This window comes from Cydia pomonella, chromosome 15 (assembly GCF_033807575.1).
Source record: "Cydia pomonella isolate Wapato2018A chromosome 15, ilCydPomo1, whole genome shotgun sequence".
In the NCBI taxonomy this organism is placed as follows: Eukaryota; Metazoa; Arthropoda; class Insecta; order Lepidoptera; family Tortricidae; genus Cydia; species Cydia pomonella.
In genome coordinates, this window is record NC_084717.1 from 19,288,946 (window position 1) to 19,577,303 (window position 288,358).

Here is a 288,358-nt window from a genome sequence, read left to right on the forward strand (position 1 = left end):
GTCAAATAGTAAAAAAAAAATTAAGTAAACATTTGCAAAACACGCCATTAAAATAATTGAAATTCAAGAGATTTAATCGAAATTGCGTAGGAAGTGAGTCAATTAATGATAATGTAACAATTTAAAATAATAGACTAATCAAAGACCGATTGAAATTTAGTTTAGTTTTTTGAATAAAACAGTAATTATGTTGGTTACTTAAACTATTAAATAACAAATAAGGATCGGCTGTAACAAAATTCTCCTTATTCAGAAGCATACATATATATTTCTTTGGGAGACTTTTTATGCCACCTTTTCACTATTTCATAGTTTTATGCAGGTATATTGTGTATTTGCTAAATGCCAGACATTAATCGACACGTTTTTAATATTGTTGATTTTATTAATGTTGTTAATTTCCTTTAAATAAAGATTTTTATGTCAGATTTCATAAGTTTGTTTCATTACAATCCAGTGAAAAAATTACCGTCCGATGCCAATTTCATTCCTTTCCTTTATCATTCATTACCATCTCAGGCCATTTCATTACCAGCGCGTAGTTCATTACCAATAGCCCTATTAAATGAAAAGTAATAAGGTTACGAAGGTGCCTTTAGCATAAAAGTGTTAATAAACGAATCCACACATTGACGAAATCCAAAGGTTTACCATTTAAAAGAAAAATTACAAATCGAGAGAATATCACCGATTTGCACGAAATGAGAGAATGACCCAACAATATTTATAAATACAACAGCCAATACCTGGGTAAACATTACATTATAATAATCTTAAAATAAATAATTACTACAATACAATAGAGATGAATAGTCTCTATGGTTAAAAATACATTAAATCTGGAGATGTAAAAGGTCCCCAATGTCAGAGTACTAATACTGATAAGGTTTGGAGGTGTAAAGTCTCTCCAAGTGTCATCATAAAATTTATACTAAATAAATAAACCGCGTCTGGATTGTTAAACTAGTAGTCTACAAATGTCTACAAACATCTTACGTGTCAGTTACTCCATATAAAAATAACCGGCCAAGAGCATGTCGGGCCACGCTCAGTGTAGGGTTCCGTAGTTACTCTTCCGTCACAATAAGCTAAACTGGAGCTTAAAGTATAGTAAATTGTTAACCAAGGGATGAAACGGTACCTTTCACGCGAGTTAAACAAATAGGCAAATTTGCATAATCAGTACCTAATTAAAATAAGTCTTTTTACTATGAAGGGAAAACTTTTTGCGATAACTCAAAAACAGCTAAACTGATCATGTCCGCTATAGTTTTCATTTAATGTCTTTCTTAAGCTCTACTTCCACGATTTTTTTCATATTTTTTGGACCTATGGTTCAAAAGTTAGAGGGGGGGGACACATTTTTTTTTTCTTTCGGAGCGATTATCTCCGAATATATTCACTTTATCAAAAAATGTTTTTTGAAAACCCCTATTAGTTTTGAAAGACCTTTCCAACGATACCCCACACTCTAGGGTTGAAGCGAAAAAAAAAATTCACCCCCACTTTACGTGTAGGGGAGGTACCTTAAAAAAAATTAAATTTTTCGATTTTATTGTACGACTTTGTCGGCTTTATTGATTTATATATCCATGCCAAATTTCAGCTTTCTAGCACTAACGACCACGGAGCAAAGCCTCGGACAGACAGACAGACAGACAGACAGACAGACAGACAGACAGACAGACGGACATGGCAAAACTATAAGGGTTCCGTTTTATGCCACTTGGCTACGGAACCCTAATGAGTTGTTATAGTGACCATTCGTCGCGAGAAATACAAGTGCGCATGTCAAGTCGCCCTCAGGTCAGGCTGCGTCGGCGCCGCGTATCTAGGTGAGGGTTAGGACATTTTTCTCACACTACACGCGCCGGGCGGCGCCCGCGGGGCTCCTCGCTAAGGCTGTGCGCAATGCGGCGATAATAATGGCAGATTATATGAAACGTATGTTAGTGTCAGCCGAAATCACCAAATACATATACATATATCGATTTCTATGGTAACAAAGGTGTTCTACACCACATATGAAAGACCACATTCAAAGTCCATCTGCTGTAGTGTACCAGCTGATCTGTAGAGGGGTATTACATTTTAAAGGACCCACTGATTACCAGTTCGCCGGACGATATCGGCCTGTCAGAGGGCTGATTTAGACGGCATACGAACTCGCATGTGTTTTTAGTTACATTGCGGACTATTGAGGTTACAACCAATTCGGCCGACCGATCAAATACCGCAATATAATGAAACTCTCAATATAATGATAATCGCGAATAACTGACAGGTCGATATCGGCCCCTTTACAGGTCTCAGGAATTGTGACATCTTTTTCATCGACTTGTACTAAGTTTTAATATAAGCACATTTCAAGATGTGGTTGATCCTGTCGGTGACTCCTCCGACAATAGGCAGAAAGATGTTTCTTTTTCCAAGTTAATTGCCAATATTTTCCAACCTGATTTATTGTTAGCTACTGTCCTAATAATTAGTGACGTCACAAATTTTGTGACTCCCCCCTCCCCCGTGTCACAACATGTCACTGTCACGTTTGCTTGACCCCCTCCCCCCTAAACGTGTGATGTAATTAATGGATGATCTCTAGCGAACGAAACACAACTATCTCTGTCGCACTAATATGGAATATTGATAAAGAGGTACAAAGCGTTTCGTTATCGTGTTGTCACCTTGGCTAGGCAGTAAGCACCCAGTACAATTGAGTCGCTCACGGTACATTGTACCGTTGTAACAATGGTTGTACTTCGTTATTTAATTCATATTATAAGTTATTGACCTCATTGACGACCTTTAACATATGTGGATATTATATATGTACAAGTGTCTAAAGGACGACGTGGTTTTCTTAGTTCACCATCACACCATTCCCCTGTGTGCATCCCGAAACCGGGCTCTGCGTAACAAAATTACCCCACGGGACAATTCCCGTCGTCAATGCGCTCAATAACTTATAATATTAATTAAATAAATCTAATAGGGTGTACAACGAACGAACGGTCTGTGATATCGAAGAGAGACAGAGACAAGCAACAAGTTGCCGGAATCAAAAATGAAAGTAAAGATGCCCATGTATGAGCGTGTCACAACAAAGGTGTCCCATCGACTTTCCAACAAAATTTAAGAGTCGTTCTAGTTAGTTGAAGTAAACATGCCCTTACAAATGTAGACTTGGTGCCGGCATTTCATAAGTGCAAGCATCAAACATTATCGGCTACGGATCGCCGCGGGATTCCGGCGAGCAAAAACTTGTACGAACCGTATCGACACCATTATGAATACTTTGTAAATACTATTTATTAATTAGTCAGCTGAAGTAGCTGGACGGGCGAGTTGTTCAAAATTATCTGAACACAACAACAATAAAAATCTAGACTTTCCGTATTTTTTGGTTTTAATTTTATTAGTTAAAATTTTAGGTTACATTTTGTTATTAATTAAGTACCTACCTATGTTTTCAGTTTTAAGAAAAGTTTAGCAGTCGGATAAGAATACTCGGTGACTCTGTTGCATTTAAATAAAATATGAGTAATTCCTGCGTTCCGTGATTCATTAGGCATATTTATATTTTCTTAGGACACCTAATTTATTTAGGTATCTAAAATGACTACTTGCTCGTAGCTTATAAAGTGCATTCAAAATTAAATCTTATACCCATATCTTCTCTGTCGTTTCGCTCTTGGCAGAGCTATATCGTGGCCATGTAGTTATATTACAAGTTAAATCCCTAAGTTCGTAAACTCAAATAATAGTCTTTTTACCTCAGCAGCTCGAACAAGCCTACTTTCGTCACTCCGGAGAGTGAGACAAGCTTTCGTCATAATGATGATGCCTTTCATTCATGAATCATCACGTAGTAAATGAATGGTGTAAGGCACACGTTACACTCGGCCACACTCGGCTGTGTTAAAATTCGTCATAGCATAATGCATTTTTAAGTTACAAATAAATCCTATTTTAAGGTCTCAGGGTGGATTTTAGAACAAAAACGGCAGAATAAACAAATCACAATTATTTTATTCGAAGTTCTAATAAATATCACAAAATTAAAGGAACAAATCGCACATTTTATATTACATAACGAAATATAAAATAACAGCATGGAACGATATCAAAGTAGCTCACGCGATCACGACGGCAGCCGAAGGCAAAATGTCCCGAGCAACGGTTTGCACCGGTTTTTATAGCCTATGCCTGGTAGGGTAGACTTTATGTTGCCAACACGGCTTCTCCTGACTAGAGGTCGTCCACGACCTCTTGAGTAACATCCACGGAGCCTGTGGTGCCAGCAGTGGATGGCTGAAGGACGGGCACTCGTCACGCGCCGGGTTCTGATAGGCTGGTGGCGCCGTCCGACGCGTTCATCGTCAAAGGTTGAGGGGCCGGTTCCAAGCAGCTCGTAAGGGCTCCAGGCGCGAGGTCCGTCAGAGCTTCACCTGGACAGTCATCAGTGTCATCAGCTGGAATTGGAGAGAGCAATTATAATACACGCTTACATTTTATTTTCACCACATCTACCATGTACGTTATTTCAATGTTTTGTCAATACATCTTTTGCTATTTAACATGTTTTTTTTTCTTTTTTCAAAACAAGAACATAAATATCGAAAGAAACCTATCGGAGTGCAGATAACGTGGCTTGCTTACGCCTATAAGATTAAAATAAAAAAAAGAATACTGCCCTGTAACTGTTTCCCTTTCATTCCAAGCCAACTTCAGTAAGGTAGCGCCAGTAGACTCGTTCAGAGCAGCATCCGCCGGGTATGGAGCTCGGAGCGCCGGCTCTATGACGTAATGCATGGGGTAACCGACGAATGGTTAAACTCGAGCCACGAGTTTGACAGTGATTAACACATAACTACGACCGTAGGTAGGTATACGATCATCAGGTGACGAACACCTACACAGGGCCTTTAGGCAAGACGATGACGAACATCAAGTCTGTGCCCACCTGTGGCATCCTCGAATGCAGTAACAAAGTATGCTTGTTCGAGTACTCCGACGAACGGATAGGCTCGACGTACGAGCTAGACCAGCGACGAACGCATGATCAACAGGCGACGAACGCCATGTCAGTAGGCGACGAACGCCATGTCAGTAGGCGACGAACGCCATGTCAGTAGGCGACGAACGCCATGTCAGTAGGCGACGAACGCCATGTCAGTAGGCGACGAACGCCATGTCAGTAGGCGACGGACGCCATGTCAGTAGGCGACGAACGCCACGTCAGTAGGCGACGAACGCCATGTCAGTAGGTGACGAACGCCACTAAAAAGGGCAGCTCATGTCTCGGGGCACCACGCGCCACTCCAAGGCACCATACACTGTGATGCCGCTTGAGTCTCTTTCCCGCAGCTGCCGCCGAGTAGACTCAGGCCGTAGCGTCCACTCATCAAGAGATAAGTTTTCCTGTAGACTAAAAATGTTTTATTACAAAAACAAGATCGTCAAATTGGAACTCTCGTGATCCTTGCCACGGATTTAACGAGGGCATCTAATTTACAAGGCTCGACCTTACCTGACCTTGACTTACTAACCTATCTAGGTATTCGACCTCAGTGACCAAGAAAGTGCATTTCCGACGATTAATGGAAAAACCCGCCTGAGTAAGAGTCTTTAAGACGTTTCCTAGGGTCAGTATTTATGTGATCTCGCAGGTTGAGCAAATTTAATCGCTTCTAGCAAGCATGTGAAATTTGAGACGCGCCGTGCACTACCACACTCGAAACTTGTGTAGTATCGCGATCCGCACTAATACTAGGTCTACGTACGTACGATCGACCTGTATGAATGAAACGCGTTCCCAATAACGCCGCTGAGGTGATTTGTTTACGGATGGTTTGCACCTACGTGAACGAGAACTACTGTTAGCACCAGAACTACGACGTGAACATCTTAGAGGTTTATTATGATCATCTGCAGACCTTCTACGCGAATACCCATAAGACCGTGGAGTCATACTACGATGCGCACTCCGAGACTGGTAACGCGATCGAACACGCGAGTAATCACGACGGAGACGCGATCTAGAACGCCTATTAGTACGCAATAGTTTCATTCCTGCGAGTCAGATTGCAATCGGTACCGAGAACTAACGCGTGAGCCATTTTGGGAACTACTACACATACAAACACGCGATTTACTTCGCGACGTCCAGTAACTTCCTCAATGTCGCTGGATCACTTGATATGTTAAACCACAAAAAAATACCAGTCGGTCCAATACGTCTAAACAAGAATCAATTTTCATTAACACACTTTTGGTAACCGCACATTTACAACATCAAAGTCTAAGAACGACAAAACTACGATTGATAATGATTTGCCGAAATAAAACACTAACTTACTACAATAAGCAACACGGTAACGCAAAATAGAACACTAAAAGCAATGCAACAGAATGCTTTTAAAGATTACCCACATGTAAACGGAATTTCATCGTAAACAACGCATAAAAAAGACGCGATAATAGTAGGTAGTCACCATAAAAGTAGTCAAATGTAAAATTTGTTCCTTTTTAATGTGGGCTGCTACGTTCTTTATCCCACTTCTGATTTAAGGTCTCAGGGTGGATTTTAGAACAAAAACGGCAGAATAAACAAATCACAATTATTTTATTCGAAGTTCTAATAAATATCACAAAATTAAAGGAACAAATCGCACATTTTATATTACATAACGAAATATAAAATAACAGCATGGAACGATATCAAAGTAGCTCACGCGATCACGACGGCAGCCGAAGGCAAAATGTCCCGAGCAACGGTTTGCACCGGTTTTTATAGCCTATGCCTGGTAGGGTAGACTTTATGTTGCCTATTTACTTAGGTCATAAGTTCTGTCAAAAAGGCTTTAACTGATAAAACACCTATAGGTACAAATCCCTTATTATTTATATGTATAGGTTGAAAGCTTATTTAATGCTGAATTACGTACCTACAATATAATTTAACGTAATTTGCTGTCTCAGTTTTGCATAATTGTATGTAATATTCGGAAAAATGTTATAGAAAAACATGCAATAAATACGCGACCTGGTTGAGGTGATTTTGATCCCTAATTATTTATTTTAAGTTTTTACATTGTTAAATCTTTCATCTTTCTTAAAATATATAATTTATGTTTATTGGATTGCCCTAATTGCCACTGCACGTGTTTTATCAAACCTATTCGTTGGATGGCAGTCAAAAATCAGCGTGTCACTGAAAAGTACCCTAAGTTTGGAGGGTAATAGCTGAAGTTCAGACTTCTCAGAGAACTAAATGCTGGTGATAAAATAACGTTCTAATAAAGTAGGTTCATACAAATAAGCAATTGTACCTATGTTATTAATATGACACTGATTTTACTCCCTTTTGTAAAGTATAATTTTTCACAATCCAGCCGCGTATTCGCGTCTAACGAAAATCCTAATGTAAACAAGTAGTAAATAAAGACGGGATCTAAATTTTAAACGAATTATATAACGTTTTGATCAGTATATAACAAGCTTTCAAATCATGGCAAACTTTTTTAATTAAAAGCTTTTTATTACATTTTATCAGTCAAAACCTTTGTGACAGAACTTATGACCTAACTAAATAACAATGTAATTGTGGAAATAAATACCAACGTAAAATCTCAACATGCCACAAATTTTAGCATGATAAACTAAATACGTAGAAAATATAGTTTGCCATTTTCACTACTACCTAAAAGTCGAAGATGGTCGCGCTATTATCGTGATTGTGGTCGTCACTTTCCAACAAGTATTTAAGTGCAAGAGAGACACAAGACGCGATAGACGACAAAAGTGCAGCTATCATATGCTTGCTGGCAAAATAATTTATCCTACCCACAACGACACACGATGGCCTGTCGCTGTCCATGCGATGGTGGTGGCACCTCTACACGATGACCCAGCGTTGGACCAGCGAGATGCCATGCTCTGCTTGAGAGCACGCACTATAGAATGGGATGGGCCACGTGTAGATGCGTTGCGTACCGTTAATGCCGGATTTAGAGGTCGGGAGGCCTCGGGCAGTAAAGGAGTGGAGGCCCCCTGGCCTCAAAATTTTTCCAAATAAAATGGTAAATTTTCCGAATTTTCTATTGTGGGGGTCCCTCTTTTGTGGAGGCTCCGGGGCAGTGGCCCCCGTTGCCCTCCCCTAAATCCGGCCCTGCGTACCGTACACACTATCGCTGGCCCACTACCTTTGATGTGCAGACGAAAAACCGACACCACTACCCTCTCTACATGCTGGCCCATGTAGGCCAGTATATGATGGCCCATCGTATAGATGAGCCATAATACTACTGTTCAGTAATTATTAAAGTCATATACATAATAGGACACATTTTTAACCAAAACGGCTTTTGAACGCGCCCATACTGTTTAATTCTATCTTGAGGCATTTTTCGTCATGTGGGAGTCTTTCCAAAAATTGCGATATGCAAGGCTGTGTGACGTCACGTTTGTTAAAAATAATAAGGGCGTAAGTGCGTGTTAAACCTATACGTGACTGAGCGATGACCACTTTTATACGTAGGACGACCTTTATGCCAGAACCTGAGGCGGTTTGGGTTCCGTAAGAGAATATGATGTATTAAGAGGAATTCCTAGTTGCGATTTTTCCATACAAACGCTCTCGACTGATTCCTCCCTGGATTTTTAACCTAGAGCAGTGATTTTTTCAAATAAGATCAATATCATCAATATCTGTGCCGCTATGTTTTGCTTTTTTGGATTATTTTATTTTGAAGAAAGATACAGCGCCTTGAAAATCGCAAAAACGGCTCAATTGAATTGGCTGTAAAAAAAGGCTCAGTATACAAATATGACAAAAAATATCCAAAAAATCAAAACATAGCGGCATAGATTATTTCTTCCTCTTGCAGTTTCCAAAATTTCATAAAGATTAATTGCGTTTTGGAGGAGGAAACAGTCGAGAGCGAAACCTCGATTTTTGAGTTTTTTGCGTGTGAATTTCAGTCCGAGCTGCAGTTGTCCTTATCGCACGAATTGGAGGCGGAGACAGTTTCTAAATATACGTACACAGAAGGAATAGTGATTGGCATAACATGTTAATGGTTAAAATGAGAAAAAATACACCAACAACCAACAGTCGATCGCCGTAATATAACCAAAATACCACGTAGTTCTAAGAAAAGGGTGCCATGTGTTTTCACACTTTTTAATGTAACAACTATTATGTACCATGGTTTCGCAATAAAGATTTATATTCTATTCTATTCTAAAATGTACCCGTAATGGCCTGTCACTTCAAACCGTTTTTTTGTATTTTTTTACATTGCTGGTTATGTAGTGCTTATGTTTAGTAATGTTTACTATTAAAGGCCTGTAAATAAAGCTAAGTAGGATAATAGGTACAACCTGCTTATTTTGATTAAAACATCATAAATACCCATTAACAATTTTATTGTCTTGCATTGCTCATACTTGTGCGTCACGAGTAAACCACTAGATAGCAAATTTACATTACGGCTAGCATAAGGGCCATTTTGAAATGCGGCGGTTCAACGATTACGGTATGTTGGGATAATACCGGATGTGGGTGAAGAACGTAGCAAATTCATTTCTCCCTAATTTGGCTTTATTTTTTAATGTTGGCAACATTGTGTAAGGCGCCATTTCATTACCTCGACTGCCAGTGTCCCCGCGCCGCTCAGGGATGTCGGGCTTGTGCTATGCGCAATCACATAGAGCAAGGTAAATTTCGTGTATCCGATCTTCGCCCTGTAATTTATTTTGTGTATTGTGATGAAAATGTGTTTGTTTTTGTAATTGTGTTAATTTATAATTGCGTTTTAGATGTTTATTTATAAAACAATCCAATCAAAAACAGACCTAGGATTGCTGTAGACCGATATTTGATTTTGACCCTTCCAGGTAAAGATCGGAAAGAAACAATACGATCTTTACCCATTTAAAAAACAGCAGTGATTGTCAAACTTTCAATTTTATGTTTCATGTTTCTGTTTTCTTTGTATTGTTTTCTTTCATTGAGGTGTGTAATAAAGAGTATTTGTATTGTATAGGGATGATTATACATGTTGAATTTTATAACAAAATCTAGTAAAATAGATAGCAGATAAGCAATTTTTCGCAATAAAATGAATATTTAAATACTATATGGAAATGATTAAAAATACAGGACCTAAAAGTTTCAATAGTTTAAATTTTTTTTCAACGTTCAAAAAGGAATTAAGTGATAGTTACATACGAAGAGGGGGGGCGACACTTAGAAATGTAGTTAACATTAGTAAAGATGGCGGTGACTTCTATTAATGGGATCCGATAGCATACTTTTGCGTAAAGCTGACTTCCGATTATGCAAACTACATCACCAGATATCACTATAAGATTGATAAAATTTAAAGGCATGAATACAACATTAAGAAGGTTACATATACCTCGTATGTCAAGAGCAAGACTTATCTTTAATTCATAATGTTGTTACCTAGCAACTGTTGTTTACTGTCAAAAAAATTAAACAGATATGATTGAAATTAACTTATTATTCCTCTATTAATTTTAAAGTGCAGAGCATAGTAAAGTCGGAGCAAGCATTAAACACGAGTCATATTGAAATAGAGAAATTATAAACCCAATAGTTCCAACGTTACAAAACCTGGAGGTTTGAAAATTTTACAGTGTCCAAGACAATGCAGAGAGGTTTAGATATTTTCGAAGATAAGAAGAAAATACCATCATCATTATCAGATAAAAACAAGCGGTGATTATTTTAATTTTGTTTACGACAAACATGTCCGATGAAACTCTGATAGGTTTGTGCAATCTGATTCTCGAAGTAAGACGAGATAGAGTGCATCTATGGAAGTACGTGTGTAGACAAGACATACACCCTATGCCTGAAATTCATTAGTACAAGAAGAAACCGAATAACGACATCATTACTCGTGTGTTTATTTATTTTAAAGAATATCTGGAGCAAATTGTTTACGGAGCTAGAGAGCGAGACGAAATTACCAGGAATTATCCTAACATACACTATACCTGTCCTTACTTTACCTCCGGAATATCTTAAATTCACGTCCAGTTGGATATTAAAGTCAAAGAAGAAACGCTCAGTTGAGAACTAGGCAAGTCAGTTATGAGCACATGAAAGAGTTCTAGGTCAGACTGAGACACAAGTCACAGAAGACGAAGCTAATGCAGCTTTGTACATAAAGATGAACATAGGTAAAAAAAAGATCAATTCCAAACAATATCAGAAGCTGAAGTACTTACAACACCTAGTCTATTACTATCTTGTATACAAAATTGAAAGCAATAAACATATTCTTGCATTACTATAAAGTATGTTTTTTTTTATTCCATTCTTTTTAAAACTTTTCTACATAATATTAGATCTACTTGAGCGGCTTACAAGTTAGTATTTTGTTTAATATCTTGTAAACAGAAAAACTATGAAAGTTACAAGAAATCAAACAAAAAATAACATGTACACCGCCGAAGTAGACCTAATATTATGTAGTACGAAAGTACCTACACATACGGATGCATATGTAGATGTGAACGCACGCATATAGTTCGTTTCGGATACAAAATAGAGATAGCACTTCGAAATTATTTTCCTTAAAATGCTTCAAGAGGGCTCTCTTTTCCTATATATTGACTTTACTTTTTGCATATGATCCTTACATTTTATCCAAAAAAAGATTGTATATCAACTATGAATATAATTGCCATATTTTACCGTCAAAATCGCAATTGTTAGCACATTGTTTACTTATCAAATTGACTTATGACAAATGTATCAAAGTTTGAGAGCCCCAATTTTACCAAATGTTTGTATCAGGGTTAAGATCGGATACAAAAAAAAACGAAAAATAGAACATTCGATGACAACTTTTAAGTTTATATTGTTGGCTGCAATTAATATAAGTAGGAGAAGGCTAAACACCGGACCTATTTCTTTGTGATACTTTATCCTCTTTCCATTAAAAGCAACTTTTATTCACCATCCGATGTTACCCCTTGATGGCAAAACACTCGTTACCCTAAAAAAAGTATGTCTCATCTTTACACATGTACAAAACTAACACCTTTATATATTGAAGATTACCAGAATTCGAATCTACGGTTATTATTTAACGATTTGCTCCGTACTTCAAGAATCTGACACGATCTAGAAAATAAAATTAGCGAGTTCTCTTTTGGTCCCAAAATTGTCCGGCATTAACCCGACATACCTTACCCAGATTGTCATTGCGATACGTTCTTCAATAAGACGGCACAAGTTTAGCTCGATCGTACTACTACTACTATTTAGATTGTAGGTTAACCATACCTACTTACAAAATTTCACAACAAACCATGATCACACCCAACTTATTGTCACGGATAGGTACAACGACCGAAGCAAGGACATTATTCTTTTTTGCAGTCTTTATCTAAATAGTAATTAATAGATACAGTATAATATAATAATTAAAAACAATATTATGTGCTAACATCAAAAACAACTTGCATCGGGCAGCGCAGGATGAATTCCGGCCGGCTAGCCGGCAATGTCAACGGAACGGCGCGCAATGAGTGAGCGCTCACGTCTCGCATCTGTTTGCGCGCACTCACACTTAGATAGCTCCCGTTCCCGCCCACCGCAGCGCGACAGAAACATAGCTTCAAAAATTCGAGATTTGAAAAGTTGCTCAGCTAGGAATTGCTCTTAACCGTGGAGACTATACGTCTCTGTCATATTGTATAATATACTTGACTTGGTACATACTAGTTATGTACAGAATGTAGCATTAGTTTATGAGACTGCTAGTTTAACAGTCCAGACGCGGTTTATTTATTTAGTATAAATTTTATTTTGACACTTGGAGAGACTTTACACCTCCAAATTTTATTAGTATTAGTACTCTGACATTGGGGACCTTTTACATCTCCAGATTTAATGTGTTTTTAACCATAGAGACTATACATCTCTATTGTATTGTATTAATTATTTATTTTAAGATTATTATAATGTAATGCTTACCCAGGTATTGGCTGTTGTATTTATAAATGTTGTTATGTATTTTTCATGTCACTATATGATGTTACTATAAATGTTGTATTGACTTGTAAAAGAGCCCTTGAGGCCTACTTGCAGAATAAATTTATGAATTTTGAATTTGAATTTAGAATTTTGAATGTACTTACAGTACTTAGGAACTGTTTTATTAGCTCGATAGCAAGGGAGGGATTCAATAAATATTAGACTAGTGGGTATGGGAGCTGTAAACCTCACGAGTTCAAATTTACCATTTCAATACTTTTTTCAAAATATGAATCGTCAAAAAACACATTCAGTACCCCTAGTGTAAATAAATTCGATGTCGAAACGTGACGTACGCGTTTGCGTTTAGTCTCATTTTGTATTGGATTTAGAAAGAGCGCGCCAAGCGGGACGTTTTGGAAACTCAAAATCCTATACAAAATGAGACTTAACGCAAACGCGTTCGTCACGTTATGATGTCGATCCAATTTACACTAGGGTTACTGTTTACAAAATTTAACGAGAATCGGTTGAGTTGAGACACTTGAGACGTGACACGACATACGGAAAAGTTTTGCTCCAAAGTTTTCAAGCAGAAAACGAGACACTTCGCTTCGGTAGATCGATTTACACGTACCTAGAGGTAGGTATAGGTAAGTAAAATTTAATCATACTTATTTAAAAAAGCGGCCAAGTGCGAGTCGGACTCGCCCATGAAGGGTTCCGTACCATTTATGACGTATTAAAAAAACTACTTACTAGATCTGGTTCAAACCAATTCTCGGTGGAAGTTTGCATGGTAATGTATATCATATATTTTTTTTAGATTTTTCATTCTGTTATTTTAGAAGTTACAGGGGGGGGGGGGACACACTTTTTTCACTTTGGAAGTGTCTCTCGCGCAAATTATTCAGTTTAGAAAAAAATGATATTAGAAACCTCAATATCATTTTTAAAGACCTATCCATAGATACCCCACACGTATGGGTTTGATGAAAAAAGATTTTTTGAGTTTCAGTTCTAAGTATGGGGAACCCCCAAAATTTATTGTTTTTTTTTTTTCTATTTTTGTGTAAACATCTTAATGCGGTTCATAGAATACATCTACTTACCAAGTTTGAACAGTATAGCTCTTATAGTTTCGGAAAAAAGTGGCTGTGACATAATCGGACAGACAGACGGACATGACGAATCTATAAGGGTTCCGTTTGTTGCCATTTGGCTACGGAACCCTAAAAAGAAAAATATAGAATAAAAAAATACGTACCTTCAGATCCACAGCGCAGGCTTTGTCATCTTACAGAAAGCTCATCAACATTAGGTTTCGTCAAAATAAAACGTGCACATATTTGGTCACATATGTCAACACGCATCGTCAAAATTTAAAGCAAATAAGTAATCACAAAAAACAATAAGGAATAAAACCATATTAACAAAATGTTACGTAAATGCTTACAAAAATATTAATGCAGGACGTTTAATTAAACAACAACCGCTAATAAATGATGTCTGTGAAGTTGGCATATCAAAGTCTAGCAGATAACGTTTTTATTGGAGTTCTATTAGCATGCACCATAGTTCTAGAGTTCCTGATACTTTATATCAATAGTTCTGGCGTTTTTATCATAAAAACCAATACTATGGATTTTTAACAAATGATATGCTAACTTCACACACTAGCATATCATTTAGTTACAAATGGAATGAAAAAAATTGTATTGCCTTGTCACGTGATAACAAAGAGTTCCTGACACAAAAAAGACATCTCAGAGACCATTCATTACAATTATTAATTATTTTTAAATTCAATGATATGCTAACTTCACACGTGTTATGCTGATGTAAATGGGTTTAGGGGTTTAAGCATGAAGAGATAACACACAGAGTTACTTTCTCATTTATAAAAATATAGTCTGTCAAGCCATTTCCTTCAGTAGAAAAAAGCCGCAAATTTAAAAAATGTAGGCGCGAACGGTTTGTTGATTATTGTCCCATTAGATAATTTGAATGTCAAGCTTTTTTCTACTGACAAATTAGATTGACCGGCTACAGTTTGACTAATAACAAAGAGAATTTGAAATAGAGGTGTATTGTCAAAGAAAACGTAAATTTACTGCCGTCTTTCGACACATGATTAAAATTTTAGAACGCCATTTAACTTTGATCCTTATTCCTTCACTGATATCTGTTAAATAAAGTTAAATATCAAAAAGTCACGCCATGTTACCGGGCACAACCTAAAGGTTATGGCGCCGTATAGCTCGAAACGATCGATGCTGCCATACCTTTGGCCTTTGATCTATTAGATGGCGCTCTAAAAGTTTTAATAATGTGTCGAAAAATGGCAGTAAATTTACTGTGGCTATAGGTAAAAAACTTAAGTAAGTCACCTGTTGTATGTAGTTGTGACGTGTTTGAATGGACAATACATGTTTAAAAGACACACACAAACAAAACAAATGTCTATTCGATTCGAACACGTCACAACTACATACAACAGGTGACTTAAGTTTTTTACCTATACAATGTTTTCTTTGACAATACACCTCTATTTCAAATTGTCTTTGCTAATACTCAGCTAGCTTTGAAATTACAGGAAAGCTGAACTAAAGAACCCTTCACACTGCCCGACTCTCACTTGGCCGGTTGGTCGTACATCCCACACAAAGTGATTTTGGGACATCATAAATTGCCGGACAGCGCAAATGTCGTGGGTGCAACGTGCAACGTTGCGTGCAGTCCGAATTTTAGGTAGCCCGATCAATGAAGTATATAGTAGTAGTACAGAATTATTATTATTATTTTATATTATACTACGTCGGTGGCAAACAAGCATACGGCCCGCCTGATGGTAAGCAGTCTCCGTAGCCGATGGACGCCTGCAACTCCAGAAGAGTTACATGCGCGTTGCCGAACCTAACAACCTCCCTTCCTTCGTTGAGCCCTGGCAACCTTACTCACCGGCAGGAACACAACACTATGAGTAGGGTCTAGTGTTATTTGGCTGCGGTTTTCTGTAAGGTGGAGGTACTTCCCCAGTTGGGCTCCGCTCTAGATCTGGAATGACATCCGCTGTGCTGTGCCCTACCACACTAAGCTAGACGACATTCACAATGCCCATACCTCTCTTAAATCTGTATTGTATCTGTAATTAGTGGTAGTACCTCTGATGTATGGAAGCTAACTCTGAGATTAGAACGATTTGGTCTAAGATACGTTATAAGGAATATCTACCCTCATCTGTTATTTATTTGTGATAAGAAATAAATGATAGATAATATTCACATAGACACATTGCAAATGGTTGCCAGGTAAAATTGCGTACGGATACATATTTTTTACTTTTATTTATTTTATCGTATGTTATATCAAATAAAAGCTTATTTTATATATAATCTAACTGTAATAGGTTGCCGGTCCGGGTCCGGTCCGGGGCTTCGACACTTCGTTATCTATGACTAATGATCGGTGATAACGGTGATGACGTGAATCATCTGCTAGAATTGTTAATGTTTTCTGGCTGTTTTATTCTTAACAATACACTTTAAATTATGATTTTGAATTATAAACATTTAATATCAATATCATGGAGTAATGAAGTAATAATAAGTAATATACCCCATCGCCCGCTGGTTTTACCAGTGCAATCAGTCAACGCAGGGCAGCTTGTGGCGAGCTGTTGGGAGCGACCTCACGTACCCGAGTGCTCCTGGGGAGTTCTGTTAGCCGCAAGGAGGGTGGGAGGTACAGGATTCTCTGCCTCTGGCTTGGCTTAGCCGGCCGGCCAGAGTGGTGTCGTTAGAGCTATAAGCTCCAGGGGTGGAAGTGAAAAATTGCATAAGACGCGAGTTGGCACAGTGGCTGCTCGCAGCCACTGGGTAGAAAGCGGCGTACACCTCTCGACACCTCTAGACTTAAGTAACACACATTTTTTGTAACTTTGGCTATCCTAACCTAACCTTCGTACGAAGAACTGAACTGAATTTCATCGTAGTACGTTGCATTTTAGCCGCATATCTACCCCATTTTTTACGATAATTATAATTATTTATTCGAAAATTCTATTAGCAATCTTTGTGATGAGTCCAGGATCACTCGTTCCTAGAGATCTGCCGCTTCAAGGACTCTGGAGACAACATACTAAATTAGCTATTTATTATGAAATGCACGAAACTTCGAGGTAATTTTAAGTGTTTCGAAATCAGGCATGTAGGATGTTGCAAATTTTCTTGCTATTTGGACAAGACCAATTTCCTCTTTACCGTTGTAAATTCGGTCAGCGTAAAACCAGAAATATTTATATTGCAATAGGTAATATAACAATAAGACTTTTTATCGCAGTAAAAAAAGCTGTAGTCATCTTGCTTAGAAATAGGGTTGCCATCTCTAAAATTTGGAAACCAGGACAAGACGCATGAAAACCCTGGATTTTAGAGTCCAGAACCCGGACATGTCAACGGGTTTTTTTAAACAGGTTGTGCGTGTGTCGCGGGCGGCCTAAGGCTTTAAATTTTTAAACCCGGACTACAAATGAAGTCCTCCCCGGACGCCCTCTAAATTAGGACAAATCCAGGGAAACGGATGGATGGCAACCCTACTTAGAAACAAAATTACAGCGTCTTGAAACCTACAGTTCTTTTTCGGTACAGCAGGCCTTCCTTGCATTTTTTGCTGCAGAGCTCAACGAGGGTGCTTAGTGTTAAAGTCGGCAACATGCATGTAACTCCTCTAGAGTTGCAGGCGTACATAGGCTATGGAGACTGCTTACCACCAGGCGGGCTGTGCTTGTGTGCCACCCACGTGGGATATAAAAAAATAGCATTAATATGTGAAATTGAATGATCTGCTTTGAGACGATATCTCAATGACCTCATTCTTCATTGACTTATTTTTCTCAGAAATGCATTAAATGTCTGTGTCTTGCTCAAATTAGTTATTATGTTTTATTTTCCTCATTGACCATCCATCAGAAATACTGCGTCATCACTCTCTTCCATTAAAGCTCTCCGGGGTAAATTGCCGAATCCGATACAACACCCTGGGTGCGTAGACAAGATGTCAATCGTGCACGCTCCGTAGCGTAGCGTAGTTATCTCTCTCTATCACTCTTCCTTATTAGTGCAACAGAGATAGTTGCGTTTCCGATTGGCATCTTGTCTTGTCTACGCACCCAGAGTATTCAACGGAGTCACTCCGTATTGTCGGCAAATACTTACTACTTATTAGGTAAGTATTAAGTACATTTATATTACACCTACTTATATAATTAAATACTGTCTGACCGAAAACGAAGGTTCGGTTTTCCCTAGTTTCGGTCGATACCGTGAGATGGGGTGAGTAGGGTCAAAACTGACATTCAAACCTCGATAACATTTTATTTGTACACATGCAAACTGACTGGAGTATATAATAAGTGTTCCGGACGTTTGTATTTTAGTTTTTATTTTATTTTGGGCAGTTCCATTTTATAACATTGACGATAAACAGGAAAACCCACCTCACCCCGTACCTGTAGTCCCTCGCAATTGGGGTGACATGTGTTTACTTACTTACTTACATAGGATTTCATACAAATGTGATTTTGGAAGATTGTTGGATCGATTTTTTTTTATTATGAGTATTACTATAGCTCCATTTTAAATTGGAATACATTATTTTTGTAGCGGTAGCCTTAAAATCCCTTCCCAATTCCCTTTCATCCCTTCTCTCCCCACTCATAACCCAGCTCTTCCCGCGAAACCTACTCACCCCATTTTACCGGTACATGTTTTTTTGAAGTGTAAACTACTTTAGCGGCGCTGTGCTTTTTCTTGATGGGGAATAAATGTTAAACTCGCGACAGGTAACGTGACCGACGGATTCGTCAGTATAAAAATTCGTAAGACGGACACGTGACCTGTACCCCTAGTGTAAATTTAATCGACATCATAACGTGACGAACGCGTTTGCGTTAAGTCTCATTTTGTATAGGATTTTGAGTTTCCATAATGTCCCGCTTGGCGCGCTGTTCAAAAACCCATACAAAATGAGACTTAACGCAAACGCGTACGTCACGATTCGCTATCGACTAAATTTACACTAGGGGTACTGATCTAAAAACTACATGATGGTTCTAGTAATGATGATGGTGTAAGAGTCGTTGAAATTCTGGATGGAAGCTGATATTTTTGAGAGATAAACTTTTTAATGTTAAATAATTGTAATTAGTAATAGTTCTGAAGTGTTAAATGTTTTTTAATGTAAGTAATATAAATTGTCATGTTTGTGTACGATAGCGCAATAAATGTATATTGTATTTTACCACATAAATGATACTACTTTTATACTGATAATTAAAGCAATTCGTGCAGAATTATTGCCTAACCATTCCAAAATATCAAAAATGCACAACGTTAATATTCAAGTTTTCACTTCCGCCGGCACTCCCGGAGTGCAACCCGTTGCTTTTTTTTGTCGAAACTGAAACTTCGGGTACCAATTAGTACCTAAAGTCTTTTTTTCCGAGTACGACTTATAAAGAAGTGAGTAGAGATAGAGATATAATAAACGAGAGAGCTAACTACGCTAAGTTATCAATAATAGAGTCATAATTTCTTAACCTGCCCACGCGCAGACACGGCCTTAAGTGAATCAACAAATAAATGACGAATCTGAGTCATTTGATGACTTATTGTTTCATTTAATAGATATGTTTTAAGAACCTTTAATAGGCTTGGAATATTGGTGAAGAGCTCCAAGTTAAACACTGGTGGTACGTTTACTACAATTCAGATCAATAAAAATGGGTCTATTTGTACAAAGTGACCTATTTCTTGGGGTTCCGTAGCCAACATTGCAAAAATGGAACCCTTATAGTTTCGTCATGTCTGTCTGTCCGTCCGTCTGTATGTATGTCGCAGCCATTTTTTTTAATCGAAAACTATAAGATACATTTTAATGAATATTAAAACACAAGGTGTATTTTGCGAGCCACTTCTTAATTTAAAAGTTCAATTTAAAAATATTCTTAGGAGGGCTACTCCGTACAATGTACCAAGTAAAATTTAATAAAAAGTAGGTAAATTTAGCGTGTGGCACACCATACGATAGGTCTTCAAAAATAACACAATTCGAAGAATGAGATACGGTAACGATAAGTTCTGCAGTGGCAGCATGGTTCCATTTTTATCATCTGTCACTATTCCCGTTACTTTCGCGCTTATATACTTGTTAGAACGTGACAGGCATGGTGACAAATGATAAAGAGCCGACCATCTTAGCCCTACTGGTTTAGATAAGTTCTCATTTAGATATCGTTTGTATGTCGTATAACTGACAGAAGCAGCTCGATTCGGGCACATATTGGTTGCCCGAATCGAGCTGCTTCTGTCACTTTGACGTTAGAAATATCGTAGATAGATATTATTGGGATCACAGCGGAATCGAAATAAACGTAAATTCTGACATGTCGTTTAATTACTTTCGGGTTTCGTTCTCGATATTAGCATATATTACACATGTAGTTTCACAATAGACTCGCCATTTCGCACTATATTTTGGAGAAATAAAACAATTATTAAAAAAAAATAGGGTAGAAGAATTTATCGTCTCGATATCCAACCCTCACCAACCAGGCGCCATCATTCACGATTTAGTGCTTCGCTGTTTCGCACGTTGCTTTTAGCATTAAAATTAAATTAGCGTTTCTTTTGCGTGTTAAAAGTATATCATCGGTTTTAAACCATGCCGAAACGAAAAAGTGATGAAGATGATTACGATTATCTTGAAAAACAGTTACGAAAATTAAAACGTAGAATTAAAAGTAGGCGTAACCGCCGTCGTGATAGTTCTTTGTCTTCGTGTAGTGATGGTGTTTCGCTTCATGACCCGCGGGGTGAGTAGTTATATATAGTGATTTACTTTTGTATGTAGTTTACGAAAATCGTTTTTGACGTTATGAATGTTTCAAATTTGATACAAATATCGTAATGAATGGCATAATTAGTTACAAAAGTGTAATGTCATTGATTAAAAGGCTGGATATTCGGACTGTCCACATGGGGCTTTCCAAATCCATGTAATTTATGTGTGTTTCCTGTTTTTTTGTACATTATTTATTGCAAGTAACGATTAATATACCTAATCAAGGAGTGTACCAACATTATTAAACCACTGGATAATCGGACTGTCCACATGGGGCTTTCCAAATCCATGTAATATATTCGTTTTTTAACTTTATTCATTACAAGTAACGATTAATATAATCAAGGAGTATACTGAAATTATTTAACCACTGGATAATCGGACTGTCCACATGGGGCTTTCCAAATCCATGTAATATATTCGTTTTTTAACTTTATTCATTACAAGTAACGATTAATATAATCAAAGAGTATACTGAAATTATTTAACCACTGGATAATCGGACTGTCCACATGGGGCTTTCCAAATCCAAATTGTAAATATGTACACAATCGGGTTCTCCTTCCTAGGGTGTTCCCACCGTGTCATACATGTAAAAAACCAGCTAGTTAAGTGGCTTTGCGTGTTTCTCATATTAAAGGAGTCTCACTAGCCCTTAAAAATATACTCTTTTATATTTCTATATAGAATGCGAATCAATCGCCAACGTTGACAATGACGTCATCGAACCCGAACCGGGGTGTTCCTATTGGAACGATTACTGGCCGGTACCGGACCCAAGCGACGGCGTCGATGATTTCGAATACCCCGCGCCTGCCGCGGCCAACCCGCCGCCTCCCGTTGCCGCCGCCACCGCTGCCGCTGCCGCCGCCACCGCCGCCGCCGCCGTACCTGTACTTACTACCACCGCCGCAATCTTGCCGTCCGCTGTCGTAGTTACCGGGCAGTCGCCTGCCCCTGCTTCAGTGCCGGCGCTCACCGCTGGCGCTATACCTCCACTTGTTGATGCTGCCGCGCTTTTAGAGGCACAGCAGCTGGCACAAGCAGCAGTTGAAACACCAAATGCGACTATTGACCGAGATTTGTTAGCAATACTAGGCGAAGACCCAACTGTCATAAAAGAATACGGTGACGATATACAGAGTGACCTGGCAATCAGATTAAATCATTTGGCCACTTCAGGTCTTACTAAAGAGAGCCGCGCAGAGATTAAAGATAAATATCTGATCCCCGGAAATTGTAAAATGATTAAGGCTCCAACTCTTAATCCAGAGATACGAGCATCCTTGATTGAAAGCCAGGCCAAACGTGACAAAGGTATAGAAAATAAGCAGGTTTTAAACTCCTGCGCTTTGTCGTCTCTCAGTAAAGCTATCACACTTCTTATTACATCTGACAGCAAAAACCAGGAAGTCCTTAGATTATTAATGGATACAGCGCAAATCTTAAGTGACATACAACATAGTAATTCAATGTTACGCAGATTTTTTATTCTGTCAACGGTGAAAAAAGAGCTGAAAGATCAACTAGAGAAGACGAAAATTGAAGATTTACTTTTCGGCAGCAATTTGGTGGAAACCTTGAAGTCAGCAAAAACTATTAGTAAAACCGGGGCAGATATGAGGTCCTCTGGACCTACAAATACTAAGGATGCGGAGCCTAAACAAACAAAAATGATAAACAAGGCTTTAAACGGACGAGGCCCCCCTGCAAATCGCAGACCGCATGCATCGGGGGGGACTCGGAACTGGCGGTCGGCGAATCCAGCTGCGACTTCGAGGCAAACGACGCCGAGGCACCGCAGCCACTCGAGGACATCGCCACGTCATCAATATACACGTCACAGACGTTAGTCCTGGTAATGCACGGTAAGCCTGCTAGGCGATTTTCTCATTTTCACCACGAGTGGACTACTATCACTAACAACCCAGTCATACTTGCTTTGATAAAGGGTTCTGAAAAATCTTTCACATAACCAGTTATTCAAACTGTCATCCCCAAAGAATCAACATAGGTATTCGCAATCTGAATATAAATCATTTGAAGATTCTCATTGCGAATGTTATGTCTTCCTTGCTGCTGTGCTGTGTCATTATGTGTTTATTGTATCGAAAAATACATTTCAAGTATTTTTCCTTATACCTAAACCTAAGCATTTAATTTAATACTAAATTTAAAACACAGCATTTAAAAATTAGAAAGGCAATAAACAGTTATGTAAGCAAAATAGTAGCGATGATAAAATAATAGCGATGATAAATTGTGGAGATGATACAGCTAGTGATCTATGGGATAAACATGAAAGCTCCTTATAATATAGATTACCTCGAGATTCTGGCAGCCTTCATAGGGCTTAAAGTTTTTTTTTTCAAATATTTCTGCGCATAGAATATGTTCCCTCTCTTCAAGAGACTGTTTATTTCGAAAGCCTTTGATTTCCCGACCTTACGATGAATTAATTATTTTTCATTGTAGCGATCGTGCAATTCATCGCTGGATTACGCTGGTTGTCGGGAAGCTATTCGGACGTCGCTACTTCTTAGGGGAGTCCCAGAACCATCTATTCCCATAATTATAGCGTCTCTTTCAGACAACACACTCAAACAGTACGATACTTGTTTTAAAAAATGGTTCTCATACTGCAAAGATAAGGGCATTAATGTTTATAAGGCATCAGAACTTGAAGTTTTAAGTTTTCTAACGTATGTCTATGAAAGAGGCGCTAGGTATGGTACCATCAATAGCTGCAGATCAGCATTGTCCTTGTTATTTAATGAAGATGTAACTAACAATGTTTTAATCAAGCGATTCCTTAAAGGTGTATTTCGTTCACGACCGGCGTTACCCAAATATAATTTGACTTGGGACGTTGACAAAGTGTTAAATAATTTAGCTGATTGGTATCCAAATAAAAATCTTAATCTTGAAAACCTGACCAAAAAATTAATAACATTATTAGCCTTAGTTACTGCTCACCGGGTCCAAACCTTATCTTCTATAAACATTAAAAATATAAAAATCTTAGATTCCGATATTATAATTCAAATTCCTGATTTAATCAAAACATCACGGCTTGGATCACATCAACCCGTGCTTTCATTACCATTTTTCTTGCAAAGGCCTGAGATTTGTCCCGCTGGTACCCTACGATCATATTTGGACAAAACTAATAATATTCGAAATGATATTGATTCATTATTTATTTCATTCAGGAAACCTCATCATAAGGTTACATCCCAAACTTTAAGTAGGTGGATTAGGAGCACATTATCAAGTAGCGGTATTGACACTACTTTGTTTACTGCGCACAGCACTAGACATGCGTCTACTTCCAAGGCCTTTAAATTAGGGGTTAGTTTAGACGTCATTCGGAAAACTGCTGGTTGGAGTGCAAAATCGTCAGTTTTTGCCAAATATTATAATAAAATAATATCTGAGCACACTGGTAACATTGATTTCGCTAGAAATATATTAAATACCTCATGATTCATATTATCTACGTATTAATAAACAATTAAGATTGTAATGAACATAAGTAGGTATTAAAGCGAACATATACCTATGTATCGTAATACTTATAGTTGTAATCCAATAAATTGTACCGGAGAGGATATACAAAGTTGCAATTAATATTATTAATTTGATTGTGTGTAAGAAATATACACTATATAATTCATTACATTCAGAGTTTAATTTAGAGTTTTAAAATATTTCACGACCTACACTTGCTCTAAACATCTACATGTGTAATATATGCTAATATCGAGAACGAAACCCGAAAGTAATTAATGATTAAACGAACTTACCTGTACGTGAAGTTCAATCATAATTACTCGAAGGGTTTCGTTCGAAGATATTAGCAACCCTCCCTGCCCTAGGACTAGCCTGACCCCAGGTCGTGAAATAATGTAGGAAACAGCTCAGCACCTCTCTAAACAGAATGATGGCGCCTGGTTGGTGAGGGTTGGATATCGAGACGATAAATTCTTCTACCCTATTTTTTTTTAATAATTGTTTTATTTCTCCAAAATATAGTGCGAAATGGCGAGTCTATTGTGAAACTACATGTGTAATATATGCTAATATCTTCGAACGAAACCCTTCGAGTAATTATGATTGAACTTCACGTACAGGTAAGTTCGTTTAATCATTAATTATCGATATTTTAAAGATCTTTCCAAGAACGTGTCTTAATCATTCTTCGAATCGGGCCGTAAGAGCGTTTCTGTTTTGAACAGAGCGTGCATACAATTTGAAAACAGCGCCGAAAAAATTCTAATTCGAAAATAAAGCTTTATAAATTATAAACACATTTCACAAAAAATATGTTGTTTTTTTTTTTCAAAGACTTGTCTTCTTAGAAAACGACGTAAGTGCCGCGAAGATACGCCCTTTTGCTTGTAGGGCTTTTTGTATTGTATATAAATAAATAAATATTATAGGGACATTCTTGCACAAATTGACTAAGTCCCACGGTAAGCTCAAGAAGGCTTGTGTTGTGGGTACTCAAACAACGATATATATAATATACAAATACTTATATACATAGAAAACATCCATGACTCAGGAACTATCTGTGCTCACCACACAAATAAATGCCATGACCATCGGCTTCATAGGTAAGGAACGGCTGGTTTTTTATTGGACCGAAATGAGGTGACAAACTATATTTCTCTTCCTAATCGACACTACCAAACAATATGAATGTCTTTGTGGCTATAATTATCCTCGTAAGCTATCCCCCCCAAGGCTAAAGCTCTTAATAGCTTTGCCTCTTGCGTTTGACAAAATTAACCCTTAGAAAACAAGATAAAAATACATCAGTTCACGAGTTCAACAAACTTCCTTGTTTTGCGTGAAACGTCAAAACTTTTTGACCGACTTCAGAAAGAAGGATTCCGCATTCGTCGGGATTTTAGTTTTATTTTGTTTGTTTCTCCATTTTTCGAGGACGGCTGGACCGATTACCCAACCCAACTGGGGATGTACCTCCACCTTACAGAAAACCGCAGTCAAATAACACTAGACCCTAACTCATAGTGTTGTGCTCCTGCCGGTGAGTAAGGTTGCCAGAGCTCAACGATGGTGCGGAGTTTTAGGGTCGGCAACGCGCATGTGACACCTCTGGAGTTGCAGGCGTCCATAGGCTACGGAGACTGCTTACCATCAGGCGGGCCGTATGCTTGTTTGCCACCGACGTAGCATAAAAAAAAGATAAGGGTGTTTTTTATTTATTTAAATAATAAATAAATAAATATTATAGGACATTATTACACAAATTGACTAAGTCCCACAGTAAGCTCAATAAGGCTTGTGTTGAGGGTACGTAGACAACGATATATATACTTAATATATAAATATGTATAAATACTTAAATACATAGAAAACACCCATGACTCAGGAACAAATATCCATGCTCATCACACGACTAAATGCCCTTACCAGGATTTGAACCCGGGACCATCAGCTTCGTAGGCAGGGTCACTACCCACTAGGCCAAACCGGTCGTCATAATTACATTAATTACCCTATTTAGGACCTTACCCTAATTATCATCAGTTCTGGGTGCTTAGCCAACGATGTGCCAATCGTTAACGCTCCGTAGCGTAGCGTAGTCATTCTCTCTATCACTCTTTCATATAAGTGCGACAGTGACAGTTGTATTTTGTTCGCTATGCATGCAACATAAACGATTCGCACGTTGGCTACGCACCCAGGATTCAGAATCAGATGATGGTGACATGTAATATTCTGTTTTACTCATTTCCTCAAAGGTTAACTGGTTGAGATCCCATACAGGGATAAGTTCGCCTTTGTTGTATTTAATTTACTCTGTAACTGTGTTTTTCGTGTTTTTATTTCTATGTACAATAAAGTATATACATACATACATACATAATATGATCTGTTTGGAGCCAGATTACAAATCATATAGGAGGTGCATTTTGAATGATTTTACTTTTACATCGACAGATATACAAAAAAAAATACGTTAATGCTTTAAACAGTTCCATACGAGCCTATCGAACAAAACAGTAAATTTTACTGTTCCGAAAAAACAGTAAATTTTACTGTTTTGAGTAACTGTTCATTTATTTTTATTGATACTTAAAAATGTTCAATCAGTTAACGCTACTGTTTTGTATTTTACTGTATTTCAAAAATTTATTGATATAGTATAAAACAGTTAATCTTAATGAAAATCACTTTACGTGCTCGATAGTTTTTTTTTTGTGTATTTTCTCTACCCGTAACTTTAGGATAGGTATTGGAGCTTTTTAGCTGTACCTTACAACGCCCAAAACCGGTACTCACGTAGTTTTCATGGGTATCAAAATTATGGTAAAGCCTGACCAGTAATATATGATCACGCGCCATATTACGGAATTTCATTGGAACTAAATTTTTCATACTAAATTGAACTGTCACCCTATACATGAGAATAACAGCGCCCTCTTGACAATGATCATATATTTCTGATGCCTCTCTGTCGCACTTGTAAATTCATACGTAAGCGTGACATGCAACACGTCGAACGTGGTTCGCGGTAGGCCCACTGGTCAGGCTTTCATATGTAGGTATTATTGTGTATTGCCTTTAACTTTCGATAACATTTCGACTTTGTGACCTTGAGAATTAAGACAATGAAGAACACTAATTCTAATTATGACCCAAGGCATATGTGTGCTTATTTTAAGTACGTACATCCAAGTTGTCAAGCTCCTCTACCCGCAATCAACTGTTTCAACACACTGTCCTTTTTTGGCACACAATCGCTCTCGATTTGGCGACGTCTATAGCATAATCAAAGCTCTGCCTGACGGACGGCATTATGCATAAGCATAACTGTCAACGTCAGCAAAATCAAAATAAAATGAGCAAGTTTCGCGGCCGTTTTAGTAATGTGTCATGTCATTTAATCACATAATTCAGAGAACTGTCATGGATGCCGTATTTGGCGGGAAAGCAATGCGCTTAAGCCAAAATGGACATGGGCCGGGATACCACTCGTTGGTTCTTTATTGCATGATACCGCGTTGCATAAGTTTTGCATTTTTATCCTAATGTATAAATGTATTTTTGCTTACGTCATACGTATGAGCCGCTGTGTGTTATTCCTGTTTTTAAAAGGGAGCGGCAATGTAAGAAGAATGTGAATTTTATCCTTGTTTTATCAAACATATTTGTTATTTTGTGTAGTTATTTTCCTTATACCACAGAATAAGTCCACAGAAATAGTCCACATTCCAGATTTATAGACATTTTCAATAAAATCCCGGAACGAATTAAATCCGAGCTAAATCCCACCGCCTTTAAAAACAATCTTAAGAAACTGCTCATTGAAAAATGCTACTATACTGTTAATGAATTCCTAAACGACACCAATGTATGATTTCTATATAGAATGTATTGTACTCTATATTACATGATTTTGGATGCATAGCTGAATGTGCAAGTCGCAAAATGTGCAGGTTAGGTAAAATGAGCAAATCGCAAAATGTGCAGATCCCACAATGAGCAAACAGCAAAATGTGCAGATCTCATAATGGGCAAATCGCAAAATGTGCAGATCTCATAATGGGCAGATCGCAAAATGTGCAGTTCTCATAATGGGCAGATCGCAAAATGTGCAGATCTCATAATGGGCAGATCGCAAAATGTGCAAGCAGATAATAATATAACTAACTATTAACTAACAACTGTCCCTTCCTATCGTATTGCTATGGCTACCGTGTTGGTTACAAATTAACGTTGATTAAATATTCAGATGTCCTTGTTTATTCTATTATTTTCTTCGCGTATTTTATATAATATATTCACCTATCATAGATTATTCTTTTTAACCAATGACTACTTTTAGAAAAGGACAGTGGTCTCTTTTGCTCTCTTTTTCGGCACGTTTTCCTCCTTCAACCCTGTCAAATGAAAATGGACCTTAGTGTGTTTTAATAGAGTGCTCTTATTAACATTTTTGACAGTTAATCTTCCTCTGTATGGAAAAACTTCTTATTTTAAAGTCGTACTAACAACTACACGGGCCCGCCAAGAATCGTTTCCTCTAGGACAAGGTTAAGGTCCAGGTTAAGTTCACGCCCGGATCTGCGGTATCAGCTCTACTCGGGTATTGAACACCCGTGACCCGCCCGGATGAAGAGAATTCAAGAAGACTTCTCATTCTCATCTACGAGTACAGTGTGATCTGCACATATTGCGACCTGCACATTTTACGAATTGCACATTTTGCGACCTGCACATTTTACGATTTGCACATTTTGCGACGTGCACATTTTACGATTTGTACATTTTGCGACCTACTCGTTTTACGATTTGCACATTTTGCGACCTGCTCTTTTTACGATCTACACCTTCTGCGATTTGCATTAGTGCACATTTTGCGACTTGCACATTCAGCTATGCATCCATGATTTTGACACAAATATTGACAAGCACGATTAAACTAGGTAAAAGTAGTGACATTGCAAATTTAAACTATTTTTATGTTACTGCATGCAAGAACTGTAATTTTAATAATGTATTATGATTTGATTATTTTTATTGTTAATTACGTGTTAGATATAAGTAGCAAATTGCTTTGCCCTATCCGGGTCCATGTACCATAGTAATAACTAGGACTTATTATATATAACCTAATGCATTGTACAAGACTGCAATAAACAAATAAACAAAATAAGTAATAGTACTACTGTACTGAAAAGAAATTTCCTACAAAACCGAAGTTTGACAGCGATTCAGGGACGAATGCTGTCCCTTTCTAATGTATGGCACTATCTCTTTCGGCTATTTAGGGATGTCAAAATTCAAGTCATTATCTTATCTGCGGTTGTGCATGCAAAGGGACGTCAAGTTGTGCCAACCCTAATAAGTAATTGCTCCTAGCAATGCTGAGCAGAACGGTTCCGAGAATGCCCGAAAGGATCAGTTTCTCCCCCTGCTTAAACAAGGTCGATCGATGGCCTACAGGCTACAATAGGGTCGTTTCCATCTACAAATCTTAGGGCAGAATTGTATCCCAATAAATTCTTTTGGATTATAAGAACATGTTAAACTACTTTTAGGGGACCTGTAATGACCATATTTTTATAAATATTGAATTTAAAATATCTTTTAGCACACGTCACGTGACCAAACTCGAAACGAACGTCTTTGAAGATTCTGATGACGTCACAACTCTCGGATTGACACTGTTGACAGGCGATAAACAACAAATGACAAATGTCAGTTGACAGTTCGTATGTTCTACGTGTGTATGTAGTTATGTGTCAATTTGTCAAACCGTAAACTGTGACGTCACACAATTTTCAAAGAGCGTTTCGGGCGCGAAAGCATCTGTCAAACTATATTTTGTTAATTTAACATATTTAAAGCCGTTTTTAGTATAAAAGTTGAATTTTAGGGCAGCTTTTAGTTAATATAGAACGTAATACGAGCATTTCAAAAAATTGGAAACAACCTTATTGACGTTCAACTGCACAACTGGTTAAAAAGCGGCACAGGCGAATGCCACATACGCTCCTTGTTACCTGTGCAGTTGTCAAAACTGCGCAGGCAAGCCCTAGTGTGTATGGCCTGCTTAAAGCTTAAGCACTTTAATACGTCATCTACACGGTCACCGGTCACTTTTTGTAGAAAAGCCGGTCAGCCTCCTCCAGATGTAATAAGCACTGAAGGCGTGCCTAGCGGTTATCTTAGCCTATGGATGCCTCCTATACTAGTCACATGCGCGTAGCCGATCCTTTAGAAACCTATATTCCGTGCTTTTTTTTGAGGAGCCCCGTACTGTAATTATAGTCTCTCGAATGAAGCTCGGGAGGAAATACTTCCTAAACCTCACAGTGCATATTAGGTTCTAGGGGGATGGATTTCTTTTAGTGATAATAAAGAACCTGGACGGTTCTATTTTACCAAAGACCACAGATAAGTAGTACAAATTAATAAAGAGGTCTTCTATTCTTCCATATATTGGCTAGATCCCCCTGTTCTATTTAGGGTAAGGATTAACTCGCTGCCGACGGCGAGACAAGCAAAATTAATTAGCTGTTATCGAAACTACGGTCGGACACTAATTAATTTACCGAACTACTGACAATACCTAAAGCTATTATAAAATAAATTCTGTGCCTAGAAACTACCAGTTGATTGTTTTGAGGGAAATACATTGTATAATATTTTTCAAGCAGGAACTAATAATGTAAAGTGAGGATTACTCACAAATACTCATTATTAAATATAAAGTAAATTTCGTCGTTAATTACATTCTTTGATCGAATGCTAATAAGCGATCGTTTTGGCACTTTACGAAGTCGAGTCGTCTCCTTTTTAGTACGAACGGCCAAAAATGTATGGTCATTAAACTTACTAACGTGTCGCGGTAAGTAACGAAGTCAATTAAGTATACAAAAACAAGTTTATTGCGTTATTACTTGGTGTATGCACGAATAAAATACTATTTGTACTTAACTGATTACTTGAAACTGTATTCACACTTTGTATCTAGTTCTGCTACGTGAAAATGGTCTCAGGAATAATAATTTGTACTTGAATAATAAAATAATAAAGAAATAAATATTTGGGGACACAGATCGACCTAGCCGCTAACTAGCAAAGCTTGTACTATAGGTACTAGGCGACGATATACACATACGTATATAGATAAATACATACTTATATACATATAAAACAACCATGACTCAGGAACAATATCTGTGTTCATCACACAAATAAATGCACTTATCGGGATTCAAACCCAGGGACGGCCAGACCGGTCTGTCGCGCCAAGCGCGATGTAAGTTGGTAAGTGGTATCAACTAGGTTACTACTTTGTCATGTGGCAACACTGACTGCTCGGATGACAGTTCCGATGGCGGAAAAAGCACGATGGCGCCATTGGGAAGAACAAAATGAAGGTACGTGCATGAGGTGTGGAATGGCGCTGGGTGTGCTGAGAAATTAAGTACTCGGTGTGCCTCCACGCGGTAACGGGAGCCTGCCCTGGTGAGTGTTTATACACATATTTACGCTTATATAATCGACATCCTAGCTGCATGGGAGTGGAACAAGGGGGTTGACCAACGGTCCTTGGTTAACGTAGTTTCACTAAGGTGTAGTCCAATCTTGAGGTGTATGTACCTAGACAACAAGGACATTGGACAGGGAAGCCCGTAGCTTCATGGAGTGTGTACCGGAAGCACACAGGCAAAGCATGTAGTACGGTCGGTTATGAGTTGGAGTACAAGGGCCGGGTCTAGGGGGCAGGCTTATGGAGGACCCCGTGGGGGCATCGCCCCCACGTCCAGGTGGTGTGTAGGACACCAGGGTACTAGTCGGTAGTACCTAGTCTGGAGGCGAACCGATCATACGGATGAGTCACTCTGGATAGGCCAGTAGACTAGACTCTCATATTGATGCGTGCGATGCCAACTCTGAAGTATATGTACTGTACATGTAACAGTGTGGTCGAAGGTGACCCCCTTCTCCTACTCTCATGTGGCATGGTATTATATGTATTGATGATGTGATATATATTTTGTTGCCCAAGCGAATTTATACCCGTTTGGATTCAGGCACTTGTGTTACACAAGGTGGGTATAGAAGGCGCGACACGGTCCTCGTATTTAAATTAATACTAAGGTAATGAATACTTAGGTAGGTACATTCTTTGCCGAATTTCACTTTGCCAACCAACTTTTCGCCGAAATTTCATTTGGGCGAATTTCATTTCCCAACTTTACATAATCCAACCTAACCTAACCCAACCTAGTATGCAATTTTCATTTCCCAACTATGGGGTTGGGAAATGAAATGGTTGCGAAATAATTATTTGGTAAAAGTTAGTATGCCAACTAAAACGTCTGCGAAAAATTTGGTTGGCAAGTAAAATTCGGCATTACAATTTTCGGCGAAACGGCAGGATAGGGGAAGATTGGCACCATTCATACACGGGGAAGCTTCATACAGTCAATACAACCGCCTGTTAGAACGACGTATTTATTACGGCTTTGCGTGTGTGAGTAGGCTCGGGTGGCCGTCAGTTGTCAACGAAGTTAGCCGCCAGAGCGGCCATTGCGAGCAATGCGAGAGGACGTAATGTGTTTTTGCACGCTCAGAGTAAATATTTTGTTGATGTTTCCGGGTGTTTCGTGCTTATGTGAAGTGACAAATTATATTGGATTATTGCTAATTGGTAAGTAACTACGATCAAGATAATGATAATGTATCTTTTTTGTGGGTTTTTATACATGATTTGTGTGTGGATAAAAATCTTTCATTTTTGACCTTCGGGGCAGATTCGTACGCCTACTGATGGGCACATTCGTACGAATAACTAGCAAGCAACGTAAGCGTACGAATGTGCCCCGTAACTGTACGAATATACCCACACGTACATGTATTAACAGGGTTTTTTTTTATTTCAGAAAATACGCAAAAATGGTGCGTTGTTACAAGAAAAAAAAGACTAGGTCTACATTAATAAATGAAGAAAATATGTCCTCGGCAATAAAAGATGTTTTGGAAGAGAAAATGTCTTACAGAAAAGCAGCGGATAAATATAACATTAAGGCCTCAACTTTGGAGAGTCGGGTAAAAAATAAATAAAATATAAACATGATGATGCTGGCACGAGCGCACATATCAGTCAAAATTCACCAGTTATCAAGTATTTTCTCAAAAACAAGAGTCCCAATTAAACGAATATATAGCAAAAAGCTCAAAAATGCATTACGAGCTCACAATATTACAAGTCAGAAAGCTGGCATATGATTATGCTAAAGTTCTGAAATGTATCTATCCGCCAAAATGGGATGAAACTGGACTCTAATTATGTCTGATACAGGAAATAACTAGAATATTGATCTCTTATTGACTGATTTGGTTTAAAAAATAGTATAGTCTACACCATGTTGTGTATTTTCTACTTATTGATTTATTTTTCTAAGAAATGAATATGTTTTGCTGATAAAAAGTTTTGTCATTTAGTTTATTACATCGTTACTATTTATAATGCCAATTAATACGAGTTTTGATAATGACTTTGCTTTTTTATTCTACCTGTACCTACCTACCAACCTACCGTCCGAATGTTCCCCTATCTATGTACGAATGCACCTCTATAGTGGGGTAGTTTCGGACATTTGACAGCTTTTACTAAAATGCATTTCATTCATTTATTTTAAGAAATAATGACTCCATACATTTTTATTAGGAAGCTGAATATATGTATTTTGTTATAATAACCGATTAAGCAATTTATCTTTGATATTAGAATTTTTAAAAATCAAAATGAAAAAAGTGTACGAATGGTGCCAATCTTCTCCTACCACATTTTTTTGTATTGCCTAGATGGCAATTCTGTCCGGTCTGGATTCCTACGACACTGCGCAAATTTTTGGCAAATAAATAAATTTAGATTTTTGATTATTTGTGTATTTTTCTGGATGGCGGTTTAGGAGGAAAATAACGGTTTGTGGTGAATGTTTTTTTAAATGGGTATACTTAAATAGATATAAGCCGGTACATATTTACTTTCAAATCGACGCCTGTTGGGAGACTAAAGCCATAAAAGCAAATGAAAATCGGTCAATAACTTTTTAGGGATGCATAGCTGAATGTGCAAGTCGCAAAATGTGCAGGTTAGGTAAAATGAGCAAATCGCAAAATGTGCAGATCCCACAATGAGCAAACAGCAAAATGTGCAGATCTCATAATGGGCAAATCGCAAAATGTGCAGATCTCATAATGGGCAGATCGCAAAATGTGCAGTTCTCATAATGGGCAGATCGCAAAATGTGCAGATCTCATAATGGGCAGATCGCAAAATGTGCAAGCAGATAATAATATAACTAACTATTAACTAACAACTGTCCCTTCCTATCGTATTGCTATGGCTACCGTGTTGGTTACAAATTAACGTTGATTAAATATTCAGATGTCCTTGTTTATTCTATTATTTTCTTCGCGTATTTTATATAATATATTCACCTATCATAGATTATTCTTTTTAACCAATGACTACTTTTAGAAAAGGACAGTGGTCTCTTTTGCTCTCTTTTTCGGCACGTTTTCCTCCTTCAACCCTGTCAAATGAAAATGGACCTTAGTGTGTTTTAATAGAGTGCTCTTATTAACATTTTTGACAGTTAATCTTCCTCTGTATGGAAAAACTTCTTATTTTAAAGTCGTACTAACAACTACACGGGCCCGCCAAGAATCGTTTCCTCTAGGACAAGGTTAAGGTCCAGGTTAAGTTCACGCCCGGATCTGCGGTATCAGCTCTACTCGGGTATTGAACACCCGTGACCCGCCCGGATGAAGAGAATTCAAGAAGACTTCTCATTCTCATCTACGAGTACAGTGTGATCTGCACATATTGCGACCTGCACATTTTACGAATTGCACATTTTGCGACCTGCACATTTTACGATTTGCACATTTTGCGACGTGCACATTTTACGATTTGTACATTTTGCGACCTACTCGTTTTACGATTTGCACATTTTGCGACCTGCTCTTTTTACGATCTACACCTTCTGCGATTTGCATTAGTGCACATTTTGCGACTTGCACATTCAGCTATGCATCCCTTTTTAGTACCTATGAGTTAGCAACTTTAGCGTATTTTCTGTGAATATCATACAATATTTAATTAGACTTGAAAGCCTAATTTTCCTGCTGGACACTTTAATAAACTCATTTTTTTTTTGTACAAAATCTACCGCGGAATGGAGTATTGAGGCAAACTTTAAATCTACCGCGGAATGGAGTATTGAGGCAAACTTTACTGGTTTAACGATACTTTTGTAATTAAGTTAATATACTGTGTTGTAATTACCTGAATAAAGAAAATAAATTAATAATGTAGCCCACAGAAAAAACGCCCGTTTTACGAAACTTGACTCAACGAGAAAGGTTCACTCCACCTCACTGCGTTTTCTATATTTAAGTAAGTATTTTTATTTTTGTATAGTGTTGTATCCAAGACGTTTATTCCTGTCTAGGTTTTGAACTAGGTAAACTGTTTTTTGCAGTCATGTGGATAGCTGTTGCATAAGATTCTCGCGTTTTTAGGGTTCCGTAGTCAACTATGAACCCTTAAAGTTTCGCCATGTCCGTCTGTCTGTCTGTCTGTCCGAGGCTTTGCTCCGTGGTCGTTAGTGCTAGAAAGCTGAAATTTGGCATATAAATAAATAATAAATAAATAAATATTATAAGACATTATTACACAAATTGACTAAGTCCCACAGTAAGCTCAATAAGGCTTGTTTTGAGGGTACTTAGACAACGATATATATAATATATATAAATATTGATAAATACTTAAATACATAGAAAACACCCATGACTCAGGAACAAATATCCATGCTCATCACACGAATAAATGTCCTTACCAGGATTTGAACCCGGGACCATCGGCTTCATAGGCAGGGTCACTACCCACTAGGCCAGACCGGTCGTCACAACAAGAATAAAGTCTAACATTTTTTTTAGGGTACTTACCTCTCCTACACGTAGAGTGGGGGTGATTTTTTTTGCTTCAACCCTACAGTGTGGGATATCGTTGGAAAGGTCTTTTAAAACTAATAGGGGTCTTCAACAAATTCTTGATAAAGTGAATATTCGGAGTTAATCGCTCCGAAATAAAAAGTGTCCCCCCTCTAACTTTTGAACCAAAAGGTCAAAAAAATACGAAAAAATTGTGGAAGTAGAGCTTAAGAAAGACATTAAATGAAAACTATAGCGGACATGATCAGTTTAGCTGTTTTTGAGTTGTCGCAAAAAGTTTCCCCTTCATAGTAAAAAGACGTACTATCCACAGTTCATCCCTTGGTTAATAATCTACTATACTTTAAGCTCCAGTTTAGCTTATTGTGACGGAAGAGTAACTCTGAGCATGGCCCGATATGCTCTTGGCCGATTTATTTTATTTGTATTAGTATTAGTTTTTAACCCTTTACCGCATATGCAACCATCTATGACAGTTATAATATTGAACTCTACTGACATCTATTAAAGTTCAAATTTAAACAATAGTACATTTCGATGCTAGTGCGGAATTAATGTATGTCATTACTTCACGAGTACCGAGATAGCCGAGAGGTGCCGAGAGTGAAGAATGACATATCTGCACGTGTATCGAACGACGTTTTTTAATACAGTTGCGAAAAAATAAGAAACAACAAGTTTTTTTTATGCATGTTCTGTAAGACAGAAATAATTGTAAATATTTTACAGTACATATGGTGCTACTTTTCCGCACTAGTGAGCGAACAGGACCTAAGGCAAGTTTTTTATTATGTTTTGTGTACTAGTAAGTATTTAATTGAACATATAAATAAAAAATGTGTCGCAAAGCGAACAAAGTGTCGAAAAACAACATTTTCAGATAGTTAGTTATAGGTAGGTATAGTGGTATAGTTAGACTAATAATCGGTTAATTGATACGTAATCCTCGTCGATAGTGTGAATTTTATTTGATTTGATATTAGGCTATTAGCCTGAGACCTAGCCGTTAAGGATCTCTTGAGTACTTGAAAGAAGAACTAAAACTTTTTATTTCAGATGCGAAGAACTGCATAAATGATAATTAATTGGACATCATTCAAGTAATTAAAAGACAAAAAATTACAGATCATCGACTAACAAGCAAAATTAATCATCCGTAACATTACATTCATCTTCGTATCCATTTCCAATTGCCAAGGAACAATGAGAGAGATCAGCGCGTGGGCAAATGGGCGTGTGGAACCGTCTTTACTGTTATAAGGTTTTAAGTTACTGAAGGTCCCTTTTGGTTGCGACTTTGTGCGATCCGGCCTACGCTTCCGGAGTTTTACATAATCTTCGATCTTTACGCTTCACTGGAGATTCGCTTATACGGAACGAAATTTGTCTATGGATTGTTAACTTTTTTGGGTTAAGATAAAGATAAAGGTATCTAGAACAGATAAATACAAGGCTATTCTACCATGAGATAAATCGTATGAGAAAACGTAATTTACTTTATTTATAACTTTTCAATAAGTTTGTGTTGATAAGAGTTCAGTTATAATTTTGGTCTGGGCATTAAAAGTAATGTGTACCCGAATTTGGTCAATTAATGTGTCGTTAAATTTTATTTTCCTTTAAGTGCAAATGATTGGACATGCCTTACTATGCTTGGAAGCCGTTTACGATTTGTTTAACGCTTTAATTGATTTCAATGTTTTTAATTACTTGCATTTTATTACAGCACTTTACTTAAGTGATTGCATAGGGAATAAAGTAAATAAATGGATCCCAAAATATGTAAAATAGTCAACAATAGTGTGCAAAATAAAACTGAAAACATAACGATAACAATTAAATTTTATTACAATTAGAAAATAAATAAATCTCAAAAGAAGAATCTCGTATAAAAATATATTAATTAATATGGCAATAAAACTTATACCTAATCAGAAAGCAGTCCATCACAAAACACTTCACGTCACGCGAACGTTCTCTCCATGTACGTATCATAGTCAAACTCCGCAAGAAACGACTCGAAGGGAGATAGAGAATCTTCCGCGCACTCCGACCGGCTTTCCATCTCTGTTGAAAACTCCGATAAATCTGAGCAAAGCGGGGAAGCCCAAGGGTCCGGAGGAGGCGGCTCTTCACTGGAATCCCTAAGCGCGGCTGAGAGAGCTGTTATATACTTCATAGCCAGTCGCAAAGTTGTGATCTTGGTTAACTTCTCGCATGGTACTGGTGTTCCGGTGATGGCCGCAGCAGGGACGGCTTGTCTTAAGGTCTCGAAGGCTCGGTTGATCTCCCGCATGCGACTCCTCTCCCTCGCGTTGGCGGTTTTTCTCCTGTATTTGCTGAGGGGTTGCGGCGCCCGGCGCGCGCGCGGCTCGCGGGAACGCGCGGCGCGCGGCCGCAACTGGTACTTGTCGTGGTCGGGCATGGAGTGCGACTGCCGCCTGCGACTGGAGCCGCAAGCGCCGCCCGCGCCCGAATTCCGCTCGAAAAATACGCTCACTCCGCCTACTCGCCCCGCTTCGTTCAAGTACAATCGCTCGGATAATTGCTTAAACGCTGAATGGGCTCGATTTATCACTATCTTCTAGAATCTCGTCTTGCATTGTGCAATTCATATCCTTGATGAAATTACACTGTTAACGTTTGATAAAGGACTACACTTTAAGATTATTTCAACACATTACGAGTACCTACCTACGTGCATGTTTCCGGGTCAATATTACAAACAGAATACATTTAGACATTTAACTACGTAGTTAGTCATAACATTCGTAAAATCGTGATGAATATGCTATGCGTCATCTTATCACTTCGTCATTCATCGATTTAGCGTCACTGAAATTTAAGGCGCTTTAGCACCCGAGCGTACTTAGTTACAATGAATGAACGACCACAAGCAAGCATTAAGTAAGGCAAATATTGCTGATCAGATTAGCATATTGATCCAGCATTTCCGTTCCTCAGCCTCCGCTGATTGTGTGTCGACCTTGCAACTTCTGTTTCGTGTGGGCTAGTAAATGTAAGCGTAGGCTTTTAGTGCTATGATTATGTAATGGACACTTTTAGAAAACAACCTCATGAGTTGTCTAATTGATAAGTCTTGGATAGATAAATTTGTTTTAAACTTATTTTCAAATGCCTTCTTACACCATAATTAATTAAACTTAAAAAAAATACTGAGTTAAAAAATTGGTAGGTTAACCTATTATAGACCACAAAACATAAGTTTTTATTTATTGGCAGAATACAAGGAAGCTAAAACCAAGGAAATGGATAAAAAACAAAAAAAAGTTACTTAAAATTAAAAACGTTACGAAATTAATTAATTGATCGAATATTAATAAAATAATTTCTTGTTACACGAAAATTATAGCAATGGAAGCAAGTTGTCAACTGTTGCTATATTTAGACAAAAGGCGTTTATTGCCATATATGAAAGAAGCGTGTGAAAACTTTTTGCAAAAGTTGAATAACAAGTCTGCCCGTTTCCCGCCATTTCGGTACCTGCTTGAGATCGACGTTATGGATGTTATTGATTTAGTTCCTGATATCGGAAATCTTCTTTTGGAAGAACCATTGAAATTGCAGCACAAATTCAATGAAATTCTATTTGCTTGTCTGCAAAACGTCAATCATTACACTCACGGTATAGAATTTCCTCAAGTTGCGGTTACTTTGAGGTTGAAAAGTGTACCTACTGTTTTATTGCGCACTAACCCACGTAATCTCTCAGGGTTAGTGCATTTCCGAGGGCTTCTTCTAGCTATTTCGAAACCTGCAAGCTATGCCTACCATACAGTTTGGTCATGCCCCGAAGAGTGTGAAGGAAGCGAGGTAATTTTACAATACATACCGAAAGAACCGCCAAAATGCCACGTCTGCAAAAGTGTTCTCTTCGAAAACAGCGGTTTGAAGCGTTGCGGCGAAAAACTGACTGCTACATTTCTGTTAAAAGGACAAATGCTTCCAAAAAAGTTTATGATCGTAGACGATTTGATCTCTAAACTGAAACTAGGATCGTTTTACGATATATATGGAGTAATACTGAGAAAGATTACATCAATCTGGTCAATAGAGGAAGTTCTGCCTTTGGCAGCTCCGGTGACTAGTCCTATCCCTCCAGACATCGCGAAATGGTACAGGGCTTGTAATGGAATACCGTGGTCTTTCATATACTGCCTCGCCTCAAGTTTAGGACTGAATGTCTGTCCTTTGAACACATTCATGGAACTGAAGATCAGCCTTGTATTAAGTCTGGCCAGTGTGAAAGCGAACGCGTTGAGCTCTTCTAAGATTATTCACGTTCTCGTCGCTAACTTCGACACGAGATACGTTGGAGAAATCATGACGCAGGCTGCAAAACTTGCTGATCGTTCAGTCTTCTTAGGAACATCTAACACAACTGTCTCAACTGCTCTGATAGCAAGCTCTGGAGGAGTCTGTGTAATGCCTTTACCACTACACTCGTACAATCAAAAGCAGACTTCTGCCATTTTAACTACAATAGAGAGCGCAGAGATTTCAACTGAAACCTGCAAAACAGACTTACGAAGCGCAATATGGGCGCAGGGAATGGATTTCAAGAAGATAATACTCTTCAATGTAGCGAACGTCTTCGGGACGGTTTGCCGAGGCGATTTAGGTCAATATACTGATGAAGTTTCAGATATGATGCTGCAAAGGGCTGTAGAGCCGGAAGAAATTAGCGAGGAGGAAATCAAAGCTCATAAAGACTTAGCGTCCTATTTGGATATGGTAGCTGGTGTGAAAGTGACTCTGGATGACCACACTGAGAGGCTTTTAAGGAACTATATGCTAGCTGCTCGTAGAGAGATGCCTAAAGGGGCTTCCGTTGGGAATATGGGGGCTTTAGTTCTGACATGTCTGACATCGGCCCGGTTATGTGGAAGAGCTGTAGCCAATATTAATGATGCAGTGTTTGCTATCTGGCTTCATATCAATGGCAGCCCCGAGCCAAGGATCGCACCAGAGGAATATTTACGACCTCCTTCGGATGTAAAGCGACTGACGAAAACATTAGACGGCTTTAAGAATTGGTTGGAACAGTTTACATATATAGCATGATGGAGATTTAGTTACGTTTTCCTTGTCTGTCAAGGCTGTATAATTTAATTGTTTTTAGTCTAGATCAGGGGTTCCCAATCTTTTTCAACATGTGGCGCAGTTACAAGTTTAGTATTTCGCAACGGCGCCCTTGTAAATTTAAAATCACGGTCGATTAAGAGTGACACGACGCTATATTATTTACCGATGCGACCGCTCAAATAGGTACCCGCGAATATTTGTGGTTTCGGATAATGATAGAAATCACGGCGCCCCTCTTTACTTTCTACGACGCACCAGGGCGCCGCGGCGCACACTTTGGGAACCCCTGGTCTAGATTATTACTCTAAGCATGCATACGAATATATCTTTTGTTTCCTGTTAGCAGTTATATACATTATTATAGTTGAAATAAAATACATATTTAAGTAATAAATTGTTGTATATTAAGTTCTAACAGCAGCACCCATCAAAGTTTAACATTAATAAAATACAAATAAGTTCAAAATACAACAGCAATTAGTTGGCACCCTTAGAGTAATATTTGTCGGTGAACACAATCAGCATGAAAAATATCTAAACGTACCTACTGTCCATGTATGTTGTGGAAACGAATAAAGTTTTTATCTATCTATCTATCAGCAGTAAAAGTTGCTAGACAAGTGAAGTGTTAAAAATGATCTTCACTCACTATATTTTTAACGCTATGACAATAGTCTGTTATAGATATTTTATTTGATTAGGAAAATATACCAACAACTAGGGTAAATCATTTATTACTGGCCACCTCATACTAAAATAAGAATTATATTGATTTATTCTCACAATTCAAGTAAACCAAATACATAACTCACATTTGCCCTGAGAATTTACTTGGGTTTAGTATAAGGCATCCAGTCATTGGAAGGTGGCCAGTAATTGATGATTTAAGTAAGACACTTTTTCATTAACTTAGAGCACCTGATAACCAGTAGTTTTTAAATAAATTTTAATCCTAATCAACCATAACAGAATAACTAATAAAAAAAATAATAGTTATCTACAATTAACAGACATTGCACAAAAATACAACAATATATATATATACTAATATAAAACAATATATAATATATTCTTTACAAAGTAGAAAAGAACTGTTTAAAGATTCAGATTTATATTTTTCTTCCTCGGTCCTCTACTAAATCTACCTTTTTATTCTGCTAAGAAACTGTAATCAAAGCTGGACTTTTTCATCAATTCTTTATGCATGTTTAACTGCTCAGTTAAATATGAATGATTTTTCCTCAACTTCAGACTTTCTTCAATTAGTGATTTGAGTTTTTCATCATCTTGAATATTTGGTACTTGGATACAGTGATTTGATACCGGCTCGCCAATTTTGAAGTCTCTTTTCTGGAATGATACCACACTATACGGCAAGTTTGCTATGTCATCCGCATCACTGCTTAAGAGACTTATTGTGTTCCACATGCAATCGGTTAACTCATCTATTGCTGTTGTCAAGTCTAGATTTAACTTGTCTGTGGTATCAGCAGCATTTGAAATAATATCTGCAATCTTTGCTAGCTCTGTGTTGAGATCTACAAGCTTTAACACAAATGGTTGATGACGCATCTCATGTAAGATTTTACACCTAAGTTTCAAGCATTCATAGGAAAGCTTTATGATGTCAGTGCATTGCTTCTCTTTACATCTTTGGTCGGTGAAGAATTCACTCTTTCTGAAGTGAAGATATGATTTCAAAGTGTCCATGAGTATTGTTTGAAAGTTGTTTTTGGAAACAAAGTTGTTTATGTCTGTGGTTAGGACTTCGTTGCTGCGTCTTGTTGCAGATTGTAGTCTTACGGAGAGCTGGTTCCAAGCTAGCTGCAATTTGGTTATTTTCTCAGTCCGGTCATCAACATCTCTAAATATCTTGTCAAAGCCACCCAGGTAATTGATACCGGTACCGGTGTCCCTGAGCCTCTCAATATGCTTTTTACCCGTCTCTGTCATTTTTGTAACAACTTCCAACTTGTCTGCTAACTTTCCTATACATTTGTCAACCTTATTATGGTTCAATAACAACAGTTTGCTTCCATGTTTAAAGGATTCTGCCCGTACAAATAGTCCGTTTATTAAAGATTCATACATTTCTACTTGAGACATTACAAAATACACACTATTTCTGTACAGATTCTGACTGTTTTTGAAATTGTACATTGCCTTTTGATTTTCTTTAAGAGACCTTTGTACAGTTTTAGGCACAACTGGCTCGATGACATCCTGTATCGTGATAGTTTTATCATACAGATAAAGCATGTTATTACAAGAGTCATTCCAATAATTAACAACTACTTCATCATCTCCAAGGTCAAGAAAACTTTTAGGTGAGATCAAAATTTGGTTTTCTTTAGAAACTTTAGTATCATCTTCTAGGTATTTTTTTAATGTTGATATGTTGGTTTTGTCATCAATTTCATAGGCATGTTGGGAGAGTGTAGAGACTGAAAATACCTTTACTATCTTTCTAGATAGAATTTCTTGTAACAGATCAAATATCACAATTTTACTAGCTGCCGTTGCTTGTTCAGCAGGGATGTTAAATGTTACTTTTGATGGAGAATCTCTTCCTCTCAACCTTGGCTCCCATTCTAAAGCAACCCTCAACCACTTTTCTAGCAGCACTTTAAGGGGTTTTGATATAAAATTTTCAGGAAATAATTCATTTGAGTACTCAATGTCTCCATGGTATGTTTCAAACACACTTATGTTGTCATGTACCTTCTTTTTGACATGTGGTATCCATTGTACAGGTGCCAAGTATGGTAGAAAAGGTCTGATACCACTTATCACTTCAAATGCAATTAAACCCATGGACCAGAAATCTACAGAGTTGCTGTAAGTTTTGCTGGAGAATAATTCCGGAGCTAGGTACTGTAAAGTGCCTACAAAACTAGCACACACAGAGTTTGAGTCTATTTCTTTAGCATATCCAAGATCAATAAGTTTGTAGACTACTTTCTTTTGCGATTGTGGGCCTATGTTTTGCTTCCCTGGACTGTCAATGATTTGCATAACAATGTTTTCAGGTTTCAAGTCTCGATGCGTAATTTTGTTGCCGTGAAGAAACTGCATAGCATTTCTAATGTCGCTGAGTATTTGCCTCACTTGCACCTCCTTCAGGCCAGAACAGAACTCCGCTTTATTGAGCAGCTGGCGCAGGTCACCGCCACTGCAATACTCCATACACAGGACGGGCAGTCGCGAAGGATTCATTCGTTCCAAGCCGTTGACAAATTCTGGCGGTAATTCTTTCGTACTCACAATATTCGCGTTGTCAGATTTCTGCAACATTTCCACCTCCTTGGTCCATCGCTCCCTGTGTTTCTCGGTAAGTTCGTCGCTCCATTTACAAGTTTTTATAGCCAGCTTTTCGTCAGTTCGGTTGTGCCTCCAAAGGACAACGACACCAAAACTTCCGGATCCTAAAACCCGGTCCTTTGTCCAATCACCAATAAAAACTAGGTCGTTCATTTTCACTTAGACAAGATATAGGTACTCGTAAACTAGAACGCAAGTAGCATGCCGTTTCCTATAAAAATAGGTCTTCACCGCTTTTACAGTGCAAAAATAACTCTGGTATCATCAAAAACTGATAAACTTTACGAATACGACTTAGGAGAGATACTTTATAGGAGACTAACAAAGCTCAGTGTATATTCAAATTATCTAGGCTACAATGCAAAAATAATCAACTACTTATTTTAACAAAGTTTCCAAGCTCCGACAAAATAGTAATGGATGAGGCATAGTGCATAGTAAATTACACTAATAAACAAAAGAATAAAAATTCCTATGACTAACTTTGCGCAACTGCAAATCTTGCTCTATAAAACACCTTAATGACATTGATGTCACAAAAATAAACTTCCCAAACAAATTTATTTTTTCACTTGTGTCAAATGTCAGCCAGCTGATGCTCACTCTTGGGAGGTAATTCAGGCAAATTTAGACCTTATTGTAATCAATTCTCACCAAATTCTCAGAAAGCGACTGTTTTCTAACCGCATACTTTATTTTGCTTAAATTGTGCGTTTCTGTTCACGCAGTTTCTTTTGTCGTCTACATAAAAATGAGTTTATTTTTATTTATATAAAAAGAATTTAGTATTTGGTATAAACTCTACAATTTATTTTGCATAATGTTTAAAATCCTGGTAATTTTGGGGCTATGTCATCAAATGTACAATTGAAAACAAAATAGTTTAGGTTTGCTATTCGGAATCGGAATATCATAATACCAAAAAAGAAAATTTTCTCTCTAACCAACATTCATTTCATTGTTTGATAACGAGAAAACTGAGAAAACATTTGATGTTTTCATTTTGCTTTGCTTCTTTAGAAGGCTAATTTAATTAAAATGTAAATGAATTCTGTACGTTGCATTTCGATGTGATATTTTGAGTGAGTAGTATTACTCGTATTTAACTAAAAAATGCTCAACGTAGAGAAGACTTGTCGGACGTGCATGAAAAGCTGTGAAATATTAATAGATCTCTATGAGCCTTTGAAATCGGAAAATGAGAAATGTCCTACTCTGTCCGAGATTTTGGAAGTCTGTACGGCTATGCAGGTAATTTTAGCTACGTCAGCAATATCTAACAATCAAATTATTGATCATTATGTAAGATACTAATGAAAAATTGATAATGATTTCAGGTATCGAAAGAGGATGGGTTTCCTCAAAAATTATGCGAGGAATGTGTCAAAGCTCTGCAGTTTGCCTACGCCTTCCGAATGCAAGTGCTTAATTCCTATGAAGAGTTCAGGAAAATAATTGAAGCTCAAGCAAATGTAAAAAATGAAGAAATTGATGTAGAACTTAAGACCGAGAATCAATTCGATTACGATTTCTGCTATGACGATTTCCTACTCGATGACTTTACCAAACATGAGACTGAAGACAAAACTTATGAGTGTAGCACATGCAACAAGCAGTATACTAATGAAAAAAGGTTTATTAACCACTTAAAAACACATGGAGAACCCAATTTGCCTTGTCCTGTTTGTACTAAAACTTTTCATAAGCAATCTACCCTGAACCGCCATTTAGTGAAACACTACAAGTGTAATATATGCCTTAATTACTTTGAAACAGAAAAGTTACTATTAGAACATATGACCGAGCATGTAGATGTTGAGATTAAGACTGAACAAGAAGATCTTTATAAATGTTCTGAATGTGATGTAGCGTATACTAAGCAGAGGTCTTTAGCTATGCATATGAAAAAGCATAAAGGCAAGGGGAAAAAGGAGAAAAGTTTCTTTTGTGATGTTTGCGGAAAGGAGTTTGGCTTGAAGACATTGCTTCGGAGACATATGAAGCTGCATAGTGAAGAGAGACCATATCAATGCCTGAAGTGTAACAAAAGTTACTCAAGGCATGACCAGTATACTGAGCATATGAATAGACATAATGGAATCAAACCTAATGTGTGTCCACATTGTAGTAAAGGTAATTTTTTTTTTACTTGTCCTCATTTTTTGAATACTACGTCGGTGGCAAACAAGCATACGGCCCGCCTGATGGTAAGCAGTCTCTGTAGCCTATGTGTACGCCTGCAATTCCAGAGGAGTTACATGCGTGTTGCCGACCCCAACAACCCTCTCCCCTCGTTGAGCTCTGGTAACCTTGTACGATTTCAACTGTTGTTACTCTGAGAGTATGTATGAATGTCCATCAAGTTAGACCAGTTTGACAGCACTGGCTTCCCTCGAATGCGGCTGACCCTACTCTGGCAACCTTTCTCACTGTTAGGAACACAACACTATGAGTAGGGTCTAGTGTTATTTGGCTGCGGTTTTCTGTAAGGTGGATGTACGTACCCAGTTGGGCTCTGCTCTAGATCTGGAATGATACCTGCTGTGCTGTGCCCTACCACACAAAGCGAGATGACATTCACAATGCCAATACCTCTTGTGGATGTAGTTTAAGGACGTACCCGGGTTCAGCATGTTTCTGATTGCGCCGTATAGGATCCCGAGGTTACTTTTTGGCAAACATAGCACAATTGCAAGAAACTAGACCTTGTTGAAATTAATCCCATATCATCATAATGCTATATTAAGTGAGTGAGTGAGTCTCGACAAGCATCCCCAATCGCAAGCATGTGAATGGAGATGTTTTGCTTGGCTTGCGTGAGCTTGTCTCTAATTCGGGCCAGTGGTCGATTTTCAAACACATCAAAGGAATGCAATACGACCCATCTACAATAAAACAATGCACTGTGTAAATAGCACTTGCCAAGTCTCCGCAGGATGTAAATGTGGCATGTTTTTCTTCACCACATTCACAAAATATCAAATGATATAAAGTACATAAGTTCTAGGAAAGTCAATGGTATTAGCTTTTTTTTATAAATTATATTATAGGACATTCTTACACAAGTTGACTAAGTCCCAGAGTTTATAAATACTTAAAAAATATCCATGACTCAAGAACAAATATCTATGTTCATCCATCACACAAAATATTTCAATTTCAAAGCCTTTTATTATCGAACATACAGTTAATAATATTTAATACAATACTTATTTATTTTTTTGTGTTCGCAACAACAGCCGGTTTGACGTGTCCTTTTGACACAAATGCCTTCCATGCCTCTCTGTCTCTGGCTAGTCGTGTCCATAGTGGACCAGCAGTTTTCTTTAAGTCATCTGACCATCTTTTGTATTGTCTGCCTCTTTTTCTTTTTGTGTTTTAGCGTGGGGTCCACTCAGTCAGTATGTTTGACCACTTCTGCTTTTCCCTGAGCATGTGGCCCACCCACTTCCATTTTAGAGTTTTTGATTTTAGAGTAACATCTTCTAATTAAAAGATCGCCGAGAGCGCGGAGACCTGATTGAAACGTTTAAGATTGTGACGGGACACTACGATATAGACCAGTTTCAAGACCTGTACAAGCGCAATAGTAACACCCGTCTGCGAGGCCACCAATATAAGTTAATATCTGAACTGTCTAAAAACAACCCCCGCAAACATTTTGTCAGCAACAGAGTGGTCAAAGCGTGGAACAAACTACCAGAAGATGTGGTCTCAGCACTAAATGTCAGTCAGTTTAAGAACAGACTAGACTAGACAAATACTTAACCAGCGCAAAGAATATATATTAAGTGAAGATCACTCAGATACAGGCAACTATCAGTTGTTTCAATAATTTTGTGACCTCTCTTATTTCCGTCGCCCGTTTTCTGTCTCTTTTTGTGTACCCTAAAATGCTTCTCTCCATTCCCAAAATTATTGCTGGGTCTTAAACTCCGCATAATATGAATAATTCTGAAAACCAATATCTTTTAGCATTCAGCCAGCTCTGCAGCCTTAAAGACCACATTCGCACACACACCGGCGAAACTCCTTACCTCTGCTCCGAGTGTGGCAAGGGCTTCAACAACAGCTCTAACTTGCGGCAGCACATGATGAGGCACACCGGGCTCAAGCCCTTCGCGTGTAACTTGTGCCCTAAGAGGTTTTCTACTAAAGGTGAGTTGCTTCCAATTAAATTTGTACCATTTTGTAATTCTATAGGGCTAAGATGGTCGGCTCTTTATCATTTGTCACCATGCCGGGCGTAAAGTGACGGGCATAGTGACAAGTGATAAAAAAAGAACCATGCTGCCACTGCAGTTCTGCGAATGTGGTTGTGTAAATGGGTGGACCTTCAATCAGGGCTTGCAGTCCTTTTTCTTCTTCCTCGCGCTGTCCCGGTATTTTGCCACGGCTCATGCCTGGGGTCCGCTTGACAACTAATCCCCGAATTGGCGTAAGCACTAGTTTTACGAAAGCGACTGCCATCTGACCTGTGATCTGTTCGGTTTCCTCACGAAGTTTTCCATCACCGAAAAGCTAGTGGTCAATATCAAATGATATTTCGTACATAAGTTCCGAAAAACTCATTGGTACGAGCCGGGGTTTGAACCCGCGACCTCGTACCGCGAGGCCACCAGCGCGCGCAACAATACAAAATACTCGTATAGTATGAATTTTCTCAAATGATTTTTACGCCTAAGACCCTAATTTGTTAAACATAAGTCATTGTTTCTTTTGTGCGAAGGTGGGCTCCCATTTTGGTCGCGTGCCAAAGCAACAATGTCGGTTTAAAAAGCGGCTGTATCGTGGTGGTTTAAGGTTCACATCTATGTAATAATATGAGCGCTCGCCTACATTGAGATGGTCGATCGCCCTACATTACCAAAACGTACATAGAGTCTTAGGCGTAAAAATAATTTGAGAAAATTCATGCTTTAGGGAAGTTGGACGCTTGTCAGTGACGCCGTACACTAACCGACCACGAAACGTCCGTCCTCAGGGAAAGGTTTTGTACTAAGTCTAAAGGTTGTGACATGTCGTCTTCTATGAAAATGTGGCCTGATTACAAGTAGCACATGATGAATCCTTTCGCCTGTGCCCTAAATGTACTGTACTAAAGTCTAGTTAGGCTTTGTAGACTAAGTTAAAAGTGAAAAGTAGAGTTCTATTTCTTTTTTACTTAAATCTGTGAGGGTAAATGGGCACGACAGCCAACATGCTTTACCGTAGGGGCAGATCCACAGAGACTGCCTTTTGCTGGAGTTGGTCGACAGACTGGAAAGGACTTTGGAAGACAAGGAAATAGCCCTGTCGGCCTTCCTCGATATTGAGAGCAGGGATCGGAACCGGTTTTTTGCAAAAACATCATAATAACCATATATTTCGGTTTATTTTATACTCTAAATGTAGGACTCAGTTGTGTTTTCAGATAACGACTTCGTATTATTAGATTGCCTAATTAGAAATGAAGTAATTAACAAAGAACGAAAAAATACCGTTTTCGTTCCCATACAAAAAATACCGGTTTCCGATCCCTGATTGAGAGCGCTTTCGATAATACACCCATTCGGACACTTGTGGAAGGGCTCAGAGCCAAAGAGGTGGACTCCACAACTATCCACTGGGTTCAAAGCATGCTCTCAAGCAGAGTGGTCAGGCTAGATTTGCTCAACAGCACACTCGAGGTGACTACTGTGAGAAGCTGCCCGCAGGGGGGTGTCCTATCTCCCTTGCTCTGGACTTGCGGTGAATGGACTTTTGTGCAAGATGGCGGAGCTCCGAATCGACACTCAGGGGTACGCAGATGTACTTGTTGTGACAGTGAGAGGCAACTGCCAAAGTACTTTATCAGACCTTATGCAAAAGGCTCTCAACACCATAAATACATGGTGTGGAGAGAATAAATTGTCTATCAATGCAGATAAGACAACTATAGTTCCATTCACGAACAAGCGGAAACTAGATGAACTTAAACCGCTCGTCATGAATGGTAAAAGTATTCCGTTCTCAACAGAGGTCAAATATCTGGGGATAATACTGGCCCAGAAAATTACCTGGAATAATCACGTGGACGGAACCATACAAAAGGCTAGATCAGCCTTGGCAATATGCTGTCTAAAACCCAAAATTGCCCTATAGCTGTACACATCTATAGTGAGGCCGATAGTGTCTTACACTTCTGTAGCATGGTACAGGAAAACGACGCAAAAGGTAACGGTGGCGAAGCTTGGCAGCCTGCAAAGAACTGCCTGTGTTATCGTCACCGGAGCCATGTCATCCTCCCCAACGGCAGCCCTAGAAACCATACTACTACCGAGATCTAGTATGCTTAGAATAGCGGCTGCAAGGAGAGGTAATTGGTTATCGCAAACTCTGAGACTGTTAAAGGAATCAGCGCACAATATACCTACATGTTCTTGGGATGCCATCCGACGCTATGGCACCAAAATTTTGTTCACTCAAACTCTTCTCAGTGGAATTCGCCAAAAGGGAGGACTGGTCAAACAGTCAAATTAAGTGGAAACGTAGGACGATACTGCTCCATATTCCAGGCAGAAGTACAGAAGGGAAAATGTGACATGGGGTGGTGCAGACTCTGTATGGAGCCAGAGGAGACGCCTTTGCACATTCTCGCAGAGTGCCCTTGTCTAATGCGCACTCGTGACTCAAACCTGGGCAGACGCATATTACGCCCGGAGGAGTTAAGGTCTCTCGAGATCAAAAAGATCCTGCAGCTGTTTGAAGTTGCAGGCTTGGATCGAGAGTTGTAGTAGGGTAGGTGGCGATCACAATAGATCAGAGATGGTCGCAGTGATACATAGGCATAGAAGAAGAGGGTAAACGGGGTTGGAACTGGCAAAGGTTTTTAAAGATGGCGCCAGCTGTTTCTAGTTTATCTATGGGATTTGGCTTAAGCTTTAACGGGCTCGAGAAGGACCATGATGATATGAAATGAATTATATATATATAATTATTATTTAGATTGAGAAGAAAAACTGTGTATTGTCATTTGTCTCGTCGGGCACAGATGGTTATATAGTTATTCAGAGTTCATAAAATGACACAGGCTCATTTACTTATATGTCCCAACAGAAAGGAGTCCCCTCCTAGTTTATTTTTTTAATTGTAACATACAAATTTCATAAAACTTAAACCTAAACACTATTTTGCTACAGAACAGCATGGTTCCGTTTAAACAAGTTTAACGTGTGTATTTGTGTGTTTCTCTATGACATTGTAGCTTCCCAACGGATCAATCGTTTGAGTCCGGCCTTTTTAAATCTATTTTTTTTTCGTAAGTAAATTTAAAATTTCTACAAGATTTTTTATATTTTTAATTCTACTTGTACGTTTCCAGGCCAAATGACGTGTCACATCGGTACGCACACTGGAGTACATCCGTACAAATGCGACGAGTGTGGCGCCACCTTTACCAAACCAAATTCGCTGAAGAAACACAAGCTGATACATCTGGGCATCAAACCCTTCGCCTGCGATACCTGCAGCATGCGGTACATTTAGATCAGTGTTTTTTCACCCTTCGCCATGACGCGGCACCAGCATGAACGTGAAGCTTTCCATGAAAATATGACGTTTACAGTAATGTGCTAAATAACTTCATTTTAAATTTACTTTGGACAGATTCTAGCAACTACCTCTTTGACTAAACTTAATAAAAAAATGTTTTTCAGATTTTCGTGCAAAGACCACCTCAAGCGCCATTACCGCATCCACACCGGCGAGAAGCCTTACAAGTGCAAGTACTGCGACCGAGCTTTCACGCAGAGCAACGATTTGGCCAAACACACGCGCATGCACGTCGGACAAAACATTTACCAGTAAGTAACAATGTTGGACTTGGAACACTGCCTTGAGGTATTCCGTAATAAAACCTGGCTTTACTCCCTACAAGTGCAAGTTTTGCTACCGAGCATTCACACAGGGCAACGACTTGGCCAAACACACGTCGGACAGGACATTTACTTAGAGGACTTAGAAGACTGCCTTGAGGTACTCCGTAGTAAGTAGAAACAATATCGGATAAAGAAGGCTGGCTTGAGGTACTCCATATCAATTCTATCTTTAGACCTTACAAGTGCAAGTATTGCGACCGAGCCTTGCGCAGAGCAACGACTTGGCTAAACACACACGCAGTAAGTAGAAACAATATCGGACTAAGAGCACTGCCTTGAGTACTTCATAGTAAGTAGAAACAATATCCGACCAAGAACATTGCCTTGAGGTGTTCCATAGTAAGTAGAAACAATATCGGGCCAAGAACACTGCCTTGAGATACTCCGTAATAACTCTCGCTTTACACTTGCACTTGCAACTCTTGCAAATACTGCGACCGATATCAACGACTTGGCCAAATACATACGCATGCACGTCGGACGGAAGTGACGGAACATTTACTAATAAGTAACAATGTTGGACTTAGTAGACTACCTTTAGGTACTCCATATCAAACCTTAACCTGGCGTTTAGGAGGTTATAAGTCGTATATACACTAATATTATTGTGCGTTATGTCCCTCTCTGTATAGATTTTAGGTAACATCTAAAAAGAAATAGAGGTACATCTGTGCGATTTCTGTATTAACAAGGTTTGGACTATAGACAATGTCAAATGCCTTTTTGAAGTCCAAAATTACTACGACACTTTTCGCCTTTTATGTAATTAAGGATTTAAATATATTATACATTGCAAGTACATATAGCTTCAAATACGAGCATACAAATCAATCTAAAGCGGGCCCGGGTCGCTTTAGGCTGGAACCGGGAAAATATTAAGATAAAGATAACAATAAACTAAACATCTTTTTATCCCACAGATGCACACAATGCGACATGCGCTTCCGTCTCCTCAGCGAGCTGAAACAGCACTACCCCTCTCATTACATCCCCCGCGGGGAGCCCCTGCCCCTGCCCCTGCCCAAGGAGGCCTCCCTGGACGTGCTCAAGCCGTGCGAGGAAAACAAGGAAGGCACTATTACTATCAGGTTCAGCAGCAATGGGATGGACAAGGATGGGTTGCATGGGAATATTACTATCGATATTACACCATAAAATTGAAAAAATAGAACATCCCTATCCTTACCCAATCGGATGTGCTTAAAATTGTGTGAAGAAAAAGAAGGAGCTATTACTATAGCAGCGGGATGGACAAAGATGGGTTACGTGGGAACAGGTACTATTGATATTATACCACAAAAGGAGAGTATGTATACATTTCTTAGGAGACAAATTTCGGAAACATACATTTAAAAACATTTTTCCTACAAAACAGCGTTTGTTGATGTTTGTTGTAATCGCTTACCATCAGGTGATCCGTCTGCTTGTTTGCCTCGTCTATCATAAAAAAAATGATATGGTTTACTTGTCCTTGGTGGAAAAGGAAAGAATAATACATTCCTACCATTTCCATATCCCTAGCCTCGTCCTGCCCATTGTGATTCCTAATGGACATATTCCATTTTTAGCAAGTTATGACTGGATAGGTTGGGGTAGTGTTGGTTACGACTCGAATCCTTTGAGTCCTCTGTTTTAAGACTCGATTCAGTTTTTCAGACTCTTATAATTAAGACGAAACTCGAGTTCTTTTCAACATATTAGAGACTAGAGTATTTTGTAGAGACTCGAGTCCTTTTCGGAGAAATAGTAATTTTATTACAAATAACTTCGAAATGCGTTGTCTTTATGTAAAATTCATGGATGTACATAACATAAATCATATAATAACGCCTATTTCCTTTACTGTTGTTTAGGTAAAACCTATAAAATTGTTGACTGAGTCTTTATTCAGAGACTCGAGTTCTTTTGAGTTGCGCTTAAAAAAGACTCAATAAAGGACTCGACTCGGGACTTAAAAGACTCAGAAGTTTTTAAAGCTCTCGTGAAAACAAGTCGAGTTCTTCAATTTAGACTCAAAATACTTGAGTTCCTACCAACACTAGGTTGAGGTTACACAGAAACTTATTTTTTGTAACTAAAAACGTAAAATACAGGAAAATGATCTCTATTTTCCAAATAATTTGGTTTAAATTTCAATGGCTTAAATAGAGAGTGGTGGGCAGGACGAGGCTAGACCCATATCATAATAAATAAAATACTAATAATATGCAGTGGTATTCAGATAAATGGTCACGAATTCTGTACGTATGAAGATTTGAATATAAGCATTGTTAGTTTGCGATTATTTGAAAATAATTTGTACTGTTTAGAGAAAACTATATTAATGTCAGCACCCTTTAATAATTGCCCCTCTTAACCGTATTTTAAGGTAGTCTTTAGGTTTTCTCCTTTTTTTTTATTTGCCTCATAAAAGCAATTCCTACCTGAGGAACTTTTCAAATCTCGAATTTTTGAAGCTTTGTTTCTGTCGCGCTGCGGTGGACGGGAGTACGTGCGTGCGACAAGGACGACCGCAGCTCGGACTAAAATTCCCACGCAAAAAACTCAAAAATCGAGGTTTCGCTCTCGACTGTTTCCTCCTCCAAAATGCAACCAATCATTATGAAATTTTGGAAACTGCAGAGGAAGAAATAATCTATGCCGCTATGTTTTGATTTTTTGTACATTAGTTGTCTTATTTGTATACTGCGCCTTTTTTTGCAGCCAATTCAATTGAGACGTTTTTGCGATTTTCCAGGCGCTGTAAGTTTCTTCAAAATAAAATAATTCAAACAAAGCAAAACATAGCGGCACAGATATTGATGACATTGATCTTATTTGAAAAAATCATTGCTCTAGGTTAAAAATCCAGGGAGGAAACAGTCGAGAGCGTTTGTATGGAAAAATCGCAACTAGGAATTCCTCTTAACTTCCTCAAAGTCAGTAACGTGTCATATGAAGAATTGTTTTCAACTGCCCACGATGGAACTGCTGGGCGGGAGCCAAATCACACAAACAATGCTCTGTAATCCGGCGTTTGGGTGTGTTACAGCCGGATTAGAGAGCGGGTCATCTAAAACAAAAACTGCCGGATTGGCGAGCGCCGGAATACCGAGCGCCTACTGTAATTGAGGCTTGTAAAGTTTTATGAATAAGTAGGTAAAACTTTTTTGTACAAATATATGTCGGCGGCCGATCGTAAGATCAGGCAGATCGTGAAATTCCTAGGCATATCCTGAAACGTGAAAATCTTTGTCTCTTCCCGTGACGACTCAGCAGGGCTCCTATTTCTGAACAGTTTGCGGCCATCTGAAGCAACCCGTTTAACCTATCCTATCTATCTATTGGATTAATGTGACTACCGTCAAATATTACACGGGAACATTACGATCTGCCTGATTTTACGATCGGCACAGATATATACAGGGTGTTTATTTAGTCACCTGAAATAATTTACGGGGTCAATATTTAGGTCATAGGGACCAACCCGAAATCGCGAAAAAAAAATTTACTCTACCATATAAAATGTATGAAACAGACATTTTTTTTTCGCGATTTCGGGTTGGTCTTATAGTAAAAGTTGCTCAGTATGACCTATATATTCACCCCGTAAATTATTGCAGGTGGCTAAATAAACATCCTGTATAACCGTATGTTACATTAAATGTTGCCTATATACAGGGCAGTGATGTTGCCTTATTAAAAATCTCATTAGACTAAGATATTGGCTTTACTTAGTTAAGTCAGTTTTAAACGATTTTTAAATGTTTTAACAGTACAAAAGTGTTTTATAAATTTATCGACACGATTTGGTGTTTTCAAATATATTAATGTTTAAGATTAGTCCAGCCGTCCTAAGTATGTGACATTTTTCGTTTGTCCAAGTTAAAGAAATTGTATATTTTATATTAATGTGGATATCTTGTCAAAATTTGCATGTAAATATGTATATTTTTACAGTACATATGGTGCTACTTTACCGCACTAGTGCGAAAATTAGCATATTACGTTACTGTGTCGAACATTTAAAGGGCCATATGTACTGTAAAACGTTGTACGATACATGTGCGAATAGGTAATTCGCAACTCGTGCCGATTAAAAACACTCCCTTCGGGCGTGTTTTAGTTTATCGCCACTCGTTTCGAATTTCCTATTTTTCGCACTTGTATCGTAATGTAGTATTACATTACATCTGGTGCTACTTTTCCGCACTAGTACGATAATTACATAAATTACTATTTAGAAAATTTTACGAAAATTTAAAGGGCTATATGTACTGTAAAACGTTGCACGATACATGTGAGAATAGGTAATTCGCAACTCGTGTCATTTTATCATAACTCGTTGCGAATTTCCTACTTTCCGCACTTGTATCGTAAATAACTATCACAGTACATATTATGGCGCTACTTTACTGCACTAGTGCGGTAATTAGCACTTTACTGCCCCGAATTAGCTATGAATCGTTTGTCTTTATCTGTCATTTTGACTTCTGTATTTGTCAGAAAGGGACAAAACATAATTTAACTAAATCAGGCCCGTAAAGTTTTATGAATAAGTGGGTATGAAGATATCATACCTACTAGTGCTTGTCTTGCCCCGGTGATATTCTTACTAGACTGGGAGCCAGGAACAGATTTCCATGGCCAATCGCCTCCCGGGCGAAAACTCGTATAGTGGTTAACGGCTATGTATGATGAACCCTCGCGGACGTCAGCTGCCGCTCCGTTGGTGGGTTGAGGAATGGCAGCCACCGAAACACGTAAAAAAAGTCGTCATCGCCTCCCGTTTGATTATTGTTAATTTTAAAAATCGTCAGCCGGTTATATCACGGTCGTGAGAACGTCAGCTGGTCGCATGAACATGTAAACAATAAGCGCTTTACCATTTATGATAGCAATAACAAATCATGAAACTTTGCATCTAGCATTTCATCAGGTAAAACGCCTGAAACGCCATAAACGGGTGAGAGTCAGAATGGCGGGTGTACCTAAATAAATTTAAATGAAAACCATACCATATTTTTGTACCTAAATTGTACTATTTAGTGCCTCCTTTAAAAAAAATTGTACCTCGCGGTACTTAAAGTTATCACCAAAAAACAGTACACCCGCCATCCTGACAGAATGGCGGGTGTGCTTTATTACGCTATGTTCCCGTGGTTATTGATAAATTCTATAAAAGCCGAATTTTTGTACCTTTTTTGTACCTTCATATTCAATTATAATAAGAGTCATTTTATTTGCGATTTCCGAGTTTTACTCATTTTATATTTTGATTGCTATTACAATTTTGCAGGCGTTATAATTTTTCAAGTTATCGATTTCATTTTTAAGTACTTTCACATAAACGGATAACGCAATTTACACATTACGCATACTTTGCGGACATAAACTGGTAAGGCGCGTATTTTTTACATGTCCATATTACAGCTGACGGTCTTTCCGCCGCGATACAACCGGCTGACAGTTTTTTTTTACTATCATCTGACAACGTATCAGCCGGAGGTTATGACTGACGAAATATGCTCCTGGCCCGCGCTCTATACCCCACCTTACCTTATTATTTGGCTCTATGACTAGCATAAAAAAGCCTTAATTTTGGAAAATTGCTCATATTAAGTATAATATATGTTGCATTAAAACGCTGTGAGCGGCATTTTGTTATAAATATTAGTTTATTGCTTCTATATTTAATGCTTAGAAATGATATGTAGATAGTGTACATCTGTTTTAAATAAGTTATATATGATTAAGAAATACGTATACAAAGACTTAGGTTAGTGTAAAATGTTACAGCTGCTAATTTGACAGCTAGAGTAGATAGCGCTGTCCGTTTTATGATAGTTTGTTGAGCGTTAGTGCTTCAAAACCACTAGTTATCGCATAGTATACCACGTACAGTCAAATCTGAAAACATACACTATCGAAGTGCCAAACATATGTATACACGACTTTATGGCCCATATAAATTAATAATAAATAAATAAATATTATAGGACATTATTACACAAATTGACTAAGTCCCACAGTAAGCTCAATAAGGCTTGTGTTGAGGGTATTTAGACAACGATATATATAATATATAAATATTTATAAATACTTAAATACATAGAAAACACCCATGACTCCGGAACAAATATCCATGCTCATCACACGAAAAATGCCCTTTGGAAATACCAGGATTTGAACCCGGGACCATCAGCTTCGTAGGCAGGGTCACTACCCACTAGGCCAAACCGGTCGTCAGTATATTACGGTAGTGTATACATATTTTTGCCACTTCGTCCGTATCAATATTTTCAGACGTGACCATACAAAAAGAGAAAATGTTTTTCCACTTTTAAATATTTTCCATTCTCTATGATTTTTAGTATGTTTTTGACACAATGAAAAACTAGGTTTATAGGTTGTCTTTTTTTTTTAAATTGTAATAGGTACAATTTTTTTAAATTGAAACCTATATATAAACCTAGAATATGTTATGATGAAGCGATCGACATTAAAATCAAAGTGATTTGTCAAACGTGGAAAACGTCGCGGGTTCAAACCCCGGCTCGTACCAATGACTTTTTAGAAACTAATGTACGAAATAACATTCGATATTTACCAGTCGCTTTTCGGTGAAGGAAAACATCGTGAGGAAACCGGACTAATCCCAATAAGGCTAGTTTACCCTCTGGGTTGGAAGGTCAGATGGCAGTCGCTTTCATAAAAACTACGCCAATTCTGGGGATTAGTTGTCAAGCGGACCCAGGCTCCCATGAGCCATGGCAACTATACTGGTACGAAACAGTACCTTATAATTTATTGAAATTAATGCGTTGGGTTGATTCTGCTCACGTCTCCTGAATCATAAACCTGTATATAATCAATATATTTTTTTTCAATTTTTATTGTCGACTTAAGTATTTGAAAAACGTGGCGCTATTATTTTATAAGTTTAGAGGTAGGTGTTTTAATTTAGATATTTACCTTTATGAGGCTTTCCATGTCATTATGTTAGTTTTCATAATTTTAGAATAGTTTGGGTACAAATATTTATTTAGTTCCAATGCATTTAGTTCATGTACAAAGTATTATCATATACACTATTTTGTTCCAGTACATACTTGTGTTTTATTATAAACAAAACCCCTTTAGAAACATAGTTCTTGACTGTAGTTTTTTTTTCATTTACGTTTTCCTAATCAGAACTGTAAAACCACCCAACTATAGTCCAAAGCTCCCAACTATGGTCCACAAATAAACTAAATTTTTCTCGTTCAGGTGTGTATTTTACTATATTTTTGTAGTTCTAAGGCAAACTATGTTTATAAATGGAAGGTAAAACTAGGAGTAATCCACAAGGAACATTGGTAATAGATACTTAATTTCCTTTTGAACTTGTGAACCATAGTTGCAGTATTGGACTATAGTTGGGTGGTTTTACTAACACGATATTGAATAATGCCCTGAAAGAGATCCTATTTTTGTTTCAACTTTTACGTCTATTATCTGAGGCTTTTTTAGGGTTCCGTAGTGAACTAGGAACCCTTATTAGTTTGGCCATGTCTGTCTCTTTGTCCATCGGAGGCTTTGCTCCGTGATCGTTAGTGCTAGAAAATTGCAATTTTGCATTAAAATATAAATCAATCCGACAATTAGTGGTAAAATAAAATCTAAGATTTTTGAAGTGAAAACTTCTTTAGCGGCGCTGTGCACTTGTTGTGATGGGGAAAAATGTTAAATTCGCGACAGGTCACGTGACCGACAGATTCGTCAGATTGAAAATTCGTAAGACGGACCCGTGACCTGAAAAAAATTCCCACTAGTTGCCACCAACTCGATTTGGTGGTAACTACTGGGATTTTTTTTTCCCAGTAGTTACCACCACCAAAATTTGGTTAGCGTTCAATACTAATAAAAACAGTCTAAATATAGAGTGCTTTAATCAATAATTAATTAAGTCGAATTAATTAGTTATTAGTTGAATTATAACTCGATTACTGATTCAGTAAAGTGCTTTAAAAATGATAAAAAATAGTCGATCTTTGACTGATTTGTTTGTTCGTTCGTATAATTGTGACTTTATTTATTGAAACGGACCTTAATGTCGATGGCGCTTACGCCATTATCAGCGATGCTCCTATATAAATACAAAGCTGCGCTACGCAGTGCGGCGTAACCGCCCTCGACAAAAGATTCAGGTTTCATAGATAAAGATAACGTCACAATTAATTAAATTTACAAGTAATAAGATAAATTTCAACCAAACGTTAATTTCTCTTTAACTTTTAATTTTATGCAATGCACCGGTTTTAACATTTTTGATAACTTTTAAAATAGTTAACTGAAACACTAATCGACTATTAACTATTTATTAAAGCACTCTTTATTTATACTTTACTATTTCTACTGTTTTTATTAGTATTGAACTCTAACAAAATTTTGGTGGTAACTACTGGGATTTTTTCCCAGTAGTTACCAGTGGTAAAAAAATCCCAGTAGTTACCACTGGTAACAACTTGGTGGTAACTAGTGGGATTAACCCTCTTGAAACGATAGTGGAGGACCCGCCGCGCGCGAAATTAAATCGCCTTTTCATACAAACGTAGTCCTCATTTTTCTCTCTGGATATTAACATTATTGAAAATATTTTGAAACAATTTTGTAGTATATCAACCACACCTATACCCCTACGATTGTTTTTTTGAATTTTTAACTAATAAAAGAGTTAGGGGCATTTTAAAATTTGTATGAAATCTGTTTTTCGCTCATCTTCTTCCTAGCGTTTGTTCCGGCTTATTGCCACGGCTCAAGGGAGCCTGGCGTCCGCTTGGCAACGAATCCTGAGAATTGGCGTATTAGGCACTAGTTTTTTCGAAATCGACTGCCATCTGACCTTCCAACCCAGAGGGTAAACTAGGCCTTATTGGGATTAGTCCGGTTTCCTCACGATGTTTTCCTTCACTAAAAAGCGACTGGTAAATATCAAATGATAAAAGAATGAGGAAAGAAAACGTCTTATTAAATAATATTAGCACAATAGTGCCTGCTTACTGTTGCAAGAACTATCTAGATATTTCTACGAAATCGGTTGCGAAAAATGCAGTCGCACTCGACTTAACAGGAAAATAGTTGAATTTAAGAAGATTTTGGTTCGTTGGATTAAATCAAAATACAACTAAACTTGCATCATACCTATTTTTCAAGACACCAGTTTTATCTTTTGCTTTTTGGTCGCTAACATGCATACCATAACGACTTAACCTCCACCGATCACACAAAATTATCACGAGATCGTCCATACCAAAAAAGAAAACGTTTATCCACTTCTAAATATTTTCCATTATCCGTGATTTTTTAGTATGTTATTGGCAACGAAAAACTAGGTTGAGACGTTTTCTTTTTTTTTCACAATTTGCAACACAAATTTTATTTTTTATTTTTTTTTATTAAAAAAAAAGCGAAACCTATAAACCTAGAATATATTATGCTGAATATCAAAATCAAAGTGATTTGTTAACATTTAGTTAGTGGAAACCGTTTTCTCCCGAAATGGAATTTCATAGAAAAATGACCGTTATTTCGTTAGATTCGAAAAGCTATTCTTCCCTCTAAAACCCCGTTATCAAAGTTGGAATTCATTTGTAAATTAGGGTTGACAAAACTATCTTAATCTAGTATGTACTGTAGGAATCTCTATCTTCGCCCAAGTAAAATATTATAACCACAATTTTACCGATGAATATCTACCCATAAAGTTAATAATAAATAGAACTGTGTACAACGTATTTTAACGTAATCAACCCAAATTACCTAAAATTGCCTAACTTCGCCACCGGTCTCCAACTTCGCCTAATCATTTTTTTCGTCAGAGTACTGATTATAATTTAAGATTATACATTTTCGATAAAGCCATCCTGTGTGATTTACCTAATATTCGATCTTGTTACATTTTGCTCAAAAATACTCTGTTTAACTTTTACATGTAAAATAAATTATGTTTGAGATGGTTTTGAGCATAACTTCCCGGCATTCCCAATGTATGTACAGTCGCCATCAGTTATATCGGAGCGGCCAAGGTGCTCACAAATATCTTAACATCCCTCTATTGTCTATACGTTAGGTGCGTGTTCAGATATTTTTGACCCCCTCGGCCGCTCCGATATATCTGATGGCAACTGTACTCGAACGACTCAAACTTAAGAATACTGCTTATGTGGTGGTTTTTCAACTACCTCTTAGGGGTTGATTTTTAAACACTCCCTTGCAAATTCCCTATCGTATGGAATCTATGTTCGAAATTCCAGTTTCTTAACCAGCAGCTTCTGTGTGTCGTCATACAATGAAATAAAATATCATACAGTGTTGACTACGCAACGGAACCTAGTCAAATATTTCGCACCTAACACACGATCACGTACCACCAAGTCAAGAATCCATTGAAGTAAGCGTAGTGGTAGGCAAGTGGTAGGGCTATTGTGGTGTCGCGCCGCGCGGGAAACGCGCGCGAGTTAACGTTCGATTCTGAATTCAAAATTGGAACTTGGAATTCGTAAGGTGAGTGTTTGTTTTTCATTTTTGTTTGTTTATAATGCTATGGTGTTTTTTAATGTGGCCAGTGTTAAATTTAAAGTTTTGTGGAAATTGTGGAAATTCGTAAAAAAAGTTTTATATGGGGCGTTTAAAACTTATAATGGTTAAACTAAAAGTTGACTAAGAGTTCGGATACAACTAAATTAGGTAATAAATGATCTAGTTAGTTGTAGATTGGAAATAAACCTAGACTTAAGTGAGCGGCATTTTTTACCGGACATTTCATTTAGGTTTTGCAAAACCTGCAGATCTAGAAATCAGTTACGCAAATAATTGCTCACTTAAATAGTGAAATATCTGCTAATATAATTGCATCGTTTTATACGGTTAATTATAGGTTACTAGGTATATAATTTTACAAAACTTCCGATTGCGAAATTAATCTAAGTAAATAATGTTTGTAAATTATAAGGGTTTGCTTAGAGTCCGCCTTCACAAATATATATAGGTAGTCTAATTTACGATTTATTTTTTTAGTTTCATTTGCCCTTCACTAAATAGTGTTAAAATTCAATATAAAAAGTACCATTTTGCGCTAGCCCCCTCTTAAAATTGTAATATGACTTGAAAAAAAAAAAAAACCTTGAAGAATACAATAGTAAAACTGTATCTTTAAACGAGCAATTCGATGTATGTTGTATGTTTCGAGGATGTCGTACGATTTCGATGAAATTTGCTATATGCAGTTTTCGGGGGCGAAAAATCGATCTAGTTAGGTCTTATCACTGGGAAAACGCGCATTTTTGAGTTTTTATATGTTTTTCGAGCAAAGCTCGGTCTCCCAAATATTTATGTTTTAAATTTAGTCTTCTAATTTGTGCGTTTTCTGTCAGTTTCTTAGTAACTGCGGTATACACCGTGTTTTTATTGAATTTCGTTAACTTCGGGGTATCGGTAAGTACGTTTACAGAAACTAAATGGCATAGTTAATTTTCAAAAAAAAAAAAAATTTTTTGTTTTTTTTTTATTATTTTTATAAAAAGTAACTAAATGTTGCATATAGCGTTGTTGTAACACGGGCATTACATTTAACTCAACCAAACAATTGAAACCTGTGACATATCAATGTCATTTCGAACGTCGATCGTCCGAGATAGTATTTACGTTTAGTAGCAAATGTATGAACTCGCACTAAACACTAATCAATAAGTAAACAGGCCCTAAGGCAAGTGTACACGCTCGTAAGGGCCTTATAAGATAAAAATTAATGATTGATTATCTCCGAAATGGATTTAATTACAATATCGGTGTCTTTGAGAAAGTTGCTTAATTTAAGCTCAGGAATGCACCCTCGAAATTAACGCAAATAAAAAAAAAACACGGTGTATATTCCGTTGTGTAAGGTGTATTCGGGTTATTTTGGAAATGTATGTAGGTATGAAAAGAATATTTGTAATGACATTGTGCAAGGGCGAACTTTATCGCTATAAATTGAGTAATCCCGAAAATCATTTAAAAATAATTCGTAGTCCGTTGAAATAAGAGTTCCTTTTCGGAATTATCTACCATTTTTTTTGCGTTTTTTTCCTTACACGATTACATACCTTTTCGCCTTGTTATTCGGAAACGAGTAAAAATTTAAAATTTATTGACTGAATGGAGCGCGTAAAACATTACAGATAGTTTATTATTGTTCGGAATGTTTGCTATAAATTCTAACAGGCCAATTCGAACGTATACTGACATCAGATTGATATCTAAATTACAGATGTACTGAAAAGTCCTATATCATCATCTTTTCTCGCAAACATTCGTACTTGTCATGCTATTTCAGTCAACCTCAGTACTTTTTGTACTGAGACTGACTGAAATAGCATATCACGTTCGCGCGTTTCTGTGAAAATACGATGATAAAGGATTATTCACCTCAAATGTATGTCATTTAGTTATCGTGCATTTCGGTCGTACATGGCCGTGCATGTATTGGTGAAAGTGAGACGCACGATATCGATATCTATATGACATCATTCATCGATAACTAAATGGAACCTTTAGTTTGTAGATTATCAATTCATGTTTTTTTATGTAAATAAATGTTTAATAATTTAATTGTTGTTCTATATGTTGCATGATGTAAATTTTAATTGAATGTGTATAATTAGTATAATAATTATTGTTTGCATGCCAGTATTTTAGGCGAGATATGAGCGCAGCCTAATTGTAAATTATTTAACATCTGTAATAAATAAAATCATTCATTCTTTCCGATATCATTATGATATCAGTGCACGTTCGAATTGGCCTGTAAGTTAATGATGAATAATTAGTTTCATTACTTGGGTTTATATTGAAAGGAAACTTGCACGTTAATTTACGTTTCCTTGTTTTAGTGAATCTACCTATTTTAAAAATAAGTTGTTACTTGTAGAGTTAAAAATACAACCAACTTTTTTTTTGTATTCTATTCCCTACAGTTCATGCATTTCTAAAGGAGGTCGAATTCTACACCATGACTGTATTGATACTGTATCGTGACTGTAGCGTGCTGTATCGCGACTGTAGCGATGATGTATCGCGACTGTAGCGATGATGTACCGTGACTGTAGCGATGCTGTATCGCGACTGTTGCGATGCTGTATCGCGACTGTAGCAATGATGTATTGCGACTGTAACGATGCTGTATCGCGACTGTAACGATGCTGTATTGCGACTGTAGCGATTCTGTATAGCGACTGTTGCGATGCTGTATCGCGACTGTAGAGATGCTGTATCGCGACTGTAGCGATGCTGTATCGCGACTGTAGCGATGATGTATCGCGACTGTAGAGATGCTGTATCGCGACTGTAGCGATGAAGTGTTAGTAGCGACTAGCGATACAGAATCGTCTTTACGTGTGCGAAAAAATTACCAACGTGCGGTTTTACTAACAACAGACAAAGAGTTAGCCCTAATGGTCAGCTTGAAAAGGAACGACATTACATTTAAACTAAAATAAAATAAATTACATCAATAACCAATTCATTTTCAATAATTATTAGAGCCCAAGCATTGTTGTCTTTAATTTGTTAAAAATAAGGCAGTCAAATTTACGTACAGGTCATCACCTTTAGCATGCTGCTATTTTTTTCTGTACTGGGGAAAAAAAAGATACAGGCCAATAACATTTACAGGCATGATTACAAAATGGTACATATAGTCTACATCCTAAGAATTTCCACTAGGAGGTCTGACAGTAGTTTTATTGTCATCGGAACTAAATAAACAGACTTATACTATACTTACACTGATGCTTAATATTAACTACATTTATCGCTTTCAAAGTATATGAACACAATGCATATGTTTGTCTTAAATATAAATTATAGCTGGTAGACACCATACTCATACTCATTTATTTATAATATTTTTACATATACATCACAATTTGATTAACATAAGATATGCAATAATATACAGTTATTATTACAGTTTATAGTTACAGATTAGATGACTTTATTATTACAGTTTCGGGTAGTAGGTATCAATAGTTGTATTATGTCAATAAATTTTTCAATAGTGAGCATTATATAATATAAATTAAATTTGATACATTAAATAATTTCAATTAAATCATAATAATATATTGTAGAATTAATTCAGGCTATAAAAGGCGTTGGAGAGGAGCCATTTTTTTAATTCCCGCGTAAATGACTTGGACGATTCTATCGTGGTAATATATTTGGGCAATTTGTTAAAAACTTTGGGGCCCAGTACCTGCATGGTCTTGGAGGTCTTAGTCAGTCGATAACTGGTGGGGAGTAGGCGTTCTTTGCTTCCTAAACGTGTACAAAAGAAACGAAGCTACACCATACCCTTATAAAAGCTTAAAATTAAAAGTACAGCATAGAGTTGACTTTGCGCTTAAATTTAACTCTGGTAAAGGCACACGACTCACGTCACCTGGAGACGGTGGAGGAGGAGTGCTGTGAGAAGAGCGTATATGTGGCACCCGTGTGGAAAACGTCCGTCTGGGCGTCCCAGATACCGCTGGAGTGACGAAGCTCTAAAAGACCTGCCCGCCCTCGGAATAGACAACTGGCGTGAAGTGGCGCAGGATAGGGCAGAGTGGCTCTTCTGTTAGAGGCCAAGATCCTGTTTGGGTCACTGAGCCAGTGGAGTAAGTAAGTATTATTGAATATGTCAACTAAGACTACTCGTTTGTTGTAGTTATTACTTATCCTACGCAGCGGGGCTTGCAGCTGCTACGGGCGCGATATAGCAAGGAGGCAACGTTTTTACGCTTGATAGATTTGTAACTGTTTTTTTTCGGTCGCTACATGGTTCTATTTTTATAGCTTGTCACTTTCGCACTTACATACTTGTTAGAACGTGACAGGCAATAAAAATGTGACAATGCTACCCGGTCAGCGGTTATAGTACGGTCGCATTTGGGAAGGAAGAAGGGAAGGAAGTGATAAGCATAGTGACAAGCGATAATTGCTACAGCCGCAGGTTTTAGACTATAAGGGCTCCATTCTGCTAAATTCCAATACTCAGTATACAGTACGGAACCATCTTACAGGAAACAAAACTGGCTTTGCGGTCTCTTACGTGACTACAAACTTGCCAATGGCGCTGGTAAAACATTGCCCCGAACAAATTTAACTAGTACCAGCACATTGTAACAGAAAACATAAGTTTGTTAGCTGCAGCCTATTCACCTATATTAACCAGTTAAACGTCTTTCGCTATGATGTAAGGTTATGTATAGTCGACGTCAAATATACAGAAGTGAGAAATATAATAGCAGTTTATTTATACTAAAGTTACTATAGCTCGTTTTTAGGGTTCCGTAGTCAACTAGGAACCCTTATAGTTTCGCCATGTCTGTCTGTCTGTCCGACGCTTTGCTCCGTGGTCGTTAGTGCTAGAAAGCTGAAATTTGGCATGGATATATAAATCAATAAAGCCGACAAAGTCGTAGAATAAAATCTAAAAAAATTTTTTAGTGTACAGTCAACGTCAAATATTTTGTAGCAGTCAAAGTGGCCAAATAGTTCGGTACACCATACTAAATATATGGTGTACCGAACTATTTGGCTACTTTGGTTGCTACAAAGTATTTGACGCTGACTGTACCTCCCCTACACATAAAGTGGGGGTGTTTTTTTTTTTGCTCTAACCCTACAGTGTAGGATATCGTTTGAAAGGTCTTTCAAAACTAATAAGGGTATTTTACAAACATTTTTTGATGAAGTGGATATATTCGAAGATAATCGCTACGAAAGAAAAAAAAATGTGTCCCCCCCCCCCTCTAACTTTTGAACCGGTCAAAAAATATGAAAAAAATCTTGGAAGTAGAGCTTAAGAAAGATATTAAATCAGTTCAGTTTAGCTGTTTTTGAGTTATCGCAAAAAGTTTCCCCTTTATAGTAAAAAGACGTACTACCCACAGTTCATCCCTTCCTTGGTTAATAATAGCTCCAGTTTAGCTTATTGTGACGGAAGAGTAACTACGGAACCCTACTCTGAGCATGGCCCGACATGCTCTTGGCCGGTTTATTAGTATTAGAAATAAAATAATACTTGACATGTCTATTAATTGAAAAACGCTTTTTAAAAATCGGTAACTATTATGAAAGCAAAATAATATAAATGATTGTACAGCCCGACCAGAAATATATGATCATTGTCAAGAGGGCGCTGTTATTCTCATGTATAAGGTGACAGTTCAGTACCCCTAGTGTAACTTTGATCGACATCATAACGTGACGAACGCGTTTGCGTTAAGTCTCATTTTGTATTGGATTTCGAAAGAGCGCGCCAAGCGGGACGTTTTGGAAACTCAAAATCCTATACAAAATGAGACTTAACGCAAACGCGTTCGTCACGTTATGATGTCGATCAAAGTTACACTAGGGGTACTGATTAGTATTACTATTAGTAGTTCAGACTTTGCCAGATCTTGCAATCAAAGAAATATCTTTCTTGAAAATAATATACGAGTACCACATTACGTGCTCAGTAGGTACGATTGCGTTGAATTTTTTACTATGTAGATGTGCGACCGCAGTGAAAGGGTAAATGTCTTGGTCATACATATTATATGGGCCACCAAAGAAACTTTTGAATTCAGAGCAGGATTATTTTTGGTAAAAATGTCATCTTGGGCCTTGAGGAAAATAAGAAAGGTATCGGTATGACAGATGGATATATAAAGAGGTATTACTATTAATAGCTAGCTTAAATCTAAAATATGTCCTTGAGGCATTGTACAAAGGATGCTGGCGGCATCGCTTTTTGGAAGCCGTCGGGTCACATTCGCTCTCTATAAGTTTCGCACCAAAAGCTGCCTATTTGCTGGCTTTCGTTAGTTATCTCGGTAAATCGGAGTAATAGTGCTTAAAATTGTTGAAAATTAAGTTTGTGCCTTGAGATCGGACGGAGGGACGCTGGAGTTGCGGTATATTTAGGCGTGCAGGTAACCTTAGAGGTCTGGTGAGTGCACGAGCTGGTCTCCGGGGCCCTCGCCGCCTGAAAGAGGAGCTGACGACCCCTCTAAACCCAGGTTAGTGCGTAAAATCTGAATTTCAAGGCAATTAAAGCATTATTTTGTATAATTGCATTCTTGTAATATTTAATTTCGATTGAATCCCCCCAAAATTTACAGTCCACTGTTTCGAAATCGCACATTTATTATTTGGAGATGCTGGCGGCATTTCCTCTTTGTATCGCAATGCTGATCTTTTTCGAACTTCTGATAATTCATATTATTTTTCTTTAATATGTTAAAATTGCAAATTAAAAGTAAATAATAGCCCTGATGGCCTTGCGCTAAGAGCGTACGCCTTGCAATCCGGAGTTCGCAGGTTCAAACCCCGGCTCGTACCAATGAGTTTTTCGGAACTTATGTACGAAATATCATTTAGTTGTCAAGCGGACCCCAGGCTCCCATGAGCCGTGGCAATATGCCAGGACAGCGCGAGGAAGAAAGAAAAGATCATTTAATATTCATCAGTCGCTTTTCGGTGAAGGAAAACATCGTGAGGACACCGGACTAATCCCAACAAAGTCTAGTTTACCCTCTGGGTTGGAAGGTGAGATGGCAGTTGCTTTTATAAAAACTAATGCCTACGCCAAATCTTGGGACTAAGTAGTTGTCAAGCGGACCCCAGGCTCCCATGAGACGTGGCAAAATGCCGGGACAACGCGAGGAAAAAGAAGAGATGAAGTTATCATTACATATCATGCTCTCAATTCCTGTCGTTCTATTTATCGTTCTAAACTCACAAATTGAGTAGGTAGTTATGAAAATTGTCGTAGGCACGAAATTACCGCGAAAAGCGAAAGTCGAAACTTTTTTATTTATTCTATTTTTTATCTGAAATAGAATGTAGTACACGTGTCACAAGGTTACTTGTAAGGGTTTTTGACACTAACCAATCTGTTTTGTAATAGGAGAAGCGAAATATCACAAAGTTGTGTAAATTAGCGACTTGTCGGATTCGTGTGAATAATGCCACGGCTTTATAATGAGCGTTTTCCAAATGCGCCTGATCAAAGTATTTTACATACACCATACAGCATACAGGTAAAATCACGGAATTTGAAGATTTGTCACTGTTGAAACTTGAAGTCATTACGTTTTATTACCCTTTAGATACTAGTGATTTTCAAAATTATCCCACTTTAGTAGGTAGTTAGTAGTTACCCCAAAGCACCTTTCGGGTTTTTGAATACAAATTAGTAGGAAAACTAAACGGAAATAATAAAATTTAGCAAACAAAATGCAGTCCACGTGTATGAAAATGGAAATGGTCGGGTCATCCCTCTTTGTCAAGCATATCAGTTGCGCAAGTAAATGAAACAAAATTTAACACTAAAATCGTTTAGCAAAAACGCTATAAAGTTACACAAACCTTTGTAACATAGAAACAGACCCGCTAAAATACTCGTTATCGCTTACTATGACATAATATATACATCACGGAGTTAACTTCTTAAAAGCAAAACGTAAATAAAACGCCCGACATACACTTATTCTCAGGGCTGGAACAAATTCACAAAACATTTCGTCTTGACTGTAACCTAGTCCATTTCTATTTCATCGTAATAACGTTGTGTATAGGTATAGGTAGGGACAGGAAACTTGTGGTGGAATTACACAGATCATATTATATGGGCCACCACAGTACTAGTCGCTTACGTAAAAGTTTACAATGGTATAGCGCAATACATTGAAGTAACTTTTTTGGTTAATCTTGTAGTTAGCTGTTCATCTTGCTATCGGTATTATATATATCTTGCTATTAAAATTATAAAATTAGCGATGTCATAGTTATACCTACATAGCACTTTATTCTACTCGGAATCTCGAGCCCTTTCGATATTGGTTTTGTATGACAGTAACGTAATGGAAGAAAAAAAAAATATGACAATATTGGGACACTTTTCCTCCTATTAAAATAAAAAAAAACTCATGATTCTAAGTGAAATATTATAAAATTTAAAAAGTGGTGTTTAATTTGAAAAAAATATGGTCCATCGCGTAACGCTTCAACCATTGGAGAGCTTGGTCACTTTTTATTTGCTATATGACATCTATGTCATTTATTTAACATCATTAACTGGTCTAACGCGATTAAATCTCATTATTTACCTATATAATTTTTAATATGTGTACAAATAATATGGTCCACATTTAGCTTGTATTAAATTCTGATGCCTACAATTATATGGTGGCTGTCGCTTATACTGGTACATTCAGGAAGCGCGTGGTTGACCTGTAGACATGTGTGGCCAAATGTGGATTTTTAGGTGGCCGCGACTACGTAATCGAAAGCGTTAGGTATGTTGTGAGGTGAGAAGAGTTAAGGCTACGTCTTATTATGCGATGAACGGGAAGGTGAACGGCCTTATAACAAATGCTAATATTATAAACGTGAAAGTTTGTAAGTTCGGATTTGCGACAATATAAGCGCTCAGTACATTTTTGACTTCTAAAAATGGGCCATATGATTGATACTTATTTGACATAAATATCTATCACTGAAATTTTTGAATGGTTTGCATATTTGCACAATTTCCCTCTATTGTTGTTTCCTCTATGGTTAATAAAAGTTTGGACACATTCCCAACGCCAAAATAAATACGCCAATAAATATAACGAACGACCATCAAAAGTACAAGTACAAGTTCTTATTTTGGAGCAATATAGTACAGTCATGTGCAAAAATATGTATCGAAAGAATCGTCTCATAAATATGGTACTAAGTAGGTATGCTCTTATTACACTGGAATAAGATACTATGGGACATATTTTTGAGTAAAATGTGTACACCCGTATTTTTACACTGACTGTACCAGTTTATGTAGTTTTCTTAGTAGCTATGCCCCGAAGTTTTCTACATAAAAGTAACAAGTACACCTACTTACCAGCTATTTATAAGTACAAGAAGAAGATATGCTTAAGAACTTTATCATAAAATCTGTCTGAGATTTACTGCTTTTCTGCGAGTTTAAACTTTATATGCTTAATTTGCATACTTACGCAATATTTAGCAGGCAATATTTCGGTCACAAGTCTCATTAAATTACTATAAAATCTCGATCAAGATCGCTCGGTGACCGATTTCTCACAAAGATTTCTCGAAACGCACAGATGTACCGATTTTTATATTATTGCCGATTTTTTGTTATGTTTGGATAAAATTTGGCTAGTTTAAATCCTCATTCCGGGGAGAAAATACGAAATCATAGCATGTCCCAAAAAAAATCTATGTAATATTTCGCAGAGTTACGAATATATACTGTTTCGTAAATCAGGAGAAGATTGTTTAGGACATACGATGAAATTATTCCTACTTATAGTGTACAAACGACCTCTATCTATTCACCAAATTTGATCGAAATCTGACGATAAAAAATTCGACGAAAAAACAAAAGTCGGCCAAGATATAAAACATCTTGGTTTATTTTCGGCACAAATACTTTCCAGATTACGCAATTTGAGATAGTTGTCTTTGTTGGAAATAAAGACGGAGTTTTTGCAAAGATGTATAAAATCGCGACTTAGTTATATTAAGTCTGCCATGTTTCTGAAGATCATGTCTTTCCTAACACGGAACTATAGTGTTCCGGAACTTCGGGAGGCGTGCGCGGAGCCGAAGCCAACACGTAGAGGCCCTAATGTAAAATACCCTGAGCGGATGCTGCCCTTGCCCGTGTCATGGGACGCACGCAGAGTCGGCACCAGCCAGGGTGTAAGGACTATTTGAGAGTTGATGGAATCTTAAATGAACTGCGCTATTGGGTGAAAGCGATAGACTAAATGCTGAGCTATGGGATAAAAAACCGGACGCCTGCCTAATAAAACGGTATCCAATTTTATTTTCGGCAGACGTTGACTGCCCCATAATATGGGCCCCCACCTGAAGCGACATTGAAGATCATTATTGTTATGATTTGAGGTTATGATAACTTTTAATTTTAGGTTTATCGCGACCACAAAATGTATGACCAAAGTACCAAATTAACCTAGCTAATAAAATAAATAAATAAATAAAATAAAAAATACCTATGTAAAAAATATTAAATACTTAATTTAGTCATTATTACAGCAAAGTAGGTGCTTATTTTACGAAATTGAAATATAGTACGACATACTTTTACACATAGGACATAGGTATACAATTGTACTTATACACAGGTACCTTCTATAGGTAAAATTGTACAAAGATACTCGTAACGTCTGTCATATGACTCATAACCAGCAAGCTATGAAGAAAATATAATAGAGTACCATAACTTAGTGTTGAGTAATCTAAAGAGCTATTTCAGAATACTCCATACACTGAATGCAGCTAGAATTGTTGAGGTCTCGTTGTGAAGTGTGATTTATGTTCAAGCATTATCTGACGCTCATAATTGCGTAGTACAGTCACGTCTGAAAACATCGACACGATTAAAGTGCCAAAATATGTATACACGACTTTATGGCCCATATATTAGGGTAGTGTATACATATTTTGGCACTTTGTCCGTATCGATATTTTCAGACGTGACCGTACCTGTCGCGTCGAACGATGGTCCATATAGTTATTTTGTCTCTTTTGGTTGGGACTAATTTAAAAAAATCGGCCAAGAGCATGTCGGGCTCAGTGTAGGGTTTCGTAGTTACCATTCAGTCAAAATAGGCCAAACGGGGGCTATTAGTAAGTATCATGTACATTACAAGCATAAGAGAGTACCTTTGTAGCACTTTGTACTTCTTTTTACTAAAAAGAGAAGATTTTATGAAATAAATTAAAAAAAAAGACTGATTCGATCATTCTCGCCACCTATATAGTTTTCAATGAAAGTATTTATTATGCGTTTGTTTCAAAAAAAATTTCCAATGAGGGGGGAGGGACTCATATACTCATATATTCTTTCGGAGCGATTATTTCCGAAAATATTAACTTTATCAAAAAATGGTATTCGTTTGGAAAGAACTATCCAACGATACCACACACTATTGGGTCAAATTAAAAAAAAAACCAGATTGTACGGGAGGTATGCTAAAAAAGTTTTATTTTAAGATAAGATAAGATGTTTATTTGTAAAGTCATGTACATAAGATGTTGTTAAAGTTATACAGTAATCTTCCATGACACCCTGTCAGGGCACACAAATTGTCTTATATCTAGCTATTATTATTTTACCGTTCTGTCGCAATGTATGATTTATGTATCCATGCCAAATTGCAGCGTTCTAGCACTAACGATCACGGAGCAAAGCCGCGGACGGACGGACAGACGGACATAGCGAAACTATAAGGGTTTCTAGATGATTACGAAACTATAAAACCGTAAATTTATAACTTAAATGTATCAGTTTATTTAGAAATAATAATAGATAATTTATTTAAATTATTGCTCTGAACTTCCAAAAAATGCATACAAAACATTTTCTGTGACAACTACTCCATAAAAAACGATACTCCGGCACAGCAATTTTGTCAGTAGAAAAAGGTGGCAATTTTTAAAAATGCAGGCGCGAAGGTGAATCTATGAAAATGAGTGATACCTTAAAAATAAATCAAAAATCTCATTTCCTCAAAGGTTAACTGGAAGAGATCCCATACAAGGATAAGTTCGCCTTTGTTGTATTTAATTTACTCTGTAACTGTGTTTTTCGTGTTTTTATTTCTATGTACAATAAAGTATATACATACATACATAAATCCATGTTTAGAGGATGATTTTATTCTATGCCACTCGAAATGCGCATTGCGGTCTTACTAAAATTCATAGTCTTAAAATATTTCTGCTTTTTCCGCTTTAGAAACAAAGCCCTCCTTTTGCTGGCATGCCATAATAAATTCAGTTTTCTAGTTGAGATTTCAAATCTGAATATGAGTGGAAAAATATTTTAGAATGAAATGTGCAGCAAAGTTTCTATTATCTCAAACTCACTTGCGAAATTATTACTTACAAAATTGAATCTGAATACTATATGAGATTACACTATTGCCCGAGTTTTGTATATCTTTCTAATAATTTATCAGTCATTCAAAGTTTGTAATGCGAGAAGTTTTTGAAGATGCACATGATTAATTCTACAGACTTGACTCAAAACTTAATTCCTAATTGAATCATTCATTTAGCCAAAAGTTAGAAAGATAAAGTGAAAACCTCTCAAAACTTTCTGATTCAAAAATTTGCATTAGCTATATAACTTATTTTTATTTCAGTTAACATAATTTATAATTTATGAACCTCCAGGTCTTTTTGTTGTAGTACAGTAAGCATCAAAAGTAGCGGATGAAACAACGCGCCAAAAGTATCTGATATTCCGGATAACTTTTACAAATATAGATAAATTTCTAAAATTCGCGCTCAAAAGTATATCTATTACAGTCTTAGTTATTCTATATTAAAGACATCACTTTTAGTTAAGCTGTTACAGAATGGTAGATACTTATGAACCGTTATTTGATCCGCTACTTTTGATGCTGACTGTACATCATTTGTATTGCATTATTGATATGTTTATACGACTGTTAGGTTTCTAAATAAATAAATAAAACTTCTTTTACATAGATTATTAATTAATTCAGATTTGTAGGCTTAACAATATTATTAACGCACGTCAGAAAGTGACATATGGTGACATACCAGTCATGTGCGCGAGATCTGTTGGCTGTATGGCCGTATGATACATACCATACAGCCATACGGCTACTTTATGCACATTGGGCGTTACGAGGATACCCTCGTAACGCCCAATGTGCATTATAATGTACAATTCCGTTTCATATACCAAATAAAATAGCATTTCTTTTGTCTTATTGCATTCTCAAACAAAACAATGTCATGCCAATTCACTATAGGTACAACAAGGTACAAATTAAAAGAAAAGAAAAATGTGGTATGGTTATACGAGATGTTTTTTGTTGGACCTTATGCGATTAAAAAAAAAACGTTCTTGAGATACCTACCCGACTAATAGCCACATTAAAAAAACACATTGAACTTAAAGAATGTGACCACAAATCTTTCATTATCCTTGTCCTTTTTGCATAATATTGGACACATTTAAATAATACTTATTCGGAGTTGATTTTATTACCGTATTTAATTACTGTGATGAAATCATTTGGTAATGTTTTTGCCAAACAAGTATGTGCTAAGCGTAATACAGATTGGTATGACATTGGTCTCGTTTATTTTCAAAAACGTATTTTTAACTGTGCCATGTTCGTAAAAAAGACTAGACACCGCTATAGTGCCTGGCTTATCTTGTCTGTAGTCAATCGTTTTTCAACATTCTGAGGTTGTAATCGTCATATTTTGCCGCCTGATGCAATTTTTTTGTTAAATAGATACGTCTGCGATCGGTACTAGAAATTTTGGTATTAAGGGGCTCCCCGCTGTTTTCATCGATTTTTGACACGTTTTGAGTTTACTCCTACATTTGCACTACAGATAGAATCATAAGACAAGCGGTTATCGGGTCTTTAATCTTTTATCTCCATTCTGGTCTGCCGGATTTTGAAAGAAATGAATACTTATTTTTTTAAACATTGTCTTAAATAACTTTTTTCGTTACTCGATTCCTATTAAGGATCTTGCATATTTGAAATCTAGATTTTTGGTTTCGTGTTAAAAACTGGTCAAAGATTTTAATTTTAAACTAATTAGCACAAAAGTTATGTCCAGAAAATCAGTTTTCATTGTTCAAATTTGATGCCAAATATCCCGAAGACAGTAAGCGACCAGACCGATGTTCCGAAAGGTCACAAGTTAGTCTTGCCGGAAGCGTTTAATTTTCTTTTCCTTTAATTTATAAATTTGTGATGAAAATTGACAAACGAATTATTTAAGTTTCATAGCTTTTCTCCTATTTTAAAACCAAGCGTGCCTTAAGTAAACGTAGAGATAATTACTTACTGTGTTTACCAACTGAGAATGAGCAGGTTTGGTAATATTTATCTACAGGTTAACGACATAATGGGTATTAGGAAGTAAATATTTAACAGCTTTCAACATTTACATATATTTTCATCTTAAGTTTTCTTTTTTTTTTTTTTGAATAGATATATAATTTTAAAGGTATTAACTATACATTGAACAAGGAATATAATTAGTAATTCTTAGTTATAATTTAGTTACCGTAAACCTACACAACTATAGTCCAATACTGCAACTATGGTCTACAAGTTCGAAAGGAAATTAAGTATCTATACCAATGTTCCTTTTAGCTTACTCCTAGTTTTACCTTCCATTTATAAACATCCTTGCCTTAGAACTACAAAAATATAGTAGAATACACACCTGAACGAGAAAAATTTAGTTTATTTGTGGACCATAGTTGGGAGCTTTGGACTATAGTTGGGTGGTTTTACGGTACTAGTAAATTGAGTTTTATTTTATAATGATGTAATCTTCAACCCAATAAACACGAGAAATATGAGCATTGAAAATATTTATCAGATAATTTTCGCCGGGGAGTGTAATTCCGCTATATTTCCGAAAGTCATAAAGATAGACGAAAGGCAGCGGGGTCAAAATGCAAGAGTTTGCGGAGCATCGTGTGGTACCAAATTTTTGAAAATCCACCCGCAACTTTTTATGGAAAATCAAAAATGGTCGACATCAAAAAGTTGAGTTGAGTCTAGAGTCTAGACTCTAAAATGGAACTCTCTGATTTCTGTCGACGAGCGGAGGGCTGAACTAGATACTATTAATAAACGAGATACTTTTTATTTTTGAAGTTCATTTTCAATGTCTTCCGATAGTTGAGAGAAGTTCGCAATCTGTAAGTAATTTGTTTCTGGCTGTTCGAGTTTTGTGACGTTAAGTGGGAGAATCAACTTTTTAGCGTCACTCGTTGCCATGGTTACGATTAGTTATCCAGGGGACAAAAGTTCATTGAAATACTGATTTTATGGTACTTAAATGTATTAAACTTTCGTTTTTGTGGTTGTTATAACCAATGTCCATAATGGGCCCCATACTAAGCATGTTAATAGAACGGCATACAACGTCTCTTCAAACAAACTGTGCCACTGTTGTCCCTTGGACAACGGGACAGGATAACAAAACAAAAAAAGTTGATTCACCCAAGTACTTGCCTACATATTTTGGAAAAGTAGTAATTATCCTGGCAGTGTATTTTCAGTTGTAATATTTACGACGTAATTTTTTTAAAATTTATAATCGATAAACAGGGTGGAAAAAGTGATGGGCCCTGTAGGGAAAGTCCCTTAAATCCTTAAGTTAGGTGATTTTTCTTAAAGGAAACATTCTTTAATTTTGAGAAAGTACAAAATTTTCGTTTGTATTGATATTTTGTACAACAGACGAGTGTAAGACCAAATGTTTCTTGGACACATTTTATCACTAACATTAACTGTATCGACTAGTGGAATAAAATAGCGAGTGTTCATTTTTTGGAAGTTTTAGTCGGTTCGATTCCCAGGCGAGACAAGCGAATTAAAAATAATCTTTGAATGCAGTTTTTTTTTAATAAAATAAAATAATGTTTCCTGTAAGTAAAATGAGCTAATTTAAGAGTATTTAAATAATAACAAACTTAGAATAAAATGTAACCTAAACGGGATACCTATCTTAACCTATGGGGCCTAAGTTATATGTACAAATATCTTAAGAATTAAGGTTTTAAGGTACTTTCCCTCCAGGGCCCATAAATTTTTTCCACACTGTATAATTTTCTGAGAACTTTTCACACAGAAATTCGGCAACTTCCGGAACTTCTGTTTGGTACGATACTAATGCTGACTGTTAATTTATAGTAGATTACTATAGAGGCCGGGAAACTAAGGGTTGCAGGCCAAGTAGATACGGACGGATTTGTATAGTGCTTTTCTCAAACTTGCAATGAAATAAACAATGTAGTCAATTGAGTATTTGACACATGTTGAATATTATAACAAAATTTAGTTAAATGGATAGAAAATAAGCCATCCATTATAAAAAAAAGTGGAATTTAAGAAATTATATTACGATTATAACAAAAATACAGGGCTCTGAAGCCTCAAAAAAATTTTTTTTTGTCTTTAACAAATAGAAAAAAATGGTACCATTCGATTCCTTACATTTTATTGAAAAATAAATTGTATGACAACTATACACATAAACGCAATATTTCAGGGTCAAAATGGAAATTTCCTTGATCTTCCATACATTTAGGACAGGCTTATATGATGTGACGACACATCACCTTATCATTTTGTTAGAGGCGTTTCAATCGTCGAGTGCGAGCGTCAGACTTTAACTCTCATTTCTGACCTTTGTGTTGCTTAAATGCCAAGAGTCCCATATAGACATTTGATCCTCAGGAAAATCAAGATCGTTTGACATTATTTACAAAAAACAGTCAAGTAGCCAATTTGTTTTATTGGTAAGTCTACACAGCTAAAAACAAATCACGAGTCTTCTACTATTTGATGGTTGAATGCAAAGATTTTGTGTCACAATTTGACGTTTAAAAACAAAAGTAGGTTGCTTCACAGGCTTAGGTGTATAAAGCTGTATGAAATTCCTTTACTCATCGCACCGGATACGTAGTATCTGTGGACCTAATTTGAAGTAAGTCATATCAAGATTTCATTGCAAAATTGAGAACTATGGAATGTGGAATTAAGAGGAGTCAATTTCTTACGGTAGAACTGTTGCAAAGCTATAAATCATAGTTCCAAATCTCCCCAGAGTAGCGCTAGAGTAGCTAAGAACCTAGGCGTTATTGACGGAGTGAAGAGCGCTGTCTATTTTTTTTTTTCAAGAATTCTATGTATTGTAGCGCCACCTATTTAAGGTTTTTCGATGACACTTTGGAACATGGAGATTCTTCTTCTTCTTTTAAATGGCTCTTATGGCTTCCATCAAATCTATGATGATTTTGCCAATGTCAAGTTATGTTGTAAGTTTTAAGTGTGCTCGTAGAGCATGACGTTGTTCGGTAGTTGCTTTTAGTAAAGAGATAGCTGGACTTTACTAAAAGCCACGATGGATTGCCGGGTGTTGATTAAAATATGGTTAAACGCGTTTCAAGATTAGTTTTTCATTAGCTGCACACTTCTACGATAGTTCACTGCATAATAAGCTATCAATGTTACACTTTAAACTACATGAATGAGCAAAACACAAAAAAATATTCTAAAGACGTGTTCGCCATCTTGAATCTCAACGACAACCCCTCAACATGGAGATTCCATTCCTTACCTCCACCTTTCAAATGGAGAACAACACAACAACTATGGAGTGTGGAATTAAGAGGAGTGGCAGCTATAAATAGTAGTTTCAAATCTCTCCAGAGTAGCGCTAGAGTAGCTAAGAACCTAGGCGTTATTGACGGAGTGAATTGCACTGTCTATGATTTGATTTTTTTGTTCAAGTACTCTAGGTATTGTAGCACCACCTATTTAAAGTTTTTTGATGACACTTTTTGGTACATGGAGATTTCGTTCCTTATCTCCACTTTCCGTAACAACAACACATGACACTTTTTGACATGAAACTTAAGACAGTCTCACACTGGAAGATTTACAATCGATAATCAACAACCTTTATTACTTGTCAGACTCGATTTGGCAACCCCAATTGCCAATGAAGACCTGCGTCAGAATTGCGCGTTAAATTTATAACGCAGTCGTTCCTTGACCGTGTTTCATATTGGCACGGTTTCGACATGTAAGGAAAAATCCTGGGATTTAAAGTTTAATTAAGAAGACACATGCGCACACTTGACTGCTTTTAACGATCTCATAAAAGTTGAATTAATCAAATGTTTACGATTTATCGTCACAGATACGATCAACGCAATGTTAAAAAAGTGTTCTGAAGGGTCGGCCACGTTTAAGTGGTTCCTGTGATGTCGCTTATGTCCATGGGCGACGATGACCGCTTCCCATCAGGCGGCTCGTCTAGGATGGATCATGTTTACCTAAAGATGTCTATTCACTCTTGATTTAAAAAGATCCAAGTTATAGTAGACTGGGAATAGATTTGCAGGAAGTGAATTTAACTTTTAATGTTTATTAATTAGATGAAATCTTAAAAGCCATATTTAAAACCCCAGTCGAAGTCGAAAGGATAATGCTAAATTATGGAGCTATAAAAATTCAGTACCTAATAAAATAACTAAAATTCTTTCAGATTCGTTTATTGTAGAAAATGTGTGTTTAATATTTTTCATTTCTTGTAACCGTCAAAGAGAATTTAAAATCACAGCGGTTCTACGGTGATGAATTTTTTTTTAATAAGCCAAATAGAAGAAGGAATAAAAGGATTTGTTAAATAGTTTATAAATTTAAATGAAAAAATATTTAAAATTACAAACGGTGGACTAAATGCTAGAATTCTTGACCAGCATTCATTGAAAGCAAAGTTTCTCAATTTAAAAAGATAGGAACTCACATTCTTACAGAAGATTTCTGCTGAAACGGATACCTTCAATCCTAATCTTCCTTAAACGGATAGGAAAATCTCGAGAAAATACGTTTTCATTGGAAAGGTTTCCCGTTGAATGTGGTCGTTCAGAAAAATATCTTATTTAAGAGGAAAAAGAACTGTTTTAAAATTATAAAATAGGCATATATTTTACGGTAAATGTTGATATTTCACTAATGTGGTTTCGACGTAATCGAGTGAAAAGATTTTTAAAGTTCTTATATATCTTGTTGTTCACTGTATCTGTTGAAGGAGACAACAGGTGGCCATAGGAACTCTGTGATAAAACAAAGCTACCAAATTGTGTTTGGGGACTTTGGGGTTTTTAGAATTGTCTCGTCTCGATGAGTATTAGTTGCCTTTAGTAAGAAAAGTAGATACAGTTAGCGATAAGAGCTTGTACCGAAAATGAATTTTTTGTCAAGAACTTATTATCTAAACGTTTTACAGAATATATCCAGGCAGTTGCTCATTGTCTTCATGAATGCTTAGCTTTGAAATTTCAGTGCTTATTTCAATAAATTACGTGCATAAATAAGCCGTAATAGTATGAATATTAATTGTTTTCCGCTGTACTGTATATGATTATTTTATGCAATTATGCAAGCCATAGACTTAAGAAAGGCAACAATTTGAGCCAACGTAAGATCCAGCCGACGCATAAACACTATATTTATGATACTACTTTAAAATAGAAATCGTTACGTATATATTTATGTTTGCACAAACATTAACTTGCGCAACTTCACATTTTTCAACTGGCCATATTAGAAAAAAAAGTAATTAGTCATAAACAATACAAAAGTATTTTTAAACATGCAACGGACCAAGGAAATTAAGTGTCGTTTCGCGCCAAAATGGGGAAGGTGAAAGCTAATTATAGATGGCGGTCTTCTATGTATCAAATAAGATTATATTAAGATGCTTCTTAACGAAAACATTAGCCTTATATTTAATACGTACACGTACTTTTTAGGGTTTCGTAGTCACCAAGAAACCCTTATAGTTTCGCCATGTCTGTCTGTCCGTCCATCCGCGATCGTGATCGTTAGTGATAGAAGGCTGCAATTTGGCAGGGATGCATCAATCAGGCGACAGAACGGTTAAATAAAAAGTAGATTTTTTTAAAGTTTATTTTAAACAAAAAAATCGCTTAAACCCAAAGGTGTGGGGTATTGTTGGAAAGGTCTTTAAAAACAAATAAAGCTCTCTAAAAACCATTTTTTTATAAAGTTAATATTTTCGGAAATAATCGCTCCTAAAGAAAAAAACAATGTGTCCCCCACCCTCTAACTTTTGAACCATGGGTCCAAAAATTATGAAAAAAATCGTAAAACAAATGCTTAGTAAATACTTTCAATGAAAACTATAGCGAACATGATCAGTCCAGTCGTTTTTGAGTTATTGCAAAAAATCTTCTCTTCTTAGTAAAAAGACGTACAAAGCGCTGCGAAGGCACTGCCTTAGTCCCTTATCTTTGTAACGCATAATACTTAATAATAGCCCCCGTTTTACCTGTTCTGTTCTGTGTTCTGACAGAATGGTAACAACGAAACCCTACAGTAAGCACGAACGGACTTGCTATTGGTCGATTCATTTTATTTTTATTTAACTGGTTGGTTGCAATTCTGGAAAAAACACTTCACTTTTTACGAAATAAATTACAAAAATTAAGCTCGTTTTATAACAGTTTGTTGGGATATAATTTTGACAGTAGGCTTCCCCATTGCAACGGACTACGATCCGACACCTAACAACCATTCACTTTCACTAAATCGCTATTATTTTTTCCAGATCAAGAAGCAAGAAGCTGTGGAAGTGGAAGTGTTCATTCGATTCGTAGACAGTGTTGTGAAAATATCGATTGTGGTTTGTGAAGTGTTGTGCGTGGATTCTAGGTTTTCTGCCAGGCCGAAAAATACAAAATGGTATGTTTATTATTTTATATTCTATAGTCTGGCACAGCGACCTTGTCAGTAGGAAAAGAGGGAAAAGTTGACTTCCGAAATTTTTTATTTTGCGGCTTTTCTACTGACTAGATGTGTTTTAATATGATTATATATTCTTCTTGCCATTTGTTTGTAATTTTAATATGTAAAATGCCTTGAACAAAATTTTATTAGCCCAGTGTAGGACATACATGTGTATTCTCATGATTCATTATTAAAATTCCTTACTTTGATAAATTAAATTAAAAAAGAAACAAGACAACGATTTACGTTTTCATATTTTTCATTGTAGGGTTTTCCTTGTTTCTGACGTTTAAATAACAATGTCTAATTGTTTGGGAATCATATAGTCAATGGAATACGGGATGATTTCGATAGTAAGTGGGTCAAATTTAGCTTCCAAGATACCCACACTAAATAAGTAACACACATACACACTAAAAGGGAAAGTTAAATTAAAGCTTGTAATAAAAACTTATCGGGATGAGGATGCGAACGAAAATCCACGTGAACGTTTTCTGAGAACATTTACATTGTGTCATACAAACTTCACTCGGCTAGGCCACCTTGTCTATAGTTCTGTCTTTTATTGAAAATTATTGCAAAACGGTTTTTAAAAATGAAATTATATTACTTATGAAAGCAATATAATGTAAATAATCGTATATGATTTATAATTATTATATATTTGCCGTGACTTATTTTTCTAAAGCGTTTTTTAATAAAAAAGACACATCAAGATCGCTTACTTTCTTTCAATGTTAAAAAACAAACTAGGTTTTAAAGCCCCTCATTTCATTTAGCGGCTTATTTAATACTTACGCAGTATATTTTTATGGTTACAGTAATTGTTGTCCCAATGGCAAGGCTGCCATTATCCTCTAAAGGAGGCAGACCACTTGAATTAATGCAGTGCTAACGAACCTTCGCGTTTGAAAATATACTCAGACACACCCGCTCTCGGTAGAAAAAGGCGCGAAATTCAAATTTTCTATGGAAAGTCAACTCTTCGCGCATTTTTTTTTATTTTGCCGCCTTTTCTACTGATAAAGTGGATGTGTCTGAGTATAGTTGCTCTGATATTCAGAGAGTTTATCGCGAATATTAAATCAAAAGTTCTTCTGCCTTAAAGACAATGATGTCGAATAACGCAAGCAGATGACTTAATAGCACCAGTTTTATTGACGGACTGACAATGATGTGTTTATAAATAAATATACTTCGAATATTTTAAAACTGGGATAGAAATAAAAACTTCAACTAGCCTGGACAAAAAACTGGACAAGTGCGAGTTGGACTGGCCCACCGAGGGTTCCGTACTTCTTAGTATTTGTTGTTATATTTAGTGGCAATAAAAATAAATCATCTGTGAAAATTTCAACTGTGATAGACGAACAGACAGACGAACGGACAGCGGAGTCTTAGTAATAGGGTCCCGTTTTACCCTTTGGATACGGAACCCTAAAAAAGAGGTGAGGTGAGGTTTGAGGTCTTGGAGATGGCAGGGCATTGGGCTAGTGAATCCAGACGAAACCGTGAGGCCAATTAAGTTTTCGTTTTGATATCAAAATAATGTACCTAATTTTATTATCATTCGCCCATGCGTCTTGGCAGCCGAATGGTACGTACGTTTTGATATCAAAATGATGTCTAATTTCGATGTCAAAATTAAAGTTCGAATTGGCTTCTTGCTTTCGCCAACACAAGTACGAGCGAATTGCACACGCGTATGATATAATAACAAAATTATATCAATGGCTATGATAATTTCCTGCATTAGCAATTTAGTGCATCAAATTTCTATAAGAAAGTACCTGCTGTATGTTATTTTATATTTTTATTTTAAATTCCATATGACTTTAAATTGTGTTTTTTTAATTTTATGCATGTTAGTCGCCGAGTTTCTTGCCGGTCCCATATTGGGTTACCCTCCTACAATTTAGGAGGGATTTAAATCTTCTCGGGTCAGAGGCGTAGGGTTAGAGCCGGTGTACGTTTGTTTGACGTTCATATGAGTATTGTAATAGAATCAGATCAATATATGTTGGCAGCCATTTTGACAGCCCAGAGAGTGCATGTGTTATTTTAAACGTCAAACTTCTACGGAATTATGACGTTTACTTAACACTTGCACAGGCCGGCCTATCAAAATCGTTGCCAACTTAGCTTGGTCTCACTTTATGCCTACTTGAAAAATAACTTATCTTTATCTTTATTATTTTGACATTAACGCGAAATCGCCTTTTCATACAAACGTAGTCCTCATTTTCCTCTCTAGATATTAACATTTTTTAAAATATTTTGATACAATTTATTGTATATCAACCATAGCTATGCCACAAAGTTAGATTTTTTTCGAATATTTAATTATTATAAGAGTTAGGAGCATTTAAATATTATGTATGTATGTATGTATGTATATACTTTATTTTACATTGAAATAAAAACACGAAAAACACAGTTACAGAGTAAATTAAATACAACAAAGGCGAACTTATCCCTGTATGGGATCTCTTCCAGTTATCCTTTAAGGAAATGAGTAAAACAGAAGTAACAGTGAATGAATGACAAACACAAAGAAAAGTGTACAATCACTCAAATTAATGAAATGCACGTTTTGAATACACATTGATACAAATATACATAGATAGAAAAATAACCATAAAATAATGCATACATATATATATAAATAAAAATAAATAAATATTCAATATATAATATAAATAGATATGAATTCGAACCAGAAAAGTAAAGGAAATTAAAAAAGTAGAAGTTCTCAAATATTTGTATGAAAAGTGTTTTTCGTTGCTAATTTTTACAATAATAAAAAAATAAAAAAAGTCAAACGTAACTATGGTTAATATACATCAAATGATGTAAAAATATTTTCCATAATGTCGTTATCCAGAGAGGAAAATGGAGACTACGTTTGTATGGAGAAACGGTCGTCCCCTTTCCACTTGGCCTCCATATACAACTCGAAAGAGGTTTTATAAGGCGTCCGACCACTGAAAAATATGCAAAACTAGTCATGAATTGCAAAACTTGACACGGCAAGAAGCAATTTTCCCGGCAAGTTAGCGAGGTAGCCATAAAATAAAAGTACGTTTTAACCTGAGCGAGTTTAAACAGTGCATAATTTAACCAGTTAAGGCAGGTACTTGGGGCTATAACCGCGAAAATCGAAGTTCGTCATTCTCGGGCATTTGGTTTTTTGTCTGTCACTCCAATTACGTCTTAGTAAGAGTAAAAGAGAAAGATCCCCGCAATTTGCGAATTTCGGTTTTCGCGGTACGCCGAAGATAAAATAAATAAATAAATATTTTAGGACATTATTACATAAATTTACTAAGTCCCACAGTAAGCTCAATAAAGGCTTGTGTTGTAGTACTTAGACAACGATATACATATATAATATATACATATTTATAAATACTTAAATACATAGAAAACACCCATGACTCAGGAACATATATCCGTGCTCATCACACGAAAAAATGCCCTTACCAGGATTTGAACCCGGGACCATCGGCTTCATAGGCAGAGTCACTACTCACTAGACCAGGTAGCCCAAGATGCCCGGAAAACGGAAACATAGTCGCCCTAAATCTACTTGGCTCCGTTCCGTGGAACAAGAGTTGGGTGTATTGGGGATGGGGCGGGAGGAGGTTACCCAAGCTGCCCAGGACCGGAGTCAGTGGAAGAAATTGGTTTGAGTCCTACACCCCAGCAGGGGCTAACAGGATGAAAAGAAGAAGAATTTGCTTTCGCTCTTTTTCTGGAAGAGTCTAAAGAAATAATTCTCTACGCTCTCGACATCGGTTTACAAATTTCTCGAAACAAATTTTAGAAGTGTGAATATTTGTTTTGAATATTAACGCATAAATAATAAATATTTACGTGCATGTAACACCTCTGAAGTTGCAAGCGTCCACAGGCTAGGGAGACTGCTTACATCAGGCGGGCCGTGACTTGTTTTTCAGCGACGTAGTATAAAAAATATATAAAAAAAATGTGAATTATGATTTCTGCTCGATAATGTTTATGAATAAAATGAAGTTTTGAATATTGTGAAGGAATTAGGGTGCTTGTTCAGATATTTTTAAACACCATAGCCGTTCTAATATATCTGATGCCGATTGTACATTGTTGTGACAAAATGTTCCTGACTACTTCCATAGTTTTCCTGTTAGTGTACGTATGAACATGCTTACAAAAATAAGTCGCTTAACACCTTCAGAAATCAATAGTACAACGAATTAGTATGCAGTTGGTTTGATAATAATAATAAGCACCTATTGTGGTTCTAAAAAAGCAGAAATAATAGGGTATAACGAGCAATTATGAGTATAAGGAAGTGTTTGTTTGTCTGTCTGGACAATTATGTTGGTCCAATCGCTATCATCGAATACGTATACAAAGATTATACGGAAAGTTTTCAAACTAAGTATTTAAAATTATAAATCAATATTTTTGACCACCTCTAAAATCGGTTTCGGCTATTCGTTGTCTGCCACTATCCGTTTTAATTATATTTTTTGTTCTACGTCGGTGGGAAACAGTATACGGCCCGCCTGATGGTAAGCAGTCTCTGTAGCCTATGGACGCCTGCAACTCCAGAGGAGTACATGCGCGTTGCCGACCCTAACACTCCGCACCCTCGGCAGGAACACAATACTAAGAGTCTAGTGTTATTTGGCTGTGTTTATGACATAGGAGGCAAACGAGCAGACGTATCGCCTGATGGTAAGCCATTACCGTCACTCATGGACACCTGAAACACTAGAGGGGTTAAGATGCGAATACGCTTTTTCTTGAAGGTTTGACGGTCGTATTTGTCCGAAAATCCCGCAGGCGACAATTCATTCCACAGTTTAGCTGTGCGAGGCAGGAAGTTTCTGGAGAAATGCGTAGTTGATGAGGCCGTATATTACGATTATTTTATATATTTAGATGACCTGTCTGGCCTAGTGAGTAGTGACCCAGCCTATGAAGCTGATGCTCCCGGGTTCAAATCCTGGTAAGGGCATTTATTTGTGTGATGATCTCAGATGATGATTTTCCTGAGTCATGCGTGTTTTATATGTATGTATTTAGTATTTATACATTATGTATGTCGTTGTCTAAGTACCCACAACACAAGCCTTATTGAGCTTAATGTGGGATTTATCGCCCGATTTGTGACTTTTTTTGAAGAAACGTCACTTTTCACACTGACATATCCGAACTATATCGTATCTAGACCCAATATTAGATGTATGATAAAGCTCGAATCGGGCCTACTATATTTTATATTAAAGCCTGACCAGTAATATATGATCACGCGCCATATTGCGGAATTTCATTGGAACTAAATTTTTCATACTAAATGGACCTGTCACCATATACATGAGAATAACAGCGCCCTCTTGACAATCATCATATATTTCTGGTCGGCCTTTAAGTATGTAGTTAAGTATCGCTTAGCACCCATATTACAAGCTTAGCTTAGTAAAAGATAAAAAAGAGCATAAATGAAATAAATAAGAATTGAACATTTAATTAATTTATATTTCTACCTTACCTATAATCTTTAATCCATTTAAGGTTATTTTCCGATTTTGTGTAGTTAAATGATATCGATTATAAAAAGGAGATTCTTTGTTCATGTAATTCGTGTATAATATATATTTTTTACCAATTTACCAAATAATTTATTTGCTAGAATTATGGTTAACAGTTAACACTAAGGGCCATTTGCACCAATCACTGATCCGGGGTTAACCGATTAACCTGGAGTTACCATGGTTACTAGTAGAATTTGATACTGGGGTAACGGTTTAACCGGTTAACCCGGGTTAGTGGGATGGTGCAATTGGCCTAAAGCTTTCGTGACAATAATAAGTGTTTCTAATCTATTCACCTACATAGACCCACTTGCATCATCCCACTAACCCGGGGTTAACCCGTTAAACCTGTAGGGCTAAGATGGTATTTATAATCATTTGTCACCATGCCTGTCACGTTCTAACAAGTATGTAGGTAAGTGTGAAAGTGACAGGCATAGTGACAAGTGATAAAAATGGAAACATGCTGCCATTGCTGGAGTTACGATGGTTACCAGTACAATTTGACACTGGGTTAACGGTTTAACCGATTAATCCCGGGTTAGTGGAATGGTAGAAGTGGCGCTTATAAAAATAATTACGTAATATATATATAATTACAGAGGTATTAACGCAACTGTAGAAATAGGTACTAAACTATAATTACTATGTAGCTTAAATCTAAAATAGGCCCTTGAGGCATTGTACCCAGGATGATGGCGGCACTGCCTCGTATCGCAATACTGACAATACGTTGTGCGAGGAAGCCGCCAGCTGTTCGGTCACCAGGCCGCGTAGCCAATGTGCCAATCGTTAACGCTCCGTAGCGTATCGTAATCATCTCTCTCTATCACTCTTGTATATTAGTGCGATAGTGACAGTTGCGTTTCGTTCGCTACGGAGCGTTAACGATTGGCGTGTTGGCTACGCGGGTTGTTATGTTACGTCAACCAGACGTTTGGCGATTTGTGCTAAAAATATAGTTAAAAAAAAAACGTTTTTTACTAGACGAAGTTTGAGTTTTTGTCTCTATACTAGTTAACAGTAGTAATCCTGTAATGCATAATGTAAGGCATATTTTTTTCTGTTTTTCTTATCTATTAGATCTCATCTTGGCTGCAACATCTTACAACTCTTTAGCGCCTTTACATTCCATTAAATCTTAACGACATAGAAAACAAATCGCCACATCCGCGACCATTATCATAATAAACTGCATATTACAATAACGTAATTTTGATATCAACATACTCTTACTTAATCAATCCAAAACTTACCCTAAATATTATGCATTAGATTCCAATTCGGAGTGGACCTGAAAACCAGAAGCATGCCAAGCGAAATCAAACTTTAAATTGAAAGAGATACGGTGTAATTTACGTTTTTTATAAGGGTACGTTCGGAAGTTATGCAACGAGCGAAAGTGCTCGTGGCTCGCATTACTCTCACTGCGGTCACGGTCGCGATTTCGGTTCGTGTTTACGAACAGCCGAATTATGCAATATTATAGGGCAGTGGATTGGTTTGATCGGTTTTTAGTCCATTTGCGAATACGAGTTTATTGAGGTAATGAGAATGTTTACCTACTTATTTAAATTTTGCCCAGCTTTGTTCTTCTCTCTCTCTCACAGAGCATAAGCATAAGCGAGACGGAAGTGCGTGCCCGGGAGCGCGGATATCATGTTTTTTTTTGTACGTTTAAATACAAAAAATATTAGGGGACAATCTTACACTGATCGACGATAAACATACTTATATAGATACATTTATACTTATATACATAGAAAACACCCATGACTCAGGCACACATACACACACAAACAAATAAAGACCCTTATACACAAATTAATGCCCTTACAACAAACCCGGGACCATCGGATTCATAGGCAGGGTTACTACCCAGTACCCATTAGGCCAAACCGGTCGTCAACAACAAAGTAATCGATACGTTCCCTCAAACATGATATTGCCGATTTTTAGGAGCAATTATCATATTTTTAGCTTTTGTGCATTATTTGTTACAAATTTCTAAAGTGTTTTTTAGACCCATATTTGTGATCGAGTGAAAGTTTAAAACTCAGGATTCGAATCAATACAATCCTTCGAGAAAGGGCTCAAGATTGCTAATTAAATTTATGACAGTCGTATTGTGATCCAAAATAGTGTTACGATAAAAACTCCGTTTTCTGAACCTCGCTCCAGCACCAGCACCAGCACCAGCTCGTAAAGGATCTTTTTATTTTTCAACAACTGATGAAAAAGTTGCATTTTATCCACAAGAGTGCCAAAGTAATTTGATGCAAATTTTCTGTTATTTCCTCATGTTGGCTGGTAGGGCTGACTTTTAAGTGATGGTTTTGAACGATAAATATTTGCAGCAAGGACGCTAAGCACAAAGAACTTCGTACATTAACCCGCCTGTTCCTGTCTCTATCGCTAGCGCGTAATTATATTGCTGTCTCGCTAAAGACGCCGGCGGTCAGTACAACAGTGTGAGCGTAGCGTAGCCGTAGCACGGCGTGTGTAGAAATAGGAATATGCGGGTCAATGTTCCATATTCTTTGTCTCCTCCAGTGTTATGTCCATAGGCGACGGTAATCGCTTACCATCAGGCGATACGTAACCTCGTATGCGTCATATATCATAAAAAGTAGCGTTCATTAATGTTTGATTTGTAATGTTTTACATTTAGTATTTTCCTCGCGTTGGTGGCGACAAAAATTGTTTTACTCAGTAGCAAAGTTGGTTTAAACTTGTTGCTTTAAAACTTCGCAACGCTCAATATCTGTCTATTCTAACTATACTCCCCCACGCTATATAAGTAGTTCGTTTTTTTAACATTAGATAAAATTTAAGTAATCTTGACGTGTCAGTTGATTGGAAATGATTGAAAAATGCTTTTTAAATACAATACAAATACTCTTTATTGCACACCTCAATATAGAAACAATACAAATAATACAGCACATTAAGAAGAAGTAAACAACAGGCGGTCTTATCGCTAACAAGCGATCTCTTCCGGACAACCTTTAGGTAGCGGAATTAAATAAATATATGTCATGTCAGTAGGCGTTTAAAAATTAGTTTATATTACTAATGAAGGCAAAAGAAGTTCAATAATCGTATATGATTTATAATTGTTATATATTTGCTGTGACTTATTTTCCAAAAAAATTATTAAAAAGACAGAGTCATGGTCGCTTACCTTTAAAAAAGAGAACTATAACAGACGCCCCAACAACAAATCTTAACACATAATGTAAGGACATTGCTAGCACCCTTGAGATATGGTGCCCCGCATTCATCAGAATGATGCTCAATGCTGAGACCATCGTGCCCTAGTGACTTGCCTCTCGACATAGACCGTATACTTGAGGTTATTTGCTTAGCCGTGTATCCAGGCTCCAGCAGGTCATTTTTGATCTCAACCATCTTTGATCTGGTAACCATGGTAACTCCAAGTTTAACCGGTTAACCCGATGTCCGATTGTACTAGTAACTATGGTAACCTCAGGCTTAACCGGTTAACCCCGGGTTAGTGATTGGTGCAAGTGGCCCTTAAGAGTTAATTGTTGGAGGTAATTACGCAAATTGGCAGTTGTCTTGTACTAAACTACGTACATTTTGACATGGGTTCGACATCGACCAATCTTGTCCTAATTAAGAAACTTTTAGGAAACTTTACGGTCGTATGTATGAGATACCCTTCTTGTTTTAGTATATCAGTACCTGGGCGACCGAGCTTTGCTCGGCTATAACTATTTATTGTAATATGGTGGTGTATAGGTGATAATCTTAACTACATTTTTTTACTAAATTAAACTTGTCTAAAACAATAAAAATTAAAAAATTATATATAAACTTGAACATATAAAAAAAAAACAAAAGTTAGTCACCGGGCGAGATTCGAACCCGTAACACTCGTTTAGCAGTCCGCGTCTTAACCCGCTGGACCAGACGGACAGTGGCCGGCAATACGAAATTAGTGACCATATTCTGCGTCGAAAGAAAAACGCATGAAAACTCGAAAACACGCGTTTTCCCAAACATAAGACTAATCTAGATAGATTGTATACCCCCAAAGACCCCCATATACCAAATTTCAGCGAAATCGTTAGAGCCGTTTCCGAGATCACAGAAATATATATAATATATATATACAAGAATTGCTCGTTTAAAGGTATAAGATAAGATAATGTAGCTAAGTATCTAATTGCTCTGTTTAAGTGCATGACCTCTAAACCTACAGTTAATTGTCAATCAAGCGAAGCAAAATGGTGAACTTAGGTCCATTAATAGTGGGGGAGCCCAAGAGGGGATTTTGTGGAGTTACTCGGGCGTGTCAGATTATTAAAATTAAATTAAACATTCGTTTATTTCAGGCCGGGGCCATAAAAAAAATTACAATTCCTTAGACTATATTAGTACCTACTCGTATACAAAAAGTAATAACAGTGAAATTATTAATCTTTAAAAATTTGAATAAATAATACATAACAATAATATTCCACAGTAATCAAATAAAATAAAAAATCAAATTAATAATTCAAAATACAATACATAATTGTTACACAAAGCCGAGCATTATTTGCCTCCATTTGTCATAAATGGGGCAGTCAAACCTATACGCAAACAGTCCTAGGATGCTGTTGCTGCTGCTTCGAAAGCGACTGAGTAGGGCGGCCAGTTTCTTGCGGATAATGTCGTAGAACCCTTGACGCGTTACAAAATCGGGGCAGCTGCATCATATACAAATACTGTATCTTACAAAAAAACATAATACAAATACTGTATTTTACAAAAAAAAAATATTAATACAGCCCGGCAGCTTGAACATGTCATGCTCGCTTAAAAGTCTTTGCTTACGGTGGCGTCATTAATCGGGTTGCCACTTTCCCAAATGAAGGTTGAGGGAGGCGATGGCTGAGATACGCGTCATACGCGTGAACGGGTGCTGTTTGTGGAGACCAGTCTGTTTAAGCTTACACGGGCTACATGTTATGTTATAAGTATGTAACTGTACTTTTGAATGGCATAAACGAGAGATACTTCATTCAGTTCTTGTCTGTTTGTCTGATTTAATTTCTTGTTATTTAATTATTTTTATAATAATTCAAGTGTTGGAGACCCTTTAGGATAATTTAATGATCGTTTTTTTATTACATTTTATCTCTGACATTTAGATTCTTATACATCTCTAAAGAATTTTAGTATTTGTTGGTTGTATTTTTTTCATAGCTTTTTATATAATTCGACATTTAGACCGTATACACCTCTAATAAAGTATATATTATTTCATTGATTCCATATTTGTAATTGTATTTTGTTCTTTTTATTGTTTGTAATTTTTTTACATGTAAAAGTGCCCCTGTGGCCTATTTGCTGAATAAATGTTTGATGTTTGAAAGCAATAAACAAACTGATTATTGATTAATATCAGTGTGAGTGATAATTCACTCATAATCTTATATGACACGCTTGAGTAACTACAAAATATCACCTTTGGGCTCCTCTACCATAAGCATATCAACTCTCTTGCTGATTATAAACACCCTAAGACCCTTGCTTTGCCACGTCATGCGCATTACTGTTCTTTGTACCTTTGAAAGAGCCAAGTGTAAGGTTGAGGTGGCGTTCATTACTCAAATGATAGGCTTGCGACGATTAAAGCTTTCACTCGCGTCTGCACTTCCTACACACAAAGGCCAAGGCATTGTCCGTGTCAAAGTCATGGACATGTCTTCCTTTGAACTTCTATGTTCTTTGATATGTTGCTTACGGTTCTTAGGATCATACCAGACAGGGATTTTACGATGGGAAATGGATGGGGTCAGATTTTGATATTTGGAAAATCTGAAGAACTCTTTATTTTGGTTTGAATGAACGAAATCCCATTGAGCTACGAAAATTCCATACATGTCGTAAGTCAGAAGGTGAGAAATGTTTTCAGGACGTACTTACGGAGAGATTGTGCTTATATACCTAAGCTATATACCTACACCGTGGGCCAATTTAACGCGACTTTAAAGGTTACCGCATTTAGAGACTGAAATGTCATACATATGTAGTTTCCTGAAATCGATCTTGTTTTAGAGATAATGAAACTTTTTTGTGAAAATTTGTTTCTGTTATAACTTAGAACAAGCGGGCATCTCGCTCGTTTTTGCCCAGAACGTGCAAGTTGTGGAATGAGCTACCTTCTGAGGTGTTTCCCTTGCGCTATGACATGGGGTTCTTCAAGAAGCAGGTTTTTAGGGTTCTCAAAGGTTGGCAACGCATAAGTGGCTCCTCCGATGTTGCTTATGTCCATGGGCGGCGATGACTGCTTCCCATCAGGCGGCTTGTCTCCTCGTTTGCGGCCTATTACATAAAAAAACAGAAAAAAAAAAAAACAAGTGGAAAACGCCTTTTTAGTTGTAACGCTGCCATTATGTGACTTGGTTTAGACATACTTACTGACATACATTAAAGTTTAAAAATAAACTCCCAATTTTTGTCTGTAAATAAATAAATAAAAAACCTTTACTTATCTGTTGTAATGATCACCAAATTGCAGAAAACGCAAAAAAAATTTTTTTTTGCTAATTTTGGCCAAAACTCATATAACATTTTTGCTCCTTATGTCCTCAGGAATTCGTGGTTAAAATCTTTCGGGTTTCATTGGCCCACTGTGTATACAGAACAGAATAGGAAGAGAATTAAATCTTTTCATCAAATTTAATTGAAATGAGACTATATAAAGAAAGCAACATTAAAATAAAAATCGGCCTTAACTTTTTACCACCCGTACAACTTTGGGAACAAATCAAATTATTTTATTCAAATATTTTGATTTGTATTTTATTACGTGTAGTGTAGCTACCAAGTGCATGCCAGAAACAGGGCGCGGGCGCGGCAGGCCCAGACGGGATGACCTAGACATCTTTCTTAACAACTGGCTTTGCCCAGCAGTGGGCCACAATTTTAGGCTAGTAAAAGAAGAAGAAAAGAATATATGACATCTATTTCAGTTCTTATCAACCACCTCAAATAAACTGTAGACCTATTACCTAATATGTTCACAGGAGGAGACATACACTGGCTAAGGCAGTGTCTTACCTGAGCGAATAACTCGCGAACGCGAAGCGGCGCGGGTGAATTGACTGAAGTCCTTTGATGCCTACCTACCTTGGGCCGCCGCGTCGCATTCGCGAGTCATCGCTCACGTAAGCCGCTGCGTAAAAAACTAACTCATAAATATTTGACGCTCTTGTTTCAAATATAGACTCCTATCGATATTCAATTATTATGAATTAAGATTTTGGAGGTCGAAGAAGGTTACCAGATGTAATTTCTTAATTTTCGGAAATACAAAATTCTGATTAAACATAGCCTTTACGGTTTTCGTATTTTCGACACATGAGCAAATTCTGCTTCAAACGAATGCGTCTTGTACCGCCAAACATACTTATCTTATCATTATACTCATAAAATAAAAAGAGCTAATACTTATGCCGGCAAATATTTTCTTATACAAATTTGCTGTTACATAAGCACACTTCGACTATTTACTATGCAAACCATCATTTAAGACATTATGTAATCCAAAACTGGTTCCATAATCCAGTTTCTGAATCAATAAACTCCGATAATGTGCAAATTACCTACTTTTTCCACTAGTATTGACCATAAAGCACGACCAAATTCATTATGCCGTTGACAGTCTTCATCTGCCAAGGGATTAGCCAAAAGTTTATATCAAACTCGTTTTTTGTCGGCTGTAAATGTAAATTTGTGCAATTATAGACGGTATGGTGTCACGGTTTTTTTTCAAGGTTATGGAGGCATGTCACATTTCTTGACCATACGTGGTTAATGGTGGATTTTTGCGTTTCCATACCCTTCAGATAAATGTATTTTATACTGATATATATTATATAACCATGAAGCATGAAGATATGAATTTCTAAAGAAATGCTTTTATAACTTTTTCCTACTCCTCTACTGTTATCTGTCATTTATGCATTCATTAACACGAATATAAGAACGTACATAAAAGGTTTCAAGAAAAGTCTATATTGTCTATTCCTCATAAAAGCTCTTGTGCTTTTAATCGCTATAACGTTACTGCGATTAATGGCTACCAACCTAACAAAACCAAAACGAATACAGTTTTAAACTAAGTGCATTGCTGCCAACTTACAAAATATTCATTTGGTTGCATAGTAAAAATAATTACTTCATAAGTCAGAAACACACGCATGTGACACCCGTAATATAGCAACACCCATAGACTACGAAGACCGCTTAGCGTTGCTTGTTAGTCTCGGTAGGCTACGGTGGCCAAAATTGAGAAAAAACTGTCCAAAAATTTAATTTAGCAAGTACCAGGGCCTCATGAGTTACGAGGTGTAGCTGACCGGCCGGCCGCGGCCCGGGGCGGGCCGGGCGCGTAACAAGGTATGCTTGCGCGTCTTGGCTATATACTTATGCTTTGTTAACCTAAATAAAAAGATTTATTTTTGTTGACTCGTAGGAAAAATATTGTATGCAACGTTGTATAAGTAGGTCAAAAAATGCTCGTGGCGTATTCCTTTACAATGTTCGCCTACGCCTTCGGCTCCGGCTCACATTGTAACTCACGCCACTCGCCTTTTTTGACCCTTCTTATACAACTGTTGCATAAAATACTATCGCGGGCTTCTGAGAAATGGAGCCCTTTAAAGTCTATGTAATTGTAAACAAAATATACCGAAAGGATATTCAATTCGTTTCTTATTGTTTCCGCAGAAGTAGGAATATATACGAATGTATAGGACTTATTTGTGTGGAATTTAATAAGTTTCAATGTTGCCTTACACTATAAATAAAATAAATAAAGAAATAAATATTATAGGCCATTTTTACACAAATTGACTGAGTCCCACAGTAAGCTCAATAAGGCTTGTGTTGTAGGTACCTAGACAACGATATATATAATTATAAATACTTAAATACATAGAAAACACCCATGACTCGGAAACAAATATCCGTGTTCATCACACAAATATATGCTCTTACCAGGATTTGAACCCGGGACCATCAGCTTCATAGGCAGGGCTACCCACTAGGCCAGACCGGTCATCAAACCGACTATACTTACTCGACGTCGACTATACTTTCATAGCGGATGTAGATTCAGAGTGAATCGCGAATATCTCCAGGATGATACACATTTTCCAAGATGGCGGAATTTATACGTTACGTACAAATAGCCATACATTTGACGTGCCCCTCCCCCGCAATCGGCAGACTATTTTGTGCAGAAAATTACAGACAAGGCGTCCCCAGTCTTCGTAGCGAATGAAACATAATTGTCGCTTTCGCACTTATATTAAAGATACGGCCCGATTCGAAGAATGATTAAGACACGTTTACGATCTTGGAAAGATCTTTAAAATATCGATATCTAAACGACATGTCAAAATTGACGTATATTTCGATTCCGCTCTGATCCCAATAAGATCTATCTTCGATATTTCTAACGTCAAAGTGACATTGGTTGCCCGAATCGAGCTGCTTCTGTCAATTATACGACATACAAGCGATATCTAAATGAGAACTTATCTAAACCAAAACTTATACATATATCGTTATCGTTTTTCATTCTTCGAATCGGGCCGTTAGTAGATGACTACGCTACGCTACGGTATGTTAACGATTAGCATGTTGGCTACGGGAAGTACACCGGTTTAAACACCTGACAATTATTAAAAACCTTATAGGTCTTTAAAAAGCCCAACACAGGTGTTTTATTATAAAACCGGCTGACATGTGAAGATGCCGTGGGAGAGTGATTTACATGTATTTATGCATTAAGGTCAGACTTATGGGACGAATAAATTTAATTATTCATCGATAAAAAACTTCCGTAACGTGATAAAAATTTGTTACAGTTCAACTAGTAAAAATAAGTCTTTGGCCTGTAATGTTGTCAGGTCATTTTTGATATTAGACTTGGAATGACCTGATTTAGATACGTTTTCATTTAGATATCGTTTGTTTGTCGTATAAATGACAGAAGCAGCGCGATTCCGGCAACCAATGTCACTTTGACGTTAGAAATATCGTAGATAGATCTTATTGGGATCACAGCGGAATCGAAATAAACGTCAATTTTGACATGTTGTTTACTCATCGATCTTTTAAAGATCTTAAACGTGTCTTAATCATTCTTCGAATTGGGCCGATAGTATTAGTCAGCCGAGTCCTAACCTGCGCTAGAAGCGTCACCACAATTTATTTCTTATTACTGAAATGCTATCACTAAATATATCAAAGTTTAAATTAAGTATAACTTTATTTGAATCCATGCCTGCCCTGCACAAAAAATTATATTTCCTCTCTTCTTCCCGTCTTCCTCGCGTTATCCCGGCATTTTGCCACGGCTCATAGGAGCCTGGGGTCTGCTTGGCAACTAATCCCAAGATTTGGCGTAGGCACTAGTTTTAAAGCAACTGCCATCTGACTTTCCAACCCAGAGGGTAAACAAGGCCTTATTGGGATTAGTCCGGTTTCCTCATGATGTTTTCCTTCACCGAAAAGTGACTGGTAATCAAATGATATTTCGTACATAAGTTCCGAAAAACTCATTGGTACGAGCCGGGGTTTGAACCCGTGACCTCCGGATTGCAAGTCGCACACTCTTACCATTAGGCCATCAGCGCTTCTATTCTAAAAAACTATTTTTCCTATATTTAGGTTATTAAAGATTAGATACTTTTTCTGCATAGTCTCATCCGGTACTACTGATGATGCCTGCCTAAGATAATTTCCTAACAAGCGTAAAATCAACACAGACACACCCACAAATCTCTTGACTCAATACTTCATATGTATGATGTACCTATTCATCATTGTTTGTAGTTATGATATGTGACGTAACGTCCCAGTGCGTTACCCAACGGAGATTATATCAGTTATGTGAGAGCGTACACTAGGAAGGAGGATGGGAAATGTATATCTAGGAAGAGTCTGTCACGCTGTACCGTGCTGAGTTCGACACGGGTGTAAGTCGGTAAATTTTTCATCTACCAGTATTTTTTTAAAGTCAGTTAATTTCAAGAGTGCATTTCTGAGCTTAAATTAAGTAACATTCTCAAAGAAACCGCTATTATAATTAACTATATTTTGAAGATAATCAATGATTTAGCTTTATCTGATTAAGTCCCTACGAGTGTGTACTTAGGACCAGTTTACATAATGGTTAATATTTAGTATGAGCATAGAGAAATAAGAAATAAATAGAGTGCTCACTCCATACATCAGTTTTGGTACCAAAACGCTTACTGTTTTCGTAGTCGATATCTAGCATCGAGTAGCGGAACTCTCAGTACTGCTACTCGACAATAGATATCGCGGCAATCAAAAACTCTAATGCTCGATTTACCGCTAATATTATAACCCGAGTAACCGGAACTCTATTTTCAACTCCTTACTTACTCTGGTTATAATATTAGCTGAAAATCGTTGAGCATTAGACTTTTTGTTTGCCGCGATATCTATTGTCGAGTATGAGTTTATTTTGCTACTAAACGCAAGTAACTACTATCTCGGACGATCGATATTAGAATGTCATCGTTTTCAATTGTTTGGTGGTATCCGTGTGACAACAACGCTATTAATTACTTTTTACGGAAAAACGCTATGCCATTCAGTTTCCTTAATATACTTAGCCATACTCGTACCCCGAAGATAACGGAGAGCGATAACGGTCGGCGAGGTAGTTGGTTCAGCGTTGGCGCCGTCCGAACCCCGGTTGTTGGTACCGTCGAAAATAGGGATTTAATGCGTCCGTCAGGGCGTTTGTGTGGTGGATGTCTCTGGCTGGACTTTGTCAAGGTATTGGCATGGATTAGGCCTTCCTGCGGAAAAATATCATACATCTGAAAATAATCAAAGGTATAGTCTACAATCTGCGGTGGGGATTAGATTAGCGTGCTAGCGTGAGGACAGTCTAAATGCACGTACCACTATAATGATGGGAGGGGTCTATGTTGTTTCCCATAAAGTTTTAAGTCATAATGTATTGTTTGTCCGCATTTTCGTTAGCCATATTTTGGTTTTTCTCAGAATCGCATAACTTTTCAGGATTGCCATAAAACAAACCTAACCTAACCTAACCTATCTATAGGATAACCTAAGTAAATTCCTGAAAAGTTAACGGTTTCAGAGTTATGACTAATGATAATATGACTATCATTACATTATGACCTTCGATAATTATGCGAAAGGAAGGGATCCGTGATGGGGAGACAGTATACAACAAGATTGTAACTACTGGTTATAGCCAGTTAAATTTTAAAATCTTTTATTTGTAAGCAAAGCTACTTCTTTAAATGACCGAAAATTATCAAGTAATCGTGACCGAAGCGCTGGCGGCTTCCTCGCACAACGTATCAGCATTGTGATACAATGAGGAAAGGCTGCTAGCATCCTTGGTACAATGCCTTAAGGGCCTATTTTAGATTTAAGCTAATTATGGTAACACCACTGTATATATCTTATGTATACTGTTAGTGTAAATAAAATATGTTGTGTTACAAGTAATTTCATATAGCTCAAATTTAACAAGTAATTATACTTGTTTCCGGAAGTTCACATTGACTGACATGAAATTATGTTGATAGCCTTGTTTGTCGGCCATGACATACAAAAAATCAAACTATACACAAGAGCAGTGAAAAAAGGCCACGTAGTACGGTAATTCTGTATTTTTTTTGTTTTAATAGCTTTTGACTGAATAATGACCACATATTAGGGACCCGGGTACGTCCTTAAACTACGTCCAAAAGAGAGGTAAGGCATTGTGAATGTCATCCACCTTACAGAAAACCGCAGCCAAATAACATTAGACCCTACTCATAGTGTTGTGTTCCTGCCGGTGAGAAAGGTTGCCAGAGCTCAACGAGGGTGTAGAGTGTTTGGGTCGGCAACACGCATGTAATGTAACTCCTCTGGAGTTGCAGGCGTACATAGACTACGGAGACTGCTTACCATCAGGTGGGCTGTATGCTTGTTTGCCACCGACGTAGTATAAATAAAAGCAATATTTGAGTTCCGTTTTGAAGCGAGTGCGTAAATGCTTTCGATTATTTATGACGACCAGTTTGGCCTAGTGGGTAGTGACCCTGCCTACGAAGCTGATGGTCCCGGGTTCAAATCCTGGTAAGGGCATTTATTCGTGTGATGAGCATGGATATTTGTTCTTGAGTCATGGGTGTTTTCTATGTATTTAAGTATTTATAAATATTTATATAATTATTATATATATCGTTGCCTAAGTACCCTCAACACAAGCCTTGTTGAGCTTACTGTGGGACTTAGTCAATTTGTGTAATAATGTCCTATAATATTTATTTATTTTTTTGAAATGTCAACTCAAGGGTAATGTAAAAATCTCGACAAGTTTGGAGGCAATAATCTGGTGCGATTAATATTTATATAATTTCGAAATTATACAGGCACACTTACATACAACGTTTATAATTAGTCACCTGCAATACTTTACGGTGTGAATATATAGGTCATAATGAGCAACTTTTACTATGGGACCAACCCTGAAATCGCGAAAATAAATACTACGTCGGTGGCAAACAAGCATACGGCCCGCCTGAGGGTAAGCAGTTTCCGTAGCCTATGTACGCCTGCAACTCCAGAGGAGTTACATGCGCGTTGCCGATCCTAAACCCCCCTCTCCCTCGTTGAGCTCTGGCAACCTTACTCACCGGCAGGAACACAACACTATAAGTAGGGTCTAGTGTTATTTGGCTGCGGTTTTCTGTAAGGTGGAGGTACTGCCTATAATGTTTATAAGCACTTTTATACAAAACAGTTTACGAAATTGTCACTTGACACGTGTCACTTGACAATTGTCACTCGAGATATGTCACTGACAAATGTCGGCGTGCGGGGGCTGGACGCATTTCTCAGCAACTGGACGAATATTGCACTTAAACGGGAATATTGGAAGGCCTTTCGCAATAGTGGGACTCTAAGTCTTAAAAATGTATTCAACACATTCACGATCGTCATAACTATCCACGTGCATATGAATTACTTTTGTTACTTCGCCAATTCATAAATGACAACTCATTCTCATAATATAAATAATACCTTTTATATAAACTATGAATAATTACAGTGTTCTTAAAGGAGTTCACATTAACTATTAAGTGTTAGGAGGAATAGTAAACAAACATACAACCAGTAACACTCCTTGACTGTAGATGGGCCTTAATATCTGTTCAATAAGATTTATAATTAGAGAGTGAATTGTGTGGATCAGGGTACAATGGGACCCATTAGTGGTAGTCATATTAGGTAGACCACCCGATAGGTATAGACTGAGCAGAATGCCTAATGACTATGGTATGAGGAAACTATTAAAATATCTAGTTTTTTCTGGGAATCGTGACTTCGTCCAGGGATAACCCCCCACTACTTTCCCCGTTTGACTTCCTTCGGAATAAAAAGTTTTTTTTTTTTTTGGATTTAAGAGTGAAGAACAGCTTTGTGATCCTAGCGAAATAACGGTATGTTTTCTATGAAAATACACTTCGGGAGAAAACTTTTTTTACTAACTAAATCTTAACAAATCACTTTGATTTTGATGTCGATCGCTTCAGCATAATATATTCAAGGTTAATAGGTTTCGCTTTAAAAAAATTGTATTGCAAATTAAATAAAAAGAAAAACCTACTTTTGCATATAATAAACACAAATGGGTGGAAAAACAATTAAAAACTTAAATTAAAAACTTATAAATAAAAAATTTGTCCCAGATCGAGACCGCTTGGCAGGGTGCCCAGAAGGCTGGCTGCATTGCCCCTCTGGATAGCAATGCTTATCCGCTGGGCGAAGTACAGGCCAGCCCTCTGGTCACCCGAAGCCTCTATAAGGCGTTTTGCTAACTCCTTATAGAGGCGGCGCGCGCTAGGCCCCCACGGCCCTAGGGTTTCAACCCCAAACGCCGCAAATATGTAACTACTGCCGAGGTTGACATACTTGCGACGCTTGAGGCTTTCGGCCGAGGATGCAGCCGCACCAGCGTCAACTTTGGTGCCTGGAATATGGGACGGTGCCAGGGTATCTACGCATGTAGCATCCCAGACAAGGGGCCGTCCCATACTCCAAGGCACCAACGTCATTCCATCAGGCCTCTTGCCATCATCCCTGACCAGGCCGTTTGGCTCGAGGAGCGCCGGCACCTTGGCACTAACAAAGGCCCTACGGATGACGTCATTGATGCTGGCGTGCCGAGGTATCCTCCCAGCACTTCGGCTGCAAGAGAGGCCGTGGTGGCCTAGGTTGTCTACCATGACGCCGCATTGGCATCGGTGAGGCATGTTTGTTGATGCTCCTATTCTAAGGCAAGTGGCCAACCGGAAAGTTGAGTTGTCCAGCAAAGTTCCTATTGTTGGTGATGGAAGTGCCTGCAACCACAGACCCGACTCCCACTCCGCTGTCGCAATGAGACGAGCTCGATCTGTTGGACTTAGTGCCGTCTCTAGGAGGCTGTTCCTTGTTAGACGACAGAGAGGCTCGTCCCACTGCCTTTGCGAGCATGGGTTGACAGGTGGGTCTGTGTTGGGGCATGTTAGTGACCATACGTTCTTGGCCTCGGAACAGTGCGCAGCCTCCAGGACCCCAAGGGAAGGGGCTAAAATTTTCCCGATAAGGTTTTGAGCACCGTGTACCGAAGCCAAGAAAGCAGGTAGCGCCACGCTGGAAATTTTGCGGATGCCCAGGCCACCCAACCTAACGGGCAGGCTAGCCTGGGTCCAAGTTCTTTCCCCAAAAGATATGTTGAAGACGGTGGTGAGAGTTTCTAAAATTAAATTGTCCAAATTTGAAATCAAAGTGGGGTGTTTCCAAAAGTGTGATCCGCGAAGTATGTATGTAAATTTTGGAACAAAAAGACAATGTTTCATTATACAATAAGCCGAATGTATGTTAATTTTAGTCAAACGATGTGAAGATGCCTTGAAATTTTGAATTTTTGTATTTATAAAATTTCCAAAAGATTGGTCCAAGATGGGACAGCCAAGAAGATGAAGCGTTTCTTTTGTAATAATTTTGATTCCGGGGGCAAGTTGGTTAAATTGTTCCAATGTGCGTTCTTTGTTTGGGCAGGACTCTGTTACAAAGAGTTCGCATTTCGAGAAGTTGAGGGATAGGCCGATAGCTATGAATTCAGTTCTTAATTTTTCTAAGTCATTTAAAACTGAAATCGCTTCACCGCCAAGGGTCCCATCGTCTAGATACCAAATATTTAATTTTGAATTTAGATTCTTGATTATGGGATGAATAGCGAGGCTGAAAATTGCTGGACCGAGGGGGTCGCCTTGTTGACAACCTACGGAAGATGCCAAAAGGTTAGATTGGTATAATAATTTTGAAGGAGAACTGTAACACTGCCAAAGAAAGTTAAAGGTAGCCGGAATTTTTTCTTTTATTTGAGTCAACAAGGCACCCCTGTCTACTGAATTAAAAGCATTGGAGACATCCACCTTCAGAAGAACCTCTCCCGCTTGGTGCTCGATGTACGTTCGCACGGCATGGACAGCGGCTTCACAGCCGCTTTTGGAACCAAAACCGAGCTGCACAGGCTGTAGTTCCGAACTAGCTTCTGTAAGGATGGAGCGACAGGCAATTTTTGCAGCAAGACGGCGCAAGGTAGTGCCAACCGCAATTGGCCGAATACCACCGTCTTTTTTAGTTAAGGCACAAAGATTGGCCCCGTACAGCGTGCCAGTAATCTCATGAGGGACTTGACCAGCCAACATGTAGTTTACAAGGGCAGTCAAGTCCCTCAAGAGAATTTCTTTGGTGTCACCGCAGCCGCAGTACAGAAGGTCTTTAAGGTGCTGTGGTGACATGCCGTCAAGGCCTCCTGCAGAGCCATTTGGGAATGACATTATGGCACCAAAAACATCCTCGGTGGAAGCGACTAGAGTAGAATCGTGAGGTTGTGGGGCATCAGGAAGGCGGTGGTTCATATCCGAGGGTGGATGTTTAGCATGTAGGGCTGTAAGGGTTTCCGAATTGGCCGGGGCCACTGCATCGTCAGAAAACAATAGGCGGGCGGCACCTTTGACGTCACCATCGGAGATTTTAGATTCGACTTTTTTAAACACATTGTCGCTTAAGTGTCTAAAACCCTGCGTGGCGGGGTAAGGCGAAACATCACAGCAGCAGTTATCTTTAATTATTTTTGTTAGTGACTTTGTGCTCTGATCTGGTTTTATGTGAAGTACTCTGAACGAAAAAGTAAGTAAATTCTCCCAGCTGCGAATGGAGTTGGTTGTAATTATAGATTTGATAGAATCACTGAGAAATCTAGCGACGGACACGCGCGCACCACGTGGTATGCGTTTCAGAACCGGGCGTGTATTTTTTAAGTCGCTCAGGATTTTCCAAAATGGTATATTCGGATTAGATACCTGGGAATTGGGGGTCGTTACGGCAATGGGTTGAGATAACGTAGGTGTAGGTTGGCTCTGTCGGTGTTTTTTTGAGATGTGAATGTTGAGGCCTCTAGGGCCTTTAAAAAATCGCGGTTCTGAGCACTCAGGGCAGCGAACATGGTTTACTGGCGATGCAGCGGGTAAAGTAGGGCAAGAAAGGTTAGAAAGGGGCATCAACAAAGGATAAAATAAACTGCAAATAAAGTAACTATAAAACTAACAGTAAGTACTAACTTATATAACTAAAAGCTTAAAAGTATAAAGAATAAAAAATATTAAAGGATAGTAGTTGTCCTTCCACAAATTCCAGCTCAGCGGGCAGGCCGAGCAGGGGCATCGAAGGGCTCTGGCCCTCCGTTGTAGGCGGCAGGACTTCTTTAAGTAATATCTTGTGAACTCTTTTTGTACAGAACTTTCGGAAAAGAGCAGACTCGGAAGAAGGTAGTTAGGAGCGTAGGTCGATAATATACCTAACTATAAGTAGATACACTGTTTCACCGTACACTTTTTGACCAATTGGAGTAAATTTTATAAATATTTTGATAGAAATTTGTTAGTAAACAAAAAATTTTCACTGATGACATAAAATGTCAAACGTAGAGGTATCCAAGCAGGCGCCGCAGGCCCGCGCTGTGGTCTCCGCAGAGACGGTGTTGCGATTCCACTTGTCTATAGCGATAAACTTATAATATTGGCAAACGTTATTATATATTATGATTATTTTATTAAAATATAAATGGGAGAGTAACAGTGTAAACATGTTGATCCGTTGCCATGGTAGCTTAGTCTTGCATTGTGTCAATAACATACTAAAAAATCATGGAGAATGGAAAATATTTAGAAGTGGAAAAACATTTTCTCTTTTTGTATAGACGATCACGTGGTAAAGTTCCCTCTTAAATAAGGTATTGTTTTCCTTTTTTTCAGCAGTATTAGAGTGGATAGGAAGACGGAGTATACATTTAAATAAAATGCTCTTTAACCTTTTGGCCGCCAAAGACGTCATATGACGTGCGCGGCTACAACCCAATATCAACCTTCATGCGTACCGACAAGGTTCACGATTACGCGCCGCGTACGATAGGCGTGGCGTTCAAAAGGTTAAATTGTTCTAATCACTTAACATATTTTGATTAATCACCTTGTATTTTTTTCCTTTTTACACCTTCACTAGAACTCGTATTAATCGGGCCTATTTAACTGGGCCTTATTAAAACGATGTACAAATGTGCAATGGCCTGGAGTTCACGAGGTGCGAGTTTCACTTTTATCTACCTTCACTATTTTATCTCCTGATGTTAAATTCTTCTTACAAAATAAATTTAGGTTAACTTAAAATTATCACGAATAACAATGAATATCATCGCCTCACTGCCGCTGCTGGGGGTACCCTTTAACTTTAAGTTAAGTTTTTTATTAAATAAATAAATATTATAGGACATTATTACACAAATTGCCTAAGTTCCACAGTAAGCTCAATAAGGCTTGTGTTGAGGGTACTTAGACAACGATATACCTATATAATATACACCGTGTTTTTATTGAATTTCGTTAACTTCGGGGTATCGGTAAGTACGTTTAAGGAAACTAAATGGCATAGTTAATTTTCATAAAAAAAATTTTTTTTTGTTTTTTTTACTATTTTTATTTTTATAAAAAGTAACTAAATGATGCATATAGCGTTATTGTAACACGGGTATTACATTTAACTCAACCAAACAATTGAAAACTGTGACATATCAATGTCATTTCGAACGTCGATCGTCCGAGATAGTACTTACGTTTAGTAGCAAATGTATGAACTCGCACTAAACACTAATCAATAAGTAAACAGGCCCTAAGGCAAGTATACACGCTCGTAAGGGCCTTATAAGATAAAAATTAATGATTGATTATCTCCGAAATGGAGTTAATTAGAATATCGGTGTCTTTGAGAAAGTTACTTAATTTCAGCTAAGGAATGCACCCTCGAAATTAACGCAAATAAAAAAAAACACGGTGTATAAATATTTATAAATACTTAAATACATAGAAAACACCCATGACTCAGGAACAAATATCCATGCTCATCACACGAATACATGCCCTTACCAGGATTTGAACCCGGGACCATCAGCTTCGTAGGCTAGGTCACTACTCACTAGGCCAAACCGGTCGTCAATTATGTGGTTATTATGTGTTTATAATTATGTATTCTGTATTGTTTTTCCGTGTTGTTTATAGGTATTTTACTTATCCAAACTTAAGAAGTACCTAAATAAAGTAAAAGTATCAAAATATTCTAATATCATGATACCAGACACATTGTGTAATTAATTGAAACCCATTAGCATTTATGAAATGCAAACAAGGCCATTACATACCACTGTGACATCTGGAACTGCTATTCACAATAATTTAGGGTGCCATACGCAATTACAAATAATTTAATTGATTAATTAAATGAATCATAGTAATCCAACTAGGGAACAAATCAAATTATTTTATGAAATGTTTTGATGATTTGTTTATATTTCGTGATTCAAACGAGCGTACCAAGTGCTTCGCCAAGTGGAATCTTGTTCGTGAAGGGTTACAACGCACGAGGAATAAACAAACTTTGCCTCCGAGTGAAACTCTAAAATTTTTACCACACCAACGGAAAATACCTAATACCAAAAAAATTATACCAAATCAAATCCATATGAACATAATAAAAATATATACATTTAAAAGTCAATTCTAGCAGCTAACACAAGGAAACAACTCAAAATTTGCATCTGATTATTTTGCCTCACATGTGGATAAAATGCAACTCGCTAATTCGTTTTTGAAGGTCAGATCAAGAGGGCCAGTTGGTGTGGTGAAAACAAAAATACTCCAAAATGTCTCAGGATTGGTACCGTACGTATTTCCCTACGTGAATACGTATTTAGTATGAAGTAATTTTATATTTGTGTACAGGTATTCACTTAATCGTGTGCGAGTATGTGTGTGTAAAAGTCCATATAAGACAGAATAATTTTGTTTTTGCTTTGCGAAGTTTTGCTAAATTTAGTAAATAGCTACGACTAGTGTAATATCAAGTCTTGTGCGAGGAACTAGAGTTCAGTGACCCCTCAACCTTCACCCTACGCGGCATTTGTGGGGCTTGCAATGATGCAAATATAATTGACTTGTTGTGGATGTATTTGGGTAATTTCGTATGTCGGATGTTTTTGAAAATCAGATGAAAACACAAAACTCCATCGTAAGAGTGTCTTTTGACAATTATTCGACGGTTTTCTACACTTGGAATTACCCGAATGTACCTTATAAGTAAACGCAAAGCGGACGCTTCGGCCGATGGTCACAATATTTTGTGACATTTGGTCCATTTGCAAATGTGCGTGAATGCAAATGAAATGAATGAATGAAAAATGTGCTGTGTTTGGCTGCACTTGGTTGATTTTATTTTATAATGCAAGGACATAAATTTTATAAAAATATGACTTATCATTGACCGAAACGTCCATACAAAAAGATACAACGTTTTTTTACTTTTAAATATCTTCCATGTTTTTCTAGTACATAATACTCGTAATGTACGTAGTAATGTGTTAATGACACAATGAAAAACTAGATTTATAGGTTTTCCTTTTTTTTTTCAAAATATGCAAAACAAAAAAAAAATCAAAAAAGTGAAGCTTATAAACCGAATGTTCGCATTTCGCACTAATCGAAGAGTGACAGAGAGACATAATCGTTTCGTCCGCTACGCATCTTGGCTAGGCCCTCAGTTTGTCTCACGCGCACCGGGATGTCTATTACGGCTGGCAGTGCATTTAGCATGCACCAATCAGTCCGTTCGATTTTTTTTAACTATCTACATAAACGAATTACAGCCCATATCTTATTGTAAGTACAAAGTTTCAGAGCAACCTAGCTAGTCGTTTTAAAATGAGAGGGTATAGACGTTTGTATGGAGGACCGAGTTTGTTGGGGACCCAAGTCTCTAGTGAATGTGAGAATTCCACTACATACGTCATTTCTTTAGAAGTTTGATATCGTCGGCGTTGCCAAATATACAGAAAGATTGCGAGGAGATGTGCACTGGTCAACTTCTGATAAGCGACTGATAAGAAATAACCGGTTACACCGGTTTTTATTGGTCTCAAGGGGGCACGACTTGTGCATATCATAACCATGCAAAATGCCATTTTGTACAAAAACTGCAATAACCTAAAAACTACGCATGCGAGATCGTTGACTTTTACTGTTTTTTGTAGCTGAATAAATTCGTAATAAAATTGCATTTAAAGTTTTACTAAAATATTTCCCGCTCTCCGGAAAAACGACCAAAAGTAAAAAATGTTGCTTGAGTCGATTTTTTTGATCGCGAGTGTATGTTGACACTTGCGTCATTTGAGGTAATTAGACGTTCAGAACAAAATATTTGGATTCGGATGTCGACACATTGTTTGAAGCAATTATTTATTCTGTTTATGACTGTAAGCAACAAAAACCCTATTGTAATATTCGTTAACAGGATGGTATTAGTTAAGTAAATAACCGGTTAAACTGGTTATTTTAATTTGTTATCAATATTTAACTATGACATGTTCGTTTGTAGTCTCCGGGCAAATGTGTATGGGCTCAACGACTCAAATACAAAGCATCGATTTGTAGTAAACTAGCATACGGCCCGTCTGATAGTAAGCAGTGTCCGTAGCCTATGTACGCCTGCAGCTCCAGAGAGTTAAATGTACGTTGCCGACCCTAACACTCCGCAGCCTCGTTGAGCTCTGGCATTTTTACTCACCGGCAGGAACACAAAACTATGAGTAGGGTCTAGTGTTATTTGGCTGCAGTTTTGGGCCCTACTCTAGATCTGGAATGACATCCGCTGTGCTGTGCGCTACCACACAAAGCGAGATGACATTCACAACGCCCATACCTCTCTTGCGGACGTAGTTTAAGGATGTACCCCCAGGTAAGGATGTCCAAGGTTGATGAAAGAGTGATTTAGTTAATCGGTCGTGATATGGGGACTGCTCCGTAGCCCCTCGACTCAATGTACCTGCGACACAGCAACGCAAACCATGGCACATCTAATGGCGTGCCCCGCATGCCTGCTCGTTTGAAATCGAAAGCTGGATCTGAGTGACGCGACAGCCAGGGCTGTCAACATCCATCCATCTTATCGTATCCAGACATCCATCGTATGAAAAAGGAACCTTGACATGAAAAGATGAATTGGTGCTTTTGAAGAAGCCTCCGACTAGCCGAGCTCGGCGGTTGCGTTTAGCTACTGCGTGGTGAATAGTTTTATATAAATCCTTAAAAGGCCATCTTTTTAAGGTAAAATTTTTAGTATATAGTACAGCCAACGCCACATTTCTCCTTTGTTACCATGGAAATAAGGATGTGCCACGGTATATTTGGGCTTAATATATATGTTAGCTTCAATGGACCTTAAGAGCGTTTTCACATTTTCCGATCCGATATTGGATTTCGGATAATTCCACAAGGATGTAAAAAATTAAAAAACGCCTATCTATTACTATTTAATATTTATTCATTGTTCAAATGATAACCCTACACAAATGATAACCCTACAAAAAATGGAGAAGTACGAGTCGGACTTGCCAAACGAGGGTTCCGTACAAATTTAAGTTATTTATTTTTATTCTTACAAATTTATAGCTTTCCGATTTTTCCCTGTACTTGTAGTATAAGACGTTATTACTTGCCAAATTTCATAGTTCTAGGTTAACGGAAAGTATGTACTCTGTAAATTTTGATTCCCTTGAGTGTAAAAAATACGTTTTTTGCGGCATAAACGGACGTATCTTATTTTTACGTTATTTTAGAAGTTTGATTTTTTTGCAGCTTCAAGGGACTCTAGACCCGAGTATATGGTTTTAATTTCAACTTGACACTTCCACGCGTTCCCGAGATAAAGGGTCTTGACTCTTGGCAGAAAGACGGACAGATAACGGACAACAAATTGATCCTATAAGGGTTCCGTTTTTTCCTGTTGAGGAACGGAACCCTAAAAAGGACTTGATGCTGTAGGGCACTCTCTAGCAGCTGCTGATATAAAAAAATAAAATTTTATTTAACATATTAAAAAAAAATTGCCATACCCGACCAGTTATGGGATTGGGATTCTATTTGTTTTGTTGGTGTATGAACTGCTCGTACCCTGGTTTGCAATAAACGTTTATTATTTATGATTTACTGTCATTTTTATTGACAATTATTCAAGTTTAAAGATGACATTTACTGGGACAGTGACGAGCACTCGAACGTCTACCATATACATTCACGAAGACGCGCAGATTTGTCATATTTAACCTTCAATAATATGACATTACAAGTCAAGGCATGCGTCTTCGTGAATGCACGATCAATAGATATTTTCATAATAAGTATTTCGTCAAAATTTTTATGATAGAAGTTTTTATCGCCGACAGCACTTTTCTTACAACATTCACCTATTAATTATTGATGACATTCTAAGAAACACAATTAAGTTGCGTTATTTATCACAAAGTTCCTATGGCCATCTTCTGTGTCAATCATTAGATCTATGGTACTCGTACCTCATACGATGTGGCAAAGCAATTTTAAAAAATTGCAAAGTTCCCATGAAATGTTCTCGGTATTTTTTTCTGCACGTTTATTGCCAAATTTTATTAAAGTTACTTTCGATTTCTATGTCACTTATATACGAAAATGTTAAATGAAACAGTTTGTCAACAGGTTTCCTAGTCTGAATGGGAACATTCTAACTGGAAACTTGCATGAGAATTTTCTCATAAAAGTTTCCAGATTTTTTTTTAATGTTATTAAGTTTTGAGAATGTGTTGCAACTGGCACCAGTGTTGGACTGGCACCAGTAATGGGATGGTGTAGACAAATCCTGTAAAACAAGTGTTTATCATCAGTTTTCAACGCTGGCAACATTTTACTACAAACAAGAGCCAAATTGTGTTAATTTGAAAATTAATGGCGCCATACATCTCATTACAGGAGAATAAAAACATAGTTTTAATTTGTTATTAATAATGAAATTGATTGCAGCAGCTTTCATATTTTATAATTAACATAAAGGACGAATATGATATTCAACTTTTAACTCATAAAACAGTAGAAATTTTACAGGTGTCGGTGAAATATCAAAAATACAAAAAAAATCCCTTAAATGTCCCATGATTGGTGCCATTATGCAGATATGTGAATTGCGAACTTTCAGCTCAATCGAATAATGGGAAGTGGGTCTAATTTAACTTGCATGATTTGACCCGAACAAACATGGATACAAACGTTGCAAGTTAAACAATTTTTTTAATAAAATACAAATGTTCCTACTTCTACATTACGTTGTATTGAGGTGTAACTGGCGTGCCGTTACGTCACGCATGCGCGATCTGTGCCGGCCATAACTTGTTGCCTTTAACTATCTTCTACGGAAGATTAATGGCCTCATTCATAAACTGCTGTCATCTAAATGTTGCCACATTTACTAATAGTTCGCCATTCATAAGTGTATTGAGGGTAGGGGTAAGGAAAACAATCTCTTATGGGAGAACTGTTGCATGTGTCCAGCTGGCAGCTGTAAATAATAGTTCAAAATCTCTCCGGTGGCGCTAGGATAGCACAAGGACATGACATGGACTTTGATGTTATTGACGGCGTGAAGTAGGCTGTCAGTGATACGTTTTTTTTATCTTAGTCAAAAATGAGTTCGCGATGTATTGTGGCGCCACCTATTTAAGGTTTTTTGATGGACACTTCATACACATATATTGTTCTCTTTACCTCTACCCTCCATACATGAATGGCATTATATTACTAATGAGTATAAGTATATAGCTCAAGCCCATTTCGTATAGGTGTGCGTGAAGGGCTCGGACAGACGTTCTAAAATTTGTAATACAGTCAAACCTGTTTAATTGGGACCTTGATAAATGGGAAAGCTTAATCATTGCAACCGAAGGTACACTTCCGGTCCCTTGATACTAAAAGGCCTTCATGATTGCAGTTTTTGAACTATGTACTTTAAATTCAATTTATAATAAGTATTTATGTTTTTATAAGTAATTTTACATAAGTAAGGGAAATTGACCTCTATAAACAATAAAGGTTTCAGTGTATGACGGAGAGATAGTCCCGGGAAATGAGAGATATAACCGTACCCTGGGCTTTTTGGTTCGAATTTTTTCATCCTAGTCACAAAATTGGTGAAAAGTGTAAAAAGATAAATTATTTGAACATGTATATACATTGAGACCTAGGCTCGCCGAAACATGTCGCGCGAGTGATTAAAAACGTGAGTTAAACTGTACGTGAGTTAAGCTTAGTACAATGACTTGTTGGAATATTTTGTCACTATAATATAGTTTACCACACAATATGACATTGAAGACCACCGGTCTAACGTCACACGACGTAAACCCTTAAACGCATTACGAAAATTAATTGCTTCGTTACAAAACGTTATAAAAATGTACAAATATAGGTACATGTGAATATTGCGCTGCGTCCGCGCATGGTGGCGCAATTGGATCACTTGGCCATTTCACTTTGCGAAATGCCGATATACATAAGTGTGACCAACTGGTAATGGGACTGGCTGATTATTAACTTCCTTGGCATTTAAATTGTATCCTATTACAAAGCATTTGTTTAAAAAAAAGCCACTTTTTAAATTGTGAATTGTGTTTTGTTGTTTTTTTTTAATATTTACAATCACGAAATCTTTCTCGAAAAAAAGTCCAAAAACCAGGAACGAGTTTAGTGTAATATTATGACGTAACGTACTTAGTTCATATTCTATTATGATCATCACTTATTCAAATGAAAAATAACGCTAAATATGTTTAGTGCTATAATATTAATCATCCCAAAAATACAGACTCAAATAATTAAACAAGAAAAAAACTCTCATCACTCTTCAATTAATATAAGAATGATAAAATTCTCACATTATTAAATAATTACCAATATTGCATGAAGGCTGTTGGTTAATTGATAATTTCAACAATAGTTCGGAAAAATTACTACCATCTTCCATCCGACATCCGATATCGGATCGGACAATGTGAAAAACTCTCTTAGCTGCTCCGAACAATGCAACAATAGCACGGAGTCCCACGGCACAGACCCGAATCTCAAGTACATTCACTAGAATGATGTCTTGTATGGCTGTCTATGATTTACCGACATCTTTATGCTCATTTTGTTTGTTTCTTACATATGTCCATAAGAAAGCCCTTAACCTTGAAAACCCTTGACCTGACAACGGCTTTCTTCGTAAAAAAATTCCTTCTAATCAATGTCGGTTAATTGGTTAATGTTTTGTCCGAGTACTTTTCTAGATATCAAATTATTTAAGATTTTTAAAGTTGAATCGCCAATGTTTTTCTTCAATACATTCGGATATTTATTGTGAATAACTTTACCTTGAGAATGTTAACGTAATCTTGACAAGTACACATTCAACTTTTGAACGATATTTAAACTGGCTTCCAGGCTTAAATTTTGGTTATGTAATTGTTTTATGGTACTAGGTATTATTGACACATTATTGTTTATCCTTTTTAGATCGGTCAATATATTTATAGCGTTCATTGCACGTGTTTAGTTTGATCAATAAATTTCTGATTCAATTGTTCGTATGGATGTCGATAGAATAGTGGAAGCACTAGGAAAAGTGCATTTTGGCTCCCGTCATCCGGGCTTGGCTTATATATGTCGGGAATCGTCGGCGTATCATACTAGAGACAGCACATCTGAACGTTCAATAGAGGATGACGAGGGCTTTCAATGAAACACGATGTTCAACTCACAGTCTTTACTGGACAAGACCTGACAACGGCTTTCTTCGTAAAAAATCCTTCTAATCAAGGTCGGATAATGCCATTAAAACTGGTTAATGTTTAGAAAAATTTACTCCTATTAGGTATCGCTATCACAGTATATATATGAAGCTAAGGCTATGAGTTAAACGGTTCATATAATATATACCTATAGGTCAATTCAGAACTGTCAAAATTTACTTCATACCCTATTATTACGATTATAGCAATAGGTTCTAGTACCTAGACGAGTTCCTTCGACTAAAATGTATCTTCAGAGGAAATACTAGCGGAGCCCTTTCTCAGATTTGAGTACTTTAGGTAAATATAGTCGGCTCGCAAAATTAGTGGAATAAGGACAACTGCAGCTTAGATGCAAAATCCTGCGTTAAAATCTCAAAAATAGAGGTTTTGTTTTCATTCCTCCTCCAAAATTAAACCAATCGTAAGATTTTTTTTGGGAACGGAATGAGAAAGAAATTATTTGTGCCTGACCGTTTTCATTTTTGCGTTTATTGTTGCCGATTTTGTATGCTAGGCGTCTGTTTACGGCGCATTTATTTGGCTGTTTTTAGCGTTTTTTATAGTAGGTAACCTAGTTCTGCCGAGTTTCTTGCCGGTCCTTGGGATACCCTCCTCCAATTTTATGGGATTTAAATCTTCTCGGGTCGCAGGTGTGGGGTTAGAGCCGGTGTAGCTTTATTTGACGTTCATAAGCGCATTGTAATATGCCTACTTGAATAATAAAATATCTTTATCTTATCTTTTTTATAAAAACAAGAATATTTTAAAAAAAAGCAAACCGTATAGACACAGGTATTGCTAATATTGAACTCATATAAAAAACGTACTCATCTAGGGACGAAATCAAGAGAGGAAAATGTCGAGATTTTTTTTACGGAAAATTACCGTCACTGTTTTCTTTTAAGATCACGCATTAATGATCGTGATTTCCTTTCCAGCTAGGGTCCTGGTGGCCTATCCTGTGTCTGCCGATCCTGCTGGCCTCGGTCTGCGGGAGCGACATCCTCATGGTCACCATGGGCGGCACCAAGTCACACAAGATGCCGTTTTGGGAGCTGTCAAGAGGTCTTATCAGGAGGTATGTATGAAATATCTCTTCCTCGATTTTTAACTAAAAAGAGACTTCATCGCGTGCATCGTTCATTTCTTTGATGTTACATCGTCTACATCGAAAATGACATTCTGGTTGGGACTACCTAGTAAGTATTATCTACCTGCAGAATGTAGAATAACTCCTCTTCGTGCTTTCCTGGTTAAATTTTAAAGGACTTTTGGCAACCATCTCAAAAATTGGTTCAGGAACTGACTTATACGAAAGTGATTCTATTCTATAGTAATTTAAATTATATTTTTTCTTATTTAATGCGTGTTCATTATAACATGTAATGTTTTGAAAAGATTTGTCCCGCCAAGTTTCTTGCCGGTCCATATTGGCATACCCTCCTTCAATTGAGGGGGGATTTAAATCTTCTCAGGTCAGACGTTTAGGGCTAAAGCCAGTGTCGCTTTATTTGACGTTCATAAGCGCATTACCTACTTGAATAATAAACTATATCTGTCTTCATTACGATCTGATCTTCCAAGTCTGAACAAGTACTAAGCCTTACTAAATAATTGGGATTAGTCCATACTTTCTGGCGACGTTTTCCTGAACAGAAAACGAACTAGTTGATAATTCGTCATAAGTTCCCAGAAACTCATTAGTGTTTGAACCTTAAGTGCCCATAAGGTATCATGACATGGGATCTTTCCAGAGGTCTCGTCAGTTATCAAAAAGTAAGGTCTTACTAGTAAACTAGTCTCATGTTAGTCATCCATAACATGTGATAAACTACTTTAGCTATTTACTACATTGCTTACGGTGTGATAATAAATATTACTCTGAACCTTGTACAACTCACAGCTATAATTACTATTCTGTACGTGCGAGTAAGTTTATAATCAAGGAATTACATTGGACGTATGGTATTTATTAAAATGGTGTCGAGTCAAGATATTTTATTGTCTTTTAAAACTGGTTCAAAACGACAGTTTAAATTCGGGAATTATTGATATTGGGCAGTATTCCAAAATAATATAATTACAGGACTGGAAATAAAATTGGGGATATGTGGGGTCAAAAACTTGTAAATGAATTTGGATTTGTGTGCTTGTTTGCGGTCGACGACTGAATCCAGTCTCGGATTTCGCATCGTCAACATCTCCTGAGGATGCCTCGTAGAGGCGTAACACGTGTCGAGTTTTGTATTTTCGGTGGTGGGTTGTTATATTTAGTTGCGTATTTATTATTGCGGTGGGAGGGTGGGAACAATAATTGCACGTAAAAATACGCAAGTAATTATAACTGGTTAGCACTGATTGACTAGCACGTTATCTTTTCGCGGATAAGCAAAGTAATATTTTTTGTTTTAAGTGACTAAGTTTACTTAAGGTAAACCGGTAAATTGTTTGCTTAAATCAATAATTCTATTTCCCAGAGGTCACAATGTGACATTCATGAGCGCTTTTCCGCCCGACTTCCACATTCAGGGCCTGGAGGAGATAGCCCCCGAAGGCCTGGTGTCCTACGTGAGGAACTACATGACGTATGATCTGGTGGGAGCCAGGATGAGGGGGGAAGAACCGTTGCCTGTGAAGGATATCTTCAGATACGGATATGAGGTAAATGGTAATGACTACTGGATGATGACCAATGCAGTTGTAGTTAAGGAAAGTGGACAAATCTCACGATGTCCAGTCAGGGTCAAATAGATAGTGACGGGATTCCTCATTTCTAATGTGTGTGATTGTGATATAGGTATTTCCAACCTCTTTGTCTGCCATCGTCACTACCCATTTAATGCTGACTATACAAATGAAGAATTTTTACACTAAAGAGCAATAATAACGGCTGTTTTTATCTGGGTCTTTTCAAGCAGATAGATTCGTTTTCATTCTTATTTGACAATAAACAGGATAAGGATGTGGTGGAAATAATCGCTTCTGTTGGGTAAGTCTCGGCAGCCCAGTTGTGGTAATGCGACGGGGTCGTATCCAGGAGCCACGAGTCAAGTCCTGCCCTCTCGTTGCTTCTTTCATTTTTACTTTAAGTTTAAAATATTGTGGTACCGTTATTAGATGTCACGTCTCTTATTATTTGATTAAATAGTAAGCTGTTTACGCTACCTTTGGAGCTAAAGCTACAAATATTTAAAGTTTCAGTGCAGCAGCGTAGTTCAGTGCTCAAATAACATGTCATAGTGGTATATTTTTATAAATTCTCACAAATGCATTTAAGTGCCGTAGCCGAACAGTGTCAGATTGAAAAACTATATTAATATAGGTACTTCACCAAACTTATATAATATATAAGAATATATTATATGAATGAAACGGCACTTGCCCTTATAATTCTTGTACTTTCTTATATTTGTCCGTCTAATCTTAGAACTTTTACTAAATGATCCGTTATTCCGTCTTAAATAAATGTTAAGCATCTTTTGTACATTGCTTATAGTAATATTTCTAAATCAATACCCGATGAATGGGAGTTAATAGCAAATACTACGAAAAGTAGAAGTGCTGCTCCGTTTAGCTATTTTCTTTAAATTATTTACGATCGCCTTAAGTTTTGACAATAAGTATTTACTTTACTGTATTCTGATCTTCGAGCAACACCGGCTTCCAACACGTCGGTTCTGATCAAAAATCTGACTGGGCCTTTCCAAACCATTTCAGAAAAACAAACGAAATCGAATTTATGATAAACATTCATTTATTTGCGCAATCTATAAAATTAATGATAAATATTTCATGCCTGACTACACATAACGAAATAATGCTATATTTGGAAACAAATTGCAATGTGTACCTCATTATGCGAATAACGGTATTAAATTGATTGAGTCTCCAAATATAACATAGTTTTGCTGTAATTAATGGAGTCCAGCTGATTCTAAGATGATGATGCTTTTAAAGCTGTTTCTTGCTATCTAGTACGCTGAATAATCACCGGTCAAATAGTCTTTAAGATGAAGACCACAAACTCAAATCTCTTTATATCCACAGGCCTGCGACGCTTTCCTGAGCGATATTGAAACTCGCGCCCTCCTCCGTTCGGGGCGGAACTTCGACCTGATCATCCTCGACGGCACCTACCCAGAGTGCGCCTTCGGCATTGTCTACAAACTCAAAGTGCCATTCATGTACATCAACACAGTTGGTTTCTACGCCATGCCTTTAAGCAACTCAGGAAGCCCTACTCCATTCTCGGTCACCCCATTCTTCGGCAAAGCTTTCACGGATAACATGGGTGTTTTGGACAGAGCTATGAACGCAGCCTGGTACATCGGAGCTTACACCATGCATAGTTTCATGGCTGTGTTTCTTCAAGGAGTGCTAAGAAGACACTTTGGGCCACAGATGCCTCATGTATATGATATGGCGAAGAATGTGAGTTTTATTCTTCAGAATGGCCATTATTCTGTGTCGTATCCGAGACCGTATTTGCCTAATGTTGCGGAGGTAGCTTGTATACATTGCAAGGAAGCGAAGAGGTTGAACCCGGTAAGTTAATCTTAAAGTATAAGGTAGTAATAGTATATGTTAATCTAGTAATCTAGTTACTCATATATTTTGAATTAAATTTGAAGTAGGATATAACTAACTTTCGTTTAAGTTCAACCTTTTTACAAGTACCAATCGTATGTAGACAAGATGTTAATCGTTCACGCTCCGTAGCGTAGTAGTTATCTGTCTCTATCTGTACGACAGAGACAGTTGCATTTCGTTCGCTACGGAGCTTTAATGATTGGCATATTGTCTACGCAACTTGCACATTTTATTTAATTCTCTCAAATAAAATATTTTGGAAAAGCTGCAAAATGAAATAGAGTAAAAAGCATGGGTCAATATTAAGTTCTGCATGTTGTGTTGTTTGTCTTTTCTAGAAAGTTTAAATTAAAACAGCCCGTACTTTAGAGCTATTACTTATTCTGTACGCCATTAACTACCATTTGGCGTAATTACAAACTCGGAGTCACTTAAAACTTGGAATTAAAAAGTCTTTGTTAATTTTTAAACTGATTAAGCTAGTTGGGCTAGTTTTGAACTGACTTCTGACTAATTTAAAATGGGTCAGTACAGTCACGTCTGAAAATATAGATACGAAAAATATCCCAAAAATATGTATACACTACCTTAATATATGGGCAATAAAGTCGTGTATACATATTTTTGGCACTTTTTGCGTATCGATATTTTCAGACGTGACCGTACAAGGGGTCACTTGTAAAAAAGAAATGTTACGAAAAATATTCAGGTACAGAGGCCCTCAGATATATTGGGGCGCCCAGGGTATTCACAGATATCTGAACAAATCAAGACAATTATCAAGACGTTAAAGTGTATGTTCGTTTATTATTTTGAAGAACCGTTTCGTCACTTTCGTCTCATTTTAAAACCATCATAGCTTCGTCTCAGATAACAGCAGAAAGCTCAAATTCACAGGATAAGATGTAGACATTGACATACATATCTAAGGACGGCCCTTTACGGGCACTAAGAATGGCGCTAGTTCAGTGGTGTCACTCTCGAATTCGAGCCAATCGTGCAGTCTAACGGAACTAGTTGCGACCAATCGCGTGCGTGGTGCGAACTCATCAACCAATCGCATTGCGGCGTTAGACTGCAAGATTGGCTCGAATTCGTGAGCGTGACACCGCTGTGCTGGCCCCATTCCTATTGTCCGTAAGGCCCGTCCTTAGATATATATGTCAATGGATGTATATTATATTTTATCAATACCTAAAATACCTACTACGATTTGGGCACTCATTTATACAAACGAAACGGCCAAGCCATGTTTTTATGCCAAGGTGCAAGGTTAGTAAAGTCAGGGCCCCTAAGACTTGCCCTCTGCTGAGATCTGATAATTTTTTTACAGTAAAATCTGCCTGTGTCTTGGCTGCCAATTTTACATTAAACATTTTTGGTGGGATAACTGTTTAGAACAAAGAAACTATAGCGTAGGTACTTGGTTTCGCTGCTATAATTCCATGACACTATCGGAGCTAAAATCCTATCCTGGCCTGGCTTTAGGTGTTAATACAACTAGCAACAAATATATATTTGAAAATAGCTGAAAGTTCCCAAAAACTAATCAAAGTTGTCAGTAGGTAAAAAGCACAGCAATTTAAGAAGAAACATTTACACAAGTTCACAATAAGATTTTTATATTTTCTGAACTCTTTCTTTGTACAAAGTTTTGCAATTTGTAAAACTTTTCGGAGGCCAAACAGTGCTTGCAACTTCATTTCATTCAGTATATGTTAGGTACAAGCGTATCTGAACTAACTCTGTACCACTGACTTAGCAAGCGAAATAGTTCCGAAGCGCCACTATACCGGGTGTGGCAACTTACCAACATTTATTCAGCGATTTTTGAAAATTATGAATTCTTTAGAATTCCTGTTTTTCATACAAATTAAATATTACCTTCAATGTACCTACGGTGTCATCAGTGTATTGACGTTGATTGTCAAGCTTTAAACATAACTAAACTCGCAATACTTTGTGTCTTAGAATAAACTTTGGTGTTCTAAAAATCAAAATAAAAGTTGCTGAACAAATGTTGGTCAGTTTGAGGAGCACAGCCTACAGTTTAAGTTTTTGCTCCTGTTACTGGCCACACCCGGTAATTAACATTAAGTATTAATTTGCTATGTAAAAGTAGGACACTCGAGTCTTTGTCACTGCAAAATTGGTCCAGGACTAAGGCTCCACCTACTTATGATGACTAATAACATTGTTCCCTCCAGGACATTGAAGACTGGATCTCCGGCGCCGGCGACGCCGGTTTCATCTATATCTCCATGGGCTCCTCCGTCCGCACGTCCAAGATGCCGCTCTCAGTTCACCGGCTCATCATCAACGCGCTCGGCAGGCTTCCTCAGAGGGTGCTGTGGAAGCAGGATGGGGAGCAGAACATGACGGATATCCCGGCTAATGTCAGGCTGTATAAGTGGCTGCCGCAGCAAGACTTGTTGGGTAAGTTCAGTACAAGATTGCTTTGTTGAAGTATATTGATTTATTATATCTTTGAAATTTCGACACAACATTTCACTTGGGATGCGATGACAATTTTTACGTGTTTGGATTTCTGCCGTTCTTTAACCCACCAACGGAGCGGCAGCTGACGTTCAGAGGACTTCATTATACATCTCCCTTAACCACTTTACGAATATCACCTGGGACGCGATGACTGACGAAATTAGTGTCTGGTCTGCGGTCTGCTCCTACTGGCGGCAGAACTGTATTTCTAATAGATGCTGCTCAAGAATATCTTACCTATCTATACAGTCTTTACTTCGACTAGTTTTCAACTTCCATTAATCTTCCGTCTATCTACGTCTATTCGGGCAGCTGAAGGGCATTTATCTTATGATTATTGGGGACCCTTGTGGATACTCTTCGACCTTGGGCAAGATCCGTCAACTATTCAAGAGCTTTTTCGACAATCAGTGTTTTCGGAGTGTACCATCCTGGCCAAAACTCCTTTGACTCCGTTATGGCTAGTAAACAGTCCACTTTCATACACACAATTATAGTAATATAAATATAAATAGACATCTTTTGCTTCATCAGTTATTCCCTCAAGCTTCAGCAGATCGTGACATCATGTCCTTTTGTTGAAAACTAGGTTCCTCCATAGGCTTCTGTTTCTCGCTAAGCGCTTGGCCTCGTGAAATTTTAATTGTATAGGTGCAGTAATTTGAGCACACAATCTAGTAGGGGAGGGCCCTGAGGTCTCGTACCTTCAACTTTGCCCGTCATTCATTACAACTCTCTCCAGCTATCCGGGGAGCGACGTGAGCTGTGTCCGAAGTATGTATTTGGTCCTGGCATGTCGTTGACAGCCGGCGTTTTATGCGTAGCTCCTCCAGTATGGACTGATTGGTAAGCATTGCCATCCATGGTACTCGTAAAAGCCAGCGCCAACACCACATCTCAAACGCGTTGATACGCTTGATCTAATTTTCTCGGTTAGTCGAATCATAAAGAAAGATTGGGAACACCAAAGAATGCCAAAATAAACCGAAATATAATTAAATATAACAGCAATATGTCAGCTACATACCATGGGCCTTCTGTCTATTTATGTACTATTAACTAAACGGCCATTATCTTTACGAAGCAACTCTGTATTCCTAGAATTTCTATTACTAACATACATGGGTGCGGTACATATTTCTGTAACCTATTTCACTGAATTGCCTGAAGCATCTAACGGCAAAACGGTTGTTAAATTGAATTGTATTCACATTATTTGAATTTAATTCTGCTCCGTACTGTTTCAGGATAAATGTTTTAGTTCTGAAAATATAAGTTTCATAATAATGTGTCGGGAAAATTTGTGTATAAAGTAGCGAACCGTGGTCAAGGTATTTTAAACTTAAGTAGTCTTTGACGGCGATTCATGGCGCTGAAGCAATCTTTCGGAATAGTAATTCACTATAATAATATTTGCAGTTAAATACATTTCACTTTATTTAACTGGAAATATTATAATAGTGAATTACTATAATTAGCTTCTAGTATGAATTATTTGGAAGATGTGAATACAAGATACAAGAAATTTATTGATAAAAGTCAATGTTTTACAGGTCAATTTGAGGTAGGTACATATTCAACTAATATTAGTAGGTACAGCATTTTTTGGATAAATGTCACTTATTATAAAAAAAAAAAATCATGTCAATCGATATTACTTTCCGTGAGATTCAAATGTTTCTAATAATCCCGCTATCTATTGTACTCCAGAAATATCCAAATTGCGAAAGTACCTACCTAAATGTATCGCGCGCCCCGCGAGTTAAATGTAAAAACGCCTCAGACAAAAAGCGCTCGTGCCCATCGACGTCACAACACGCACGGCAAAATAGTCCAAAAATATTAAAAAACAAAAGCTTCATAAATACTTGCAATGAAAACTAAGAGCGAAGAAGATTGAATCCGACGCATACTGCCAGAAACGCAAATTACCTCATACGCAGATGACCATGATTATATTCAGATCAGTCCAGCCGATTTTGAGCAATTGCGAGTTCTTAGTAAAAAGACGTACAAATACATACAAAGCGCTGCGAAGCTCGAAGGTGTTGTCGCGCTGCTGCAACTGCAATTGCGCAGTAAGATATGTATTGCTGTAATAAAATACCAGGCGTTAGGTATTTTATTTTGGCATTTCCACAGAATAAGTAGGTCTACTATCGCACAGAAAGGATACTTCCTACAAAACCGAAGTTTGACAGCGATTCAAGGACGACTCAAGCTGTCCCTCTCTAATGTATGGCACTATCCCTTTCGGCTATTTAGGGTTGTCAAAATTCAAGTCATTATCATATCAGTGGTTGTGCACGCAAAGGGACGTCAAGTTGTGCCAACCCTAGTAATTGCTCGGAGCAATGCTGAGATGAACGAAGCCGAAAATGCTCGAATGCTGCAGTATGTCATAGAAACTGTCTAGATAGGTACAGTCATGGACTCAACACGGGTCAATAATTAAAGTCCGTGACGGTACTTAAAATTTTGTGAGGACGCTGTAAATAAATCAACACTCTAAACATGAAAAATTGGACTTCCAAACAATCTTACCCTAATTTGGCGGCGTACCTAACGTCAGAAGTACCTAAACCTTAGTTTTTAATTGCGTGGAATTCTGACGTCTCCTGGTGATGTCAGGGAAAAAAATACTTCTTTTTATGGTGAGAATTACAAGCCAAAATAAAACATCGGAAATACATTGGGACATGATTATTTTTAATTTCAATCATCATAAGACTTTATTCGTGAAAACAATGATAGTTTAATTTTAAAGTGTACTATTTCGACAAGAGAAAATATCAGGTATTTTTCTGGGGTAAAAATAATTGTTACTGGTATCATTCTAATGACTTCCATATATCGTAAACCTTTGGACTAAAATTATATTTTTTATACTTTGTACTATCTCGTCTCGTTTTAAACAAAAAATAATGTTCAAGTGACTTGGTTTATACCGTGGCAGCTCCAGCTATCCTCCGTACGAACCCTGTTTTTAACATATTTGGCCACTGCGATATAATTATAATAAGCGTCTATGGCACGAGATTAAAATTATTATCATTCTTAGTATTTTCCTAAATTCAAACAATATAATTGATTGAGTTTTATCAAGCGTTTTGACGTAATCCGCTGTTTGTGCGACGGAGGCAGCGGCAAGCGGCGTCCATAAGTAGGAACAAAGGTCGGGTCGCTGTGTTCCACTCCACCCTATGGCCGCCGCTCGCCGCTGCTGCCGCAGTACGATGTCGTGACCAAGCCGTGAGGACTTACATCTACACTCCATTTCAAACAAATTGTATAATTGTTTACGTCATAACTCATGTCCTTCGGCTTTCAACAGTTTGAACGTGCGAATTTGTTTGAAATTACGTTCAAGGGAACTGCCCACTTTGAAAATTTTCAGTCAAATAAGAGTTCATGCAAGAAATATTAACTTCATATAAAAATAATTGATAATGATACATACAGTAAAAAAAATGTTCACTATCCCTGAAACGTCAAATTATGACAGCTGTCAGAATTCCACGCATTAAAAACGAAGGTTTAATGTTCATGTAACCCATCCTTGTCCATCCCGTTTCTGCTGAATGTGATAGAGCGTGATAGTAGTAGCCTTCCTTGTTTTCTTTAGATAGTTTGAGCACCTCCAAAGAGGACTCCTCGGGTTTCCATTTTCTTTGTCTTGTTTTTTGTCCCCAAAAAATGTGACGGAATGGACCATTGTATAAGATGAATAGTTGCCGAATATTCATGGCATCTCCAATTATTATAGATTATATGTACCAAGACAATAATGAAAAGACTGATGTTGTTTTTACAGGTCACCCAAAGATCAAGGCGTTCGTGACTCATGGAGGTTTACTCAGCATGTTCGAAACTGTCTACCACGGGGTACCCATAGTCACTATCCCAGTATTCTGTGACCACGACGCCAACGCCGCCAAAGCTGAAGTCGACGGCTACGCGAAGAAGCTTGAACTCCAGCACTTAACATCGGAAAAACTTTACGAAGCGATCAAAGAAGTCATAAACGTACCAAAGTACAAGGTAGAAGTGAAATATCGACAAACACTGTTAAGGGACCAAAAGGAAACGCCTTTAGAACGCGCTGTGTACTGGACTGAGTATGTCATTAGACATAAAGGAGCGTACCACCTCCAATCGCCAGCCAAAGATTTAAACTTCATCCAATATTACTTACTAGATGTCGCTGCTCTGGTTATACTTCTTGTTTTCACAATAGCATCACTTATTACCTATGTCGTAAGGGTTGGATTCAAACGGTTAGTCAAGTATGTGCAGAATAGACAGATGAATCAGTTGCTGGATAAGTCCAACGATTTGTTGAAGCGGTCGAAGAAACTTATCGACCACACGGCGATGTCTAAGAAACATTTGTAATACCAAATTTAGGTAAAACGTACAATCATTTTTTGTTAAGGGCATAACCATGCTTAGAAGTTTATTTTGTAAATATTAAAATCCAGTGCATTGAATTGTTTTGTAAGAAAAAGGAATAAAATGTTCTTTAGACGTAGGTGTCATTAGGCTGGAAAGTACATTGGTACTTGTAATTTGTACATATCTTTTTTAGAAACATAGATGGCGTGATTAACTAATTTTATCACCATTTAGAGCGCCATCTGTTGACCACTAGGAGAAATATGCTTTGTTTTCTTATTTCTGATCCTATGTGTATGTCTATTTTTTTATCGAAGTCGAACTTATATTTGCGGAACAACACGAATCGTTTCGGGCAAAAGTTACGTGTAAATTTTCCATCAATTGGCTTGGTTCGTGTTTATCTTGAAAAGTCAATAGATACAGCTGGTTAAAATGGCAGGAAGGAAATTTCTATTATTCATTGATTGAATAACTTTATACAAAACTATACAATACAATAAATACAGTCTGTTCTCAACTTAAGCTAACTTTGCGTTTGAAGAGTCTTCAATTCTGTACATTTTACTACCTTGAAAAACTCTTAAGAGGCTGTCAATACCTAAAGCGCGCACACTGTCTATTTGTATCGGAGTAAATGAGATAGCACTGTCGCATGTTACTGGGCCTGGGCAAGGGAATAATAAGAAAAATATTTATATAAAAAAAAGTGGATTATTAGTGTAAAATTTTACTCAACCACGGTTTAGATATAAATGTTTTGAAATTGTGATTTTAATTGCAGACCCATAAATCAAAACAATAAAGACATAAAACCGTTTAATTGTGATTTGAAGACCAATCTTTGCAATTATATTCTATCGAGCCGATTTCGTTCAATCGTGTAACGAGTACAACCACGGTCTTTGAAATATAATTAATATGAACATATATTTTTCTTACTTGACTAAAACAAATAGTCTTTCTTAAAAAACTGTTTAAGTAACATCAATTTCAAAGAAATTGGGTGTTGAAAGCCTCTTAAGGGAGAATTCGAATTGTTTAAGGATGCATAAAAACGGGTGATTATGAGAACAAAAACAAGCTGTGCTAATTATATATTATTTTATTGTAAGGATAGGATAATCGTGATAATAGTTTTGCTCAAAAATGCCTTCTTGTAATGAGAAATGTATTTTGTTCATTCGGATTATTTACATATATCCAAATACAGATGTAAACTTAGAACATCTATAAATAGTTTTGGTGAAATCTATATTAACTACGCAAAGGGATCAAGTATCGCTAAAAATACCCAGTTTCATAGTCTGAATGACCAAGTGATATGATTTATATTATTTTCTTTCAGTTTAATATTTAAAAGGGAAATAAAAGTAGAATGTATGTAGATAATATATTTAAACTTAGGAATCCTTGGTGGCCTAATGAAAATGACTGCATCTATTATATGAATAGTTACTAATATGAAGTTACCATTAGAGATTATAAATATACCTACGATTGTTACCATGATTTAACAGGGTACTTGGAACAGGGTATGGACTACACATACCTACACAAGGCTTAAAACACAGTCAGTTTTCCATTTAAAAGAACCTATTAGTGTGCCTGGACATCAGACATCATAAAATATACTTATATCAATAATGATACCGTTTTTTTGTACTTACCATTGCAACATTTACAAAAAATGTTTAGGGTATCAATGAATTCTTCGACGCTGAATCGGCTTAAGCCGATTAGAAAGAGCTCTATATTTGTCGATGTTATCAGCGAGTTTCGTTTCGCTAAGACGTCATGATGCGGAATCCGACATAGGCCAATAAATCATGAAGTTTGAAGAATGACATATCATCGGCTCAAGCCGATTTAGCAAGTGAACCTGGATTTTGTATATAATATCAGCTGATACCTGTATTATGCTGTTACTAATTAGTTTATGGAAGTAACTTGGTCTAAAAATCTTCCCACAAATGAGTGGTTTAACTGGTACAAAAGACATAATAAACTGTGAGCAAAGGTTGTGTGTACATGCCTTGTTTTTTGTAAATATTTTATTGTTAAGTTGAATATAAGTTAAGTTTAAAAAATAAAGAAATAAATGTGAGTTGAACTCAATTTGTAGTTTTTTGTCCCATTTACTTATACCCATTTAAACCTCAAAGGTGTCTCTTGGAAATATTTTGGGTGTGTAGATTGATATATCTAATATCTATAGATAGGGCGCAGCTTGAATCGTAGGAGCATTGACATATATCTCTAAGGACGGGCCTTACGGGCACTAAGAATGGTTGTTAGTTCAGTGGTGTCACTCACGAATTCGAGCCAATCGTGCAGTCTAACGCAACTTATTGCGACCAATCGCGCGCGTGATGCGAACTCATCAACTAATCGCGTTGTGGCGATGGCGTTAGACTGCACCATTGGCTCGAATTCGTGTGCGTGACACCGCTGTACTGGCTCCATTCTTATTGCCCGTGAGACCAGTCCTTAGATAATATATATGTCAATGCGCAGGAGTAACTTTCTACTTCTCTAATAAATTATCAGTTTTGCTTGACCTTTAAAAACCAAAATAAATATCATACCTACTAAGAAAATGTGACTAAGGACTACAGTGCCCAGGGCTGGAACGAACCTGCGTCCTCTGCTATTGCAGCAGGTGTCTACCCAGGCCACCCAGGTCACGGCACCATAGGTCGACTTTTCCACATATATGCAATTTTTACTCAGAGCTTGTGGCACCCCCATTATAAGTATTACAATACCATACCAAGGAACATTGCCGAGCGGGGTAGCCTGAGACAAATGTTTAAATGCCCTGTGCATTCCTACTAGACTATGCAAGTCATAAATTCATAGAAGTTTTACGTTTAAAATAACACTCGCACTGTCTGGGCTGTCAAAATCGCTGCCAACTTATCTTGGTCTAAATCTGCTACAATTCCCACTATTGCCGAAATTACAAAATAAAATATAGGTACCTAACGTAATTACTATGTTTGCAAGGGTAGTCTAAAATGAAACATCCTTTAGTGAATTCTAATTTATTTGACTTACAATTACAATTCTAATTCTATTTTAAATTAGCTATATAATTAAACTCCAGTGATAAATAAAGTAAAAGTACATACATTTCTTTGAAACTTTCAACTGAGATGTAATTTAAAGAAAGACTAGTGTTGGCTTCTAATAGAATTCCTAATAACCTATCATTACATCTAGAAAGTCTTAAGAGTTAATTAAATAAACACAAGTTTTTACATGCAACGTAAAGTGTAACAATAAAAAGTTTAGTTTTAAGCATCTGAAAGGAATTAAATATTTTAAGTGCTATTTATAATAAAATAGCAAAAAATGGGCTTCTTCATTGACATGTATCTAAGGACGGGCCTTACGGGAAATAAAAATGGGGCCAATACAGCGGTGTAATGCACACGAATTCGAGCCAATCGTGCTGTCTAAGGCCACAGCGCGATTGGTCGCAACTAGTTGCGTTAGACTGCTTCGTGAGTGACACCACTGAACTAGCACCATACTTAGTGCCTGTAAGGCCCATTTTGAGATATATGTCAATAGGCTTCTTCTGGTGTAATGTTTCTCAGATTAGCAGTTTCGGTACAGTTTGGTCATAGAACAATTACAATCTCTAGAATCTAAATAAATAAATAGCATTATTGTAAATTAAATGATTTTTATTCTAATTTTGTACATCCAGCATCTAGATAACATTAATAACCACTTATAGGTAGTAGAATTTTACATTGTAATGTGTTGTAAAGTTGGTGCAAGTAAAGAAAGCAAAATAGGCATGGTTAGAAAGAACAGTGGGAATTATTCTTTATCTTGTTTTTCTAATAAGGAAAGAGATATAAGGTAAGGTAGGGTGAGACGAACACAGTTTATTTCGCTCGGAACAGAAGGAGGAAGTCAAACAGTATGAGGATTCCATTCCTTACAAGTATTTGTCTTGTCTCGGTAATGGTAGTCTTTCCCCACCTTACCTTAACTCAAACGTTTGAAAATAAATGTATTTTTTTCTCACAATTCGAGCCTCTATTGAACTTTTTAAGTATAGAACTCTATAAAGATACTTGAAAATGATTCTTAATATCACAGTTTTGAATTTGTTGTTTGTAACGTAAGCAAACAATATTCAAAAGCCACGGACAAGTGTTACAGGCCAATTCGAAAGTACACTGATATCAAAATGACATGGTATCATTCAGTTATCCTCAGGTTATCCTGCATTTCACTCGTACTTGTCGGCGAGAATATCATCCTGATGTCAGTTTACGTTCCAATAGGCCTGTTATTCTTACGTAGCTTTGTCGTGCATGCGATGAAGGTGTGAACACCGTTTACATATATCTAAGGACGCGCCTTACGAGCAATAAAAATTGGGCCAGTGTAGCGGTGTCACGCACACGTATCAATCGTGCAGTCTAACGCCGCAACGCGATTGGTCGATGAGTTTGCATCACGCGCGCGATTGGTCGCAACTAGTTGCGTTAGACTGCACGATTGGCTCGAATTCGTGAGTGACACCACTGAACTAACATTTCTTAGTGCCCGCAAGGCCTGGCTGGCTAAGGCTGGTGAACACATAAGAGTTGATATGGCTGCTGGTAGTGGTAGATGTTAAGTTGAACATAGTATAAACGTTTTGTGACACAGTGCGTCGTGTATTATTGTAGTTGGTGTAAGTTAGGGGTGTCACCGCATTCATCGGCTTAAGTAATAATTTTGTATTTTTTTCACATTGCCCACCTAGTCAAAACAGCTGTTAATACGTAGTGTAGTTCGGTTCACAAGATAAAATACCGCCTAAGTCATTGTTGTGTTACAGCCAATTTGAGGTAGGTCTTAGAGAATGTAAAGAACCGGAGACGCCTTGTCTGTAATTTTCTATACAAAACTGTCTGCCGATTTTTGCGGGGGAGGGGCACGGCACGTGAAATGTATGTATTGTACGTAATGTAGAAATAGCCATGTCAGATAAACGTCAGTCGATACAATAAGTATGACGTGTGTGACCATTGGCCGAGGTTTTCGACAGAGGGGTAAGCTCTTAAAGGCGAATCCGCTTGGTTACATCCCCCAAGAGGTAGGTACTACCGAGCAACTTGATTCCTGACCCACTGCGGAACCTTTTCACATTTATTACGTCATTTAAAAAGTAAAATTATCATGACACTGTGAATGAGAAAACGTCATAAATCTGTTCGATTGCACATTGCACGATTTATTTGCTGTCGCGAAATGTAGTGACACCCTTAGGCTGTTATCACACTGAGTTTCGTGCAACGCCAGTCTGATTTCTGCCTTAAGTGCCGTATGAAACATTAGGAACACCTCACTGTGTATCTCGTGTGTGTCAGGTGCAGCTCACTGAGTTATATGATCAGTTTGCCCGCACAGTTGGTCACGTGATTCGGGTGCCTCCTGTTGAATTTCACAAGATTCTAATTAAAGTGTTTAAATGTGTAAAATCTTTAACACAAATAAAACTCAAATATACTTAATAATTAATGTCTACATAGTGGTCCCCTTTAAGGATGACTTACGCTAGACAGGGCCGGGGCGGGCCGGAGCTTTCGGCGCTTCGTTTCCGATCAGCCGTCATAGAAAATGACGTGTCGGACGCTCCGCCCCAGTTTAGCGTCATTCTTTATGTCTCGTCATAACAATGTAATAATGATTTTCTAGACGAAAATAATGTATATTAACTAATTAATAAATTAGTTTTGTAGAAGTTCATCAAAGTAGACACGGTTACGATCAGAGCGAGTTAAATGATAATAACAACACGGCTCAGTGCCGTGTGAAAATCAGAATATTACAGCAAATATCAGAACCAAATGCATGAAAAAAACATACAACCGAATTGAGAACCTCCTCTTTTAGACATCTTGAAGTCGGTTAAAAAGGCAAAATTGTCAAAAAAGGTAACATTTAAGCATAGGCAGATTTTTGTTAGGTACCATCGAGATATTGCGATAATTCGAATTCAACAAAAATATTGATTGATTCAATATAATTCTAATAATGTATGGTAGATATCATGGGAGGGCTGTTAACAACAACGATATTGCAAAATTGCATGCAAAATCATAAGTATCGAAAGCAGAATAAGTTCAAAGCCAATCAAGCCCAGAATCTGTGAAAAACAAACTACAAGTTTTCTCTATCTAGCCAGATTAAAACTTAAAAGTCTATGGTCAGGAAGGTAAGTTTACTATTATCAAAACCCGAAATCTTAAAGTTCAAAGCAAATCAAGGACCAGACAAAGTGTAAGATCTCTAACAAACCAGGAGCCGCTGCGCCCATTACATGACCTTGACCGCCTCGTGGCTGCTGAGCACGCTGACTTCCTTGGCATAATCTAACTAATTAGAAGTTAATAAAATACCTATAAAACAATTAGTCAATAGGAGGAAAGCTGTTAAGAGGCTGTCAACACCCAATGTCCTTGAAATTGATGTTACTTAAACAGTTTTTTAAGAAAGACTATTTGTTTTAGTCAAGTAAGAAAAATACATGTTCATATTAATTATATTTCAAAGACCGTGGTTGTACTAGATACATGATTGAACGAAATCGGCTCGATAGAAAATAATTGCAAAGATTGGTCTTAAAATCACAATTAAACGGTTTTATGTCTTTATTGTTTTGACTTATGGGTCTGCAATTAAAATCACAATTTCAAAACATTTATATCTAAACCGTGGTTGAGTAAAATATTACACTAATAATCCACTTTTTTTTATTTAAATATTTTTCTTATTATTCCCTTGCCCAGGCCCAGTAACATGCGTCAGTGCTATCTCATTTACTCCGATACAAATAGACAGTGTGCGCGCTTTAGGTATTGACAGCCTCTTAATAACAAAATGTATGTATTATAGAAGCAGAATCAATATTCTAAGTCTAGTCAAGCCAAGCCAAGGTTGGGCTACTCAGCCAGCTTAAACGATGACTCACGCTAGATCGGCCTGGGTCAGGGCAGGTGTCTAACCAAAGCTATCTATAGAAAATGAAGTGTCAGTCAGACACCGTCGGTCCGATTCAAATAATGATTAAGACACGTTTAAGATCTTGGAAAGATCTTTAAAACATCCATAACTAAACGACATGTCAAAATTGACGTTTATTTCGATTCCGCTGTGATCTCAATAAGATCTATCTACGATATTTCTAACGTCTAAATGACATTGGTTGCCCGAATCGAGCTGCTTCTGTGAATTGTACGACATACTTATAAACGATATCTAAATGAGAACTTATCCAAACCAGAACTTATCATTATCGTATCTCATTCTTCAAATCTTTAACTTAAAGTAAGTGTAGCCAATTGAGCCCTGAATCTGCAAAAATGGTTTTGTCTATGGCGTCAGTAAATATTATAAGTTCGTAGCCAACTAATCTCTAAATCTGCGGATAACAGGCAATCGTCTGATAGGCAATTGTCTGACGAGCCTATAGATTGGGATGTAACGACTCCAGGGAAGCAGGAGCCGCTGCGCCCATTACATGACCTTGGCCGGCTCGCGGCTGCCGAGCACGCTGACCTCCTTGGCCTCTTCTTCGGGCTTGATCTTGGCTACTGACGCTGAGTTCTTGGACACGGCGAAGTTCATTATGCCCCCTGTAAAGAAAGATTTTTTGCAAGCTTTTATTTAACTTGTTATATTTGTATGAAGGTAGGTAAGTACCATAAAATGAGCGTACTTTGCTCCAAATTTGAAAGGAGATCATCAATTCTGGGCCCGGAGGAAAAACTATCGTGTATATGGTACAGACTATTACAGCAATTATATACGCATTTTATTACGGAAACGCTGATTTAAATAATGCCATCACTACTAAAACTGTTGAAGCAGAATTATTAGGTACAGAAACAGAGGGGAGTAAAGTAGGGGCACATCTTGGGTTTGTCCGGGTCAAATCTTGCAAGCTAAATTAGACCCACATCCCATTATTTGATTGAGCTGAAACTTCGCATACATATGTATGTTGGGTGACAATGCAATATTTACGGTACTATAGAGCTGATCTGATGGTGGACTCAGGAGGTGGCCATAGGAACTCTGTGATAAAACAACGCTTATTGCGTTTGTTAGAATTGTCTCGGTGAGTATTACTTGTCACTTGAAAAAAGGACAGTTAGCGGTTAAAAAAAAATATTTTAAATGATTTTTTTTGGAAAAAAAACATGATGATTATAATAAAGCGGTCCACCAGATAAGCGCATACAGAATATTCTTAAACAGAAATTAGCTTTATAAACCGCTAGGGGGCACTGGCGCATGTTTATGTCCCAGAACAACGTTGTTGTCTGTATTTACCCTCCGGGCAATGGGGAGTTGCGGGCAGAAAGGGTTTTGTATTTTTTGAAAAACATATACTTGATTATTAGTTACTAATATTACTGATGGTGATTTGAAAGAATCATAACCAAGTTTAATTTAAGATAGAGACGAATGACTAATCATCATTTTAGATTTATTTAATGATGACGTTGAGAGGGAAGTACTTATACCACTTGATCGTGCATACAAAAAGAGAAAACGTTATTCCACTTCTAAAAATTTCCCATCCTCCATGATTTTTTTGTATGTTATTGACACAATAAAAAAACTAGGTTTGTAGGTATTCCCTTTTTTTTCAAAATATGCAAAACAAAAAAAAAAACAAAAAAGCGAAACCTTTAGAGTAAGTGGAAAAGAAACATAAAAATTTAGTTAGTGGAAAATGTTTTCTCCCGAAATGGAATTTCATTGAAAAAATTAGAAAAGCTTAAATTTAAAAAAACCAGAACAGCTTAAAGAGAGGTATGGGCATTGTGAATGTCATCTCGCTTTGTGTGGTAGGGCACAGCACAGCGGATGTCATTCCAGATCTAGAGCAGAGCCCAACTGGGGAAGTACCTCCACCTTACAGAAAACAGCAGCCAAATAATACTAGACCCTACTCATACTCGTAGTGTTGTGTTCCTGCCGGTGAGTAAGGTTGCCAGAGCTCAACGAGGGGGAGGGGGGTTTAGGGTCGGCAACGCGCATGTAACTCCTCTGGAGTGGCAGGCGTACATAGGCTACGGAAACTGCTTACCATCAGGCGGGCCGTATGCTTGTTTGCCACCGACGTAGTATAAAAAAATTAGATTAAAAATTAAATTTATTTTATTTTATTTTTTTATTTCCTACACTTACAACTATTTTTACAGGTACTAAACCTAAGACAATAGTGTAACTACTTATATATAAAAATACAATTTAAAATATATCATTAAATCTATAACATAATATATACAATGCTGACTTAAATTAGATTCGAAAAGCCCTTAAGTGTCCGCAAATCATGACCTCCCCCCTTCCCCCCCTAATATAGTCGTGCTTGTGCTTTCTAATGTAAAAGTAAGCGCAGTCAACGCACCGCTCGCACTCTACCTTTGAAGTGGAACACCGCCCCGGCTAGCGCGCCGAGGGTTCCGAACGAGACCAGCATCCATTTGATGACGCCCACGGCTCTCTTCGGCCAGAACAGCTGGTGCTTGAGCATGTTCACGAACGTCTTGTTTAGAGCCAGACCCTGAAAGGACATAACAATATATATATAAATACAGCTAGAGCATAAAACGACCCATTCCATCCGAGGCAATTTATCCGTGAGCGTAAGCGAGGGCCGATATAAATCGAGGATAAAATGGGGCATCGATGCCGGAGTTATTGTATACTCTGATTTTCACTTCGATTGCGAAGAAAATATATAGATATATCCAATATTTTAAGTTTTTTTTCCCTAATGGTCGTAATTGGTTGCCAGAGCTCAACGAGGGGGGGCGGGTTTAGGGTCGGCAACGCGCATGTAACTCCTCTGGAGTTGCAGCCGTACATAGGCTACGGAGACTGCTTACCATCAGGCGGGCCGTATGCTTATTTGCCACCGACGTAGTATAAAAAAAAATCGAGTGAGGTCGTAATACACTTCTCGATATCGGGCCCCAAGTCAATGCCGATGTCGGGCCTGATAATCTTTTTAACGATGTGTATTGTCAACGATGTCCTGATAATTGGTGAAACGGAATAATACACTTGCCCGGGCCCGATTTCGCGCCTGACATCGGGCGATAGCGAGTGTGGCTGTAATTGGCACTTAAAACTCAATTCTACGAGCATGACAAGTAAACATATTAATTTTAGAGTACATATGGTGCTATTATTCCGCAACAGTGCGAAATGAGAAATATATTATGTAAATCTTAGAGCATTTAACTACTGGAGACGCCTCGTCTGTAAGTTTGTGTCTGCCGATTTTTGCGGGGAGGGAGCAAGTCAAATGTATGGCTACCTATTTGTACTTAACGTACAAATAGCCATGTCAGATAAACGTCAGTCCATACAATACATATGACCATTGGCCGCAGTTTTTGACAGAGGGGTAAGCTTAATCCTCCAAGATGTAGGTACCAGAGTCGTTAATTTTTATCGTTATGTAAACAGAAGCAACCTTTTTCTAAAATGTGTTTGATCCTCCTATAAATTTTTCAGAGATTAATTTATTCCATTTTCAACACTGATAAACTGGTAGTAACTGTAGTAAGATTCAGTAAGACAGCAATAGGGTTGTTTCCATCTACAAATTTTAGGGCAGAATTGTATCTCAATAAATTCTTTTGGTTTATAAGAACATGTTAAACTACTTTTAGGGGACCTGTAATGACCATATTTTTGTAAATATTGAATTTAATAGTACATTACGATACAAGTGCGAAAAATAGGAAATTCGAAACGAGTGGCGATAAATTAAAACACGACCGAAGGGAGTGTTTTAAATCGACACGAGTTGCGAATTACCTATTCGCACATGTATCGTACAACGTTTTACAGTACATATGGCCCTTTAAATGTTCGACACAGTAACATAATATGCTACTTCTCGCACTAGTGCTATAAAGTAGCCCCATATGTACTGTAAAATATCTTTTGGCACACGTCACGTGACCAAACTCGAAACGTTATTGAAGATTCTGATGACGTCACAACTCTCGGATTGACACTGTTGACAGTTAGACGATAAACAACAAATGACAAATGTCAGTTGACGGTTCGTATCTTCTACGTGTGTAATGTAGTTATGTGTCAAACCGTAAACTGTGACATCACACAATTTTCAAAGAGCGTTTTGGGCGCGAAAGCATCTGTCAAAATATATTTTGTTAATTTAACATATTTAAAGCCGTTTTTAGTATAAAAGTTGAATTTTAGGGCAACTTTTAGTTACTATAGAACGTAATATAAGCGTTTCAAAAAATTGGAAACAATCCTATTTTAAAACAAAGGAATACGGCTAGTCAATTGTTGGTTAATAAATGGGCCCCTTCTTTCAAAGGGCAAGCTAATTTAAAATCACAAGAAAAGCATGATACATTGTAAGTCTGGAAACACATGTTCATATTCTCAAGATATGAATAGACGTAATTGTCAGTGTTTGATATATTGGGTGAACCGTATGCGGTTGTTGCTATGAAGGTTCCCAATCGCAATTCCAGAATAAATAAGGGATTGTACAACCGGTTTTATTTAATACCTGTAAATAAATTGTCAAACTATTACCGCTATTAAAAGGATAGGTACCTATATTCCTATTAGAGGTGTTGTTTTCATTTCGCTTTTATTTTTAGCGCGATATATCGACTATTTACAATATTAAATACCTTTATTCAATACCGCTATTCACTGCAATTGAAAGGTAAGATGTAAATCATACACTACTACTAAATCACAACAAATAGGTGTAATATTGTAAGGTCATTCGATAACATTCTGCATAGCTGGCTGAAGTGTCTACTATTATTAGGTACTGGATAAGAAAATTAATTTGCGACGTATGTCATACATACGGCAAAGCACAACATACTCGCAGAAACAAATAAAGGAGTGTATTGACATTGACATGTATTACCGGTAATGGTTTTTAAGGGTAGCATGTCAAATACAGGTATTGTTGTCTAATGGCAAAATCGTTAATAGACATGAATACCGTTATTGATTATACCGGTAATCAAAGCTTTAGTGATATAAATAGCGAAATACAATTATAACCGGTTAAGTCTAATTTAAAACCGGTAGTAAGAATACCAAAATAATTAACGGCTTGATTCGACCAAGTATTAATCACATTTTGTACGTTTGTTATAAAAACTATGATTTTTTTAAGCATAACCTATAACCCTAGAATATATTATACATCAAAATCAAAGTGATTTGTTAAGATTTAGTTAGTGGAAACCGTTTTCTTCCGAAATGGAAATTTCATCACTTAACGGGGTTGTCGACAATAATTAAATAAATAAATAAAAATAAATAAATATTATAGGACATTATTACACAAATTGACTAAGTCCCACAGTAAGCTCAATAAGGCTTGTGTTGAGGGTACTTAGACAACGATATATATAATATATAAATATCTATAAATACTTAGATACATAGAAAACACCCATGACTCAGGAACAAATATCCATGCTCATCACACAAATACATGCCCTTACCAGGATTTGAACCCGGGACCATCAACTTCGTAGGCAGGGTCACTACCCACTAGGCCAAACCGGTCGTTACCAATCAATAATCGTCAATCGTCATAAAACGTCGAACGTTGTCGTCGTCGTCGTCGTCGTGGTATTAATAATTTACTTTTAAAATGTTTTTAGTGTAAGTTATAATACGTATGATGTGAATGTACTTTTATAAATAAAATTAAAATAAATAAAATAAATGTCGTAATTAAACGAAATGATTCCAAATGAAATATTCACCTTCTATACCCAACTCTCTGTCAAGTTTGGAATGACTCAAAACGACGAATCTTACCTCTTCTGCCTAGAACAGGGGCGCGTAAGTATTAGGCATGACTTTGCAGAGCTCCAAATTGAGCTTGAATACACTCTGTCAAGTTTGGAAGGACTCAAAACGGCTCAACTTACCACTTCTACCCAAAACAGGGGCGCGTAAGTATTAGGCATGACTTTGCAGAGCTCCAACTTGAGCTTGAATACACTCTGTCAAGTTTGAATGGACTCAAAACGGCTCAACTTACCACTTCTACCCAAAACAGGGGCGCGTAAGTATTAGGCATGACTTTGCAGAGCTCCAACTTGAGCTTGAATACACTCTGTCAAGTTTGGATGGACTCAAAACGGCTCAACTTACCTCTTCTACCCAAAACAGGGGCGCGTAAGTATTAGGCATGACTTTGCAGAGCTCCAACTTGAGCTTGAATACACTCTGTCAAGTTTGGATGGACTCAAAACGGCTCAACTTACCTCTTCTACCCAAAACAGGGGCGCGTAAGTGTTAGGCATGTTTTTGCAGAGCTCCAGCTTGTCGGTGTTCAGCAGCAGCATGTTGAACTGCACGCGCTGTCGAGCCACCATCGGCGTTCCGCTTATCTGTATAAATAAGAGTTCTTATCAAAAAGTTTTTTACTACACATTTTTATAGGACAACCTCGTTTTTAACTCATCAACACAGTTATAGAGAGTCCAAAACTAATGGTATTATAAAGCGCATTATATAAATTGCCCATAAATTGCGTTTTTCGTTTCCGAATTTGAACGGGAACTTGACACAAGATTCTCAGGTTACTTTTTAAGACCTCTTGGGTTCAGGTTTTTCTCTCTTTCTCCCTGCCACCTCCCTGCTGTGCATGCCCGGTGATCACGGATATAATGTTTTTAAATTGTTATTAACAAGCAAAATTGCATGGGCATCAGAATGTTGCAAATCGCTACGAGTATACAGAATTGCTTCCAAAACCATTGTCCAAAACTCTAGTAAAGTCTTGAATATTTACCATTATGTTAAATGAATTTGTCTGCCACCGTGATGTCACCGTAATATGATTCCCAGTTAAATGTTAATGAAATCGCGATCATTAATGCACACGTTAAACTCCATTATAATTTAAAAGCAAAGTATCCTCATTATGAGTTTCACGAAGCTTTCTAAAAGCGGTGTTTCAGATTGGATGACGTATCACCTTCAGGGCTATGATGGTTTTTTATCATCTGTTTCATGCCTGTCACGTTCTAACAAGTATGTAAGTGCGAAAGTGACGCATGACATGACAAGTGATAAAAATGCGACCATGATACCGCCGGGACGATTACTGGTAAATGTAAAGGTTTCCATCTGCCTCGCGTTATCCCGGCTTTAAGAGCCTGGGGTTTGCAACTAATCCCAAGAATCGGCGTAGAAACTAGTTAAGGATAAAGATTTCCATTTCACGAAATATCAGAACATCGTTAACAAGTTTTAAAATATAAAATAAATACTTTGTTGCCAAAAATATTTAATGTTTGATATTTTTACTTAAACCATTGCGGAATTACTATTTATTTTTAAGTATATTGGTAACGGTGTCCTGATATTGAATGGAACGAAAAAATGCTGTTTGGATGTTAACTATAGTTTTTTTTGCATCAGTAAAAATGTGAACATCATCTTTATATATCTTTTATTGAAAAACGTTTTTAAAGATCAGTAACTATTACTTATAAAAGCAAAATTAAATTAAATTAAATTACAATTTGTGTAAGAATGTACCTATAATATTTAATTATCTACACACATATCATAAACCCTCTATGATTGCCTTCAAAATCCGTAAATAATGGCCAACATTACGATAAACTGTTTTGTTACAACAAATTTCTTATCTGTGATAATGTAGTTATAGCTTCATAACTACATCAAAATCGATTTGGTTAGGCATTCAAATTTGGAACATCTCTGAAAAAAAAAGCAATTCGATTTGACCTCTATTCTAATATCAGTCGAGATGCCTTTTTGTTCGAAATGAAATGTCAATTGCATACAATTTTGACATATCTCTTATGTTAGTTTGTATCGAATGATACGGATCTAGGCCCTCGACTCTAGTTTGTCTCTGAATTTAAAAAAAAACTACATGCGTGAAAAAAGTTTTCATTTACCGGTATTTGACGTACAGTTTATCTTTTAATTAGTTTTAAGTATAAAATGAATATGTTTTGTTGTTTTTAAGGTAACTATAGCAAAAATTTCGTGTAAAATAAGCCATAAAAATATTTCGGTGACGCCACCACATATCCGCGAATTCCGCCAAGAGAGCAACGATTTGGCAATGATGCCCTAACGGAGGCTGTAATTTGGGTTAGTGAATATTTCATAGAAAGTTTATAATATGTGTGTAGATGAAATATAGTGTATGAAACTGTACATAATTAGGCATTAAAACACTCGTGTGATCTTTTTAAGGATTTGTTAGACCTGTACCCCAAAAGCATAAAATTGTTGTAGTAATTCACCGAATCGCATTTCACCTCGATCTCATATTTAATTTTCGCATTGTGTCTCAATAGTTTTTTTTTCTAGTGGCTGTAAGTTTTAGTCGCATTTCACCTTGATCGTGCATTTAAATATCGCGTTGTGACTCAATCGTTTATTATTTTAGTCGTTATTAGTTTTAGTCGCATTTCACCTCGATCGTGCATTTAACTTTCGCGTTATGACTCAATCGTTAATTACTTTAGTCGCATTTCACCTCGATCGTGTATTGTATTGGCGACGTGATTCAACGCAACAGTATGAAGATTGAGTAGATTGATGATTCTGTAGACTAGGGTGTAATTCTTAATTTCGGATACTTGGCGTTAAAGAAAGCAAAACAAATGATCTAAGACACAAAGCTGCTTTATTACTCCTTAAAAGAAACCTAATTATCTTCTTAAACTAATACAAATAGATAATATTTCAAGGAGTTTGATAGCACTTAAGGCTTAATCATACAAGTACAAAACGTGTTTTAAAAAAAATATTTCATTTAGTGCAAGCATCAAATTAACGTATCAATTTAATTAGAGTCCCAAACAAACATCGATCGCGGCGAAATGCGTCTACGGTAACATACTACACAATAAATTTAATTCTACAATTTAACTATACTAATGACAAAAGCTACGCGAAAAAGTCGATCACGGCGAAATGCGTCTACGGTAACATACTATACAAAAAATGTAATACTACAATTTAATTCTACTAATGTCAAAAGCTACACGAAAAAGTGCGTCAAGTAAAAAAAAACTAGTGATATCTTTTTCATTCAAGGTGAAATGCGATTCGGTGAATTACTACAACAATTTTATGCTTTTGGGGTACAGGTCTAACAAATCTTTTTAAGAAACTCACTTCGTTAGTTTCTTTAACCCACACTCGTGTATTTTAATGCCCTTTTATTATGTAGCAGTCACATAAACAACTATTATTTAAAAAGACACGTCAAAATCGCTTAGGTACCTTCTTTCTAATGCAAAAACAACGAACTATAGAGAGGTAGCTTCCGTTAACCTACTGCAGAGCAAAGGCTTTTCCCCTTAATCTCCACGACTCCCGATCTACTGGCCAGTTGTTGAGCAAGGTGTCTAGGGCCCTCAGCACACGGCGCCTAAGCGTAAGAGCCGCGTAAGCGTATCGTAATACGCGCGTAGAACGAGAGCACTACGAGCACGTACAACTTCAAACAAGCCGGCACACGAAGCGTCGTCGTAGCGTAGCGTATGAGATTTCTGTCGTCATTATACACGCGTAAAAAATAAAACTTCTGACATAATCAAACAATAAAAAAATCTTCTTTTGACGACAAAGTAAAATCGTAGAAAGATCCGCCGAAAACATCTGACGCCAGCGACTACCTACATGATTTCTACTACTGAGATTTCACTTAAAAAGCGATTACGCTTACGCGACGCCTACGTAACGCTTACGCCACGCTTGGTGCCCAGAACTCTACGCGTCTCGTAGACTAGTACTCGTAATGTTTTTACAGTACATATGTTGCTACTTTATAGCACTAGTGCGAAAATTAGCATATTACGTTACTGTGTCGAACATTTAAAGGGCCATATGTACTGTAAAACGTTGTACGATACATGTGCGAATAGGTAATTCGCAACTCGTGTCGATTTAAAACACTCCCTTCGGTCGTGTTTTAATATATCGCCACTCGTTTCGAATTTCCTATTTTTCGCACTTGTATCGTAATGTACTATTACGATACGCTTACGCGACGCTTACGTTGGCGCCTTGTGTGCAAAGGGCCTAGTCGTCCCACCATCTCCGCCCGAGCATACCGTGTCCGCGCCCATCTTCTGACATCCACTTGGTAGCTATGCTAGCCCGCTGCTGGATGCACGCGGCAGTCATGACCGGCTCATTTGAGCCAAGCAGTCTTAATAGACAGTAGATGAAATAAGCGCTTATAATAGGGATGCTGTAAAAATTTCAGACCTCTTTTAATAAGATAAAAAGTCTAGACTTAAAATAAAATAAAACTATCCCCCTGCGGCATGGTGCCGTAGATGCTAGCAGCATTTCCTCGCTGTATCGCAAGACTAATTCTTTGAGCGAGGAAGCTGCCAGCTCTGCGGTCACCGGTGACCTCTCTACTCTCTAATCCTTTTAGAAAGTTCCTTAAAAAGTCAAGTTAATTAAGTTTAGTGTTAAAATTTCGCGCGTAAACGCTCCAAGATATCACTTGATATTGATAACGATACGATGTGATAAATACACAAACTCGTGTCAAACTGTCAGTGATAGGCATATAAGTAGATCAAAATCTGTAGTATTTAATTTCTAAGATATTACGTACAAATATGAGCTAAAATAATGAATATCCCTATAGATGTAGTAGGTAGTAGTAGTGTAGACACATTTAAGAACGTGTAAACAAAGTGCTGGCGTCAGTAATAATGAGTTTCAGGCTTATTAACCGTTATAATTACTTAGGATCTTAATTAGTTCAGTCTGGAGCTTTAAGAGGAAAGAGGACGATCGATTCTTCATACAAACGTAGTCCTCATTTTCCTTCCTGGATATTGACATTATGGGAAATATTTTTTACAGAATATTATGTACTTTAGTCATAGCTATGCCCAACCGTTTGATTTTTTCGTTTTGTTGATTATTATAAAAGTTAGGAGTGAAAAACAGGTTTCATACAAATTTTGATGTGCTCTAACTCTTATAATATTGAAAAAAATCGGGGAAAAAAAAACAAACGGTAGGGCATAGCTATGATTAAAACACATCAAAGTGAGTAAAAATATTTTCAACCATGTTAATATCCAGAGAGGAAAATGAGGACTACGTTTGTATGAAAGGCGGTTTCGGGGCGGTCGCCCCTTTCGTCTTAATAACGACGCGTTTTGTAGACGTCATGCCGCTAACACTAGTTTTAGCTTTCAGGAAACTATTTAACACGTTCACTGCGGCAATTAGCTTAACTCGTGTTAGTTAAACCTTTAGGTCTTAAAATGTATGAATATAAGATATAAAGAACCAACCGGTTCAAAATCGATCTCGATGCCGTGTTCATTGACGTCCGGGTTAAGCCCCTTGCAGTTCTGCACGAGCGAGGGGTCGCTGTCCAAGAAGTGCGGCATCGACACGTACATCGGCGCGGGCACTTGTTCATAAGACCCTTCAGAGGGCAGTCGAATCTCTACAATGCTCAATTAGACCAATTAAAGGTCCAGACCGTGAGGTTTTGGAGGTAAGCGTAAAGGCTCCCAAGTTTCCAGCCATCAGAGCTGACCAATTTTTTTTATTTTTTATTTTATTTTTTTTAATACTACGTCGGTGGCAAACAAGCATACGGCCCGCCTGATGGTAAGCAGTTTCCGTAGCCTATGTACGCCTGCAACTCCAGAGGAGTTACATGCGCGTTGCCGACCCTAAACCCCCCTCCCCTCATTGAGCTCTGGCAACCTTACTCACCGGCAGGAACACAACACTATGTGTAGGGTCTAGTGTTATTTGGCTGCGGTTTTCTGTAAGGTGGAGGTACTTCCCCAGTTGGGCTCTGCTCTAGATCTGGAATGACATCCGCTGTCATGTGCTGTGCCCTACCCCACAAAGCGAGATGACATTCACAATGCCCATACCTCTCTTGAGGACGTAGTTTAAGGACGCACCCGGGTCCAAATTTGACCGTGATGACACTTTTTGATCCTTAAATTTATTAATAAAAGATATAAAATACGAACAGGCTCAAAATCCATCGCGATGCCATGTTCATTGACGTCCGGGTTACGCCCCTTGCAGTTCTGCACGAGCGAGGGGTCGCTGTCCAAGAAGTGCGGCATCGACACGTACATCGGCGCGCCCACGCACTTGGTCACGTCCATGAGGCCCTTTAAAGGGCACTTGAATCTCTACAATGCTCAATTCGACCAGTAAAAGGTTCGGAGCATGAGGTTCTGGAGGTAAGCGTAAAGGCCCACAAGTTCCAAGCCTACAAAGCTGACATAGTTTAACCTTTAGCTCTTAAAATGTATGAATATAAAATACGAACCGGTTCAAAGTCAATCTCGATCCCGTGTTCATTGACGTCAGGGTTAAGCCCCTTGCAGTTCTGCACGAGCGAGGGGTCGCTGTCCAAGAAGTGCGGCATCGACACGTACATCGGCGCGCCCACGCACTTGGTCACGTCCATGAGGCCCTTTAAAGGGCACTTGAATCTCTACAATGCTCAATTCGACCAGTAAAAGGTTCGGAGCATGAGGTTCTGGAGGTAAGCGTAAAGGCCCACAAGTTCCAAGCCTACAAAGCTGACATAGTTTAACCTTTAGCTCTTAAAATGTATGAATATAAAATACGAACCGGCTCAAAGTCAATCTCGATCCCGTGTTCATTGACGTCAGGGTTAAGCCCCTTGCAGTTCTGCACGAGCGAGGGGTCGCTGTCCAAGAAGTGCGGCATCGACACGTACATCGGCGCGCCCACGCACTTGGTCACGTCCATGAGGCCCTTTAGAGGGCACTTGTCCGGGGCCTCGCAGAAGCAGTTGAGGTCTGGGTCGTTGGCCAAGTCCCCGATGTTGGCGACGTAGCGGTTTGTCTTGATGCCGCGGTATGAGGTCTTCTTTTGGTACCAGGGTTTGAAAGACCTGTCAGGTAAAAGTTTCTTATTTGGTGGATTGTAATTGATAAACAGTTTTGTAATAAGTAATAAATTAACAATAAAATTAATGATTTGAACTACATCGGACTCAGGTATATGTATATCCCAGTTTTTCTTATTGAAGTCTCAAGTACTGAAAAAAAATATCCGGTCTGTAAGGGTGCAGCGTATAAATTAGCTTTAGATTCCCTTAACTTTGGGATGTCTACAGAAAAGACGCTAATAAGTTAAGCATACTATACAATCTGTATGACATTTTAAGCAACGGGAACGGTGTGGCTTATCTTTTAACTTAGGCGCTTAGAGAGACATGATGCCAATAACACTTGTTTGACATGATGCCAACGGCCACTTTCTATCAACGCACCGCTCGCCATCGGTCGCCAATACTCACACCATAGAGCCTTTGTTCGCATACTGTGCGGTTTAAGGGGAATTTCCTCATCGCGGACGCTCCGGCTGCGGAATGAATTCCCGGCCGACGTTTTTCCCAGTTTCTACAGTATGGGGTTGTTCAAAAAAAGAATAGGACAGTACAGGTTTTCAAAGGGTCGGGAACGCGCATGTGACACCTCTGGAGTTGCAGGCATCCATAGGCTAAGATAACTGCTAACCATCATACGGAACGTATGCTTATTTGTCATCGAAGTGGTATAAAAAAGAGAAGTAAGATACCGTGACATACACAGACATTAGGAAAACGACCAAAATAGAAGATGTTTCCCAGAAAATTCGTACACTCAAATGGAAATGGACAATGCACATGATGCGCTCACAAAAGGACAAATGGACAAAAGATGTCACAGAATGGTACCCAAGAGGAGAGAAAAGACCCCGATGCAAACCGTATAAAAGATGGGAAGATGACTTTCCTGAAGACTGGAGAAGACTCTCAAAAAACCTAGGAGTGGCGCCGCCTAGAGGAGGCCTATGTCAAGGACAGCCTGACAAAGAAAAAGAAACACAGAAAGAGTAAAAACATAAAGAAATAAAACAAAAAAGCGGATACTTGATAACTTTAAAAGAAAATGTAAAACTTAGTAGTACTATTTCAATTCAATTCAACATACCTACACAGATCCCCAGAAAACGACTGCAACCTATCAAATTCCGTCAAAAACGGGGGGAAGACCGTGCCGTCCGTTCCTCCGTACTCATTGCAGTGGTCCCTCCATAGCTCCTGCTTGTCCTTGCCGTCCACGGCGAGTACTTGGCCTACGTCCATGACGTTCTTTTTGCCTCGATTCACGGTTATTACTTTTGGGTCTACTGTGCCGTTACGCTGTCGAAATAAAATACTGTGTTAAAAAAGTAAACAGAATTACAAAAATCTTATGCGTGTAAACGTTATTGGTGCGTTAATATCTGTCCAATCTGGTAGTAGATTCCTCAGTCCTCACCTCACGACAATCATCGAAATAGGTTTATTAGTTACGAGATTATGGTGAAACACAAGACACAAACATACATAAAAAGTGCTCAAATTCCCTTCCGTTTTGCTGTTTGTCAGACTGGGTAATAACAAGACTGTTCATTTAAATATCATAGACTACTAGTTAGGGAAAAGGAGATCAATTTGAACTTACATTCTGATGTCAAATGATGTAATTTTGTTATCATTCATCCGTGCGTCTCGCTCGCGTCAATACATGTAAGAACAAGTACCTACGAGCGAAATACACAAGCGAAAGTTAACGAACTGACATCATTTAGATATCCTTTTGACATCATAATGTATGGTAATTGGCATCAAGGCCATTTCGCGTAAAATTGTTTGGAAATATTATTAATTTATCATTGTTCCCTTACCGCCCCAAAAATAGAGAACCTAAACTGGTTATTGGGCTCCAGAATCAAACCAGGAGGTCCTTCCTTCTTCAAAGCCGTACAAACTGCTTTAGGTGCGAACTCTGTCCTCGCGCAGTTTATGGTGAGACCCCTGAAGAGAACGTCCAGGACTTTGACCCTGAGGAACATGTCTTCAGGGTTATCGAAGATGCCGTTGAGGGCCTTGCCGATCATGTTGAGCATGGCTGGCTTGTCGCGGTAGACTACTGTTGCCATGCCCTGATAAAAATTGAGATATTGGATATGAATAAGTTGTTGACATGTTTATTGTAGTGTGCTGCTAGATCTATTGAATGGGCAGTTAGCAGTCTGTTGGCTACACCTCGCGTGCACCTTTTAATACAAAGATTGTAACCAACCAACATGAACATGCAACGAAGTTAGGCCTTATACCTACACCGTGTTTATTTCATTTCCGTTAATTTCAAGGGTGCATTCCTGAGCTTTAATTAAGTAACTTTGCCAAAGACACCGGTATTCTAATTAACTTCAATTCGATATAATAATTTATTTAATTTTATCTGATAATGCCGTTACGAGCGTGTACACTTGCCTTAGGGCCTGTTTACATATTGATTAGTGTTTAGTACGAGTTGATACATTTGCTACCTACTAAACGTACTATCTCGGATGATCGAATGTTCGAAATGACATTGATATGTCACAGTTTTCAATTGTTTTGTTGGGTTAAATGTAATACCCGTGTTACAACAACGCTATTTGCAACATTAATAGCACATTGTGCAACAAGGGGGAGTAAGTGAAATTTTGGATACGAGGGTGGTTTGGAATTAAAGACCCGAGTTTGCAATATTCTTACCCCCAGAGTTACACGCAATGTTTTTCATCACACTTGCGAAGAAAAAACTTAAGCGAAATAATTCTTAAATACGGTGACATATCAAACATTCATCCGCCATTTTGTAATTTCTTGACAGATTAGGCATCGAAGGCACAGACCTATTCGGCATTCAGCCACGATTGAAAATTATGTAAAAATATTTTAAACGGATCTTAAATTAATCAAATAAAATAATTTTAAACATAAACAGAAATATTAAATTATAAACGTCAGTATTTTAAAAGTAAAATTCATTTATGCGACATGGTCATGGACACTCCCTAAGGAGTTATAGCTTTTCCCAATCCATAACTCCCACGGGAGCAAAATAGGCCTTTGTCCTTCAGTATACCTGCATGAAATAAGATCTTTTTCGAGCAAGTGCGATGAAAATGATATCACAACCTCATTTCATTCGTACAAAAAAAAGAAGTACTTACCAACATAAATGGGTGAGGCATGGTGATGACCTCTTCGCCAGTCAGTCCTGGACCCGACTTCTCTGGCTTGAAGTAAAACACGTCCACCTTCTTGTAGTTGACGGTGTCTTCTGCGTCGTTCTCTTCTACTTCTACTTTCTCTTTCCATTCCCTGAGGGTAATCGTTTTTTTTATTAGGCTACGTTAAAATCTATTTTGCTATCCATAGGGTAATTGTGTTCCAGGTTTTTTTATACAGTCAATTTTTATTTAGTCACCTGCAATAATTTACGGGGTGAATATACACGGTGCACGGTGCGGTGGAAACGAAAGATTTTGACAGTGTAAATATTACTGATCACATTTAGAAACTAAAATGTCATATAAACTTTTCTGGATTTCGCCTAATTTCAGAGTTAATACCAATGTAAAAAAAACATCTTATCGTAACTTAGTGCAAAACGCCTTTTTGATCGTGATGAAGCCATTATGGAGCGTAGTCTAAATATCCTTTACAGTACATATGGGGCTACTTTATAGCACTAGTGCGAGAAGTAGCATATTATGTTACTGTGTCGAACATTTAAAGGGCCATATGTACTGTAAAACGTTGTACGATACATGTGCGAATAGGTAATTCGCAACTCGTGTCGATTTAAAACACTCCCTTCGGTCGTGTTTTAATTTATCGCCACTCGTTTCGAATTTCCTATTTTTCGCACTTGTATCGTAATGTACTATATTGATTAGATGTCAAAAAGTGACAAGTAACCTTTGCAAGAACTAGTTTTTACAAAAAAAAATCGTAAAAAAATATTTTCAGTGCCAATTTTACCATAAAATTAACTTTTTATGTACTTACAAATACGTTCAAAATAAGAAAAAAACAATTTTTTTGGCGAAATTTACTGAAACTCATACTACATTTTTTCCTTCTTTTGGTCTCAGAAGTACGTGGTTAAAATTTTTGGGTTCCTCGTGAGCACCGTGTATAGGTCTGAGCTACTTTTACTACGGGTCCAATACCGAAATCGCGAAAAAAAAAATTACATTTTGTATGGGAGAGTAATTTTTTTTCGCGAATTCGCGGTTGGTCCCATAGTAAAAGTTGCTCAGTATGACCTGTACGGGTGTGGCCTGTAACACGAACAATAAATTTAACTGTAGGCTGTACTCCTCAAGCTTACCAACATTTGTTCAGTGATGTTTGAAAATTATGAATTCTTTAGACTTCCTATTTTTCATACAAGGGTAGTTCTACAAAGTAAGGAATTTTCGACAGCTCAGCTAAAATGTCATGAAAAAATTGTTACAACCAAGTTTATTTTCATAACATATTGTTTACCATACCTATATCTACCTAGTCTCTAAAAATAATTTAGATACTAATATATTATCTTAGGAAAAAAAATACTCAAAGCGTCAAATTCCCAGGATCCTGGAGTGTCCCACGAGCAAAATTGAATCTAATGTGCAATATTATTTATTTTCTACTACATTGAGCCCATAAGTTAAACCAATATAAATGACATCCTATTATTATTGTTACCTAGGTGACATATTACTAATTTATTGTAACAAAAACATTATAAAAACTTTGTCCAGAAGTTGTCCCAACAGTTTTATATCAGGATCCTGCCCAATGTTAAATAAGCGAATATTCAATATTCTATTAGCCGCGCGACCTTGACGTTTAGCCGAGTTCGTTGCCGGTACGAAAGAGACAAAGAATACCACCTATCGTTTTGCACCCAGTGTGTTGCTTAGTCTGCCCGGCACATTTGATGGAGGAAGTCGCGTCATAATCAGTCGAGCTCACAGAATCCTGGTAAGATATTCAATTAGGAAATTCATGTGGTAATATGGTAATTGTAGCATTTTGATGTATAAATTGCTTACACGAAGGCTTAATGCTGCTTGATTTTGGTTGAATGTTATAAATAGACGTTATTTTTAAATATTATTCCGAAATTCTCAGGAACTTGGTCTCAGGATCCTGTCAAATAAATAGCCAGGATACTGAGAAAAATGCAGGATCCTGAGTGTTTATATTGAAATATAATTTTTGTTCAACATCATATGTTACTTTTTCTGCTATATACTATGAAGTCAAAATAATAAAGCAGTTAGCTAGTTCAAATAATCAATTTATCTATAACTAATAAGTATGATCACTGAACTAAGCATTGCAATTCGTATAATCGTTACAAAATATCAGAAAAAGATAAATACAACGTAAACGTACATTTAAAACATGTGCCTATGTCTATTTATATTATATACAATTTTCTTTATTATTTTGTATTTGCCTGAGCTCGAACTCAAAACAAAACTATTTAATCGCGTAAGTACTGTTGTAAATATGAGGTTTACGAGTACAATTACATATCGTTTGCAGATTGCAATGTGATTGAAATTTTAATATTAAACATTATAAAACTTTGACATTTTAAAGTGTGAGTTCATTGATTTTTATTATTCGAAAGCTCATTTGATTATTTTTTTTAGAGATAAAATGGCGAAACCAAAGAAAAAACAGACTAGAGAAGAAATACTAGAAAAAAAAGATAGCTGAAAAATTGAGATACGAAAAAATTAAGAATGATCCTCAGAAACTAGCAGCAGAAAAAGAGAAAAGAAAGCAAAAAAATAAGAAATTCAGAGAAACTGGCAAAAAAAAAACTAGTATCTGAAATGACGGCTCGTGAAAAAAAGGAAGTCAAGAATAGACTTAATTATCACGATAGTTCAAGATATTTGGACAATTACAAACTAATGGTTAGAAGCATAGTTTTTATTTGTGAATTTATTATTAAATAAACGTTGATTTTGATTGATATTTGTTTAAATCCTCAGTCTCCTGGTTACAATCTCAGTTTCCTGCTGCTTGATTTCTTAAAATTGCCATAACTCTAATATTTTTGAATATTTTGTCCGTTCCACTTAACATAGGCTAAAAGACCATGTAATCTTTATGATAAACTATATTTTGTAACCATAATGAAAAAAAATCGTCGGGCCGGAATCGGACTCATTTTCGTCCTTAGTTTGTAGAACAACCCACAAATTAAATATTACCCTCAATCTACGCTGTCATCAGTGTAATTGACGTTGATTGTCACGCTTTAAACATAACAAAATTCGCAATATATTGCGTCTTAGAATAAACTTTAAAGTGTTCTAAAAATCAAAATAAAAGTTATTTTTAAAAGTTGCTGAACAAATGCTGATACATTTACACACCCGGTATATAATCCCGTAAATTATTGCAGGTGACTAAATAAACACTCTCTATGTGAAAACAATACATGCACCGATTCCAACTTTAAGATACGTCAAAAATTTCCTAAAGATAATATGTCAGTGTCAAAAGTGACGTTTCTTCAAACATAAACGTCACTTTTGAAAATGATATATTCAATCCATATCGTATTATGGAGTGTGGATTTAAAAGGAGTGAAATCTATGGTAGAACTGTTGCAAAAGTGTCCAGCTGTCAGCTTTAAATAATAGTTCCAAATCTCTCCAGAGTAGCGCTAGAGTAGCTAAGAACCTAGCCGTTATTGACGGGGTGAAGTGCGCTGTCTATGATTTGATTTTTTTTTCAAGTATTCTAAGTCACTTATTTAAGGTTTTTTGATGACACTTTTTGGTACATGGACATTTAATTCCTTAACTACACCTTCCATATATCGTATGTTTAGCAAATATTTGACGTATATTAAAGTTCGAATCTGACCGACAACTTCATTTATGTGTTAAAAAATAATAATAGTGATGGTCTACTGTAAATCGGCATATATATCGACATACGTCAAAATAATAATTTTAAAATAATTATATTGTACACTGCACATATAGGTACAATACGTATATTGTACATTGTATGTGTATAAACACATTGTATACTATATGTAATAATTTATGATCAAAAGCATTCATTAATATCCCATATTGAACACAGAGCAATAAGGCTTACATAATTTAATGCATACGGGATTACATCTTGGTCTTGCATTGCATATTGGTTACTGAATACATTTACTGTTTAATTGAACAATTTTGAACCTTATAGTCAAGAAATAAGGTCTTCATCAGGATAGACAGAGAGTTCTCGTAAGACAAAGATCCTTTCTAACAAACGCTACAACAAAGGTCCAGTGTTCCAACGGCAAGCAAAAACATTTCACCTACCTAGGGTAACGGCGGCTATTAACGCGGGTATCAAAATCGACGTCTAACACCGCGGTGTTTACAAATACGCATTTTGCAAGCAAACAGATCTATTCTCTAAGAAATAAAGCATACACAAAACAAGCTCATTCATTGGTCTATCGTGCCCATTTGTGTGCATTTGTGTGAGTGTAACAAAAAACTCGCGATTCGTCAGTTTGTGCGACGGCGGCGCAAGAACCGGTTGTTCCATACAGACGCGTGACTCCACAGGTAAGTGCACTCCAATCTTACTTAGTGTTTTACGTAATAGTTATGGCAAATAAACTAGTGCAATGCCTTTTAAGAGGTTGTGTATTGTTTTCTTCACGATTTTGAATTACTTTTAACTTAGTTTTTGACCGGGAAATACGTTTAAAATTGAAAATAAAATACAGCGGTGATAGGCGCCAATTACTTCTGTGGTAAGTAATTCCGTGGTATGCCACGTTAATAGAAAAAGTGGTAGTTTTGTTATTTACTCTTTAGTTTTGGTACAAATTATCAATTTTATAATTTCTTTTATTTATTCCAATCTTGATCTATTCACGCTATTAAAGAGCTATTTCCGTGGTATGGAAAGTATTCAACTAACCCTTAATTTTTAACAGAAACTTCAGCACCGATTTCCTTGTTTCTATGGGAACCCTTAATCTGTCAACTTTTTTTTATTTTGAGTTAAAACCTAAAATTTACTTGCCAGTTATGTGATTTTGTCTTTACAAGAAGCTTGTAATATACGTGTTTGATTTGATTTGAAAAAACATCTGTGTTTTATTCTTTTTATGGGTCGGAATTAGGTTTAATTAAACTCCAAATTAAGCCTATTACCGATGGTATGATCAGATTACCCTCGGTAATAGAATGTATAGAAATCTATTATCGACCCAGAGAAATATCGAATGGGTCGGTAATAGGCTCTTAAAGAGTTATCTATTACCGAGTGACTATTTGGTATTGTATTGAAATATCGCATTTAGGGTACCGCAAGTACAGATTTCGTTGATAAAATTTAGACTTCAGTTATCATTATCAGATTTAAATTCTTCTGTTTTCTGATTCAGTTATTACTCTGACAGACAAGGAAGGGTACCCAACTGCCGGACAATTCCGATTAGATTTTTTTTTATATAATTTTATTTATACAGTAGTCCAAAATCTCAGACATGATTTTTTTTAGCTATAAGAATCAGCAATAAGAAAAGTACTGTGATTTGTTAGTTATAAACGGGTAAATTATAACACATAATATGTGAGAGACTTTATTTAACTTAATTACCTTATCAAAAATATTCGAATTTAAATTTTCATGTTTTTATATATAGTCGAAATTTTATAATGTGGACGTTTACCATTTCACTGTGGTAAACTTTCACTCAGGTGGTAAACGTCCAGCTTATAAAATTTCGACTATAATTTACGCTGTGCCTTATGAGAAAATGTTACTTACTTGTTTTTTTTTTGTGCAGCTAATTATGTCAGTAAGATAAACTCTTATCAATCTTTATAGTATTTAAAAATTACTTTATTTAATAACAGGCAGGCCTATTTGTCATATATGTCCTTAGTAAAACTTTACTAACAGTAATTTTTGTTGTTTTACATGTAAAACATTCAACTTATAGCTTGTTATACAGGTACTCGTGGGTACTTGGTAAGTTAACTATTTAATAGTATTTGATTGTGCCAAAGTGTAATTATAATCTCTTCGAATATATCTCTTATTTTTAAACATACTCCTATAGTTTTATTTTTTATTTTTGTGTCATTATTAAACTTAATGACACAAAAATAATATACAGAACCCACGTCGTTATTATTGTTTTAACCCTCGGTATTAGGTTTCGAATTTTGAGTTTGGTTTCTGTTAACGAGTGCAGAAAAATCATGCCAATTGTACCCTCGGTAATGAAAGCTCAATTCGCGATAATAGAATCACAGCCTGTCCCTTGCCACGGTAATAGAAGATTTGGTCATTTTGGCTTCAAAAAATATTTTAATACATATAATAACCCAAAATGAATCCAAAAACGTGTGAAACGGAAAGTTCATTAAATGCTCTGATGAAAAAAAAATTCCTGGCTGTTAGACAGCATTGATACCCTTAATTTTTGGATCTCTTTTGAAAAGTTCCTTAACTACCACGGTAATAGGTGCCTTTACCCTATGCAAAGAATTTACAAACCTGGATGTCAACAACGTTCCTATGTCTTCATCACAACAATAACATTTGAAGTTAACCGCCTTACTAGCCTAGATGTAAAACGCCAGTTACGGAAAGACCTAAGCCCTCGTATGTGTACACGTTCAACGCAACTAGTCAACTTTATTGTCACGCGTGCAATAGAGGATTTGGGAGCAAAGTCGGCCTCGCCAGCCACATTTGGGCTCACGTTAGACAACGTCCATAATGTTTATTTAGGGTCATCGAAAACGCGATGTCTTCGTCAGGTCAATGCGCAATTTAAGTTTTGATTGATCTTATCGATTACTTTTTTAAACTAACTAAAAAACATAATTCAAATCAGTAACGCTGCTGCAGTCGCTACTGGAATGTAACCTTAACGCAGTCTCTATCTGGGCGACCAAATTTATACATTGATGTCATTATTAATAATTTGATCCCTTTTTACATTTTTAGTTTTTTTAGGATTCAGTAGCCAACATGGCAAAAACTGAATCATTGCAGTGCACGTGCACGGGCAGTGATGTTGAGTGAAATTGCATAAGCCTAAAGACCAGTCGGACGTCCAATGCTTCGCTTTAAGGATTCCTGCAAGCGGGACATGTTGTCCTTCGGCATCGACCTGAACACCTGGGAAACGGAAGCCCCTAAAAGAGCGGAATGGCGTAACCTTCTACATGACGGCATAGCAAAGCATGATGAAGTCTAGCTCGATGATTTAAAGCAGAAAATACTTCGGACTGCACAGGAACCATCAACAGTTCGCGCTTCACCTGCGATCTTTGTGGCAGAAAGTGCCGTGCTGCGATTGGGCTTTACAGTCACAGGAAAAGATGTGCCGCACCTCCCATCTCCGATGGCGCACGGACCTTTTCTTCTTCTTCTTAATAACCCGTCGCTGCAACAATCATCTGTCAAGATGCTGCGGCCAATGATGATAGTTTCGTCATGTCCATCTGTCTATTTTATTTCAATACCGCTCCGGGTTATCTCTAACTCAGTGGGTTTACCACACAAGTTACTGACCCAGTGAATCACAATTCAGCTTTATACTCCAGTATTTTTTTAGTTTCACGGATATATGATCTAAAATCCAAAATACCATCCCACCCAAAACATTTTCGTGTAAAAAGTTGTCAGACAAAAAGTTATCAGATCTCAATGTAGGGCCAAGCTTCTAACTCTACACGCCCTAACTTCACATACTCCTTAGTAAAAATATGCAATACGTGCAGCCCTAAGTAGGTACTCCTTTTTGATATAAGTGGTCCGCACAACCGTATTTAGTCTGGAAGGAGTCTCCCCTCTGCGAGTGCGGCGAAGAAGAACAAACCATTTGAGCGCATTTTGGCTCTGCCCTCTTCACTTATATCCTGGCGCAGCTGAGGATCTAGATGCCTTGACACCCAACGTAGTTACCAGGCTTAACAACCTTAAAGCTGTACTCCGATTGGCTAACCATGCATGTCATACGATTAAATAAATAACAATATCTTACTAGAATGATAATTAAAAAAAATCTAGTACAATTTAGTGTTTTGCACAACCGTAATAATTATTATTGTGATGTTCTAGGTCTGAGTGCTACGTGACCAAGCTGTGATCTTTTATGAAGGCCCTTAAAGTTCATTACTAATCCGTTGAATCCAGGAAATTCCAGATTCTTTGAGCCGTAATGTCCTGTAACCTCATCCCACCAACCACGGACGACTAAAAGACACCCAATGCATCTATTCTCGACGAACTTAACATTAAAAGGAGACTCTTCGCTGTTTGCACCCAACGTGTACTTGGTATCTTTGGTCATCTGAGCAGGACAGGGCCAGATAGTTTGGAAAAGGAATTACTAGCCGCAAGGAAGCGTCGGGATGGCCACACGTTGGGCGGACAGAATAACGTCAGGGACAAAAACCTCATTACAGGCTAGCATACACTGGGTCAAAGATAGAGCGGCTTGGAGAGCACTGGTGAAGAGTATCCACATCAGTCGTCACGTCCCTCAGCCACGAGGATGCGACACGGAAGAAGGAAGTTCTATACCTCACAGGGTTGCAATACGTGCCGCTCTAAGTAGGTAGTGTAGGTACTCCTTTTTGACATCAGTGATCAAAACAACCGTATCTTTCCTGGGCTATTATTGCATTACAATGGCAAAGCTTTGTTAGTTGGATTGGAAATTAATTACCAACCAACATTCTGGTTTAATCGCGAATAGCGTATTCTAATTAGTGTTAGCCAAATGCCGATGCATTTTGTATAAGCTTGTTCATTGAACATGTTGGTATCAATTTCACGTTTCAGTGCCTAATATGTGTAATTAAACTCTAATCCAACGAAACCTGTGTTTAGTCACACGGAAACTTGTGTTTGGATCCGGGTATGTCCCCCAAAAGAGAAGAGCATTGTGAATGTCATCTCGCTTTGTGTGGTAGGGCACAGCACAGTGGATGTTATTACAGATCTAGAGCAGTGTTGCAACAACGCTAATTAATTAACATTTTCGGAAAAAAAATTAACTATGCCATTCAGTTTCCGCCGCAAATTAAATGTACTTAGCCATAACCCGAATTTAACGGAGTTTAAATAAAACACCGTGTAATTATAACCAATGCATTTAGTGAAGTATTTGTGCTTTAAGTGTAAAAAAAAAACTACAAAGGTAATTTCTCACGGCAAAAATATCTATCTGTTAAGGAGCAAATAAAAATATTTCATATACCTACATCGTAGGATAAAAAACTCTTTGCAGAGAACTATTCCTCTAAAACTGCTGACGTTATTTTTGATGACTAGAGAGCACTCAAAATGAGTGAGAAAAATCAAACTAGTGAAGTACATGAAAATAACATATATTAAATTTTATAACTTAATTCAACTGTGTCTTTGAAGTTGTTTTACACACCATCATTCATTATTCATAAGAAGGTCGTTCAACAATTCATAATATATTGAAGAAGTCTCCTAATGACAGTGCCAAACCCTAATAATGGGTTCATTCTGTATTCAAAACACTTGTATTGGGTTAAACACAGTCCGAGAAATTATATGGCCTACGTAAAGTTTCTTCGTATACCAACACGTGTGTTTGACGCGATGTTTTTTTCAAGCTATTTTGCATGTCAAGGTTTATTAAAGGTTTCTGTACTTCAAAGGTGTTTGTATTGATTTTTAAATTACTGTATTAGTTTTATAGGAATTGATTATTTATAAGGAAGCAATAAAAAAATAACAATGTTAAATAAAATTGAAGACGAGCGACGGTAATAAGGTTGAGTTCTAGCTTAGCTAAAATTCTTATGTGGTTTAAAGATAAGAAATTATTAAATTAAAGTATCTCTTGGATGTTTTATAGGGGATTTGTTCCCCTATGGAGTATTTATGTCATATATTATCTACTTACTCTAAATGTTAGAATATTATAATAAATATATAATTAAGTAAAAATTGGTGAGACTGATACCTACCCGATTCCACAGTCAAACTGAATGTAGTTTTTTGGGGCGCTGTTAAAACAAACAATTGTAACCTTTTATTGTAATAAAAAACCAATTAAAACATAAATTGATTATTTATAGGTATACGTTAATTATCGACTTAAAACCCTTAAATATTTACTTAAGAAATAAGTTAAATTATAAGATTAATAAATAAAATAAAATATATTATTAAGATTTCTGAGATTTTGCCAACTTAACCATGTCACTAGTGGCATCTGATTAATAATTAATTAAGCAAGAGATCCTGAGTTAATAAATAATATAGAATACGTACAGTAAACCAAAACTCTACAGTACGCGTGAAAAAATGCACATACGCTACGCGTGCAATATAATAACACTTTTAGGATGCTGTTGGGGCTGCCGCGGTATGTTCGCGGAGGCGCGCACCGAAGGCTTCCACGCCATCATGCGCAAGCGGGTGGCGGCGCTAGTGCGGCGCGTGCGCAGCAGCACTAACAGTCCCCTAGTCACAGTCGCAGTCAGAGTAGATGGCGCTTTCTGGCAGTACTGGAGTAGCCTACATGCTTATAATAGTCAATGCACATAACATACTCGTACGTAGATTATAACCTTGTGATTAAAACAGGTTTAGTATATTAATAAGTAAGTTAAGAAAATCGTAACTTCAAGGGCTGATGAGGTGAGTGCGTTGAAGCCTGGAGCCCGACACTGATTTAACCATTTGTTATAGGACTTATGGATTTGACCTGGTTTCGATATGATCTTGGCGATCGTCATGGCGAGTGCCGTGCATTTCATGCACGGTTTTCACTTCATTTCGCAGGCACTAATTAGCATGAGCGATCTTCAAGGTCAAAATCAGTTCAAATTCATAGCAAATTTTCTTTCTTCTTCTACTGGCACCTAGCTCTAGGGTGTGGTCAGCAAAGAGTATAAATGAATAATAAATCGCCAGCACGCCGCACACGGCAGTTAAGCTACCGGTCGCCTTCACCGCGGCCCCGCTCAAATGGTATCACCAGGCTAGGGGTCGTGGGGTTGACGATCGGTGGCGAAGAGCTGGCCATCACCAGCAGCACACACGTCCACAAAAAGACGTGGAATGACCTCCCCACATCGGGAGTGATACGCTACAGCCGTTGCAGCGTAATGGCGGACACGGCCACTCGCCACTCATACCTCCCACCAGGGAGGTATCGAAAGATATCCAGAGTATGAATAATAATTAATTGGTGATAGGGAAGCAAGAGGGTGTTCATTTTGCTCCTTCATCATTCTTGAGTGAATAATTTATGAATTCTGGAAATTTCAATTTTTAACAACACATAGTCCCTACTACTTAGTTGTCTGTTGGTGTTGCCTTTCTTCTAACATTCATATATAGGTATGTATATACAGCGGAAATGTGTTACTTAGGTACATATTTAGATAATGTTGGTTTAATCAGTGACTCGATTCCAAAGCATGTTTTAAATGAGTTAAATGGAAATGTCGTTTGTAATATAAACGCCAATAATGAAAACCAAACATCATATCGCTTTCCAAGAACATTCGTCAAGCAATTTTAATTTTAAATCTCGTTTGTGCTCAAATATGTCATTTACAAGCAAATATTTTAATATTCTAGAACGTATAATGGATATTTGCAACGAAATATAATTAATTATAAACTTTCCATAAAATGACTTGATATTATGGAAATTATTTTATAAAATTTGATGTAAATCAATCATATCTTTCCCCATTTTTTTTTTAGATTTATTTATACTATCAGAGTTAGACGTTTATAAAAAAAGGTTTACTGAATTATACCTATAAAGTAAAAGAAAGCCAGTTTATAACAAAACTAAATGAAATGCTTCTGAATAAAAGTTATTATTCTCTTGATGAATTTTTCGAAGATAAGTTTTAAGATAAATACCTACTTTAATTGCATTAGGTATAAGTTAAGATTAAGTTACATATATTGGTTGCTATGTCCTTGCAGGGCGCATGTTTGATTCATATAACTAGTTATTTAATAACTGTGTTGTACTCGTACAGTCAGCATCAAAAGTAGCGGATGAAACAACGCACCAAAAGTACCTGATATTCCGGATAAATTTTCTAAATGTAGGTGAATCTCTAAAATGCACGTCCTAAAGTATATGTTTTACAGTCTAAATTGTTCTACATATAGAACCATCACTTTTTGTTAAGCTGTTACAGAATGGCAGATACTTTTGAAGCGTTGTTTGATCCGCTACTTTTGATGCTGACTGTACAACATGAATGCAAATAAAAAACTTTGAACTTTGAAGCCTTAAGAGGCAACAGGAGTGGTTATTTCTCCATACAAACGTACTCGACTGTTTCCTCCGTCGTTTTTGAAGCTTTTTTGTATGGGAACGAAAACGGTATTTTTTCGTTCTTTGTTAATTATTTCATTCCTAATCGGGCAATCTAATAATACGAAGTCGTTATCTAAAAACACAACTGAGTCCTACATTTTGAGTATAAAATAAACCGAAATATATGGTTATTTCGATGTTTTTGCAAAAAACCGGTTCCGATCCCTGGCTAGAGCAATGCTTTTTTCAACACAGGTTATTCAATTCAATTCAATTCAATTTATTTTTATTTCGGACCATGTCCATAGTGTTAGTATACATTCCCTTAATCCTATGTTAGTTAACTACTATACTACACTACTATTATTAATATCTGTGTCGAACTGTTTTGATATTTTTGTTTCTTAAAGCGCTAGTGCACTTGCATGTATGGTATTCAGAACTGACATCAATTAGCCTAAAAAGCAAAACAGTCCGACACAGATAATTTCATTTCCATTTGGATCTCAAAATTTCGTTACATTTGGTAAAGTTTTGGATGAGGTAACAGTCGAGTACGAAACATCGCAAGATTTTTCGCCTAACCTGGCATTGTCCTTATCGCACCAGTTTTAGGAGCTGCTTCCGTTAGCGAGACGCGTATATTCACCTAAAATATTTAAATCTCTGCTCCCGTATACTCTTCAGCATAATATTCTCAAGTTACTTGGGTCCAAAACGGATCCAAATTGTTATTCACTTCTAACTTTGGGAAACCCTAAATATCGGATCAAATCATGCAAAAAGCATTTTCCATAATGTTAATATCATACATACATACTTATAATCACGCCTATTTCTCGGAGGGGTAGGCAGAGAGCACGGATTTCCACTTACTTCCTACGATTCCGATATACCTCTTTCGCTTCGTTCACTTCCATAACATTCCTCATAGACGCTCGTAGGTTTAGGGTGCTCTTGACCTGGCCTTTCTCTTCTTCTTGGCTTTTTTTTTCTTGACTTTGGTTGTTAATATCGATAGAGAAAAATGATCGCTACACATGTTTGTATGGAGAAACGTTCTTCTAATTTTGGAATATACTCACTTGCGTGAATCGTCATCATATCAGCTGAAACACGCCCATTACTACTAGACAAATGATCTTCACGGCCTGGATCTGTCACTGAATGACCAGACTTTATCCTACATTATTTGATCATGTAATGTTTATTCTCAGCGGAACACGAACGTTGAGGGTCAGCTGGCTTAAGGAGCCATTTGAAGGTAGGTTTGGATTATTTTTATATAAATACCTAAAGATCATCGATTAACTTTATTCAAGGTCATTGCACACGTTCAATAACGTGCCAATAAAGCAATTTAAATCTTAAAATATCACGCCACTTACAATAATTAACGGCCTACACATCGATGTGGCCAATAATATTTACCTTCCTCCTTTTGCCGGCCTGTATCATTACCAGCAATGACGGTAATGACCGGTAATTATCCGTGAAATATGGATTTACGAGGGTAGGAAGGTTCTATAAAGGCGGGTAAATTACTGGGGTTCTGGATTATTTCAAATACGTTATTAAAAAAAATAATCAGGGTTTTGGGTGATAGGTATATAAACCTAGAATTAACAAATTCCCAAATATTTTAGGCAGCTGTCCGATCAACCAGCAAAATTTCCTTATAAGATTTGTTTTAGTGAACTTACAATAGAAAATTATTTATTTAAAGGTAATGTTGTCAAATGCGCTAGTTTTATGTTTTTCAAGTGTTTAGAAATCTTTTTATAAGGTTTTCATTTATGATTTCTGAGAAATTCTTTGCAAATATAAGCCCATAAAAGGGACCGGTTACTAAGCAATATATATTTTGAACCAATATTACGATAATAATGTTAACATTCCTGGTTAGAAAGTAAACTCTTATAAACCGTCTTTTAGCCGTTTCCTGAATGGTTTCGTGCGAATACATATTTGTAATACATGAGTAGCTTTATAATAACATGAGGTTAAACTGGCCTTAGCGTCTATTTCAGACGATCTATGGTGCAATGTCTAGAGACATTACACCGCCTAGGACGGAGTCAAGGAAAACGCAGGGATGCCCAGCACCTGCGCACAGCAACTGGCCGGACCCACAGGAAAGGCAAGCCAATACGTGTGGAGCCAGGTTGGCTGCAGGAGTCTACCGCAGATTTCAGGTTGGACCCTACTCACGCCTAACGGGGACTCCGTCCCGGGTTTGATTTTGGTGTTTTCCTTCTCCTAGATAAGTTGCAACCCAATGCTTAGAGGCTTATCTCCCCTGTGACGAAGGGTTAGATGACGGCTTCCTTCGTGAACTTAGTCGCCTCTTACGACACCCTCGTTCTTTTAGAGTTGGTGCTATTCTTAAGCCGGACACCACACGGAGGGTATGTGCCATGAGGTTAATAAACAACGGGATATTGGATATTTCATACGATAAGGTAACGAAATATTAATATGCCGTTCGGTTAAAATTAAATAATAAATAAATAAATATCAAAGGACATTATTACACAAATTGAGTCGAGTCGGGATTTTTTACAGTAAGTACTTCGGTAAATATCAATACCATAACTAGTTAGACGATCAGTTTCAGCGGATAATGAATAATGGTAATTTCGTGTCCGTATTAAAACTATCAGCTTAACCCCAAAATTTCCTAAACCGTCTTACCGGTAATAATTCTGTAATACTTACTCGCTCAAAGTGAGGCCCAACAGGACATCTTGACGGCCCGAAGGCCCCGAAGCAGACGAAACGCCCGGCGGCGGTATCATGGTCGCATTTTTACCACGTGTCATGTCATGCGTCACTTTCGCATTTACTTGTGACAGACATGATGAAAACCGACCATCTAAGGGCCAACACATGGCCAACACATATACCCACGATACGACGTCGTATCGTGGGTATGTGTGTTGGCCCCGCGATACAACGCCACAACGTTGCACGACGTCGCAACGTGAGACGACGTCGTGTCGTGGGTATGTGTCAATGGCCCTTAGCCCTACAGGGGTAATACAGTACTCGTAATACTCACTCAAAGTAATAGGGTCCGACCTCCTGCACGATGGGTATAGCTCCCTTCTGGACGTCAGCTGCGTTAGTGTAGTTGAACAGGTACACCTTGAAGTCGAGAGCGAACGGGATCTTCTGCCACATCTGACGCACGTCCGTCTTCGCCGTCAGAGCCATTTCCTGAGAAAAAAACACGATTTTAAGACAAATGTTGACTGTATATAAAATATATTTTTCACATCAGCCATTCGTCAAGTACTGTCAGGGATAAAAGCTTGTATTAAAATAGTATTTTATACAATCGTTATATAATACAGAGCTTTTCAGTCGGGTACCGTGTTTAGGCAACGAAGCTTGCTGAGTTGCCTAAGTAAGATACGAGATAGAAAAGCTTGATTATATCACTATTGTGTACAATACTTTTTCTTCGAGTAATCTAAAATATTTTTTTTTTTACTATAAAACCAAAATAATTAATTAAAATTGGTAAGTATCTCAGTAGACAAAAATGTAGACATAAACGCGCGACTCGCGCCCCGCGCCGCTTAGTCTTTTCTATGGGAGCGCGGCGGCACGTGATTGGTAATTTTTTTTAGTAGTTGACTACAGCGTATCGAATTGAATCTTATAGTTGAGTGGGAGCCCATACATGAAAAGTACGCAATTATAGTTAGATATACGAAATTTTAATTCAACCATTACAGTCAACGAGAAAAAAAGTATAATTTTTGATAAAAATATTTGAACTACGTTCCATTCTGTTTAAGGTTCTGAAATCGCTGACAAAAGTGACATCAGTGTTCGAAGGTGTTGAAACGAAAGGGAAGTGTATGTTTCCAGTCGGCCTATGCCCGCCGGGTCGTGACGGGCGATGACTGTAAATGTGTCCGCCCTAACATTTATTTTGCATATGCGTAAAAACAGTTTTTAAGCGTTTAGCTTCCTATGTAGTAATCATAAAAATACAGGTACATTAAGCCTAGAGCGTAAGAGTTTACAATTTATGATTTTTGTAATTTTAAAATGAATAGTTTTGAAAATAGCCGAAAGCCCACCACTCTCCCTTAGCTCCGAAAGTACTGAGCATTAATATTATGAATATTTATTAACTTATACATACAGAAATTACACATTATCTATTCGAAGACATTGCAATATTATGATACCATTGAGCTGATCTGATGATGGACACAGGAGGTGGCTTTAGGAACTCTGTGATAAAACAACACACTCTAGATTAAGCCAGGTCCCCACAGAAAACCAGCGCCACGGATTGCCGCGACTCGCACTTGTCCGTTTTATTTATGTACCTACCATATTGTGGTGTTAAATAAATGTATTTTCTTTCTTTCTTTCTAATTAAAAGTTTACGGTTAAGCGTGAGGCAGAGTTCAGGTAAAAAAAAACATTGTTAGAAATTGCGTGAGCTACCCTTTGAACGCGAGTCCAATTCGCATTTGGTCAGTTTTTTCAAGTGATTTATAAAGTCGCCATCAGATATATCAACACGGCGTTTAAACATATCAGAACAAACCCTTATTATCAAGACGTTAAAGTACATTTTCAGATATTTTGAGGTCCTTGGCTATTCCGATACATCTGAGTGACTCAAGGGCGTCACCATGGGCTGGCAGGGCTAGGTAGCTACCCCCCCTTGGCCATCGGCCATTCCCTAGCCCATCAGCTGGCGACCATGTGCGACTGTACCATGAATCGTACCTTTTTAAGTTGGGACTTGAGTATAGCAGGGAATATGACCCAACCGAACAGAACACCAAAGATGGCGGCACCCGCCGACCCAGCGGCTATCTTCAGGTGCTTTGGCAGCTGCATTATTCACTGCGAACAAAAATAAGAGTTAAAACACTATAAAAATGAGATTCCATTTTCAAACGACCACACGGAGACAAAATTCCGTTGCAAAATTCAAATTGAATGTAAATTAGAGATGCCCCGAATAGTGGTTTTGGCCGAATACCGAATATTCGGCCCTATTCTCGGCCGAAATACCGAATATTCGGCATAACGTGCGAACATTTTTAGTCACGTTAATTATAAATACTGTTCGGTAACAAAGCACAACGTTTGCTAAGTTTTAACTTTTGTTGCTCGGAACTAGTGAAAGTAGTTAGAGTCAATCAAATCAGACCCATAATAAAAATAAATTATTTGTATTTAACAAAATGCTCAAAAAAGGGTCTGCGTATTTAATAACATTCCAAGAATACATTTTAAATATTAAATATAGTGGTTTGCGGTTATTTTTATTCTGTAGTTAGGTAGGTGCCACAGATATTCGCTATTCGGCCGAATAGTTAGGCAGCCTTCGGCCGAATACCGAATATTCGGTGAAGTGGCCGAACAGGCCGAATGCCGAATATTCGGTGAAGTGGCCGAACAGGCCGAATGCCGAATATTCGTGGCATCTCTTAATGTAAATGGTCGCGCAATGTGCGGTTTATGAGAAATTACGCCCCGTGGATACTTCAGTTGTTTCATTATTTGATCATGTAATGTTTTGGCTGGCTTAAGGAGTGTAGCATTTTGTAAGACTTGAAATTTATTTTTTAATATAATGTAATCTGCAGCTAAAAAACATACAATAGCACTCGTCTTTTTTATTTATTTGATAAAATACAGAAAGACGAGTGTTAAATGTAGTATGTTTAGTTTTTATAGTTGCCCAATTTCACAGTAGATGTCGCTGATCTATCGGCTACTTCACGCTATTAAGATTTTTCTACAGCCCCTTATAAGGTAAATTTGGTTTCGGAATAAATGAGTATTAAGTTGTCAAGTGAAGTGTTTCATTACAAAAGGTAGGAAGTGCAGTGCAGTGTAGTGAGTGAATATTGGTCCTTCGGAACCTAGGATAATCGTGAGTACAGTGACAGTGGAAATGTGAAGTGTCAAAGACTTAGTCAATTTTCGCGGTAACACACACTTAGAATATTTCGTGTGAAAAAAGACATAGTGCAATTTCGAGTGAATTTAGGACTTAGAAAAAACCGTCGAAAAAACACTTAGAATAATTTGTTTAAATTTTGGACTTAGTCGATTTTGTGAATTCTTGGACTTAGCGTAATTTCGGTTGAAAAAACACTTTGAAAAATTGTGTTCAAAAATAAACTTAGAATCAAATAGACTTTGAAATCTGTCATTCACTTAGCAAATTTTAAACAATAATGGCTAACATAGCATCACAAGAAGAACTTTTTAGTCAGATTAAAAGACTTCACACTAACCACAAGAAAACTTCGTCAACGCGTTATACAGCAAGTTATTTGAAAATACGCATAGAGTCGCTTGAAGAATACTGGAATCAATTCCTTGCTGAACACCGAGAAATTCTTAAGTCTTCAGTAAGCGTCGAAGAGAAAAAGGAGCTGAAAGCACTCTATAATGATGTTGAAGATTTCTATATGGAGTTCAAGACTAGTTTATTGGAACTGACGGAATCTGTCACAATACAAGAAGGTGCCTCACCTCAAGTGCCTCATGCATCTCAACCTCAAGTTTTCACAAAGAGTAAACTCCCACCGATAAACCTCCCTTCATTTTCTGGTGATTACCAAGAATGGATGCACTTCAAGGATTTGTTTATCTCTATGGTACACAATGAGCCAGGTCTGAGTGACATACACAAGCATCATTATTTGAGGTCAAGCTTGAAGGGTGAAGCAGAACAAGTAGTCCGTCATTTCGAACTCACAGCCGCAAATTATGGGAAGGCTTGGAACGCCTTAGTCTGCCGCTACAGCAATGATAGAGTGATAGCTAATACCATACTGAATCGCCTGCTCAATCAGAAGAAACTCACGTACGAATGCTCTAAAGGCCTCAAGGATCTTCTTGATACTACAAACCAGTGTCTCAGTAGTCTAGCAAATTTGCAGATTGATACAACTACTTGGGATTCGATAATCGTGCATATTGTGGTATCCAAGTTAGATAGTGAAACTCACAAAGCTTGGGAGCAATCGCTTGGTTCATCTATAGAGTTACCCACGTATAAGAAGCTCACATCATACTTAGAGGGACGATTCAGAGCGATGGAAATGGTACAAGCGACACAGAAGAAAGATAAGAAAGAGACCACATTTTAACCACCAGCTACTGCACCTAAAATAAAGAATGTGAGATCTTTCACCGCTGAAGTTGATACGGAATGCACATATTGTAAGAAAAGTCACTACATCTGCCACTGCACGGAATTTGCACAACTCGGCATAGATCAACGCAAAGAATTTGTAAGAAACAACAACTTATGCTTCAATTGCCTTGTCAAAGGACATTCCATACGGAATTGTAGACAAGCCACAACATGTAGAACCTGTAATCGCAAACACCATACGCTTTTACACCACCAGAGTATAACTGCGAATACAGTCACTATGGAGAAACCCACAGAACCTGATGACACACAAACCAAGCAACTCACAAGTCTGAAGGTCTCACAAAGAGGAAAACAAGTGATATTAGCCACAGCACAGATATGCTTGAAAGATAGCAGTGGTTCTCTCGTACAACTCAGAGCCCTTATTGACCAAGGCTCACAAGGAACCTTCATTACGGAGTCTGCAGTGCAACTACTGCGACTGAAGAAGACTTTGCAGCCAGCTAATATCACAGGTCTCGAAGATCAAGCGTCACTGCCACGACACGTCGTTAACTTAGATATTTACTCACCGATAGACACTCACTATATAATGCAAGTTAACGCTCACGTACTCTCGAAGATAAATGGTTGGTTACCCTCAAAGGAGTTTGACATCTCACAATGGCCTGCCCTGTCCCAATTGCAACTAGCGGATCCTCACATGCAATCGCCGGGACCTATTGATGTTCTACTGGGCGCCGAGGTCTATGCATTTATTTTGCTAGACGGACTTCACAAATATAACGATGACAAGCTTATAGCACAAAACTCGAAACTCGGATGGTTTGTCTCTGGAGCGTCTAAATCACGAAGTGATCTGCCACCTCACAATATTGTAGCTCACCACGCACTCATCGAGGTAGATCAACTCCTACGCAAATTCTGGGAGACTGAAGAGTACAAGCCACATGAGAAACCGATAACACATCTTGAAAAACAATGTGAAGAGCACTATAAAGAAACCCACTATAGACAAGATGATGGACGATATGTCGTACGATTACCTTTTAAAGATGATCACGAAAATAACTTAGGCGACTCTCGACAGATCGCATTACAGAGACTAATGCACATGGAGAAAAGATTCGCAAACAAGCCTAAATTTCAGAAGGATTATGCGGACTTCATCGATCAATATCAGAAGCTGAATCATCTAGAAGATGTAGACCCACAACATAAGCCAACTCACAAAGTCTATCATCTCCCCCACCACGCTGTGATAAGAGAATCCAGCAGCACAACAAAGCTTCGCGTGGTCTTTGATGGAACTGCACAGCCGTCAAATGGCTCATCTCTGAACGACGAGTTACTTATTGGACCATCACTATTACAAGACTTGCGAGATCTCATTGTTCGTTGGCGTACTCACAAGATTTGTCTGCTTGCTGACGTAAAGCAAATGTATCGCCAGATACTCGTCGCTAAAGAAGATGTTGACTATCAGCGCATACTGTGGCGCTCATCTCCACAAGATGAAATCGTCGAGAAACGTTTGTTAACTGTGACATATGGTACGTCATGTGCTCCGTTCCTCGCTATTCGCACATTGAAGCAGCTTGCACAAGACGAAAAAGAGCAATTCCCAGACTTAGTTGAAATTATAAGTAATGACTTTTATATGGATGACTTACTCACTGGTGCGAATGACGTGGAACAAGCAACTAAGTTACAGAGTCGTATCACACAAGCTATGGCAAAAGGAAATTTTGAAATGCACAAATGGGCATCCAACAGTCCTGACGTGTTGAAAAATATTCCTAGTTCGGAAAAAACTAATCAACCAAGTGTCGAGATTAAGCTTGATGATACCATCAAAGCTTTAGGTATCAAATGGAACTCACATGACGATGTCTTCGAACTTAAGGTAAATATTTCGGAACCCACAGAACGCTTCACCAAAACGTCAGTACTGTCGGACATAGCTAAATCATATGACCCTTTAGGTTTTTTAGGGCCTGTGATTATCACTGCAAAAATGTTTTTGCAAAAACTTTGGTTGAGTGGTATTGGTTGGACAGATGAACTTCCTCTCGAACTTGCCACAGAGTGGTCAAGCTACAGGGACCAGCTCTGTCACATGCCAATCTTGTATTTAGATCGTTGGGTTCACACACAATTTGACGGCAAGGAAAGAGTGGAAATTCACGGGTTCAGTGATGCCTCTTGTTTAGCTTACGCTGCTGTTGTTTACTTGCGAGTTATCACGCCCCACGGAATCTACGTGTCACTTGTCATTGCTAAAACAAAAGTGGCACCAGTCAAACAAGTCTCCGTCCCACGATTGGAACTGTGTGGCGCGGTATTGCTCTCGAAGTTACTCAAAGATGTTCAGCACAGTCTTCGTTTGCCCGAAGAATCTGTATTTGCGTGGACAGATTCAATGATTGTCTTAGCGTGGCTCCGAAGAAACCCTAGCACTTGGAAAACGTACGTAGCTAATAGAGTCACTGAGATTGTTAATAATGTAAGTGGCCGGTGGCACCACATAAAATCGGCAGAAAACCCTGCAGACGTTGCGTCGCGTGGCATTCGTCCCGATCTGTTTAAAGACTGCGAGTTGTGGTGGCGCGGACCAACTGTACTTCACCAAAAGAATGATTTTGATAACTGTCGCTCACTTTCTCTCGACATACCAACAACACAACTAGAAGCCAAAGAAAATTCGAAAGGAAATGATAGTAAGATAGTAGCACTTCAAGCTGGTGTATCGAATGAGAGTGATGATCGACTTACATATTTGGCTAGATACTCTACTCTGACAAAATTGATTCGCGTTACAGCATACTTATTGCGATTTGTAAAGCTGTGTAAAGCACATATTGATGTAAAAAATAATCAGATAGTTCCTGAGATTTTTCCTCAGCATCTTACAGTTACCGAATTGAGATATGCCACAAAAGTTTGCATTCGACTCTCTCAGGAGTTTTGGTTTCAGGAAGAGTTACAAATGCTGAGAAAAGGCCAAAGGCTTCCGAAATCTGATGTTTTGACCCCACTTGCCCCGTTTATAGACGAAAATGGCATTATTCGAGTTACTGGTCGCATACGTAATGCAAATGTTAATTTTGATACAAAGTCACCTGTCGTTCTAACCTCGAAATGTCACTTAGCTGTTTTGATTGTGAATGATGCTCATATTCATTGTTTGCACGGAGGTCCTCAACTGACTCTGAATGGAATTCGTTGCAAATACTGGATAATCGGTGCTAAAAATTTAGTTAGGAAAGTTGTTCATAAATGCATCCCTTGTTTTAAACAGTCTGCAACACCGATCAATCAATTGATGGGTCAGTTACCTGCGTGTCGTGTAACGCCAGATAAGCCCTTCCGTAAAAGTGGAGTGGATTTTGCTGGTCCAGTCCAGTTAAAATTGTACCCAGGTAGATGTCAACGTACATGTAAAGCCTACATTGCTTTGTTTGTTTGCACCGTGACCAAGGCCATTCATTTAGAACTTGTGAGTGACTTGTCCACGGCTGCTTTTATTGCCGCCTTTCGTCGTTTCACTTCTAGACGCGGTCATTGTAGTGATCTGTGGAGCGACTGTGGTACCAACTTCATCGGAGCGTCTAAAGAGCTTGACACCATGTTTAGGAATAGGAACTCAGAAGTAGTTGGAGAAATATCTGAGATTTTGGCAAATGACCAAACTACATGGCACTTTATTCCTCCTGGCTCACCACATTTTGGTGGACTCTGGGAAGCCGGCGTGAAGTCGATCAAGTCTCACCTTAAGCGTGTAATCGGACAAACTCTTCTCACGTTCGAAGAGTATTCTACACTGTTGACTCAAGTGGAGTCTTGTGTAAATTCTCGGCCACTAACTCCCATCAGTAATTCTATTGATGATGCTTCTCCAATTACACCGGGACATTTTCTTATAGGCGAAGCTCCTATCACTGTTCCGGAAGAAAGTCTCGCCACTGTGCCAGTATCCCGTTTGGATCGGTGGCAATTGCTCCAAAGGATGTTGCAATCGCTTTGGACTCGTTGGAGTTCTGAGTATTTAACAACACTACAAAACCGGTATAAATGGACCGTTACTTATCCTGATTCTGATATTGGAACAGTAGTTTTGGTCAAGGATGAAAGACTCCCTCCCGGAAAGTGGTTGTTAGGTCGTATAATAGATAAGCATCCTGGTAGAGATGGTTTAACACGAGTGGTTACGTTGAAATTAAAGAATGGTACTTTTCGAAGACCCATTGCTAAAATTTGCCCTCTACCTCTGGATCCTTAACTATCTGTTAAGAAGTTTAATGTGTTTTAGTTTTGAAGAATAGCTCTATTTGAGTTTCACTATGTAATTTAACCTTATTATTATTGATTCATGTTTTCACGTGCTGTTTACTTCACTATTCTTGGTTTGTTTTATTTACATGGATCTTTATGAAGGACAAGTCGTCCTTGGGGGCCGATAATGTTAAATGTAGTATGTTTAGTTTTTATAGTTGCCCAATTTCACAGTAGATGTCGCTGATCTATCGGCTACTTCACGCTATTAAGATTTTTCTACAGCCCCTTATAAGGTAAATTTGGTTTCGGAATAAATGAGTATTAAGTTGTCAAGTGAAGTGTTTCATTACAAAAGGTAGGAAGTGCAGTGCAGTGTAGTGAGTGAATAATAAAAACAAATATGTGCTTTACACAGCTTTACAAATCGCAATAAGTATGCTGTAACGCGAATCAATTTTGTCAGAGTAGAGTATCTAGCCAAATATGTAAGTCGATCATCACTCTCATTCGATACACCAGCTTGAAGTGCTACTATCTTACTATCATTTCCTTTCGAATTTTCTTTGGCTTCTAGTTGTGTTGTTGGTATGTCGAGAGAAAGTGAGCGACAGTTATCAAAATCTATTTGATTCTAAGTTTATTTTTGAACACAATTTTTCAAAGTGTTTTTTCAACCGAAATTACGCTAAGTCCAAGAATTCACAAAATCGACTAAGTCCAAAATTTAAACAAATTATTCTAAGTGTGACAGAGTGGTCCAAAACAAAACAACGAAAAGAAGTTCTTGCTCTATGACGATCTGCTCAACCAATTTTGTTTATATCCCGGTCTTCACCGCATTGACCTTTCCTTACCTCTATTACTTGATCTCGCAATGACGCATATTAACAAGTTCATTGCTGACCTATCATCATGTAAGCATCAAGGGCCGGTAATGGCACAGACCTTCGCCAATTGATGATTGAGCGATTACGCGAATCGATAACTAGATTTGCAAGCCGTTAGGTTCTCAGGAATTCAAAGTTATGTAGAAAAAAGTGCATTCTTATTATAATAATAATTATTAATTATTATTCGTTATACATGGTCGCTCCGGCTGTGGAATGAGCCGAGGTTTTCCCGAGGGTCTACAGTATGGGGTTCTTCAAAAAAGGAGTGTACAGGTTTTTAAAGGGTCGGCAACGCGCATGTAACACCTCTGGTGTTGCAGGCGTCCATAGGCTACGGTGACTGCTTACCATCTGGCGGGTCGCATGTTTGTTTGCCACCGTCGTGGTATAAAAAAAAATACGCGCGTATGTGTACGCTCGTATAAAACACTACTCTGAAACCGCCCTAATTTTACTGGCCCGTATCTTTTTACGTGCTTTTGGGGTCCTGTATCTACAAGATTAGTACCCTTATAGCAAAATTTGGTGATCAATAACAGCATAAATTAAATTGTCAGGTCTTCAATTTCACGGAGTTGTCAGAAAATCCATTGACATGTATCTTAGGACGGGCCTTACGGGCACTAACGGCCCGATTCGCAGAATGATTAAGACACGTTTAAGATCTTGGAAAGATCTTTAATAAATCGATAACCAAACGACATCTCAAAATTGATGTTTATTTCGATTCCGCTGTGATCCAAATAAGATTTATCTACGATATTTCTAACGTCAAAGTGACATTGGTTGCCCGAATCGAGCTGCTTCTGTCAATTATACGATATCTAAGTGAGAACTTATCTAAACCCGAACTTATCGTTATCGCATTTCATTCTTCGAATCGGGCCGTAAGATTGGTATAAGTTCAGTGGTGGCACTTACGAATTCGAGCCAATCGTGCAGTCTAACGCAACTAGTTGCGACTTGCGACCAATCACACGCGTGATCCGAACTCATCAACCAATCCCGTTGTGCCGTTAGACTGCACGATTGACCCGAATTCGCGTGCGTGAGACCGTTGTACGGCCCCATTCTTATTGCCCGTAAGGCCCGTCCTTAGATACAAATCAATGAGAAAATCGGAATGAATTACGTTGCGAATGTGTTACGAAAATATGACAAACAAATGAATAAGTTTTATACTAGGTGGGGCAACCTAACGAAACAAAAACATGTATATATCAAAGAGTAAAGTAAGTATATGTATATATTCAATTTCTTTCAGAAGTTTACTAGGGCTCATTATAATAAATAAGGCTCGTGTAACAAATCAGCAGTCTATTATTTTACTATATTATTTACCATTATAAGGTAAAACTTATTTGATGAGAAAACTTGTCATAACAATATTTTTCTTTATTAGGATCTTCTTACAGAGGTATCTTTAAACAACGTCTACGCAAAATAGGTTTCTAAAGTTAGTTTATAAACTAATGTTTTTAAATCAAACTTAACTATACCTCTGATCCCGTAGAGCTCGCATTTAGCCAGGAGTGTCTCGTGGCACACAAAATCAAAAGCACGAGTCATGTCAAAAAAACTGTCGTTACTGGTAAACTCTGGTTCAAGTAACCTAAAATCTTATTTGTCAGCGTAAAGGCAGCTAGTGATGTTGATTTGCCTTTTTGAAATCCATATTGTTCAGATTTCAATACATTAAACTTATTTAAAAATGACAATAGACGTTCGTGAAACGCCTTCTCAAATATTTTCGAGATAAGAGGTACCAGCGAAATTGGTCGATAGTTTTCTACGCATTCTTTGCTACCTTTTTTGTAAAGTGGCTTAACAAGAGAGAGTTTTAAAGGCTCCGGGAAGACTCCACTAGTGAAAGACAGATTTACTAGGTAGCTCAGGACTGCAGCAATACTTTGTTTACACACTTTTAATATGTTAGTAATAAAAGCTTGTAAGAAAAAAAAAACAAATAATGTGTTCTATCTAGACCGTTAAACGGATTATATGCCATTATTTCCACTGCGTCATCATATTAATTTTTGATCACACTTGTTCGTAAACAGTGTAATTGTATGCCAGCATACTGAGATGGAAATATGACCCTCGGCAAATAGATTTAAAAAAAAATTCATTTCGCCCATGGGCATATTGGGAATAATGTTTTTTTTTTCAAGTAGATATATATGAGTTTTACTTTTAAAATACTGACGTTTATAATTCTTTATTGTGTATGTTTAATAATTAATCATTTTTAATAATTTAATAATAGCCGCTTAAAATACCTATTTTTACACAATTTTCATTCGTGGATGAATGCCGGATAGGTTTGTGCCTTCGATGTCTAACCTGTCAAAAATAACAATATGGCGGACGAATGTTTGATATGTCACCGTATTTAAGTCTTATTTCGCTTAAAGTTTAGTTACTTCCTCACAAGTGTGATGAAAAACAATGTGGCACACACGGGCAGTACAAGAATTACGAACTCGTGTTAATTGGGACCTCGCCTTCGGCTTCGGCATTAAAATGAACACTTGTTCGTAACTTCTTGTTTACCGCCCTTAATACACAATGTACTTATTTAATGCCTACCAGCAAAAGCTCAACAATAGTTATTTGTACAACAAGAGAGCAAAGTTTGATATTTCTTCGAGTGCTTGTTTTGAGTCCCGTGCAAGCGAAAGATTCTATAGTAGATTCACGAGCGTAGCGAGTGAATCTAATTTAGAATCTTGAGCGTGGTAAGGGACTCAAAAGCGCACGAGATGTAAATAACTTTGATCTCGTGTAGTACACAAAATTTTTCACGTCAGTCAGCCATAAAAAAATACAACCTGAAAAAATTTAATCCGTCTTCATCACTATTTCACTCATGTTTTCTGAAGGTATTCTAACAATTAACTTTAATTACCGCAATAAAACAAAACGAAAGAAAATTTCAATAACATGATACGAAAATAATGAATTACCTAACGAACATCAATTGACAGTTTAATCGTGAACTTTTTTTTTGTTAAAAAAAACTTTGTAAGTTACGGTCCGAATTACGGATACTACTATTTGTCAACTATAATAGAGTTCGTTAAAAGTCGTTAAGTAGAATTATTTACTGCGTAACAATTGCGTAAATTTGTATAAGTATATTGTTTTGATTGTATAATAAAATACGTATAATATGGTATTTTTATTAAATTTTAAACTTTTATTTCATTAATTAATTATTACGAATGAAGACTCGTAGGGTGTTTTGGAACGAAGCGGTCTGACTTATTTCGGGGGTCTATTATAAACAGTCAATATATATCGTTGAATTACGTATGCACTTTTTTGTCTCTTTCTTTTTGCTAATGACGTGAAAGGGACAAAGACAATAGAATCCAAATACTTCGAACTTGTATTAGGCCCCGCACGTTGAAATGACATTCGAATATGAAGGTCACTTGAATGTTATTTTGTCTCACTCAGTGAGCAAAATGCGATTTTGCTCACTGTTTTTAAGCAGCAAATTACCCTTGTTCCAGCTGCTGACGTGAAAATTATATATTTAGGTGCTGGTAAACTTGTTTTGCTCGTTCCTGTATTCGCGTTAATTAGTCTACAGGCAAAATGTTTGTTCTACAAATTGGGAAAGCTAGACGTGTTTTGTAAAGCTGCTTGGTCGCCTGTAGCCTGGCAGTTGATTGAGAAATGCCTAGTCATTTATTTAGATGGTTGAGTTTTGGATAATTGGACACACTACATAGTGACATCTAAGACTTCAGGAAGTAGTCTATCTTTTCTATGACCCGGATTTCATATGTTTCGGACAGTGAAATTTAAGGTAGGTATCTATAAAGATTAAAGCATAATAGGTAGCCTAATAAAACTTGGTGTTTTTGATAAGTCTACTGACTACATAGTACCTTAAAAATTCTAGTTCTCTAGCGTTATTCAAACCGAAACTACGAGGGTCCGAAAATACGATCGAAACGTGCCGAAAAAAGATAGGCACTGCCTTTTGCCCTTTGTCTCGTCTACCGGGCACCGCCCTCTGGGGTGAAGGAAAACATCGTGAGGGAACCGGATTAATCCCCAATAAGGCCTAGTTACCCTCTGGGTTGCAAGGGCAGATGGCAGTCGCTTTCATAAAAACTAGTGTCTACGCCAAATCTTGGAATTAGTTGTCAAGCGGACCCCATGCTCCCATGAGCCGTGGCAAAATGCCGGGACAACGCGAGGAAGAAGAGTAAGGAGCATTCAAAAATTTGTATGAAATCGCTTTTTCATTACAAAAACAATAATCAAAAAATCTAAATAGTCTAATGTAGGAGAACAGCTATGGTATGGTATATATGTTAATATATATATCAATATCCAGAGAGGGTATGGAGAAACGGCCGTCCCCTTTCCTCTTAAGAGGGAAGTATACCACTTGATCTCCCATACAAAACAAGAAAACGTTTTTTTACTTCTTAATAATTTCCATTCTCCATGATTTTTAGTAGGTTATAAGCACAATTAAAAACTAGGTATTATAGGTATTCCTTTTTTTTTAATTTGCAAATCAAAAAACAAAAAAAAGTTTTTTTTCAAAAAAGTGAAACGTATAAACCTAAAATATATGCTGAAGCGTTCAACATCAAAATCAAAGTGATTACTTGATTAGTTAAGATTTAGTTAATGGAAAACGTTATCTCCCGGAATGGAGTCCGTCATTTCATTAGATTTGAAATGCTATTCTTCCGTCTTATGGAAATATCTGGAAGTGGCTACGTACGTGGTGGCAATTTTAAAGGCACCCGTCAGAAACCATCACTGGGCACGCCAGGTATAACCAGGTAATAAGTCTATTAAGGGAATGTCTGTACGTACGTGGTGGCGTCTTTGAAGGCAGCCGTCGGAATACTTGTCTGTATTGCAACGCTTCCAGCGTATGGGCGGAGTGCACGTAGCGGTGAGTACAGAAGTGTTAAAAAAAAACTTCAAATAAAGAATACTTTATGCCAAAGGGCGATGGAGCGGAAAATCCCGGGTATCCGAAGATCTGACAGGGTGACGAACACAGAGCTTCGCTCCAAAACCCGTGTCGTCGATGTTGGGATGAAGACCGCCAGGCTAAAGTGGGACTGGGCTGGACATATCTGCCGGATGAATGATGACAGATAGGCCAAAATAGCCACTAGCTGGCAATCCCAGAGTAGTCGTGGCAGAGGCAGACCGAGGAAGAGATGGCGGGACGACTTGGATACGTTTCAGCGGGATTGGCGGGATCTTGTTCAGCACAGGGAGGATTGGAAAGCGAGGGAGGCCTTTGCCCAGGAGTGGGACACACAAATAGGCTAATATATAAATAAAATACTTTGAACTCCATCATTAGCACCATCATCATCAATATTTAAGAGCTATGTCCTTGTCGGTGGAGTAATCGCCACTCTTCTCTTCGCTGAGCCTTTTAACTTCCTCGTACGCGACAGAAACTTTATCTTTTATTTGGCTGAGATATGTCAGCCTGGGCCTTTTTCTGCATCTTATATCCCTCTTGCTCTCCAAGATGTTTAATAAGAACTTTGAACTCCATGACGTGAAAAAGTTTTATCATTTAAGGAGTACAATACCGGGTGTTTCCTGTAATAGGAGCAATTAATTAAACTGTACTCTTCAAACTGATCAATTGATGAATGAACTGATTGTTATTACACTTTAAAGTTTATTCTAAGACGCCATGTATTGCAAATTTTGTATCGTTTAAGGTGTTACTAACTAACTGCTTTGGCTCAGCGATCCAAAAAGAATCTTGGCCTCCGAAACGAGAGAACGCCACCTGTCCCGATCCAGCGCGGTTTCCTGCCATGAATTGGCATTCAGCCGACGCAGGTCCGCCTCCACGACATCACACCAGCGGTACCTGGGGCGCCCGATCGGTCGACGGCCGGTTGGTCGCCCCAAGTACGCTTCCTTGACTACGCGATCCTCCCCCATTCTGAGTAGGTGACCGAGCCAGCGAAGTCTGTGGGATTTAGTTACGCCTATGATATTGGGCTCAGCCACCAACTCTTCGATCTCGGCATTTTTCCGGATCCTCCAGGAGCCGTCGTCACTTCGGACAGGTCCCAGGATCTTCCTGAGCACTTTTCTTTCCGCTATCAGGAGCTGACTTTCCTCTTTTTGAGTTAGTGTCCAGGCCTCACAGCCGTACATGAGAATAGGCCGAATGACGGTTTTATAGATTCTTAGTTTTGTACTCTTACTGAGAAGCCTGGACTATAGAGGATAATGAGCACATAATTTTCAAATGAAGCTATATATATGTCTCGGGCTAGGCATATCGTACAATACAATTCGGCCTATTCTCATGTACGGCTGTGAAGCCGTACATGAGAATAGGCCGAATGACGGTTTTATAGATTCTTAGTTTTGTACTCTTACTGAGAAGCCTGGACACCAACACTTTATGGAGGGCTGCACTACATCGTAGTGCGTTTTGAATACGCAGTGCAATCTCCTCCTCCCGGGTGTTTGTATCGGTGACTGTACATCCGAGGTAGCGGAACTTGTCAACACCCTGATAGACGGAACCCTCCACATGAAGGCTGTCACGGCGAACTCGCGTGTTTTTGTACCGTTTCATGTGAAGGTATACGGTTTTTGCTTGATTGATCCTGAGACCTATCTTGGTTGCTTCCTGCTCGAGGACCTTTACCGCCTCAACCACCTCTTCACGGCGTTCTCCTAACAAAGCAAGGTCATCCGCATACCCAATCACCTTGTGCCTCCCACCCAGCTCTACTCCTATGTCAAGGGTTATCACCTTGCGGACGACATGCTCTAGAGCCAGGTTAAGGTTAAGGTTAAGGTGTTACAAGCAACCTCAAATCAAAGAGAATTGATTGTAATAGAGAGGAAAAGTCTAAGAAAAAAATTACCCCTTAGTTTGATATCACACACAGATGGCGCTGTACTGCACCATATATTTTTCGGTCACTGAATTGTCAAACTTCAAGTTTTGACAATCAGAATTACCGTAAAATGTATGGAGCTATACAGCGCCAATAGCGCCATCTAGTTTACCTGTCAAATTCGAAGTACGTAATTGTCTTAGATTTTATACATTTTAATCAAATAAGTACACTGATGACAGCGTACATTGAATATAATGTGTAATTTGTATGAAAAAGAGAAAATCTAAAGATCATCAAAAGCTATATCGTTTGAGGTATACATGGTTTAAGTATTTGCTCATGTTACAACCTGTCTATGTTTTGTTTCCTTGTGTTTGGCCCACCTGGTACATTTTAAATCAGACTCTCTCTGTCGCTCTAACTACGCCTTATTTAGAGTAAAAGAGAAAGATGTTTGCGGTAGGCCTTCAGAATGCGTCTCCAAAAGTCTTTCAGTTTCGAGCGCGACCGTCCATCACGCCCCTTCGTTATACGTGGTTGAAGGCGATATCGGGCACGTCATGCCATGAATTATTGTACACCCTGTATAACGTACGTTTCAATGTCACTGGAAATTTTATTTTAATATCTGTGAAAGAAAAATGTGCAACCATTATATAAACGGAGTCACTTATACTAAGCCTTGCGGCTTTGGAATATGGTCTAAAATTGATTGTTGAGTTATGCGAAAAATCTTGGAAGGGCATGCAATTTCTCACTGCATATTTTATCGAGATTATCATTAATATCGTCATTTTATAATATCGCTTCTAGGCACAGGACTTATTCCTATTATTTTTCTTTTTGACCGATCGAAAGTCTTTATTTCAGCTGGGCAAAAATATTGGTTACGTGTGAGACGGCTTACAGGCCTTACAGTTACGAATTTTCCTTGAACTTGAATGTTAATTCAACACTAGATAGACACTACGTTCAGCGATGATTTACAATGCAAAAATTAATCACAACATCTCATTTCATACAAAAACACTCTCACAATTGCAGTTTAAGTTGAATTATATTGATACAACTAAATTTTAAGTGAAAATACTGAAAATGGCGGGCGCCGGTTTTACTTTTTAATTTTTTTTTAAATGTCTGCGAACATGGCAATGATAGTTACATTCAGCCAATAATTAAAAAAAATGTTTTAGTGAAATATCGTATTATATAACAGTTAATTTATATAATATTAAATAAATATTTGATTTGTATCGTTTAATAATATGTTTTGGACGTAATGTAATGGCGAAATAATAAAAAAATATAAAGATTTTGGACATCCACACTCTTTGGTGTGGATGTATGGATGGATGGATTAGGTACGGTCAGAAATAAATTTAAAAAAGTTGGAAAAATTAAAAGGATTAGTTTGCATTTCGCAATAACCAACTTTGCGAACGCTAAACATCAGCACTTTTTGAGCAGCTATATTGAAATAGTTATTTACGTTATACGTGCAGGAAATAGGAAATTGCCAACGAGTGGTGATAAATTAAAACACGACCGAAGGGAGTGTTTTAAATCGACACCAGTTGTGAATTACCTATTCGCACGTGTATCGTACAACTTTTTACAGTACATATGGCTCTTTAAAGTTTCGACATATGCACGGAAACGGCTCATTCCCGCACGCGTGCGGGAAAGTAGCACCATATGTACTGTAAAATGATTCGGTCGTGTTTTAACTCATCACCACTCGTTGCGAATTTCCTATTTTCTGCACTTGTATCGTAATTAACTATTCTCTCCACCTGTACCATTAAGTGTTTATTACGCTTATGTGCTCATATGAGATCTCATATGCAACGATTTAGTTTAAATGAGTCTTTGTTTACAATGAATAGGTACGTAAATGTACCTATCTGGACTATAGGTAGTGGGTAGTGACCCTGCCTATGAAGCCGATAGTCCCGAGTTCAATTCCCGGTAAGGGCATTTATTTGTGTGATGAGCTCGGACATTTGTTTCTGAGTCATGGGTGTTTTCTATGTATTTAAGTACTTATAAATATTTGCATATTATATACATATATCGTTGTCTAAGTACCCTCAATACCGGTCCGCCTGATGGTAAACAGTCTCCATAGCCGATAGAGGCTTGCAACTCCAGAGTTGTTACATGCGCATTGCTGACCCTAACACTCCGCACCCTCGTTGAGGGTCGTCTTTACTCGAGGACAACGAATATTTCCACCATATCCGACCAGTCTGGCCTAGTGATGAGTGATGAGCGTTTTCTATGTATTTAAGTACTTATAAATATTTGTATATTATATACATATATCGTTGTCTAAGTACCCTCAATACAAGTCTTATTGAGCTTTCTGTGGGGTTTAGTTAATTTGTGTAATAATTTCCTATAATATTTATTTTAAAAACTTAGGTCATATAAAGTATGTAAACCTTCGTGCTAATAGTGATAACAAATAACGTGAAAAATTGAACCACGAGCGTAGCGAGTAGGTCGAAACGTGGAATTTTAAGCGTTGCAAGGCGATTGTTAATATCCAGAGAGAAAATGGGGAATACGTTTGAATGGAAAAGTGGTCACGTGACTTCGTCTTAGGGTGGTATTCCATCTGTCCAATATCTTGGTCCGATGTGTATTTGTGTCTCATTTTGCTTAAATGAAAGAGTGAGACGCAATGCACATTGGACCAAGATATTAGACAGATGGAATACCACCCTTAAAATCATTTCCCCTTCACTTGGTTTATCGGTAAACTACGAAGCTGAGCAAAGTAAAATATTGTAAAGTATTTACACTTATTTTTATGCAAATTCACTGCAAAGGCAAACGGAAAGTAATAAGAATCCATTGTCAGGTCCACAGATCCCTTATAATAGATGGAGTACGGACTGGAGGGGCAAGGGACTCATCTCGACTCATACCGACTCAATTTTTGAGTTCGTATATCACCACAAACATGAAAATTTGATGATTTACAATACACAGGGTTAAACATGACGTCACTGATCTTCTTGGAGTACTTTTTCGCTTTTATTTTGAGTTTTAATAAGATGAGTACGAGTTTTGGGCGCGCGGTGAGATTTTATTTTGCACTGGCGAATGGAGGTGAAGGGAGTGGGAGGATAGGGAAGGATGTTGCCATGTATGAAATATATAAAAAGTGCGTTCCAGTTGTGTAGGAGATATTGAAAAAAGCTTAAATTAGTTATAAAAAAATATTAAGTATACAAATGTATTGAGCGCTTATTACGCTTAGCATTGTGTACCAAGGAGAAGTTTCCGAAATTCCCATATTTCTATACGAAAAGTTCTCAGAAATTTAAATGTATCTAATACCTAATGAAAACATGTCAAGACCTTAATACAGGCATTATTACATGTTCTTACTGCCTGTGTAACTAATATTATTTTCAACTGTATATCGTTACCCTAGACACCACAACAATAACATTTTTGTATAAAATAGTGATCTGGCCTAGGGGTTTGATAAGCAACATTTTAAACACTATGTATGTGATATCTAATATTAAAAATAATAAATTTTTCAAAAATTCCCACAACAATATATTTGAGTAAAAACGTGCTTTAAATCCTCATGTAAGTTTCCAGAAACTTCCGAGAATATTTCTACATTTTTGAGAATGTTCTTTACAAATAAACACGTAAAAAATTGCTGATTTAAATTGTCGCGAGTCATACTAATATTTATTTATTTAAACTTTATTGAATAAAAAAAGGACACATGGCGCACTTAATGCCTTAAGACATTCTCTACCAGTCAAATATAGGCATGCTGAGTTTATCATAAGTGAATTAGTCCCCCTCTGCGCGTATTTATAATGTTTATAATATGTATGTATGATTGATATTATTTATTTATTTGATTTATAATAGCAATATTATGCAATATATCTATAACTAGTATTATAATATGTGTAACATTGTAAATAACGTTGTCAATGTCCAAAATTGTTAATAGTTGTTATGTTTTCTGAAATATTTTTCTCACTGCACCCACGTTTGAGCATTTCTGTTTTGCCCTGCAAAATAGACGGGTCGATGGATGGTGCAGGCAAAAAAGAAATTCTTAAACATGGGTGCACTGAAAAAAGAGGGTCTATACCAACTATAAAAAAATTCAAATAAAATACAAGCGAACGGTAGATATTAAATATTTATTATACAAATTTGTTACTTAAAACAAACACATTAATAACACACAAACAAATTAATTTTCTATTAAGCAGAAACATCTACAAACGAGGTCATAAAGCTTAGAAATAAATTAAAAGTGGAAAAATTCACTGTCTTGGGCAACATTCTGTGTCACCAGCCGTCGCTCTGCCCGTACTAAATACTACGTACTATTACTGAGATGGCCGTGAGATTAAAGACCTAGTGGCTGAACCTAACATCATGGGAGAAAGTAAAGCCCACAGACTCCGTTGGTTGGGCCACCTTGAGAGAATGGACGAAGATCGGAACGTAAAAGAGCGTACCTGGGTCGCCTAGCAGGAGGACGTACTATCGGACGCCCTAGGTATCGCTGGAGCGACATGGTGGAGGCGGATCTGCGCGAGCTTCGAGTCGACAATTGGCGAGAGGTCGCACAGGACCGAGAAAAGTGGCGCTGTCTTGTGTCGGAGGCCAAGTCTCATTTTGGGTCGCTGAGCCAACGGAGTAAGTAAGTAAGTAAGTATTACTGAGATGGCCCGCCTGATGGTAAACAGTCTCCATAGCCGATAGACGCCTGCAACTGCAGAGTTGTTACATGCGCATTGCTGACCCTAACACTCTACACCCTCGTTGAGCGTCGTCTTTACTCGAGGACAACGAAATTTCCATTATCCGACCAGTCTGGCCTAGTGATGAGTGATGAGCACAGATGTTTGTTCCTGGGTCGTGGGTGTTTTCTACGTATTTGTATATTGTATATATCGCTGTTTAAGTAACTACAACACAAGCCTTCTTGGCTTGCCGTGGGACTTAGTCAATTTGTGTAAGAATGTCCCTTTAATAATTATTTTATTTTATTTATTTATATGCGCCTTAGGGAGGTGCCGAGCGAGCGAGCGATGTCTTAATGCGGTATCTATGAGAGTTAATCTAGGTTCAGAAATAAATCAGCGATATTGCGTTTACTGCATTCAGCAATATCTGCGACGCTTCGATTTCTCGGTAATATTGTTTTCAAGGGGAAATCAAGTCTCTGAGGTAGTTTTTTGCTGTGCTCGGCTTTCAATAAAAAAAAAATGTACAACGAGAACTGGATTATGTCGCCCTCGTAGAATGATGGTTCTTATGACAATGACAGTTCCTTCAAGTCTCTTTTAAATTGGAGAAATCTCTTTTTGACGTATTATTAATCCTTTTTTTATACTAGGCCGGTGGCAAACAAGCATACGGCCCGCCTGATGGTAAGCAGTCTCCGTAGCTTATGTACGCCTGCAACCCCAGAAGAGTTACCGACCCTAACACTCCGCACCATCGTTGAGCTCTGGCAATTTTACTCACCGGCAGGAAGACAACACTATGAGTAGGGTCTAGTGTTATGTGGCTGCGGTTACTTTATATTACATTTCTAAATTAATTATTACATACATATTACTATTGCATATTTACTTACTTACTTTACTTACTTATTATAATAAACTTTAAAAAAATGTCTACAAACATTTTATTTACGTCACTGCTACTCTATACAAATATGAACTGTAAGCAAGTAAATATCTTTTATTGTGCACCATACAGTTAAAAATACACAAAAAATGAAATACAGTTAATAGCTAGGTAACAACAAGCGGCCTTATTGCTTAGAAGCCATCTCTTCTAGACAACCTTTGGGTATCGAGTAACTATGAACTTACAACATTATATAGTTTAATATAATACATACCTACATATTAATATAATAAATACATGTATACAAACATACATACATACATATATTATTCGGTATATGCTCTTAAACGGATATCCAGTATTTTTGTATGTACATAAATGGAAACTTTAACGTCCGTGTTATTTTAGCTCAAAGTCTTCCAGCCTGTGTCCAACTGCAGTAAAGATGCTCTCCACAGTGCAGGGCAGATCTGAAAACACAATTAACACATTGAGTACGGGGAACCCGCTCGGCGGATTCTCTGTTCGTAGTCGCTTTCCTCTACGCGGGAAAACGCTGGGATCGGCTACGAGCGTAGCGCTACGAAAACCTTGGTAGCGAATATGTTAACGACCATAAAATTTTGGCTTAAAGAAATGTAGTAGTAGAAAAACACTTTATTTCTAAAAATCTCTCCCCTTGTACCTTTAACCCTTTATCATCAGGGTGTCAGGAATTATGCAAAATTGACCCTATTCCTTTGAAATAAAGTTAAAAATCAGGTGAGAAATATGTAACCGCTAATTCGCTTGCCATAAAGACGACATTTGCTTGTATTTTTATACGAATAACCTGTCAAGGCGTCTTTATGGCAAGCGACAAAGTGGGACGTTTTGCCGCCGTGGTCACATATATTCCCTCTGCCTTATAAAGTCTTAAGAGATCTCTTTCAGCTAACCTTTAAGTAACTAAGAGAGAAATAGGAAATAGGAGTCAAACTATGACCTGTACATGATGGCAAGATTAAAAAGAAGTAAGCAACCCTAGGAAAATAACTAAATACGATGCATTAAGTGCGTCCAAATGTCCATGGCATGAGCTACACTTTAAGGGCCAAACTTAGATATTGTATTATAATTTATAATTAAGCGACTCTGTAAATGCCATACGAATGAATAAATAAATAAGGGCCAAACACATTTTAGACATTCTAAAGATGATGTCTACAAGAAAGACGTGTACGAGTTAAGTATTCCTAGTATTCCTACAATAAAATGTGTGTCACACATATGATAAAGTAGTTTCACTCAGTTATACGTTAAAAAACTTCATGTAAGTACCACCACCACAGACAACAAACATCTCAATCCATTCATCCTTGTGCCCAGCGTCAACCCGCGCCGAGCGTACCGCCTGCCCTAATGCATGGACCACCACAGAGGATAGACACAACGACGGTTCGCCAGTGGCTGCAGCAAGCATATCAATATCCGTACCAATCTCAATCCAGTCGTCCTTCTGCTCAGCGTCCAGCTGCGCCCAACGTACTGCCTGCCATAATCTATGAACCACCACAGACGATAGATACAAGGACGGTTCGCCAGTGGCTGCAGCAAGCATATCAATATCCGTACCCATCTAAATCTATTCGTCCTTCTGCCCAGCGTCCAGCCGCGCCGAGCGTACCGCTTGTCTGCATGGACCACCACAGAGGATAGACACAACGACGGTTCGCCAGTGGCTGCAGCAAGCATATCAATATCCGTACCAATCTCAATCCAGTCGTCCTTCTGCTCAGCGTCCAGCTGCGCCCAACGTACTGCCTGCCATAATCTATGAACCACCACAGACGATAGATACAAGGACGGTTCGCCAGTGGCTGCAGCAAGCATATCAATATCCGTACCCATCTAAATCTATTCGTCCTTCTGCCCAGCGTCCAGCCGCGCCGAGCGTACCGCTTGTCTGCATGGATCAACGCAGATGATAGACACAAAGACGGTTCGCCAGTGGCTGCAGCAAGCATATCAATATCCGTACCAATCTCAATCCAGTCGTCCTTCTGCTCAGCGTCCAGCTGCGCCCAACGTATTGCCTGCCATAATCTATGAACCACCACAGACGATAGATACAAGGACGGTTCGCCAGTGGCTGCAGCAAGCATATCAATATCCATACCCATCTCAATCTATTCGTCCTTCTGCCCAGCGTCCAGCCGCGCCGAGCGTACCGCTTGTCTGCATGGATCAACGCAGATGATAGACACAAAGACGGTTCGCCAGTGGCTGCAGCAAGCATATCAATATCCGTACCCATCTTAATCTATTCGTCCTCCTGCCCAGCGTCCAGCCGCGCCGAGTGTTGCGCCTGTCTGCATGGACCAACGCAGATGATAGACACAACGCCGGTTCGCCAGTAGCTGCAACAAGCATATCAATATCCGTACCCATTTCAATCCATTCGTCCGTCTGCCCAGCGTCCAGCCGCGCCGAGCGTACTGCCTTCCTTAATGCATGGACCACCACAGATGATAGACACAACGATGGTTCACCAGTGGCTGCAAAAAGCATTACATTATCAACAATTAGATGTAAATGTTTGACGACCGGTTTGGCCTAGTGGGTAGTGACCCTGCCTACGAAGCTGATGGTCCCGGGTTCAAATCCTGGTAAGGGCATTTATTCGTGTGATGAGCATGGATATTTGTTCCTGAGTCATGGGTGTTTTCTATGTATTTAAGTATTTATAAATATTTATATATTATATATATCGTTGTCTAAGTACCCTCAACACAAGCCTTATTGAGCTTACTGTGGGACTTAGTCAATTTGTGTAATAATGTCGTATAATATTTATTTACAGAAAACCGCAGCCAAATAACACTAGACCCTACTCATAGTGTTGTGTTCCTGTCGGTGAGTAAGGTTGCCAGAGCTCAACGAGGGGGAGGAGGGGTTTGGGTCGGGAACGCGCATGTAACTCTGTAGTTGCAGGCGTACATAGGCTACAGAGACTGCTTACCATCAGGCGGGCCGTATGTTTGTTTGCCACCGACGTAGTATTAAAAAAAAGATATATATTTATTTATTTATTTAAAAATTTTGAATCGTTGATTGCGTGCGACTTTCGATCCGGAGTTGCAGGAAAGTAACACCATATTGTAAAGTATATTTTCATTCGGTCGTGTTTTAATTTATCACCACTCCTTTCGAATTTCCTAATTGTATCGTAAATAACTATTAAGATAACTATTAAGAGAGGTATGGGCAATGTGAATGTCATCTCGCCTTGTGTGGTAGGGCACAGCACAGCAGATGTCATTCCAGATCTAGAGCAGAGCCCAACTGGGGAAGTACCTCCACCTTACAGAAAATCGCAGCCAAATAACACTAGACCCAGACCAACTAAGGTTGCCAGAGCTCAACGAGGGGTGGGAGGGGGTTAGGGTCGGCAACGCGCATGTAACTCCTCTGGAGTTGCAGGTGTACATAGGCTACGGAGACTGCTTACCATCAGGCAGGCCGTATGCTTGTTTGCCACCGACGTAGTATATAAAAAAAAACTATTAGGTACCAAAGCTTTTTGTATAATCTGGCTTGGTCTATTCCTAAGGGTAAAAGTTCAATATGAATACCAATATTTGTTTAGTGTGAAGATCACATTACTCTTGTTTTGTTTCAATAAATATTTGAAGGAATGCCAATAACCGACGCTAGGGAATACGGGGCAGAGTTAAAACAATAAATACGAGTAATCTATCATAGAATGAGACATTTTAATACTTGCATCATATTTAGAAAATATAATATTAATTTAGACCAACTTTTTAATTTCACACACTACGCATACTGATCTTATGAACTTCATCTTTCTTATTCGCGCATTTTTATAATTTAAAGATGCCTGCTTTTCACACCGTTAAATATGGTAGAATAATTCACAAGTATCACGACTATTTAAAACTTTCTCTGTGGTGTTGTCAGATACTGATTTTCAGAATCTACTTTTTATTCATCGCTGCAAAGTTAGCTTGGTCTAAGTCTATCTATAGGGCACGTTTAGATATCGGACTTTAACCGTTTTCATTTGCAAACAGCACATATTTAAAATTGTGTTTTATGCAATCGTGTTATAATAGAGAGCTTTTCAGTCGAGTAGCGTTTATAGGCCATTAACCCTTTTCTAGGCCGCACCAATCTACAAGGTTTTCCCAAAAAAGCCAAATATATTCCAATTAGGATGAAGCTAGATAGCTTTGATGATTCATTTGAAGACAAGTAACATTTCCTGAAAGTTTAATCTAATTTGAACCTTAAATCGGAATGCTAAAGTTGAAATTCTAATGACGCATATGTTGTCGATAAATCGTAGTATGCCTGTAGTGTGTGTGTGTGTACTTTTTCTAGGATTCATCTAAAATAATACTTTTAACTACAATAAAACCTAAATAATGAAAAAAATAGGTAAGTATCTCAGAAGTAAAAAAGACACCAACGCGTGCATAATATATTATAGGTACTCATGAAATATTCGCGCATCGGTGTCTTTTCCACTGGACCGCGGCGCCGCGTGATTGGTCAATTTCATTATAGTTGACTACAGCGTTTGCTTATGGAGCCCATACATGAAAAGTACGCAATTTAAGTTTGGTATACGAAATCATAATTCAACCATTACTTACAGTCGACGAGTACAAAAATATTACTTAAAATTTATGGATTAGGCCGGTTGCACTAAACAGTCCGTTAACCGTTCATTAAAATTTGCTTGAAGGAAAAGTTTAACAATTATTTTTATTTATTTTATTTTAATTTAAACTTTATTGCACACATAAAGAAAAATGTACAAATGGCGAACTTAATGCCAAAAGGCATTCTCTACCAGTCAACCATTGGGTCAAAGAGAGAGAGAGAGAGAGAGAGGGTGAAATGGCAACCTGCCCCAAATATATATTAATTTATTGTCAGTACAACTGTTGCTTCTGAAGCGGAAATTATTTCATTAACAGATCAAGCAAGTGAAACAATTTGACACAATCGTAGTAAAGATCAATCCTACGGGGTCCTACAAGGAAGTAAATTCAAAATACCTTTAGATTGTAGAACTCCAAAGCGGTTAGTACCATTCCTCTTAAAGTAGACTCTGAAGTCAGCAGGTATGTCCTTGATGCCTGGGGGCTTGTAGTTCCAAGTGCGGTCTGTGAGGAGTTGTCCTGTCGCTGGGTCGTATATGGTTTTCTCTGATGTGAAATAGCCGAGGCCCATGATGAAAGCACCTTCAATCTGTGGCAGGAAACAGTTGACTCATATTTATAATAATAATAATAATTCAACACCTTAAGAGACTCTCGCTAGGTGGTTGGATCAAGGGTCAGATGCAGAAGGCGGTGATCTTGGACACGGCGCGGATAGTCCGGCGGTTCCTCTCTCCGCAGCCCTGTCCACCGGCACCTTGGGCCCTGCCCCGCTGCTGCCGGCACCCTAGGTTAGGTTTTTTACAATGTGTTTATGTGTTTTGTATTATTTTACTTTTATATCCATATTGTAAAAAACCTCAGTCTAAGAAGTAAGAGAAATAAAGGAGATAATAATTCAGGCTATATACGTCCCACTGCTGGGCACAGGCATCCTCTCATGTGCGAGCGGGCTCGGGCTATAGTCCCCACGCTTGTCCAATTTACTGTAAAATTCAAAGGTGTACCTTTGAATTTTTTCGCATATGTAAGTAGGTTTCCTCACGATGTTTTCCTTCACCGAAAAACTGGTTTAAATATTAAACGACATTTCGCACACAAGTTCTGAAAAACTCATTGGTACGAGCCAGGATTTGAACACGCAACCTCCGAAAGTCGAACGTCATATCCACTCCGCCACCACCGCTTTTTTATACTTATAAGGTTAAGATAATTTATATTTAAACATATTTAAAACGATAGCAATTTTTTGTGTTGCTTCATCGAAATTCGTTTTTCCTTGGCGTTTAGCCACTGTGTACTTACTTGACCAACATCAATTTCTGGACTCAAACTTCTCCCGGTATCTTCAAGCAAATCTACTCTTCTTATATCATGGTTACCAGTCAAAATATCTACTTCAAGCTCTAAAGCAACAACTCCGTAGATGAAATAAGGTTTTACCCCATCATTGCTTGAATACATATGAGAAGCTTGCAGGTCTAAGCCTGCCCTGAACGCTTTTTCGACCAATTCTTCCCAAGAAGGTTTACCCATCTTTGCTTTTATAGGTTCTAATCTCTCCAGTAAAATTTCACATGCCTTCATAGTAGCAAACGCTACGCATTCACTACCAATGCTAGCACCAGTAGTCATGGAATTAGGAGAAGTAAAACTCGTACTTGGTTTTACACTGACTTTTTCTAATGATACACCAAGTATGTAAGCGGCTACTTGAGCCACCTTCGTGTTAATACCTTGTCCCATTTCGATGCCACCGTGAGTAATGACTACCGAACCATCTCCGTGTAAGACTGACACTATTGAATTAAAATTACCAATGTAAAATAGTTCGTAAGCCATTGGAAGAAGGTTTAGTGCTCGTTTGCGCCATCTATTATTTTTGTTGAATTCCTCAACCTCTTTAGATCGATTCTCGAAATCGGAATCTTTCTTTAGTTGCTCAATTAAATCAGGAATCGGGTTGTCTTCCTTATTCATGTTGTTAAGTCTAACTTCTAACGGATCTTTATTGAGCTTGTGAGCTATTTGTTCCATTATATTTTCTATCATAGCCACGCCTTCTGTTGAAGCTACAAAATTAAAAATCGGGATTAGCAAATTTAAAAGTATGATATATTTTTACAACCTTTTTATTAACTTGCAATGTATCTATGTATGTACGGGTCAAATCTTGCAAGTTAAATTTGACTAAATTCCCGGTTTCTGATGAAGCTGACAATTTGCATACATATGTTAATCGGGTGATAGTAGAATATAATGATACCATTGAGCTGATCTGATGATGGAGACTGGAGGTGGGCATAGGAACTCTGTGTTAAAAAAAACGCAAACAAATTGTGTTTTTGGGGTTTTAGAATAGGCTCGATGAGTATTAGTTGCCTGTGGAAAGAAAAGTACAGCCAGCGATAAAAGCTTGTACCAAAAATGTAATTTTAGCCAAAAACTTATTTATATTTAAAACAGCATTATCTTTTACCTAACTGGCAATAAGAGCAGACTACTAATTATGGAATAGTAATTTATCTAGATATATGGTATGGTTGTTAGACAAAAGATGAATGGATAGTTGATGTAATTGGTAGTACATTGGGTTGAAAATCCATAGTTGTTGGTTCTAATCTCATGATAACTACTAACTACAGTCATTTACAGTTATTTTTTTAGATATCTTCATTGTTTTAAATATATTATCTGTATCCACATTTATAGGACAGAATCATTTTGATGAACTTCTTAAGTACAGTAGGCGTTCGGTATTCCAGAGCTCAAGCATCAGCGACTCAAGTGAACCGCTCTATTATCCGGCGGTTTACAGAGCCGGCCGCCGGATTACAAAGCGGTTGCATCTGATATGTAGTATTTATTTTCTACATTAAAAAAAAACTCATAAAAATTCCAATACGTTAGGTGCCGGATCACCAGACGCCTACTGTTCATCAAGTAAACCACTTACAAGGGGCTCTACACCAGGTATTAGAAGGCGTGTCGGTAGCTACACTGTTAGCCTCTATGTACCACCGTCTAGAATCGTAGCAGTTAAGGAAATGATTGACTGTTATCGGGCTTATGGTCTCGTTATCCGAACAGCCGTTGTCTTGATAGAATGTATTCTTTAAGTACTGTATTACACCGTCCTTATTAACTCCAACCTGTAAATATAAATTATGTAATCATTTTGAGGACTGTTCTGGCCTAGTGGCTAGTGACCCTGCTAAGGAAGCCGATGGTTCTGGGTTAAAATCCTGGTAAGGGCGTTTATTTGTGTGATGTGGTCAGTGCTTCATCCGAAAGAGTGGAGCGTATTACTGAGCCAGAACCCTTTTGTTTTGCTGCAACGCACACAGCAAACCTTACCTTTTTTATTGATGCTTTTTGTTCTTTATTTAATTTTAATTTTGGTGTTGCTATTGTTTCTATTATTTTTTGTTTAGATGTGTGTATTGTGGCAAGCGAATACATGGTTTATCTATCTATCTATCCATCTATCACGTTGACGGATGTTTGTACCTGAGTCTTGGTTGTTTTCCGTATATTTTAGTATTTATATATCTGAGTACCCACAACACAAGCATTCTTGAGCTTACTGTGGGGCTTATTCAAATTGTGGAATAATATCGTATAATATTTATTTATTTTATGTTGAAGTGAACAAGAGAATAATTGCTGATGTAATTAAAAGTAGCTAAAAGCCAAAATAATTGCAAAGACACTCTGAAAGAAAGGACGAAATGTCATCTGAGCTAATATACATACCTTACCTACCTATTACAATACAAAAGGGTTATGTACCGACTTTTTTTTATGTAGATATACAAAAATTTAATACATTGGTGAAACAAATTTAATGTACACAATATTTAAGTTGGCAAAGTCCAATACCACATTGATTTTAGATCATTTTAGTCAAGACTAGGAGTTAAGTTCCAGTAAATATTATTTTCGGGAACGTAAGACAAGACAATTTTTGCTTTTCTGCATGTGTATGCCCCAAAAACGAGTTGATCAGGAATGTAAAAAGAACAAAACACATAAACATTGGATACATACATCAAAATTGGAATATGTTGGTATCCTCTTTCCAGCGATTTTGAAGTTGGTTTGCAGAGGCACTACGAATCTGCAGGTCTTGTTCTGCAAGTGCGAGACTAGCGCGGCTGCGCACGCGATCTGGACGGATCGCGATATTTTGCCGCCGTACGAGCCGCCCACTCGACGAACGATCACGTTGACACTGGAAATATTTTTTGCACACACTTAGTTTTAAAAGCATGAAGAATGTTATTGAGATCTGTCTATTTGATGCTAAATTAGCTTCTTCGGCAGCAGTGTTCGCCGAAAGTTATGTAGAATTGAAAATATTGAAATTTAACCATTAAAAATTGAAGCGTAAACCGGTTACAGTTTACGGTTCAGCCAACACTGATTGGCAGATATCATAATTTTAATTATTTTTGGTGACCTGCCTGACCTGATGGTAAGTGAACCTGCCTATGACGCCGATGGTCCCGCGTTCAAATTCTGCTAAGGGAATTTATTTGTGTGATGAGGATGAGCACGGATATTTTTTGTTTCTAAGTCATGGGTCTTTTCTATGTACTTAAGAATTCATATATTATATGTATTATTATCTTAGTACCCACATCACAAGCCTTATTGCGCTTACTGTGGGACTTAGTCAATTTGAGTATTTATATCCTATAATAGTCTAAGAAAGTGCAAGTAAGAAAAAAACTCTTGAATATTGACACGTAGGATACACAACTAAACATAACTTATAATCAAGTGGGAACAGTTTTTTTAGTATCTTACCTGTTTACCGGCATCTTTAAACATTGCGCTACGGACACATTGGTTAAATCTAACCATTGAGTGGACGAGTATACTTCTATCCCGTCTTCAGTAGGTCTTACTACACAAGTTTGAGGTTCCATATAATAATGATATTGTGTTTCCAAATTCAATTCTCCTTTCAACACCAAATGTACGTCATGACCAATGTCAACTGGTTGTACTGTCTTATTATTTTTTAATCGTTTAGATTTTTCTGGTGATTTTAGAACATCTTTAACGGTTAATATAGGTAGTCCATCACTAATGCTAGCATATTTTACTTTGACAAGTTTTGCAGCTCTGTTTGCGGTCTTTTCTCTATTAGCTACGATTATTGCTACAGGTTGGCCATAGAACTTTACGTCTTTGGAGCATAGAATTTCTTCTTCGTCAACAATTAGCGGAACATTTAAACTTGTAAATGTATTAACTCCTGGTATATCTTGAGCAGTATAGAACGCTAAAACACCTGTAAGTTTCTTAAAAGAAAAATATTCACGTTATTTTTTATAATAGTATATTGATCTGCAATCGAATAGTTCACATGTAGACAAACTCGCACAATTAATTTGATATGTTATAGATTGGGAAGCATTTCAAATTCAAAAAAGATTTCTCATTTTATTGATATGGCAATCAGAATAAATTGTTCATGCAAACATTCATCCTTGTACTATCCAAATATTCAAATATGATGTATATATTATATGAGGGTATGGATGTATTTTACTTACCATAGCTTCGGTATTATCAAATCCGCTAATAATACTACCAGGTTTAGCATCAGCACAAACAAACGCACCATACACTTCATCAGTTACTGCCTGCATGTCATTCGCAAAAGTCGCTTCACCACTACATTGTACCAGAGCTTCTAATTTTGGTATTGGCTGATTTAAAGGCCAGATACTTTTGTCCGTGTCAAAGATTTGTGTGCCCTGGGATGTACTTCTTTTTATTGCTTCACCGCCTGACCGGTTTCTAGGATCTAGTTTCCCATCAGGACATAAATGAAGCACCGCCTAGAAATTTTAACAAGATAAACCAGCTACCTTAAGTGTGTTTAAAAAGGTCTCTCTTTAAATATAATGAGAAGCTACAAATAAAAATCTTTAATAAACAGCACAGTGGTGATCAGATAATAAGAAATTTTACTCGATCAAAGAACTTTAGGCACTGCAGTCATTTAGATAAATATGTCATCATCATCATCAATATTTAAGAGCTATGCTCTTGTCGGTGGAGTAATCGCCACTTTTCTCTTTGCTGGGCCAGCCTTTTAACTGGTACGACACGACAGAAAAGCCTGGGCCCTCCTCTGCGTCTTTTACCCTCAATCTTGCCCTCCCGGATGTTTAAAAAGAATCTGTCGTGCCGTATCAGGTGGCCATGGCCAACCATCTTGGCTCTTCTGTTAGCTACTGTGTCTAACACGCATCAAATATATATACACGGGCAAACAATCTATATTTAGCAGTATGTATTGCGCTGATTTAGCAGTATGTATTGAACTACCTTATAGAAAAGAGCAACAGCTAGCATCCGTCGGTAAGCCGCTCCGGGTTCCGGCGGCGCCTCTTCAGGCTTAATTTCTTCATATAAAGTCTTCACAGCTAACTGAACAGTCTCATTGGTAAACAAGTCTTTGCCAATCAAGGCGCTCTCGGTTTTCTCAGCGTGAATGAAATTTGCTGATATGCTCCCAAAAATCAATGAACATTTTTCAATAAAGGTTGAGTCACGTTTAAATTTGAAGAAGAAACCTGCATTGACAACGGCGTGCGCGTTTTGTGAGCGAGGCATAATCTTAAAAGGAATAAAGAACTATATTAAAATGTAAGCATTATATTAGGTAGAATTTTATAATACGTTTTTTTTATTCAAGAACTTAGAGTTACAAACCATTTTTGTTAAGTTGTGGTTGATTGTCAACTTTCAAATAATAAAATTCACATTTAAGAGAAGGGACGGCCACTTTTCCATACAAACGCAGTCCCCATTTTCCTCTCTGGATACTGACATCATGGAAAATATATTTACATAATCTGATGTATATTAACTGCCTCTTCATCAGACTTTTTTCTATTGTTCTACTACTCGTATTAAATAAATTAAGAGCGAAAAACAAATTCCACACAAATTTTTGAACCCTCCTCCAATAGTAATTCAAATCCGCAAAAATAAAATGAAGGGGCATTATACATATAGCTAGCTGTGTACAACAAACTGTGTACAAATATTTAAAATTATGTTAAAATCCAGAGAGGAAAATGAGGGCTTCGTTTGTAGGAAAAAGTGTTTTCGTAAAGTCGGCACTTTTGTTAATAACAATTTTTGTTAATATTTAAATTTACCTTGTAAGTTTTAACCGAACACCATTTCGATAAAGGAGGAAGCATGATATTGAGAATGATTTTTCTTTTCATGTTCATTTTCAAGAACGCCGGCAACGTTACAACCTTCGTTTTTCGCTCTGCTTCCGCTGTAAATCACAATATATAAACTTAGAACTTTACTTAAGGTGCAGACAGTTTGATAGAAAACGCCAATCGAAAGTTCTTTTTACTTTATTTAGAAAACAAACAGCCATTTACAGATAAGCAAAATGAAGAATGATGGAGATGGCTTCTGGAAACACTGGGAGGGTGTACATATGGGATCTAGAGGATTAAGGGAATGTACACTAACACTATGGACATGGTCCGAAATAAATAAATTGAATTGAATTGAATTACAAAAAAATGAACTCAAATAGGCCTAAAATTTCCTACATTACTTAAAGAAACTTAGGGAATGTATGCAAATAGTCACGTGACATTTCGTAGCATCTGTCATCTCGATATGTTATTACTTTTCGTTTGGCATTTGTCGATATACGATTGTCATCTGGGCTATCTGGAATCGCGGATATCATTGTTATTGAATTGTTATTTATAATTATTTAAATATTAGTTACGCAAAAATAACATTACGCATTTTTATATGCAATTTTAATGTTAATTACTTTTGTACAAAAATATTACTAGTATCGCCAGTATTTTTGGCACTTTTGGTCCGGGTGAAAATCAGAGTGGGGGGTAGGTTTCTATTTGTTTATTGCTTTTTGTTATATAGATACTAGGTAGGCCGTTGACGAAACGTGTTGTGGATATATATTTTGTAAAATATTACTATTACATTTGTGTTTTTTTCCTATCGAGCAAATGTTGTTTAATCAGCTTTCGTACCGATGAAGTTACTAGAACAAGGCTACAAGTTTGTTATTCATATTTTTTGATAGCCCTATTATGATCTAAAATGTGACATTATCTATGAAAATATGTTCAGGAACCAGGAGATGGTGGAAGATCTGTTGTCCGAGCCGAACATCATTGGAGAAACGAAAGCCGCCAGACTCCGATGGCTCGGGCACGTAGTCCGGATGGGTGAGGATCGTGCAGTCTGGAGGGCGTAGTCTGCAGTTCCAAATGGCCGAACCGTCTGGACGCCATAGGTACCGCTGGAGAGATGAAGTGCAAAAAGACCTTAGCGAAGTCGGCGCCGTCGATTGGATAAAAACGGCTTTGGACAGAGAAGCATGGCGGTCTTTGGTGTCGGAGGCCAAGATCCACTTCGGGTCGCTGCGCCACAGCAGTAAGTAAGTAAGTATCTATGAAAAGGGACCTTATTGTCAGTGGCGCTTACGCCATCTCAACGATGCTCCCATTTTATAAACAAGTAAGCGCCATCGACAATAAGGTCCCTTTTCATAGATAATGTCACAAATAGCGCTACGATTTTACAAAAACTCTGCTACTGAACCCACTGCTCCTTAAGTTACCTCCGTAAAATACGGTTGCATTTTTCGTTAAGAAGTTCTGAAAATATTTCCTTTTTTAGTTCTGCTGTAGAACTTACCCTGTGCCATGGAGAGCTATTGAGAATTTGTTAAGTTATAGAACATTAGTATTTTTTCCCATGAAAAAGCAATCAATGGAACAAAAGCATGATTATACAAAACACTTACCTATCGTTATCATAGCTCCAACGGTTTCAAAAAGCAAAAACAAATCTGATTGAAAGTCGTTATTAACATATTTTAAATACAGATTTCCTCCGATTGTGCCAATCTGAAATATGTATGTAATTGCGTAAGTCCATTTTATAAAATTTGATGCCAAGTAATAAAAACGGCCGAAAGCCTGAAGCTCGCAAATACGAGTATATCAACCGTGGCAATAGCTACATATTTGCGGGCGTATTGGAGTTGAAGCCGTGGGGGGCAGGCGCGCGCCGCCTCTATAAGGAGTTAGCAAAGCGCCTTATAGAGGCTTCGGGTGAACAGAGGGCTGGCCTGTTTTTCGTTCAGCGGGTAAGCATTGCTTTTTAGAGGGGCAATGCAGCCAGCCTTCTGGGCACCCTACCAAGCGATCACGACATTTTTTTTATTTAAGTTATTTATTATGTTTCTACCCGTTTGTGTTTCGTTGATTTAAATAAATTAAGTTACCAAATATATTTTCACATCACCTATTCGAAGCTTTGTCTTCCCTCCTAGGAGGGATCAAAGTGACACTAAGTATGCTTCTAAATTTGGCTTGGCACCGACTTCAAACATATCAGTTGGTAACGAATATACTTATAAAAAGATAATATTTTATTTTATGCTTTTTGAAGTCGGTTTACTTTTTTTTGTAAAAAGTTTTTATTGCCCTATGTGAAACAATCCTTTCGAGACCCCTTCGCTGATGCTCAGTCAAATATGCAATATTTAATATGTGTACTGAACGGTGACTGCTTACCATCAGGCGGGCCGTATGCTTGCTTGCCACCGTCGTGATATAAAAAAAAGCCCCTCCATACAAAAATAGTCGTGTACGCTTAAGTGTAAAAATATGGGTGTACACCATGCACCAGTGTTGGCCGAACTGCAAGTCAAATTGAACCGTTAACGTGGTTAATGGTTAATTCTAATAAACGTTCGGCCAACGTTGCTATGCACACATGTCTTATAAACTTGTACAAACGAGAAGTAATCTAGTCGTAGATGGAGATCATACTCTTAAAATACGGCGTTGCGTGAACAAAAGATTTCCTTTGGCAGGATTGGTTCTTAGGACCCAAGGATCAAGATTTTTGATGTAATTTTTAAGTGGGAGGCTCTCAAAAGTCTTAACTCAACTTTATCTTGATATCTATATTATTTACGTATAAATCGGGGATGTCGAATTATGAATTAATTTATAGTATCATTCCAAAGTAAAAAAATATAAACAATAAATCAATTCCTCTTCATGCTAAAATCGCTGAGCCAATTAAGTTAAAATTTGATATAGAGGGTTTGAGTCCCGAGGAAGAACATTGCATAGTTTTCATCCCAAAACTCATCTCATAAGGGCATGAATGAAAGGGTAATTATTATATTAAGTATCTGCTTTGTACCTATATATAATTGCAATTTAAATTTCGTACGCCTAAACGGCTCATCATGGCTGATGTACATAATTCATACTAATTTACTGTCACCTAACTGTTACCTGTGATGGCGAAATAAATAAAATTGAATTGAATTGAATTAAAAGGAAGGTGGACATTTGTATGGGGCTTATTAAACTCAGACCTCGCCGACGCTGTAGCATTTCAAGTAGGTAGAGATTTCTAAGATTTCGACGGCCTAGCCAAAACGACAATCGTTTGCGCCGTGGTGAAGGACACACTAATATCTCAATGACACATTAATATGGAAGAGTGAAAGAGAGATGTTACCATTTCGTTCGCTACGGCGCAAACGATTGGCATCTTGGCTAGGCCCTCCGGGATAGCAACGTTTCTACAAGAAATTTTAGAAACTCTGACAGCAACATAAAACTTTTGTTTTCATTAAAGTTACTCGTTTCAGTAATAATCGAGTAGGAACCGTAATTAGTTAATTTTATTCATTAATTTCAGCATAGGATATGTATACTTACCTAAACTTTTAATGAATCTGTAACATTTAATATTATGGAGAAACACAAACTATCAACAAAATAACCATAAGATATTGTTAGTTAACACAAAGCACAAAGAGGTGATTAAAAAAATTCACCTCAGCAGCTCGAACAAGCGGAAACAATGTGCAAACTCAAACTTTGTACCCTGCTCGTGATGTGAAAATTTGAATTTGTACATTTTCACAACGAGAAAGAGTTATTTATGAATGTGCTTTTGGGTCCCACTCTGCGCTCATGTGACTAAGAATTTATAGATATAAAGGCTTTCTTGTTAAACAATTTGAATTACACTTGTTGAAAAAGTTGTACTTTTATATATGTATATAAAGCGTTCGTGTACGTAGGCGATGCGGTCCGTAAATCCTAAATTTTGACCGAGGGCTGTAATGTATTTTTTCATCACACTTGCTAGGCGATGAGGTCCGTAAATCTTAAATTTCAACCTAGGGCTGTAATGTACATAATAAATTAGGCATTATTATTTATTTCCCTTTTAATCCTTCTACGCGTGATGAAAATCATTGTATGTGCCACGAAGGAATTACGAACTCGTGTTTATTAAGCCCTTGCCTTCGGCTCCGGGCTTCAAATTACACTCGTTCTTAATTTTTTTACCGCCCTTTATACACAATAATATACTTACATTTCTCACTGGTATATGGGCAACTAAGTCCATGTGCTCATAAAACTGTTTAAGATAGGCGAAGTCTTCATTTTGAGCGGACAGCTGTAAGAAAAGCTCCATCATGTCTGTCAATGTCATGCCAGCTCCCAGTACTAGATTTACATCCATGATGTATCCTTTTATTTCAGCTACGTTAAATATGTCTATCACATTTGAAGGGTATTTTTCAACATGATAGACACCTGAAAATTACATAGGCATTTGAATAGAACTCCCCTCCCCTATTAAATTCTGTACCTAAGTCTGGTGAACTAGGCTGTTAAGGCAACAAATTTGGAATATACCAAATAGGAATTTTGAATTTCTCGCCATTTTCAACTGATAAATTGGTGTACGAAAATGTATTTATTTTACCTTGTCCCGTATTTCCAGCTATCAATTTGTACTCCTTACACATTCCCATAATTTTAAAGACATGCTCAAGTGTAAAAGCTTTGTACCATTTCTGTGCTCCATACTCTAAAGTTATTAATTCCTTATTTGCTTTTTCTACAATACACCAATCATCATCTGATTTCTCTTTAACTTCTTCAAATTTAAGTTCACTAAGTAGAATCTTATTATCTCTGTTCTTGTGTGCACATTTTTTGTTGCAAGATACACCACAAGGTTTAAACATTCCTAAGTCTTCGAGATCTGTCAGTTTATTGACGAGATCTTTGTCTACTTCTGTGGCGAAGGTTTTGAACGCGTCTGCAATTGGTCTATAGCCTGTGCATCTGCAGATATTACCAGCGAATGAATTCTCGATTTCTGTTGTAGTTAGTTTGCCTTTCTTTGCTGTATGAAGGCTGCGACAAAAAATATTAATCTCAGTTAATGTTTAGTTAATACAGCATCAAAAGTAGTGGATCAGACTCCGCGTTAAAAGTATCTAATAGCATTCTCTGCTAGCTTAACAAAAAAAAATAGGTATTATAAATAACAAATATTTATTGAAATAGAAAATAAAAGTATAAAAAAATTTATAACACTTAGGAAGGAGTGCCACGAAATGATGTCACATCTCAGTCTGATGCTGATGACTTCCACCGCTGATTTTCCTTTAGATATAGTTATGTCTTTTGGCAAAGTAATCCAGGGTGTTAGAAACTTTGGTTGCGTTGTTCGTTCCGCTAATATTGATGCTAACTTTACCTTAATTAAATTTAAATTCAAATATACACGATTAGGTATAAGTATTATTAAAAATATGTATCTAAGTGACTTTACAATTTCTGGCTAAATTCTCCTGTCAACCTCACTGCTCAGAAATTGAAATTTATTTTAAATTTATTACATTTTGATAGGTATGGTGGATAGAGGTACCAATACCAATATACCGATTGAAAGTAGACATCACTACTATCATGTTGTAACACTTGAATGAGGTTGGGATATGGTTTTCACAGACGAAGTGGGACCTGTAATACGAGCAAAAAATTAAAACATAGCTTGTACTCCTCAGACGGTGACACTTTTGTTCAATTTTTCATACAAATGAAATACATATTATCTTCAATTTAGAGGAGTACAGCCTACAGTTTAATTTTTTTCTCCTGTTACAGGCCCCACCCGGTATAACTACTGTTGCAGCACATTTACCCAGCGGGGAGCTGAGTAGATACATTTTACGGTAGCATACCACGCTTGTGAATGAGAAGCTTCAATTTGGTCTGCGGATTCCAGTAATCCTTTACCTGAACATGTTCATGATCCACCCAGGAGTGCAGTACCCGCACTGCGTCCCGTTGAAGTTGGCGAGTCTGGTCTGAATGTCGTGGTAACCTTTGTTCCTGTTGCCAACCCCTTCCACTGTCGTAATCTCCCAGCCGTGGCAGGAGAGGATGGAGACGAGACACTGGAAATATTTTAAAAACATGTTATTAAATTGTCTTAGTGAAGTTTTTAATCGATACAGCTATTATAAGCAGGGCCCTTATTCGACATGCTAAAAGTGACGTTTCGTGTTGATTTCCATTTGATGTGAGAAATATTGTGACTTGTCGAATTGCTATTATCACCAGCTGTCAGTGAACAATATCCACACTAGAGGCGGGGCGTTGTACCGGAATAGTTTTTGGAACAGGTTATTTGTAATAGACTACTTTTAGCTTGTCGAGTATTTAAAAGTACGGACTTTGATTTCTGAAATAAAACAAATATGAAACTTTTATCACCTCGTACCTCCATTCTTACCGTTACTTTAGGTAAAATAAAATTTTGTTAACAGATGGTCGTCTGGGTGTCTGTTTTATCTAAAAATAATGTAATAATATATAACAAAAATATGACAATAGATTCATAGCCTTCACTCAAAACGTCACCATATTTCCGACCCTTACCGAAATAATAAGTCGATATTTGTATAAATAATCCTTATTTGTAAGACGCCTAAGCACGGCAAATACGTAAACTGCCTATTGGGGGTCATACTCGTAAAACTGGTATTTTAGACGTACTTTTGGTACGAGTAACAGAGACGTACTTTTGGTACGCAGTCCCAGCTCTAGTCAGGATTCTAGTTGTCAAATATAAGCGTGTCGAATACGTATTAGTTAACTGTCAAATGAAATTAGATCAACGGTAGACTTTTTTGTCGATGGGTATGGCTGCCATGTTTGGATTTATGACATTTAAAAGGGGATCCTAAGGCAGAGAGTAGTTTTTTCTGTACGATTTTGATTCTTCTACTGGACGCAAGATGGAGTTAGCTGCCAAATTCCGATCAGGCTGACGCAACTAGGAAGAAAAAAGTTTTGTATGGAATTTGTTTCGCAAATCATTGCCAACGAAGAAAAAGAAAACGTCAGTGCTATTTATTCTGTCAAGTTTACATCAAGTCTACTGTCAGCCTAATTGCTTTGTTTGTTTTGAAGGCTTCAATGTTTTGTTCGGGTATTTCGTGTAATTTCTTTATTATTCAGTGAAAAAATCGAAAATAGTCAACCGTGATCAGAGTAAAGAGCGAGTTTGTTACAATGCCAGCGAGAAAACGGTTTACTAAGTGTGAAATATGTGGCAAGCGAGCCACTCGAGAAAATCACGAAAAAAGGGATTATATGGCGAAATTTCCCTTGGATGAAGACTGGTAAGTATTGCTTTAGATACTTTTGACCTTATTTTGGGTCAGCAGGCTATAAACACATCGAAAATTAGATATTTTACATTATTTTTCGTTGTGAACTAGGGATGTATTATAACTATCGATAACTGTAGTTTTATTTGTATATCAGTGTAAATAATTAAATTAAATATGTGAAATTTCCTTAGAACTAGCATGCAATATCTTCTTCAAAATTGGAACTTTTGGAAACAGTAAAGAAAAGAAAGATCTCATACTTTGGACATATATATCGTAACAATAAATATGTAATTCTAAGGAAAATAATAGAAGGCAAAATAGAGGGTAAAAGAAGTAGAGGAAGAAGGAAGCTAGCCTGGATGGATAACATTAAAAGCTGGACTCATATTAAGGACGCTGCTAACCTGAGCAGAATAGCAAAAGATAGAAATAAGTTCCGAGAGATGGTCGCCGACGTCAGATGATGACATGGCACAACAAGAAGAAGAAGATCTATTACTTACGCATTAATGGCCATTAGTTAACATATTTTTTTTATCTAGTGATTATTTAATATATTAACCTAAAATGTAAGAAAATTAATCTCTGTTTTTATGATAAATAAAGAAATATTATAGGACATTATTACACAAACTGACTTAGTACTAAAGTATGAATGGCATGTGTTTTGGGTACTTAGACAACAATATATATATATATATATATACCCACAACACATGCCATTCATACTTTAGTACTAAGTCAGTTTGTGTAATAATGTATATATATATATATATATATATATATATATATATATATATGTACATAGACCTAATTTATAAGTATTTATAAATACATAGAGAATACCCATGTCTCAGGAACAAATATTCATGCTCATCACACTAATAAATGCCTGTTCCAGGATTTGAACCTGGGACCATCGGCTTCATAGGCAGGGTCGCTGCCAACAAGGCCAGACCCGTTCTCATGATTAACAGACATATAAATACATAAAAAGTTAAAGCATTGATAAAGGGTTGTTGATAACTGGATGCCGAAAAACATGATTTATAGATGCATATTAGCGCGAAATAATCAGTTGATCATCTCATTAGCAAACACATGGAATATAAACTGTAGATAAAGTCATGTTTTTCCAAGGCTGTATGTTTTCAGATGCAGGCAGTGGGCCAAATTTGTTGGGAACGAAGACCTGATACATCTTCCCATAGAAAAGTTACATTTATTCAAACATGTATGTGCACATCATTATGAAAATCAAGCATTTAATAAAATAAAAAAACAGGACTTAAAAACTGTATTAATATAATTCGGGTCCACATTAAGCCCGACCAGATAGTAGTCCAATTAAGAACTATCCACTATATAACATACAACTTAAATGTGGACTCGATGCTAACCTCATTTCGAGTACAAAATTTGTAGACAGGAGCCTATGTTTCAACCCTCCCCATTTTATCGATATCGATAAGAATCGTCAGCGTGTAGCGTACTACACTAATTAAATCGCTTATGTTGGTACTATGGTTCTTTGACAGTTCTTTGTCGTACATTTTGGTAATGGTTTGCGAAACAAACTGATTCCACTCGCTAGTATGGAAGTCCCGTCTCTTAAAACGTAGTGATTATATGCGCTTTGACAATGACATGCAGTTGCGTCGATGTAGATCTATCATAAAAACGTACATGTGACGCATGTGACAATTATCCAGGATGAAAAAAATATCTTGACAATTAACTTAAAGCAATACAATACCACAAAATGTCAACAAGAAAACAGATTTATTATAAAAATACAAATTATATACAAAGCTTCATTTTAAAACCAACGGTCGTGGGTTCTAACCCCGGCTCTTAACAATGTGCATCTTGTAACATGTACCGATTGCTTTTCAGTAAAGTAAAATATATTATCATGAGGAAGATGGAGTATCCCCAATAAGGTATATTTTCCCCTCTGGGTTAGAAGGTCAGATAGTAGTGAGACAGGGAGATATAGTGAAGAATGCGGAAAAACAAGCATTTATTGTGTTGTTAGGCTAGTTTTTTTTTCAAAATTTGAAAACGAACGCAACAGCATGCTCAAAGCCCCCTGTGAGTCAGAATCTGTTAAATTTAGGCTTAAGACGAAACAGGAGCTGAGCCCGTACACAAATTTGAGATTTTTAGGTAAAAGGTAAAAAATATTGCCGTCGCGCTGACGAGTGTGGTATCCCGTACCTAGCTAGAGACTATCCCTTGTGTGTGTACCAACAAACCAAATTTTAGACAAATATGATACGTCTTCTTCTTCTTTGTCGTGGTACTCTTTGCAGAGCGTCGTGGTTAACTGCTGATATCAGGCGCAGATGTTGCTTGCCGTACGATTTCTCGCCATTTTTCGCGGTTGGGGGCCATTCAGACAAATGCGTTCAGGGGACCCTTCATGGCAGATTTGATTTGGTCAGTCCATCGCATAGGTGGCCTTTTGCGCGGTCTTTTTCCGTTTGCTTTACCCTGCACCACTAGACGCTCTATGGAGTCGTTGTTCCTCCTCGAGACGTGACCGACAAAACTGAGTATGCGGGTCTTTACGAGAGTCGGAAGGCGCTGGTTGATACGGAGTTCTTTAAGGATGGAGACTTAGTCCGAAACTCGGTCCAGGATATCCCCAGCATTTTCCTCCAGCACCATATTTCTAGGGCGTCTATCGTCTTCTCCTCTGTCTTTCGGATAGTCCAGGTCTCCGCAGCATATAAGAATTTAGGAAAAACAAGGGCCCGTACAAGCCGAACCTTCGTGGTGATTGTGACGTTTCGGTGATACGTAGCCTATAGGGACCGTGCGCGTTGGAGGGTCTGCCATCTTGTGGTCTGAATCGGAACCATAAACAGGCACATTTACACGTCAAGTGTTTTCTTGTGCATAGTAGGTTCTGCCATCTTGTGGGCTACATCGGAACAAAAAACATCACATTTACGCCTCGCGCCAAAAATCTGACGGCTCCTGTGCTGCCTCCTATAGTTCATGCACGCTCCCTATACGTAAAAACTAGCTAAGACAAATCCTTTATAATTTCAGGATTTTCTACACAGCACAGAACATGGCACCCATATAGATCTCAATTCCGTTGTCGGCGAGTCAACAACGACACATATTCTTAATATTGAACTTAATTGGCTCTCATTTCACATTTATGTTTTAAATTAATTATAGGCATAGACATACCATATCCTATTGTAAGTACAAAGTTTCAGAGCAATCTAGCTAGCCGATTTAAAATGAGAGCGAAACTACATTTGTATGGAGAACCGAATTTGCTGCGGACGCACAATGTAGCATACTTGGATTAGGACCAACCTCGAAATCTCTGTAACAGTCATGAAATTTATTAAGTATATAAATTAAAGGCCCCTTTTTCATGCCCAAACCATTTAACATTTGGGGACCTCGAGGAATCCGAACCATCTTGGAAAATGTGTACCATCAACACAACAGTCAACATTAAAACTTATTAAATTCTACACAAAAATGTCCTCGATATCTTTGCGGAACAATACATCTTGTTATAGAGAATACTTGCTGAATCTAAGTTTAACGCTTATACACTTCCAGGAGACATTATCTTAAAAGGAAACTCGGCGGAATATGAATTCTATTTTTAACTATACATTTGTACGTGGTCTACCCCAATATTAAGTAAGTAAGTAAGTAAATATTCTTTATTGCACCAACAATTATACATACAACATTATTAACATTTTACTCTACTGCGACTAAACCAGAAAGAAGGGTTATGGGTGTAAGTACTGATGTTTCAGTACACCCAGTAGCTAGGTATTAGGATACTGGACGGATTTTTTTAAATGACGTATCGTTAGATTCCTCTTGCCATTCACAACCTACTTCTACTTGTTCTATTAAAGAAAAATCAATACAGCCGCCTTGAGAGGACTCCGAATATTAAATCATATTTTTTCTTCTAGCGCCTAAACTATTGAGCGGAGTACAGTAAAACAGACATCAGTAGATCCACAGTTAGTATACAAGTGCTATGCAATACAAAGTTACTAAAATTAACGGAAGAAAAAAGTTTAGGGCTAAATAATACGTCATTTAAAAAATCCGTCCAGTATCCTAAGCTACAGGCTATCCTGAATCCTCAGTACTTATAACCCTACTTTCTGGTTAAGTTGCAGTCAAGTAAAATATTGATATTGGGATAGATTATGTACAAATGTATAGTTAAAAGTGGAATTTTTATTCTTCCAAGTTTCCTATTAAGAGATATATCCCATGAAAGGGTATAAGGGCTAAATCTGGGTTTAGCAAGTATTTTTTAAAGCAAGATCATTTTTTTTCGCAAAGATGTCTAAAACTATTTTATGTAGAATTTTATAAGCTTGAATGTTGCCTTACACGATTATTGAATAAAGAACGTAGATTTAGAGTAAAACGCGAATTTCTCCTGGATGGTCCACATTTTCCAAGATGGCTGCGGTTCCTCGAGGTCCCCAAATGTCAAATGGTGTGGGCATGAAAAAGGGGCCTTTAACGTATATACATACCAAATTTCATGACTGTTCAGACATTTCGAATTTGGTCCTAATCCGATTGTGCTAATGCCACTATGTACGTAAACTGTAACTGTACTGCGGACTCAACCTTCACGTTATAATTTTTTAAGTATTAACGTTGACATAGTAACGAAAATAATAAACACGTCAATTGAAGTAAACAATATTATTATATGCAAGAAAATTTTGCAAAATAGGTACATTAATGATTAATATGTAAAACACCATTAATTATTGAATTAAAATTATGATTTTGTGTTAAAAAATATGAGACCAATGATACAGCCCGATTACACGGGCTACATATTAAAAATGATTATCATGGAAACAGTAAATATACACAGGTGAACAAAGTTATAGTAAAATAGGTGCATAATTTCAAAGCTTGCCTGGCCCACCTGTACCACCTACCATGACCACGGCCGTCTCCTACTATTATTTTTTTCTAATACCTATGGCCTTAATAGCGAACAGTATTCCATGTTCTTGATCCAGAATTTAAACCCTTAACTACATATTTGTGGCACTTGGGGTTGAATTTGAAACTCTAGGGCACTAGCGTGGCTCTATGAGAGCGCCTTATATAGGCTTCTGGTGACCAGAGGATCAGCATTGTTAACCAGCGCGGAAATGCACCCAGCCTTCTGAGCACCCTACCGAGCGACCAGAATATAGGGCAAATATTTTATGTATACGTTTTTGACTTAAGTGTTTTTATCATGTTTTATATTTAAACTTACAGATGTCGAACTACCAGCAAAGTTTTTGAAGAGGTTTTTATATTTCCTGGCACCAAACTGATACAGGAAATTGGAACATCAGTAAATAATCTACACCGAAGACAATGAAATATAGTCACATAATACTTTAATGTTTTATTTTATTAAAGAAATCGGTAAAAAAATGTGTTAACTGAAAAAGATAAATTTTATTTTATTTGTAGTTGAATAACAAAATATGTATTTAATCTCCTTTTAACATAGGAATTCTCTTTGTGTAGGTACATATAAATAATAGATACTTAGGTCTTGGTAAGTAATATAGACAGTACAGTAGGTCTTATCTTAATAATTTGAGATCTCATACATGCGTTCCGATATATCTGATGGCGACTGTACATACAATGGGGTCGCGTATACGAGTACAAAGAGCATTAAAATAGTTGTTGATAGACCAAGTGAGCGAGCTACTATGGTACCTATCTTTATATCAATTTTATGCATTATATAATAGCGCAATACAGATTTTTTTTTTGACAAATGTAGTATTATTTTTATAGTAATAAAGGTTATTCATGAACCATCTCGTAATTTAAAAAAAAAACGGACTTTATCTCTAAATCATATGCCTTATATTTACAGATGTGTTAGGTTTCAACTTGGTTCGTGAACGTGGTTTAGAAGCAACTTGAGACTGGGTGCGGAGTAAATTGCATCAATTTTTTTTACAATTTTGAGCGTTTATAGGAGAATATGTGGAGCGAGCATTATTCGACGTGTAGGTGTGGGTTCAACAAAAAGATCGCATGTCAATAGTTCTTTATTGTCGTTAAAATTCAATTAATAATCGCCTTTATCGACCATCAACTGTGTGGTCACTTTTTAATTGATTGACGTTGTCAGGTACAGTTTCACTACTCGCCGCCGCATTGTTCATAGCGCATTACTTATCCTATCGAATACAAGATGTCGCTGATTCCTGTAAACTTATGTTTAAAAAAAAGACGCTTTACTCTATGCCATATATTGTAGGAAAGGAAGGGTATTCCCTGTCGTACGTCAAAAAATCCAAGATGGTGCCCAAGCCCATGGACAATAAAGTCTAGCAATAAAATCCACACTTGTCAAAATTTGACATTAGCAATCCACAGTCAGGTGACAATCAAATCAAACCGAACCACTTCGAGTTCAGAGCCATTTCAAACTATATAGTAGTAATAAACAAAGTTGATTTTTGTTTGATTATTTTTTCTATGAATGAGTTTTGATTGTTCCAAATGATAATATCCACAGTTGATAGAATCAACACTTGATACAATCAACATGCGATAGAATCAAGTGTTGATTTGATGTGGACGCGAAATTTGACAGTTGTGCATCTCGAATAAGGCCCCAGGTAAAATTGACAAACAAGATTCCGTAAAACCACCCAACTATAGTCCAAAGCTCCCAACTATGGTCCACAAATAAACTCAATTTTTCTCGTTCAGGTGTGTATTTTACTATATTTTTGTAGTTCTAAGGCAAAGTATGTTTATAAATGGAAGGTAAAACTAGGAGTAAACCAAAAGGAACATTGGTATAGATACTTAATGTGCTTTTGAACTTGTGGACCATAGTTGCAGTATTGGACTATAGTTGGGTAGTTTTACGGTTGTTAGTTTATAGAAGTCAACTTAACATAAGTGTATCCAAAATACCCATATCACATGCGTCACGATGGATGTGTCTAAAATAATTGAGGATTTGAGATTGCAGGCTGATGATAATGGGATCAACAACTAATACCTATCTTTGAATGAAGAAAAATATTTAAGAAAATATGAAATAAATCCCAATAAGGCAAGTTTCCTCACTGGGGCACGTATGGAAACTATACAGGCACCAGAGCCAGCCTTGTAACACATCGTTTTCGTGTTATTATTATACTTACAGATTTGACACCATATGTCTTCATCTTGTACATCACGACTCTGAACGAGTATATGTTCAGAGCCACGTCATGATACTTACAGAATTGACGGCGAATGTCTTCATCTCATCAGAGGGCGGTGTAGCCGTGCGTACGGAAACTATAGACGCCCCATATCATCCCTCGTGACACATCGCCTTCGTACCATGTAGATCTGCTATTGTACGGATATACTCGATCAGAGCCACGTCATGATACTTACAGAATTGACGGCGAATGTCTTCATCTCGTCAGAGGGTGGTGTAGCCGCGCGTACGGAAACTATACACGCCCCACAGCCACCCTCGTGACACATCGCCTTCGTGCCGCGTAGATCTGCTATTGTATGGATATACTCGATAAGAACCACGTCATGGTACTTACAGAATTAACGGCGAATGTCTTCATCTCGTCAGAGGGCGGTGTAGCCGCGCATAAGGAAACTATACACGCCCCACAGCCACCCTCGTGACACATCGCCTTCGTGCCGCGTAGATCTGCTATTGTATGGATATACTCGATAAGAACCACGTCATGGTACTTACAGAATTAACGGCGAATGTCTTCATCTCGTCAGAGGGCGGTGTAGCCGCGCGTACGGAAACTATACACGCCCCACAGCCTCCCTCGTGACACATCGCCTTCGTGCCGCGTAGATCTGCTATTGTACGGATGTACTCGTTGAGAGACACGTCTGGACCGAATTTGCCGTTTGCTGAAAATGAGAAAAATCTCTTTGCATGTCTTTTTACGCGCTTGAATCCTTACGTCTGTTAAGTATTTATGGGAATTACTCGTATATGATTAAGAATTATTCATTTTCAGGGGTGGGAGGTGGTTACCCAAGCTACTCAGGACCGGAGTCAGTGGAAGAAAATGTTTCGAGCCCTACACCCCAGCAGGGGAAAAAAGAAGAAGGAGAATCCGGCATTAACACAGCCGAACGCCGGAGTACAGAGCGGTTGCATTGTTTATGTGATGTGACGCTCGGTAGTTCGATCTTGGGCAGTTGAAAACAATGCTTTGGATTATGGAGTGTGGAATTAAGAGGAGTGACATCTCTTACGGTAGAACTGTTGCAAAAGTGTCCAGCTGTCAGCTATAAATAATAGTTCCAAATCTCTCCAGAGCAGCGCTAGAGTAGCTAAGAATCTAGGCGCTATTGACGGAGTGAAGTGCACTGTCTATGATTTGATTTTTTTATTCAAGTATTCTAGGTATTGTAGCGCCACCTATTTAAGGTTTTTTGATGACATTTTTTGGTACATGGAGATTTATTTCCTTACCTCCACCTTTCGTACTTTGGATGACACTTAACTGACTTTGAGGAAGAGACATATTCTGATTGTGATACCATGTTAAGAATTTGATCTGGATTATATCAGTCTAGGTTATAGATATCTGTCAGTATCAAAAGTGAAGTTTCAGCGTCGGCGACCTTGGAGGTTAATAATTGTTTAAATTTAGGTTAAGTCAAGATTGGTATCATTTTCAACTAAATCAAAGATGTAGACGTAGATTTCATCTAGGTAAATCGGTTTGAGCAGTTAGTGATTCCCCATACAAACCTACACCTCGCTTGGCATCCCCGACTTATAAAAAACGATACAAAGTTGGCCTAGTAGCTTAAATGACATAGATATCAAGATAAAGTCGAGAACGCTGTAGTTTCCCCCACTGGTTCGTGTACTTAATCTATTGTTCATAGTGATGGACTCAATAATCCGTTGGACCTTTAAGAGGAACGTCGATGGCAAACAAGCATACGGCCCACTATGGTAAGCGGCTACCGTATCCTACGGACGCCTGCAACTCCAGTTTTTTTACTGCGTGGTTATTTCCATTTTTTACGTTTTGTATTCGCTGTGAATTGAATTGGCCAAAGACAAATTTAAAAGACATTTTACGTTAAAACAGTGTCTTAACTTCATTGAGCAAACCAATTTACGTGAACAAATTGAAAAGTCAATTGAATCGTGGAAGCCAATATATCGTTAACAGAAAAGCTCCGTTGTCAATTTGGGAAGTGCATTTGAGTTAACTGACAACGTACTAGACAAATAGTAATTGGATCAAGTACCTATTCGATTACTGTCTGTTGCAGTTCGTAGAAGCTTTGGTATAACGATGGCGACCTCTTATAGAGCCCTACCACACATCAAGAGACTATGAGCAAATTTATTGTTAGGTAATGACCTGTCTCCCATTAGCGTTATGGATATATTTAACATTGTATAAAAAGATAGCTACCACGAAATACACAACACGTTCGATATCTTCTTTAATACACCCATTGGTAGTTTAATTATTTTTTGACACTGTATTCTACAGTTTACGTTTTTAAATACTTAATATACCTATGTTATAAAGAAATTATGGTCGAATTTGCATTCTTGAAATTTCCCGGTAAATTACATCAAGTAGAATTTACAGTAAAATAATTCTACGGACTACACTCACGTATTTTTAGTCGCGCGAGTACGTGAGTGTAATCCGTAAAATTATTTGAATGTTAGTATGTCTCACGACAGTTATATTCGATTAGAATTTACATCTTTTAAATTATTAATCTATGACTGACTTATCGATGTTATTATTTGTCGATGTTTCATTTTCTCAAGCACTCGTTTTTGCCACAAATGTCTGCTTATAAGAAACTTACCTTCGTACTGTTTTCCATTAATCTTGAATACAATTTTTGACGTCATTTTATTTTCATCTGACTGATAGGGAAGCTGAAAATGAAGAAAAAACAACATAAAATTTACATAAATGTATTGTGTCATAGGCTGGGGACAGTTTATGTAGGACGTGCTTATTTTATGTGATACTAGGGACCTAATACCCTGCGGCCTGGGGCCTTATTCGAGATGCACAACTGTCAAATTTCGCGTCCACATCAAATCAACACTTGATTCTATCGCATGTTGATTGTATCAAGTGTTGATTCTATCAACTGTGGATATTATCATTTGGAACAATCAAAACTCATTCATAGAAAAAATAATCAAACAAAAATCAACTTTGTTTATTACTACTATATAGTTTGAAATGGCTCTGAACTCGAAGTGGTTCGGTTTGATTTGATTGTCACCTGACTGTGGATTGCTAATGTCAAATTTTGACAAGTGTTGATTTTATTGCTAGACTTTTTTGTCCATGGGCTTGGGCACCATCTTGGATTTTTTGACGTACGACAGGGAATACCCTTCCTTTCCTACAATATATGTCATAGAGAAAAGCGTCTTTTTTTTTAAAACATAAGTTTACAGGAATCAGCGACATCTTGTATTCGATAGGATAAGTAATGCGCTATGAACAATGCGGCGGCGAGTAGTGAAACTGTACCTGACAACGTCAATCAATTAAAAAGTGACCACACAGTTGATGGTCGATAAAGGCGATTATTAATTGAATTTTAACGACAATAAAGAACTATTGACATGCGATCTTTTTGTTGAACCCACACCTACACGTCGAATAATGCTCGCTCCACATATTCTCCTATAAACGCTCAAAATTGTAAAAAAAATTGATGCAATTTACTCCGCACCCAGTCTCAAGTTGCTTCTAAACCACGTTCACGAACCAAGTTGTAACCTAACACATCTGTAAATATAAGGCATATGATTTAGAGATAAAGTCCGTTTTTTTTTAAATTACGAGATGGTTCATGAATAACCTTTATTACTATAAAAATAATACTACATTTGTCAAAAAAAATTCTGTATTGCGCTATTACATAATGCATAAAATTGATATAAAGATAGGTACCATAGTAGCTCGCTCACTTGGTCTATCAACAACTATTTTAATGCTCTTTGTACTCGTATACGCGACCCCATTGTATGTACAGTCGCCATCAGATATATCGGAACGCATGTATGAGATCTCAAATTATTAAGATAAGACCTACTGTACTGTCTATATTACTTACCAAGACCTAAGTACCTATTATTTATATGTACCTACACAAAGAGAATTCCTATGTTAAAAGGAGATTAAATACATATTTTGTTATTCAACTACAAATAAAATAAAATTTATCTTTTTCAGTTAACACATTTTTTTACCGATTTCTTTAATAAAATAAAACATTAAAGTATTATGTGACTATATTTCATTGTCTTCGGTGTAGATTATTTACTGATGTTCCAATTTCCTGTATTAGTTTGGTACCAGGAAATATAAAAACTACACCTCTTCAAAAACTTTGCTGGTAGTTCGACATCTGTAAGTTTAAATATAAATCATGATAAAAACACTTAAGTCAAAAACGTATACATAAAATATTTGCCCTATATTCTGGTCGCTCGGTAGGGTGCCCAGAAGGCTGGGTGCATTTCCGCGCTGGTTAACAATGCTGATCCTCTGGTCACCAGAAGCCTATATAAGGCGCTCTCATAGAGCCACGCTAGTGCCCTAGAGTTTCAAATTCAACCCCAAGTGCCACAAATATGTAGTTAAGGGTTTAAATTCTGGATCAAGAACATGGTATACTATTCGCTAGTAAGGCCATAGGTATTAGAAAAAAAAAATAGTAGGAGACGGCCGTGGTCATGGTAGGTGGTACAGGTGGGCCAGGCAAGCTCTGAAATTATGCACCTATTTTACTATAACTTTGTTCACCTGTGTATATTTACTGTTTCCATGATAATCATTTTTAATATGTAGCCCTCATATTTTTTAACACAAAATCATAATTTTAATTCAATAATTAATGGTGTTTTACATATTAATCATTAATGTACTTATTTTGCAAAATTTTCTTGCATATAATAATATTGTTTACTTCAATTGACGTGTTTATTATTTTCGTTACTATGTCAACGTTAATACTTAAAAAATTATAACGTGAAGGTTGAGTCCGCAGTACAGTTACAGTTTACGTACATAGTGGCATTAGCACAGTCGGATTAGGACCAAACTCGAAATGTCTGAACAGTCATGAAATTTGGTATGTATATACGCCCCTTAAAGGCCCCTTTTTCATGCCCACACCATTTGACATTTGGGGACCTCGAGGAACCGCAGCCATCTTGGAAAATGTGGACCATCCAGGAGAAATTCGCGTTTTACTCTAAATCTACGTTCTTTATTCAATAATCGTGTAAGCCAACATTCAAGCTTATAAAATTCTACACAAAATAGTTTTAGACATCTTTGCGAAAAAAAAATGATCTTGCTTTAAAAAATACTTGCAAAACCCAGATTTAGCCCTTATACCCTTTCATGGGATATTCTCTTAATAGGAAACTTGGAAGAATAAAAATTCCACTTTTAACTATACATTTGTACATAATCTACCCCAATATCAATATTTTACTTGACTGCAACTTAACCAGAAAGTAGGGTTATGGGTATAAGTACTGAGGATTCAGGACACCCTGTAGCTTAGGATACTGGACGGATTTTTTAAATGACGTATTATTTAGCCCTAAACTTTTTTCTTCCGTTAATTTTAGTAACTTTGTATTGCATAGCACTTGTATACTAACTGTGGATCTACTGATGTCTGTTTTACTGTACTCTGCTCAATAGTTTAGGCGCTAGAAGAAAAAATATGATTTAATATTCGGAGTCCTCTCAAGGCGGCTGTATTGATTTTTCTTTAATAGAACAAGTAAAAGTAGGGTTTGGGCATGAAAAAGGGGCCTTTAATTTATATACATAATAAATTGCATGACTGTTACAGAGATTTCGAGGTTGGTCCTAATCCGATTATGCTACATTGTGCGTCCGCAGCAAATTCGGTTCTCCATACAAATGTAGTTATGCTCTCATTTTAAAATGACTTGCTAGATTGCTCTGAAACTTTGTACTTACAATAGGATATGGTATGTCTATGCCTATAATTAATTTAAAACATAAATGTGAAATGAGAGCCAATTAAGTTCAATATTAAGAATATGTGTCGTTCTTGACTCGCCGACAACGGAATTGAGATCTATATGGGTGCCATGTTCTGTGCTGTGTAGAAAATCCTGAAATTATAAAGGATTCGTCTTGGCTAGTTTTTACATATAGGCTACGTATCACCGAAACGTCACAAACACCACGAAGGTTCGGCTTGTACGGGCCCTCGTTTTTCCTATATTCTTATACGCTGCGGAGACCTGGACTATCCGAAAGACAGAGTAGAAGACGATAGACGCCCTAGAAAAATGGTACTGGAGGAAAATGCTGGGGATATCCTGGACCGAGTTTCGGACTAATGTCTCCATCCTTAAAGAACTCCGTATCAAGCAGCGCCTTTCGACTCTCGTAAAGACCCGCATACTCAGTTTTTTCGGTCACGTCTCGAGGAGGAACAACGACTCCATAGAGCGTCTAGTGGTGCAGGGTAGAGCAAACGGAAAAAGACCGCGCAAAAGGCCACCTATGCGATGGACTGACCAAATCAAATCTGCCATGAAGGGTCCCCTGAACGCATTTGCCAGAATGGCCCCCAACCGCGAAAAATGGCGAGAAATCGTACGGCAAGCAACATCTGCGCCTGATATCAGCAGTTGACCACGACGCTATGCAAAGAGTACAACGACAAAGAAGAAGAAGACGTATCATATTTGTCTAATATTTGGTTTGTTGGTACACACACAAGGGATAGTCTCTAGCTAGGTACGGGGTGCCACACTCGTCAGCGCGACGGCGATATTTTTTACCTTTTACCTAAAAATCTCAAATTTGTGTACGGGCTCAGCTCCTGTTTCGTCTTAAGCCTGAATTTAACAGATTCTGACTCACAGGGAGCTTTGAGCATGCTGTTGCGTTCGTTTTCAAATTTTGAAAAAAAGAACTAGCCTAACAACACAATAAATGCTTGTTTTTCCGCATTCTTCACTATATCTCCCTGTCTCACTACTATCTGACCTTCTAACTCAGAGGGGAAAATATACCTTATTGGGGCTACTCCATCTTCCTCATGATAATATATTTTACTTTACTGAAAAGCAATCGGTACATGTTCCAAGATGCACATTGTTAAGAGCCGGGGTTAGAACCCACGACCATTGGTTTTAAAATGAAGCTTTGTATATAATTTGTATTTTTATAATAAATCTGTTTTCTTGTTGACATTTTGTGGTATTGTATTGCTTTATGTGAATTGTTAAGATATTTCTTTCATCCTGGACAATTGTCACATGCGTCACATGTACGTTTTTATGATAGATCTACATCGACGCAACTGCATGTCATTGTCAAAGAGCATATAATCACTACGTTTTAAGAGACGGGACTTCCATACTAGCGAGTGGAATCAGTTTGTTTCGCAAATCATTACCAAAATGTACGACAAAGAACTGTCAATGAACCATAGTACCAACATAAGCGATTTCAATAGTGTAGTACGCTAGACGCTTACGATTCTTATCGATATCGATAAAATGGGGAGGGTTGAAACATAGGCTCCTGTCTACAAATTTTGTACTCGAAATCAGGTTAGCATCGAGTCCACATTTAAGTTGTATGTTATATAGTGGATAGTTCTTAATTGGACTACTATCTGGTCGGGCTTAATGTGGACCCGAATTATTTAAATACAGTGTTTAAGTCGTGTTTTTTTATTTTATTAAATGCTTGATTTTCATAATGATGTGCACATACATGTTTGAATAAATGTAACTTTTCTATGGGAAGATGTATCAGGTCTTCGTTTCCAACAAATTTGGCCCTCTGCCTGCATCTGAAAACATACAGCCTTGGAAAAACATGACTTTATCTACAGTTTATATTCCATGTGTTTGCTAATGAGATGATCAACTGATTATTTCGCGCTAATATGCATCTATAAATCATGTTTTTCGGCATCCAGTTATCAACAACCCTTTATCAATGCTTTAACTTTTTATGTATTTATATGTCTGTTAATCATGAGAACGAGTCTGGCCTTGTTGGCAGCGACCCTGCCTATGAAGCCGATGGTCCCAGGTTCAAATCCTGGAACGGGCATTTATTAGTGTGATGAGCATGAATATTTGTTCCTGAGACATGGGTATTTTCTATGTATTTATAAATACTTATAAATTAGGTCTATGTACATATATATATATACATTATTGCACAAACTGACTTAGTACTAAAGTATGAATGGCATGTGTTGTGGGTATATATATATATCGTTGTCTAAGTACCCACAACACATGCCATTCATACTTTAGTACTAAGTCAGTTTGTGTAATAATGTCCTATAATATTTCTTTATTTATCATAAAAACAAAGATTAATTTTCTTACATTTTAGGTTAATATATTAAATAATCACTAGCTAAAAAAAAATATGTTAACTAATGACAATTAATGCATAAGTAATAGATAATTTATGCATTATTAATCTTCGACGAATTAATTAGGGTCATATTGCATGTTAGTTCTAAGGAAATTTCACATATTTAATTTAATTATTTACACTGATATACAAATAAAACTACAGTTATCGATAGTTATAGTACATCCCTAGTTCACAACGAAAAATAATGTAAAATATCTAATTTTCAATGTGTTTATAGCCTGCTGACCCAAAATAAGGTCAAAAGTATCTAAAGCAATACTTACCAGTCTTCATCCAAGGGAAATTTCGCCATAAAATCCCTTTTTTCGTGATTTTCTCGAGTGGCTCGCTTGCCACATATTTCACACTTAGTAAACCGTTTTCTCGCTGGCATTGTAACAAACTCGCTCTTTACTCTGATCACGGTTGACTATTTTCGATTTTTGCACTAAATAATAAAGAAATTACACGAAATACCCGAACAAAACATTGAAGCCTTCAAAACAAACAAAGCAATTAGGCTGACAGTAGACTTGATGTAAACTTAACAGAATAAATAGCACTGACGTTTTCTTTTTCTTCGTTGGCAATGATTTGCGAAACAAATTCCATACAAAACTTTTTCTTCCTAGTTGCGTCAGCCTGATAGGAATTTGGCAGCTAACTCCATCTTGCGTCCAGTAGAAGAATCAAAATCGTACAGGTAAAACTACTCTCTGCCTTAGGATCCCCTTTTAAATGTCATAAATCCAAACATGGCAGCCATACCCATCGACAAAAAAGTCTACCGTTGATCTAATTTCATTTGACAGTTAACTAATACGTATTCGACACGCTTATATTTGACAACTAGAATCCTGACTAGAGCTGGGACTGCGTACCAAAAGTACGTCTCTGTTACTCGTACCAAAAGTACGTCTAAAATACCAGTTTTACGAGTATGACCCCCAATAGGCAGTTTACGTATTTGCCGTGCTTAGGCGTCTTACAAATAAGGATTATTTATACAAATATCGACTTATTATTTCGGTAAGGGTCGGAAATATGGTGACGTTTTGAGTGAAGGCTATGAATCTATTGTCATATTTTTGTTATATATTATTACATTATTTTTAGATACAACAGACACCCAGACGAGCATCTGTTAACAAAATTTTATTTTACCTAAAGTAACGGTAAGAATGGAGGTACGAGGTGATAAAAGTTTCATATTTGTTTTATTTCAGAAATCAAAGTCCGTACTCTTAAATACTCGACAAGCTAAAAGTAGTCTATTACAAATAACCTGTTCCAAAAACTATTCCGGTACAACGCCCCGCCTCTAGTGTGGATATTGTTCACTGACAGGTGGCGATAATAGCAATTCGACAAGTCACAATATTTCTCACATCAAATGGAAATCAACACGAAACGTCACTTTTAGCATGTCGAATAAGGGCCCTGTATCATGGTTCCATTTTTATCACTTGTCACTATGTCCGTCACTTTCGCGCTTACATATTTGTTAGAACGTGACAGGCATGGTGACAAATGATAAAGAGCCGACCATCTTAGCCCAGCTGGCTGGATTTTTTTTTATGGTAGAGGAGACAAACGAGCAAACGGATTTTTAAACTAAACTTGATTGGGATGCTTTTCCTTCATCAATTTCATTTACAACATCCTCAAAGAATGCTCCGGATTTCAATTCTGGACTGAAAATGAACTCATTAAAATTGCAATTACTTTTGTAAAATTAAACCACTCCGAAATGTGTCTTTGTTAGATTAATGAAGGTAGCGTAGTAATTCAGTTACACTATTCATGGCATTTTGTAACTACTCATTTGGCGTAATGACGTAAATAATGATCGTGGCGTAAATAATGATGGCGGATGCAACGGGCGATTGTTGGAAGTCTTTTGGAGATGTTTAGTAATCTGTTATTAAGGTGCCTAAAAGTCATATATTTACTTAAACCGGTAAGCAGAACACTTAGTTGTTCATGTTGACTAAGTGATATTTTTGGCCTTTACCTGGAAGGGGTCCGAACACGTTAATAGATTTGTATAGAATAGTTTAAAGTTTGAATTTTTGGTTACGGAAAAAAGAATCGTTTTATTTTATTTATTTATTTCTCTTTTTAAGTTAGGATTATTTATAACATGATTATAAAATTAAAATACAAGAACAATACAAAATACTTATAAACACATCATGAAAAAAACTAACTTAGAGTGCCGCCAGATGCGGGGCAAGGCCCAAGCTGCCGTCGGGCCGCAAAGAGGAACAGCTGGACTATCTGCGTCGTGTCCAAGATTACCACCTAGCATTTTATTTAATTTTTATTGTATCTCCTTGGATTTCACGGGCCTGTAAATCCCGGTCTTTTGATAGGCTTGCTTTGGGATATAAATCCAACAGAGGCCTTGGAGGGCTTTAATGTCATGTAGAACGCCTGCTGGAACCCATTCACAGGCGCAACAATAGACACCCATAAACCCGTCGCAGCAGGCATTGGGACTATTGTAGAAAAAGTAAGAGTCCAGTGAAAGGCATCCATTTCTGTCGAGGTAGTTAAAAAGTAAGCCAATAGTCCGAGACTGAAATGGTGCCTTTCACCCAAGTTAAACACTCTAAGTACTTTTCATTTCGAATACGAGGAAAGTAAAATACATGTGTTTTTAAAAAACATGACTAAGTATAATTTTGTATACGTACTATGTTTTGAGGGTAATTTCAGTTAACCATTTAGGTAAAAGTTTCGTTATTTTTGGAATGGAGAGTTAAATATGAGAATGGAAATTGTATAATAAATCCATTTAACATCAAATTTCAATTGATTATCGTAAAACATTGAAAATAATCGTACTCGGAAAGAAAAATGCACTTTCGGCACCCTTTTTAGAAGAACAATGACCCTCTTTCAGCAGTGGCAGCATGGTTCCATTTATATCGCTTGTCACTATGCCCATCACTTTTGCACTTACATACTTGTTAGAAAGAGACAGGCATGGTGACAAATGATAAAGTGCCGACCATCTTAGCCCTATAGAGCATAAGAAATGAAAAATAGAGTCGAAATCTTCATTAATGTCACATATTTACTTATTATTATTATTTTACAGTACATATGGTGCAACTTTACCGCAATAGTTCGAAAACTAGCATATTACGTTACTGTGTCGAACATTTAAAGGGCCATATATGTACTGTAAAACGTTGTACGATACATGTGCGAATAGGTAATTCGCAACTCGTGTCGATTTAAAACACTCCCTTCGATCGTGTTTTAATTTATCGCCATTCGTTTCGAATTTCCTATTTTTCGCACTTGTATCGTAATGTACTATTTCTTTTTTATTTGTATGTTAAAGTTTTGAAATGGCTTATGTTTTTACACACTTTTATTCAGCTTGCCTCGTAATAAAGGTTTATTATACAGATGTACAAAATAATACATATTCAGCGTGTATTTTTGATACGACTACATATTCTAAGGGTTGCTAGTATAGGCCCTAATGAATTAACATTCACGTTTTACAAATAAATACGACATTTATTTTTCCTTATAGAATAATTCAGCACGCAATCAAATGTATCACTACTTTGTTTTTATTCATAAACGGCCCGATTCGAAGACACGTTTAAGACCTTGGAAAGATCTTTAATAGATCGATAACTAAACGACATGTCAAAATTGACGTTTATTTCGATTCCGCTGTGATCCCAATAAGATCTACTTACGATGATGGAAGGTAGAGGCAAGGAACAGAAACTCCTTAGGCAGAATTGTTGCAAAAGTGTCCAGTTCCAAATCTCTCCAGAGTAGCGCTAGAGTAGCTAAGAACCTAGGCGTTATTGACGGAGTGAAATGCGCTGTCTATATATATATATATATATATATATGCCGCAGGGAAATTATGAAAATAGAGATTTGAACAAATCTCTAAGGGATACGATCAAATCACGCAGGATGTTAAAATGGCGATACCATATCATCACTAAACATATGTTTAGTGAAAAGACAAAATCGGCCAATAAACGCGACAGGCTTTTTCATTTCACTAGATTTGTTTAGGAATCTGACAAAATCCCTAACCACGAAAGTAAGTTGACAAAACGAACTAAAAAAGTCAACTGGTTTTATCATTTCGCTAAACAAGTTTAGTGAAATGATAAAGTCTCAACTGGAAGATGGTATGTATATGGTGATTTGATTAAATCTCTGAACTGGTTTAGTGAAATGACGAAAGCAAGTACCGAAAAACACTTTTATTCTACAGTTTTATTATACTACGTCGGTGGCAAACAAGCATACGGCCCACCTGACGGTGAGCAGTCTCCGTAGCCTGCAACTCCAGAGATGTTACATGCGCGTTGCCGACCCTAACACTCCGCACCCTCGTTGAGCTCTGGCAACCTTACTCACCGGCAGGAACACAACACTATGAGTGTGAGTAGGGTTAAGCAATTTGATCAAATTTGAACTATATATAATCGGAATGTTCTTCTCATTGAAAAGTCGTTAATGTTAAACCTTTTAAAATTCAATTCAAAGAAACACTTAAGAGGCTATCAACACCCAATGTCCTTGAAATTGATGTTACTTAAACAGTTTTTTAAGAAAGACTATTTGTTTTAGTCAAGTAAGAAAAATATAATATGTTCATATTAATTATATTTCAAAGACCGTGGTCGTACTCGATACACGATTGAACGAAAACGGCTCGATAGAAAATAATTACAAAGATTGGTCTTAAAATCACAATTAAACGGTTTTATGTCTTTATTGTTTTGACTTATGGGTCTGCAATTAAAATCACAATTTCAAAACATTTATATCTAAACCTTGGTCGAGTTAAATATTACACTAATAATCCACTTTTTTTTATTTAAATATTTTTCTTATTATTCCCTTGCCCAGGCCCAGTAACATGCGACAGTGCTATCTCATTTACTCCGATACAAATAGACAGTGTGCGCGCTTTAGGTATTGACAGCCTCTTAAATGAGATCTAATCTTTCTAAAATTGTATAAAAGCACAATAAGTCTAAATCGTATTAAGATTAAGCTAGGATTAGAAAATTCACTTTTGAAATCAACTCACAGAATCACAAACATTCTTAGCAAGTTTCGGAAAAATATTTCGTCTTACAAAGAGTTTTCTGTATAGTAAAAAGATAGCCCTAGCTATATTTATTGCTCGCTATTTATGTTTGGATTTTCGTAAATAGCGATACTGGCGGCTCGATTCGAAGAATGAGATACGATAACGATAAGTTAGTCTCTTTTTGACCCAGTGGTTGACTGGTAGAGAATGCCTTAAGGCATTAAGTCCACCATTTGTACTTAATATTTTATGTTCAATAAAGTATAAATAAATAAATAAGTTCTGGTTTACATAAATTCTAATTTAGATATCGTTTGTATGTCGTATAATTGACAGAAGCAGCTCGATTCGGGCAACCAATGTCACTTTAACGTTAGAAATATCGTAGATAGATCTTATTGGGATCACAGCGGAATCGAAAGAAACGTCAATTTTGACATGTCGTTTAGTTATTGATCTTTTTAAAAATCGTAGGTATTTGGGAGATAAAACAATACGGTACCCAAAAATGTTATTAGCAATCTTGAAGACTTTTTGTAGTTAGCTTCATCGATTCGATTCGATAGAAAAAATCACGAAAATACACGATAAAACTCACTTTAAATATGTATTTGTATTTTTTTACACAAGAGCTAAAAATTTGCTGCCTATGGATGAGGTCTTGGTGGCTCAGATGGCAGAGCGCTGGAGTATAGATCCAGAGGCCGTGAGTTCAAGTCTCACCTAAGACAGTAATTTTTTCCACTTTTAAATTTATTCTAAGCTTAATGGCATCGTTCGCAGACGTTTTTGCTTGTTAAAAATTAATTTAGTATGGGTAGCACATCGTTACTGGTGAAATTCCAATATGATTTGTAACTCCGGTAGCCGTCTAAGAAGTGTAAAGTTATTACGGTAGATGTCGCTAGGGTCCTCTAGACCCATATGGTGGAAAATTTGCTGCCTATGGATGAGGTCTTGGTCTTGGTGGCTCAGATGGCAGAGCGCTGGAGTATCGATCCAGAGGCCGTGAGTTCAAGTCTCACCCAAGACAGTATTTTTTCCACTTTTAAATTTATTCTAAGCTTAAAAAAAGTAAGTAAGTAAATATTCTTTATTGCACCAACAATTATACATTTTACATACATGTAAAACTACAAATGAATTTTAAAGGAGAATAGAACCAGGTAACAACAGGCGGTCTTATCGCTAAAAAGCGATCTCTTCCAGACAACCTTTAGGTAGCAGGAAATTTCGAACTCATACAAAAGTCAACAGGTAGTGCAAGGAGCTAAATATGGAGACTATTAAATACAAACACACATACTACTTATATAAGTATTAAAACAATACCTAATATACTAATAAATATACAATATAATAAAATACAATATATATATATTTATACTTACACATATAAAATATATAAATGGCAACTTAAGGTAGAGATAGAAAGTATAGTTTCAGCTGATTTTTGAAAATGGGGAGAGATTTAGCTAATCTTAATTCTACTGGCAGAGCATTCCATAACCGAACAGCCCGGAAGGTAAAAGAGCTATTATAAAATTTTGAAGTAGATAAGAAAAAATTATAAATAATAAAATTTAATAAGAGGTATTTTAGCCGCCGTGCAGGTCAGGATGTCGACGACTCAAATAAAACTTCGTTTGATAATAAAGTGAAGTATAATCTTCCAAAAGGTTCTGGTTTACAAGGTTCTTGCCAAAACGGTTAACTGGAGAAAGTGGGTGTTGATAGTATGGAGGATGATGAAAGAGCGATTTGCAATATTTGATCAGTTCAAAAAAGTGGTTTAAATTTAGATGCTTCTAATTGGCCGCGTTAGAAAATATGTGGAGCGCTCCTATTGGTGCTTTTGAAAAGCCTCCGAATACTAGCCGAGCCCGACGGCTGCGTTTAGCTACTGCATTGATTTTTATACAATAATAAGTTGCATTCGCAACAGGTATAGATTTATGTTATCTTCCATTTAACTTGATCTTGAGTTAAAATTTAGATAGGTAATTTTAACTCAAGATCAAGTTAAATGCAACACAGAAAGAACTAAATAAAACACCGACCATTTTTTTAATAAAAGTCCAAGGTAATGTAAAAGGTCAGGTGAGGTTAAATAAATCTCCGTTGGCAGGTTCCTAAACAGCAAAAACCAAATTCGTAATAGTGCCTAATATAATGTTTTTTTTTTGTTTTTATCGATACACGGCGTGTGAGTTCACATCCTCTTTTAACCAAATATATACAGGGTGATTAATCCAAAACGGTCAGTATGGAGAAGTCAGAAACTATGAGAGATAGCCATATCTGTTCTTAGGAAACATGGCTTCGATTATAAATTTAATAATAATGTCATTTAATCTTTTTTCTTAAGTTTCGTATTATCAACAATAGCAACGAAAAAACTCGCAGAATTTATACCTAACATTGTTTACATGAATTTGAGCAGGTTCGATTCCTGGTTATGTATGAGAGATTAAAAAAAGATTGAATGTCATTATTACTAAATTTAAAATCGAAGCCATAAATCATAATTAATTTGACGACCAGTTTGGCCTAGTGGGTAGTGAGGTAGTGACCATGCCTACGAAGCCGATGGTCCCGGGTTCAAATCCTGGTAAGGGCATTTATTCGTGTGATGAGCATGGATATTTGTTCCTGAGTCATGGGTGTTTTCTATGTATTTATAAATATTTATATATTATATATATCGTTGTCTAAGTATCCTCAACACAAGCCTTATTGAGCTTACTGTACTTGAGGGTACTTAGACAACGATATATAGAATATATAAATATTTATAAATACTTAAATACTCAGGAACAAATATCCATGCTCATCACACGAATAAATGCCCTTACCAGGATTTGAACCCGGGACCATCAGCTTCGTAGGCAGGGTCACTACCCACTAGGCCAAACCGGTCGTCAAAGAGACTTTGTACATAGGTTATAAATACCCTAATCAACACGTCCTATTCATCTATGTCCAGAGGGTAGAGACCTAGAGACACGTTGTACATATATATATATTAAAGTAAATTTACTACCGTCTTAGCATATAACACCAAATAAAGTTATACCAAATACACTTACAGATTAACAGAGTGACCTCACTTACGTTCCTCACTGTGAATACATTTAAAGTGAATTTACAATTCGATACGTGTGGTTCCCATACGAATCAATTACGAACTACAAACGGGTTATAACGCTCGGAAATTTGTTTGGCTTATAGCCGCCCGCGAGGGGTATTAATGAAGTGGTCGATATTTGGTATTTTATTTATTAATTAATCTTATGTTAATCTATATGAATTCATATTATGATTATATTCAAGTTATATCATTCAAGCGCCAAGGACCCTACTGGCGCTTAAGTTCTTTATGCCAATTTCCACTATTTTTAACATTTTCCAAAAACACAGAACGATAGAAAAAGTCTATCGAACCACCAAACCTGCTTACAAAATTTCACTAGAATCGGTTGATAATTACGTCCTGCATTTTTGCCCAAGCTGGGCTACAACCGCGAAAATCGAAGTTCGTCAATTGCGGGCATTTTTCTGTCACTCTAATTACATCTTAGTGAGAGTAAAAGAGAAAGATCCCCGCAATTTGCGAAATTCGGGTTTTGCGGTAGGCTCCCTGAAACGGAGGCCTTCGCTAACGCGTCAAAAATACGAATTATTAATGTAAAATACGTGCGGAACCATACTTTTAAGCAGTACGTGGGAGCAGTAATAGCATCTTAAATATGATAGCTAACAAGCTTGATTGTCCTTTGCTGTGGAAACTTTGTCAAAGGACAAAATCTGTGTTTGTTATTAATGTTATTATGTACTAACGTAGGCTAGGATCAAACACTAATAGACCATTTGTTGTCTTTATAGAATAATAATAATAAAAGAAATATCGACAGTGTTGAAGATAGGCCATCGTGAAACCCAGCGTCCACTGATCATAGATCGTGCCCTATTATTTACCACAACGACAAGCACAAATCACATCCATACAATAACCGAATTTATCGTGGCTAGCTTGCTACCAATTACAGAATAAAAGTAACAAATCGCGTAGCTATCAAAGGTAATTAGATTTTATTTATATTTATGGAATTATCTTTAATTAAATTTGTCTGCAGTTTGTGAGCAGCATTGTCTTTCATCTCTCTCACGCACTGGATTAAAGGGAATTAAGATCTAAGTAACATAACTTTGGCGCTCTCGAACTTTAAGTAAATATGTTTAACCCCTTCGCAGTTCCCATGTTTGCGAATATAATTATTCAGTTATGGGAATTCCGGCACCCTTACCACGCGTCACTGATAGTGTCAACATATTATACGCATATTATATATTCTTGTTTGCCTACTACCAAACATTCCACATAGAACTAAAAAACTGGGGATTCAAATTTGCCCCTGCATTTCAAAGTCACCCCGGCTTACCAGTAGGTAATAGCTCGACTATGTCAGTACGAGTGAGATGCATAGAAAGTAAGTTACATAAACGATAGCGTATACATACAACGACAGAGGACATCGCTTCTAGGATAGCCAAAGCTAAGGCAACCTTCGCACAGCTTCGTCCCATAATGGCGGTCTCGAAAATTTTCCGATCGAACGTGAAAACCGTGCTGCTATATGGATGCGAGACGTGGAGGGTCACTATGGACATCACGTGGCGGATCCAAGTGTTTGTTAACCGGTGCCTTCGACAGATTCTCGGGAGAATATCTAATGAACGCCTATTAGATACCTGCCCCGAAACTCCGATCGGTCACCAGATCGTGCACCGCAATTGGACCTGGATCGCTCACACTCTTAGAAGGGATCCCGACCACATCCCTAGGCAAGCCCTAGAATGGACCCCGCAAGGCAAGAGAAGATCAGGCCGTCCTAAACAGTCCTGGCGGCGCTCAGTGGCATCCGAGTTGACAGCAATCGGGCTATCATGACCTCAGGCGAAGCACGCCGCCCAAGACAGAACGAGATGGCGATGCCCCACCAAGGGGACGTAGGACTTTAAGTCAAGTAAGACATATCAGTGTTAATATTGTCAATGACTCGGGGTACGGGTACAGAAGTTTAGTACCAGAGACCAAGACTAGTAGTTGATAACAAAAACTGGGTGCATAAACAAGATACTAATGTACCGAACGAAACGCAACTGTCTCTGTTGCACTTATATGGATAAGTGATAGAGAGAGATAACTACGCTACGCTACGGAGCGTCAACGATTGATATCTTGTCTACGAACCCTATTGTTGCAGTATTATGACGGTTTGATCCCAGCTATTATCTCCTGGTAAACCGGGGTGGCTTTGAAATGCAGGGGCGACTTTGACATTCCAGTTTTTAAACCATAATATAGTTTTATGTGTGATGTAGTAGGCAAGTAAGAATATATATTAATCTAACTTAAACGAACAGATCAAGAGAATAATGATTTATTGGTAATTTTGTGGCCGTTTTTAAAAAAATCCTAAAGTGAAGGCATTTAAAAATGCGATACAGGTTTGTAAGGTCCGACCGAGAACGTTTTTTTTGTCTCGGCCGAGACCGAGACCGAGACCGAGATTCAATGGGATTCTCGGCCGAGACCGAGACCGAGACCGAGAATTTATAAAATAGAAAAAAATACGAATTTTGCACTAAAAATGTTTTTATAATCGAAATTCGACGATTTATCAGAAAAAAGTTATCATAATCAATTCGCTATTAAATAGTATTTTTAGGGTTCCGTAGCCATAATGGCAAAAATGGAACCCTTGTAGTTACGTCATGTCCTTATGTCTGTCGGTCTGTGCGTATGTCACAGCCATTTTACTCAAAAAGTATACGGTTTATTATACGGTAAAATATATTTTCAAATATGTACTCCGTATAAATGTATTAAATGTAACAAAGTAAAAAAAAAACATGTGGCTCATCATTAGATAGGTCTTTAAAAATACAGAAAGGTTGCTAAAAACGTTTTTTTTTTATTAAGTAAATACTTTTGACAATAATCGCTTCAAAAAAAAATGTGTGATCCCCTCTGACTTTTGAACCTGGAGAGAGGATTTTTCAGGAAAATTATTTTGAATATGGTCGGTTAAGCCATTTAAGAGTTATAAAAAACTGATCTTCTTATTAAAACGACGAAAGTGCCACTAACATACGCTCTTTTACTTGTCTGGCTTTTTTGTATTGTATGAAGGTACGGAACCTTCCATTATGCGTGGTCCGACACGTACTTGGCCGGTTTTTTCTATACGCATGTGCACAAAAAAAGGTAAAATAACAATAATCAAAATAAAGAGTTCTATATTGTAACCCAAAATATCCGCCACAGGTGTCGTTTTGCACTCCGCTGGAATGCGACCCAACGCGAGGTGCACAATCACATTTAATTCGTGCGGGTTGTACTTATCTACTGCTTTGCTTTTTCCCGTTGACACAAATATATTTAGTATCAAAATATCCAGTGTCATCTTCCACTCACAACAAGTTAATCTAAGTTACATCCCGATAACAGTATACACTCATTTATTCATCAACTAGCTGTGCCCGCGGCTCCGCCCGCGTGGTATTCGGTCTGTGTCAGTAACCGGCTCATTCACCGCTAATTTCTCTGCCTCTCCCCTGGAGGTGGAACTTGAAGTAAAGTTGACAGATGGATACGCTAGAAGACTGTAGTCTAGATAAAATATTTTACAATTAGGTACCACTTAATAAAACTACACTCCAAAATCAATTGTTATTTTTTTCAAATTCGTCCTTATTCAAATTTTTGACGTGATTTAAACGACATAGAGTAGTAGATGTATATCGGACAATACAGTTCCACTTTTGTTTTTTTTTTTACGTCCTTGACTGTACCTATCCAATCATGTCCATGGAAAATATCATCCAAATCGGTGCTCCAGACTAATCAGTCTAAGCAAGAAAAGGTAAGAAATATACCCATAGAAATCCATACTTCCGAACACTATCGAATTTAGGTGTAATACCTATTAGTTAGAAGTAGGATTAGAGGAAAGGTGAATACTCGTAGATATCAAAAACTTGAGGCCGAGTATTTACATTTTGTTTACAGTACATGTTTATGTATGCACAACTAAATGTATACATATAATTATATCTACAGTTACATACTAATAAGTAGGTATGTAATAGTATATTTACATAACATTGACATTTTACAATATTTATTTGTACACCACATTGCGTGTCTCCCCGGCGGGCATCAGCACGAATAGCTCCGTGCGGCTGGTAACGCGCGAGCACGTCACGTAGAGCTGCCCGTGCGAGAAGCAGCCCGTGCGCAGGTCCACGCCGGCGGCGCGCAGCGTCTGCCTCTGCGACTTGTTGATGTTCATGGCGAAGCAGACGCTCACGGAGAACTGTAGGCGCTTGAAGTGGAACGGGATATTGCTCAGGATGAGGGGGATGCGCGGGATGAACACGACTTCTGCGGCGCCGCACCTTTTAGCTGGGTTCCGTTGCATAACTTCGGAGGCGACTAATTCATGAAGAAGCATGATTGGAACTCCAACTTTCAGGGTTAATGTGTGTGCTTGGAGTCCTGAAGCACTCAATGAGCTAAGGAACTAAGGAACTCTACCGTGTATGTTGTGACATTGCCTTCATCCAAGACAGTGTTAATGGAATTATATACTGCATGTTCACCTTCGATTTCCGCCTGCTCATTTTTCTGCGTGATCATGGACCGTTCCTCTATGGGCGTGAGTATGGATCTCTCACAAACCCAAGAATGGCTCAGGTCTCCGTATACGCTACGAATGAGGTTTTCAATAGATGGAACGATGCTGCATAACGTCTCTGGTAGTTGTGGCTATATATACGCCTAAAATCACGATCGTCGCTATAGTTTCGTAACGTCAATGCGTTGCGAGACTTTCGTGAAAGGTTCGCTTTTTTTCGGGAAGGCATTTTCAGTTTTTAGTTCTTATGGCATTTTAAGGCGTATAAAATGCGAGTCCCAAATCGTTTGACATTTACACCGCAAACATCAGAGATTTTTTTTTTCATAGTACCCACCTTCGTAGCCATTATTAAGTGCTTAAAAGAGGCGATACGTATGAATATGGATACGATAAAATTACGATTAGGTATAATTCATGACGGAGAAAATATTTTTTTAAATAATTATGCAGTTATACGCATGTTGATATGTGTGTTGATTTTGCCACTACTTAACTATGTAAGTAAACTCATTTTTAACCGACTTCAAGATTTCAAAAGGAGGAGAATCGAGGGAACTCTTCAAATATGAAAGTCATACATATAATGATTTTTGTATTTTCTTTAATAAATCTAGCATTTACATTTAAAAAAGTGACATTTGATGAAGTGGAACTGCTGATGATGATCAGAATGGAACTCTTCAACGATACACAGTACACGTTTGTCGATTTGTCCTCTTCGCTGTGTTTGTTAAGTAAATTAGATTTTCAAGACAAATTTTTGGCAAGTTCGAGTTCCGACGATGGGGTCCATGAGCAATCGAGGGAACTCTTCAAATGTGAATGGCATATATATAGTGATTTTTGTATTTTCATCAACAAATCAAGTATTTACATTTGTAGAAGTGACATTTGATGTAGTGGAACTGTTCATGATGAACAGAATGGAACTCTTCAACGATGCATAGTTCACGTTTGGCAATTTGTTCTCTGTGCATGTTTGTCAAACAGTTATGTTTTCAAGATACATTTTTATATTTCTATCCTATTTAGTTTTTTTAATAATTATCTGGTGCTTTATTTCATGCATGGTGTGAAATAATTTATCTTAAATACAGTCGAATACCCTATTGTGGGTATCTTACCAGTCAACCATAGGGCAAATCTGAAATGTGTCAAGGTGGGTGCAGAGACAAAAAAAAACATGTTACCTCCTTTTCTACATAATTAGGCGTAGGACGCTGTCTTTTTAATTTAATTGTATGAAATCAAAAATCAACAATAATCGTTCTTTCACCGGTCTACCTCATTGAAGTCGGTTTTTTTTTCTTAAAAATTATTAGTTTACTTGATTACTAAATTATTACTCAGTTTCCCAAAAGATGGCACTGTGAAATGTATGGAAATTGATTTACTGCCGTTTTATTTCGTTGTATTATTACATCAACACAATTGAAATTGAATTGATATCCGTACCCCCCTCTTCTAACTTTAGAGTTAATTTGGCAAAATCCTTCCTCGGTGGCTTAATTTCAGCACCATATCTGTTAGTTTAGCAGGGTACTCGATACTCGTAGCACATATTTGTTGTAAAAGTTTGCACCTCCTTCCTAAGTAGCGCCATAAGATTCAGGTGCAAACTTAACTCAATCGAGTGTAGTGGCTACCCCCCCCTTCTAGCGGTTGAATTTTTATAGCCTATAACTTGGCCGGGCATTTTCTCGACAGATTAGTAAAGTTTGCATCAAAATCCGTTCAGCCAACAGAGAAACAGACAAACAGACAAAAATTCTAAAAACTGTTGGAACATGTTCTGTTAACGATTTTTAGTATCCCCAGCCTCCTTTTTTTGAATATCTTCCATGTACAGACTTTCGACCCCCTTCAGCTTTATTATATGTATAGATAACAACAACCACAAACCGAAAAAAAAAAACAAATGAACAAGTCATTACTTGCAACGGCGCCTATCCGACACTTAGTATTTGATAAGTAATTGGCTTAAAATGTGGCTACGAAAAGCGTCACACCAACCGGGCGATGCAACCAACGAGCGGCTTAGACCCCGGCGCTCGTGCGCGGAAAATTAAAATTCACCAATGATAACTCATTGTACCTACATAATATTATTAGTTAACCTATTTTTGTTTCAATTTGTTTGTAGTTTTGCGGTGACTTAGTATATACTGTTATGCTGTACAACTATTTTGGAAATAAATAAATAAATAAATAAATAAATAAATAAATAAATAAATTGCCTATTCTCGGTCTCGGCAAGAATCTCGGCCCATTTTGGCCGAGAGCCGAGACCGAGATCTCAGCTCGATTTTTGGCCGAGAATGCCGAGACCGAGACCGAGATCTCGGTCGGACCTTACAGGTTTGATTTTAGATTAAATATCATAATTAGTTCAAGAGCTGTAATTTTGTATGGTTGTCAACATAAGTTTAATTGAGATAGGCATCTAATTCAGCAAAACTGTTAGCTTAGCGCCACTGAATACATATTTGTATACAATGCTTTAAGCGTATTGGACATCTGTCTTGACGGGATCTCAATGTTATCACAATCGCACTTAGATTGATTAGTAATCTTATTAGTATGATTGTTAGTACCTAATCATTATTAGCAATATACAGACTATTATCTTAAGACTATTCTCTAATGGCTTTGGTTATATGAATTAGGTGGAAATTGAACTTTCTCTTCCGTTTTTGAACAATAAAGAGAGCCTTCACCATCTGGTGTGGTGAAAAAACATTTATTTTATAAATGTATCTCAGTGGCTTTCCCCTGAATATATCTTCGTTTTTTTTTTTATACTACGTCGGTGGCAAGCAAGCATACGGCCTGCCTGATGGTAAGCAGCCTCCGTAGCCTATGTACGCCTGCAACTCCAGAGGAGTTACATGCGCGTTGCTGACCCTAAACCCGCCCCCCCTCATTGAGCTCTGGCAACCTTAGTCACCGGCAGGAACACAACACTATGAGTAGGGTCTACTGTTATTTGGCTGCTGTTTTCTGTAAGGTGGAGGTACTTCTCCAGTTGGGCTCTGCTCTAGATCTGGAATGGCATCCACTGGCTGTGCCCTACCACACAAAGCGAGATGACATTCACAATGCCCATACCTCTCTTTTAGACGTAGTTTAAGGACGTACCCGGGTCGTTAAGGACGTACCCGGGTCCAAACTCCATCAACGAAACTTATCTGTAGTTGTGTATTTCAAACTATTTGTATACTCTCGGCACAGTTAAGGTTCTGGAAACAAAAGCTTGTTTACAAAACAGTATCCCAGTTTCAGCTTGACTAGAAAGCCAACGAGATGTTGTTTTTAATAGGGAACTTTAACGGGTAACATTGGGTAGAAGAAGTTCAGTTCTCCTTTAAACGTTTGAGTTTAATTATGATACATACATTTTACAGTAGGTACAACAAAAAGTGACATACAATTAGAAACAAATACACACAAAACAATAATATATAAATAAACTACGAGTACAATGCTAAATAAACTATCTTATTCTAAAAGACCTCCGTGAGCTGCACCGGGTGCAAAGGTGCCCATCACACTTGCCGCGTTACCGCGCTGGATAGCGATGGCCAACCTCTGCACCAGGTACGAACCCGCGCGGGCATCAGAGGTCTTCTCCCTAATCCTAATACGTCCCACTACCCTTATAAACACTATGGCGTCAGACTCCCAACACCCCGTTGTCTCGAAGGCGAGAGGTACAAAATAAAAAATAATTATCCTCGATACAAAACCCTGACAAACACTGTACAATACCCAACACAGTTTAAAGGAGATGGCTCCTTTAAACTGTGTTGTGTATTGTACCTAGTTTGTTTCCTTGTTACGCTGTTTTGAAAGCAGTAACAAAACGTTTGCATTAATTGCACTTATTATGTACCTACAGTCGACGTCAAATATATGTTCACACTTTTGCACCTTACTCCTTTATAATAAGGCGAAAAATGTAAACATATCTTTTACGTCGACAGTACTAGTTTGGGACGCGTGGGACGATGATTATTGATAAATACTATCCTATGTCAATGTATGTGTTGTAATTTTAAATGTTAAATGTATTGTTATTGTATTGGATTGTTATGTAATTTATTTGTAGTTTTTTTACATGTATGTAAAATGTATAGGGACCGTGCGCGTTGGAGGGTCTGCCATCTTGTGGCCTGGATCTGACGTGACGTGTTTTCTTGTGCATATTAGGTTCTGCCATCTTGTGGTCTACATCGGAACAATAAACATCACATTTACCTACACCTCCTGTGCTGCCTCCTACAGTTCATGCACGCTCTCTATAATTGTTGGTGCAATAAAGAATATTTACTTACTTATTTAAACATAAACAAATATACTAAATTACTAACGTTAATATTTTAAAAGTAAAATCATTTATACCTAGTTAATTCCTATGAATTAGTAAAAAAAACACAACCCTTCACTCCCAATATAGGCCTTTGTCCTCCAGTACACCTTTATGAAATAAGATCTTTTTCGAGCGAGTGTGATGAAAACAATATTTACCTACTTATTTATAATGTCCTTCCTTGAGCCTCTAATTTCTCGGGATTTTTTTTAAACTCCTTTAACTTCGGGGTAATTACATTTAAGGAAACTGACTGGCATAGTTAATTTTGTAATTCTCTCAGAACAGAAAAGCGTGAAGAGGTAACAGACAGATAGAAAGACAAACGGACAGACACACGTTCGCATTTATGATATTAGTATGGACAATAAGGTCGGCAGTATTGCAGGTAAAAACTAAAACTTCTGAACAAAACTTTCGTGAGTGACCCATTTTAACATATTTAATGACTAAAGCTTCTGGTTGAAAAATTTACACTTTTGAGTTAAGTGAAATTTTTTCAACCAGTACCCCTAGTGTACATAAATTCGATTTCGAAACGTGACGTACGCGTTTGCGTTTAGTCTCATTTTGTATTGGATTTAGAAAGAGCGCGCCAAGCGGGACGTTTTGGAAACTCAAAATCCTATACAAAATGAGACTTAACGCAAACGCGTTCGTCACGTTATGATGTCGATCAAATTTACACTAGGGGTACAGAAGTCAAAAGTTTTGACATTGACAGATCACATCCATAATAAATCCAGATCAAATTTATAACCGCTTATTACAATCAAAATACGCCTCCTAGGCACACATTCATATGTGTCTTATTCCTAAAAAAAATCCAGGGCCATTGTATGTCTTTTTAACTGTAGGATACCTACATGGATTTTTTAAATACTAAATTTCATCTCATACAAAACGCTTCGCTCTGTCACATTTTTTGAGGACATAAAACTGAACTTACATTCTGTATAGCTGGTTAAATTATTTTTTTCTTGTCACTCCGTGCCATGGTTACTCATTTTTATAAAACTGAACTTACATTCTGTATAGCTGGTTAAATTATTTTTTTCTTGTCACTCCGTGCCATGGTTACTCATTTTTCTCTAAAGCTATTCTTTAGAGCCTGATTTTATACTTTTATGGCATTTAAATTAACCAAACATGCACTTTAATAGGGTTGAAAAGAGGTCGAGATTATGTATATGATAGTAAAAAAATTTTTGAGGGAAATTAATCATCTTGGAAAATGAGGTTTGGATAATTCTTCTTGTAACTCTTTGTTTGACAAGAGATTTTGTTTTGGACAGTTTGTATCGAGAATAATTATTTTTTCAATTGAGGTAATTGCAACTTTGGAAGAAGAAATTTAACACAAATGCAAAGTGTTTTTAATTGTTTTTTACCTGCACAAAGTTCAAAATAGAATTACAACAAACAATATAAAAAAAATACACACTAAGGAAGTTGTGCACAACAGTAGCTAGTCATAGAATAACTCTCTAGTGTAGTTTCCGTTATACAAACAAGCTACCAAATAAATGATATATTTACCATTATTCAAAACACCTAATTTTTCATCTTAATTCAAAACAAAATAAATACTAAGAATCCTTAATAAATATTTATTCAGGAACTAAACTCCTACCAACTAATGTTTGTTTATAAATAGATTTAGTTAATTTTTTAATTTGAAATGTTCCAGTTTGTGTCCCGCTGCCATGAATATATTTTCGACTGTACATGGATTACCTGAAATAGAAAAATAAACGCTGTTTAATTTTTTTGTAAATGATCGTAAAACGTCGAAAACTATGGGTTACACTGAATAGAATAAGGACCGATGTCAGCTGCTGCAACCATAATCTCCATAAATGGGGGCTATAAGCTCTCACCAAACTGCGACTGTGGCGCGCCAGACCAGACAACCACGCACATCGTGGAGGAATGCCCCATGAGATGTTTTTCTGGAGGCATGAAATAAGAGCTGCACGCGATAACTGCGGATGCCAGGGAATGGCTATCAAACTTAGACCTTAAACTTTGACTATAACGTTACTTTTGTAAACTTGATTTGTATTTTATTTTTCCAATAAAGCCATACGATAATATAATATACGTCGAAAACTAGTTATTTGTTATATAATTTTCGCACAGTATCAGTATCAATAGTGGATGAAACTACGCGTCAAAAATATGTACCAATCTCTGAAGTCTTTGTTAAACACCTGATAAGGTGTAAAAATTCCAACATGTGTTGGTAAAGTTCACTTCAAAGAGTTAGATGAACATGTAGACGACAAACAGAGTTACCGCATAATATAAGGGTCCGTGTAGTTACACAAAATTTTCGTTTAACATACAAACATGTCAATGTACGATTTTTAAGTATTAAAAAAAAAGATTATTTGACTCGCTTCTTCTTTCTTAGATATCATAATTTGTTCTTCTGCATTTCTTTAGAGCCTTAAATACATATTCTTATTGCTGGAATTTCCCCAAAAAATGATACCATATATTAAATTAGAAAGCGGATTATTAAAAAGCGGTGGTGGCCGAGTGGATATGACGTCCGACTTTCAATCCGGAGGTCGTGGGTTCAAATCCTGGCTCGTACCAATGAGTTTTTCGGAACTTATGTACGAAATATCATTTGATATTTACCACTAGCTTTTCGGTGAAGGAAAACATCGTGAGGAAACCTGCATGCATCTGCGAAGAAATTCAAAGGTGTATGTGAAGTCCCCAATCCGCATTGGGCTAGCGTGGGGACTATAGCCCGAGCCCTCTCGCGCAAGAGAGGAGGCCTGTGCCCAGCAGTGGGACGTATATAGGCTGAATTATTATTATTATTATATTAAATTAGAAGTGACATAAGCATGGTAAGCCGTTATGGATCCTCTACAGCACGGGACCAGCGAGATAGCCATGCGATGGTTGAGAGCACGCACCATCGCTGGCCTTCCACTCCCTTTATATACCTTTGATCTGCGGACGAAAAACCGACACGGTGGCCATTTCCTCACCATCCCGCCGCGCCATAAGCTATTCGACACCACAACCCTCTCTACACGCCCATCTTAGTTAATCATCTTCTTATCATCTGTTTTTTTTTTTTTTTGTGGTACGTTATGATGGCCCATCGTGTAGAGGAGCCATTAAATGTAACGATTTATGTAGATGCTCCTTAGTTTGAAGACTACATATTATTTTTGTCTATTCTTAAAAAGGATTTTAAAGTATACCTATGTCCACCCATTGGTCCTGATAGCCTGCGTCCAGGCGAGCGGCGCGTACGCAGTCCCGTAGAGCGTGCGTCACAACCACCGCCAGGCATAACGCTGGTTCGCCCGTCGCTGAAATAACGCAAAGACGCGTTGTGATTGGCTAATATGGTTTGGCTATAAGTAGATTCTGAATTACAGTTGAGGAATAGAATCTCCATATACCAATAAGTGTCCGACAAAAAACCATAAATAGGTGGCGCTACAATACTTAGAATACTTGAGACAAAAATCTAATCATAGACAGCGCACTTCAGTCCGTCAATAACGCCTAGGTTCCTAGCTACTCTAGCGATTTAGAGCTATTATTTATAGCTGACAGCTGGACACTTTTGCTACAGTTCTGCCTATGGAGATTCTGTTCCTTGCCTCCACCTTCCATACTATGAATGAAAATATACAGGGTGGGCAAATAAGAGTGATACACTTTTAAAATTTTAATTACATTAAGTGTAGAATTTATTATATATTTTTTCATAAATATATTATTCAGGGTTGGCAATGGTATATTTACAATTTCTGTCAAATGTCTACCTTTAGCAGGAAGCAGTTTTTCTCAAATGTTTGTGTTGTTTAAAAAACGTTTCTCGATTAATTTCAAGAAAAAGTAGCACCTAATTGGCACCCAAATTCCCCAAATTCTGCAGCTCCTGACTTATTTCTGTGAGGCTGTCTAAAATAACGTGTCTATGCTAACAAGCTGATGAAATTTAAATAGTTAAAACCAACTATACACAAATATACTAAGATAACGCCGAAAATGTGCGAAAATATGCTAACCATTGCGATGATAAGGGCTTACATTGGCCTGCTGTTAGAGATGAATAATGTCAAACATTATGTTCCGCATGCCAACCCTGAGCAATATATTTTGAAAATAATACTTAATAGTTTTTGAACTTAATATAGTAAAATTTGAAAACAAAATGTATATTTCTTATTTGCCCACCTTGTATTATCTACTTCTTTAGTTTCAGATCAAACGCTAATAAAATGACGGATCGATTGACTGTTCTTTTTGTCCAATTTGAGGGTCCCACTGCTGGGAAAAGGCCTCTTGCCTTGATTTCCACAACTAGTGGCTTCCTCCGGCTAGTTGTTAAAGAAGGTGTCCACATGTCCAGGTCATCTCGCCATACATGATCGTCTGGGCCTGCCCTGCCCTTTACCGGCATCCACTTGGTGGCTAAGCTAGCCCACCTATATGCATGCGGTAGACTTGACCGCTCCAATCCCTTTTGAGCATAGCAGATTTAGCTGTTTTTGAGTGGTGGTGTTTCTTAAAATCCATACACTACAAGCTTTATGAGCTATAGACCTCGCGATTAGCTTAAAAATGTAAAAATACTTACTTCGTTGAGTCATTATCGCAACGAACTTACAATTGTCTAAAGTACCATAGACCCTACTGGTGCTTACTTCCTTTGTGCCAATTTCCGCTATCTTGAACTTTTTTCAAATAACGAAACGACAGAATAATCTTCTCTAACTACCAAACCTGATCATAAAATGTCACAAGAATTGATTGAGAATTGCATCCTGTAGAGGAGAACATCCGGACATACGAAAGCATTTTGCCCAAGTTAAAACGGAGACCTTCGCTATCGCTTCGGTCAATAAATGTAATTATGTAATATAAAAAAATACGGATCCCTTTGTTTGACATAATTATTGAAAGTCATAATGTAATGATAGTCATATTATCATTATTCATAACTCTGAAACCGTTAACTTTTCAGGAATTTCCTTAGGTTATCCTATAGATTGGTGAGGTTAGGTTAAGTTTGTTTTATGGCAATCCTGAAAAGTTAAGTTTCTTAGAAAAACCAAATTATGACTAACGAAAATGCGGACAAACAATACATTATGACTTAAAACTTTATGGGAAACAATAGAGACCCAAAAAAATACCTTTGGACTGCAAAACGCCAAACTCGTTTCTAGAGTCCCTCTTAAAGTAAATTCTCATATCAGCGGGAATGTCCTTGATGCCCGGTGGCTTGTATGTCCACGTGCGATCCGTCAGAATCTCACCACTCTCCTTATCGTAGACTAGCTTCTCTGAAGTCCAGTAACCCAGGCCCATGATGAAAGCTCCTTCAATCTGCCAAAAATTTTAGTATGACATATGATATACTGAATAAATGATTACATAAAACCCCTAATTTAGATATAAATCTGGAGCATTATCATCTTTGTATGGGTGTGAGACGTGGACAATGAGGTAGAAATATAGGAAACGATTAGAGGCTTTTGAGATGTGAAACGAGATGGAGAGACGGAGAAAAAAACGAACGAGGAAGTGCTGCGAATTGTTGGAGAGATGAGAAACCTACCGAGGACCATAGAGAATAGACGAGGCAAAATGATAGATCACTTGATAAGATACAACACTTTCTTTACAACTATTTAAGAAGGCAAGATCGAAGCTAGGAGAGGAAGAAGGAAACTACGAGTAAGTTACATACAGCAACTAAAAGCAAAAGCAAATGTCGTATCTTACAGGGACCTGATGAACTAGGACAAGGACTGCAAAAACTTGCGTCTACTCCACCGACAAGAGTCATGCTCTTAAGTAATGATGATAAATAAATGATCAAATTTTAGTTTTCAGAGTTGATGCATGTTATGATTCCATATATTACGTAGCCAACATTATTTAGAAAGACTATGTTGCTTTTTTGTAAGAATAACTTTTAAATTTTACCTGTGCCACATCAATTTCTGGGCTTAAACTTCTCCCCGTATCTTCCAGAATATCTACTCTCCTCACATCATGATTTCCCGTTAATAAATCAACTTCTACTTCTAAAGCACAGGTTGCGTAAACATTATAAGGTTTTACACCATCGTTAAAAGAATACATGTAAGATGCTTGCAAATCAAGACCAGCACCATATGCCTGATTTATTAAATCCTCCCAAGAATATTTCTCCATTTTGTCCTTGATTGGGGTTAGTCTTTCCATTATAATTTCACAAGCTTTTTTTGTAGCAAAGGCGACGCATTCACTACCAATGCTACCACCTGTTACAATGCTATTTGGAGATGTAAAACTTGTGCTAGGCTTTACACTGATTTTTTCAAGAGGAATGCCAAGCGCGTACGCACAAACTTGAGCTACCTTTGTATTTAGTCCTTGACCCATTTCTATACCTCCGTGCACTATAACTACTGATCCATCTCCATGATAAATAGAAACTATTGAATTGTAATTTCCAAGGTAAAATATCCCAACAGACAACGGCAGCATGTTTAATGCCCTTTTTCTCCATCTGTTTTCTTTATTAAACTTCTTGATATCTTCTTGTCGCTGCGTGAAATTTGAATCTTTTACTAATTGATCGATCATTTCTGGGATTGGATTTTCTTTTGCCATATTTAGTAGTCTTACTTGAAGAGGATCTTTGTTCAAATTGTAAGCTATTCTTTCCATTACATGCTCTATCATCGCCACACCTTCGGTTGTACCTGTCAATTCATCAAATTAATTATCTTCTTAAGTCTTTTTCTGTAGTAGTAAAAGCTAAAAGATATCGTAACTCATTTACTTGTCGATACAAATAATTTATTGAAAAAGTTTTATACAGTGGTAACTCTAGAGACTAAGAAGTTTAACTACAGAAGAGTTGTTAACACATGCCTGAACAAGGTCTGAACTAGGATTTCCTGTTATTTAGATAGTTGTATCTAGAAGTAGATATTTAAAAAGCTTTTCTAAATATCGATACGTTACCAGGGGCTCTGCACCATGTATTAGATGGGGTGTCGGTTGCAACACTGTTTGCTTCAATCCACCAACTTTTAATATCATAGCAACTCCGCATATGCTCGGCTGTTAGCGGTGCGATAACTTCGTTGAAAACGTGTCCGCAGTCTTGGTAGAAAGTAAGTTTAAGATACTGTATAGTGCCTTCTTTGTCAACACCTGCCTAAAAAGAAAATATTACTGAATATTTAGTCATATATATAATATTTACTATATTCTAAAGGAACACGTGCAGACTTATTGGTTTTTGATTGTTTTGTATTTATTCATTAGTCGTACTTATATATATATATATATATATATATATATATATATATATATATATATATATATATATATATTTATATGTGTGGGATATTGCTCCAAATAAACGTTTTCTTTTATGCTCTTATGTCGTAATAAAAATCTGAAAAAAAAACGTCGTAACTCTCCAATGAACTAGGTATTTTAAGAGTCCGTGGAAAAATGAAAAAGTCATTTTTGAAATTTATACAATAGGGATAGGAGTACAAATTATCCTTCTATACTGCCTGAACAGAAACGAACGAGGTAAGGAACGAGAACCTTAGAAAATTACCGAAACAAGAAATAAAAAAGTACATAATTTTACAAGTATAATATCTATGTGGATCGATATTGTCTGGAATAAATGATTTATTTATTATTATTAATGTTGTATATTATCTGATTTGTAGTACTTTGAGATCTTTTAAAACTAGTTTTTCCTTAAACCTTGAGCTAGTACCTACCTCAAAGTTACACGATGTAGGTAAACGTTTACCTATCGATTTCATATTCGTCTGAAGTGGCAAGATGAACCGGCAAGTCGTGCCTTGAAGGTGAGACACCAAAGCAGCCGCACAGGCGATTTGAGATGCACGGGTTATCTTCGCACCGTACGCACCGCCTAGGCGTCGGACGATGACGTTAATACTGAAAAAAGAAGTGCTGACAATGAAAAATGATCCAGAGAAGATGCGACGACGAAGAAACAATAACAACGATATTGTAATTGATACTTTTATAATTCCTTTTGATATAATTATAATGAAATTCACTTTTCTACTATAAAATAAGCACGGCTGTTTTTAGTAAATAAACCATAGTAAAATATACCACTGATGCAAAAATATACGGAAAATTTACCTATTCACAGGTACCTTCAAACATTGCGCTATAGCTACATTTGTCAGATCAAGCCACTGAGTTGCCGCGTAAACTTCCATACCATCTTCCGTAGGTCTGGCGACAGTAGTATGTGTTTCCATATGGTAGTGGTACTGGCTATCCATTCTATACTCTCCTTGAATTATACTCTTTACATTCTTACCGGTTTCTGAAGGTTCTATAGTCCTATTAACAACAACTCTTGTGCTTTTTTCTGGTGATTTTAAAACATCGTCTATTGTTAACAATGGTTTTCCGTTATTAACAAATGAATAGTTTATTTTTACTACTTTGGCTGCTTTCTGGGCTATTTTTTCTCTGTCAGCTACAATTATACCTGCTGGTTGCCCATAAAATTGAACTTTACTAGAGCAAAGGATTTCTTCTGCTGCCGTTATAAATGGGATGTTAGATGGAGTGAAAGTGTTATCTCCTGGTATATCTTTTGCTGAATAAAATGCCACGACGCCAGGGATTTTCTGAAAATTTACGAGATTGAAATAAGTTTAAAAATGAGCACAAATGAATTCAAGTGTAAAGTGCCAGTGAATTTCACGGCGGAGTTCTGAGTATATAGTTTGAAAATTTGGCTCAGCTTTCGGTGAAATTATTGCTGTCAAAAAAAGGTGTAGCTAAAAATCATTGTAATAATCACATAAATAACTTACAAGTGCCTTAGTAGCGTCAAAACTTTCAATTACACTTCCCGCTACAACGTCTGCTGTGACAAAGGCCGCAAAAACCTCGTTCTGCTGTCTCGGTAGATCATTAGCAAAGATCGCCTCCCCACTACATTGAACTAGCGCTTCTAACTTCGGCACTGGTTGGTTCAGTGGCCACACGCTCTTGTCCGTATCAAATATTTGGTTTCCTTCGGATATCATTCTCTTCATGGTTTGTCCTCCTGATAGATATCTTGGATCCACTTTGTCTTCCGGACACATACTTAAAATGGCCTGGAAGTTATTTGATATTAAGATTTTTTAAGTCGTCTATTTTAAACTCGTGGTTTTAATTGGATATTCCATTATTTATAAATAATTATTAATAGTTGAGGTTAAATAATACCTTATAGTATAATGAAACAGCCAACATTCTTCTAAAAGCAGAAGATGGTTCTGGTAGCGCTTCCTCAGGTATTATCTCATCAAACAAAGTCTTCACCGCTAACTGTAGTGTATCATTATTATAAGGGTCTTTACCAATTAATGCGGTTTCCGTTTTGGAAGCATGTATAAATGTCGGTGAAATACTACCGTATATTATTGTGACTTTTTCCAAGAGTTGTGAATTGTGACGAAACCTAAATAAAAACCCGGCGTTGACAATTGCGTGAGCATTTTGGGAACGGGGCATGATCTGAAGAAGGAAAAACATTTTACAATATTAACGCCCGAACTTCGTTAAGTTATTCATTAAATGATCAAAGAAAATACCTTGTATGTTTTCACATTGCAGCAGTGCGATAATGGAGGTAAAATAACATTCAATAAAATTTTGCCTTTCATGTCAATATTGAGAAAATCTGGCAGACTTATTACTGTTTTCTTGTTCGTAGATTCAGCTGGAAATTAAAAAATAAGCCATATAAAATAATAATATATAGGTAAAAACTAACATTTATTGTTTTTTTTTTTCGTAATGCGGATGAAAGTAGCCAACATGCAAATAAGTAGGACTTAACTAACAAGAGGGTTTTGGAGATATTAACAAAGCATTTTGTGGGTCCCAAGACAACATGGGACAATGTTTTTCTCATTGCAGAACCCACAGTCAGAATACATTCATAAGAATATGTAATAAGCAGGGGTCGGACAAAAAGTGCGGATGACGTAAAAATGACGTAATCTTGCACACAGGATGATGTTTGAGTTTGTATTTAAACTTCCTTGTGACATGTAGTAACAAAGCAGTATTAATGAAGTAACAAAATAATCGTAAATAAATCCATGGAATTAATAATACAGGTGGTAGGGTGATGTAGGGAATAAAATAAATTTCACGAAACTTGTTACCATAAGGTATAATTATTTGAAATTAGTTAGAACAAGTCTGTGGGATTGCCACAATATTCGAGTAAAGATGACATTTTAGAGCGTTTTCTTATACATTAGTAAATATAAATTTTAGCTAAATATAATCGTGAAGATACAATAGCTAAACAATAACGAAGTCAATTTATTGTTCATCTGATTGACAATGTGTCAGTCAAAAACGTACTTACTCATTTCAAGTGGCGATATCGTTTAATAAAGAGGTTGATAAATGATAAGTGATAATTGTTTATGAAAATCAAAAATACTATTTGAAATCAACGTATTTGACGTCAAACCACTTATAGGGGTTTGACGTCATCCGCACTTTTTGTCCGATCCCTGGTAATAAGAGATAACGTTCCTAATTAAAATAAATGAACACTTACCGACAGTAACCATGCCGCCAACCGTTTCAAACAGCAAAAACAGGTCTGATTGGAATTGGTTATTTGCATGCTTCAGGCACAAATTTCCACCAATAGTTCCAATCTAGAAAGTAACTTTAAATTAACATCACTACCCATGCTTGATATTGGTGAACAAAATGAATAATTAAGTAATTACCTTCATTGGTCAAACGAAAAATATTTTAGGTATTAAAAAAGAGGAAAAATCCACAAGTGCCAAGTTACAGGGTGACAACCAAAACTTACTAATCGCAAAAAAAAATGACACAATGTTCAACTTTGTTTTATTACTAATTAGGTTCACTAAGTATCTGAACTTATGATTGTACTAAATGAGTGACATTTGGTTGTCACCTGACGAAAAGAACTGTGCAATTTTACGATGATAAGGGGAAAAAAATATGGAAGGAAACATAAAAATTGTACGTATTGAGTAACAAATAAATGATTATTAAAAGTATAAGGGAAAAATTACTTTTAAGGGTTATGATATGAAATGGTCTTTTCACTAGCTTTCGTTTGGTGTTTGATACCCATATTGCTATGTTTCTACCACAATTCTGACGAATTCAACGACACCTCATATGACAAAAACCGTCCAGCCGTTTAGTGTGTAGTGTGTTTATACATACATTACATACGCTCGAAAAACATTAGCCTCCTTCTGACGCAGTTGGGTAAAAAGTATCCAATAGATGACATGATGTGTATTCGTCTTTCAAAATTAAACTGGGATTTAAGAACCAAGTAAAATGGAAAAATAAATAAAATACCATATTGCAGGTACATTTTTCTTTAGTTATTATGAAATGACAACTGAGATGCATGTTGATTACCGTGATATAATATATTAATCGTTATTACAAATTGTAAAATTCTACGAGCCGAAATAAGGAAATAACTATTAAAAATATACAAACAACCACATAAAAAAATATAGTAACTCTCACAGACGTTCCTGCTTGATAAAAAAAGTTGTTTATTTAAAAATACTTACGTTTCGTACTGGAATATGTGCAACAAGATCCATATGCTCATATAGCTTCTTCAGATAGGAGAAATCTTCATTTTCGGCACTCATTGTTAAAAATAGGTCCATCATCTCTGCCAACGGCATTCCAGCACCAATAATTAGATTCACATCTACCAAGTGCCCTTTGAGTTCAACAACGTTGAAAATGTCTATTATGTTTTTTGGGTAATCGGTTACGTGGTAAACACCTGAAAACACATCATATAGATGAAAATTGGGGTCAGTATGATTTTTGCCTATTTTTATTAAATAATTGAAAAAGTGCTTTAAGATTCACACGACGAAAAATTATTTTCTTAGTGAAGAAGTGATCGTTTTGGTAAATGCATCGGATTGGAGTGAGAGGTTAGGAGTATTTTTGGGATCAGTTATTGTAATGCTTAATAGATCGTGTAAGACTTGCTATTTAATCCAGAGTTATCCAATTACAATGAATATCACGCTTACCTTGTCCAGTATTACCAGCTATTAGTTTATAATCTCCACTCTCGTTCATGCTTTTAAAAACATCATCCAATTTAAATACCTTTGACCACTTATGGTTCGTCGAATCTATTGTTAGCATTTTATTATCAATTTTGCCCACTTCACACCAGTCTTCTTTCTTTTCAACCTTCTTATTAATTTCACTTATAAGTTTCTTCTTATGTGGACATTGTTTGGCACAACTGACCCCACACGATTTTAGTATAGCCAGGTCCTCCAAATCGCATACCTTTTTGAGTAATCTTTCGTCAGCGTCTTTTGCAAATGATTTGAAAGCGTCTGCAATAGGTCTGTAACCTGTACATCTACAGATATTGGCAGCAAACGAGTTTTCTATGTCTTTCATAGTTAGTTCGTTATTTTTTGATTCTACCAAGCTGAAATAAATTAGGTATAAGAAATATTTTTTTGCGTTTGAGTACAACTGAACTGTTACAGTTAGGTATAACTAAACAAATCAATGCAGTATGTTTGACCGTTACCATCAACGTTGTCTTCTTTTGGATGTAAATATAGAAGAATTTTAAGAAATCTGAAAGAACTCGTCATCTATTTAAATATATCTGGTTCCGGTCTGGTTATTTTGAGTTACAATATGTATAAAACCAAGGAATATGAAAATTCATGGCATTTTGTTTTATCGCGTTCCAGGCGGTGTCGGTCTTATACCTCTGTCTAAACAGGCGAAAACAACGAAGGTGGCCATGAAAAAAAAAAGAATTTTGTATGGTTTAATTCTTTTTTTTTATACTACGTCGGCAGCAAACAAGCATACGGCCCGCCTGATGGTAAGCAGTATTCGTAGCCTATGTAAGCCTGCAACTCCAGAGGAGTTAAATGCGCGTTGCCGACCCTAACCCCCTCCCGCCCTCGTTGAGCTCTGGCAACCTTACCGGCAGGAACACAACACTATGGAGGTACCTCCCCAGTTGGGCTCTGCTCTAGATCTGGAATGACATCCGCATTTCATTTTTAATAAACTTACCTGTACATACTCATGACCCAACCAGGAGAGCAGTAGCCGCACTGAGTGCCATTAAACTTGGCCAGCCTGCTCTGAATGTCGTGGTAACCCACGGTCCTGTTACCGATGCCCTCCACAGTAGTTACTTCCCAGCCATGACATGACAAGACAGACACCAGACACTGGAATAACAAAACATAGCATCTACATAAAGTGTACGTCTTCGCCGATATAGAACAAATGATAGCCGAGCCGAATATAATAGGTGAGACTAAAGCACATCGTCTCCGCTGGCTTGGCCACCTCGAAAGGATAGGTAAAGATTAGGCAGACAAAAGAGCATAGGTACTTGGGTCGAAGAATGGGACGCCATCGCCATCCTGTTGGTCATCCTAAATATCGTTGGGCGGATATAATGGAAATAGATGTCCGCGAGCTCGGCGTCGGGGAAAGCTGGCGTGAATCCACTCGGGACAAGCCAGGACCGAGCAAAATGGGGTGCTCTTGTGTTGGAGGCCAAGACCCATTTTGGGACATCTCGGCAGTCAAGTAAGAAAATAAGTAACTTTTTTTTATACTACGTCGGTGGCAAACAAGCATACGGCCCGCCTGATGTTAAGCAGTATCCGTAGCCTATGTACGCCTGCAACTCCAGAGGAGTTACATGCGCGTTGCCGACCCTAACCCCTCTCACCCCTCGTTGAGCTCTGGCAACCTTACTCACCGGCAGGAACACAACACTATGAGTAGGGTCTAGTGTTATTTGGCTGCGGTTTTCTGTAAGGTGGAGGTACTTCCCCAGTTGGGCTCTGCTCTAGATCTGGAATGACATCCGCTGTGCTGTGCCCTACCACACAAAGCGAGATGACATTCACAATGCCCATACTTCTCTTGTGGACGTAGTTTAAGGACGTACCCGGGTCCGTAACTACATGATTTCTCGTGAATACTCTCTTTCATAAAGAGTGGCAAAGTAAGTTGATGTTTTGAGTTGATTTCTCATGTTGGCTTTTAAATGATTATTTTGAATGATAAGTTTTTAATTACATTAATTTCGACGTAAATTCTAATGTTTTACAGTTAGTATTTTACTCGCGTTGGTGTGGTAAAAAATTCTGTTTCATTCGGTAACAAAGTTGTTTTAATCTTTTCTATGTTATAAAAAAATGCAACTTGCAGAGAACATCCGGACATACGAAAGCATTTTTTCTCAAGCTGAAACGGAGACCTGCGCTAACGCTCTGTCAAAAAGAGTTCTAGAGATTACGAAAAGAGATACACGAACTTAGTAATTATTTCAAAAACAATTTCTTTTAGTTTTAAATGCACCGCCTACAATCTTTTCTGCTTTGCCCTAAGGTTGACTGGTAGAGAATGCCTCATGGCATTAAGTTCGCCTTTTGGACATTAAGTTTTTTTGTGTGCAATAACGTTTAAATAAATAAATATTTTGACCTCTTGTGTTAATTAAAAAAACATAAAAGTAAATTAATATCAATAAAAATCACAATTATATACAGTATGCTAATCATATAACCAATTAAAGACGCCATTACTCGTGTGTAAATGAAATTAACATTGAAAAAAATGTTTAAACATCCAATGGAATTTTAATCGTTGAGCGTTTTAACACTTTTAGCTCTAAACCGGCTTTAAATCCGGCTCGAACTGATATGAGAGATATTTTTACAAATAAATTAAAAGTAATTTTGTAAATCAAGTCCTTTAAGAAAATACTCCAATCGTTGCTGCATTGCCCATAAAAAAAAAACCACGGCAAAGATCGTGCAGAGAAAACCATAGTACGGGTTTATCACTTTAATAAACCTATAAGCGCCACTTGTACCATCCCACTAACTCGGGGTTAACCGGTTAACACTTTAACCCAATGTCAAATTGTACTGGTAACCATAGTAACTCCATGTTTAACCGGTTAACCACGAGTTAGTAGGATAGTACAAGTGGCGCTAAGTGACTTGTGTTGTTGTAAGTGGTGAGTGATTGACACGTTTTGGGAGCGCTAAGTACACGTACTCTAGCTCAGGATTTAATATCCGCCCAAATCAAATGCCATTTCAAAAAATACGTCACTTCCAGATCGTGCAGACAAAACCATAGTACCTACGAGTTTATCACTTTAAACACGAACAACACAACACAACACAACACACAACTTACACAACTAACACAACACAACTCAAGTAAGTAACACAAGTAAGTAACAGAACTTTGTTAGTGGATTGACACGTTTTGGGAGCGCTCTAGCTCAGAATTTAATATTTAACCCAATCGAGTGTCAGATATACCTAAAAGATATCAGCCGAAACATTATTAGTAACGATTTGGATTTAAGAGGAAAGGGGACAGCCGTTTTTCCACACAAACGTAGTCCCCATTTTCCTCTCTGGATATTGATATTATGGAAAATATTCCTACATAATTTGATGCATATTAAGAGGCTGTCAACACCCAATGTCCTTGAAATTGATGTTACTTAAACAGTTTTTCATATTAATTATATTTCAAAGACCGTGGTCGTACTCGATACATGATTGAACGAAATCGGCTCGATAATATATAATTGCAAAGATTGGTCTTAAAATTAAAATCACAATTTAAAAACCTTTATATCTAAACCGCTTTTGAGTAAAATATTACACTAATAATCCACTTTTTTTTATTTAAATATTTTTCTTATTATTCCCTTGCCCAGGCCCAGTAACATGCGACAGTGCTATCTCATTTACTCCGATACAAATAGACAGTGTGCGCGCTTTAGGTATTGACAGCCTCTTAACCATAGCTATGCTCCTACGTTTGACTTTTTTCGAAATTTTATTTATTATAAGAGTTAAAAATTTGCATAAAATCTGTTTTTTTCGCTCCTAATTTTTACAATGTTCAAAAAATCCAAAAAGACAAACATAGCTATGGTTAATATACATCAAATAAACAATAATAAATATCATAGGACATTATTGCACAAATTGGCTAAATTCGACAGTAAGCTCAATAAGGCTTGTGTTGTGGGTACTTAGACAACGACATACAGGGTGGACAAATAAGAAAAGAGAGAGTTTTTAAATTTTAATTACATTGAGTGGAAATTTTATTAAATATTTTTTTATAAATATATTATTCAGGGTTGGCAATTGTATACGGAAGATAATTTCTGCCAAATGTCTACCACTAGCAGCAAGCAATTTTATCTCAAATGTTTCTGTTGTTTAAAACACGTTGTTTGCTCGATTAATTTTGAAAAAAAGTGATTGTGATTGGGACCCAAATTCCCCAAATTTTGCAGCTCGTGACTTATTTCTGTGGGGCTATCTAAAATTACGTGTCTATGCTAACGAGCTGATGAAATTTAAACAGTTAAAACCGACTATTCGACACAAATGTACTAAGATAATGTCAAAAATGTGCGAATAGATGCTGAACATTGGGATGATAAGGGCTTACATTTGCCTGCTGTTAGAGATGGACATATGTCAGACATTATGTTTCGCATGAATTTGCCAACCATGAAGAAGATATTTTTAAAACAATACTTAATAATTTTTGAACTTAATACAGTTAAAATTTAAAAACAAAATGTATACTTCTTATTTGGCCACCCTGTATATAATATATATATACACAGAAAACACCCATGACTCAACAACAAATATTCATGCTTATCACACAAATAAGTGCCCTTACCAGGATTTGAACCCGGGATCATCGGCTTCATAGGCAGGGTCACTACCCACCAGGCCAGACAGGTCGTCAAAATATTTATACATTATTTATATATATAAATATTTTTCAAGATGTCAATATCCAGAGAGGAAAATGGGGACTAAGTTTGTATGGAGAAACAGCCGTCCTCTTTCCTCCTAAGAAGCGCGTGTTCCCAAGTAGAGATAATTTTACCGAGTTGACAGCAAACGTTTTCATTTCTTGCGTAGGCGGCGTAGCGGCGCGCACAGCGACCACACAGGCACCGCAGCCGCCTTCTTGACACATCGCCTTCGTGCCGCGAAGATCCGCTACATTTCGGATATACTCGTTCAGAGACACGTCTGGGCCAAACTTGCCGTCCACTGTAAATAAAACGCAGGGAATACGTAGGTAATAAACAGATTTAATTAAGATCGAAATGCATACAACTGAATTTCTTAAATTACATAGAATTCACTATGCAAGTGCCTTTTCTAATACTCAAAATAGGTATAAACCTGTGCTAATAGGACGCGGATTGGACGCAAGCTGCGCGCGGCTCGTAAACCAAGGCCATTTAGACATTGCGCTCGACCAAATGGATGAACGTCATTTGATTTGCCGCTCGCCGCGCCGGTTGCGTCCAGTCTGCGGCCTTAGTACCAGCTACTTTTCAATAAGACTCATACATTTATGAGTATTATAATAAATAAATAAATATTATAGGACATTATTACACAAATTGACTAAGTCCTACAGTAAGCTCAATAAGGCTTGTGTTGAGGGTACTTAGACAGCGATATATATAATATATAAATATTTATAAATACTTAAATACATAGAAAACACCCATGACTCAGGAACAAATATCCATGCTCATCACACGAATACATGCCGTTACCAGGATTTGAACCCGGGACCATCAGCTTCGTAGGCAGGGTCACTACCCAAACCAAACCACTAGGCCACTAGGCCAAACCGGTCGTCGTATTGATGCCGACAAGTGTTATTTATGCATACTTTAAAGGAAGTTATACATAGTACTTAATGTAAACTAAGTTTAAAAAGGTAGAGCAAGTTACGATAAGTATAATTTGTGAGCGACGAGGCCAGAAGTCGATCTGAAGATAGGAAGGCGTGGCGCGAGCTTGTGAAGGCCCTTTGCACCTTCGGGGTACTTTAGGACAACAATAACAACACGGGTGTGGGAAATTTATAAAAAAATCATTTTTACAGTACATATGGCGCTACTTTACCGCACTAGTACAATAATTAGCACATTACGTAACTAAGTCGAAAATTTAAAAGGCAATATGTACTGTAAAACGTTCTACGATACATGTCCGAATAGGTGGTTCGCAACTCCTGTCTATTAAAAACACTCCCTTAATTTATCTCCAATCTTTTTGAATTCTATTTTTCGCACTTGTATCGTAATGTACGATTTTAAGGTTATTTTGTTGGTTTGGACTTGGACGACGTTTGTTATGGATAATATTTGTGCAATTTGAACGGATTTTTGAATTTTGTTCTAGTATTAGAATCAATTTTACTCAGTTAAAATTTCAAACTTTATTATTTCCAGGTTTTCACATTTGTTGAGAGTCAGAGATGGATTTAAGTACTGCTATTTTAATATTTGGCTTTGAACTATATTATTACTAATATTATTCATGTAGGTACATTAAATACTTACGTAATTTCACGTAGATGTACTCAAGTTGATAATTTGTTAATTGAGATAACAATATACATAATGGATATATACAGATGATTACTATAACTAGCTTATATCTAAAATAGGCCCTTGAGGCATTGTACCAAGGATGCTGGCGGCATTTCCTCGTTGTATCGCAATACTGATACGTTGTGCGAGGAAGCCGCCAGCTCTTCGGTCAATGTTTGTTAATGTCGTCTGAAAGCCTAAGACAAAGCGCAGGCTGCGTTTCCCAGAGATGTGCGGGGATTCGTAACGAGGGATGTGTTTGTTAAAAACCAATAGAATCACTACACGCTGAACGAGGTAAACAAACATGTAAGTATAAATTGAGTGTATTTCATTCACCAACAAACTGTTTCGCAGTTTTGCGAAGTTTTTTTTTAATATTTAGCAATAAAATAAAATAAAAGTGATCCGCGTTCAATATAATAACGCGTTTCGGGTGATTGTGGGACTGCCTCGCTTCTGTAGCGCATCAGGAATGTTTGCGGAGGCGCGCGTTGATTGTTTTCAGACGATCTTGCGCAGGCGCGCCGCATCCCTGGTGCGCCGGGTGCGGGACAGTCCCAACATCATCTTAAGAATGATAGGGGGCCTGATTGTCCGCTAATGCTACACTGTGCGGGACTACAATCCCCTATGGGTTCCATACAGTGGCAGCTGGTAAGTTAAGTGTGTAGGTTTAGGTATAATTTTTAGGCTTAGGTACTAACCCTTTTGAAACTGTTTTTTTTTTCTAACAAAATGTAGGTATGTGTCACAGTTACATGAAATAAATGTTTTCAATTCAATTCAATTGCTTCTTAACACATCATCTCTGATCTGATCATCACACATCTCTGGCTACGCATCCTCGCACATAACTAGTGGAAGCCCAGCCTAAGTATTCATTAAATGTCTTATACTAATCATTCAGTTACTGACCTTGATGTTGTTTCCCATTTATCTTGAACACGATTTGTGACATCTTTGTGAAGTAACTTCACTCGGAAGACACTTCTCTGTAAATCATAATTATATAAAATGTTTTCGTTAAGTTTTTACTCTGGTTTTCTTTATTATTTTCTACAGTATTGCCACGACGATTCAAACAAGTTTTATTACTGAGTTATGTTTTATTCTTACAGATATTAAAACATTTATATTTTCGCAAAAACTAAAAAAAATATATGATGTACATTACCATGCAAACTTCCACCGAAACTTAGATTGAACGAGATACAGTAAGTATTTTTTTTAATACGTCATAAAATATTTAAAAAAAAAATTTTTCATCAAACCCATTCGTGTGGGGTATTTATGGATAGGTCTTCAAAAATGATATTTAGGATCCTAAAATCGTTTTTTTCTAAACTGAATAGTTTGCGCGAGAGACACTTCCAAAGTGATAAAATGTGTCCCCCCCACCTCTGTAACTTCTAAAATAACAGAATGATACAACTAAAAAAATATATGATATACATTATACCATGCAAACTTCCACCGAAAATTGGTTTGAACGAGATCAAGTCGTTTTTTTTTTAATACGTCATAAATGGTACGGAATCCTTCATGGGCCCTCGCACTTGGCCGCTTTTTATCTTTGCTCTGTATTTGCTATGTGTTATTTGTATTGATGTGTTGTCTGAATAAATTATTTCTATTCTTTTCTATTCTAGATCTGATCTGAGAATGGGTTTAATTCTACACTTATAATATTATTCTTTAGATATCGTGAAACCCACTTTTAGGTTTTTTTTTTCGATGTCCGAATTGTGGAGAAGATTTTAACTATCTAACGTACGGATATATTCAAATAAAATATTTCAACTGTAGTTTATATTAACTATGATATATATTATATAGTTTATTAACTAATCATTTTATAAGTGTAATTCGATAATATCGTTAAATAGGATATTACTTGCCTAGATACTTGAAAAAGTTTACGATCGACGAAGTAAACTGAACTTGACAGAAAGAAATGGATTTTGAGTTTCGTTGTAAAAACTTAACATAAATTATTTGGTTAATACAAATTTACAGTAGGTACATATGGTGCTATTTTACTGCACTAGTGCGATTAGCACATTGCGTAACTACGTCCAAAACTTAGAGGGCATATAGGTAATACATGTGCAAATAGGTAATTCGCATTTGTATCATAATGTATATTACAGTACATGTTGGTGTTACTTTTCCGCACTAGTGCCAAAATTAGCACATTATATAACTATGTCGAAAATTGTACTGTAAAACGTACGATACATGTGTGATTAGGTAATTCGCAACTCGTGTCGATTTAAAACACTCCCTTCGGTCGTGTTTCTATTTATCGACTCGTTACGAATTTCCTATTTTTCGCACTTGTATCGTAAATAACTATTCTTGATCTCTAAACTAATACTTTTATCAAAAACTAACATACCTCTATCTGAATAGTTAAGTGTTGTTTCACGTGAAATTCTCAGCCTTGTACCACTGCACTTAGTCTACATGTTAAAATATTTATTTCAAAATAAATTACGTTTATATTCGTAGTCTATAATGTATATACTATTTACCTATAAATTAATTTGTCAACAAGTCCATATAAGAAGGCAGACAATGAGCTAGTGAAAAAATAGTCCACCGCTTCGCTTTTTATTAGTCGCGACATGTAATGGCCGCTATGGGTTTCCGCCATTGTTTTTTATACGGTCGTTTAGCAACGGTATTATTTTTGTAAACGGTATTCTAATGTGCTATTATTAGACATAGAAGTTTTTGTGGCAAAATAAAGTGATTGACAAAATCAAATATCGACATGTCTATGATCGATGTCACCTTAGCGTTATAGATATTTTCAACATTGTATAAAAAGATAGCTACCGCGAAAACACGTTCGATATCTTCTTTGATACACCCATTAGTAAGAACGTTTTTTATTTTTAAATAGTAATAAAGAATTTAGGGTCGGATTTGTAATTAATTTGCATTCTTGAAATTTCTTGGTAAATTACAGCAAGTAGAATTTTCATCTTTTAATTATTAATCTATGACTTATTGATGTTACTATTTGTCGATGTTTCAGTTTCTCACGCACTCGTTTTTGCCACAAAATTTCTATGTCTGGCTATTATTCATTACATTATTATCAACATACACTGTAATTTAGTGTCCAGTTTCAACATGAGCGTGACGTTTCATGTAGATCTGTGAAAAGTCTTAATTTTGCTTGTTCTTGTAGTTACTTCAGATATATTTTAGGCTTAAGTGATATGGCTGGATAAAGGAATTGTAAACATTAATACCACGATGCTAATAATATGGAAATATATATAATTATGGAAATAATAAACTACGAAGTTATTTAACCTAATGGCAAAAAGTATACTTTCACGGAATCAATAGAATTCAAGGGGAAAATATCACTATATCTGAAGTAAATAATAGCTGAAACGCTGTTCGCGAAGGTAAGAATATATGAAAATATTTCGTACTATTTATTTATAAAAATACAGTGGTATTCTTAAAAATAGTCGCTGTGCACAACAATGAGTTTAACTGTGGGGTTACCAGTCTCTAGTTATGTAACTAAAAATAACTTATAGTAGGTAATTGATGACTACAATTATGCAATGTTTTTACAGTACATATGGGGCTACTTTATAGCACTAGTGCGAGAAGTAGCATATTACGTTACTGTGTCGAACATTTAAAGGGCCATATGTACTGTAAAACGTTGTACGATACATGTGCGAATAGGTAATTCGCAACTCGTGTCGATTAAAAACACTCCCTTCGGTCGTGTTTTAATTTATCGCCACTCGTTTCGAATTTCCTATTTTTCGCACTTGTATCGTAATGTACTATTTTAACATAGATTTAAATTTAGGCCTTTTTCTTTTACGTATTATGGCTTCAGGTTTATACGTGCAATTAACCATAATCAATTTTAAAATGAGTCGAACAAACTTATAGTTAGATATTTTAGTCAGTAGACACATAATTTATATTATAAATACACACATGATGTCAACTTGTCAGTCAGTAAGAACGAGGAAAACTATACTCATCTCATACTTTTGGATGCTAATAAAAAGAAAAAAATAAAAAGAGAGTATGATTCTCTTTATATTTGAAATGAGACAATCCTGGGCCAAGAGACTTCAATGTAAAAGCCACCCACACTTACTCCTTATGACCTAACCTATTCGAACGAGCGAGCGAAGTAGTTCTTACATTCTTCTTCTTATCGTGTAAAGGTGATCCAATTTCCTAAATTATGTTCGTCCAATGTTTAGCCACTTGTATTCCTCGGGGAGTTGCTTTAAGGAGATCATCGGTAGTGCAGGTGACAGGGCGTAGAGGGCACATTGTCATGTGCTGTATCGTCTGATATGATCCGCAAGAACATTCGGCGCTTGAATTCTCGGGTAAGATTCCCCATTTTATGAGATTTTCCTTTGATCGACCGACTCCCACCCGTAGACGGTTCAAGGCCCGCCAAACTTTCCACGTTTCAGTTCTTACATTGAACTTGGAACACAGCTGGCTAAGGGCACGTCCCGACATTTTGGTGGAGAATAACTTAAGTTTTGTTCTAATTTAAATGAAATTCGGTAAATGTGTTGTTGAGGGAAATATATTTTAGTCATTAAATTATGAGCATGCTCAATCTCGATCAAGGGGTTATGGAGCTACAATAGCCTAGAAGGGCAAAAAGCTATTTGCGAGGAGTCTTGCTATTCTGGTCATCTTATTTGCAAGAGTACCTATCGAGTTTGGTATTAAATTAAATTATTTTTTTAATTTACGATTGTAAAACGATCAGCAAAATAAAAATGAAATAAAATAAACATAATACAGGTATTTGGTATTTGACGAAAAAGATTCCGGCTTACCACAGATACCTTCAGTTTATTTTTATCTCTATGGTGACTTAAATCTATCAGTTAAGGGCTTCACAGACCTTGCAATAAATCGCACGAGGTTTTCGATCCTTTGCCGACTAAGCTATGCAATTGATCTACCTTTTTGGCGAACCGCGAGTTCTCAGTTCGGGGCGAACTAGTAGTATTAGAATCAAACTAAAATTTGTAAAATTGCTGTCCATTTTCCGCACATGACACAGTCAAAGCTTCATCATCATGTGTGTATTAATTGTATGGCATAATTATTTATGGCTAACTTTTTTTAAACGCAGTTTTGAAACCATTAAAACAGTAAACCAAAAGATTACTTCCATTTTACATATTTACATCAGCATTCGTCTTTTGTTTGCATTACTTCTGCAAGTAATCGTCATGACGTGAGTTGCAGAATAATTCTACAAACATTACATTAAATTAATACAGAAGGTATTGTTTTCAACGCGCAATAGACAATGGGTCACATTAAGCTGAAAGGGCCTTAAATGATTTCTGATATTTGATATTCAATCGTATTTTCAATAGCTGTAAAGTTGATAATCTATTGGAAATATGTGCCATAATTATTAGTGGTTGTGTACGGGATGTGCATTAAATTATACATTGCAGTAGTGAATTATGTTATCACAGATAATGGCATATTTGCACGTATGTAAAATGACTGCGTTAAGTGACTGCATGAGCTGATTGGTTCAGTGATTTCAGTGATTGGTTTAAGGTGATATTCGGGTGTCGGCTGCAACTGTATTACTGTTGCGACATTAGACATTAGAATTAGAGTTCCGTACCCAAAGGGTAACATGGGAGCCTATTACTAAGCCTCCGCTGTCCGTCTGTCCGTCTGTCACCAGGCTGTATCTCATGAACCGTGATAGTTAGACAGTTGAAATTTTCACACATGATGTATTTCTGTGGCCGCTATAACAAAAAATACTAAAAAGTACGGAATCCTTGGTGGGCGAGTCCGACTCGCACTTGTCCGGTTTTTTTATTATTTGTGATATAATAATAAGTCAGCCTATATACGTTCCAATGCTGGGCACAGGCCTTCTCTCAATGGGGATTGGGGACTTCACATACACATTTGAATTTCTTCGCAGATGTATGCAGGTTTCCTCACGATGTTTTCCTTCATCGAAAAGCTAGTGGTAAATATCAAATGATATTTCGTACATAAGTTCTGAAAAACTCATTGGTACGAGCCAGGATTTGAACCCGCGACCTCCGGATTGAAAGTCGGATATAAATAAATTGTGATATAAATAAATGATAAATAATATTCACATTGACACATTGCAAATGGGTTGCCAAGTAAAATTGCGTACGGGCAGAACAGACATATTTTTTACTTTTTTTGTTATTTATACATGGTATCGTATACATGGTCACTCACTATATAAGTTTTGCAATAGACAAATATGAAATAAAGAGGTGGCCTATCGCATATACTTTTTAAAACTATATTTCCGTAGACAATGATTGGCCAAAAAACATTTACTTTCTTTTTAAACCATAGCCAGAAAAGTAATTAACTAGAAGTTGTCGAAACTGAAACCATGCAACCACCAGTTTTGAACAGCGAAAACAGGTCTGATTGGAATTGGTTATTTGCATGCTTCAGGCATAAATTTCCACCAATAGTGCCAATATAGAAAGCAAGTTAAAATGTACAACTCAAACAAAGCACGGTATTGGAAAACTTTTGTTTAAAACAAAATATTTTTGTACTCGTATGCTAACTAGAACCTTATCAATCAATAGAAAAACAATAGGGTTGTTTCCAATTTTTTGCAACGCTTGTATTACGTTCTATATTAACTAAAAGGTGCCCTAAAATTCAACTTTTATACTAAAAACGGCTTTAAATATGTTAAATTAACAAAATATAGTATGTCAGATGCTTTCGCGCCCAAAACGCTCTTTGAAAATTGTGTGACGTCACAGTTTACGGTTTGACACATAACTTCATACACACGTAGAAGATACGAACTGACATTTGTCATTTGTTGTTTATCGCCTAACTGTCAACAGTGTCAATCTGAGAGTTGTGACGTCATCAGAATCTTCAATGACGTTTCGAGTTTGGTCACGTGATGTGTGCCAAAAGATATTTTAAATTCAAATTCACAAAAATATGGTCATTACAGGTCCCCTAAAAGTAGTTTAACATGTTCTTATAATCCTAAAGAATTTATTGGGATACAATTCAGCCCTAAGATTTGCAGATGGAAACAACCCTATTTCACGATTTATTGGTAAAACAGAAAAACTATCAGATATATTTTGGACATAACTTACAATTTATATATATATTACTTACAAGCATAGAAACTTTATGGAGCAACACTCATAATAGAGGGTTCAGTATCTTCATACAATACAAATAGTATTCTATACAATCGTGATATAACAGAGCTTGCTGAGTTGCCTAAGTAAGGTGCGAGATTGAAAAGCTTGATCATATCACTATTGTATACAATACTTTTTCTACGAGTCATCTCTAAAATAATACTCTTTTCACTACAAAACCTAAATAATTAATGAAAATGGGTAAGTACCTCCGTAGACAACAATTCAAAATTCAAAAATTTATTCTGCAAGTAGACCTCAAGGGCTCTTTTACAAGTCAATACGACATTTATAGTAACATCATATAGTGACATGAAAAATACATAACATTTATAAATACAACAGCCAATACCTGGGTAAACATTACATTATAATAATTTTAAAATAAATAATTACTACAATACAATAGAGATGAATAGTCTCTATGGTTAAAAATACATTAAATCTGGAGATGTAAAAGGTCCCTAATGTCAGAGTCCTAATACTAATAAGATTTGGAGGTGTAAAGTCTCTCCAAGTGTCTAAATAAAATTTATACTAAATAAATAAATCGCGTCTGAATTGTTAAGCTAGCAGTCCCATAAACTTATGCTATAGAATACATATACCAAGTCAAGTATATTATACAATATTACAGAGACGTGTAGACCCACTAGGCCAGACCGGAAGTCAAATATACATGGTATAGCTAGCAAAATATTTCATTTTAACTATAAAGTTCCATATCTACACAGTTTTATTATTATTTAAGTCAAGATATAGCACTGGCAGGCACTAAGATAAGTTTTAAACGCACTTTAAACAAATATAGGCTTTTGTATCTTTTGACTTTTATATATCTCTTAAAGTCTAACTTCCATTATGTAAGACAACTTTGGGACTTTCATGTTTGAATGAGTTTTGTGTGAAAACACTTGTAGATAAACAAGATTTATCGTACTTTGGAACACGCCTGTATTTCATTTTTACAAGCTTTTCATAACTTGCCCCGTCAGTTAGGGTGGGTCAAATGTTGGAAGCTAAGTTTGACCTACTTTATTATTTTAATACTCATATAATTTTTTTTTATAAAACAAACACATGTATTGAATGTTTTTTTTCTTAAAGGCACACAAATTTTTACAATGTATAATAATAAAAAACCGGCCAAGAGCATGTCGGGCCACGCTCAGTGTAGGGTTCCGTAGTTACTCTTCCGTCACAATAAGCTAAACTGGAGCTTAAAGTATAGTAAATTGTTAACCAAGGGATGAAACGGTACCTTTCACGCGAGTTAAACAAATAGGCAAATTTGCATAATCAGTACCTAATTAAAGTAAGTATTTTTACTATGAAGGGGAAACTTTTTGCGATAACTCAAAAACAGCTAAACTGATCATGTCCGCTATAGTTTTCATTTAATGTCTTTCTTAAGCTCTACTTCCACGATTTTTTTCATAATTTTTGGACCTATGGTTCAAAAGTTAGAGGGGGGGGGGGACACAATTTTGTTTTCTTTCGGAGCGATTATCTCCGAATATATTCACTTTATCAAAAAATGTTTGTTGAAGACCCCTATTAGTTTTGAAAGACCTTTCCAAAGATAACCCACACTGTAGGGTTGAAGCAAAAAAAAAAAATCACCCCCACTTTACGTGTAGGGGAGGTACCCTAAAAAAAATTAAATTTTTAGATTTTATTGTACGACTTTGTCGGCTTTATTGATATATGTATCCATGCCGAATTTTAGCTTTCTAGCACTAACGACCACGGAGCAAAGCCTCGGACAGACAGACAGACAGACAGACGGACATGGAGAAACTATAAGGGTTCCTAGTTGACTACGGAACCCTAAAAAGGTAGGTATTATATAATAATGCTATCCAAAATAAGCATGCACAACTAGATAAAATTACAACGAGCAATCATTATCCTTCTGACGTCTTAGCTCCGTTGTATGACAAGGTGGTACTCGTAAAAAAAAATGCAAATTGTGATCGTGTGCTTGCCCAGCCATCTGCCCGCCATGACACATCCCAACGGAGTGTCAACTTGTAGGTAGCTTGCAAACCACATTTATTGTGTAAACGTCACAATTCTAAAATAATAAAAAATATCCTAAAACTACACTAAATAACATAAATAATGTTAACATGTCAAATTGCTTATTTCATTTCCCTTTAACGTTAAAACAACACTAATATTGTTAGCCATTAAAAATCCTCCAAATCAAATTATACCATAATCAACTCAATTGAAGTGATAATCACGTTAAACTGAACTCGACAATTCGAAATTTCCGGTGATTTATGCCGTACTAATGACCATTATTACCTTAATATTACCTTCGTTTGATCAGTTTACAATGGAGGTTTTTTGGCAGGCATTCTCAAGGTTTTACATCTTTTTATTATCTGTTTACGTTATTAAATTACTGGATGGGGAAAATATATTTAAAAAACCGGCCAAGAGCATGTCGGTCCACGCTCAGTGTAGGATTCTGTAGTTACTCTTCCGTCACAAAAAGCTAAACTGGAGCTTAAAGTATGGTAGATTGTTAACCAAGGGATGAACTGTGGGTGTACGTCTTTTAACTATGAAGGGGAAACTTTTTGCGATAGCACAAAAACAGCTAAACTGATCATATCCGCTATAGTTTTCATTTAATATCTTACTTAAGCTCTACTTCCAAGACTTACTTTTTTCATATCTTTTGGACCTATGGTTCAAAAGTTAGAGGGGGGGGGGACACATTTCTTTTTTTCTTTTGGAGCAATTATCTCCAAATACATTCACTTTATCAAGAAATGTTTGTTGAAGATCTCTATTAGTTTTGAAAGACCTTTCCAACGCTATCCCACACTGTAGGGTTGAACTAAAAAAAAAACTTCACCCCCAATTTACGTGTAGGGGAGGTACCCTAAAAAAAAAAAAATTTTTAGATTTTATTGTACGACTTTGTCGGCTTTATTGATTTATATATCCATGCCAAATTTCAACTTTCTAGCACTAACGACCACGGAGCAAAGCCTCGGACAGACAGACAGACAGACAGACATGGCGAAACTATAAGGGTTCCTAGTTGACTACGGAACCCTAAAAACAAGATACATACATACACAAATTGCTGTCTTAGCAAAAATATTGTGTGTACATTAATTAGGTCTTATTAAATCTCGGGCCTGTCTTTATAAAACTGTATTGCGACTCGTTTTTTAACTTTGGCCCTTAAGTTTTAAGAACCCTCTGTAAGTACCTGTTGCACAAAATACTATTGCAACTGTTTCCACATACGATAAAAGTTTACTGGAACACATGAGTAGATAATACGTTTCAAGTGAGTACACAACAGTGGGCCAAGAATCCAAGATGGCAGACAATGCGAACTAGTTTCCTGGAATCTTTAATGACATGGAAGCCTTCGACGATTATTGGATTCATATTACTTGCCAAGCTTACGCTTCAGGCGATTTGAAAGCTCAGATATATGTTATTATATAGAAGGGCAAAAAAGCGGATGAATTGCCTGAAGGTAAGCGATTACCGCCGCCCATGGACACCTGCAACACCAGAGGGGTTGTTAGTGCGCTGCCGGCCTAAGATGGGAGTACGCTCTCTTCTTGAAGGTTTGAAGGTCGTATCGGTCCCGAAATACCGCAGGCGACAGTTTATTCCGCAGTTTAGCTGTGCGAGGCAGAAAGTTTCTGGAGAAACGCACAGTCGAGGACTGCCAACCATTTAAGTGGTGAAGATGGAAATGTTGTCGCGTAGGGCGATGTCTAGGGATTGTGTAGGTAGAGAATTATATTCGTCTACCTTAAGGTACAGTAGGTTACAGCAGGTAGGTTCAAAAAACGGATTCTAAGAAGTCGTAGCGCTTTTTGGACCACAATACGGTTGCCATAAATTTAATTAGCAATTTTGAGGCATCTTCGAGGGCAAGTATCGATTCGAATCCTGAGTTTTTGACTTTAGCTCGATAAAAAAAATCACGAACATAGCTCTAAAATGCACTTAGTGCGATAAGGACAACTTAAAATTCAAAATTAAAAAAATATTCTGCAATCAGGCCTCAAGGGCTCTTTTACAAGTCAAACAACATTTATAGTAACATCATATAGTGACATGAAAAATACATAACAACATTTATAAATACAACATCCAATACCTGGGTAAACATTACATTATAATTACACGCGAACTAGGCCGTCGTCTCAGGCAAAAGGGGGAGGGTCCCCGCTCCGAGTCGTTCCTAGTGCAAAGGTGTCCATGGTAATTCAGCGTGGAAATGCTGCGAGTATCATGGGCGCCTTTGCACCCGGGACGGTGGGGAGCGGTTTGTTTGTGTAAATTTTAAGTTTTAATAATATAATAATATGTTTTTGATCAAATAATAATACCGATGGATAATATTTTATGGAAATAAATATTATAATGATCTTAAAATAAATAATTATTACAATACAACACAGATGTTTAGTCTCTATGGTAATAATCTGGAGATGTAAAATATCCCCAATGTCAGAGTACTAATACTCATAAGATTTGGAGGTGTAAAGTATCTCCAAGTGTCAAAATGAAATTTATACTAAGCAAATAAATCGCCTCCAGACTGTTAAGCTAGCAGTTTCATAAAGTAATGCTACAGAATCTTAATATTTAGAGGAACACTATTTTGGCGAAAATACGAGTGACTCGGACTAACACAAAAACATGTAATGAGTACTGGAGGAGCGATGTCGGAGCAGGAACGCAGCGTAGCGAGTGAGAGGGACAGCGTGAACTTGTTTTTTAAATATTATATCTCTAAAATGTGTGACTTGGACGGCACGATAACGTGTACTGCTGCTAGTAAATTATATTTGTTGTTTTGGATTTGGATAGGAAGTATAATATACAATATTACAGAGACGAATAGTCTTCAACTGCAGCTTAGGCGAAAAAACTTAACCAATTGTAACGAAATTTTGGGAACGGAATGATAAAGAAATTATTCGTGTCTTACCATTTTGATTTTTGCGTTTATTGTTGCCGATTTTGTATGTTAGACGTCTGTTTACGGCGTTTTTTTTGCCGTTTTTAGCGCTGTTTGAACTATCCTAGTTCTTATAAAAACCAGAATATCAAAAAAAGCAAAACGTACACACACAGGGACTGGTATTACTGAACTCATATAAAAAATAATATTCATGTAGGGCTAAAATCCAGAGCGCAAAATATCGAGTACGTTTGTACGAAAAAAATACCACTAAAGTTTCCTCTTAAGTGATTAGAGAATTGTAGATACTTTTGATGCGTTGTCTGACCCGCTACTTTTGACGCTGACCTACGCTTCGATAAGAATTAGGGAAAGCGGTAAATTATTTCCCCTTGTTCTAACAAGCGTTAAACACAATATTTACGCGAATGAAACAAAATTGGTCTACTGACATACAAATTGCTTTAACGAAGTGTTTTAAGTTATCTTAATGCAGTGTCAATATTTGAAGCTCCTTACACCAAAGTTTGGAAACAGATGGTCTTTCACACACTACAACCGAGTAAGGAAAAACGTAGGCTACTTTTATATATTTTTTACTTTGGTATAGGGTAAAATGGGGCTTTAATTGCAGGACTCGATTCTACTCGCTACACTGAGCTGCTTTTATTATGGGACTCACCTCGAAATGGCGTAAAAAATGTTGGTTTTTTGGCTGATCAGATATCGATGTTTTCTATAGAAAAGTCAAATTTTTATTCGCGATTTCGGGGTTGGACCCATAGTAAAAGTATCTCGATTTAGCGAGTAGATTTGAGCCCTGAATTTAAATTGAAATTGAAATTGAACTATTTATTTCAGGTATTATACCCATATATGTTATTTAGTTACAAATTTTCTTTAAGACTATGTTAGTAACTTAGTATCCACAGTATAATTATTACATTAATTTTAAATAAATAATCAGTCACAAATAAATAAATAAATTAAAATTGTTATTAAATAATGAACTAGTATATACCTAATATATAAATTAAATTAATATCACAATTAAAATCAAGTTCAAATGAAAATTTAAAACCCCATGGTGGGAAGCAAACTGTACTTTTCACATATAAAACAGTTGTGGAGCACAATTACTCAGTGGGAAGTCAAGTAAACACAATTTACAGTACAGATAATACAAATACTAGTATCTCAAACTTGCATTAAAATGTTGACATGACTTACTTCAAATTAGGTCCGGAAATATTACATATCAGGTGCGATGCGTTAAGATGATATGTAAGGGAATTTCATACCAGCCTTACACACCTAGGCCTGTAAGGCAACCTTCTTTTGTTTTTAAACGTCAAATTATGACACGTCTTGGCCGTGATTCAACCATAAAACAAAATAGAAAAAATCTGCCGTTATGCTATTTTTTCTTTTTTGTGATTGTTTATTATTATTTCAGGGTTTCCTAGAGGGGAACGAAAATTTGATTATTTTTCGCTACGACGCACGTCATGCAGAAATATTTATAGGGCGTCGTAGCGCAAAAATAATCAAATTTTCGTTCCCTTTTTGATAACCCTTAAAAAAATAAAAAAAAAACCCAAAAAAAGAAATGAACAAAAAAGAAAGAAAGAAATAGAGTAATAGCGTGCGTCGTAGTGAACAAAAGAACACCATTTTTGTTACCCTTCAATACCCCACACACTGAATAACCTACCACTTTAGGACATGAAACAATCATCTCATCCTCTTATATTTATTATTATTTCATTGCAAGTTTGAAAAAAGCACTATACAAAACTCGGCGAGAAACGGGGTTGCTGGCAGCGTATCCCTATCCGACCTCGCTACGCTAGGCCGTCTATATCTACTTGGCCTGCAACCCTTCGTTTCCCTGCCTCTATAGTAAATATAGTAATGTACTATAACATACATACATATAGTCACGCCTATCGGAGGGGTAGGCAGAGACCACGGCTTTCCACTTGCTATGATCCTGGCATACCTCTTTCGCTTCCTGCACTTTCATAACATTACCCATACACGCTCGCCGGTTTATGATGCTATTGAGTGCTTTTCTACATGATGGCCCAGCGTAGGCCAGTCCTAGGGACGCATTTATGCGTTAGAGGGAGCAAGTGATATTTCTATCTCATTTCACCGCATAGCTGCGTCCCTTGGACTGGCCTACGCTGGGCCATCGTGTAGAGGAGCCCTAAGAGCCCATCAACGTGCTCACTAGCGCCACTGCTAAATACTTGTGATTATTTCAATTTACCGATAGATATTTAAAAAAGGGGGCCGCTACGTACTGTATTTTGTATTTAAGTACCTTTTGAATACATCATAATAGTTTTTAAGTTGCTGGATTCGTCAATTTAGGCGTCCAAAGTTAAAACGGCCGTTTTTGTTTTGAGTTCATAGATCGACGAATCCAGCAACATAATAACTAGTTTGATGTATTCAGAAGGTACTTAAATACAAAATACAGTACGTAGCGGCCCCCTTTTATAAATATCTATCGTTAAATTTAAACCATCACAATGATTTTCCAATGGCGCTAGTGAGCACGTTGATGGGCTTTTAAAGGTAGCGTAAACATATTTCATTTAACTTACTTTTCTTTTTTTACTTTGCTCAAATTGAGCAAGAACAAGTTTCATTTTACTGAGTAAATTGCTTAAGTAACAGTCGTGTTGAAGTTCAAAGATCCTTTCAAATTAAAGAGTTACTTAAATTGTAAGTCCTAATTGACTATAAGTAACAATATAAGATGTTATTTAAATAATAAATAAATATTATAGGACATTATTACACAAATTGACTAAGTCCCACAGTAAGCTCAATAAGGCTGGTGTTGAGGGTACTTAGACAACCATATATATAATATATAAATATTTATAAATACTTAAATAACTAGAGAAAACACCAATGACTCAGGAACAAATATCCATGCTCATAACACGAATAAATGCCCTTACCAGGATTTGAACCCGGGACCATCAGCTTCGTAGGCAGGGTCACTACCCACTAGGTCAAACCGGTCGTTATTTCAATTCAATTCAATTCAATTCATTTATTTGCCTCATAATACGTCTTACAAGATGTTACAGTAATTTGTAGTTATTGTACCAGTATCAGTCAAATTTTTGACATGCAAATATTAAACTATACACATTTTTACATTATACAAATATTACATTACGAGTTATGTCAACATACAATATTACATCAAAAACTGAAATAATTACAATGTCATAGTCATAGAAAGAAATATAATAACAATTGATGTTTGTTTAATAAGTTACATGTCAAATGTAGTAGAATTCAAGTATTCGTTTACAGTGTAAAAACAGTAAGTCAATGGCCATTTTTTTAAGGAAGTTTTGAATAGCCTGCCTTGGAGACTTTTCATTTATATTGCACATTAAAAAAAAATCTTACTTATTTTTTAAGCACTGAATTTATAAAAGATTTGTCTTGGCTAGTTTTTACCTATAGACTATTATATTTGTCTATGTTACTTTTCTAAAATTTAGTTTGTTGGTGAAAACAAGCAAAGTCAAATCCTTTATAATTTCAGGATTTTCTACACAGCACAGAACTTAGCACCCATAAAGATCTCAATTCTTTTGTCGGCGAGTCAATGACCGACACATATTTTTAATACTTACTGAACTTTCTTTTTTCACATTTATGTTTTTGTTGGGATATTAGTATCATATTAGAATGAGGTTTAATAACTAAAACTCGAATTTAGGTACATTAAACTAAGTCTGATGGAGGAAGAAACATTCACCGTGGCGTCCACACCGGACTGCATGACGGTACTCCAAGACGAACGCAACGATCCCCTGTGGCGGGAGACGCAAGTTGGCTGCAAGGTTCTTCTGCTGCTGCAAGAGATTCACAAGTTCAAGTAATTATCGTAAAATCTTTGAGAGTGTAGTGCGTGAAACGTATTTCGGCATAACTTTGCGATAAGGGCCATCTCACTCTAGCGTCTTTTGAGTGTCGGCGTCCTGTCAGCGCTATGGAAAATGGCGTCGTTGCGCATTTGCGGCAACGTTGCCTCGAGCAGCAGCCATAGAGTTGACTAGACGCCGACGCTTGGGACACGTTAGTGTGGGATGATACATTAACTTATTCCGATATTAATTGAATAACGTCGCATTGCTTTTGAATCTCAGAGTTATTTAAAAATTGTTTATTAGTTAATTGGAATACAAAGTAACAGCTGTAAAAAGTTTCAAGGAATCAATCCAAGAGAAATTCTCACCTCAGAGTAGCAATGTACGTAAACATTAAACGAAACAACTTTCTAACTGGAAACTTGCATGAGAATTTTCTCATGAAAGTTATCAGAAATTCTCGGAAATTTTGAGTATGTTCTTTAAGTTCTGTTCTGCATCTTGTACATTGCTGCTTCAGAAGAGAGGCCTAAACGGAGCAAAACATGCAATTAAATAACACTGGCACAGTCTGGGCTAACATGATTTGCAAAATCATTAATTCTGTGCTTCCTGTAGTTTTGTGGTTTCTGCTCAATTTTTTTCAGCATTACCTATAGCAAAGGTCCTTATCACTACAACGAGAGGGGCTTTTACGAGTATGTCGACGAAGTGGACATCTATGCCAAGCCTCGGTCCCTTTGGTCTCCAGTCATGGTTAACTACACACCTATTGCTCCTATAATGGATTGGAAGTAAGACCGATTAAGGATAACTCACGCCAGAACGGTCCTGGTCCGGAAGCGTCCGATGCTTGAGTTTACTATACACACAGACAGTACAGTGAGTAGAAAGTATCACGTGATTACCGATTAGCCGTCATAGAAAACGATCGGAAGCTTCGGCCCGGATCTGCACCGTTCTAGCTTCAATCATCCTTTATGGTGTATCATTTCATACTACTACCACCTACTACGTTTGGTTTTTTTGTCACCGATTTGTTATCGTTCCCGGTTTCAATGACAAAATGCCTTGCTTAATGAGTAAAGGTATTTCAATTTCAACCTCGTGACTCAGAGAAGATGGTATCTATTTCCATGAATTTTTGTTACTCGCTATAATTTTTTTATTTGCGGTAGCCTTAAGAAAAAAAGATCAATGTCCTTGTTCACGAAATAAGCTCTTAAGTGGTAAACCAGTCATATCATTCATACGAGAAATTATGGTCTTAACCCCAATCGGTAAGAGATAAAGAACATCAACAAAATTAGAAACAAGTTAAAACTTTCTCCGATGAGCACGTATGTGCCTCGAAAAACCGAACTTTGTTTTTAATGTCCGATCGCACTGTGCAATAATATGGCTCTGCTATAAGTTCCTTAGATTATTGATAAGGATAACCGATGAACTGTGAGTGATCTGTGACATAATTCAGAAACTTTTACTTACAATAATTCTTCAACTAAAAGCTTAAACAAAATGTAGTTTACTTATAACTTTACCAATAACGAAGTAACAGGGGGATCGTAATTGCATTAAATGGCTTCGAGAAAAGAGGGTACGGCTGTGCTTGTATTGTTTGTGTTGCTCGATGCAATTGTTTGTTGTTGTTGCAGATATTTAGATCTCAATTTGCTAATGATAACCACGTCACCTTTTGCCACATGACTTGTATAACAATTCGAACGATATATCCCGCTAGAAAACATGACAACAAATCTCTGAAATGTGAGGCGTTATGGGTACAAGTCTCCCATTTACTTCTGTTCGATATTTCCAGGTTCGGATACATCCTCCGTCACCCTTTCAACATCCAGCACTTCTACAGCCTCGCATTCTCAAAACCAGCGTGGCATTTTATAGTCGCCATGATTTTACTGGTTTCTGTGCTGTTTTATATCCTCAACCGCGCTGAACAGAAGCTGACGGGGGAAAACCTCAAGTGCTACTTTTGGAGTGAGCTGCTGATTGCATTTGGAATAATCTGTCAACATTGTAAGTATGTATTTCTTCAAATTAACCATCGTACTGGGAGACTTCGACACAAGATCGACCGAAGTGGAGGCATACAGTGAGTACAAAAGTGTAAGCCTTGGGAGAGCAGAGGCAAGTGGAGTTCGACGCGAACCATGCCGAGTAAGACCCGACTTGCGGCCACAAACTACAATTTTGTCGCAGGGCTGATCTGCGGTGATTGTGGCCGTATATTCACTGCAAATATAGGCTATGTTAGCCACCTGAGAGCTCACGATCGTCGCTCTCACTAGCCAGTACAAACTCAGTTGTCGATGCCGAAACCGGCAAGGACAGTACAATGACATTTTTTTAATAAATAAATAAACATGATAGGACAAGTAAGGTCAGAAGGCTTGTGTTGTGGGAACTAAGACAACGATGTAAAGGTATACGAGTATAACCATGAGCTCCATCATCCGGCACATGGAGATGGTCGAAAAATCTCTTGAGTAGTTGAAGGATCTTTCATAAGGGCAATTGCACAAAAGATCCCGATGGGTCGAAGTGTATCTGTAAGGGCTCCTGAAACTACAAAATAAGTTAAGATAAGAAAAGATTATTGGCTCTATTGAGCACTGAGGAGGTTTGAACACTTGAACACACGACCTTCACGACGACTTGAACACACGACCCAAAGTAGTAAAAGTAAATAGTTCCTATCCTAGCCAGAAAAGTTACTCAAACAAGACGAATTTAAATTCGCACTATAATATGCCATTCAGACCAGACCTATTTTTCACTCGCTTGAGTAAATTTTGCAAAGAAACTCGAAAAGAAAGTACACAGATACATATATTGGCGCCCGTTAGCTGTAATGCTGTGAAATTGTATTTCAATAAATAAATAATAAATAATAAATATATTTGGGTTTTTTTTTTTTATCTTTATTTAACGAGCTTAGTCTAAAAGACGATAAAAGTTCTCTCTTCTATTTTCCAAAAGTTAAGAAAACAAATATAGATCGTGTCATTCACGAAGACGCGAGCCTTGACTCGTAATGTCATGTCATTAAAGGTTAGATTTGACAAATCCGCGCGTCATCGTGTATGACACGAACTATACAAGCCTAGTTTCTAGTTCTGACTTACGCGGCATTAATCGGCTCTTACGTATGTTTGGGTTGTACAATCGCCATCAGATAAATCAGAGCGGCCATGGTGCTTAAAAATATCTGAACACGCACTCTAGCACCTTGACAATAGAGGCGTGTTCAGATATTTGTGAGCACTTGCCGCTCCGATGTATCTGATGACGTCTTTAGCAAAATTTAAAAAACCGGTAAGTGCGAATCGGACTCGCGCACCGAGGGTTCTGTGCAAACCTGTAGGTATATAAGTAAAAGTTCACCCATCACGATAATCGAGTCATATCAGTTATTAAAAATATTTTTATTATAATTTGTAACTAAATATTTACAATTTTCGCAGTTTTTCCTTTATCTGTGCTACGAGTATAAGACGTAGCTTCGTACCAAATTTCAAGATTCTGAGTTCACGGGAAGTACCCTATAGGTTTAGATTAAGAGTCGAAAATTTGCGGAAATTTGTAGCATAAACGGCTGTATCTTTTGATTGCGTTGGCTTAGAAGTTTGATTTTCTCACAGCTTCAAGGGACAGTAGATTTAAGTATTTGATATAAATTCTAGCTTGATATCTCAAAGTGTTCCTGAGAAAAAGGGTCTTGACAGACAGACAGACGGACGGACGGACAACAAAGTGATGCTATAAGGGTTCCGTTTTATCCTCGAGGTACGGAACCCTAAAAATTAGTTCTGTGTTTTAACATTTATAAAATTAAGTACAAATTCGAGCCAAAATTCGTGTAAGATAGACGTAAATTTGTTAAATTCTACAGTAAATAAATGGAGAATTTATATTTTTCCAGACATTTCAATCAACCCAATGGAATTAACGTCCCGTCGCATCGCGTTCATCAGCTTCTTCACGTTTTCCTACATATTATATTCTTACTATACATCTACCTTGCTCTCTGACTTAGTGTATGACAGAGACAACGAGATGGACTTGGAAACTTTAGCCGAGAGCGATTATGAACATGCTGTGTTGGATTCCGTAACTAGTGTATTCAAGGTACTAATCGTATTAAAAAAAATGCTTCTAAAATTTCGTATTTGTGGTCAAATTATTCGATTACTTTTTTTTATGAAAAATAAATAAAAATAATAATTCAATAATAATGATATATGCGGGGAAGGACCAGAGGGCCTACCGCGAACCACGTTCGACGTGTTGCCTCTCTGTCGCACTTATAATTTCGTACGTAAGTGTGATAGGGAGGCAACACGTCGAACGTGGTTCGCGGTAGACCCTCTGGGCTATAACCACCTTACAGAAAACCGCAGCCAAATAACACTAGACCCTACTCATAGTGTTGTGTTCCTGCCGGTAAGTAAGGTTGCCAGAGCTCAACGAGGAGGGGGGGGGCGGGTTTAGGGTCGGCAACGCGCATGTAACTCCTCTGAAGTTGCAGGCGTACATAGGCTACGGAGACTGCTTACCATCAGGCGGGCCGTATGCTTGTTTGCCACCGACGTAGTATAAAAAAAAAAATAACCGCTAAAATCGGAGTTTGTAAATTTCGAGCATCTATCTCTGTCACTCTAATTACGCCTTAATTGAAGTACTAAAGAAAGAAGAAAGAAAGATTTCCGAAATTTGCGAAATTCGGTGTTCGCGGCAGGCCCTCTGAACTTAATGCACCCTTAGTGTAAGGCCTGAGTGGACGCTCGAGTTGGGCGTGCAGCGTGCATGTTAATCAAATGCAAAGGTATAGGAGCGGCCTTAGTGCACGCTGCTTGTGAGCCCGACGCCACGCTGCACGCCCCGCTGAACGCTCCGCTTCGAGCGTCCACTCAGGCCTTACACTTAAGATTCTGAAGGGCCCACGCCTATGCGTGTATTAGGCCGCGCACTGGACGCACGCGGCGTGCGTGAAAGAAGAAAAAATGTGCCTAAAAGAAGTTACTGATTTTTTTTTAATGCACTAAATTGCAAAAGAAAGGTAATTTTAAAAGGAGAACGCTATTTAAATTACGAGTCACGATCTCGACCCATTTCCATGACATTAGCGTTCTTAAAATTATTCGATATTTTATTTTATTTCAGGTCCTTGTTGAGCAGCTTCGTAATAATAATAAAGTAAGTGAATCTCGCTTTTTGTGGGGGCCGTCTGCCGGAATAGTACCTACATTTTGTATTAATAAATATAATAAGGACATTATTTGACTTGACTAAGTCCCACAGTAAGCTTAATAAGGCTTGTGTTGCCCTCAACACAAGCCTTATTAAGCTTACTGTGTGTGTTTTTAAGTATTTATCTTATACCTTTAAACGAGCAATTCTTGTATATATATATATATGTTTATATATTTCTGTGATCTCGGAAACGGCTCTAACGATTTCGCTGAAATTTGGTATATGGGGGTTTTTGGGGGTATACAATCTATCTAGATTAGTCTTATGTTTGGGAAAACGCGTGTTTTCGAGTTTTCATGCGTTTTTCTTTCGACGCAGAATATGGTCGCTAATTTCGTGTCGCCGGCCACTGTCCGTCTGGTCCAGCGGGTTAAGACGCGGACTGCTAAACGAGTGTTCCGAGTTCGAATCTCGCCCGGTGACTAATTTTTGATTTTTTTTTTAATATGTTCAAGTTTATATATAATTTTTTAATTTTTATTGGGTTAGACAAGTTTAATTTAGTAAAAAAATGTAGTTAAGATTATCACCTATACACCACCATATTACAATAAATAGTTATAATTATAACCGAGCAAAGCTCGGTCGCCCAGGTACTAATTATTTATATATGATATATATCGTTGTCTAAGTACCCTTACTTAGACAACGATATATATAATATATAAATAATTATAAATACTTAAAAAACACCCATGGCTAAGGAACAAATATCCGTGCTCATCACTGAAATAAATGCCCTTAGCAGGATTTGAACCCCGGACCATCTGATTCAAATAGGCAGGGACACTACTCACTACTCACTTGGCCAGACCGGTCGTCAACGGTATTAAGGGCAGTAAACAATAATTTACGAAAAAGTGTTGATTAGATCGAATGATAAATATTTGAAATCGTTATTTTGGACTCCTTTTGTAATATTTCACAGCTAGTATTTTTCTCACGTTGGCTTTCGCTTGCTCGGGTATCAATAAATATTAACACGACGGGTTAACGCTTTACGTTATAAACAAAAACATCACTGACACGCCAAGGCCCCGGGTGAAAGCAAGCTAATGTAAACCTTACTCGAAAGTATGAAGGTTAATTTGGCAGCGTCCGCCATAACCTATAGTAAAGTTTTCCATTGCGCGATGGGCACGACCAGTAACGACGACTTTAGGTGTTCTTGGCGTTCAAAAGGTTAAACAACTTGCCCCCTCGCGAAACAAATAACAATTTATTTCAGATGTTTCCTCAACGTCAAAGCTTTACCGAAAATAAATTGATCAACCATCGTGTAGTAAATATTAGTACGGGTCTCGCCGAGGTCAAGATGAGCAAAACAGCTCTTTTATCTGACTATGTCTCCATACATTCCGGTGTGATACAATGTAAGTAATATTCATTCACGTAGTCCGACAGAAAGCTCAATAAGGCATGTGTTATGGTCACTATTACTTTTCATTGAGGTGATACAGAATACTAGTTTTTACTTGAAAAATAGTAGATTGTGTCACAAGGGAGCAAAATGACATATTTACGGCCTGGTCAACATTAAATCCTGAGCCTAGTGAGAAATTCAAGTCGCCCAAGGTGGAAATAATTTTGCTACCATGTGACACACTGCTTTTACATCACCTAGGAAGAAATTATTATGTCTCAAAATAATATTTAAGCTAAAAAAAAAATAGTATGCATAAAACTAAAAAATATTGTGTCCTAGAACAGAAAAGTGCTGCTTTGATATGCAGGGAAGAAAAGTGCCACTTTGATCCCTCCTAGCAGAGAAGAAAAGCCCTTTTTCGAATAGGTGATGTGAAAACATGTTGTCGATATAAACAGGGTTATGCGGTATTAATACATTATACATTTCTTTTTTTTTCAGGGTTCTCCGAGTCTGAAGTATGTGATCTTATTAAAGTTGATATATTTTCCAACGTTCTCAAATACCTTGTTACTTCCAAAAAATTCAAATACATCGATGAATTCAAAATCAGGTAAAGAACCCCATTTTCAGTGTAGATGTTTTCACTGTGTATTAATTGTTTACTGTTACGATACAATATTCCTGTACAATTATATCAGGCAAGTTTTCTTATAAAATTTTGAGTTTAAAATTTTTAAAATTTTCTGTACCTAGGCTTACATTATTAGGTATTTATACTATGATAATTAGCTTAAGATAAGATGCTAGGCCTACATGAATAAAGTATAGAGAAGACCGGGCCAAGACGGGATACCTAAGGAAAAAACTCACATATAAGGAAAATTAAACCTTCTACCTGTAAGTGAAGTTCCATTTGTATTGTACGATATGCCTAGCCCGAGACATATATATAGCTTCATTTGAAAATTATGTGCTCATTATCCTCTATAGTCCAGGCTTCTCAGTAAGAGTACAAAACTAAGAATCTATAAAACCGTCATTCGGCCTATTCTCATGTACGGCTGTGAGGCCTGGACACTAACTCAAAAAGAGGAAAGTCAGCTCCTGATAGCTGAAAGAAAAGTGGTCAGGAAGATCCTGGGACCTGTCCGAAGTAACGACGGCTCCTGGAGGATCCGGAAAAATGCCGAGATCGAAGAGGTGGCCGAGCCCAATATCATCGGCATAACTAAATCCCACAGACTTCGCTGGCTCGGTCACCTACTCAGAATGGGGGAGAATCGCGTAGTCAAGGAAGCGTACTTGGGGCGACCAACCGGCCGTCGACCGATCGGGCGCCCCAGGTACCGCTGGTGTGATGTCGTGGAGGCGGACCTGCGTCGGCTGAATGCCAATTCATGGCAAGAAACCGCGCTGGATCGGGACAGGTGGCGTTCTCTCGTTTCGGAGGCCAAGATTCTTTTTGGATCGCTGAGCCAAAGCAGTTAGTTAGTTATCCTCTATAGTCATGTACTATTATTGGATATCTGAATTGTGTTGATTATTTTTATATTTTATAGAATAGAATAGAATATTTTTTATTCGTAGACACAAACAAGACACATATATATTACTTGAATTTGATAATTATGACTTTTATGACATATTATAATAATGATTTAATTTAATTTATTAGATATTTTGACTTGCTTTGATTATTTTTATATTGTTTTATTTTATTGTAAGTACTTGAATTTGCTAATTATTATTAAATGTAATTATATGTATTACCCTTTTGATATGTAAAATTTGTAATTTTATCAATACAGGAATATGAATATGCCTCGCCGTAAATATGTCATTTTGCTCCCTTCCGACACAATATTTATTTTCAACAGCACACTGCGGGCCTATGAAGCCGGCGTGCTACAGCGTTTGCTCTCGCCGCACCCGATCCAACATTTCAGTCCAACTTGCGTTAGCTCGCACTTCCAAGCGGACATCGGGCTCGTCAGAAAACCGTTCATCTTACTGGCGTTAGGCTACGTGCTGTGCGGATTCATATTGTTAGTTGAAAGAGTGTATTATAATAGGTATAAGGTTTGGCCGTATGTGAACTAAAATAAATAAAAAATAAAAAACAAATTTTAAATTTTTTCATATTTTTTTTGAGATCTTTGATCAGTTGATAACGCTCATGTGATATTTATTGATATGATGTCCATAGGCTACATTAACCAGCTGTATAAAGCAGTATGTATAGACTTACAGTATGGATAAAAATAATGGGCGCTCGAGGGAAAATGCCTTAAAACCTTAAGCTAGCTCATTTTACTTAAAGGACACATTATTTTTAACCACACCAACTGGTAAAGGCCGTCTTGATTGTTCAAAATCTAATGAGAAAGTTGCATTTTATCCACATGTGGGGCAAACTAATCAGATGCAAATTTTTAGTTTTTTCCTTATGTTAGCTGGTAGAATTGACTTTAAAATTATGATTTTAAATGATACATTTTGTATTACGTTTGATTTTTGGCGTTTGGATTTGATTTGGCTTGATTTTTTAGGCATTTCAAAAATAGTGTGAAATTTAGTTTTTAAGATATACATAATTACTGTGTGTATGTACGTTAGTCTGTAAGGTATATATGTAAGTATAGGTCTTAGTTGCCAGATAATAAATGATTTATGATTTACTTTTATTGTGTAATTTTACAAGCATTTATTTCACTTGCAATGTAACTATGTATGTTTGTGCGGGTCAAATCTTGCATGTTAAATTTGACCCACTTTCCGATTTTTGATGAAGCTGAAAATTGGCATACAATATGTAAGTCAGGTCAGTTTAGTTTATTTCGGATATTTCCATAGCGTCATGTCTTACGGGATTTTATTATGGGGCAAAGCCGCTGACATAAATGTACCTAATCTTTGTTTTGCAGAAACATTCTATACGTAATATATACAACCTAGGAACACGAGTGTATTTTAGAGATACATTTAAAGCAATTAACATTCTCACTGTTGCTGCCCAATATATTTTAGAAAAAATATTGTATGTAAGGAAAACTATGGACATGTTTAAATTGAATAGTGACATACACAATTTTAATACTAGAAAAAGAATAAACTAGCGATTCCAGGTTTCCGCTTACAAAGAGTAAACATGCCATTTATGGGGAACGGTGTGCGGTTTTATAATAAGTTACCAAGTAATATGTTGAAATTGTCAATAAATAAATTCAAGACTATTGTGAAACGACAGCTTTTACAAAAAGATTATTATACTGTTAGTGAATTCATAGAAAATAAAAATGCATTAAATTAAATTAACTATAATTGTTTACTTATGTTAAAATAGAATATATACCTAGCTGAAAGTTGACATGTAAAAGAGCTAGCATAAGCCTATTTACAAAATGAACATTTTGATTTTGATTTTGAGGTGACAATGCAATATTATGGTACCATCGAGCTCATCTGATGATAGAGACAGGAGGCGGTCATGGGAACTCAGTGATAAAACAACGTAATGTAATTGTGTTTAGGTTTGTGAGAATTGTGTCGACAAGTGTTATTTGCATGTTGAAAAAAAAAGTACAGACAGCGATAAAAGTATGTACCAAAAGTTAAATTTTGAAAACAAAAACTTAATTTGTTCTTAATTTTTTTTTTGTACCGAATGCATCATGACAAAGTATAGTTTATGTTAAATATTCATTTTATTGTACAGCACAACAAAAATAGGGACACCTGATAAGTAAGCGAGAGAAAAAAACAAAACTTAGAAGGCTCCACTTAAATAAACTCACAACTGAACATTTTGCAACAAGTTCAAACATTTGAAGAGTTTATTTCTATTGTAAATATTCTTGGGAAACTCTACAGCGATCGGGAAAGTACGGCAAAGTATTTCTCAATGTTTACCGAGGGACCGCGAATCACGTTCAACGTGTTACCTTTCTGTCTCACTTGTGAATTCGTGCACATTGACATATATCTAAGGACAGGCCTTACGGGCACTAAGAATGGCGCTAGTTCAGTGGTGTCACGAATTCGAGCCAATCGTGCTGTCTAACACTAGTTGCGACCTATCGCGCGCGTGATGCGAACTCATCAACCAATCGCGTTGTGCCGTTAAGTTAAACTGCATGATTGGCTCGAATTCGTGTGCGTGACACCGCTGTACGGACCCCATTCTCATTGCCCGTAAGGCCCGTCCTTAGATATACTCGTATATGTCAATGTTCGTGCATAAGGAGGCAACGCGTCGAAGGCAGTTCATAGTAGGACCTCTGAAATCAACAACAAAGATTTAACTGACTTTAAAACGGAGTACGGCTTGAAGCTTGAAGACCTACCACGAAATACGAAAATCGAAATCTCGTTATTTGCCTCTCTATCACTCTTGCATGGAGCAGTAGAGAGGCAGCTATCGAAATTTCGATTTACGTGTTTCGCGGTAGGCCATCTGTTTTGTGTTGAGAGTGATTCTTGAAGAACATTAACGGGCCGATTCGAAGTTTAAGATATGTCAAATATTTGCTAAAGATACGATATGAATTAGATATGTCAGTGTCAAAAGTGGCGTTACATATCATAACTAGATATGCCCACTATATAGATGGGACGTGCGGCAAAGCACTTCACTATTCGTAAAAATAATGTTTTAAGATCAATCGCGGCATATCATATTTCGTCAACAATATTGTTTTTCTTCCTATTTGTATTTTAATCTCACCTGCTGACTCTTTCCTTACATGTTTACTTTAGTTTTGTATTGATTGTTTTTTTCTCATAGTTGCCCTGGAAACCAGCGCCATGGCTAAGGATTATGGAAGGTAGAGTTAAGGAACGCAATCTCCATAGGCAGAACTTATGCAAAAGTGTCCAGCCGTCAGCTATAAATAATAGTTCCAAATCTCTCCAGAGTAGCGCTAGAGTAGCTAAGAACCTAGGCGTTATTGACGGAGGGAAGTGCGCTGTCTATGATTTGATTTCTTTTTCAAGTATTCTAGATATTGTAGCGCCACCTATTTTTGGTGACACTTTTTGGTATATGGAGATTCCATTCCTTATCTCCACCTTCCGTACTAAGGATCTTAGTTATTGGCTTATGCTGAGCGGCATCCATTTCGGTGTAATTAGGTTGACCAGATCTAATTTCCAGTTTTACGCGACAAATGCATTGAAAATACGGGATTTGAGTTTAAAATACGGGACACGCCGTTTTTTATTGAAAATCAACATTATTTTCCTTATCACTTTTAGGTTTATGATTCTTTATTCTCACTAAGAATTTGACAATTCACTTACATGAGAACTTAAAGCTACACAAATACATTTATTTTGCATGGAATTAGCGAAAGAACTAAAAACATAGAGGGTATTTAAACATACAGTAATAAACTCACTGGAAAAACATACAGTAATAAACTCACTGGAAATAGAATATCGACTCCACCTGCTAGCTCAGACATTCATCCTAACCTGATCGCCAGCAGGATAGTGGAAACTTCTAGAGCAAAAAGTTTGAAGACAGACACCAGGATGATCCAAAATCAGTTTCGAGCCCTAAAACAAAATTTTACTACGGACCCAAGTCTAGCCGAACCTTTCTCCATAGAAGAAGTTTCGGAAGCAATTAAAAACCTGAAACTGGGAAAGGCGGCTGGTACAGACGGAGTGTACAACGAGTTTCTACTAAACCTGGGCCCAAACTCACGCCGCTGGCTGGCTGCGTTCTTCTCAGACATTTTGTCGTCGAATTCCCTCCCAAAAGCTTTTAAAGAGACCAAAGTCATAGCTCTCCTCAAACCGGGAAAACCTGCGAGTGACGCCTCAAGCTACCGACCCATAGCACTCCTGAGCAGTTGCTATAAGCTCCTAGAAAAGCTGCTGCTAAAGCGCATCGGGCCCCTGATAGAAAACATACTACCACCCGAGCAGGCTGGTTTCAGGGCTGGTAGAAACTGCGCTGATCAAGTGCTAGCCCTCACGTCCCATATTGAGGCAGGTTTCCAGAAGGGGCTTAAAACGGGCATCGCCTTCATCGATCTTACGGCCGCGTATGATACTGTCTGGCGAGAAGGGCTACTATTTAAACTCCTCTCCGTAATCCCAAACATGAAGATCATGAAACTCATTTCAAACATGCTAGCGCAGAGGCTCTTTACCGTTCACCTTGGCAACAAATCAAGCCGACAACGAAAATTAAATAATGGTCTCCCCCAAGGCTCGGTTCTAGCTCCTGCGCTCTTCAACCTATACACCCATGATCTTCCCATAACCAACGCCAGAAAGTTCATCTATGCGGACGACATAGCCCTGGCCACTCAAGCTAAAGACTTTGCTTCCCTCGAGTTAGTTTTGTCTGAAGACTTGGAGAGGTTGGCCTTTTTTTTGCGAATATGGCGACTCACTCCTAACCCCGCAAAAACTGAAGTCACCTGCTTTCATCTCCACAACAAACTGGCAAACTACGAGTTAAATGTACACTGGCAGGGA

General features: G+C 37.3%; 9 protein-coding genes, 2 long non-coding RNA genes and 2 other non-coding genes across 14 annotated transcripts; 8 read left to right on the plus strand and 5 right to left on the minus strand.

Annotated features, from left to right (window-relative positions):
• Positions 1-32,869: 32,869 nt before the first annotated feature.
• LOC133525408 (uncharacterized) lies at positions 32,870-33,969 on the plus strand. Its single transcript, XR_009800569.1, has 2 exons — positions 32,870-33,122; positions 33,355-33,969. It is a non-coding gene; the product is annotated as an uncharacterized LOC133525408 (long non-coding RNA).
• A 4,294-nt stretch (positions 33,970-38,263) lies between these two features.
• Positions 38,264-39,112, minus strand: LOC133525444 (helix-loop-helix protein delilah-like). The gene has a single exon (XM_061861699.1). It carries the CDS (start codon positions 38,862-38,864, stop codon positions 38,403-38,405), a length of 462 nt encoding a protein of 153 aa, XP_061717683.1. The 5' UTR covers positions 38,865-39,112; the 3' UTR covers positions 38,264-38,402.
• Positions 39,113-39,612: 500 nt separating this feature from the next.
• On the plus strand, positions 39,613-41,583 carry LOC133525425 (uncharacterized). Its single transcript, XM_061861672.1, has one exon. It carries the CDS (start codon positions 39,815-39,817, stop codon positions 41,522-41,524), a length of 1,710 nt encoding a protein of 569 aa, XP_061717656.1. The 5' UTR covers positions 39,613-39,814; the 3' UTR covers positions 41,525-41,583.
• Positions 41,584-41,926: 343 nt separating this feature from the next.
• On the minus strand, positions 41,927-45,512 carry LOC133525422 (inhibitor of nuclear factor kappa-B kinase subunit beta). Its single transcript, XM_061861668.1, has one exon. It carries the CDS (start codon positions 45,017-45,019, stop codon positions 42,695-42,697), a length of 2,325 nt encoding a protein of 774 aa, XP_061717652.1. The 5' UTR covers positions 45,020-45,512; the 3' UTR covers positions 41,927-42,694.
• A 136-nt stretch (positions 45,513-45,648) lies between these two features.
• LOC133525426 (gastrula zinc finger protein XlCGF57.1-like) lies at positions 45,649-59,852 on the plus strand. Its single transcript, XM_061861673.1, has 6 exons — positions 45,649-46,117; positions 46,204-46,999; positions 48,842-49,024; positions 52,209-52,362; positions 52,543-52,689; positions 53,685-59,852. The coding sequence occupies exons 1-6, from the start codon at positions 45,980-45,982 to the stop codon at positions 53,917-53,919; spliced, it is 1,653 nt and encodes a 550-aa protein (XP_061717657.1). The 5' UTR covers positions 45,649-45,979; the 3' UTR covers positions 53,920-59,852.
• Positions 59,853-61,066: 1,214 nt separating this feature from the next.
• Positions 61,067-130,667, plus strand: LOC133525428 (UDP-glucosyltransferase 2). Its single transcript, XM_061861675.1, has 7 exons — positions 61,067-63,288; positions 83,992-84,125; positions 118,004-118,143; positions 119,543-119,726; positions 121,113-121,610; positions 123,863-124,091; positions 127,969-130,667. The coding sequence occupies exons 2-7, from the start codon at positions 84,123-84,125 to the stop codon at positions 128,547-128,549; spliced, it is 1,635 nt and encodes a 544-aa protein (XP_061717659.1). The 5' UTR covers positions 61,067-63,288; positions 83,992-84,122; the 3' UTR covers positions 128,550-130,667.
• Positions 104,464-157,030, minus strand: LOC133525431 (uncharacterized). Its single transcript, XM_061861680.1, has 2 exons — positions 155,856-157,030; positions 104,464-106,372 (listed from the first exon to the last, which is right to left on the minus strand). The coding sequence occupies exon 2, from the start codon at positions 105,679-105,681 to the stop codon at positions 104,509-104,511; it is 1,173 nt and encodes a 390-aa protein (XP_061717664.1). The 5' UTR covers positions 105,682-106,372; positions 155,856-157,030; the 3' UTR covers positions 104,464-104,508.
• LOC133525885 (uncharacterized) lies at positions 134,099-231,698 on the minus strand. The gene is made up of 26 exons (XM_061862296.1): positions 231,585-231,698; positions 217,798-217,870; positions 215,690-215,850; positions 206,525-206,685; positions 205,200-205,636; positions 204,804-205,027; positions 202,195-202,297; positions 200,543-200,670; positions 199,704-199,994; positions 198,923-199,210; positions 198,168-198,667; positions 197,406-197,589; positions 196,312-196,507; positions 194,661-195,427; positions 193,752-193,944; positions 191,109-191,219; positions 189,092-189,152; positions 168,608-168,725; positions 166,911-167,068; positions 151,683-151,833; positions 150,363-150,620; positions 149,624-149,835; positions 148,254-148,539; positions 141,878-142,003; positions 138,000-138,141; positions 134,099-136,198 (listed from the first exon to the last, which is right to left on the minus strand). Exons 2-26 carry the CDS (start codon positions 217,841-217,843, stop codon positions 136,080-136,082), a joined length of 5,421 nt encoding a protein of 1,806 aa, XP_061718280.1. The 5' UTR covers positions 217,844-217,870; positions 231,585-231,698; the 3' UTR covers positions 134,099-136,079.
• On the plus strand, positions 152,917-154,494 carry LOC133525448 (uncharacterized). Its single transcript, XR_009800573.1, has 2 exons — positions 152,917-153,489; positions 154,170-154,494. It is a non-coding gene; the product is annotated as an uncharacterized LOC133525448 (long non-coding RNA).
• Trnay-aua (transfer RNA tyrosine (anticodon AUA)) lies at positions 229,154-229,226 on the plus strand. The gene has a single exon. It is a non-coding gene; the product is annotated as a tRNA-Tyr (tRNA).
• On the plus strand, positions 229,456-229,528 carry Trnad-auc (transfer RNA aspartic acid (anticodon AUC)). Its single transcript has one exon. It is a non-coding gene; the product is annotated as a tRNA-Asp (tRNA).
• A 10,232-nt stretch (positions 231,699-241,930) lies between the features above and the next one.
• Positions 241,931-261,759, minus strand: LOC133525421 (xanthine dehydrogenase/oxidase-like). 2 transcript variants are annotated; one of them, XM_061861666.1, is made up of 17 exons: positions 261,667-261,759; positions 260,048-260,124; positions 257,617-257,786; positions 253,723-253,883; positions 252,699-253,114; positions 252,216-252,439; positions 251,198-251,300; positions 250,212-250,339; positions 249,844-250,134; positions 249,444-249,731; positions 248,755-249,254; positions 248,358-248,541; positions 247,576-247,771; positions 246,547-247,310; positions 245,751-245,943; positions 243,801-243,911; positions 241,931-242,307 (listed from the first exon to the last, which is right to left on the minus strand). In XM_061861666.1, the coding sequence occupies exons 2-17, from the start codon at positions 260,088-260,090 to the stop codon at positions 242,234-242,236; spliced, it is 3,846 nt and encodes a 1,281-aa protein (XP_061717650.1). In that variant the 5' UTR covers positions 260,091-260,124; positions 261,667-261,759; the 3' UTR covers positions 241,931-242,233. The 2 variants fall into 2 exon arrangements, with proteins under 2 accessions (XP_061717650.1, XP_061717651.1); XM_061861667.1 differs by having other exon boundaries at positions 261,531-261,668.
• Positions 261,760-275,079: 13,320 nt separating this feature from the next.
• Positions 275,080-286,887, plus strand: LOC133525435 (ionotropic receptor 75a-like). Its single transcript, XM_061861687.1, has 8 exons — positions 275,080-275,237; positions 275,877-276,023; positions 277,049-277,263; positions 279,170-279,375; positions 280,411-280,443; positions 281,729-281,873; positions 282,368-282,479; positions 283,747-286,887. The coding sequence occupies exons 1-8, from the start codon at positions 275,098-275,100 to the stop codon at positions 283,967-283,969; spliced, it is 1,221 nt and encodes a 406-aa protein (XP_061717671.1). The 5' UTR covers positions 275,080-275,097; the 3' UTR covers positions 283,970-286,887.
• The last annotated feature ends 1,471 nt before the right edge of the window (positions 286,888-288,358 follow it).

What these genes read in the sequence shown, in the direction of transcription:
- LOC133525444 (XM_061861699.1), bottom strand. Translation starts at nt 38,864, where the DNA reads ATGCCCGACCACGACAAGTACCAGTTGCGGCCGCGCGCCGCGCGTTCC.
- LOC133525425 (XM_061861672.1), top strand. Translation starts at nt 39,815, where the DNA reads ATGGAAGCAAGTTGTCAACTGTTGCTATATTTAGACAAAAGGCGTTTA.
- LOC133525422 (XM_061861668.1), bottom strand. Translation starts at nt 45,019, where the DNA reads ATGAACGACCTAGTTTTTATTGGTGATTGGACAAAGGACCGGGTTTTA.
- LOC133525426 (XM_061861673.1), top strand. Translation starts at nt 45,980, where the DNA reads ATGCTCAACGTAGAGAAGACTTGTCGGACGTGCATGAAAAGCTGTGAA. An exon ending in TAAGAGGTTTTCTACTAAAG is followed by an intron (nt 49,025 to 52,208) that starts GTGAGTTGCTTC and finishes GTACGTTTCCAG; the next exon opens with GCCAAATGACGTGTCACATC. An exon ending in GTCGGACAAAACATTTACCA is followed by an intron (nt 52,690 to 53,684) that starts GTAAGTAACAAT and finishes TTTATCCCACAG; the next exon opens with ATGCACACAATGCGACATGC.
- LOC133525428 (XM_061861675.1), top strand. An exon ending in TCTTCAGATACGGATATGAG is followed by an intron (nt 119,727 to 121,112) that starts GTAAATGGTAAT and finishes TTATATCCACAG; the next exon opens with GCCTGCGACGCTTTCCTGAG. An exon ending in AAGCGAAGAGGTTGAACCCG is followed by an intron (nt 121,611 to 123,862) that starts GTAAGTTAATCT and finishes TGTTCCCTCCAG; the next exon opens with GACATTGAAGACTGGATCTC.
- LOC133525431 (XM_061861680.1), bottom strand. Translation starts at nt 105,681, where the DNA reads ATGAAACATTGTCTTTTTGTTCCAAAATTTACATACATACTTCGCGGA.
- LOC133525885 (XM_061862296.1), bottom strand. Translation starts at nt 217,843, where the DNA reads ATGACGTCAAAAATTGTATTCAAGATTAATGGAAAACAGTACGAAG. An exon ending in ACGAGATGAAGACATTCGCC is followed by an intron (nt 206,686 to 215,689) that starts GTTAATTCTGTA and finishes AAATATTTCCAG; the next exon opens with TGTCTCGTCTCCATCCTCTC. An exon ending in TGCCTCACCCATTTATGTTG is followed by an intron (nt 150,621 to 151,682) that starts GTAAGTACTTCT and finishes AATTTTTATCAG; the next exon opens with GGCATGGCAACAGTAGTCTA.
- LOC133525421 (XM_061861666.1), bottom strand. Translation starts at nt 260,090, where the DNA reads ATGTCACAAATCGTGTTCAAGATAAATGGGAAACAACATCAAG. An exon ending in CTGTTTCATTATACTATAAG is followed by an intron (nt 249,732 to 249,843) that starts GTATTATTTAAC and finishes AATAACTTCCAG; the next exon opens with GCCATTTTAAGTATGTGTCC. An exon ending in TTGAAGGTACCTGTGAATAG is followed by an intron (nt 248,542 to 248,754) that starts GTAAATTTTCCG and finishes TTCTTTTTTCAG; the next exon opens with TATTAACGTCATCGTCCGAC.
- LOC133525435 (XM_061861687.1), top strand. Translation starts at nt 275,098, where the DNA reads ATGGAGGAAGAAACATTCACCGTGGCGTCCACACCGGACTGCATGACG. An exon ending in TGGAATAATCTGTCAACATT is followed by an intron (nt 277,264 to 279,169) that starts GTAAGTATGTAT and finishes ATATTTTTCCAG; the next exon opens with ACATTTCAATCAACCCAATG. An exon ending in ACATTCCGGTGTGATACAAT is followed by an intron (nt 281,874 to 282,367) that starts GTAAGTAATATT and finishes TTTTTTTTTCAG; the next exon opens with GGTTCTCCGAGTCTGAAGTA.